This window comes from Nuphar pumila, chromosome 14, assembly GCF_984573655.1.
Source record: "Nuphar pumila chromosome 14, dmNupPumi1.hap1.1, whole genome shotgun sequence".
NCBI classification, from domain to species: Eukaryota; Viridiplantae; Streptophyta; class Magnoliopsida; order Nymphaeales; family Nymphaeaceae; genus Nuphar; species Nuphar pumila.
The window spans coordinates 30,032,071-30,320,428 of record NC_143262.1 but is presented as its reverse complement, the minus strand read 5'-3'; the positions used below and the strand labels follow the sequence as shown (position 1 = coordinate 30,320,428).

The window sequence follows — 288,358 nt, the reverse complement described above, 5'->3', positions numbered from 1 at the left end:
TTGATAAGCTATTTAATGATAGTCATGCTCAAGATCTTGGAGACTTCTCCATTCCTTTTCATGAGATAAATCGTGACTTCATGCGCAAGATTCAAAAGAAAGAAATTGCAGAGGCTTTAAAGAAAATGAAATCAAGAAGGGCAGTTGGCCCAGATGGTATACCTATCGAGGCTTGGAAATGCTTGGGAGAGAAAGGTTTAGAATGGTTGACAAATCTTTTTAACTTGATTTGGCGAACAAATAAGATGCCTAATGAGTGGAGGAAGAGTACTTTGGTGCCTTTATATAAGAATAAGGGTGATATACAAGATTGCACAAACTATCGTGGTATAAAACTCATGAGTCATACTATGAAACTTTGGGAGAGGGTGATTGAGTCTAGGTTGAGGAAGGTTGTCATGATATCGGAGAATCAATTTGGTTTTATGCCTGGAAGATCAACTATGGAAGCTATACATCTTCTTAGACAACTTATTGAAAGATATAGAGAGAGGAACAAAGATTTGCATATGGTTTTTATTGATTTAGAGAAGGCATACGATAGAGTACCTAGGGACGTTCTCTGGTGGACAATGATGAAGAAAGGTGTTTCTCTCAAGTACATTAGTATAATTAAAGATATGTATGAAGGAGTAGTAACCAATGTCCGCACTTGTGGAGGGGTGACAACCAATTTTCCGATAACGGTTGGGTTACATCAAGGATCTGCTTTAAGCCCTTTCCTATTTGCGATAGTGATGGATGAGCTTACGAGATCAATTCAAGAAAATGTACCGTGGTGTATGTTGTTTGCTGATGATATTGTTTTCATTGATGAGTCTGGAGCTGGGGTTTATGCTAAGTTAGAATTATGGAGACAGACATTGGAAGCTAGAGGTTTTAAGTTGAGTAAGAGTAAGACTGAATATATGGAATGTCGGTTTAGTAAGCAACGAAGTAGTGATGGGAGTGTAGTGAAGCTTGGTGAGCAAGATATACCGGTGAATGATTATTTCAAATATTTGGGATCCATCATTCAAAAGTATGGAGAAATTGATGGAGATGTAAATCATAGGATAAAGGTTGGGTGGATGAAATGGAAAAGTGCTACTGGAGTGCTGTGCGATCGTAGAATGCCATTGCGGTTGAAGGGAAAGTTTTATAGGACGACTATTAGACCCGCTTTACTATATGGTACAGAATGTTGGGCTGCCAAGAGACATCATATTCAAAAAATGAGTGTAGCTGAGATGCGGATGCTTAGATGGATGTGTGGAAATACAATAAAAGATAAGATTCGGAACGAAGAGATACGTAAGAAGGTAGGTGTTGCACCCATTGAAAATAAGATGCAAGAGAATCGTTTACGGTGGTTTGGACATATTCGGCGAAGGCCTAATGATGCTCCAGTTAGAAGGTTAGAGAAATGGGAAAATATATTAGTTAAAAGAGGTCGGGGTAGGCCTAGGAAGACTTGGATGGAGATGATAGGAAAGAATATGAATGCTTTGAACCTCACCAAGGACATGGCGTTGGATAGAAATGATTGGAGGAAAAGGATTCATGTGGAAGACCCAAAATGAATTTCTTTTTTGGTTTATATCGCTGACCCCAATTGTTTTGGGATGAAGGCGTAGTTGTTGTTGTTGTTGTTTGTTGAGGAAAATGCTGTGAAAATATAAGAACATTTTTTCAAGGTCATATCTCCCTCACCAAAAATCAGATCGACGTTCCGTAAAAAACAACATACTCCTCATAATGTCTACTTAAATCTGAGAAATTTTCATAAATTTCTATGGTGTATTTATTTATTTCTTTGATCCAACAACATTACCTATACTTCTTTAACCGATAGATCCGATTCAGGGCCTGAGTCAACTTGCCGAAATGATTTCTCCCTAACCATAGATTGTATCGACTATCCGTAAAAAGATACTAAATCATCGTGATGTCTAATTTCTGTGGTACAATTTTTATAAATTTTTACTATGGATTTTTATTTTCTTGAAGCTCATAATCAAAACCTATATTTCTTGAGTGATAATCTTGATTCGAACAATGGTTCAACTTGCCGGAGCGATTTCTCCCTCACTAAAGATCATTTAGTCGATCTGTAAAAGGGGTTCTTCTCGTTATAATTTATAGTTTTTTTCTATAAAATTTTATAAATTTTGATGCTGGTTTTGCTATATCTCCTTGAGCCTAAAACCGGATCTGCCTATTTTATATCGTTACATATAGGTCGAAACTAGGTATATATTGACAAAGTTGTATCTCCCTAACCAAAGATCGTATTCCAGATATGTAAAAACTATTATTTTTATTAATCTGTATAGTTTTTCTCTGCCAAATTTTATAAATTTCTATTGTTGTTTGATGTTCTATTCTGGTTTGACACTATGATAGGTACGTGATTATAGGTAAAAACACATATTTTCCCTTTTTTATTTAATATGTATATTCAAAATAATCTCAAAAATATATTTTTTTATTGCATTTTAATTTTAGGGTTATTATAAGTGTCCATATCAATTTTTACAAATTTTGGAATTTATTTGATGCATTATTTAGTTATTTCATAAAAACAAGATGCCCGCGAAATCCTAATTCAACTGAAACACGGGCAAAAATTGATTTTTTTCTAATATTTCAATTTTTTATGAAAAGTTTTATATTTTTAGGATTTGATCATGTTTATAATCATATCAAGGTACTCTTGACTCTATTTGGCTTTCTTTTGAATCTGTTTGATCCCTGAATTAAACAAATTACAAAAAAAAATCTGAAAAACCCTGTTTTGCAATAAAGGTCAATTTTAAGGGTATTTTAGCTATTTTTCCCAAAAATCTAAATTTCAAAGTTGTTTATTTTTGTTATTCATTTAATTCTGCATCATTTTTTATTGTGTTTATTTCAAGAAAGTATAGAAAAGGCTTATATCTGGATACATCCATCAATTTCCAGATATTGTTGAATAAATCCAGAAAAGCCGACATTTTTGCCACTAATATGTTTGCTAATGTTGCAAGGACACTCAAGATTGTATTTTTTTATTTCATTTTTTTTCTTCAATTTATTAATGATATAAATTATAATATTAGAATAAGAATTTCCTTTTCTGCTTAGATTAGGGTTGCATTGCATATAGTTTATTTTTAATAATATTATTCGTATGATGGATGGTGATTCATGCATATTCAAATCCACAATGGTCTACATGAATGGAACGTGCACTCGTTTCTAAGGAGTTAATAAACTCAATTGAGTTCGTATTTGTGGCCATTGTCAGAATATAAATAGTATTCAGATTTATCTTCTTTTAAGCCACAAACAGCCTACACTCTTAGGCTATTTTTAGAAATTATGGCACATTTTTAAAAACTTTTCTAAGCATTTTTCTTTTTTAGAATCAAATAAACTATATTCAATACATATTCGTGGCCATAGTCAGGGATATGTGGCAAATATATTTCATTTAAATTCTATAAGGCACAAAAATCCTTTTTATCAATGGTTTTCCTTAAATTCTTTAGAAAATAGTTTCATAAACTGTATTCATGCATCATCTAGGTTAAATTGCACCATGAAAAGAGTTTCACAGGGCCACACGCCCATCCCTTCCAATATTTTTCAATTCAATCTCAGAAAAAATGATTTTCTCTAAGTCTTTTTCCTCAAAATCGATTTTCTCATAAACCCCTTTGTTTTTCAAGAAATTTTTAATCTTTTTTTAGTCCAATTCATGATTTTTATTTCTTTAGAAACATTTCTCAAATGTGGCTCACGATTTTCAAAATATCCTCTTTTCCAAGTATTTCAAAATATTTTAAATATACCTCATGTTTTCAGTCAAAAATTTTCTAAGTCATAGCACATGCTTGATTCTTTATGCGTTTAAGAAATAGAACATCGATTCAGACAGTTGAGCAAAGCAAAGAACATGATTGATCCTTGGTTTGATTACTCCTTGTTATGGCGCCAGGAATAGTTGAACCTCGTACTGACAGGCGAGTTCATTTCTCGCAAATTTTTCAAAACAGAGGTGAGTTATTTTCAAAACTTTTTTCAAAGGTCAGTTTGACTTGTAAAAGTAAAATTTTGCAATGATAACACACCTCAGTTTGCCCATCCATTTGAGGATGGCTTGCCATGCTAAAACACATTTTGGTGCTCATTAACATAAAATACTTCTTCCAAAATCTGCTAAGGAAGGTTGGATCTCTATCACAAGTGATAGTCTTAGGCATTCCATATAGCCTTGCCACATTTTGCAAAAAGGATTTTGCCACCATTTTCACTGTATAAGTGCTTGGTAAAGGTATAAAGTGAGCACTCTTGGAAAGACGATCTACTATCACAAGAATTACCTCTTTCTTTTGTGAGGATGGTAACTTTTCAATGAAATCCTTACTTAAGTTTGTCCTTGTATGTGAAGGTATGGGAAGAGGTTGAAGAATTTGGGAGGTCTAATTCTTTCATATTTGATTGCTTGACATATTTGACATTCCTTCACATACTTTTTGATGTCTTTCTTCATACCGGCCCAATATAGTTCATTCTCACCCTTTTCCAAGTCTTATAAACTCCTTCATGTCCTCCCACTCTTGAGTCATGAAAATGTTTCAATACCTATTTGATAAGTGATGAGTCATAAGGGAGAATAAACTTATTCTTGAAAAACAACTTATCACCTTTTACCATGTAAGAGGGATGAGTAGTAGGATTTTCTCTTAACTCATGTATGATTCTTTAAATCTCTTCATTTTCAATTTGAGCTTGGCTAATTTTTTGCGCAAAAGAACAAGCAACCGTAGAGATCACTAAAAGAGAGTCATATTCCATTCTTCTTGACAAAGCATCGGCAACCACTTTTTCCACCCCTTTATATTTGATTTCAAAATCATAGTTCATACGTTTGGTGAGTCATTTTTGTTGGAAAAGAGTAGAAACTCTTTGTTGCAAGACGTACTTAAGGCTTTGGTGATCCGTTTGGATTAGGGAATGCCTCCTAAATAAGTAAGGCCTCCACTTTTCTAAAGCCAAGACAATAGCACGGAGCTCTTTTTCATAAGTAGAAAGGCTTTTGCTCCTTCTCGAAAGGGCTTTGCTCAAATAAGCCAAGGAATGTCATTCTTGTATAAGCACGGCCCCAATACCAATGTCATAAGCATTGGTCTCAAGGATAAAAGTTTTGTCAAAATTTGGTAAGGCAAGCACCGGTGCCTCCACCATAGCTTGTTTTAGCTTAAGGAAAGCTTGTTCAGCTTCACTATTCCACCCCAAGCATTTTTCTTTAATAAAGTCGTGAGAGATTGAGCGATGCCACCATAATGTCTAATGAATCGGCAATAGTAGGCAGTGAGACCCAAGAAACTTTTTAAGGCCTTAATGGTGCGCGGGGTTGGCCAAGTAACCATAGCTTCGATCTTTTCTGGATCGGCACTAACCCCTTCAATTCCAACCATATGCTCAAGGTATGACACACTTACTTATCCAAAACTACATTTACTTCGTTTGTCTAAGAAAATATGTTCTCTTAAAATCTTCAACACAATTCTGACATGTTTGATATGGTCCTCCCAATTTGAACTATAAACCAAAATGTCATCAAAGAAGATCAACACAAACTTTCTTAACAATGGTCTAAATATGTCATTCATGGTTCTTTGGAAAGTAGCTGAAGCATTTGTCAACCCAAATGGCATGACTAAGAATTCATGGTGACCATCATGGGTGCAAAAAGCGGTCTTATGTATATCCTCATTTGCCATACTAATTTGATGATACCTGACTCTTAAGTCAAGTTTTGAAAAATATTTGGCACTAAACAATTCATTCAATAATTCATCAATAACCGAAATTGGATGTTTGTCTTTGTAAGTGTAACGCCCCGGATTTCCAAAACAAAACTAAGTTAAAATTTTCATGAATTTCTTTTTTTTTTCTTTGTAGCGGAACTTAGAAAAGCTTTTAGCAGCGGAATCTGACGATAATGAGTCGTCAGTTTTACAAAACTCCGAGCACGATACACGTATGTGGCCAAGCAACTCATTGACCACCAAAGTGTTCTATTTTATCGAAAACTACATGTTTATTACAACATCACTGCTTAGAAAAGCAGTATAGGTTCAATAAAAGGAAGCAGTACAACTCTGTCTAGAGAAACCCTGGAACTCGATGCCGCCTTGCTCTGCATATCGCCACGCAGGTCCAACACTTGAAATCTCCATTAAACGGGGTCAGAACCACTGATGGTCTGCTAAGCAAGCAAGCACATATCCATACAACACAAGCAATGCGTTGACCACTCAGGGTCGTAATTCGTAATAACGACGCTCAAGCCTCCAAGACTTAGCGTATATCGCAAGAGCCTCCTTAGGGCTATGAGTTGAACATCCACGCAAGTCTTCATGACTTCGCATAAGCCTCTTCAGGGCTATGATTTGCAATAACCGCTCAAGTCTCAACGACTTAGCCTTGACCTCTTCAGAGTCACGAATGGATGTCTAGCTCAAGCCTTTATGCTTGGCACATCCGTATCCTACGAATCTAAGGACAACTCTTCGAGCTTCGCTTAGTCGTACGGATATTAATGGGGTTCTTTCCCAATCGGTCCAGTAGTATACCGATCATGACACCTTTACAAAGGTTATTCAGGACTGACTCAACAACGTCATCAACTCATACATTCAAGCATCGCTGAACCTAAGCTAATGCATTGTTTCGATAATTAACCTCTTCCACCCTTGGTACGTGGGCGAAGCAATTGTTCGGGCATCAACTCGACGTTCTGGGGGTTGATTATTCTATGTATTTTAGATAGCCTAGAGGCCTGTTGACCCTATCCATAGTAGGACAGTGTGTTTCAACTGGGAGAACCCTACTAGGCCCATATTCGGATGCATCCTCTACTTGCAGTAGTTGGGATCAATCCTTAGATCTTAAGGATAACCACGACCCCAAAACCCATGAGTGACTGAGGCCATCGTGGACTCTATCAGGTCCAAAGTAAAATACGTGTCACTCAAGGTTGTACCATCACTGTCATTCCACAGTGAGCATAATTCCTGAAGGGGTCTGCCAGTCTTACAATTACTTGGATAGATATTTGCATGCCATTTAGGCAGCCCATGCCTCAGCAACAACGGAGTATGTACCCGACCCCATTCAGTCCGCCCCAACACAGTCATTACTGAGGGGGTACCCCTAACACGATTTTCAACCGCGGGGTAAGTGCGACTTTAAGTCTTATTCATATGCATGCAGAACACCGCTCTTGGCACTACGGCCACCGCGAGCATCACACCTCTTTTGGGTGGAAACAACACACTCTGGCTCTTCGGCCCTTACGAGTCTGGTTGTGTAACCGTTCTCCATGAGCATGCATATGACTCGATCTAAATAGATCGGCTACTCGACGTATTTTTACGCAACGAGTCTAAACCTAGTCAAGGCGCAACCTCTACTCTGGCTCAGTGGCCCTTAGGAGCAAGGTGCCCTCGTAGGCACAGGGATACGAGCCATTCTGGCATCGTTCCATCAACGGACATCATTATGCCGTTCAACTGGTTTCGGCAGCTCTTCTGCCAACCATTTCGTCAACACCTCCACTGCTCCATCGGCAGTGGTGCGACGAACCCTTCTACGTTGTAGAGGGCAGTCCATGAACTGGGTAGCACTTTGCTGTATGACAGAGTATCCTGCTACGTTCTTTCTGAGCTATCATTAGCTTCTTCAGAAATTTCAGCAGCACTTCCTCTCTTTAACGGAGAAAGCGTGCGTTTCTTTTATCCATTTTAGCGGCATCTCCCCTCTTTGGAGGGGAAATCACTACGCTTAACTCAGGAAATGGATGTGCACCGTTGTGCGTACTTTGCATCCATAAAGGTTGCAGGAACCCTGGGCCATATCCAGGCCATACGTAATTGACTTAGTCTTTACATAAAGAGCATTTTGCCAAAAAGCGAAGCCTTTCCAATAGGGGCTTCATTCGTCAAGCAGAACCTTGAACGAGAAGTGATAAGGGAATCGCATTGGCGATTTGGAGTTGATCTCCATTTGAACGCTCATTTACGCACCATATATATAGTATAAGCAGAAGTCTGTGCTTTATAAAGCGGCGGCGTAAAGGAAATGCATATACTATTATTCAGGGTGTGTAACTGAACAAAATATTCTACATATATAACAAAGCAGGAGCCTTGGCGTCATTCAACGCGACGACGTAAGTAAGTGCATAATCGGAAGTGCATTAATCGGAAATTGCAGAAAGCAAGAGCCTTGGCATCATACAACGCGACGATAAAGGTAAATTACATAGCATGTGCGATATAGGACGCGTCGGCAGAATCAGCAGATATACACCTAGATCCGCATCCAACGATAGTTACGAGGCGAGCGGGTGAACACCGAAGTATTCTAAAGGGCTCATTCAAGAACTAGGGCGAGATACCATTTTGAAGAATGCATATACCGCGTATTTGAACATATATATCCGACGATAGTTACGAGACGAGCGGGTGAACACCGATGTGTCCAAAAAGGGGTCAATCAAGAACTAAAGCAAAATACTACTTCAGAAAGTATATGCTATATACAAACAATCAAATACTTGAGAGAGATGGATCAATGAAGCGAACTTACTTCAATTCGTGGAAGAAACGACTCTGAAACGCTTTGATGCTTCGAACGAGGCTCGACTTCGAAAAGGATCAACTTTGAACTTCAGACGAAAAAGGACTTGAACTTTGACTTTGGACTAAACTAGGTTCAAGTCAAGTCAACTGGGTTCGGAATTAGGTCAGGTAGGTTCAGACCTAGGTCAGGTGGGTTAGGACCAGGTCAGGCAGGCTCAGACCAAGTGGGCTAGGTAGGGGATGTTTGGAAAACAGAGAAGAAAGAGAAGGCAAAGGGGGGGTTGGCGATTTTTTCTAAAGGGGGGGCTCCTCTATTTATAGGGGAGGTTGCTTAGGGGCTAAGCAACCCTATTGACCCTTTTGCCCTTTGGCTTTTTCAGAAATCCAGCTTGATCTTATCCATCTTACTGTTTGATCTTATTCAAAAGGAATATTCCATGGAATATTCCCTAAAAGGTCCTGAAATATTATAGAATATTCTAGAATATTTTCTGAGGAATATTTCTGTGGGTCCTACCAATATTTTTGCGGGTCCCACAAAAAAGTTGAGTTTTCGGCATTTTTTTTCTGAAAAAATCTGAGTAGACCATTATCATCATACTGATGTAACTAAGAAAGTTGGCTCGTACAAATCTCTTGATTTTGTTTAGGTAGGAAGTTATGGCTTCCAGAGTGTTTGAGCATATATTCGTGAAGATACGAATATCCTAACTATATTTGGGTCGCTGAAATCGGTTCGATTCGCTTTACAGAAAAAAATGCTATTTTTCACTAGAAAATGCCTCAAAAATTTATTAAGAGTTATCTGAAAAATTGTGGGTCTTACATCATTACCCCCTTAAAGGAATTTCGTCCGCGAAATTCAGTTAAGAGTACTAAGTGCGTAACTAGGGATATTTCTCCCATATGTTAGATTCATAATTTTATTCACTTAGTTCAACATCGTATTTATTCCAATCATAACCTTATATCATGATTCATGATCGATGAGGTATGTTTCTCATATCTGAGTTCAAATTATGCTACAACCATGATATTTTGTTGAATCAATGTTCTTCCAACCGGCTATCAACATAGCCATCTTGTGTAACTATTTCATACACACAGATCATTCTTACTAGGATTTAACCATTTTGGAACAAGTCCCCCGTCAGACTACCTGGTATTGGAAACGTACCTCCTCACAGGTTTGCCCTCGTCAGACTTACCTGATATTAGATCAGTACACCCTCACAGAATCATACTAGCCAAGCTACTGGTTTTGGAACATATACACTCGCACAGAGCTGTATACCCTCACAGGCTCGCTCTAGCTAGACTATCTGATCTTGAATATGTAAAACCTCATAGGACTGTCTTCTTGGGAACAATTCCTCGATGGTTTATTTTATTAAGTGACTTTTAGCATTCTAATTACGCAAACTTAATTTCTCAATCATGAGGCATATAGCCATAAATTTTGGGCATAAGCACTTAAGATTTAATTTGGCAAAAATCCAAAATTACTTTAGAGAGCAAGGATACATATCGATCCACATGACCGCTCACAAGGTCATAAGCCTCTTGTCTCAAGCATTCAATGGATCTTGTCTTTCAATTGCTTCTTACCCTATACAACTCTAGCTATCAAGGTATTCAGATTCCTCGATATGATCATTATCCATGAGTTGTTCGACTGTCATTGCATAGACATGACCTGCCACAGATTTCTGCTCTACCCTGGGCAGTGGCAGTCGTTGTTGTTGAGAGAGTCCTTCAGATCCCATATTTCTCTGTTGAAGATCTGAGGCCTTCTTGCGACATTCTCTTACACGATGTCCTCGTTTGCCGCAATACAGGCAACCTCCCATATCGCGAGGACAAACCCCTCCGGGATGATCAGAGCTACACCTCGGGCATCGAAAATTAGACAGCTGGTAGGGTTGATTGGCTTCTACCATCTGCAATGGTCGCTCGGCCTGTGGAGTAAAGTTGTTCTCTTGAAAATCTCTCTTATAAAAAGGTGGTCGTGAGTCTTGGCCACCTGGAAACGTCCTCTTATTGTTCCCATTACTTGTTACCGGTCTCTTTACTACGATCCTTTTACATCGCTCCCAGTCTGCACTAATCTTTGAAGCTACCGCCATAGCGGCCTGGAATGTCTGGGCATGCTAGTTATCACACGAGACCGTAGCCCTTCCCGAAATTTGTTGATATACTTATCGGCCCTCTCCTGGTCAGTATCGAATGACGTGGAGCAATATCATTCAAGATTTTGAAATTTTGTGGTATAGTCCATCAGACTCATAACACCTTGCTCCAATTCTAGAAACTTCATCTTCTTCTTATTTCTGGAGTGTATCGGGAAGTAATTATCCAAGAAAGTTCTCCGAAAATCATCCCAAGGGATGACTTCAAGCTGAGAAAACTGGATTATCTTAGTGGTATCCCACCACTTCCGTGCATTATCCTTCAGCCTATATGTGCCGAAGTTTGTCTTTTTCCCTTCTAGTACTCCCAATACCAGGAAGGCACGCTCAGTCTCCTCGATCCAGCTTTCTGCAAGTTCTGGATCGGTACTGCTAACGAAAACTGGTGGGTCGAGTTTGAGAAACTTTTCATAAGTTATTCCTTTGAAGTGCTCGTTACGAGGTAGAGTTGGTTATTGCCTTGATTCACGAATGGCAGACACCAGCTTGTTGAGTGTCTCTAGAAGGAAGCCCTGTGTATGGGACTCCTCGCTCGGCATGGTTCTCCTCGTCTTAGAAGTCATTTTATCTATTCATGCAAATACACCCAAATCAGAGAAAGTATAAAATTTATACTTACAGTGCGATACCGCAAACACGACGGATCTTGAACAAGGTTTCTCAAACTCGTGCTTTGATACCAATTCTATAACGCTCCGGATTTCCAAAACAAAGCTAAGTTAAAATTTTCATGATTTTTTTTTCTTTGCAGCGAAACTTAGAAAAGCTTTTAGCAGCGGAATCTGACGATAATGAGTCGTCGGTTTTACAAAACTCCGAGCACGTTGCAGGTATGTGGCCAAGCAACTCATTGACCACCAAAAGTATTCCATTTTATCGAAAACCACATGTTTATTACAACATCACCGCTTAGAAAAGCAGTATATGTTCAATAAAAGGAAGCAATACAACTCTGTCTAGAGAAACCCTGGAACTCGATGCCGCCTTGCTCCACATATCGCCATGCCGGTCTAACACCTGAAATCCCCATTAAACGGGGTCAGAACCACTGATGGTCTGCTAAGCAAGCAAGCACATATCCATACAACACAAGCAATGCGTTGACCACTCAGGGTCGTAATTCGTAATAACGACGCTCAAGCCTCCAAGACTTAGCGTATATCGCAAGAGCCTCCTTAGGGCTATGAGTTGAACATCCACGCAAGTCTTCATGACTTCGCATAAGCCTCTTCAGGGCTATGATTTGCAATAACCGCTCAAGTCTCAACGACTTAGCCTTGACCTCTTCAGAGTCACGAATGGATGTCTAGCTCAAGCCTTTATGCTTGGCACATCCGTATCCTACGAATCTAAGGACAACTCTTCGAGCTTCGCTTAGTCGTACGGATATTAATGGGGTTCTTTCCCAATCGGTCCAGTAGTATACCGATCATGACACCTTTACAAAGGTTATTCAGGACTGACTCAACAACGTCATCAACTCATACATTCAAGCATCGCTGAACCTAAGCTAATGCATTGTTTCGATAATTAACCTCTTCCACCCTTGGTACGCGGGCGAAGCAATTGTTCGGGCATCAACTCGACGTTCTGGGGGTTGATTATTCTATGTATTTTAGATAGCCTAGAGGCCTGTTGACCCTATCCATAGTAGGACAGTGTGTTTCAACTGGGAGAACCCTACTAGGCCCATATTCGGATGCATCCTCTACTTGCAGTAGTTGAGTTCAATCCTTAGATCTTAAGGATAACCACGACCCCAAAACCCATGAGTGACTGAGGCCGTCGTGTACTCTATCAGGTCCAAAGTAAAATATGTGTCACTCAAGGTTGTACTATCACTGTCATTCCACAGTGAGCATAATTCCTGAAGGGGTCTGCCAGTCTTACAATTACTTGGACAGATATTTGCATGCCATTTAGGCAGCCCGTGCCTCAGCACCACCGGAGTATGTACCCGACCACATTCAGTCCGCCCCAACATAGTCATTACTGAGGGGGTACCCCTAACACGATTTTCAACCGCGGGGTAAGTGCTACTTTAAGTCTTATTCATATGGATCCAGAACACCGCTCTTGGCACTACGGCCACCGCGAGCATCACACCTCTTTTGGGTGGAAACAACACACTCTGGCTCTTCAGCCCTTACGAGTCTGGTTGTGTAACTGTTCTCAATGAACATGCATATGACTCGATATAAATAGATCGGCTACTCGGTGTATTTTTACGCAACGAGTCCAAACCTAATCAAGGTGCAACCTCTACTCTGGCTCAGTGGCCCTTACGAGCAAGGTGCCCTCGTAGGCACAGGGATACGAGCCATTCTGGCATCGTTTCATCAACGGACATCATTATGTCATTCAACTGGTTCCGGCAGCTCTTCTTCCAACCATTTCGTCAACACCTCCCCTGCTCCATCGGTAGTGGTGTGACGAACCCTTCTACGTTGTAGAGGGCATTCCATGAATTGGGTAGCACTCTGCTGTATGACAGAGTATCCTGCTACGTTCTTTCTGATCTATCATTAGCTTCTTCAGAAATTTCAGCAGCACTTCCTCTCTTTAACGGAGAAAGTGTGTGTTTCTTTTATCCATTTCAGCGACATCTTCTCTCTTTGGCGGAAAAATGGATATACACCGTTGTGCGTACTTTGCATCCATAAAGGTTGCAGGAACCCTGGGCCATAGCCAGACCATACGTAATTGACTTAGTCTTTACGTAAAGAGCATTTTGCCAAAAAGCGAAGCCTTTCCAATAGGGGCTTCATTCGTCAAGCAGAACCTTGAACAAGGAGCGGTAAGGGAATCGCATTGGCGATTTGGAGTTGATCTCCATTTGAACGCTCATTTACGCGCCATATATGTAGTATAAGCAGAAGCATGTGCTTTATACAGCGGCGGCATAAAGGAAATGCATATACTATTGTTCAGAGTGTGTAACTGAACAAAATATTCTACATATATAACAAAGCAGGAGCTTTGGCGTCATTCAACACGACTGCGTAAGTAAGTGCATAATTGGAAGTGCATTAATCGGAAATTGCAGAAAGCAGGAGCCTTGGCATCATACAACGCGACGGCAAAGGTAAATTACATAGCCTGTGCGATATAGGACGTGTCGGCAGAATCAGCAGATATACACCTAGATCCGCATCCAACGATAGTTACGAGGTGAGCGGGTGAACACTGAAGTGTTCTAAAGGGCTCAACCAAGAACTAGGGCGAGATACCATTTTGAAGAACGCATATACCGCATATTTGAACATATATATCCGACGATAGTTACGAGACGAGCGGGTGAACACCAAAGTATCCAAAAAGGGCTCAATCAAGAACTAAAGCAAGATACTACTTCAGAAAATATATGCTATATACAAACAATCAAATACTTGAGAAAGATGGATCAATGAAGCGAACTTACTTCAATTCATGGAAGAAACGACTCCGAAACGCTTTGATGCTTCGAACGAGGCTCGACTTCGAAAAGGATCAACTTTGAACTTTAGATGAAAAAGGACTTGGACTTTGACTTTGAACCAAATCAGGTTCAAGTCAACTGGGTTCGGACTTAGGTCAGGTAGGTTCAAATCTAGGTCAGGCGGGTTAGGACCATGTCAGGCAGGCTCAGGTCAGGTCAGGCAGGCTCAGACCAGGTCAGGCAGGCTCAGACCAAGTGGGCTAGGTAGGGGAGATTTGGAAAAAGGAGGAGAGAGTGAAGGCAAAGGGGGGGTTGGCGATTTTTTCTAAAGGGGGGGATCCTCTATTTATAGGGGAGGTTGCTTAGGGGCTAAGCAACCCATTTGACCCTTTTTCCCTTTAGCTTTTTTAGAAATCCAACTTGATCTTATCCATCTGATTGTTTTATCTTATATAGAAGGAATATTCTATGGAATATTCCCTGGAAGGTCCTTGAATATTCTAGAATATTTTCTGAGGAAAATTTCTGTGGGTCCCACCAATATTTTCGCGGGTCCCGCAAAAAAGTTGAGTTTTCAGCATTTTTTTCTGAAAAATTCTAAGTAGGCCATTATCTTCGTATTGACGTAACTAAGAAAGTTGGCTCATACAAATCTCTTGATTTCGTTCAGGTAGGAAGTTATGGCTTCCAGAGTGTTTGAGCATATATTCGTGAAGATACAAATATCCTAAGTATATTTGGGTCACAGGAATCGGTTCAATTCGCTTTACGGAAAAAATGCTATTTTTCACTGGAAAATGCCTCAAAAATTTATTCAGAGTTATCTGAAAAATTGCGGGTCTTACAATAAGTCACCTCATTAAGTGCGTTATAGTCTATGCAAAAGCGAGATGTGTTATCCTTCTTGCGCACAAGGAGGACCGGTGAAGAGTAAGCACTTGAACTTGGGCGGATGATGTCACTCTCAAGCATCTCTTGCACTAGTTTTTTAATCTCACTTTTTTTGCAAAAGCATACCGGTATGGTCTTATACTTATTAACCCTTGCCCTTCCATTAGAGGAATATGACGATCTTGGGAGCGTGAAGGAGGCACCCTTTAGGTTCTCCAAACACATCTTGGAATGACTCAAGTAAAGCATTCATATCTGACGAAACTTGTTCTTCTAACTTGGATTCTTCTTTAGACACAATTGGTTGTGCTAAACATATAAAAGCCATATGAGTAGCCCGAAAGATTTTGAGAGCTTCTTGGCTATCAACAATTTTTCCCTCTAATGTGCTATTGGCTTTTTAGCTCATAGGTCGTCCTGCCTTGGCAAATGTCATCTCCATATTAGTAAAGTTTCACGTGACACTTTCAAGTGAGCGTAGCCAACACATTTCGAGCACCACATCAACTCCATTCATGGGTAAGATAAACAAATCCAACTTGAAGTGAAAACCTTGAAGGTTAAGTTCCACATCCGTGCATTAGTGACCACACTTAAGATGGATTTCATCTCCTACCATAACATCGAACTTCGGATGTTCATGTGGCATAGACTTGAGTTTAGACACTAAGTCTTCTTTCATAAAATTGTGTGTAGACCCCGTATCTATGAGAACTTCCACTCTTTTGCCAGAAAGGGTGCCGGAAACTCTCATGGAATTTGGGGCGGATTTACTCCCCAAGGCATAGCATTGGCCAATTGGTCCTTAAATATTTTTTATTTCCTCTTGATCCAACTCTTCCATGATTTCTTCTTCTTTTGACCCACTTTCTTCTTCATTAGTAGTCACTATTAAGCATTTAAGAGAGTTACACTTATGTCTGGGCTTCAAATTGCGCTTGCATTTAAAGCATAAGCCTTTTCTTCTTAATTCATTCTCTTCTTCAGGAGTTATGCGCTCAACTTTAGGGTTATTGGAACCCTTTAACCTAATTCCTTTATTAAGTATGAACCTTGATGTGAATTTGGGATTTGAAGTGGAATTCCATACAGTTTGCATACTCCATGCATTCTTTTATATTTTTCCTTCACTATGCACGCTTGAAGATAGCACTCTTCAAGTGATTTTGGATTTTGAGCTAAGAGCTCTTGTCAGATGTCATCTTTGAGTCCTATGAAAGAGCTCAAGAGTGCTCCTTCATTCCATTCTTCACATAAGAAACATAAATATTCAAATTGCACTTGATATTCTTGCACACTCCCTAACTGGCGTAATTGCTTCATTTCAACCCCATGGTTGATGTAAGGAGTAGGACCAAACCTTTTCACAATATCTTCTTTAAAAATATCCCAAGTAGGGTACCCCTGCCTTTGCTCATACCATCGGAACCATCTCAAAGCTTCTCCCTTGAAGCTCATGATTGCATACTTAACTTTGTGTTCATGCTTAACATTGTGACACACGAAAACCTGTTTAGCTTTGTAAATCCATTCACTGGGATTCTTTCCCAAGAATGTGGGGAATGGAGTTTTGACAGATCTTGGAAAATTTGCATGTTTTTCAAATTCCTCGTGGTATCGATCAAAGTTGGCATATTCATGCATTCTCTCCCATTCAACCCATTCATCAAAATCATCCTCATGCGCATATTCATCATAACCCTGCTATTCCAAACTTGTTTCTGTTGTGCCCATCTCTTGCGCAGATAAGGCTCTTTGACCTTCATGCCCATATGTCATGGTTTGCGCTTCATATGCCTGTGGCATGCCACGCTCGTCGTGCATACCATGTCCATCACACGCACCACGCTCATGGTGCATGTCATGCTCATCGCGCGCACAACACGCATCACACTCACTGCGCGCATCGCGTTCACTGTGCATGTCATGCCCGTCGTGCACATAGCACACATCGCACCCACCGCGCACCTTGCAACCTTCCCGCACATAGCGTATGGCACAATCATCACATGCACAACAACTCTCACGTGCATAGCATATTGTGGTATGTGCGTGCATTCCACCTATCTCCCGTGTGTAGCACATTCCCCCTTCCGCGCATAGGCTATCATCATCGCGCTTGTAGCGTGCATCAAAGTCCTCACGCGCGCATGGTGCGTGCTGCTCACCAAAGGCATGTGGCATAGCCTGCACATCCCTTTCCTGGCGGAGCTCATGCGTAAAGCATGTTCCCAGTGTGTTGCGCCCGTCATGATGCCCCAGGTCATGAGTAAAACCATACACTGTGCTCATGTCACAACAACGCTCAGGGATACTATCGCTTGCCATTTCGGGGTTTGAATCATGTGGAACCTTCACTTTACCTTTCAACTCATCCCGATCCAACACATCGGTCGACATCGGATGTTCATCTGGAAGGTCTTCCACCTGCACCTCCCTGTGTGATTCTTACTCAATTGTTGTTGACGCAACTCCATCAGAATGGACTGCATATCCACCTTGATCGATCTGAGCTGCGTTTCTAGATTTTTAAATCTGTTGTCAGTTTTGTTGAACTGCTCCCCAATTGCGGTGAAGCACACAATACTCTCATCAATCTGCTCTTCTAGTTTTTGTTGGATCTTGTAATATCATGCTTTTTCATACTTAGCGAAATTATGATTTTTCAAAAATTTGGCTAAGTCTGAGCGAAAAATTGGTTGGACCCATTATTTAGACCAACGTTTTTTAGTCTCAGCCTGACTCAGGTCTCATTTACAAGGTCGAGATGAGCCAATCGAAGCGTAAGAAAGAGTTTTAAATTCAAGTAAAATTCGAGCAAAATTCAAGTAGTGTAATATGGCATTGGATTTGTCTCAAAATGCTGAGCACAACAATATGTTATTTTGCTGATTTCGAGTTTCGATTGGCCTAGAAATCACATTTTTACAAAAAAGGGAGCATTTGTTAAACTGGATCCGGATTTGGATCAGATCAGACTCGGTGGATTTGACCCAAATTAATATGGATCTGAGCTCTATCCAAGACCCACATTAATCTGGATTTTGTCCAATCCAAAATTCACTTGGATTTGTGGAGTTAGATTTGGATCTTGGATTCGGATCCAAATCTAGATCCAAATCCATGTCCAACATATTTACAACTTTAAATTCAATGGGAACTTTAAATTAGAGTTAATTAAGTATAAAAAATCTTCCTAGTCAATTTGACTATTTTTGGAAGCTTTTAAACAATTAATAATTAATAAATACTTAATAATTAATTATTTAATTTATTAATTTTTATTAATTTCAAGTTGGTAATGGGGGCTGATTAGGGCTTCCAAAAATGGGCCCTCATGCTTACCTAAGAGGGCTTGAGAGTTTTTAAGAAAGGAGGTTTGAAAAAAAAATATTATATATATATATATATATATATTGTGAACACCCTAAATTTTTCAAAATTTTGTAAATATCCCCTTTTTGCCTCTGGGCCCCATTTTCTGCGTAAATTGAGTCATCTTTGATCTAAATTTCAGTTATTTCTTGGATTTTACTAAAATCGAATCCATTTTCTATATCTGACTTGATTTTGGATCCAGATCCATTGTAAAAATCCAAATCTGAGCCTCGTTATCCAATTTTCATATTAAAATTCTAAAAATACTAAAAATAATTTCTGAAAGGCTTAGGCAGTTCATCCGGTATCCAGTTGGATCCCCGACGCTGTATTTTCTCGATTCGAGGTTTAAAACTCGAATATTTCCTCAAAACCCGGATTTGAACCCGTTTTCTAAAGAAATTTCCAAAATTCAAACCCGAATTCTCAGAAAACCCTTCTTTTGTAAATATTTCTCAAAAATCCAAAAAAAAATATAGTTTTAAATCTCTTATTTCCCCATAGTTTTAGAACTTTGTTTCAAAAAATACCAAAAAAAAATATAGAAAATGAAGAAAAGAACAAAAAAAATCAAAAATACAAAAAAGAGATAGGTTAAAACCACCTTTTTGGAAAACCCATCTATTTTGCTTAAAACCACTTTTTAGAGGATTTCTCAAAAGGGAGCCACCTTTTAACAATTTTCAAAAACATCTTTTGGACCTCCCACAAAAAACCCCAACGACCTCCTCCGTTGCCAAGGAGAAATCGCAGAAGAGAGAGCTCCATCAGCCCTCGAATCACCCTCGCCTCTCTCAGTCATCGATCCTTAACGACCCCCCCCCCCCCCCCCCTCTCTCGAAAGTTCTCTCTCTCGCTTTGCTTCATCTCTCACGATCACCCGTTGATCGATGCATCTCTCACATCAGCCCTTGATCACCAACGGCCTCTCTCTCGATTGATCTTCAACTTCCTCCCCATTTCCAGATCCTTCTTCTCCTTCTTTAAAAGGGGCACGAAGGGGGAGCCCTGAGGATCCATCATTCACCTCTTCGATCACTGGTTTTCATCCTCACCATCCTCTGGTTTCCCTCCTGTGAATCACTTTCTTCTCCTGCTCTTCCCCTCTTCTCCTGATTTCCTCTGTCCTTCCTTGGATTGGACGAAGGAGATCAAACTTCCAGTGGTCGCTGCAGTTTCTGCAAGCAAGAGGACCTCTTCCAGTTCCACTGAAGGAGCATCGCCTCTCCCTTGTCCGGATTTTTGCAGTGCCTCGGTGAGTACCCCTTCCTCCTCATTTTCTCTGAATTTTCCTTGTGGTTTCTCTTGTTTTAATCCTTACTAACGCACCATGGATGGAATGGGGTCGCCTATAGCAATCTCAAACCATCCCTCGTGCAACAATAATGGAATTTCACATTCCAACATCTTCTCTTCTGCGTAAATCTTTTTTTTTATTGCTTCACGTTTAACCTGATGCATCCTGTTCATTATGATTTTATTTCTCGCTTTGGTACTAGCATATCTTCATTTTTTGGTATACCTCTCAGGTTGTACTTCTGTTTTCTCATATTTTATTTCTCCTGTAATCTCACCTAACGCCTATATAGCATCATACTTTATCTCTTAGTATCAATCTTGCTTACGTTGATCCAATACGTCATCTGTATTGGATTCAATTTGGAGACTATCAGATATGAGCATTTCACAGATCTCTGCATCTGCTATGAAATGCTCTGTTCGATTGGTCTAAAATCAGATCTCTGATTTGCCGTGAAAAGCAAATCAAGTCTACGGGAATCACTCATCTGGTTTGCAAAATTCTTGTTGATTCTTTAATCAACGATTTCCTGTTTTGATCCACCGTGGGAAAATTTGATGTGCCATCACTCTAAAGGAAGGTTGGATTTACCTTGAAAATGGTTTTTCTCTGCTGAAAATCCACATCCTCATCTGCATTTTTCGGAAGATCTGCATCATCAGATCATCAACAATTTCTCTTCTCATTTCATAATTATTTAGTTTATCATTTTCATGGCATCATACTTTCATTGCCTGATAGAAGCATCAGTCGTATGGTTTTAATCCCTGTCTGTTTTATTTCTTTCATTACTGTATTGCATTTAGGAATCACTAATAGCTTTTGTCTGCTTTTTGAATCTCTACTTTACTTGCACGTAATACCTTCACCTTCACGTGCCAACACCTTCATCACCATCTATGTTCTCACCCCTTATAGCAATATTACCTCTGCACATTATCCTTACATTGTTCAGTAATGCATAGCATATGTATATTAGTTGGAAGATATATAAATTTATCATGAGTGTTTTCTGGTTATCTGTATACTTCATTAATCCAGTAGCAAGTAAAACCATGAGGAACTATGGTGATAGCATTAATTCCAAGTGTAGCTTCCACGAGCTATGAGCATAAGCAACTGTGAGTGTTCTGTCTCATTTGCATTTTTGTTTTTACTTCTAAAATCGTATTCTAGCATCGGCATATAGGTTTTTTACATGTCATTATGCTCCATGATGAATTGATATCATCTGTGGAAATTTCCTTTTTCCTGTGTAAGACTTTTGGAAAGGAAAGGTAACGAATGTTCTATGGTTATGATGAGCTGGTGACTAAATTGATGATTTAAATGTAAATGGTGGTATCGTGCCACCGTCCAGCTACTTGGGCATCTCTTTTATAAGCATCTGTAAATGTTCTGTCTTATTTGCACATTTTATTTTATTTTATTTTATTTCTGAAATCTTATCCCACCATCAGCATATAGATTTTTTTTTCATATCATCATACATCTGTAATGTCCTGATGAACCCCTCATGGTCCCATAAGGAAAATTATCTGCCTTAAGCTCCAAAAATCATAGTGGGCTGGTTTCTGCAATAAACCCAAAGGTACCACTAGACTGCCCTTCATATACCCATGAGCAAGAAGAGTCCGACAAGAGGAAAATCCTATTGGCAATAGTGTATATGGGAGAGTTTATCATGCTTTTAATAGTCAGATTGATGTAATTTGTGCACAAGAGGAAATGACTATAGTTCCAGAGGATCCCAAATCGGCTGGATGCATAGGACATCAAGTGTGTAAATCTATTGGTTAACTATCTTGGTGTTATCAAGCTTACAAACTTTGGGTTGTATCATCATTAAGATGATTACAGGGAAACCAGTTTCTTTTCAACAACCTTGGAATCATCAGGTAGATTATGTGTTGTTGCTATTGAGTCTGCAAAAGCAAAAGTAATGAGTTTTGTTGATATTGTGATAATAGAAATTTTGAGGGCTAGCCGGCCTCGGCCATGGTTCGATCCAACAGAATTTACACCCCACATGCATACTTATTAGGTAAGCATTCAATAAGTACACCTCACTATATGTATACAGTAAGCATACCCATTACATGCATGCCACAGTAATCAAATTAGCTTAGCTGCATGTCATCATTTGTGATAACATTTCACTTGCTACAGTATGTCATTCACTGAATCATTTCACCTATGGCACTGGTGAACTTGCATATCACTTAAGGCATTTCATTTCTCGCACTGCATCGCATCAGTAGTATATGTATTTATACCTTCCTTTGCACAATTGGTGTTTTCATATATTCCCATAGTAAAACCCACAGGAATAGATGCAAGTCCAGCCCAGCACCTTGTAAACACTCAAGTCTATTGTTGATGGTTGTTATGGATCTTCACTATCCCCAATCACTGCTACATATCACCTGCTGCACAATATGATCATCATTATAGCACAGTCATTTTTTTTTACTCTCACTGCATGGCTATATTTGGCCACTCAATACTTAACCTCCAATCCCAGCATAGCACTCACTGTTACTTTCCCCTTACATACAGTTTCCTTTCAGCTACACAGCACCTTACTTTCATCGGTTTCTCCTATTGCATTCCATCTAACATAAGCAGTCATATCAAGCTTAGGCACATATATATGCCTTCCCCATTAGTATAAGTATTGCATGTAAATGTTCTTTCCATGTATGTTTTTTCTCTTTATTTGATATGCATATCTGTATATATTTGTCTCATTGGCATGCATATGTATATTTCCTTCATTAGAAGTAGATGTCACACTTAGTTATAAGTATGTCAATTTTGCCACGATATCTTCCGCATCCTTAGCATATTGCTTTACATTAACCTTGTTTTGCAGGAATACGTAGAAATTGTTAGATTCTTATTTAGATTATGAGCTTTTATTTTAAATTCAATCTAAATCTTGTAATAGCTAGATATTAATTAGAATTTTACATTTCCAGTCCTATATTAGAATGTATGAGCATGTGCATCCTCTAGAATTGCTTCTTTCATGATATTCTCTCTTTTATTCTAAAAATTCACAAATGAGAACATGAATGGCACGTGCACCATTCTAATAAAAGGTGATTAAATCCTAAGTTGATGATTTGCATTTATGGCCTTAGTGAAAATGTGAACAGAACTTAGGATTTTCATCTTTTATGAGATAACACTGGATCCATACTGGATCTCTCTTAAAAAAAAATCATCATATTTCTAAATATTTTTCGCCTTTATCCGAGTTTAACTTAAAATTAATTCAAAATGTATATCAACGGCCATAGTCAGGATATATTGAGAGTTAATTTCATTTTCAAACTCTATAAACGCACCAAAATGTATTTTATTCTTCACTTGAATTTAAATATGATTATTATATAATACATTTTGTGACCATAGTCAGAAATGTATTATATCTTCAATCTTATTTCAATTCATTTAAAGAATGAAATATACTTTTCAAAATCCAATTTTCAAATTCTTTAAATTCATTCATCATTTAGGTTAGAATTACATCATATTTTTCAAAATTCTTTTCCAAAATCCAAGTGATTTTCAAATTCTTCAATTATTTTCTTTATTTCTCAAATCAATCTTCAATATTCCAATTCATCTTTCTATCTCATCTCAAAATCCAAAATTCAATTTCAAAGTCCAATTTGACTTTGAAATTTCAAATTCATTTTATGTTCACAATTCAATTTCCAAATCCAACTCCATTTTAGATTCTAGACTTCGGATCCAATTCCATTTAGGATTCCAGATTTCGGATTCAACTCCATTTTAGATTCCAGACTTCGGATCCAATTCCATTTAGGATTCCAGATTTCGGATCCAACTCCATTTTGGATTTCAGACTTCGGATCTAATTCCATTTAAGATTCCAGATTCCGGATTCAAATTCCATCTTGTATTCCAAACTTCGGATCCAATTCCATTTAGGATTCCAGATTCCAGATTTAAATTTCATCTTGGATTCCAGACTTCGGATCCAATTCCATTTAGGATTCCAGATTCTGGATTCAAACTCCATTTTCGATTCCAGACTTCGGATCCAATTCCATTTAGGATTCCAGATTTCGGATTTAACTTCATCTTGGATTCCAGACTTCGGATCCAATTCCATTTAAGTTTTCGGATTGCAGATCAAATTCTACTCCAGATTTAAAATCAGTTTCATTTCCAAAGCCAATTTTAAATCTATTTCTCAGATCTAAATTCAAATTCGATTCCTATTTTAGGTTCTGAATTCAAAATTTCCTTTTTCAAAATCGATTCTTGAAAATCGATCCAAATTTAAAGTCCATTCTGACTTTGAAAATTCATTCGTATTTCAAAAATTCTGACCCTAAATTCCTTTTCTCTTCATCTAAAGGCTTATCTTTCCAAGTTCTGATCATTCCAAGACTTGAGAATTTCAATTCTCTTCTTCCAAATCTATTTCAAGTTCTGAATTAGATTCAAAATCTAACTTTTTTTCAAATCAATTTCAAAACCTTGAAATCATTTCTTCACTACATTATCAAATTTATTTCAGAATCACTTGAAAAATCTCTAAACTATTTTCTCAAATGCATACATTTCTGCATTTACATTACACAAGCATGATTCTTTGTGCATTTAGACTTAGAATAAATTCTTAGATCATATTTAGGCAAAGAAAAAGGCATAAATTCGATCCTTGGTTCGATTATCCCTGGTAAAGGCGCCAGGAATGGTCGAACCTCGTACCGATGAGCAAGCACCGTCTCTCTATTTTTCCGCAAATATTTCAAAACGGAGGCGAGTAATTTTAAAAGCTTTTCAAAATTTTGGTCAAATGAGACCTTCGCAAAAGAGTTCTTCTCTCTCTCTTTTTTTCTTTTTTTCCTATTCTTTTTTATCTTTTATTCCCCTTCAAAAGGGGAATAGAGGCTAGAAAAGAGAAGAGAAGGAAAAAGAGGAATGAGAGGAAAAATTTTGCGATGATCACAGTTTTGGCGACCGTGATGGGACTCGTCTTCGTCCGGTCGAATCTATGCCTTTGCTTTGCTTTGATATTTTCTAAGTCTATATTCTGCAAATGTCAGCTTCATTTTCATGCAAACCTTAGGAGCCTAGACTCTGTCCTAACTGACATAATGCATATAGGATTTAAGTTTGGTTTGGTAGGACCATATTGAGAAGATTATTTTATGCTCACTTAGACTTAGGTATGAAATACAACTCTTCTCAATTCTAGGGATTGAATGCAAACAATGTATGCAAGTGTATGCTTCTCTTCATTTAAATTCTATCTCTTTAGGACTTGCATTAGAGTCATCTGGTTTTATTGCATGTTGAACATGTTTTGAAAAACATCCCTACCTATATTGTCCCGGTCTTCACATTGTTGTGCTGTCTCACTGAACCATAGTTCGGAAAAGAGCCTCACAACTGGACCACTTATTTGGGTTAGCGCCCCCCTACCACGTACCTAAGGGCCATAGTCTGAGGTATATCGGTAGGTGCTCAAGGATGTTGGGAAGTTGTTACCTTAGAACTTGAGAAATATTTTTATATGCCACGTACTTCGAGCTTCGGCTTGGGTATATCGGCATACCCTAATTGGAATCAGATGATCTGAACCATAGAGTTAGGATTATGGTTCTACAAGTCATTTCAAATATTGCATTTAGAGTCAGCCTTTAGGGAATGCTGTGTGCACATCCTTGTTTATGCAGCTGTGATTATGCGATGTTTCCTTTTATTCTCCTATATATATCAAACATTTTTCCAAAGCCCTGGGTATATTATTCAAAATTTTCCCTTACTTTCAGAAACCCAGGAGTATGTTTTTCCTCTATCTACATTCTTTTCTCTTTTATATATCAAACTTTCTTCAAAAAACCTAGAAAATTCTTTCAAAATTTCCTCAATCTTCCAAAATTTTCCAGGATTTGTATCCATTCTTATTTCCTTCAAGAGTTTATCCGTAAGTCCTGCATTCTATCTAATTCTTCTCATTTTTTTGCCCTAGTATTATTCTGATGGTGTCCAATTCCCCCGATGTTGTCTTTCCCCGGGATCATGTCTTCTATCAGATAAAGGATAGATCCCCGGATCATCGGGTTATCCAGACTCATTCCTTCTTCTCTCGGTGGTATTATTCTTGGTTCACCACCTTCTCATGTATGTTCCCAGACCACTTGGATGATTGTGGATTGAAGATGGCATCGGCAGTAGGCAAACGGACCATCAACGGAAGTCTGATTCAGGCTATGGCAGAGCGGTGGAATCCATGTACATGCACATTTTGGTTCCCATGGGAGAGATGACTCTACTGATGGACGAATTCAATGATATCATGGGATTGCCAGAACCAGCAGGTCAGTCAGATGATCCTGTCGAGCAGCAGTTCTTCATCAACATCAAAGGAATAGATGTTCGAGAAGCCTTGGCCAGAACAACAGGGAGCAGATCTTGGCCTCTCACTGAGATTAGTGGAAGTCAGTTCATCGGCCTGTTTTGACTCTATCGCAAGTACGGAGCTTATGAAGAGGTTGACACCTTGTCTCGAGCAGTGAAAGACAGAATTCAACATGCCATGATCATATGCACTGTGGGATTAGCGTTCTTTCAAGATGGCCAAAATTTCGTCGACGTCAGAGTTGCCCAACACTTTTGAAGATGGGGAAGCAAGCAGACCCGTTAGCTTTCAGTTTCCATGGCAGCCTTGGCTTTTCTTTACCGAGGCTTGGCTCGTTTCGCTCTTGGAGAGACCATTTTGGTGGAAGGATGCACCTATGCTCTGCCGTCGTGGTTCTTGCGACATGTGCCATCAAAGGCCAGTTCCTTCAGGTTCAACAATAAGAAGCCAAAGTCTGTCATTCAGTATCGAGCTTTGATCGAGAGTCTGCATCAGGAGGAGATCGTTTGGGATTTCTTCGATAGGCGAGAATCAGTTCCTCGTTACACTTATGCTCGTAGCAAACACTACAGATTGCTTGGCTCCTTCTTCTATGTCGATTATCAGCCATAGAGGTGTCTCAGACAATTCTCCCAGTGGCAGGTTTGTGCCAACATTCGCTTCCCGACGGGTAACATGCCAGAATTCGATCTACAGTCGGATCAGTGGTCTGGGGCATACCATGTAACCAAATACACTTGGGATTCATTCATTTCTCTATCTGTATTTCCTAGATCCAATGTATCTACTGAATATCAAGAGTGGTGGCAAACTGTCTATCCACCCTCTCTTTGTCTCTGAACTTATCATCAATAAAAATTACTTTTTGCTCTATTGGAAAGTTGTTTGGGCCAAATTTTATTCTTTTGTTTTACAAATGGTCACGATTCTTGTGACGACCTCATCCCTGGTAATGGGACATTCCTTGTATTCTTCTTTAAAGTCTTTTATCATGGTTGACGACCTCGCCTAGGTAACAAGGCACATTTTTCCGTTATCATGAAAATGGTAACACAATTATCACAAGTCTTGTGATGACCTGATCCTGGGTATTGGGATAACCTTTAAAATTGTCTACCAAACCCTCCATTTTTGCTTTTCTTAAAAAAAATTCAAAAGAGCTTCTTTCACACTCTAACCATTCCCTTATTCTACAAGAAAACTTTGGCATCTCAAAATGGTTCAGACAAGAACTGGCAAGCAAACCGTTCAGCAGCACAGTGACAGCAAGATAGAGGAAATGAACTCTCCCAGATTGTCCAGGAGACATGGGTCAGAAGGGGAAGATGATGTTGATCCTGCCATGTATAAAGTGTTTCAGAAGATGATGTCAAAGATGATGTTTGAGTAGGCTGGTGCTGGTCCAAAGAAAACATCGTCTAAGAACAAAATAAAGAGAAAACCCATAAAAAGGCATGTCAAGATCAGTAAACAGAAAGTCCAGCGTGACATCACCTCTGAAGATTCAGAATCAGCAGAAGAGGATTCTAAAGAAGAAGAACATCAGATGTTCATCCCGAAACACCTGCGATAGTCTAAGAGGGTGGTTGAAGAGCCTGTATCAGTGAACAAACCTAAGTACGAGGCCCCCACAGAAGATTTGATCCAAGCATTGACCAAGATAGTCAAGGATTTACAAATCTGAGACAAAGGAAAGAAAGTATATACCAAGCAGGACTTCTACCTCAGTTTAGATGGAGATAGTAGCTTGGAGAACTTCCCCAGAAATCTCATTAAGTTTGACGGATCCGACGATCCCAAGGCCCATCTGGCAATGTTTTTTGCGAAATGTGTTAGGTTCAGTGAAGATAACCGTGCTCTCTTCTTGTGTTTCCCCCGCAGTTTGGAAGGTATAGCCGCCAAGTGGTATGCAGAGCATATCAACCCCATCAACTTGAGAGATTTTGACAAGGTTGTCAATCTATTCATTGAGCGATTTCTGTTTAATACAGAAGCTCTGCTCAGGCTCAACCATTTATACAACCTCAAGCAGGAAAGCAGTGAGAAGGCCGGAGATTTCATCCGCAAGTGGAGAAGTATTTGCAATAAAATGAGGAATCCCATCTCTAAGGAACATGTTCTCCAAATTATCCTTAATAACTTCTCTCAGCCTTTGAGAAGCCTCATTTCCACGTACCCATTCAAATCATTAATCGAGCTGACAGAACAAGCAGAATGGCTCGAAATGGGGGAAAAATAGAGTGTATGAGGGCATCACTCTGGTCAAGAATGCCCAGGATCAGAAGAAAAATGCACATTTCACTTACTCAGTCGATACTCTAGGCGACAGTCATGGCAGTAGCAGCAAAAATGGTAACAACAGTGGCACAAAATCTGATCAGAACAGGGGAAGAAAAGGAAAGTTCTTCAAGAACAGTGACAAGCCTCTCTCAAGCAACTCCCAACAAAGAGGGGATCTTCAGGAAAAACCCAAACACATCAATTGAAGTAGGGATCACAAATTTACTCCTTTGGATCAACCTCTGGAAAAAGTCCTGGAATACCTATTGTTTCAAGGAATGGTTAAGCTTCCCAAAATCGCAGATCCTCCAGTGATCATGGGAAGGTTCAAAGAGCAATTCTGCAAATTCCACAGGACAACGGGGCATGATACAGAGTATTGCTTTATCCTTAAGCACTTGATACAAGACTGCATAGATAAGAATATCCTCATAGAAGATGAAGAGGAAGGAAAAATGGAAATCCTGTCGGCTCCATTCTCAAATCATTCCGCAGCAGCCATCTCAGAATGCTCCTTTTTACCACAAAACCACATATGCCCATGCTCTAATGAGGACATAAGTCTCCAACATCAGGTCATGGTTCTGCATCAGGACCAACCTACACCCAAGAAAATGAACATCATCTCAATCCTGAGTCAGATGAACTCATCAGCTGAGAACAAAAGGGTCCCAGGTTTCCCCAAGAAGTTTATTAAAAAGCAAGTCCCTGTAGAAGAAGCAAAAACCTCTAAGACAGCTGAAGAGCGAGCCAATCTGCTCCAGAAGTCAGTCACGACACTCTCCAATGTTTCAATCCTGAAACTGACTCATGATTCCTCAAAGCATCAAGAAATGCTAAATGATCTATTGATAAAGATCAAGGTGAAGCCAGGCACTACTCCAGAAGATATGGCACAGATTGTAAACCAGGCGATGATCAATGTGCCTATCACCTTTTCTGATAAGGACTTGCCAAAACCTCATTCTTTTCATAACAATGGATTATACATTGTGGTGAGAACCAAGGGCATGACTGTCCCACATGTGCTCGTTGATGGGGGCAGCAGTCTCAATCTCTGCCCAGAGATGACAGCAAAAGCCTTGGGATTGAAAGAAGAAGAATACGTGCCTGATCTGATTACAATCTACGGCTTCGATAACCATGGGAAGACTGCCAAGGGGAAGATCTAACTAGAAATCTTCATCAACTACTCAGTATATACAGTTTTATTCAATGTCGTCAATGTGCCACCAACCTACAATCTTTTGTTGGGATGAACATGAATCCATAATGCCAATGTTGTTCCATCGACTCTCCACCAATGAATTAAATGGTCTAAGGGAGGGATGATCACCACCATTCTGGGAAAATATCCCGAAGAGAGACTGCCACAGCCTATGATCCCCCGTCTGACATTTACAGCAGACATCCCCAACATCCGAGAGAGTGATGAAATTAACCTCAGCGAAAGTTTAGAGATGTTAAAGCTGACGGATGTTCAGGAAAAAGAAAACATTGCTGTAGTAGTCCAATGGCAAGGACCTCGTTTCTTCAAGCTAGGAGGACGTATCAATTACACCTCTTTCAAGGATCATCCCTTATTTCCTCAATTTTCCAAGGACAAAAGGGGATTTGATCTTCTAATAAAGTATGGGTATCAGCCATTCAGAGGCATGGGAAAGAATGAAGATGGTATAGTAGAGCCGATCATTCCTACTCCACATTCAGCCAGTTCAGGGTTGGGGTTCACCAGCTAAGCCTCCAGCAAAGACACTGTATTTATCAAGGGAACCAAATGAGGAGGATAATGCCTTAGTTTTTCTGCTTTTTGTTCTTGTTTTTTAGTTCGCCTTGTACGGACGACACAGTCCTAGTCTTTTTGTGTCCTCTGTCAGTCTTATAAATATTTGGTCGTTGTTCTCAACTTTATTAAATCAATGAAATCTTGATCTTCTCTTCACATTTGGGCATCTATCATTCTTGCTTATATTTCGTCTGTACCATTGTTCTTTGCTTTTGTACAAAAAGTTCATTTTGGGCTTGTACTTTCTCTTAAAAACCTTCTTGGCATTTTTAGAATCGTCAAAATATGGCTCCTGAATCGATAAAAAGGTTCATTATTAATCCCAAATTCTCCCAAAATAATTCAAAGCTGACAAGAATTCATAAGATAAAGGCAAGAGCAGGGGTCAGCAAGACAACAGAGCAGACCGAAGAGCTAGCAGAATTCGATTCAACTATTCAAGAATTGCCAGAATTTGCTCATATCCAAAAGCAGGACAAACCATTGTCGTTGGTTCAAGATCCAACTAAAGATATCAACATTAGATTAGAAGATGATCCGAAAATCCTTAAAATTGGTTTGGGCCTAAATGCAGATGAGAAAGCAAGACTCATCCAGATTCTTAAGCAGCATCAAGAAGTATTTGCCTGGACTTATGAGGATATGCCATGATTGAATTCCAAGCTGGTTGAGCATCGACTCAAGTTGAAACCAGATTCCAGACCAATCAAGCAGAAACTGGGGAATTTAGACCCTCGAGTTGAGCAGCAAGTTAAGGAATGGCTTGAAGATTTATTAAAAGCAAGGCTTCATCCGAGCCATTGATTATCCAGATTGGTTGGCAAATATCGTGGCAGTTCCTAAAAAGAATGGCAAAGTTCAGATTTGCAGTGATTTCAGAGATCTCAATAAAGCTACCCCGAAGGATGATTATCCACTCCCCAATATTGATCTCTTGATTAATAGCACAGCAGGCCACACCATGTTTTCTTTTATGGATGAATTTTCAAGCTACAATCAAATCAAGTTGGCCACTCGTGATCAGTCAAAAATCTCTTTTACCACGCCGTGGGAAACCTTATGCTATACAGTCATGCCGTTTGGGCTCAAAAATGCCGGGGCAACCTATCAGAGGGCAATGGCCGTTATTTTTCATGATCAGATACAAAAGAATATGGATGCATATGTGGATGACATCCTGGTCAAGTCTAAAGAAAAGGAAGATCACCTCGATGCTCTTGGACAAGTCTTTAAAAGACTCATTCTTTACAAGTTGAGACTTAATCCTCAGAAATGTGTTTTTGGAGTAGAGTCCAGAAAATTGCTTGGTTTCATAATCAGCAAAAGAGGAATAAAGGTGGACCCTGCTAAAGCAAAAGCAATTATTGATATGCCACCCCCAACCAATCTCAAGGAACTACGAAGCCTTTAAGGGTGTATTCAGTCTATTCACAGATTCATCTCCAATTTGGCCATGAGATGTGAACCTTTCAATCATTTGCTAAGAAAATGAGTAAAATTTGAATGAGGATCAGAATGTCAACTCTCGTTTGAGCGCATCAAGCAGTACCTCTTTAACCCACCAGTTCTAAAGCCACCAAAATTAGAGAAGCCTCTCTTATTATATATCTCCATCAATCAGAATGCCTGTGGTGGATTCCTTGCACAGTATGAAGAGGGCAGTTTGATAGAGCATGCCATCTACTATGTGAGCAAAACTTTCATTGATTATGAAAAAAAGTATTCTCAAATGAAAAAGACTTGTCTAGCTTTGGTTTGGATGTGCCAGAAATTAAGACATTACTTGTTGGCATCTGAGGTCAAATTTTTGTCAAAGCTTAATCCTCTCAAATACATTCTTGAACAACCATTTCTCATTGGACGAATTTTGAAATGGCAGGTCCTTCTAATGCAATATGACTTAGAATATGTTTCTCAAAAGTCAATTAAAGGCCAAGTTATCGCAGATCAGTTGGCAGACTTTCACCTGACAGAAGAAATTAAAGCAGAAGATGATTTTCTTGATGAGCACATCTACAATGTTCAGCAACCTCCAGTTTGGAACATATTCTTCGATGGCTCTAAAAATATGTCTGGCATAGGGATTGGAATCTTATTGATCACTTCAGAAAAAAAAATGATCCCTTATTCTCTCAAGCTTGGCTTCCAATGCACCCATAACATAGCCGAGTATGAAGCTCTAATACAAGGCCTCAAAGTTCTGCAAAGTTTCAATGTCAAGAAAGTACATGCTTTTGGTGATTCATTACTTGTCGTCAGTCAAGTTAACAATGAGTGGCAGGTGAAAGATTCAAAATTGATCCCATATCAGAAGATCATCCTAGATCTAGTGGACAACTTCGAAGAATTTTAGCTTAATCACATCAGGAGGGAGCATAATCAGATAGTTGATGGCTTAGCTAGCCTGGGCTCTATCTTATCCTTCAAGGGTAGCAAATCATGTCATTCTTTCGAAGTTGGTAGACTTGAGCAACCTGCTTTCATTTCAACCATGCAAGTAAACTAGGTCAATCAGAAAGAGAAGCCTTGGTACCAAGATATCAAAGATTTAATTGAAACTGGTGAATTTCCACCAAAAATGCTAAAAAGGGAGCAACGTGCAATTCAGCGCATGTCCGCCCATTATTTCATCCTTGCCAATATTCTCTACTGCTGTGGGTTCAGTTCTGAGTATGCCAGATGCTTAGACAAAGAGGAAGCTATGGAAATTATCTGAGAGGCACATGAAGGGATTTGTGGTGGCCATGTTGGCTATCAAACTCTCGTCAAACAGATCATTCGGGCAGGGTATTACTGGAAAACCATGCAACAAGATTGTCATCGATTTATGAAGAAGTGCGTCAAGTGCCAAATGCACGCACCTTTCATTCATACACTGGCTACATATCTATAATCAGTTGTTTCTCCTTGGTCATTTTCTATATAGGCTTTCGACGTCATAGGCTTAATTACTCCTTCTGCTTTCAATGGCCATAAGTATTTTCTGGCTGTTACAGAGTATTTCACTAAATGGGTTGAAGTTGTTACTCTGCACACAATAGAAGGCCGCCATGTGGTTTCTTTCATTCACAAGAACATTCTTTGCCGCTTCGGCATACCACATGATACTGTTTCAGACAACGGAAGTCATTTTAAAAATGAGAGGATAAAAACCTTATGTTCCAAATTCAAAATTTTACATCATTTCTTAGCTCCCTACTATCCTCAAGGGAACGGCCAAGCAGAGGCCACCAATAAGATTTTGATCCGCATTTTGGAAAGGACTGTGAAAACAGGTCGTGATTGGCATGAGAAAATTCATGATGTGCTTTGGGCGTACTGAACTACCATTCGAATTTCGACCAATGCCACTCCTTCAGAACTTGTTTATGGGACTGAGGTAGTGTTACCTCTCCATGTCCAAAAGCCTGCTCTCAAATTTGCCTCACTTATAGAATTGTCACTTGATCAATATCAGCAGCAGAGATTGGTACAACTTGATCTACTAGATGAAAAGAGGCTCAAGGCAGCCGAGCATGCCCAATCTTATCGGCAGAGGATAGCCCGACAATATGCAAAGTCAGTCATTGAAAGAAGATTTCGAGTTAATGATTTAGTACTCAGATCAACAACTCATATCAAGCATCGCCCGCAGGGCAAGTGGTCACCAAGTTGGGAAGGTCCCTACGTGGTTAAGGAAGTGCTCCCTCGCAATGCATATCGTTTGATCAATGCAGATGGGGTGGAATTGTCAGATCCTATCAATGCTCTACATTTGAAATTTTACACCTAAAAAGTGTCCATGTTACCATTTGTATTCTTCTAAGAGTTTTTTCAATAAAAATGATCTTCTATTATCCTGACATTCTTCGCCATCATACTGGGGCATTATTTTATATATTCTTACTTCAAAGTTTCGCTATGCAGGCAAAACCAAATCATTTTTTCTATAATCAATTCTCTTTAATTTTTCTACCCATTCAGGATAAGGGGATAAATCCTGAAAGCGGACCACATGTAATTAACTATGATGGTCTATTGAATTCAAAATTTCCACCAATAATCTCTATGATTCTAAATTCATTTTGAAAATCGTGCTCATTTACAAAACCCAGTCCTTGCACTGGTTATTTCTCAAAATTTTCAATCATATACCGAACTCATTTGCAAAACCCAGTCCTCACACTGAGAACTTTCAAAATTCAATCTTCTGATTAAAGTTTGTTTCTTCTAAAATTCTAGTTCTGACTTGAACTCTCAAAATTGACTTATTTCAAAAGGATTCAACACTCGATTGGTCATGTATTCCAAAAGATCCAGCTTTTGTTGGTCATGCATGTCAAAAGATCCAACTCTCATTGGTCATATATTTCAAAAGATCCAACACTCGTTGGTCGTGTATTCCAAAAGATTCAGCTTTTGCTGGTCATGTATTCCAAAAGATCCAACTCTCGCTGGTCATGTATTCCAAAAGACCCAGCTCTCGCTGGCCATGTATTTCAAAAGACCCAGTTCTCGCTGGTCATGTATTTCAAAGGCTCCAGCTCGTGCTGGTCGAGCTCCCAAATCAATTTACTTCACCAATTGAACCTTTAGGTTGCAAATTCTCAACCCTATCATTTCCTAATCTTTAGGTCGTCATATCCTCAAAATTTCATCATTCTCTCAACCCTCAGGTTATAATCTCCCAAATTCAATCACTTTCAAACCATCAAAAAATCCAGTTTCTTATAACTGGTCGAAATTTCAAAATCCAATAATTTTCACTGGTCGGGATTATCAAAATCCAGTTTCTTATAACTGGTCGGGATTTCAAATCCAGTATTTTTCAATGATCGGGATTATCAAAATTCAGTGTTTTCACTGGTCAGGATTTCGAAATCCAGTTTCTCATAACTGGTCGGGATTTCAAATCCAGTATTTTTTACTGGTAGGGATTATCAAAATTCAGTTTCTTAAAAACTGGTCGGGAATATCAAAATCCAGTATTTTTCACTGGTCGGGATTTTAAAATCCAGTTTATCATAACTGGTCGGGATTTCAAATCTAGTATTTTTCACTGGTTGGGATTATAAAAAATCCAGTATTTTTCACTGATCGGGATTATCAAAATCCAGTGTTTTCACTGGTCGGGATTTCAAAATCTAGTTTCTCATAACTGGTCGGGATTTCAAATCTAGTATTTTTCACTGGTCTGGATTATCAAAATCCAGTTTCTTAAATACTGGTCGGGATTATCAAAATCCAGTGTTTTCACTGATCGGGATTTCAAAATCCAGTTTCTCATAACTAGTCGGGATTTCAAAATTCAGTTTCTTATAACTGGTCGGGATTTCAAATCCAGTATTTTCACTGGTCGGGATTATCAAAAATCCAGTTTCTCATAACTAGTCGGGATTTCAAATCTAGTATTTTTCACTGGTCGGGATTATCAAAATCCAGTTTCTTAAAAACTGGTCGGGATCATCAAAATCCAGTATTTTTCACTGGTCGGGATTTCAAAATCCAGTTTCTCATAACTGGTTGGGATTCCAAATCCAGTATTTTTCACTGGTCGGAATTATCAAAATCCAGTGTTTTCACTGGTCGGGATTTCAAAATTCAGTTTCTCATAACTGGTCGGGATTTCAAATCCAGTATTTTTCACTGGTCAGAATTATCAAAATCCAGTTTCTTAAAAACTGGTCAGGATTATCAAAATCTAGTATTTTTCACTGGTCGAGATTTCAAAATCTAGTTTCTCATAACTGGTCGGGATTTCAAATCCAATATTTTTCACTGGTCGGGATTATAAAAAATCCAGTATTTTTCACTAGTCAGGATTATCAAAATCCAGTATTTTTGACTGGTTGGGATTTCAAAATCCAGTTTTTTATAACTGGTCGGGATTTTCAAATCTGGTGTCTTCCACTAGTCAAGATTTCCAAAGTCTGATTTTTTACACCATTCCTCTAAATTTCAGCCAAAGATCCTATCAAAATCTATATTGAGTGATTATTTTACAATGGATTCTCGAAAACTTTGCCAATTTACTAAAAATGTGTTGATTCCAATATTTTTACTACATAAAAGAATCACCTCAGATTACTTCTAGTATTTTTTCCAAAAAGGTGAAACTTTTTGCTAAAAAGGGATAAAATTCAAATCTTTTCCCTGTTGATCAACCAAAGGATGTAAGAAATATCTTCGGTATGATTAGCGAAAGAAGTATTCAATGATGTTGAAAAGCTAGAAGTGAATCGATATTGATCATAGCTGTGGTGCATGTTTAAAGACGATTTTCTGGCAATCAGGCAGTGAAAATATCTTGAACGATAAAAAGAATCCACTCAGTCCATATTTCCTCATTCATTTAAGCTGTAATCAAATATCCGCAAAAGGGATCTCTCAATTGTCATCAAGATGAAGACGAATATGCGAGGTAGACCTATGGAGCCAAAGAAGATTCGGATCATCTCCAAGATGAAGGAGTTTGTGACGGATCCTTCCAGAGAACGTTTAGATCACTGCCAAGATGAAGGCGAATATGATGAACCTCCTGACAAACCCTAAAAGATATTTGATTGCTACTATCATCCAGAGATTTTTTACCAATGAGCCAATATCACCAGTATAATTCCTGAGTAAAAGAAGGATCGGAGCATCTCCAAGATGAAGGAATTTGTGACGTACCCTTCCCCGAAGAAAAAAGAAAAGTCACGACTTCTCCAAAATGAAGGATGATGTAATAAACTTCCCCCAAACCCAAGAAAGCTCAATGTCTCAAAAGAGTGCCAGAAAGATCATTATGGGAAAACCCCTAGGATATCAAAACTGCCAAAATTGTCAGAAATCATCTTTTCTTATGCGAAATCCTTTCATCAATATCTTTTCACTGCTTACTTTTATGAAATTAAGAATATTTTTTCTCTATTCATATCAAGGAAATGGATAGCTTCCTTGAATAAACCAATAGCATAAAAATTTGAATCTGACTCTGGAATCCAGGAAGTTAACCTCATTTTGGAGGAAATACTCTAGGTGAAAAGAGGGAATATATTTTGCACACACGTGAACATTCCCAAGCATTTAAATCAACCACAAATTTTATCTTATTGGCAAAAATTTTTGGCTATCCAAAAGGGTTATAAATATTCAATATATATTTTTGATGCAACCTAATGTTGTTTACATTTTTCAAAAGAGTTGTCTCATTCAAGCGAGGTATCTATTCTAGTCCCATCATGGTTTCTTCATTCGAGGATTCCGTACGGTCACCCCCGCTCAGGATAAGGGTTAAAACCTGAACTTTCTGTGAAAGGTCATCCATCTCAAAAGTTATTTTAGTCTTAGCAATGAGACGCCCAAGATCATCCCTTTTCCAAGCTTTAGGGAACCCCATTTTTTCATCCTTTCGCAAACCTCTTTCAAATTTGTTCGTCAAATTTTGAAGGTCCCATCATAGTTTCTTCATTTTGAGGATTTTGTATGGTTGACCCCTTCAGGTTAAGGGTTAAGCCTGAACCTCTCTCCTCGAGGTATCATTTCTTTCAGGTTAAGGGTTAAGCATGAACCTCGCTCCACGAGGTATCTTCCATTCAGGTTTGGGTTAAACCTGAGCCTCGTTCCGACAAGGTAGTTCTCTCAGTTCCATCATGGTTTTCCCCATCGTGGAATCCATGCTCTTCATGTCCATCCAAGAAAGGAATATGCCTGAACTTCATCTCACGCAGCATTTTTCTCAAAATATCCCATCAAGGTCCTCATGTATTCATTCCCTCATTCAATTCATCTTGATATATCTTCGTCTCATCCAAGTTAAGAGCTAAACCTAAGTCATTCCAAAAGCTGATCTTGTCTCACCCATGAGACCTGATCAAAATTCTTATTTCTCACCATTCTGGGATCTTTGCCCAAAGTCCCATCATGATTTCCTCATTTCTATTATTCAGTCATATCATTTTTCAAGGATTTCGTCTCCTTAGAACCATTCAGGATAAGGTGTTAAGACTGAGAAATCATGTCTTTCTAAATAAATTCCTCCACACCTAGTTCAGACTTTCTGACTGGGGCACTTTAAGAAAATTTGGTGTATCTTCTTTGCCGCTAAGCTCGGCTTTCAACCAGCTTAGTACCAAAGAGGGGAATCTGTGAACACCCCAAATTTTTTAAAATTTTGTAAATATCTCCTTTTTGCCCTTAGGCCCCATTTTTTGCGTAAATTGAGTCATCTTCGATCTAAATTCCAGTTATTTCTTAGATTTTACTAGAATCAAATCCATTTTCTATATCTGACTCGATTTTTGATCCAGATCCATTGTAAAAATCCAAATTTGAGCTTCGTTATCCAATTTTTATATTAAAATTCCAAAAATACTAAAAATAATTTTTGAAAGGCTCAAACAGTTCATCAGGTATCCAGTTGGTTCTCCGATACTGTATTTTCTTGATTCAAGGTTTAAAACTCGAATATTTCCTCAAAACTCGAATTTGAACCCGTTTTCTGAAGAATTTCCAAAATTCAAACCCGAATTCTCAGAAAACCCTTCTTTTGTAAATATTTCTTAAAAATCCAAAAAAAATATAATTTTTAATCTCTTATTCCCCCATAGTTTTAGAACTTTATTTCAAAAAATACCAAAAAATATAGAAAATGAAGAAAAGAACAAAAAAAAATCAAAAATACAAAAAAGAGATGGGTTAAAAACCCCTTTTTGGAAAACCCATCTATTTTGCATAAAACCACTTTTTAGAGGATTTCTCAATAGGGAGCCACCTTTTAACAATTTTCAAAAACATCTTTTGGACCTCCCACGAAAAAACCCAACGGCCTCCTCCGTTGCCAAGGAGAAATCGTAGGAGAGAGAGCTCCATCAGCCCTCCAATCACCCTCACCTCTCTCAACCATCGATCCTTAACGACCTCCACCCCCCTCTCTCGAAAGTTCTCTCTCTCTGCTTCATCTCTCACGATCACCCGTTGATCGATGCATCTCTCACATCAGCCCTTGATCACCAACGGTCTCTCTCTCGATCGATCTTCAACTTCCTCCCCATTTCCAGATCCTTCTTCTCCCTCTTTAAAAGGGGCACAAAGGTGGAGCCCTGAGGATCCATCATTCACCTCTTCGATCACTGGTTTTCATCCTCACCATCCTCTGGTTTCTCTTCTACGAATCGCTTTCTTCTCTTGCTCTTCCTCTCTTCTCCTAATTTCCTCTGTCCTTCCTCGGATTGGATGAAGGAGATCAAACTTCCAGTGGTCGCTGCAGTTCCTGCAAGCAAGAGGACCTCTTCCCGTTCCACTGAAGGAGCATCGCCTCTCCCTTGTCCGAATTTTTGCAGTGCCTCGGTGACTACCCCTTCCTCCTCATTTTCTCTGAATTTTCCTTGTGGTTTCTCCTATTTTAATCCTTACTAATGCACCACGGATGGAATGGGGTCGCCTATAGCAATCTCAAACCATCCCTCGTGCAACAATAATGGAATTTCACATTCCAACATCTTCTCCTTTACGTAAATCTTTTTTTTATTGATTCATGTTTAACCTGATGCATCCTGTTCATTATGATTTTATTTCTCGCTTTGGTACTAACATATCTTCATTTTCTGGTATACCTCTCAGGTTGTTGTTTTCTCATATTTTATTTCTCTTGTAATCTCATCTAACGCCTATATAGCATCAGACTTTATCTCTTAGTATCAATCTTGATTATGTTGATCCAATACGGCATCTGTATTGGATTCAATTTGGAGACTATCAGATATAAGCATTTCGCAGATCTTTGATTCGCAGTGAAAAGCAAATCAAGTCTGCGGGAATCGCTCATCTGGTTTGCAAAATTCTTGTTGATTCTTTAATCAATGATTCCCTGTTTTGATCCACCGTGGGAAAATTTGATGTGCCATCACTCTAAAGGAAGGTTGGATTTACCCTGAAAATGGTTTTGCTCTGTTGAAAATCCACATCCTCGTCTGCATTTTTCGGAAGATTTGTATCATTAGATCATCAACAATTTCTCTTCTCATTTCATAATTATTTAGTTTATCATTTTCATGGCATCATACCTTCATTGCTTGATAGAAGCATCAGTCGTATGGTTTTAATCCATGTCTATTTTATTTCTTTCATTTCTGTATTGCATTCAGGAATCACTAATAGCTTTTGTCTGCCTTTTGAATCTCTATTTTACTTGCACGTAATACCTTCACCTCCATGTGCCAACACTTTCATCACCATCTATGTTCTCACCCCTTATAGCAATATTACCTCTGCACATTATCCTTACATTGTTCAGTAATGCATAGCATATGTACATTAGTTGGAAGATATATAAATTTATCATGAGTGTTTTCTGGTTATCTATATACTTCATTAATCCAGTAGCAAGTAAAACCATGAGGAACTATGGTGATAGCATTAATTCCAAGTGTAGCTTCCACGAGCTACGAGCATAAGCAACTGTGAGTGTTCTGCCTCATTTGCATTTTTGTTTTTACTTCTAAAATCGTATTCTAGCATCGACATATAGGTTTTTTACATGTCATTATGCTCCATGATGAATTGATATCATCTGTGGAAATTTCCTTTTTCCTGTGTAAGACTTTTGGAAATGAAAGGTAATGAATGTTCTGTGGTTATGATGAGCTGGTGACTAAATTGATGATTTAAATGTAAATGGTGGTATTGTGCCATCGTCCAGCTACTTGGGCATCTCTTTTATAAGCATCTATAAATGTTCTGTCTTATTTGCACATTTTATTTTATTTTATTTTATTTTTGAAATCTTATCCCACCATCAGCATATAGATTTTTTTTTTCATATCATCATACATCTGTAATGTCCTGATGAGCCCCTCATGGTCCCATAAGGAAAATTATCTGCCTTAAGATCCAAAAATAACAGTGGGCTGGTTTCTGCAATAAACCCAAAGGTACCACTAGACTGCCCTTCATATGCCCATGAGCAAGAAGAGCCCGACAAGAGGAAAATCCTATTGGCAATAGTGTATATGGGAGAGTTTATCATGCTTTTAATAGTAAGATTGATGTAATTTGTGCACAAGAGGAAATGACTATAGTTCCAGAGGATCCCAAATCGGCTGGATGCATAGGACATCAAGTGTGTAAATCTATTGGTTAACTATCTTGGTGTTATCAAGTGATGATGCATGAATTACTCATAATTTTAATATATTTTCACTGCATAAATGCATCATATATAGGTTTAGAACCCACACTTAGGTGCATATTGATGTTATGGAGCTACGATTCAAATTCCGTCCAAATCGGACTTAAAACGAGGAAGTTATGGCATTTACAGTGTAACGGGTCGAACCTTGGAGCAAACCGGGTAATTTCAGATCCAAACCACCCATCTGGGTCTTGGATCCGGCTCAAAACACATCAAGATCCGCTCCAGCCCAGCCCAACTCAAGTTTTATAAAAGGTTTTCTAAAAACCCTTTCTCTAAAGAGGCGCCCAGCCAATGTTTAGTTTTTAATCCTTATTTTGGAAATATCCAAAACAAGGGCTAGTCGTTTAAATAGAAAGAGACGCCCCTTGCTGCGCTGTCTTTGCCTAGGTTTTCGTGCCCTAGGGGCACGACTCTTGTTCCATCACCATCTTCCCAGCCGCCCCTCACATTCACTTTCTTCCTCGTCCATGGAAGTGCAGAAAAACGCCATCTCCAATGGAGCAGTCACCTCTTTTCTTCCATTCTTTTCTTGCATACCCTGTCTTTCTAACCACCTTGTTATAACTGTAGGTTCATGTTGTTGTTGCAGGAGATGGCTGAGGTGGAGTGCACCAGCCGTGGTAGGGGTGTCGTCTGCCCCTCCACAGCCAGTCGTCCCTTTCCCCGTCGGCTCTCTTCTTCATCAAAGCATGCCATCGTCGGGGCATCTCCATCCAGCGTTTCCCAGCACTCAGTAGCAAAGTAAAGCATCCCAGCACCACCGAGGTTCTTTGTGGCGCGAATCCATGGCAAAGTTCGCTCACCCACTACCCCTCCACTCGTCGGATCGCCCTAGAGGTATGATCTTCTTCATTTCCCTTCTTCTAGTTAAAACCCAGATCGTGTGTGTGGTTTTGAGTTGCTGTTTTGTTTTGTTTTCTGTGTGTGTTGTGCATTTTTGATGTTTTAAACCTTAGTGTAAGCGTGTGTGTGTAGAAACCAGCACCTTAGGAACTAGGTAATATTTAATTGTTGTATGCATTTTTAGAGTAGTAAGATTCATGTGTCGGTTTTTATTTTTCTATTTTTATAGTTGGCGTTCAGTCATAGTATATCTAATCCGTATGTATATCAGTTTAGTATGTTAATTAGATATTCTAAGTTTTGATTTCGTTTCTAGTTTCGTTTTGATATTATTGAGCACTGTTGAAGATCAATTTTTGTTGGTATGTATAAACCAGTTAGTTTAATCCTAGTTAGCTGTAGTATATTATGTTAGAACATTAATTGGATAATTTAGTTAAGTTAGTGAATGGCTGTGTAGATTTATGTAGTTTTAATAGTGTAATAGATTTAGTTATAGATGATTTTCTATTTTGATTTTGAATAGCCGATTATAGTGTATACCTATATTGTGTTTTTTGTGTTTGTTTCATTTACAGCATATTAGTTAGATGAATGTTTGTGTTTTATAGTTTAAAAGTCCAGTCATAATCATGTGTTATTGTAGTTTAAATTAGATTCTTGGTTGGCATCATAGTGTTAGATACAATTTAGTTTAAGTTTCTTTTTTTTTCATAAATTAATGTAGTGTCCTGGTTAATTATAGTCTTTGTTTAAATTCTGTATATAATAGTATGTTGAATTAATGTTTAGACGTCAATATTAGTATGATTTAACGTCTAAGTTCATTGTAATAGGTTTTAGCCATTTTATGACTAATTTAGAATGCCGATTTTTGTGTAGGGTCCAAAATAGGTAGTCTTTCATTTTCGGTTTTCATTCATTCATTCATACCCTTTGAGTGATTTGTATATATACTGATTTAGCTAGGTTACTATTAGATTACAATAGTTAATTTCTTAGTCTTATATTTTAGAGGAAGGGTATGTAGTTAATTTTAGTGAAAGACGATTTTGGTAAATGTGAAATTCCTTCAAATTCGTGGGATTCATTTAAGGAAAGCTTGACCTTGTGTAATCCAGCCAATATAGAAGGCTTTCCTTCCTTTACACGTTTGGAAACAAAGTTAATTTTTAAATCCCTTCTTAAAAGTGTGTACAAGGTTTTGGGAAAGGTTTTCAAACTTGGTTATATGCTTTAAATGGAAAAGTACAAATGTGTGGGGGGCCATTAGCTGGACGGTTTTTGAACTATTATCTTCCCAATTGGATTTTTAAGATAAGAGAAGATGGGTGTGTTCATTTCCAAAATCGTGTTTAGCATTTATAACTCTTCAGCAAAGTCATATCTTTACCTAGCATAGACACAGCATTACCCATTTTAGTAAGCATTGAATTAGCTTTAGATTTTAGAAATCGTGCATGATCATTTAGGTAGGTCTTAATTAGTGTTAATTGCATTCCAGCTAGGCATGTAACTTAAATAGATTCATTTAAATATAGTTTTTCTTCATTTTCGGTTTTACTAGATAGTAAGTATTCATTAGGTTTCTATTTTAGTTTGTGTTCAAATAGAGTCAATCTAGTCGGTTTTATTTCTTAGGTAGAATTCAATCCATCTAGGGTGGCGTGGACCCAAGTCAAAGATATATTCTAATCCGCCCCCTAGCTAACCTTAGTTAGTTAATTGACCATAGTTAAATTAACTGATTAACCTTATGTGATGTTTTTGTTTCAATTAGGCGTTAGATTAAGCATTGTGTATGTTATTTAGTTAGTTTATATTATAGAGAGTGCATTAGAATTAATTAGATTTCTTCATATAGATATGCTAATTAGAATTGCCTCTTAGTTTATGATAGATTATGTCTAGTGTTTATTTAGATTAGATTTAACCTCTTTTGTTCAGTTCATTTAGATGTTTATGTAAGTAATATAATTGTTGTTATTTTTTATAGTTTAACAGTAGAATTGTAGTAGTTAGGACTGCTTTTGCATATGATTTAAAGCTATGGTGTCATTAGTGGATTTGGATAAATGAATAGTGCATTGATTTCAAAACCAGAATTTTACCGTATCTTGCACTCGTCATTTCATGTGTAAAATTTTGAAATTTTCTCAGAATTTCTCCTCTTTTCTTTTCAACTGTGTGTTCACTGTCAGCAGACCAAAAATCAGCTCATTTCGAGTTGATTTGATCTGACTTTTAAGCGTTTTCCAAAAACAGCTTTTTCGGGTTTTTCATTTTCGGGACACTTGATTTCTAGAATTTCCACAAATTTGAAATGCTTATATATGGAGCTTCAGAACGAATTTTTCAAATCCATAAAGGCTGACAGGTTTTTGAATGTCAGGAATAGAACAGAAGAAATTCTGTGGAATTTGGACTTCGTTTGCCCCTTCAAATTCTCTGTTTGCGAAAAGCTGTCAGAATCCACTTTTGCACTATTTAGGGATAAAACAGTCATTTAGTTAGTTGTTCTATTTAGCGTAGTTTTCATTATTTTCTAACATGTAGTTAGTGAATTAACATTAGTTAGACCAGTTAGAATGCATTTGTTTAGCTAGTTCAGTTAGAAATTATTGTTTAGTTTTCTTTATTTGTTTAAGTGTAGTTTAATTCCAGAATTAGTTTAGAAATAATTGTAGATGTAACTTCGAAGTATTTAGTGATTGTTACTAAATTTTTATTTTCATGGTTGTAGGTTGATAAGTTAGAAACAGGTCTACAAGTGTATTTACAATGCGAAGTGCAGATGCACGTGTAGTGAAAAGACTGAATTACCCCTGGCGATCTGGAGAAGACTTAGCTACTTGCTTTTGTTCATTTTCATTTTTAGATTGTTATTTAGTTAGAATTGTAATATTAACATAGTTGTAAAACTCTGTGATATTAATAAATTGATATTTTAGATTTAATTTAAAATGTATCCCGTTCCCTGTGGATTCGACCCGTACTCGCCACTTCTGTGGAAAGTCGGTTTTTATTATCTTTGGTTGACGATTTTTCAAATGTTTTTAATGAAAATAATGTTTTAAAAATATCACTTACAAAAATCCAACCATCAAGCTTACAAACTTTGGGTTGTATCATCATTAAAATGATTACAGGGAAACCAGTTTCCTTTCAACAGCCTTAGAATCATCAGGTAGATTATGTGTTGTTGTTATTGAGTCTGCAAAAGCAAAAGTGATGCGTTTTGTTGATATTGTGATAATAGAAATTTTGAGGGCTAGCCAGACTCGGCCATGGTCCGATCCAACAGAATTTACACCCCACATGAATACTTATTAGGTAAGTATTCAATAAGTACACCTCACTATATGTATACAGTAAGCATACCCATTACATGCATGCCACAGTAATCAAATTAGCTTAGTTGCATGTCATCATTTGTGATAACATTTCACTTGCTACAGTATGCCATTCACTGAATCATTTCACCTATGGTACTGGTGCACTTGCATATCACTTAAGGCATTCCATTTCTCGCACTGCATCACATCAGTAGTATATGTATTTAGCCTTTTGCACAATTGGTGTTTTCATTATATTCCCATAGTAAAACCCACAGGAATAGATGCAAGTCCAGCCCAGCACCTTGTAAACACTCAAGTCTATTGTTGATGGTTGTTATGGATCTTCACTATCCCCAATCACTGCTACATATCACCTGTTGCACACTATGATCATCATTATAGCACAGTCATTTTTTTTTTACTCTCACTACATTGCAGCCTTGCTATATTTGGCCACTCAATACTTAACCTCCAATCCCAGCATAGCACTCATTGTTACTTTCCCCTTACATACAGTTTCCTTTTATCTACACAGCACCTTACTTTCATTGGTTTCTCCTATTGCATTCCATCTAACATAGGCATTCATATCAAGCTTAGGCACATATATATGCCTTCCCCATTAGTATAAGTATTGCATGTAAATGTTCTTTCCATGTATGTTTTTTTCTCTTTATTTGATATGCATATTTGTATATATTTGTCTCATTGGCATGCATATGTATATTTCCTTTATTAGAAGTAGATGTCACACTTAGTTATAAGTATGTCAATTTTGCCATGATATCTTCCACATCCTTAGCATATTGCTTTACATTAACCTTGTTTTGCAGGAATATGTAGAAATTGTTAGATTCTTATTTAGATTAGGAGCTTTTATTTTAAATTCAATCTAAATCTTGTAATAGCTAGATATTAATGAGAATTTTACATTTTTAGTCCTAGATTAGAATGTATGAGCATGTGCATCCTCTAGAATTGCTTGTTTCATGATATTCTCTCTTTTATTCTAAAAATCCACAAATGGGAACACAAATGGCACGTGCATCATTCTAATAAAAGGTGATTAAATCCTAAGTTGATGATTTGCATTTATGGCCTTAGTCAAAATGTGAACAAAACTTAGGATTTTCATCTTTTATGAGATAACATTGGATCCACACTAGATCTCTCTTCAAAAAAATCATCATATTTCTAAATATTTTTCGCCTTTATCCGAGTTTAACTTAAAATTAATTCAAAATGTATATCAATGGCCATAGTCAGGATATATTGAGAGTTAATTTCATTTTCAAACTCTATAAATGCACCAAAATATGTTTTATTCTTCACTTGAATTTAAATATGATTATTATATAACACATTTTATGACCATAGTTAGAAATGTATTATATCTTCAATCTTATTTCAATTCATTTAAAGAATGAAATATACTTTTCAAAATCCAATTTTCAAATTCTTTAAATTCATTCATCATTTAGGTTAGAATTACATCATATTTTTCAAAATTCTTTTCCAAAATCCAAATGATTTTCAAATCCTTCAATTATCTTCTTCATTTCTCAAACCAGTCTTCAATATTCCAATTTATCTTTCTATCTCATCTCAAAATCCAAAATTCAATTTCAAAGTCCAATTTGACTTTGAAATTTCAAATTCATTTTATGTTTACAATTCAATTTCCAAATCCAACTTCATTTTGGATTCCAGACTTCAGATCCAATTCCATTTAGGATTCCAGATTTCGAGTCCAACTCCATTTTGTATTCCAGACTTCAGATCCAATTCCATTTAGGATTCCAGATTTTGGATCCAACTCCATTTTGGATTCCAGACTTCAGATCCAATTCCATTTAGGATTCTAGATTCCGGATTCAAATTCCATCTTGGATTCCAGACTTCGGATTCAATTCCATTTAGGATTCTAGATTCCGGATTCAAACTCCATTTTGGATTCCAAACTTCGAATCCAATTCCATTTAGGATTCCAGATTTCGGATTCAACTCCATCTTGGATTCCAGACTTCGGATCCAATTCCATTTAAGATTCTGGATTTTAGATCAAATTCTACTCTAGATTTAAAATCCAGTTCCATTTCCAATTCTTATTTCCAAAGCCAATTTTAAATCTATTCCTCAGATCTAAATTCAAATTTGATTCTATTTTTAGGTTCTGAATTCAAAATTTCCTTTTTCAAAATTGATTCTTGAAAATCGATCCAAATTCAAATTCCATTCTGACTTTGAAAATTCATTCATATTTCAAAAATTTTGACCCTAAATTCCTTTTCTCTTCATCTAAAGGCTTATCTTTCCAAGTTCTGATCATTCCAAGACTTGGGAATTTCAAATCTCTTCTTCCAAATCTATTTCAAGTTCTGAATTAGATTCAAAATCTAACTTTTTTTCAAATCAATTTCAAAACCTTGAAATCATTTCTTCACTACATTATCAAATTTATTTCAGAATCATTTAAAAAATCTCTAAACTATTTTCTCAAAAGCATACATTTCCGCATTTGCATTGCACAAGCATGATTTTTTGTGCATTTAGACTTTGAATAAATCCTTAAAGCATGTTTAGGCAAAGCAAAAAGCATAAATTCGATCATTGGTTCGATTACCTCTGGTAAAGGCGCCAGGAAAGGTCGAACCTCGTACCGACAAGCGAGCCCCATCTCTCCATTTTCCCGCAAATATTTCAAAACAGAGGCGAGTAATTTTAAAATCTTTTCAAAATTTTGGTCAAATGAGACCTTTGCAAAAGAGTTATTCTCTCTTTTTTTTCTTTTTCTTTTTTTCCTCTTTTTTCTATCTTTTATTCCCCTTCAAAAGGGGAATAGAGGCTAGAAAAGCGAAGAGAAGGAAAAACTGGAACAAGAGGAAAAATTTTGCGATGACCATATATATATATATATATATATATATATATATATATATATATATATATATATATATATATATATATATATATGTATATAAATTCTTAAATAAGTCAAGTTATAGAAAATGAAAGTTTTTGAAAAAGGGCAAAAAAGGAGACGGTTCAAGAGGGAAACTCCCCCTCTCCAGCCCATCTAAAAAGGGCTGGAGAAGGGGGGCGTCACCCCCTTCTGACCTTCTTAAACAAAAGGAAAAAAAAAGAGAAGAAAGAAAGGGAAAGGAAAAGAGGGAAGAAGGAGGTAGAAGAAGACGAGGATCCAACCATCCATTAAAGAGGTTTTCCTTGATTCCTACAAGGTACAGGTTCTTCTTTTGTTGTGAATGACAACAAAGGCATGGATTTGTATTTCATACAATGATTTGGTAAAAAAATACATGGGGAAGAGAGTAAATCAAAAGATTTACTCTAATAAGAGTTTGATTCCCATCTTTTTTTAGAGTTTATTCATGAGGAAATGTATATTTACGTAATTGTGATTGTGAATCCCCAAAACTAGACAAATTTTCTATGTTTAGGACATGCAAATCTGATCCAGGTTTAATACATGTATATTCTTCGTAATGGGGTGCGAGAATGGGTAGTTTCTTGTACTTTTGCAATTTAATTATTGTGTATACTCATTCTGTTCTTTTGTGAAACAGATTGGAAGTTTTGTCAGATTTTGTATTATTAGTAGATAAATCTTTTTTTCATAGTGAAATTTTATTCCTTTTAAGCATGCTCTGTTTTAATTGTCATTATGTTGGATTTTTTTTTATGTCAAACATTACAGGCTGATTCATTCCCTATCGTATTTACTTTTCTTTTGAGAATGCATTTTATATTATACTGATGGCAGGCCTAGCACATATATGTCCTCACTAATACAGTATTTTAAAGAGTTTCCAAGCTTGTCTTAAAGAGTTTCCACGCTTGTCATTTTCCATGTACAATTTTTGTGGAAACTAATCACTTCCAGTGCCTAGCATACAATATTCATGTGTTAGGAAATGTAATTGTATTTCATCGTATAGTGTGTGATCCTAAATCTAGATATTAAGTAATCTTAAAGCAAGTGTATAAGGGTGATTTGGTCATTCTATCCTACTGAAGTAATCATTGTATGTGAATAGAAGTTATATTGTGTGATGTATCATCATGTTAATTACATGTGGAAGCCATTCAACAAGGGCAAATTTAATGGGATTCCACCTCATGTGATGTGCTAGGTTAAATTATGAAAAGAAGCACTGGGTTCATGTGCACAGTACTCTGAGTTGGCTAAGTTGATTTTTTGCTTTCAGCCTGTTCTGTCTATGGTGTGACAGACTGTTAGCCACCATTTTGTTGGTTATGCTAGTACAAGTGCATGGGAGCCTAGTGAGAGTCGGGGCTGGATCCGACCCCAGCCGATCAGTTGTATGCTGACCATGCTTTACAAAAAAAAAGGAGGAAACCTGGTTTTTATAATCACCAGTAGTCTGGCCAGACTGTGGTCCGCTGTCGGCAGACCTGTTGGGCAGCATGTTGCTTTCAAATATTATATTCTGAAAAAAATGTTAAGTAGAACTTTTGAAAAAAAAACCATGTGGATAGCAGCCAACCGAGTGGGTCTCGGCTAACGGCCAGACCTTGGCAGCATGACAGGTGGTGCCTAGGCCCAGTCTGGGCCGTGTGGCACCTAGTCATCCCCAGCCGACCTTCATCTTGGTGCTGGCCTGTCTGCTCTGCAGGTTAATAAAAAAAATGCATTATATATATATATATATATATATATATATATATATATATATATATATATATATATATATATGTATATATATATATATATACATACATACATATATATATATATGTATGTATGTATGTATATGTTAGTCCAGATTTACATAGGTTATACTGATTTCTATACATATATATACTCATGTTTAAGCGTTTAATTGAGTTAATATATGTTGATCTTTTAGCTAAATACATGATCATCGTTTATGCATCCTATCATGCCTATTTTCAATGTGATCAAAATGCATATGTCATGTAAAGTTGTTTGGCATGCATCAATGTAATCAACATAACAGAAATGTTATGAGTGCTACAATGATTTAGCTAAACATGTAATCGTTCATGGTTGTTGTCATATAAGCTATTTTCATGTTTAAACTGCATAGTCTATGCAGAGATAAAGTGGTAATACATGGTTGTTTCCTATACGTGTGTATACATGAAATAGATATGTTTTGTATGCACATAATTGTATGAACATTCACATGTTTTAAGCGAAGTGATTCATGAATGAAAGCATGCATTTGATATGAACATGTGACTTGAATAAGAGCGTGTACTTAACATGAATATGTGAATTCATGTGCATGCATATGAGTATTATTGTTGTTCATGCATATCTTTAAGTTGACATCAATGAATATGCATCGAGAAGCATTTACGATGAATGCATAATGACATGTTACTCAAGATTAAGCATGAACGATCCAAGTGAATCATCGCAGGTCTGGAGAGCCTTGAGCATTGGATGCTCATTCTTTATTTACTTTTAAATGCATCACAAAAATCATAGTTTTTTTATTGCAATGTATTGCACTATTCTGTGTGTTTCCACGGGCAAGAGTCCCGTGATGGTTCTCGCAGGGGAAGATGCAAGCTTCCGCCTTTGATTTTGCATGCTAAATTATAAAACTTAATAATTGGCTTTTAATAAAAAAATAATGAAAAGGATAGTGTAATATACGTTCTAAGATATCCCATCAAAAGAATAGGAATCTTAGAGTTCAGTTTTTAGGAAAACCACGAGAATACAAAAACTTCATATGCTTTATTGATTACCCCTGAACCCGATTTTGAGGTTCTTTCTCCAAGCCATGATTTTAGGGAGAGTCTGCCACTTGACCTGGGGGTGGTGTGTTAGACACAGTTATTGTTTTGGTATACCAAGAAAGTGACACTTGTGGATTTGGATGTTCCTGGTGTCTTTGACATTAGATTTGGATATCTAATGTTCTGAAGGTTGTTTTGGTTGAGGGCTAAGTTTGGAACCCAGTAATAAAATATAAATTGTGTGCTAAGCTACCTTGAGAACCCTACTTGACCTCAGAGATTTTTCTCGTTTGTAGTATCTGCGGGCAACAGTAATTAAAAAGAGGAATTTAAATTGTGTGCATTTAATAGAGCCATACAAGTGGGAAAAAAATCTAATTAAAGATAATAAATGACACATGGATATGCATCTAAATCATGCAATCTTTCTGCCATACTTTAGAACATGCATTTTATTTCATTTTTACTTGTTTGTGTGGTATGGATGAATGCATCAAGTATGATTTTTATTTGTTTAATAACATGTATTCATGGCTTAGTAATGTTTCCTGTTAATATAAAGATGATTATGCTTGTTTAGCATTTTCCATGTTACTTAGGTGATTTCTTAAAATTATGAAACTCTCATAATTATATTTTCTTCAAATTATTATATGAAGTTCATCTGTGTTCTTTATTTTTATTTGTTTCATTAGAGGAATTCGTACATAGATTTCTTTGGATGTCTGACACCCTTACTTTTGTAGTTTTGCAGCCTCTGATGATCAGTGAGGCGACCTGCTCACGAGTGGAGTCACAAGCGCATTACTTGGTTACTTGACAGATTTTTGGGACATCGTGGCTCTGTTTTTTTTTTTTTTACTTTCCTTTTCTTTGCATTTTGCTTATGTCTTGGACTCTTGTTCTTATCTTTAAAACTTAAGCAATTCAATAAATAAAGTGATGATTGGTTTGGTATGAAAAGGTGAGTATAAGATCCTTTGTGGTGGTGGTGGTGGTGTTTCAACTGCCTTGGGGTTTGTGGAAATGTTTTCGCACTTGTAAAAAAAAAGATTTGCATTTTTCTTGGGTATGAGTCAGGGTCGTTTTGGTATCAGAGCCCATCATAAAATCGTATATTTTTGTCATCTTTTTATAATAAAAGTCTATGTTGGTAAGTGAGCCCTATCCAAGAATGTCAGCAAGTCATACCTCGTGCTCTAGAGCAGTCCTCTTCACTGGTAAGGCTATGAGGTAATTTTTTTATGAAAGCTTGTGAATTTCTTATGTATTCACGGTTTAATCCTTAAATATTTGGTGAAATGAATTAAGAAATCATAATGTGCCTGTATAATCATATTCATTGTAAATATATGAAATCCACCCTTAGAGGGTAGGATCGATAAGGGTTTAATCTTTTTGCAAAAAAAAAAAATTACACATGTAGATGTATGGATGCAGGGGTACCTCATCTTCCATTGGTGCTTCCACAGATTAGCAGGAGCAGAGGGACTTCATAATAAATGCCCTTCAAACATTGATGAAAACTGTGATGGCACAGGCAGCGCAGGTGACGCAGACAGCCACCTGCATCCATCCCTCTGAGGTGATTCTGAACTCTGGTGGGGCTTCTTACAAGTGATTCCTAAAGTTGGATCTACCAACTTTTTCAGGAAAGGCCGACCCAGAGGCAGTTGTGAGATGGGTTGAGGAGATTGAGCGGCCGCTTGACATTCTACCTATCTTCGAGGATAGGAAGACCGCATTTGGCATGTACCGTCTGAAGGGCGATGCCAAGAAGTGGTGGAACACCCTGCAAAAGGTGAAGTTCGCCAATATGGATGTGATTCTCTGAGAGGTGTTCAGAGAGGAATTTCTGGATGCATACTTTCCCGCTTACGCTGAGGAGCAGATGCAACAGAGGTTCCTCAACTTGACTAAAGGGAACATGAGTCTAGTGGACTACAACACTAGATTTTAAAGTCTCGAGAGGTACTTTTTGAACCTCTTCAAGAATGAGAAGGTGAGGGCGATGAAGTATATACGCGGGCTGAAGAATGGAGCTTAAATTCAGGTGTTGGGAGGCCGACCCTCTACCCTGGCAAAGGCGATCGAGACTGTGGCAGTTTTGAATAAAGAATGGGAGAGGTTTAGAGGCAGCCCGCAAAAGAAGGGCAGCAATGGAGGTAGCTCGGCTGGTGGTGTGAGGAAAAATCCACCTGCGAGTGGCTATACGCAGGGGGGTAAGAGGCATTGGACCCAGCAGGGATGTCTGCAGGGTGCACAGCAGGGACGACTTGAATAAGGTCAGCAGCAAGGGAAGATGACATTCGTGTGTAACAGGTGTGATAAGAGTCATCCTTCAGGCTTTTGTTTGATGTTCAAGGGAGTCTGCTACCTGTGTCAGTAGCCTGGGCACGTTGCTACATATTGTCCGAACAAGCCAACAACTCACGGAGGACAGCAGCAGCAATAGCCACCATAACAGCAGTAACAACAGAGGCCTCCCCAACAATAGGGCCAACGTAGGACCAACGAATGAGTCTATGTTGTTATGGCTACTATGCAGGACGATTAAATTGATCTGATCGAAGGTATTTTCTTAATCGTTGATCATTATGCACGTAAAATGTTTGATTCTGGCACTACCCACAGTTGTTTGACACATCCTAATTTTGAGGATGAATTTTTTTTTAAGGGGGTAGGGATGTAATATCATGCTTTTTCATATTTAGCGAAATTATAATTTTTCAAAATTTTGGCTAAGTCTGAGAGAAAAATCGGTTGGACCCCATTATTTAGACCGATGTTGTTGAGTCTGAGCCTGACTCAGGTCTCATTTACAAGATCGAGATGAGTCAATCGAAGCGTAAGAAAGAGTTTTAAATTCGACTTTTAAATTCAAGCAAAATTTGAGCAAAAATTAGGTTATTTTTGAGTAAAGTTCTAAATTTGATAGTAGTGTAATATGACATTGGATTCGTCTCGAAATGTTGAGTGCAACGGTATGTTATTTGCTGATTTTGAGTTCTGGTTGGCTCGAAAATACCATTTTTACAAAAAGAGAGCAATTTGTTAAACTGGATCCAAATTTGGATCGGATCAGACCTGATGGGTTTGACTCAATTTAATATGGATCTGGGCTCTATCAAAAACCCATATTAATCTGGATTTGGTCCAATCTAAAATCCACTTGGATTTATGGAGTTGGATTTGGATCTTGGATCTTGGATCTGGATCCAAATCCAAATCCAAATCCATGCCCAACATATTTACAACTTTAAATTCAGTTAAGAGCATTAAGAGTTAATTAAGTATAAAAAGTCTTCCTAGTCAATTTGATTATTTTTGGAAGCTTTTAAACAATTAATAATTAATAAATACTTAATAATTAATTATTTAATTTATTAATTTTTATTAATTTTGAGTTGGTAATGGGGGCTGATTAGGGCTTCCAAAAATGAGGCCTCATGCTTACCTAAGAGGGATTGAGAGTTTTTAAGAAAGGAGGTTTGAAAAAATATATATATATATATATATAGAAATTTTCAAAGAAGTCAAGTTACAGGAAATGGAAGTTTTTGAAAAAGGGCAAGAAAGGAGAGGGTCCAAGAGGGAAACCCAGCCTCTCCAACCCATCTAAAGAGGGCTGGAGAAGGGGGGGCATCACCCCTCTTGACCTTTTTAAACAAAAAAAAAAAAAAAAAGAGAAGAAAGAAAAAAAGGGAAAGGAAAAGAGAAAGAAAGAGGGAAGAAGAAGAAGGAGGTAGAAGAAGAGGAGGATCCAACCATCTATTAAGGAGGTTTTCCTCGATTCCTACAAGGTACGGGTTCTTTTGTTGTGAATGAGAACAAAGGCATGGATTTGTATTCCATGCAATGATTTGGTAAAAAAAATACATGGGGAAAGGAGTAAATCAAGAGATTTGCCCTAATAAGAGTTTGATTCCCTTCTTTTATTTGGAGTTTATTCATGGGAAAATATATATTTACGTAATCATGATTGTGGATCCCCAAAACTAGACAGATTTGCTATGTTTAGGACATGTGCAAATCTGATTCAGGTTTAATGCATGTATATTCTTCGTAATGGGGTGCGAGAATGGGTAGTTTCTTGTACTTTTACAATTTAATTTTTGTGTACACTCATTATGTTATTTTTGTGAAACAGATTGGAAGTTTAGTCAGATTTTGTATTATCAGTAGATAAGCCATTTTCTTATAGTGGAATTTTGTTCCTTTTAAGCATGCTCTGGTTTAATTGCCATTATGTTGGAAATTTTTTTATGTCAAACATTACAGGCTGATTCATTCCCTATCGTATTTACTTTTCTTTTGAGAATGCATTTTATATTATACTGATGGCAGGCCTAGCATATATATGTCCTCACTAATACAGTATTTTAAAGAGTTTCCAAGCTTGTCTTAAAGAGTTTCCAAGCTTGTCATTTTTCATGTACAATTTTCGTGGGAACTAATCACTTTCGGTCCCTAGCATACAATATTCATGTGTTAGGAAATGTAATTGTATTTCATCATATAGTGTATGATCCTAAATCTAGATATTAGGTAATTGTAAAGAAAGTGTATAAGGGTGATTTGGTTATTCTATCCTACTGAAGTAATCATTGTATGTGAATAGAAGTTACATTGTGTGATGTATCATAACGTTAATTACATGTGGAAGCCATTCAACAAGGGCAAATTTAATGGGATTCCACCTCATGTGATGTGCTAGGTTAAATTATGAAAAGAAGCACTGGGTTCATGTGCACAGTACTCTGAGTTGGCTAAGTTGATTTTTTGCTTTCAGCCTTTTCTGTCTATGGTGTGACAGACTGTTAGCCAGCATTTTGTTGGTTATGCTAGTACAAGTGCATGGGAGCCTAGTCAGAGTCGGGGCTGGATCCGACCCCCAGCCGATCAGCTGTATGCTGACCATGCTTTACAAAAAAAAGGAGGAAACCTTGTTTTTGTAATAACTAGCAGTTTGGTCAGTTTAGGCCAGACTGTGGCCTGCTGTCGGCAAACCTGTTGGGCAGCAGGTTGCTTTCAAATATTATTTTCTAAAAAAAAATGTTAAGTAGAACTTTTGAAAAAAAAACCATGTGGATAGCAGCCAGTCGAGTGAGTCTCGGCTGACTGCCAGACCTTGGCAGCATGAAAGGCGGTGCCCAGCCCCGGTTTGGGCTATGTGGCACTCTGTTATCCCCAACCGACTTTCGGCTAGGTGTTTCCCTGTCTGCCCTGCAGGTTAATAAAAAAATGCATTATATATATGTATGTACATATATTTATATATATAGGTTAATCCAGATTTGCACAGGTTACACTTATTTTTTATGCATATATATACTCATGTTTAAGTGTTTAATTGATTTCATATATGTTGATCTTTTAGCTGCATACGTGATCATCGTTTATGCATCTTGTCATGCCTATTTACAATGTGATCAATATGCATATGTCATGTAAAGTTGTTAGGCATGCATCAATGTAATCAACATGACAGAAATGCTATGAGTGCTACGATGATTTAGCTAAACATTCAATCATTCTTGGTTGTTGTCGTATAAGTTATTTTCATGTTTAAACTGCATAGTCTATGCTGAGCTAAAGTGGTAATACATGGTTGTTTCTTATGTGTGTGTATACATGAAATAGATATGTTTTGCATGCACATAATTGTATGAACATTAACATGTTTTAAGCGAAGTGATTTATGAATGAAAGCATGTATTTGATATGAACATGTGACTTGAATAAAAGCATGTACTTGACATGAATATGTGAATTCATATTAATGCATATGAGTATTATTGTTGTTCATGTATATCTTTAAGTTAGCATAAATGAATATGCATCGAGAATCATTTAAGATGAATTCATAGTGACATGTTACTCGTGATTAAACATGAACGATCCAAGTGAATCATCACAGGCCTGGAGAGCCTTGAGCACTAGATGCTCATTCTTTATTTACTTTTAAATGCATCACAAAAATCACACTTATTTTTATTGCAATGTATTGCACTGTTCTGTGTGTTTCGACAGGCGGGAGTCCCGTGATGGTTCTCGCAGGGGAAGATGCGAGCTTTCGCCTTTGATTTTGCATGCTGAATTGCAAAACTTAATAATTGGATTTTAATAAAAAGATAATGAAAAGAAGAATGTAATATACGTTCTGAGATCTTTCATCAAAAGAATGGGAATCTTAGAATTCAATTTTTAGGGAAACCACGAGGATACAAAAATTTTGTGTGCTTTATTGATTACCTCTCAACCTGATATTTGGATTCTTTCCCCTAGCTACAATTTTAGGAAGAGTCTGTCACTTGACATAGGGGTGGTGTGTTAGACGCAGTTATTGTTTTGGTATACCAAGAAAGTGACACTTGTGGATTTGGATGTCCTTGGTGTCCCTGACATTAGATTTGAATATCTAATATTTCGAAGGCTGTTTCGGTCGAGGGCTAAGTTTAGAACCCAATAATAAAATACAAATTATGTGTCAAGCTACCCTAAGAACCCTACTTGACCTCGAAAATTTTACCCATTTGTAGTATCGGTGGGCAACGGTAATTAAAAAGAAGAATTTAAATTTTGTGCATTTAATAAGGCCATACAAGTGAAAAGAAAATTTCTAATTAAAGATAATAAATGATACATGCATATGCATCTAAATCATGCAATCTTCCTGTTGTGCATTAGAACATGCATTTTATTTCATTTTTACTTGCTGGTATGGTGTGGATGAATGCATCAGGTATGATTTCTATTTGTTTAATAACATGTATTCGTGGCTTAGTAATGTTTCTTGTTAATGTAAAGATGATTCTGCTTTTTTAGCATTTGCCATGTTACTTAGGTGATTGCATAAAATTATGAAACTCTCATAGTTGTATTTCCTCCAAATTATTGTATGGATCTCATCTGTGTTCTTTATTCTTATTTGTTTCATTAGAGAAATTCATACACAGATTTCTTCAGATGTCAGACACCCTTACTTTTGTGGTTTTGCAGTCTCTGATGATCAGTGAGGTGACCTACTCACCCTTACTTTTGTGTTACTTGGTTACTTGACAGATTCTTTGGACAATGTGGCTCTACTTTTTTTTATTTTCTTTGCATTTTGCTCTTGTTCTTGTTCTTGTTCTTGTCTTTAAACCTTAAGCAATTCAATAAATAAAGTAATGATTGGTTTGGTATGAAAATGTGAGTATAAGATCCCTCGTGGTGGTGGTGGTGGTGTTTCAACTGTAAGGCCCCAGGGTTTGTGGGAATATTTTCGCACTGTAAAAAAAAATGTATTTTTTTTTTGGTATGAGTCAGGGTCATTACAGATTTAATCTAGCTTGATCTCTTTCAACGAAGTGGACTTCGGTGGCATGGCTCTGATACCACTTGTTATGCCCTGACTAGGAACGAGACAGCCTTGGACTCCTTAGCTTGTGTGCACAGGCACTTAGATAAAAAAATCGGGTTCAGCGCACGCAGACGCAACATAAAATTGTGCACACAAACATCATGTGACTTGGCGCTCACAGGTGCAGTGAAGATTGCACTCACCGGTGCCTGCTTGGAAAATGCACACAGGCGCAACAGTAACGGCGCACGAAGGCGCCTTAGCCATAGTGTGAACTGGCACCTTGTGAATCATGCTCCCACGTTGTTGGTCAGGAAGTCGCGCCTCACGCAGGTTTACAGTAGCTCGATGTTTCACACTGTTGCTAGCGGTAGGATCATTTAATGCGATAGACTGGAATGTTCTTTAAATCTGTATAAACAGAATGTTGAAGAGGCAACTAATACAGAATTTAAGCAATGGAAGTGTCTATGCACTTAGCTGAAATACGAATTTCAGTGTAGAGAGAGTGAGCTCTTTAAACTAGCAGTGTTTCATAATTTCAGCCTCAACGCTCCAGCCGCGCGTCATGTAAATGAATTGCCTCTGGCAATTATCTATCCTCGTGATCTAGATCTGAAAAAGAAAATATGATTTGCGATGTAACTGATCTCAATTATCCTAATCGAGTGATTGCACTTAGCTAGAATCGCTTTAACGACGATCAAGAACTTATTAAAGTTCCTGGATTCGCCGAAAGCTCTCTGAAATTCGCCGATTGCCGATTGGATTGTTGTATCTTTGAGGCTGCTCAGATCAAAGGTTAGGAGATTGTCAAGACGTGGATGTGGAATGAAATGAAGGCAGTGAATGATGATCCTTCACTAGTCAGCGGCACGAATAGAGAGGCCAAACTCCTCTATGCGAGGCCATCTCCAAATTGGAGCAAAAAAGCATCAAGCTTCATTGATGAAATTCTCACTTACAGGCTACTCAAATTCAAATCACAGAATGCCTATAAAATAGTACATGATCACTATTTAAGTTGCTCACTAAATGGCGCCAAAACCAGCTTGGGTGGCCCATGCTTCAAGTCCCTTTGGTGACAACATTCAACCCGTTGTTGGAACCATTAAAGCACTGAAATAAGCACATGCAGAACTCTATATCTCTAACCCAGCTGACTAAACTACTTTGACTGACTGGTTGAGATCCTCCTACTGAACTTGCCCCTTTCAGCTGGATTCAGCTTGGTCTTCATTGGCATTTTCAGTGAGGCCCGTAACATGTTACCTTTTCAATGCCACCAAGATTGCCTTAATATAATGAGCAGTTTGAGAGAAACATCATCTAGAAGATAAACTTTTCGAATGTATTGCACCATGTAACTAAAAGGTAGATTCACACGATTTTTTTTATGGACCTCACAAAGTTTGCATAAAAATTTAGAAAAACAAACACATGAGCAAATTTTTTCCCAAATATGTGCATAAGTATTGCATTTAAGATTTGTGACAGACTTTACCACTCATTTTTTACCTAGAAAATAAAGTATTTCAGAAAAATACGAAAAATAATGAAGAAACTAGATAGGAATATCTTTCCAACAACACCCGATTCGCTAGAAAATGATGAATAGGTGTTGAGATACAACCCTTACAGTGTTCCTAAAACAGAAGATGAACAGGCATGACTGCGCCTATTCTGATTATTCTATGTTATTTTCTCGCTAGAGATAGACTGGGGGAGTTAATTGTTCAATGCCACCAAGATTACTTTGATATGATGAGTGGTTGAGGAAAAACGTCATCTGAAAAAATAAATTGTTCGGTCGTTCCAATCTACAAAACATGTTTCTGTATCAGTTTTGTAACTCAGAAACGGGAACCCTAAATGGGTTTTCAGTTCTGACTCAAAACAGAAAAGTTATAGGCATGTGTGCCAGCTTTTCAATGACTATAAAAATGCAGGTTTTTGACATCGGTTTAAAGAGATACAGAGAATACTTTTTATAGAAAATATGTGAATTTTCTCCTAAATATGTAATTTTTTTCTAAAATATATAAACTTTCTCTTATCTCTTAAATATGTGATTTTCATACCAAATATATGAATTTTCTCCTAAATATATGATTGACTTTGCCACTTATTTTTGTCCTAAAAAATAAAGGATTAGAAAAAAACATAAAAAATAAATAAATAAACTAGACAAAAATATTGTTTCAATGACACTTGATACGCTGGAAAACAATGAATGAGTGCTGAGATACAACCCCAACAACGTTCTTAAAATAGGAGATAAAAAGGTGTGGTTGTGCCTATCCTGATTATTCTATGATATTTTCTATCCATTAGCGTTGGAAATCTAGAAAAATAATGAAAATGATGGCGATAGATCAGATGTTATCTTTTCAACACTACCAAGATCACCTTGATTTGATGAGTGGTTGGGGAGAAACGTATTATGGAAAATAGACTATCTGATTGTTCCAGTCGGTAGAATATATTTTTGTTCTACTTTTGCAACTCTTAAATAGGAATCCTAGGGGGAGTTTCGGTTCTGACTTAAAACATAAAAGTTAAAGACTTATATATTAGCTTTCCAACAGCTATAAAAACATAGGTTTTTGACATCAGATCAAAAAGATATAGATTTAAGAACAAAGACAGTTGTGCAAAAAATATGTGAATATGCGGATTTTCTCATAAACATGCAAATTTCCTCCTACACATGCAAATCCCCTCCTATATGTGCTATTTTCCTCTAAAATATGATTTTTTTTCTAAATATACGAATTTTCTCCTAAATATATAAATAATCTTCTAAACATGTGAATTTCCTCCTATATATACAATTTTTCTCCCAAATATGCAAAAATTCTTCTAAATATGTGATTTTCATCTCAAATATGAAGATTTTCTCTTAAATATGCAAATTTTTTCTCAAGTATGCGAATATGCAACATTTTTTCTAAATATTTGAATTTCTTTTCAAATCATATATTCACATATTTGAGAGAAAAATCATATATTTAAGAGAAAATTCATATATTTAGAAGAAAATTCACGTATTGCATATTTGGAAAGAAAATTGCATATTTAAGAGAAAACTCTCATATTTGGGAGAAAAAACACATATTTAGTAGAAAATTTGCATATTTGAGAGAAAATCTCATATATAGGTGAAAGTTCACATGTTTAAGAGGAAATTCACATAATCACATATTTTTTTGTAAAGCAGTATCTATTCTTAGATCTGTATATCTTTGATTCGACATCGAAAACTTGTGTTTTTATAGTTGTTGGAAAGTTGAGACACATGCCTGTAATTTTTCTATTTTGAAACAAAACTAAAAACCCCTCTAGGGTTCCTATTTCTGAGTTCTAAAATTGAAACAAAAACATGCTCTGTAGGTTGGAACAATCTATTTTTTTAAAGGTTATTTTTCTCCAATCGCTTATCAGATCAAGGTGATTTTGGTGGCATTAGAAAGTGAACGCCTCAATTTGTCTTTATTCATTTTATCATTTCTTTTGAATTTTTGATGTAGGTAGTCGAAAGACAATATAGAATAATCGGGATAGGCATAGTTGCGCATGTTCATCTCCTGTTTTAGGAACATTGTCAAGGTTGTCATAGCACATGCTCATCTTTTCCCAGCGAATCAGGTGTCGTTGGAAATGTATTTATGTCTATTTTTTGTATTATTTAAAATTCTTTATTTTCTAAGTCGAAAAATAGTGGCAAAGTCTGTCACATACCTTATATGCAATACTTGGCTAATATTTATGAGACAATTTACATATTTGGGAGAAAAAACATATATTTAGTTGAAAATTCACATATTTGAGAGAAAAATCATATATTTAGAAGTAAATTGCATATTTATGAGAAAATTCACATATTTAGTAGAAAATCCACATATTTGCATATTTTGTGCAAAACAGTCTCTATTATGAGATCTGTATCTCTTCGATCCAATATTGAAAATTTATGTTTTTATAGTCGTTGAAAAGCTGAGATAATGGTTTGTAACTTTTCTGTTTTGAGTCAGAACCGCAAACCCTTCTAGGTTCCCGTTTCTAAGTTATGAAACTGGAATAGAAACCTTCTCTATAGACTAGAACGACCGAACAGTCTATTTTTTAAAAAGATGTTTCTCCCTAACCACTTGTTAAATCATTGGTAGCATTGGAAAGCTAACACCCCGAATTGTCTTTATCCTTTTTATTGTTTTTCAGATTTCTAACGCAGGTAATCAAAAAATAGTATAGAATAATCGGGATAGGTGCAGTCGTACATTTTCATCTCTTATTTTAAGAACAATGTCGGGGTTGTATCTCAGTACCCATTCGTAGTTTTTTAATGAATCAGGTATCATTGGAAAGATATTTTTATCTATTTCTGTGTTTTTAAGAATCCTTCATATCTTGAGTCAAAAATCGATGGCAAAGTCTGTCCCAGACCTTGAATTCAATACTTGGGCACATATTTGAGAGAAAAATCTTCTATATAAAGGAAATTCACTCGTGTGAAGGTTCAAATGGTTCTTTTAACCTCATACATTTATAGTTTTGGACATCAGGCGGATTTTTAAAATTTGTAGGATTTTTCGAGCAATACATCAATTTTGCAAAGATCATTTTCACTAAAAAAAAATCACTTGCACATGCCAATCATTTCAGGATGAAATAGGGCAAAATTTTGGACACGGGTCACATGGTGAGCTCCACTAACCAGCCAAACATCATTTTGCTATGGATTCTCAAGACTCGCACATATGGTGACCCTGGTTGCAGTAAATACTTCAGCTTATGTTTATTTCTCAACTGAATGATATAGATGGGTTCATAAAACGTTAACTACCATTAGTAGCTCATTCCCTGTCCATTACATTGAATTCTCCTTTCAACAGTGCATGAGTATAATTTTAGCAATTGTTTGGTACACTGATGGGTGTACCTCCAATATACTAATCCTTAACAACATCCATTTTGGAGACGATTTCCTCACAATAGCTTGATCAAATAGACCAATAATGAAAATTAATAAAACATTGTATGCATCGGTAGAGGGCTTAGCCTATAGAACACTTTAGACAGGATATCCAACTTTTATCTAGAGGGGATGAAATCCGTTTAAAACACTGAAAATTTATAGTGCTATCCTTGCAAAATAGCATGTTTTTCAAAATACCTAGCAATTTGATAAAATACTTGGCATATCTAAAATTTTGTTTACAACTTTTTTATAACAGTTTTGCCCTTCTACAAATGTAATACTACCATTGCAACTCTTACTCGCAAATGTCCCCAAAATATGCAAACCTCCGTAAAAAAAACAGCACAGGTAAGAAGACATTCACACACACAGTACGACCATCGTAACTATGCCTTGTGAATGTTACATTGTATTTACGAATGTCCCCTTGTTAGTGCATATTAGAGAGTATTTAGTTAAAAAAAGTTCACACATTTTAAGGACCTTCCCAACTCATGATCGCAAGAGCGCTTTAAAATGTAAGAATGATACTTTTGAAGCATTGCTTAAGGTTTCAGTATAGCTAGGACCTTCATTGGTACTTCAAAACACTGCTAAAAGCCCTTGCAGGAATGCACCCATCATTTTTCAATTGGTTTTAGCAGAGTATTTTGAAGCACTGGCAAATATCCCAGCAAAACTAAGACCTTTAGCGGTGCTTCAAAAGTACCACAGAAGGCCGAATGTCCACATTATTTTCATGCAAGAGTTAACCTTATCAATTGGATGCCATTCCACATCAAAATGTGTCAACCTAAAACCATATTTGTTAATGTAATCACATGTTTTCAGATGTGGAGACCTTCACATTATTTTCATGCAAATCTTGCACATTGAGATGTTAACCTATCAATTGAATGACATTTACATGTGTGCAAACCTAAAATCATAATTGCAAATGTGATCACATATTTGCAAATGTTCATATCAAAGACTTATGAAATCTGCATGAAAATAACATGCAAAAGATTTCATATTTGTAAATATGTGACCACATTCGCAATTGTGAAGTTAACCTATCAATTGGATGACATTTGCATTCTAGAATCTGTGAACCTAAAACCATATTTGCATATGTGCTCACATATTTGCAAATAACTATATTGAAAACTTGCAAAATTCGCATAAAAATAACATGCGAAGATCCTCACATCCACAAATACTGACAACATTTGCATATGAAGAGTTAGCCTTATCAATTGAATGACATTCACACTTCAAAAATGAACAAATCTGAAACCATATTTATGAATGTAGTACTGTATTTGTGAATCTAAAACTATATTCTCCTTTTTATTGAAGAATTGTGAATTTCCTACAACGTAGCTATATATTAACCGAACCTTTGCAGTGCGAAGAGGTAAAAATGTCTTAAAAAAAATCAAAAATCAAAATTTTGGATATGGGATAAATTGTGTCAAACTGCTAGGTATTTCAAAAAACACCACTTTTGCAAGGACAGTACGGTCATTTTTCATTAATACTATGCCTTATCCAACCTAAGGTTTTAGTCACACAGGTGTTTCTGTTCCACCTTGCAGTTACTGAGCTAAATCAAACTTTCCACTGTCTAAAGAGACGGTAACTGCATCATCTGTATGATCGTATGCAGCAGCATGGACACCGAGAGCAGCCCGCCCAGAAGGATCTGGGTTTTTCGCCCATGCGGCATCCCACTCAAACGCTTTTGCAGTACTGCATGCTACGCTTGGCCCTCCTGGCACAGTCATCCTTGCTGCATTCTGCTTAAGAAAATAGCTCACAAAGTTAGATGCAAGTTTTCATGGGAAAACCACAAGGCATTCTAAGAAATGCATTCCGCTTCGCAACAGACATTTTTAATGGGTTGAGGGTCACAAAATGCAATAGACTATATGAAACTTATAAATCAAAAACGAAAAGTAAAAAGAAACTATTAGCCTTAATTTCTTACTATAACAAATGCAAGAGTTCTTTTGGATAGGCATGATAAGGAACTTGTTGATATATTCACAATGTACTTTAACTTCCATGGACACCAAACTCAAAAACAAAAGAAGACAATGCACGGAGATAACATCAAATGAGAAAAGACATTCTAAAAACATCAGCTACGGTGATAAAAAAAATCAGAAAATTGGGAAGTCCCCCGAAATTGCCAATATATAAAGTTCTGATTTCTCAGTATGACCTACAATAGAAAACATTAAGGTACCTTTGCCTTCTCAAATATTGAACATATTATCTTATGCAGTGTTAGAAGTCTACCCCATTTCGGTAACATGGATGATCATCAACACCCTCAGAAACGATGTAAGCCCTCTCAGGCCTTCAGGTCCAACCAGATATGCCAGGAACATGCTATTGTGCATCCCAGAATGGATGGATGGAAGCTTTACCATTCAGCATTAGCAAATATAGAAATCCTCCCAATTCCATACTTAATTAGTAGATTGAAATTTGAAACAATAGTCACAGATATAGGCGATATGTTGAAAACATAGCTATAATATAGTTGTAAATTCATAAAACGATAATAAATGCAAAATATCACGATATTTTGAAAATATCATAAATTTATATATGTCACGATATTATTGTGATGATATCACGATATTATTGTGATGATATCACGATATTATGAGTTACCTTTTACCTTTTTATTTCTTTTCTATATCTTAAATTTTTAACTACGTTTTTCTTCTTTATTTTATATTTTTTACTTATTTCCTTTATTATATGTGTATTTTATTATCTAAACATGTTATTTTTCTTACTTATTTCTACTATTTTTATATTTTTTATTTTTTTTAAAGTACCGAGTCTTTCCTGAGATCTTCCCGAGATTTATCAACTAAATAAATATTATCGCGCCAAGATATAGCTGAGACCGATATTTGTGACAATGATTGAAACCTACTACATCTTAACACAGTAATGAACAAATGCAACTCTGGAAACTGATTATCTAATTTACTCGCTTTAGTTCCAGTTAGGCAAGGCAATGGAAGAGAGCCTGATCAAGCAAAGACAGGATCTTATGATTTCTATTGACTGATCAAACTCCATCATGAATGATGATTACCTTTGGAAACAACTTCTCAAAGATTGCCCTGTAATAATATGCTTCCTTTGTTGAAGGAGTGTTGTCAGGAAAGACATAACTTGCATTCATCAACATTGAATCAGAGACCTAAGAAAAAGGATCCAACTTTAAAACTGAATCAACAAACATCAAAGTCAAAATTGAAGATTTTATGCAACTAAAAAGTACATGTGCATTGGCATGATCTTTCAAGCCATCAATCCATCTGTAACCGACTCCATCGCTGAATTGTTCTTTCTGTCTGTACAGTATGTGCTGAACAAGAACAAAAGGAAAATTGTAATTTGTTAGGACAACAAGTGTTTGATTTACTGATATTCTTCTAATAAGGGCAGACTGAAATCATACAGGCATATAAACTACACACCTTGGGAAGGTAAGGGTTCTCTTCATCATCAAATGCATTTCGAAGGATCCATTTCTCAATACGACCAAGGTCAGGCTTTATCTGTTGTCATGCAAACAAAACAATTGAACATAATATGAAATGAGTTTCGCATGGGATGTGAAAAGATGAAAGTTCAGGAATAATATTTATTTGTTGAAACTAGTAGATAAAGAACAGATGACATCTTGGTTACAACAAGCTTGTACCTTTCAATTTCTTTAGTATTGTTTTCTTAAAAAGGAACAAAGTAGGAGCATGATTTTATGAGCTGTTGATTGTGAAAACCAAAGAGCCTCAACATTTTTATGCTGCCTAGTGTGAGGGTGAGGCAACTTTTTCACAAAATCTCTGCTTAACTTTTGTTAGTTATTGAAACAACCCTGCTTCCTAAACTTGCATTGGTCCATAGGTTCTACTCTGGTCACTAGACTCAATACCATCAGTAAATTCTATAAATTTTCATAGTATTTAAGGGATGGCATGTAACAGCATGACATAAATGGGTGGAGAAAAGGAAAAAATACTGCTTCATGACAACAAAAAGAAAAAATATAAAATTATTATATAAAGATCATTATAAAAAAATACAAATGCATGAGAGAGAGAGAGAGAGAGTTTTCCTAAAGGCTACTGGCACAACAATCTTTAGGTTATTCCTTGGTTAATCAAAATCTAGCCAGAAGGGCTAATCCTATCCATACAACCAAGCATGCTCCTAAAAAGGTGGGGAATTTCCCATGTCAGAAACTATAGGGCTGATGCAGTTCTTCATTCCCACCCAGTCACATCTTATGATACATAACGTCTAGCAATTTTCTGATAAGATAAAGATAGCATCTTAGAATAAAAATGAACAATGCACCAAAATTGATATTGAAATGAACAGAAGAGAAAAAAGATAATTTCAAGGCAGTCACATTGTAAATGAAGCATTATCATTTTGGCTGTCACTCAATTGGTAGCCTTAAGCACTGGGAAAAACTAACTAGATGGTGGGCAATCCCACTACATAGCTAGCTTGATAATTAAAAGAACACATGAATTTGGTCTCTCATTTTAAACAAGGCACATAATCACAAGATGTCTGTGCATTCTTCCATCTTATTCTACATCACTGACAAAATGTTGAATCCAAGCGCATCAAGATTATTAAAGAAAACTCACCATCTTCCATTCTGGATCTATGCCCATTGCAACATCAATGAAATGTTTATCCAGAAAAGGAACACGAGCCTCTAAGCCCCATGCTGAAGTAGATTTGTTAGCCCTTAGGCAGTCATAGAGATGAAGAGCCTTAATCTGGAAAATGTAAAAGAAAAAAAAAGCAGTGGCATCAGAACCAAATGAGGAGATATTGATAAACAAAAATAAGAAATACTGAGTGTGTCTGTGTGTGGGCATGTGTATTAAATATTGCAGATATTTTCAACAGGAAAATGACTTCCTAAGATAGATAAATGAGGTTCTACAATCTGCCATGCATAAAGTTGCACCAAATTTTGCCATAGATCACCTTCATCTTTTCTTTTTAAATTCCACAAGTACCTTAACATCACATAGAAGCACAACCTTGTCCAGTTATGTCACTAATCTCCTTTCACATGGATACCAATGCAGGAATGGAACACGATGCATATATCACTTGGTATGACACAACACTTCTAAAAAACTGGAACATGGACACACACAAATATATATATATATATATATATATGTGTGTGTGTGTGTGTGTGTGTGTGTATAAAATATGAATAACATTTCAAGTGCAAATTCTTGAATAGCAATTCTAAATCACTACAATTAAGAACATTAACTAATAAGACTGAGTTGAAATTGAAATGTAATGTCATTGATGATAAATTTTAAAGGAACACAACTGAATACAAAATAAGTAATCAAGATCATAAATAGAGAAAGTTAATAACACAATGTTCATTGTGTCAGACACTAGTTTGACTGTGTCTATGAAGTGTCCTAGCATGTCCAAATGTCATCTCATGTTGACACTGGATAAGTGTGCTAAGTGTCCAAGTGACATCTAATCTCCTAGAAAGATACTAAATAAGAGAATTTTAACCTTATTTTGATTGTATCCTCAAAATAAAAACCAATGTTCCTCAAAGCAAATACACAGCAAGAAAAGCCTTGAGGGGCTTAAAAAAGTGCAATATTAATTAAGGTCAATGGGATTCGTTTGGGGGGACAGCAGTTCTCGAACCCCTTTTCTTCTTCCCTTTTATTCTCCCTTCCACTGATGATGGTGTTCCCTGGCTCTAGTGAGAAGAGGAAGCTCCGGTGAGACCTCCACGTACTCTCTCTCACCTTTTTGTCAACTTCTTTTTTCTTTCTTTCTTTCTTTCTTTCTTTCTTCTTCTTTCATTTTCTTTCTTTTATTTTTTTTCTTTCTCCATCTTCATCTGTCCTTTTCCATTCTTCTTCTTCTTCCTTTCTGCCCCTTCTTGTCCGCCTTTTTTTTTCCTTTTTTCTTCTTCCTCTTTTTTTTCTTTTTATTTTTCTTTTCTTTTTCTTTTTTCCCTTTCTTCTTACTCTTTCTTTTCTGCCCCTTCATGGCAGCATGTTTCCTCTTCTCTTTGTCGAACTTTTTTATTTCTTGTCAATACTGATATGATTTTATGAATGTCTCATCTGTTTTCTTTTGAAAATAATTTGATAGTAGTAGTTTAGATGCTTATTTTTCTTTTTGTAGCACACTCACCTTTATACAGAATTATTTAACTTTGTTTTCTGTATCTGAATTATTAAAATGATTTTAATTTTTATTTTAGTTATTGTCTAGAATAGTGGTTTATTTATGTAAAATGAAGACTTCATAAATTTTTATTTTGCTCTCTCATTTCTTTTGTTGATTCCCTATAATAAATTTGCATTATAATTATTTCTTGAAATTTATTTTATAATTTATTTTTAGATTCTCTAAATGATATCCAATTATTGTTTATGGGTTCACACATATTTCATTGTTATCTTAATTTTTAGTTTGTAACATTTTTAATATTTTGGTGAAGCTTATGCTTTATGCCTCGAGGATTATGCCCCACTCCAAAGTGGGTCTTGAGCCTCGCTACGCTTCAATGCTATTCACAACATTGATAGCATAATTCTTCAATTCCCCAAATATCACAAAAATAGAGGGAACTTGAATCTTGTACAATTTAAACAGTTTTATATTAACCTTCGTACTGTCCTACGATGTCGGTGTATTTCCACCTTGTGCTCATGGTTTCTGGTCACAACAATTTCGGACACTAGCGGTGTTGGCACTGTGTCAAAGGGAGAAATTCCCTCTACCAATATCCTATTCAACCCATGGTATTCACTAGCTAATAGGGTTAACAAGCTGTAAATGAAAGACAAAAAAAAAGATGATGGTGAAAGAAGAAACAAAGAGAAGAATATGCACAAATGTTTTTTCCACTTATCATAGGGTTGCATTATTCAGGCTTATAAGACTGCTAAAGTGGGGTCAATAATATACCAAAACACACTACATTATGTAACAATTTCAGGTTTACGTAATGACATGTACAAATGGCAAAATTGCCCGATACTTAACTAAATGACATAAATGTTCTTGTGACTCATTTTCTATACTCCCCCTCAAAGTGATGTTTTGATATTCTTAATCTTCCAAGTGCTTTGGTAGAAGATCTCACCACGTTGAAGTAGGGATCTTATATGAATTGGTAGAAAGGGTGTGGGCTTTATCTTTTCACAAATGAAATGACAATCATTCTCAACGTGTATAAGTCCTTTCATAATAAACAAGATAAGAAGCCATGGAGATAGCTGCTCTATTGTCATAGTATAGATTGATATGAAGCTCCACATTTTCTCCCAACTCAGAAAGAATAGACCAGCCATAATCCTTCACGTATTTCAATCGTCATTGCTTCGTATTCTACACCTACACTAAATCAGGATACTGCACTTTGTTTTTTACTTCTTCATGAGATTAGATTCTCAACAATAAGTGTAATGAAATGAGAATCTTCCAACTAAGAACTTAGATCCGCAAGAAATGGTGTCTAGAAAGACACAATAGAAAAAACCCTTGAAAAGGGTATAATGGGAAACAAAAAGAAATAAAATATTCTTTTATTGAAGCAATATGAAATGCTTAAAAAGCATTACAAATGATAATCTTACAAGAGAAGGGTTTACCCCTATTTATACAAGAGCTAAGGGGAGAGCTCATAAGGAGCTCTCCCTTCCGGTCGTTGGACTAGTCCAACGGCTAGACCGTTGGAACTAGCCGTTGGACTAGTTCCAACAACTAGATTTTGGTTAAGTTCCAAGTGGAACTTAACCAAACTAGTATTATCTAGTTCCTATTGAACTAGATAATATTTGATATACAAAATAAAAAAAATAGGAATATATATATATATAATAATAATAATATTATATTATTATATATTTATATATATTACATTTTAACACTCTCCCTCAAACTTACGGTACAATGAGCGAAAGTTTGTCTAAAAGAAAGTGGAATCTGGGAGCCGCAAGAGGTTTGGTGAAGAAATCTGTTAATTGATACTCTAATGTAACATATGGCAGATCAATGGTGCCGTGTAGGTACTCCTCTCGAACATAGTGTCAATCCATCTCTATGTGTTTGGTGCATTCATGAAAAGTCTGGTTGCTTGCGATGTAGATTGCACTCTTGTTGTCACAACACATGCGCGAGGCTTGTGTTGTTTCAACATCAGTATAAGCAATTAAATCTAAAGATAATGATGCAAACAAGAAGAGTCCACGTGAAAGAGAACTCTTTAAATATCTAATAATGCGTAAGACTGCTCCCATATGAACAGAGGTGGGAGCATGTTGAAATTGACTAGTTGTGTGGACCGCATGTGCGATGTCTGGCCGAGTGATAGAAATGTAGGAAAGAGCTCCAACAAGTTGCCTAAATGGAGTAGGATCTTCAATTTTCATCTTGACATTAACTACTTCTGAAGTATCTACTTTCTTTTCATCAATAATACCAGACCTGCGAACAATGTCAGAAGCAAATTTAGATTGAGATATCAAATACCCTCTGGGAGAATAAGCAACTTTTATTCTTAGAAAATATCATAGTAGTCCTAGGTCAGACATCTCAAAATGAGTTTTAAGAAGAGTTTTGATATTAGCAACTCCATGTTTGTCACCTCCAGTGATGATCATATCATCCACATAAAGAAGAAGAATGATGATACCAGAATCAGATTGCTTAATAAATAAGGCAGTGTCAATCAAACAAGAACGAAAACCAATATCAATCATAACATGACTAAACATGGCATACCAGGCTTTTGGTGCATGTTTAAGACCATAAAGAACTTTCTCAAGACGAAGAATTTTACCTTTAGAAAGACTAATACCAGGTGGAGCTTGCATGTATACTTCTTCAACAAGACTCATTTAAGAAGACATTTTTGACGTCCATTTGAAATATAGGCCATTTCTTTATAGAAGCTAAAGCAATTAAAGTTCGAACTGTGGTCATTCGAGCTACAGGGGCAAAGGTTTCTTCGTAGTCAATGACATACTCTTTAGCATAGTCTTTGGCTACAAGACGTGCCTTATACCTTTCTAGGGTCCCATCACTTTTGGTTTTCACTTTATAGACTCATCGACAACCTATAGGTTTTTTTCCAAAAGGTAGGTCTTGGATGGACCAAGTGTTGGCCTTTTCTAATGCATCCAGCTCTAATTTCATAGCTTCAATCCATTCTTCATGATTTTTGGCTTCAAAATATGAGGAAGGTTTGACATAGGATTATATTAAGGCAAGAGCTGCCCTATATGAGGGTGAAAAAGATTCATATGAAACAAATTTCCTGGGGGGTCTAGAGATTCTAGAAGTCCTACGAGGAGGAGCTTCGGAAAATCTTTCTAACGCACATGGGTGGCGTTGCTCTCCAGTTCTTCGTCTTAAATACTGTAAACTAACATCCCTACTAGTTTGATCTTCATTACCATGTTCATAGCTAGTAAGACTTTGATCATTGTCAAAGTTACAGTCAAAATCATCTTCATTGGATTGGGAAGTTAAATCAATTAAAAAGGAATATTCAGTAATATCCTTGAATTTTTTGCTTTCAAAAAAAAATTATTTTTCAAGGAAGGTCACATTCCTTGACACATTCAACTTATTATTTTGAATATCGTAACTTATGTACCCTTTTTGGTTTTCAGCATATCCTAAAAAAGCACATGGGATTGCACGGGGAGAGAATTTATCGTTCTTGTCGGTAAATACAAAACATTTGCAACCAAACACTCTTAGTCTGGAGTAGTCTGGAGCTAAAGTATAAAGTTTTTCAATCGGAGATATGTTTTCTAAAGAGAAAGATGGCATTCTATTTATGAGATAAGTAGCAGTTAAGGCTGCTTCAGCCCAAAACCCTTTTAGCACTTGGCTTGCTATTAGCAAAGTTCGAGTAGTCTCCATAATGTGACGATGTTTACGTTCTGCAAGACCATTTTGTTGTAGGGTATTTAGGCAAGATCGTTGATGAATAATGCCATATGAATTAAGATAGTTTTTAAACTCTCCAAACAAAAATTCTCCCCCTGAATCAGTGCGAAACATAGAGACATTACTTTAAAATTTGTTTGTGACCATTTTATGAAACACTTGAAAGTGAGTAAAAACTTTGGATTTATGTTTAAGAAAATAAATTCAAGTATGTCTAGTAAAATTATCTATAAAAATGACATAATATGCAAAACCACCTTTAGAAACAACTGGTGCGGGTCCTCAAACATCCGAATGTATTAACTCAAGAGGTTTTGTAGAGACAAATGTTCTACTAGAGAACGGTAATCTTTTCATTTTTTCAAGAATGCAGTCTTTACAAGCAAAATTTTCAGATTTACAAAACTTTCCCAAACTTGGAAAATATTGGATTTTAGACATATGAGGATGGCCAAGTCTTTTGTGCCATAAGTCTGTTTCCAATTTCTGAACATTTAAACAAAATACATTCTTGGGTAGTTCCAAAAAGTCCATGTAATATAGTTATCCTTCTTTATGGCCTTCCCCAATCAGCTTCCTTGACTGGCGATCCTGTATCCAGCAACCATCAGAAGAGAAGGATATATTACATCCATAATCAGAAATTTGGAAAACAGATAAGAGATTTAAATTAAGTTTTGGGATATATCTAACTTCTGGAAGACAAAAAGTTTTGGTTTTTTCAAAATACCCAATTCCCTTTATTTCAAGAGATGTTCCATCTGCTGTAAAGACTTTTGAAATATTAGAGTTATGTTTAAGACATTCGGATAAACATTTATAATGTGGGGTCGTATGAAATGATGCACCAGAATCTAAAAGCCAAGGAAAATTACCTGGACCGGATACAGATGCAACAGGCGTTCCAGTTGAGGCTTCAGCGGAAGAAGAGGCATTTTGAAGAAGAGGCTAAAGAATCTCCATAAGTTGAGCCATAGAAACAGGTGCATCTTGATCTTTCGATTCTTCAACTGATGCAACCTTCTTTTCATCTCTTTTCTTTAATTTTGGACATTGAGGCCTATAGTGCTCCTCCGGTTCATGACAGTGATGACAAATCACTTTTCTTTTGTCAAACTCACCATTTTGCCTCCCAAAATGAGGTGGCCTATAGGTACGAGTATGATTCTTAGGCCTAGATACAGCTAGGATGGAATCATCATCAGCTTTAGAAGAACTTTTTCGGAGACGATTTTCCTCCATTGTTAATTCTTCAATAGTTTCAACAATAGAGGGAATTTTTTCTCGGTGAAGGAGAGTTGATTTGGTGGTTTCAAATTCCGGCCTTAATCCAGTTATAAACTGGTAGAAATGTTCAGCATCGAGTTGCTTTTGGCGAAGCTTGATGTCTTCGGCACAATGTCACTTTGGTTCCAAAAAGGAAAGTTCTTCCCAAAGTTCGGACAACCCATTGTAATATTCATGAATTGTTTTGTCTCCTTGAGTCATTATTCAAACTCTTTCTTGAAGATTGCACACATGTGCAATATCTTTAAGGGAATACATATTTTTAAGGTATTCCCATGCCTTATCGGCATGATCAAACTTGGCAAGACTTGAGCACTTTTTAATGTCAACGCTATTGATAAGCCATGACATTATCTTCGCATGAGCCATTCTCCACTCTTTTCATTTCTTCTCGTAAGAGGCTAGGGCATTGATTTTCTCTTCTTCCAATAGAGGAACATCTTTATCTCCCTCCTTTTTATTAAGAGATAGTTTACGTTCCGAATCGGAACCATCCACAATCCCCCATAGACCTTTTCCCCATATATGGTGCTTCATGATTGAAGCCCATGTTACATAGTTTGTATCGCTTAATTTCATAGGGATGATGGTGACTTTATCATTGTCATCCATCAATTACAAAGGGAGAAAAAAGAATAGGTAAAGAAGAGAAGAACAAAAAAGAAAATGCGAAAAAGAAAGAGATACAATATAACAAGATGTAGAGGCTCTTCTAATGAAGTGATAAAACACTTCTCTTCATGTGGCAAAACACTTTTGCAAAGGGCATGAAAACCGAGGCAGCTTTTCTCCAAGATCTAATATTCTCATCGCTTTGATACCATGCAATGAAATGAGAATCTTCCAACTAAGAACTTAGATCCGCAAGAAATGGTGTCTAGAAAGACACAATAGCAAAAACCCTTGAAAAGGGTATAATGGAAAACAAAAAGAAATAAAATATTCTTTTATTGAAGCAATATGAAATGCTTAAAAAGCATTACAAATGATAATCTTACAAGAGAGGGGTTTACCCCTATTTATACAAGAGCTAAGGGGAGAGCTCATAAGGAGCTCTCCCTTCTAGTCGTTGGACTAGTTCTAACGACTAGATTTTGGTTAAGTTCCAAGTGAAACTTAACCAAACTAGTATTATCTAGTTCCTATTGAACTAGATAATATTTGATATACAAAATAAAGAAAAATAAAAAATAAAATAGGAAAATATATATATATATATATAATAATAATAATATTATTATTATTATTATATATTTATATATATTACATTTTAACAAAAAATACTATAGCTCAAAGTTGTTCTTTGATCTTCCAAGGATCTTGCCCAATCAGTATCAATATAAAGATTTGTATCATAATGTCCATGGTTTTTGTATAGAAATACCTTCCCTGGATTCCTCTTTAGATACCTTAAAACCCTGTGCACTGTGGTCATGTGTGCCTGAAATGCAGCACGCATAGACCACAATCAATATGTATGCTAAGTCTGGCCTAGTAATAGCAAGATATATAAGCTTGCCAACTAGCCATTGATGCATCCGATTCCAAACATCCTTAAATACTTCTTCAGGTTCGAACTCCAGCTTATGATAATGTTCAATGGAACTGTCCACAACTCTATAACACACATTCTGGCGTCTTTGAGGAGATCCATTGAATACTTTCATTGCATGAGAATCATAGCCTTGATCAAAGAATCTCAATCCTAAGAAAGTAATAAAGGGCTTCCAAGTCTGATGTCAAATTCTTATTGCAGTCTCTCCTCTAGCCTTTTTATTTTTTCTTTATCAACTCCAATGATCACTATATCATCCAAGGTTTTAAAACCCGTGACTCGGAACTCGACTCGTGACTCGGCGGGTCAACTCGGTGACTCAGACCGGGTTTTGTTAACTTTTGATTTTAAAAGAAAAACAATATGTAATTTCTCTGAAACCATGTTTTTGAGTAAACATAGTCTCCAAATGTCTGTAAGAATATAAAAACAACTGCAAAGAGCTATAGAGGTTTGCTTGAATAATTGAATTTGATATTTATACAAGCACTTTGACTAATTCATGACTTGAATTAGAGGATTTGGTCACCATGAGTTCAGTCTGCTACTACCTAAGGTTCCTAAAATGGCCAATCATATATGCTAGCTTGTTTTAAAAGTTTTAATTCCCTCTCTAACAAATCCATAAATGTAAAACAGGGATATATGTGCATATTGAAAGTTTACAGAATGCCCAATATCAACATAAATAAGCAATTTTATCATGTATAAAACTATGCAGGAAATATATTAATGGCACAACTATAAAAAGACTACTAATATTTGAATATGTACAATGCTTGTTCACATAACAAATGGATGATGAAACCTAAATGCGACTTCCCATAGGCACAGTTGACCCGCCATATATAGTGAGAATCATTTCTTTAAAATATTTTGCTAGAATAAGTTGATAACATAGGGTGAACAGTAGTTCGAACAACATGGCGATTTTATTCTATGGATTTAAATGCTTTTTTATCTTTAAATGATTTTTATTTTCTTTTTTATACAAAATCTGGGGGTAACCGTGGTTAAAATATATGTACTTATATATTTCGAAACTGTAATTTGAAACTCAAAAAACAAATTTCAAACATCCCAAAACTCGCCCGAGTCAGGCCGAGTCAAGCCCGAGTTTTGGCAAACCGAGTTTGCCTTGCCGGGTTGACTCGCTGGAGGGGCGAGCCGAGTCGAGTCAGCAGAGTCAACGAGTTGACTCGACGAGTTTTAAAACACTGATATCATCTACACACATTATCGAAATAGATACCTCATTTCTCCTTTTCACAAAATAAAGTGTGATTACTCATTCTTCTCTCCAACTAAATTAAAAAATGGTCTTGTTAAAACAATCAATCAATGCTCTAGATGATTGTTTTATATAACGAATTGCCTTTTTTGAGCTTGCATACTTTCCTTTCATCTCCTTTGGGCCAGAAACCCGGAGGAGTTGTGTTCATGAGATATCCATGCAAAAATGTATTCCCATCCTTTGTGAGTTGCTAAAGTTCAGTTCAACATGGTCATAGGTGCACATGGTAATTTATTCCACGGATCTATATATCCCTTGACAACTAATCTCACTTTGAATATGTAACGATCCCAACTTATCCTCGTTAAAAGTGAAAAACTAAAATTGTGTGCATTTAATAGGGACATGCATGCAAAAAAGAACTCTGATAATAACTTAATAATTTATTCGTACATGTACATTGAATCATGCATCTTTACTGTTCTACATTAGTTCATGCATTCATACTTATTTTATCTCGTATGAAAATTGTTATTGCATAATACTTGTTGCAATTGCTTGAATGGAAAATTGGTTATGCAACTGTTGATGTTATATTCCTTTGAGTTTATGCATAAATTTGATTTATGCTTCTCTTTCTTTTTCAATTTTAAAAAAAAAAAATCGTACAAAGAATCTTTGGTTTGTACCGAGGGTTTCATATATTTTTCTCAGGACCCGAAACTCAATGATAGGGATGACTGCCACATGGAGCCTGCGAGATCATGTGACTTGTTTATGATATTTCCGTACAGTGTGGCTCTGGGTTACATTCTTTATTTTATTCCTTTTATCTGACATTCGTTTATTGATTAATAAAATTGGTTATTCTTTGGTTGATTCAACGTAAGATCACTTGTGGTTTGGTAGTTGTTAAGTCTATGAGGCCTCAGATCCTTAAATTTTGGTTTCTGCAATTGTTAAAAAAAAATCACTTTTCACGAGGATAAGTTGGGGTCGTTAGAGTTGGTATTAGAGTCAGACCACAAAATCTTACATTGAACTATTTTTGTGTACCAAATTGTCTTTGTGTAAGACAAGGTTTATATTTGAGCCCTGTCAAAAAGTCATAACTCGTACTCCAAAAACAGCCACAACTAGTAAGAGCAACCATATACATTCATCCTTACTGTTGTGAAATTGCTTAATTTCTATGCTTTTAACCTTAGGGATAATTTGTTTTAATTCCTTATTTGTGAATTAAAAATCCGATGTCATTGTATGATTGTGATTTATGTGGGGATCAATTCTAAAGGGGTAGGTTTGATTAAGGTATAAATTTCTGATAATTTTTCATCTTTAGATGTATACTCGGGCCCGAACTTCTTCTGGTGCTCCCACTGACTCGTAGAAGTGGAGGGATTTCATTGTGAATACCCTCAACACCCTAGCAACGACGGTGACCACACATCTCCAGGCGCAGGTGGTGCAGCAGACAACGTGTGTTCATCCCGCCGATGTCACTCCGAACACCGGCGTAGTCACGTTAGAGAAGTTTCTGAGGTTGGACCCGCCAACCTTCTCTAGAAAGGCTGACTCGGAGGCAGTTAAGAGTTGGGTCGAGGAGATCGAAAGAGTGTTTCGCGTCCTGCCTGTGCCCGAGGATAGGCAGACTGATTTTGGCACGTACTGACTGAAGAGCAATGGCAAGAAGTGGTGGGACACCCTGCGATGGGTGAAGTACATTGGTGTGGAGGACATCTCCTGCGAGACATTCAGGGAGGAGTTCCTAGATGCATATTTCCTTGCTTATGCCCGAGAACGTATGCAGTAGCAGTTTCTCGAGTTAGTTCAGAGGAACATGAGTTTGGTGGACTACACCACCAAATTCCAGTGTTTTGAGTGCTATTGACCGAACTTGTTTGTTGATGATAAGTCGAGAGCGGCGAAGTGCGTGTGTAGATTGAAGGACAATCTTCGAGTTCATGTGATGACGAGTCGCCCTACGACTTTCAGCGATGTGATCAAGTCTGTATCCATCTTGAACGAGTGAGAACGGTTCAAGGGTGGATCGCAGAAAAGAGGCGGCAACGAGAGTGGCACCAGTGGCGGTGCGAAGAAGAACCCACCTGCAAGCAGCAAGGCGCAGGGGGGCGAAGCGAAGAGGCAAAAGACCCAATAGGGGCATTGGTAGAGGGCCCAACAGAGGCAGTAGCAGGGGAAGGTCCAATCAATATGTCGGAGGTGCAACAAGAGTCATCTTCAGGGCGCTTATCCATTCTTAAGGGGGTCTGCTACCAATGTCAGCAGCCTGGACACATCGCCTCTTATTGTCCGAACAAGCCGACAACTTAGGTAGGACAGCCTCAGCAGTAGACGCAATGGACTAACAGGAGAATGTACACAGCCACAACCATTGTACAGTGCGATCAAGTCGACCTGATCAAAGGTATATTCGTAGTCGCTGACCACTTTGCTCGTGTGATGTTCGATTCGGGTGCTACACATTCGTTTATCTCATCTTCTTTTGCAGGTTTGCTTGACCTTGTTCTGTCTAGCCTAAACAAGGCTCTCGATGTGATGTCTCTGATGAGTGTGTCTACTCGTTGTGAAAAGTATCTTCAGTTTGAGTGGTCATCGAGGGTGCATGAGTTGTCTGCCGACCTGATCATACTGGATATGACCTTCTATGACGCCATTCTGGGTATGGACTGGTTGTCCAGACACAATGGTACCTTCTAGTGTTGAAGAAGAAGGTTTTGCTGGAGCGCCCCGACTTGTTTGTGATGGTATTCCAGGCGACTAGGCCGGTGAGTGAGGTGAAGATCTCCAAGTACCACAAGCAAGGTTGTATGGTGTTCTTGGCCAATGCGTTCGCGAAAAACAGTCAGGCGACACCTTTGGAGCAGTTGAACGTGGTGCGTGAGTTTCCAAATGTCTTTCCCGAAAACTTACCTGATTTGCCACCTCACAGAGAGATTGAGTTTTCGATCGAGCTAATGCATGGTATGACACAAATTTTATGTATGACATATCACATAGCATCACGTATAGTTGCCCCGATGACTCGGCTTTTACAAAAGAGGGTGAAGTTTGTTTGGTCACCTCAGTGCGAGGAAAGCTTGCAGGACCTGAAGAGGAGGTTAACCTCGCCCCAGTGTTGTCTTTGCCTTATGGAACGGGCGAATTCGTAGTGTACAGCGATGCTTCGGGGACCGACTAGGTTATGTCTTAATGCAACACGGGAAGGTCATCGTGTACGCTTCTCGATAGATGAAGGTGCACGAGAAGAACTACCCCACGCATAACTTGGAGTTAGCGGTTGTTGTCTTCGCGCTGAAGATCTAACGTCACTACCTGTATGGGGAACAGTTCGAAGTCGTTTTCGATCACAAGAGCTTCAAGTACATTTTAACGCACTGTGATTTGAATTTGAGGCAGTGCATTAGTTGGAGTTCTTAAAGGACTATAAGTTCTCCATCGCCTACCACCCTGATAAGGCGAATGTAGTGGCAGACGCGCTCAGCAGGAAGACTTCAGTCACAACAACCAGCTTGATCGAGCACAATTGGGACTTGATCGAAGAGTTTGTTAGGTGGCAGTCGTTTGCATATGATTCCAGACGCATCCTTTGTGCTGGGATGCAGGCGCGACTTGAGATTATAGACCGTATCGAAGAGCTTCAGTCGGCCGATCTGGAGTTTGAGAAGTTGTACGTGAGTGCCCAGAATCCTGATGCACAGTTTTGCAGTGAGGAGAACGGGACCATCATGTTCGGAGACAGATGATGGGTTCTGAAGGCATTATGGGAGGAGCTGATAAGTGAGGCCCATTGGTCAAGGTATTCCGTTTACCCTAGTTCTACCAAGATGTTCAAGGATCTCCAACAGACTTAATGGTGGAACAGGATAAAGCAGAATATCGCTGAGTTCATGTCTCGATGCCTCACCTACCAACAAGTGAAGATCGAGCATTAGAGGCCTGGTGGACTACTTCAGTCGCTTGACATTCCAAAGTAAAAGTGGGACGATATCTCGATGGACTTCATCGTGGGGTTGCCGAGGACTCGTCGTCAGTACAATGCCATCTGGGTGATAGTAGATCGGTTGACGAAGAGTGCCTATTTTCTGCCGATCAAGATCAGTTAGAGTTTAGAGAGTCTAACAGACCTGTACGTGAATGAGATTGTCTGACTTCACGGGTGCCACGTTAGATCATGTTAGAATTAAACCCTCGCTTCACATCCCGATTTTGGCGTCAATTGTAGAAGGCCCTTGGTACCACGTTGAAGTTCAACATGACTTTTCACTCACAAACTGACGGGCAGACAGAGCGCTTGAGGATATGCTTAGAGCGTGTGCGTTGGATTGGGCAAGAGTGGAATAGGCATGTGAAGTTTGTAGATTTCTCGTACAATAACTGTTACCATGCTAGTATTGGTATGGCCCCGTACGAAGCTCTATATGGCAGACCATGCAAATCTCTGGTGTCCTGGGATGAGGTTGGAGTGAGAGCAGTGGAGTCTCCAAAAGCCATCCAGCACTACTCGGACCAGGTGCGATTGATCCGACAGAGGTTGTTCGCAGTGCAGAAAAGGCAGAAGAGCTATGCCGATCAGCAATGTAGGGAGCTCAGTTTTGACGTGGGTCATCATGTGCTTGTCCGGATCTCGCCTACAGAGAGTGTGTTCAGGTTCGAAAAGAAGGGAAAGTTGAGCCCTCGGTATGTTGGACCTTTCGAGATCCTCAAGTACGTTGGCAAGTCAGCTTACCGTGTGGCGCTTCCTCTACAGTTTTCCCAGATCCACGTCTTCCACGTCTCGATGTTGAAGAAACCCCTTAAACGTGATCAACTACGAGGCAGTCGAGGTACAACCTGACTTGACGACAGAGGAGAGACCGGTGGAAATCGTAGATCGCCAGGAGAGGATACCGCATAGTAAGACGATCCTGTTCGTGAAGGTGCGTTGGCAGAATCACGAACTAAACGAGTGCACTTGGGAGCCTGAGGCCGACATGCATGACCACTACCCACATTTATTTGGTACGTTCTAATTTCGTAATATCGTGTGTTTTTCTATTTTAAATTTTTTGAAAATTTAGCTAAATATTTTGTAAGTTGATAGAAATCTTCGATTTTTGGTGGCGTCAGCTGAGTCTGGGCATGGCCCAAGACCCATTGACAAGACCGAAATGAAACAAATAATATTTGTAAAAAAGTTTGTTTTTGACCTTTAAAATCAAGCAAAAATTGAGTGAAAATCAGCTTAAATTTAGGCAAAATTCAGAGGCGAAAATTAGGTAGTATATCATTAGATGCATCTCGTAATTCTGAGAACGTTGATATTTTGTTTTTTTGAATTTGGGATACGATTGGCCCGAAAATCGCATTTTTTCAAAAATGACTCGCCTCTATTTTACCATTTTCTGGATTTGATCGGATCAGATTTGATCTGTTTGATCCGAGTTGATATGGATTTGGACCCAATCCAAGACCCATATTAATTAAGATCTAGTCCAAGTTGGGATCCATATGAATTTGGATCTTGGGTCTGAATCCAAATTCGAAATTTAAGTCCAACCAATTTAAAGCTTTAAATTCAATTAAAAGGTTAAATTGAGCAAAATTCCATGCTAAGAAGACTCCTAAAGAGGGGACACCCTCTGGAACATTCTTAAAATTTATTATTTAATAAAAATATAAAAATTAATAAAATTCAAAAATTTTATTTTGGATATGGTGGAGTTCTACATTTATCGAACTCTACCTATTGACGTCACCCTCTAGAAAGATCCCAAGGTGGTTAGAGATAAATAAAAATAAAAAAATTAAATAGATAAAAAAGGTAGTTAAAAAGAGAGGTGGTTAAAGAGAGATAGAGTTCTACACTTGTAGAACTCTATCCTCTATTTGGATATAGGACTCTAGAGAGGCGTCACCCTCCAGAGGAGCCCATAAATTAATATACTACCAAAAAAAAAAGAAAGAGATAAAGTAGAAAATTTTAGAGAAGCTTATATAAGGGCTAAGTTTTTCTCCCCCTCTAGAATCATTATTCTAGAGAGAGAGAAAGAGAAAAAAAAGAGAACAAAGTTAGAAAGGAAAAAGAGAAGGAAGTAGAAGAAGAAAGAGAAGAAGGATAGATCATTTTCCGTTCTGATCGTCCGACGAATATTTTTTGGTTGTTTTTCCGTCTTCGATCCAAGGTACGGGTTCCTCTCAAGGTTCGAACGGGGAAGAAACAAGTGTAAATTCGATTTATGCATAAATATTCATGGCAAAAAGAAAAATCTATATATATGTATTCATTTATATAGTGACGAGTTTTGTTTTTTATCTAGATGATTTCCCTAAAGTATTAAGTTCTAAAATCTTGTATGATTCCATAGTAGTTGATATCCTTGAATTTGGGTTGAATATGCATGTTAACAAATTTCCCTGTTTATGCATATGAATCCCTAGAGGGGTATCATCCTCTAGAGGAGCCCAACCATTATATAAGACTCAAAAAATAGAAGGAAAGAGAGAGAGAGAAACTCGTGGGAGAGGAGAGAGAAAGGAAAAAAGGGAAGAAAAGAAGGAAGAAGGATAAAAGATCTTCCGTTCCAGGCATCTGATGATTTTTCTGCTCTTTTTCAATCTCCGATCGAAGGTACGGGTTCCTCTTTTAATTCGAACGGGGAAAGACATTTTAAATCAGATTTATGTGTAGGTTCTAAATGGAAACATAATAAATCTGATTTTTTTTACATGTTCAATTACATGCCTTGATGTATGATGGCATGAAACTCGGCTCTCATGAAAACATGGGTTGTTTCTCCAGTTATTCATGTTCTACTACTGATTCTTTTGCAACAGCATGCTAATCATATGTATAAATATACATAATATATATATATATATATATATATATATATATACAGCTAGTGATCGACAATATATTTGGGTGATCCAATGCAGTTCTGAGTTGGGTTGGGATGTGACCCAACCCAGGCCTGCCGCAAGGACCCATATATATATATATATATATATATATATATATATATATATATATATATATATATAGTGTGTGTGTGGGGGGGGGGGGGGGGATTGATCTTGCATCGACTGGCGTGTCATGGTTTGATTTGGACCAGATCTGGTCCAAACCAGACCTGACGCTGATTTCCAACATGACTGAATGTGTTTTTTTTTTAAGATGTCATATTGGATGTGTTTTAAGCTGGCATATTTAAGATTGTTATATTGGTCGTGTTTTTTTTTTAAACTGTGATGATTTCGGGTGACTGGTCAGACCCAGATACACGCTATATCGGATGCTAGCCAGACCCAAAAATATATTGATTTCGAGTGACTGGTCAGACCCGAATACACGCTGTATCGGGTGCTAACCAGACCCACAACACATGCAATTTTTGAGTAATTGATCAGACCCGAATACATGTATTGGGTGCTGACTAGACACGAATACATGCTGATAAGACCGGTTTACACGAGGATGTTGATAACTATGTTTGCAAGTCTGTCATCAAGTTGTGTTTATATATCTGCAGAAAATCAGTGATGGTTAAAAATGATTTCGAAAATAACAATATTTGAATTGTTGTATGTGTGTATGTTATTTCTCTGCATAAATATGCTTCAGCAGAGTATTTCCAGCATGTTATTTCTTTGCATAAATATGCATCAGCAAAGTATTTCTAGTAATTTATTTTTTTGCGTATATATGCATTAAACATGTGATTTATTTGGTTTTCTTTGGGTTGTTGTAGCGCAGGCCAATGCTGCACATTTATGTGCAGCATTGGCCGTTGTCCACCGCCTTTGGGCTGCATGTTTCTTGCATGAGAAACATGCTGCCAACAACATGCTAATGTTATGTGCATCGTGGCAGCATAAAAATGACTCGAAAGTTATGTTTTGTATCCCGAGCATGCTCAAATTGGTTACACGAATGGAAAAAATGTTTATTGGCTATGTATGATCATGCAAATGAATATTATATTGGCATAGATGTGCATATCATGAACACAAAATTTCTGAAGTTATTTTGATGTTGAACTAAAGTGATCATATGCATGTTGGGATGTTATGCATACAATGAATCATGAAATAATGCATGTTGTACGCATTTGTTAGTATGCATGTGCAGTTTGTGTTGTATGTACATTCTTATGGTGTATGAATGAATGTGCATTGTGAACATGTTTCAATAGTTGTCTGCGTGCATGTTCACAGAGAATTTTGCTTAAGATGCATCTGTGGTCATATGTGAACAACTGTAGGTCGTGTGGGCCAAGAGCATGTGTTGCTCCAAGATTATTGTTTATGCATTGCAAAATTTATTCTGGAAATTATTAGCTTTCTAAATTAATTAGAGTGTTAAAATTGTAGTGGGTCAGGTCTCGTGTTGTGTTTTGCATGTTGATTTGCAAAACGATTCTTTGGTAAAGAATTTGATATTTTGTTAAAAAAATAAAAGAGATAAGTAGTGTAATTAATATTTTCCTAAATGTTCCTTCCAAAGTGTGGAAATCCTGAATGGCGGTTTTGAAAAAAACGTAAGGATACTAAAACTCTATGTGTGTGTTTCTCCCCCTAAACATGATATGTTGGTTCGCCTCCCAGGCACGGTTTTAGGGAGTTTTCAGTCACTTTGCATGGGGGTGGTTTTGTAGACACAACTGTTGTTATTGCTATACCAAGAAAGTGGCATCAGTGGATGTTGATTTTTCCTAGTGTCCCGACATTAGATGTTGATTTCTAATGTTCAGATGGATGGTGTTTGTAATATCGCGTATTTTAGTACTTAGTCATTTTATAATTTTAACAAAAATTTGGCTAAGTCTGGAAGAAAAATCGTTTGAAACTTGATTTTTAGACTGATGTCTTGGAGTTTGGGCTTGGCCTAGGTCTCATCGACAAGGTCGAGGCGAGCCAATTGAAACGTGGGAAAGAGTTTTAGTTTTGACCTTTAAATTCAAGCAAAATTCAGGTTATTTTCAGGCAAAATTCAAAATTTGGTATTCTTGTAATATATTGTTGGATGCGTCTCAAAATTTTGAGCGCAACAATATTTTACTTTCCTGAATTCGAGTTTCGGTTTGCCCGAAAATTGCGTTTTTCTGAAAATTGAGCAGTTTGTCGAAAGGGATCTGAAGTTGGATCGGATTGGATCCAAGGCCTAGGATCCAAATTTTTATGGATTTGGGTTCTATTTAGGTCCTACTTAAATCTGGATTTGATCTAGGTCTTGATCCATTTTCGTTTTGGGTATGGGTTTGGATCTTGGATCTGGATCCAAATCCAAGTCCAACGTTTTTCCAGCTTTAAATTCAATACAAAACCTTAATTTGGGGTTTATTAAGGTTAAGAAGCCTTTAAGGTTAATTTGGTTATTTTTAGATAATTTTAATTAATTAATAATTAAGAATTAATTAATTAATATCAATTCCGAATTTTATTTTTGGGCTGAGTGGGACTCTCTAAAAGAGTCCCTATTCTTACCTAAGAGAGGTTAAGAAAAAGTTTTATAAAAAGTGAAAATTTTAAAAAATAAAATAAAAAAGTCAACTTTTCGGAGAGTTTTAAAAAGTTTGGAAACTAGGTAGAGAAAGAGTCCCTTTTTGGGAACTCTTTTACAAAAGGCTGGAGAAGGGGGAGACGTCACCCCCTCCCACTCATTATTTAAAGGAAAAAAGAAAGAAAGAAAGAAGGAAAAGAGACAGAAAGAGGAAAGGAGGAAGAAGGAGGAGCTCAACTCTTCAGCCATCCGTTGATTTTTCCACTATCTACCTCCTTAGTCCTTTCAATTTTTGCAAGGTATGGGTACTCTCTCTTGAGATAGGTGAGAAATCGAATGCCGATTCGATTCTCATGCTTTACCTTGCGTAAACCATGGTAAAAGAGTAGATCTACGTGATCCCTCTAAGGTACACGGAAGAGGATCTATGGATCCCTTTTCCATGTACGTATTTTGGTTCTTCCATCCTCTCAAAACTAAAATTCTGTACATAGTTATTTTTTTTGTTAAAACAGAAATTATTTCATGACTAGAAATAGTTATTCATGTGTTCTTTTACTAATATTGTTGAGGCATAAAATAGGATATGAAATCCATGGTGTATGCTTGTAATGTGCAGAAAAACGTGGATGTAATGGCATGCTCATAAGTTTAATAATCAGGCTGAATTGTTTTTGACACGCATATGTTTGGATTTTGTTTATGGTCATACATGAACGTAACCATGTTTAAGCAATGAATATTTGGAACATAAACCTCTAAATGCATGCCTGGGTAAACTTAGCTAGGTTTTATTAAATGCTTTCCATCCATATGTAAACCGTAATTATGTTTAGTTTTACAATAATAAAGTGGGTCATTTTAGGACCCATGAATTTTTCTTTTGGACCCCAGGGTCTGGACGAACCAGCCAGCCAAGCATGGCTAGGCTGGCTCGGTCTGGTCAGACCTGTCGCTGTGCTGACAGGTCTGCCAGGCTTGGCTGGACTGAATCCAGCCGGCCTGGCAAGGGCCTGCCAAGACACAGGGCTCGGCCGAGTGGTTTGGCTGAGCCGGCCCGAGTTGTATAAATAAATAAATAAAATTTAGAGGCTGATTAGACACGCAGCCCATGGTAAGTTAACACGTGTGTATTTACTGAAAAAAAAAGGATTATGCAGATGCACGTAGTATTGGTAGCTATTATGTTGTGCTTGTCTGCCAAAAGATAGTAGTGAGATGCATGCTATGTAAACATGAGTCTATATATATATAAATAAGTAAACTTGCTTCCATATGTACAGACTCTGATAGGCTCGCATATTACACCTGTACAGTGATTTTTGACTTGCAAACAGTCATCCTGCTTTATCTGAGCTCTGATGCCTAGGTTTGTACAGGAAGTTGTCGGCCTAAGCTTAGAGAGTGTTAAATAAATACAAGGCCTTGAAGGCCAATTTATAGGAGAACATGAGCACTTGGGGACAGTCCAAGGTGACTGTTGGGCTGCTCCCAACGGTCAGATTTCTGACCGTTGGGAGCCGCTCCAACAGTCACATTGGAGCTGCTCCCAATGTTACAAAAATAGAGACCTGAAAAGAAATAAAAAATAGAAAAATAAAAAGAAACAAAAAGAGGATTGTCAGCCCCTATTGGGCTGATGCCTATTACAGTGAAAGTACCAAAATACCCTTGATGAGTATTTTGGTTTACAGCACATTAAGCATACATATGCATATATGTATATGTATACATATACACATATGTATATGCATATCTTATCATATCTTAATACCCCCCAACCCCCGAAAACCCAATTTTTTTAGAGGACCAAAATAGACTCAGTCAACGCTGTAATGCCCCAAAAATCCAGGACTTGTAACTTTTAGAATAGTTTAGAAAGCTTTGAAATCATACAATTTTCAGAGTCTAAATAGTACTTCAGCGAAAAATGATATTTTTAAAACAACAAGTCGATGGACCTTGAGCGCATTACAGCGTAAACTTTCCTTTACCGAATTTCGCACAACTATTGAAATCAAATGGTTTTAGAATGCAATTTCCATGATTGAGAATTTGTTTGTTGAAAGAAGTTTACTAAAACAGTTTTAGTAACTCAAGGTTTAATAAAAAGAGAAATTTTGAAATACATTTTATACCAAATTTACCAACATGTCCTCAGGAGCGAAACGTCAGGGAAAGAGCTTTATCTTGATCTCATCACGTCATCGTGCCATCGCAGACTGTATTACCTATCCATTACCTCACCATAAAATGGGTCAGTTTCACTAAAAACTGGTAGGTGCACAGACTGGACAATATTGAACATAATTAAGCAGAATAATTTAATATGTCAAGTAGACAGGCAATTATATAGCAATTTAATTTTAACAGATTCACGGAGCAACTATCATGAGCACAATGTTAAAATTATTACAAGCATTTTACTGGCACAAGTAGGCTAACTATTACAAGCAAAGAACTGCATAAGAAATTTAACCAGCAAAATACAATGCTTCATCAACCACACACACAATTCCATAAGTATTGAACTTGTTGTACACTATAACTGTCATACGCGCATAACTCAACAGATTGTGTAATCGGATTTAAATTATGTTTTGATATTAACTGGCCAAGTGGGTACGCACAAGGCACGACTCTAGAAACAGCCTAGACTGATCCGAGGGTTTATTATGCTATGTATTTTATGATAACCTGGATACCTGACTGAGTCCGCACCTAAGGGGACGGTCGGTGACCAAGAGAGAAGTCCCCAAAGCAGCATAAACAATGGATGCATCCCAATCATGGAGAGCTACCACCTAGGATAATTATGGTAGTTCCCTTCCCCTAACTCCGATGACTGGGGAAGCTGAGTCTTTTGCTCGTAACTGCCATTAATGGCTTGTCCAATGAGTACATCAGGGTTAGTTAACTGAAGACCCATTCTACATACTCTGGTCTTTCGACCCAACTCGAGTATCTTGCCGGTGAAGGTGGAATCATCACTTATTTAAGTGATCACAGCATTTTGTTATTTGCACTCACCGAGGTTGCCACAACCTACTCATCCAATCATCGCAACATAAGAAGACGTACTTGTCAAAAAGTACGGTCGTACCTATCAAAAGTACGGCTACGATGAAAGGGAAATGGTTCCACAAAAAAAAACCCAACAGATATCTACAAAAGAATCAATACAACACAGTTTGGCAAGATAAGTCTTGAATTCATTTCAACAATATTTTGCATATTTCATGATACAAAGTCGTCTCGGATCTCTCGTCCGATCAAGAAAGTACTTAACATGTTGTGCATGTCTAAAAGTACGCTACACTGAAAAAGGGAGGTGTGTAGGCTTCTCAAAAGGAACACCCAACACACAACTTCATAACGATCCAAAGAATATAGGAGTGCTCATTTGGCACGATTCATCCTTGAAAGCCATAATGCCACATTGAGTCATTCACACAAGGCACATCATCATCAATCTTGCATCCAAAATTTATCTTAATATTGACATGATTCGCACGACACGCGACACTAAGTTTAATAAATGAAGAATGGGTCCTTCAACAGAACCTCACTCGATCACAGGCTCCTGCCCCCAATCGGGGTTATTCAAATTGAGTTGCAACTTGAATTGAGGTTATAAAACATTTCTCCCAAGTGTGGACTTGGGAGGGCCCAAATGTGACTTCGCAATCCTGCGAGACTTAAAACTTAACTTTGCAAAAGTTGTGCAATTTGAAGAGCACTGGGTTGGCAGAAGGAAACTGGCTTTTAAAGAACTGCAATGCACAAGCACAACTTCTAGTGTTTTAAAAACAAGTGATAACAGGATAGGCACAAGGCTACATTAATGTAAGTACATATTTACCATAACGGTGAGCATATGCAGGTTATAACATGACAAGCAACTTTCGACTTGCGATGCCGCACATCGAGGGAAAAACACATAAGTAATACACGAGGTACAAAAACCATACCTTTGCCACTTAGATAGGCAAACACATAAGGTCATAAGTAATACATGAGACACGAAGTCGTAACTCACTCAAAGGAAACGTGCAGGCAAAAACGTATGCAAGCAAACAAGAGCATAGGTATTGCACGAAGTACGAAACCACACCTCAAACTCATAAGCAACTATGCAAAATAATGATCGAATAATGAAATTGTACCTCGACCCATGAGCATGCAAACAAGAAAATACACAATATAGAAGCAATATAACTCTAAGCATGTCTAGCATGGGCATCTTGATTATTTCAACTTAAATAGGTTCATCTATTGCCCTTTGTGCGACTTTACCCTAGCTCGGAATGTTGTGTAGCTGCGTACGCCTACGCGTGAGGATAATACGAGGGTCGGACCGCGGAGCACGAACGAGGCCTGTTGCGTAAACTGCAAAGGTGTAACACCCGAAATTTAACCCAATTTTTTTTTTTTTTAAAGCGGAAACAACTAATAATTCTCGGGTTAAGCATTTCAGAACGATACAGGAAGGTAAAAGCAAACCACACCATTTATTTCCACTTTAATAATAATAAAATCCAACATCAGAGTTGTCACATTGTGAGTCTCAAAACAAAAATCTCAATCTGAAAGAAAGCAGAACCGCCAAGGAACAAATAGATCAAGTCTCGGTCAGCGCCTCATCCCGCATCGCTCATAGAACTACTTTTCTCCTGAAAATAATAGAAATTATAGGAATTAGACTACCACGTCTAAGTAGGAAAACTGTAATTATTCTTGCAAGTAGATCATGTGTCAAGTGTGATGTGGGTGCCGTGTTTGAATTACAGTCTAAACATAAACACATAAGGAATTCGATGCAATAGCAATCATAGATATATATCTGAATAGACAGATAGATTATGTAACAGTTATACTTGAGCACAAAAAGCAATTTAAGCAACTACGACAATCAAACAAGGTATTAAGCAATTAAAGCAGAAATTACACTAACATGAACAACATCCATAATATGAGTAAATACACAATTCAGGATGTCGTTTCATCATAAGCACCGAATATAAAACATGATGAAAGAGTAAGCAATTGTCTCTTTAATGACTCCCACACAGTGATACCTAACTGTTCTAGTAAATGTTTATCTTTTCTTATCCCGCGGGTACACACGGGCCAAGGCAACCATCACAGAAGAAAATGTCCGGGGGTATATTATTCAGGGTTGTTTTATTAACCCGAACATTCTAACTGTGACTGAAATCCCAAGGGAGCGGCCAGTGACCGAGAGAAACTCCCAAAGGCCAAAACCAAAACAGGATGCATCTCTAACTTCTGCAGAAGAACATGGATCTACCACCTAGGACAAAATTGGTAGTCCGGGTCCCTCGACTCTGAGGACTGGGACCAATGAGTCGCTTTACGCTCGAAACTAACACATGTCCCCAGAGTTTTGTACCACCCACCCTCTCCAAGGTAAGCCCGAATCTGAGTAAGTTAATCTTTTCATTTAATTAATTTCCCGAAGTATGGGGCATTTCCCCAACTTCTTTCTACTATCATAGTAGTAGGATCTTCAACCTTAGTCATCTTACCAAGGTGCAGAGTATAGTCCCAATCATTTGTCTTATTAATTGCATAACCCACCCAAAGTGCTCCGGTGCCTTTAAACCAGTCAAGCACAAAAGTTATTATTTAGTTTCATTACCAATATACTTGAACCAGGCCACGTACCTACATTAGGTACGTAACCCGTATCGGGTAGTCCAATCTGTCTTGCCCATTAGGCAAGGCACAAGTCCCAAGATTGCCGCGTGCACCAGGTTATGTGTTGAGTCAACCTTTAATCTATGACAGTTTCTATGTATGCTCCGTATAATTTATTATCATGTAGGGTCTCAATATTGAAATGAAAATTTCCCACACACATGGTAACTACCGGTATCTTCAACAGCTAACATGGGTTATCATAAACATGCCATATCTCACAGCATAAGACATAGACAAAAAAAATAGGCTAACAGGAATTTACCTAAACAAGTTAGGGTCTACATAATGGAATAGTTTCAATCGGCCAGCATAAACATGCCATGTTTTACAGGATGAAACCATTAGCATCTGTGTTCAACATAGGTTTACAGGATAAAATAATCAACATTGGCTGATCATAAACTATGCTAAGTTCAGCATAACTTTACAGCATAAAGTAATCAACATCAGACAATCATAAACTATGATAGTTCAGCATAGCTTTACAAACTAAAACAATCAACATCGGTTAATCCTAAACTATGCTAAGTTCAGCCACTATCTTGAATGCCAGCTCTCCAATTGTCATTGCTTTTAACAAAACAACATGCTGATATAAAGGTACGCAATATCCCATAATAGCTAAAGAATGAGCAGCAGAGGAGCTAATTTGATTACTGTACTTATTCAGCAACTACATGTGTGTTTTCGTGCAATACCATGTATAATCAAATAGGGTATAATCTGAACATATAACTGTGCAACGTACAAAAAAAAAAACATGTATATGTGCGATTTATGAAATAGAATATAACCGAAAACCTCTACTCTGTGTTGGGCATGAAGTAACATATAACCAGAACTCGAGCAGGACCTGTACTTTGATTTTAAAAAAAATGAATTAAATGAAAACACTGGAATTAAGCATGCATTCTACATTAATCGATCAGATGACAAAAGGTCACAAGGCTTGTACAACTGCCTGCAGTATCGCACAATGATTCATCAATTGAAAGCAACAAACTTACGCATGCATTTCAAGTTAACTAATCAGAATCTACCAATGTATGCAGTTATCATAAACTAATTAGAATATCTCAAGGCGAGCAGTTATTGTTAACTAAATTGAACGAATCCATATGAACAGTTGTTGTTAACCAATTAGAATATATCGATGTATGCAGTTAATGTTAACTAATGGAAATACAATAAGACAAAGCCTGGTTTATATGTGAAAACCCAAATAAAACTTATTAATTAAGTACATAACCCTAATTAAAACTATGTAATCTGATTGAGTGCCCTCTGTGTACGTTATCAACAAGCTAATAATCCTACTAGTTAATCATTTGCTTTAGTAATAACAATATTTCATGTACAGATTTCTTAGATGCGAAAAAAATAAGGGATTCACATTCAAAAGAACAAAATGTAGGAACTACATAACCTATGGGTCATCTGTATGACATATTTAGCTTAACAAAAGAGGATATACTACTAAATCATACCAGATGTAATTAACCATTTTTCCTTTTTTTTTCATAACAATCTGAAACCCCCAAATCGTAGATTTGGGGTTTTCGGTTTGGAGGTGGCAGACGACCCCAAATTGGGGATCTCCTTGAACAGCAAGGAACATATACAGCTATTTAGGGGTTCGAGAATCCCCTGACAGGACTCAGCCAACATTTTATCCCATTCGCAGTCCCTTTCCTTTTATTGTACGCAGCCCCCATTTTATCAGTCGATTTGGGTTTTAGACAACTCGTACCCCACCAAACCCATGATGAACCTGAAAAACAATCACAGAAACCCTACCATTTTCCCGGTGAGGTTGTTGCGGCAGCTACGAGAGGGGTCGGTCGGCCTGGACAGCACCACCACCGGCGAGGTTGGCTCCTCACTGCAAGGCCTCGAGCTGCGGCTTGGGATTGGAGGGAGCTTCGAGGTTTAGAAAGGTAGAAAAGGGTGAGAGAGAGAATGGAACAGCGAGAGAGGGAGAAGGAAGAGGTCGGGGTCCCCCTTTGTAGGTGGGTGGCCCCCCCCCAAAAAGGAAGGGAAGCACACCCTCCCGGCGGCTGCGGGGTGCTTCCCCACCTCCCATCATCTTAGGTGTTAGGGTTCGGCTGAACCCTAACACTCGTTATCGCAGGGGAGAGGGTTTCCCCTCAAAAGAATTTTATCGGGCAACCCATATCGGGTTGCCCCCCCCCCCCCTTATTAACCCCTCTTTAATTTTTAACAGGGGGGGTGGATCGGGTCCGGGTCCGAACCACGACCCGAAATGCTGGACCCAAATTTGATTTGGGTCCGGGTCGCTTAAACAGCAGTGGACCCAAAGGTTGGATCCACTTGGGTCTGAACCGAGTATTTGAAATATTTAATTTCTTAAATATTTATTTATATAATATTACTAAAATATTCTAATATCCGAAATTTTCTTTTGGGTCCAATAACGGATCCTAGGCCCGAATCCACATAATTCTTAAGTTTTAGTGCAAAATTTGTGGTTCTTACATCCTTTCCTCCTAAAAAAAATTTCGTCCTCGAAATTTACCTGTCGTTGTTTACTCGAACAGCCCGGGGTATTTTTCTCGCATATTAGCCTCCGGTTCCCACGTGCTTTCATCGATGCCATGGTGCTGCCATCTCACCTTAACGAGAGGAATGGTCTTTGATCTCAAGACTCGCTCACTTCGTTCCAATATCTCCACTGGTTTTTCTTCCATTGTTAGGTCTTCCCTTATATCTACGTCCTCGTATTGGATGACATGCGACGGATCTTGAAGATATTTTCTTAACATAGATACATGGAATACGTTATGTATCTGAGCATACTGAGGAGGTAGGGCTATACGGTAGGTTGTTTCTCCGACCCGTTCCAAAATCTCAAAAGGTCCGACATATCTGGGACTCAGTTTTCCTTTCTTACCAAAACGAAACACACTTTTGGTGGGTGATACCTTCACAAAGACTCGATCCCCCACATCAAAAGTGAGCTCCCTGCGCCTTTGATCTGCATAACTCTTTTGTCGACTCTGGGCTGTGAGCAGTCTATCTCTTATCATCTTTATCTGTTGGGTGTAATGTTGTAACACGATTGATGATTCTACTGACCGTTCTCCAATTTCATCCCAATACACAGGTGATCTACATGGTCTCCCGTACAGAGCTTCGAAAGGAGCCATGCCAATACTCGCATGGTAACTATTATTGTAAGCATATTCGGCTAGAATAACATGCTTGTCTCACTCACCTTTCCAATCCAGCATACATGCTCGCAGCATATCTTCTAGTGTCTGGATAGTCCTCTCTGATTGTCCGTCAGTCTGGGGATGAAAAGCGGTACTCAGCTTCAGTTTCGTACCCAAGGCCTGTTGCAACTGACCCCAAAACCGAGAAGTAAATCGAGGATCTCGATCTGATATAATAGAGACTGGTACTCCATGTAGTCGAACAACCTCTCTGATGTATAAGTCCGCTAAGCTCTCGAGGGATTGATTTATTCGTATGGGTAGAAAATGAGCCGATTTCGTTAGTCGATCCACTATTACCCATATCGCGTCATGTTGTTTCCGTGTTTTCGGCAAACCCACCACGAAGTCCATGGTGATTTCTTCCCATTTCCACTGTGGAATCTCCATTTGCTGCATCATTCCACCAGGTTTCTGATGTTCTACCTTGACTTGCTGACAAGTCAAACACTTCGAGACATAACTTGCGACCTCACGCTTCATTCCATTCCACCAATACCCTCGTTGTAAATCTTTAAACATTTTTGTGCCCCCCGGGTGTATGGTGTACTTGGACCTATGTGCTTCACCCAATAGTTCTTCCTTCAACTTGGGATCACTAGGGACCCAAAGTCGTTTTTTCATCCAAATACTGCCATCTTTCTTGAGTGAGAAATGTGACTTCTCTTGTTGGGCTAGTGACTTCAATTTCTCATATTGGGGATCCTCTTTCTGACCTTCAATAATCTTTGTAAGGATCTCCGGGTGAGCAGACAAATTAGATAATTTGATACTTCCCACTACCTCTGCGAACGGTTTCCAATCAATGAATTCCTCCACCAAATTCCACCCTTTTGTCAAAAGACTAGACAAACTGCAACCAGCTTTTCGGCTGAGAGAGTCAGCTACCACATTTGCCTTTCCTAGGTGATAGGAAATGGTAAAATCGTAATCCTTTATAAACTCCAACCATCGTCGTTGTTGCATGTTCAACTCTTTCTGGGAAAACAGGTACTTGAGACTTTTGTGATCAGTAAATACCTCGAATTGTTCCCCATACAGGTAATGTCGCCATATTTTCAAAGCGAACACTACGGCTGCCAATTCGAGATCATGAGTTGGATAGTTTCGTTCATGAATCTTTAATTGGCGAGAGGCATATGCTATCACCTTTCCATTCTGCATCAAAACACATCCTAACCCAGTACCTGATGCGTCTGAGTAGATCACAAAACCACCATGACCTGAAGGTAAAGCCAACACTGGTGCGGTGGTAAGCTTCTTCTTTAAGATTTGGAAACTCTCCTCACACTTATCCGTCCATTCGAACTTGATTCCTTTCCTCAGGAGCTTGGTCATGGGCATAGCAATCCGTGAAAAGTCCTGAATGAATCTTCTATAATAACCTGCTAATCCTAGAAAACTCCTGATATCACTGATATTCTTTGGTTGACCCCAATTTAATACAGCTTCAACCTTAGCCGGGTCCACAGCGACTCCATCTCGCGATATAACATGACCCAAGAACATGACCTTCTCGAGCCAAAATTCGCACTTGGAGAATTTGGCGAACAATTGGTGTTCCTTGAGAGTCCCCAATACGATCCTCAAATGTTCACGATGTTGTTCTATACTTTCAGAGTATATAAGTATATCATCAATAAAAACAATCACAAAAGTATCCAAGTACGCTCTGAATACCCGATTCATCAAATCCATGAATGCGGCGGGAGCATTGGTCAGTCTGAATGGCATGACTACGAACTCGTAGTGACCGTACCTTGTTCTAAAGGCTGTCTTGGGAATATCATCGTCCTTGATCCGAAGTTGGTGATACCCAGATCTAAGATCGATTTTTGAAAACACCTTAGCCTTTTGCAATTGGTCAAACAAGTCTTCAATGCGAGGTAGAGGATACTTATTTTTTACTGTTGCTTGATTCAACATCCGATAGTCTATACACAACCTCATAGAACCATCTTTCTTCTTTACAAACAGAACTGGTGCTCCCCATGGTGACACGCTTGGCCTAATGAAACCTTGTTCCATCAATTCTTGGAGTTGTTTCTTCAGCTCCTCCAACTCTACTGGAGCCATACGATAAGGTGCTTTCGAGATTGGTGTCGTCCCAGGCACCAACTCGATATGAAAATCCACCTCACGCTGTGGAGGTAGTCCCGGCAACTCATCCGGAAACACTTCTGGGAATTCACGAACCACTTCAAGTTCTTCTAAAGGTGTGACCTTCGACTCGCAGGAGAATACATTTACTAGGAATGCTCGGCACCCCTGTCGCATATACTTCTGGGCCTTTAATACTGACACCATTCGGCCCTTTACTGTAGGTCTCGAGAGCCGAAATTCAACCTTTGGCAATCCTGGTCGGGACAAAACCACTTTCCCTTGGCGACAGAGAACGTTGGCATAATGTTCATATAGCCAATCCATCCCCAAAATGACATCATATTCAGTCATATCGAGCAAGATTAGGTCAGCAGGTAAGTTCTGCCTTTCAAGTACAATTATGACATCAGGGATGTAGTTCACACATATCGAATTATATCCTATTGGATTGTACACATATAATTCATGTTTCAGAGATTCAGTATGTGCACCAAGTAATTTTGCAAATTCTACGGATATGAACGAATGTGTAGCACCACAGTCAAATAGAACAAGTGCAGCACAGCCATTGACAATTACAGTACCTTGTACCAGATTTCCTTTCTCCAACTCTTCCGCAGTGGTGGCATATACTCGTCCCGACACCCTCTTCTGTGCATTTTGCTGTGGTGTTTGCTGCGGCTGAGATGGTTGATGTTGTTGTCCTCCCCCGGCATTACGTTTCTGCATATCCGCCATCTTCTTGTGGCACTGACGGGCATAATGACCCATCTTTCCGCAGTAGAGACATGCTCCTGTGTCTCTAGGGCAAGGTTGTCCGTAGTGGGACCGGTTGCACTTCTGGCACACCCGATTTTGTCCTTGTTGCTACGGAGGACGATTTCCACCATTGTACTTTTGCTTCTTGTAAGGTGGCTGGTACTTCTTGCCACTGTGGTGCTGCGGCGGACCGGCTCCCCGTTTCCCTGGTGTGTCCTTTTGACTCTTCCTTGATCTCTCCCATTCTTCATTCAGCATAGTAGCCACTTCAATGGCTTGTGCGAGGGTGGATGGCAGATTTATCATCACTCGTGGTCGCAATCCGTCCTTGAGTCCGTGGACATACCTAGTTGCTCTGGCTTTATCATTCGCAAATAGATTTGGGCAATAACGCTCCAAGGTCCGAAATTTGGTAGTGTATTCCACCAAATTCATATTTCCTTGAGTAAGCTCCAAGAACTCCTGATGCTTCTGATCACGAGCGTACTGGGGGAAATATGTCTCCAGAAATGTCCGCTTGAATTCTTCCCATGGAATAGTATCCTCTCCGGCAAAGTGGATGGTTCGGGTTGTGTCCCACCATTTCTGTGCATCTTCCGTCAAGCGGTAAGTGCCGAAGTCCGTTTGCTTATCCTCGGGAACAGACAGAACCCGAAAAGCTCGTTCTGTCTCTGCAATCCAATTTTCAGCTAATTCAGGATCAGCCTTGCCTGAGAAGGTAGGCGGGTTCAATTTCAAGAACTTCTCATAGGTGATTGTGTTCGTATTATGTCTTTCACTTATGGCTGCGGCTAACTCCGCCTGATGGCGCATTTGGGTGTCCATGGTTTGAGCCAGATTACCGAGAGTTTCCATCACGAAACCCCTTTGGTCCTGCCATTCGTTCGCCGAGCTCGAACTAGCTTGGGATCGACGATACATCTAATAATCATTTCAATACACACAGTTTTACTATCTATGAATTGTAGTGTCCCTAAAATCATCACATGTATATATCTATACTTATATAGAAAACAATGCAATTATCATGCCTAATAAAGTAAGAATGATAAAAATATACTCACAGAGCGATCTCAGGATGTGGCATGACCGTGATCCTTGATTTATTGTTCCCAGGCTCTGATACCATAACTGTAACACCCCGAAATTTAACCCAATTTTTTTTTTTTTAAAAGCAAAAACAACTAATAATTCTCGGGTTAAGCATTTCAGAACGATACAGGAAGGTAAAAGCAAACCACACCATTTATTTCCACTTTAATAATAATAAAATCCAACATCAGAGTTGTCACATTGTGAGTCTCAAAACAAAAATCTCAATCTGAAAGAAAGCAGAACCGCCAAGGAACAAATAGATCAAGTCTCGGTCAGCGCCTCATCCCGCATCGCTCATAGAACTACTCTTCTCCTGAAAATAATAGAAATTATAGGAATTAGACTACCACGTCTAAGTAGGAAAACTGTAATTGTAACGACCCCAATCCAGACCCTTTTAAAAATGCTAAAAAAAAAATTTTTTTTTTTCTTTTTCTAAAGAATTGCAGAAACCTTCCCAGAGATCTGGGGTCCACACAGTTCCACTTTCCATTGGATAGCCCATCCAGCACAAACGAAGTTGCAATTATCATCTCTATCAACCAACTAAAACTCTTTTATTAATGAGTAATAAAATTTCAAAGACAAGGTTTTCTTTAACTGAAAGTAAAGTAACAATTGCAGAATTTAAAAGAACTGAATGACAAAAGAAAGAGCCACAATATCCTCTACTGAATATGACAAGTCCAAGTATAACTCATCCATCCCCAGATGCATGTCCAACTTCACTGTTCACCATTTCCTTTGAAAAACCAACAAAGTAGGGTGTCAGAACCGAAATTCTGAGCACAGCTACTTCTAAAGAAACCATATGAGAGAAAGAACATAGATAAGATTTCATGCAGTGATTTGAGTGAGTGCAGATATAAAATTTTCAACATCTAAGTTTCCATAACTACCAATGATTTCATTTACTCACCAATCAATAACAGTAAACAGTGTTATATATCAACAACTAAATAACCAACCTTTCAGCATGATTTCACGAAGTAAAGCGTATGCTACCACCAAATGATGTCATGATATCAAGAATGATTCAAACATGCATGATCTAATGCATAACAGAAAAATGCGTGATTATGTGCAATGCATGATTTCTTCTGTTATCTTTCATTTAAGTTCCATCTTTCCATATGCATGCCCTATTAGATGCACACATCTTTAAGTTCCTCTTTTTAATTACCGTGGCCCGCGGATACACCAAACGAGTACAAACCCCGAGGTCAAGTAGGTTCCCAGGGTAGCTTAACACACAATTTGTATTTTATTACTGGGTTCCAACTTAGCCCTCGACCGATATCAGGAAACAACACCATCCATCGGAACATTAGACCTCCACATCTAATGTCGGGGACACAAGGGACACCCCACGCCCACAAGTGTCACTTCCTTGGTACCATAAACTCACAGCTGTGACTAACACACCACTCCCGGGTAAAGTGGCGGGTTCTCCCTAAAACCGTGGCCAGGAGAAGAACCTCAATATCGGGTTCAGGGGCAACAACGCACACGGAGTTTTTGTATCCTCACAGTCTCCCCAAGACCGGATATCCAAGATTCTCATACTCCAGATGAGATATCCCAGAATGTATATTACACTGTTCTTATTCTTTATTTTTATTTAAAGTTCATTCTTAAGTTTGCAACACTATATGCAAAAGTAAAGTGAAAACCCCGCATCCTCCCTTACAGGGACCCATTCGGGACTCCAGCCCGTGTAAACACAAAGAACAGTGTAGTAAAGTGCCAAACCATCTTATGTGGTTTAAGTGATGCTTTTAAAAAAACATATATAAAAGAAAACCAAACTCACGGCTCTCCAGGCCGGTGATGGTCCAATTTGGCCATCGGTGCATCACGTAATAAAACCAAATTAGTGATAAATTTACAACACTAGGCCAAAATGCCAAAAGCATATATATTCATGCCAATATAACACCAAACATATGCACGTTATAATTTATTCATATGCAATTTCAATGTGTGGGTTACCTACGTCACATAGGGGTCTTAACCAATCCATAGTTTCTTTAAGTGTGTGAGTGTACATGTACCTTTTCATATATAAATCAAGTATACATGTAACTAAATGTGACCCCAAATACAAGCAACATCCTAGTATAGTCATCAAATATTTCTCATGTTACTAATTCTACAACACAACACTGATGCCCAGTTCATTCACCCCATTCTTGGTTCTATTTCAGCATCATATGCAGGATTCAGTTAACATGATTGAGCAGTGAACATATCCACCCAAACGGGTAGTGACGTATTACAGAAAACGAACTCTACAGCCCTACTAGAGCCTGCAAATCTCGAATCCCACATGTGCATGAGATAAGTCTTCACATGTTCAGCAACCAAGTACAAGAATATCAGAATAATCAAAAGAATACAGTACAAGCTACCATAAATGTACGTTACATTGGAAATACAATTTATGTAACATGTTTAGAAATATCGACAATAAACGGTTGCAGTTGAAACAGGTTACAATTGAATAATAAAGCTTTATATTCGGCCAAACTAAATACTTAAAAATTCTGAACATCTTCAATGTATAGTATGTATGGTTTCATATCATGTTAGGACAACAAAACAACAACCAAACAATGTACATCATTATGAATGATCTATCTTATGCTGCCATTACATATAACTGTTTGTAATCATAAGGAAGAAATCAACCTACACAACATGAATGGGTTAATAATCACGAAATCAAACTCCAAAATTAACTCATGAAAGACACTTGGATCTATAATAATTCAACTCGTTGAAGCAAACATGTACATGTTTATCATCCTAACGGAGCAATTGGTTTATATATTCTGAAAGGGGTTAGTGAGCATGCATTAAACCTCCCAAAAATTAATTCATAAAGACACTTGATTTTACAACAATTCAACTTGTTTTGGCCACTTCTCTTTTACAATATTTTACGCAGATTCAATTCATGTGCATTTCCATGTGGAAAACAACACCTTAACAAATCTTTGATCATGCTTGGAGTTCAGTAAATCAGATGAATATCCATAGAAAATAGGCAGACATATCGAATAATATCATGGCATAGCAGAAAATGCACAGCATACATATATATTTTTTTTTTTTGAAACATACGAGTTACAGGCCAGCACCCAGCTGACTGGGTCGGCTGGGCCTGCTATGGCCCGACCCACAAGATGTAAAGCACCCAGTCGACGGGGTCGGCTGGGGCCCTGCTAACACAGCACCCAGCCGACTGGGTCGGCTGGGCCTGACGCCTCCTACCAACGCACTAGAGGCCTGCAACACATATATTTTTTTTTCATAAGCCTATACGATTACTGTTTTCCTATTTCAAGATTTAGGGCATATTAAGAAAAGCCCCAAATCAATTGATTTGGGTATTTAGGGTTTATCAAGAAAACCCCCAAATCATCGTATGGAATCGAACCCCTGTTCGATTCCTCACCTAGGTTCGAAGAAGAACCGTACCTGATTCCGATGGGTTTCCCGGTGATCGAAGGCTGGGGACGCGAAGGTAGGGCCGCGACTGACACTCCTTGTTGCTGTCGCGACAGGGGGGGTACTCGCTGCAGTCGCTGATGGCTGCTTGTTGCCGCAGCTCGCCGGCGAACTCCTCCTCTCCGATACACACTGACAGAGAGAGAGAGACGGGGGAAAGGAGATGGGGGAGGAGAGAGTGCCCGAGTGAAGAGGGAAACCCCCCCCCTCTCCACTCCTTTTATCGGCCCTCTCCATGCCGAGATGGGAGGAGTTGGTTACGCATTGCGTAACCCCCTCCTGCCCCCCTTTCCTTTTCTGCAACGAACCTATCGGGCAACCCTTATCGGGTTGCCCCTTTCTTTAAAAGGGCTGTTACACAGGGGCGCGGCTCGGGTCCGGACCCGAGACCCGTAACCCGGCCCCAATCGATATGGATCCACTGTGGATCCTCGAATTAAATTAGATTTTTTTTTTTTTAAATTTTAAAAATTTTATTTATTCATTATTATCATTAAATCAAGGTTTCAAATGAATAAATCCTAATTACCCCCCCTTTATGGGTCCTGGATCCGTAATGTGGATCTAGGCCCAACTTGAAAAATTTGAGATATTTTCAAATAAGAAATCTCGGGTTTTACATCTCTACCCCCTTAAAAGAATTTCGTCCGCGAAATTAGCACGTACCAAATAAAAGAGGATAGTGTTGACGCATATCCGCCTCAGGCTCCCAAGTGCATTCATCTAGCCCATGATGCTGCCAACGCACCTTTACAAATAGAATCGTCCTACTGCGCAGTACCCTTTCCTGGCGTTCCACAATCTCTATCGGCTTCTCGTCCGTTGTTAAGTCAGGTTGTACCTCGATCGCCTCATAGTGAATTACGTGTGAGGGGTCAGGCACGTACTTTCTCAACATCGAGACATGAAAAACATCGTGAATCTGCGAGAACTGAGGAGGAAGGGCTACTCGATACGCAGTCTCTCCGACACGTCCAAGGACTTCGAAGGGTCCAACATACCTAGGACTCAACTTGCCTTTCTTCCCGAACCGGAAGATACTTTTCGTAGGCGAGATTCGAACAAACACGTGATCGCCTACCTCAAAACTGAGCTCTCTACGCCGCTGATCGGCATAACTCTTTTGCCTACATTGAGCTGCAATCAACCTTTGTCGAATTAAACGTACCTGATCCGCATAGTGCTGGACGATCTCTGGAGACTCTACTGCTCTTACTCCAACCTCATCCCAACAAACCGGAGATCTACACGGTCGGCCATACAGTGCTTCATACGGGGCCATACCAATACTAGCATGAAAGCTATTGTTATAAGAAAACTCTGCAAGCTTCACATGTTTGTCCCAATCACCGGCCCAATCCAGAGCGCACGCTCTCAACATGTCCTCGAGCGTCTGAATCGTTCGCTCTGACTGCCCGTCTGTCTGCGGATGGAAAGCAGTACTAAACTTCAAGGTAGTGCCAAGGGCTTTCTGAAGTTGGCGCCAAAATCGAGATGTGAACCTCGGATCCCGATCTGACACTATCGAACGAGGCACTCCGTGAAGCCTAACAATCTCTTCTACGTAGAGATCGGCCAAACTCTCCAAGCTTTGACTAATCCTGATCGGAAGAAAATGAGCACTCTTTGTCAATCGATCCACAATCACCCATATGGCATCTCGTTGTCGTCGGGTCTTAGGCAGCCCTACGATGAAGTCCATTGAGATATCATCCCACTTCCATTCTGGAATCTCAAGAGGCTGCAAAAGTCCACCCGGTCTCTGGTGTTCAATCTTCACTTGCTGGCAAGTAAGACACCGAGATACGAACTCTGCGATGTCCCGTTTCATCCCATTCCACCAGTACGTCCTCTGAAGATCTTTGAACATCTTGGTGGAACCAGGGTGAACGGAATACTTCGACCTGTGAGCTTCACTCATCAGCTCTTCCCGTAATGCTTTAGGAACCCACCATCGGTCTCCGAACATAATGGTCCCGCTCTCCTCCCGGCGAAACTGCGCTTCTGGTTTCTGAGCACTATCGCACAACTTCTCAAAGTCCGGATCTTCTGATTGGAGTTCCTCGATTCGGTCTATGATCTCTGGTCGTGCCTGCATCCCGGCACAAAGGATGCGCTCGGAGTCATCAGAAAAAGGTTGCCATTGTACGAACTCCTCGACCAGATCCCAACTGCGTCCAATCAAGCTAGCTGTTGTGACTGACGCCTTCCTACTAAGCGCATCAGCCACCACATTCGCCTTACCCGGATGGTAAGCGATGGAGAAGTCGTAATCCTTTAGGAATTCCAACCACCTACGTTGCCTCAAATTCAGGTCCCTCTGGGTGAAGATATATTTGAGGCTCTTGTGGTCAGACATGACCTCAAACGTTTCTCCATAAAGGTAGTGACGCCAAATCTTCAGCGCGTACACTACTGCCGCTAACTCCAAGTCGTGTGTGGGATAATTCTTCTCATGCACCTTTAGCTGTCGGGAAGCGTATGCTATGACATTTCCATGTTGCATAAGAACACAACCCAGTCCAGTCCCTAACGCATCACTATATACCACAAAACCACCCGCCCCGGAAGGCAATGTCAACACCGGCGCTGTGGTCAACCTCTTTTTTAACTCTTGGAAACTGTCTTCGCAGCGAGAGGACCATTCGAACTTCACTCCTTTCTGCAACAACCGAGTCATCGGAGCCGCTATACGCGAGAAATCTTGAATGAATCGACGATAATAACCCGCCAATCCCAAGAAACTCCTAATGTCTGTCACCGTCTTCGGTTGTTCCCATGACAAAACGGCTTCCACCTTTGCTGGATCAACCTCTACACCTCTCTCGGATATCACGTGACCAAGAAACATCACCCTATCGATCCAAAACTCACACTTTGAGAATTTAGCATAAAGCTGATGTTCTCTCAGTGTCTGCAGCACGAGTCGCAAATGCTCTCGGTGATCTTCCACACTCTCCGAATATATCAGAATGTCATCTATGAACACGATGACAAAAGAATCCAGCCACAACTTGAAAACCCGGTTCATCAGATCCATAAATGCCGCAGGGGCATTTGTAAGTCCAAATGACATCACTAGAAATTCATAATGCCCATATCTGGACCTGAACGCTGTCTTAGGAATATCTTTGGTTTTAATCCTCAGCTGATGATATCCTGAACGAAGATCGATTTTCGAGAACACCTTGGCCCTTCTCAACTGATCAAACAAATCATCGATCCTAGGCAAAGGGTATTTGTTCTTCACTGTCACTTGATTCAACATGCGGTAGTCAATACAAAGTCGCATTGAACCATCCTTCTTCTTAACAAAGAGGACCGGGGCACCCCAAGGGGATACACTCGGTCTAATAAATCCTTTGTCAAGAAGCTCCTGCAACTGCTTTTTCAGTTCCCCTAACTCAGCAGGTGCCATGCGATACGGAGCGCGTGAAACTGGTGTTGTACCAGGCACTAGCTCGATCGAGAACTCAATTTCTCGATGCGGAGGCAAACCCGGCAAATCCTCGGGAAAAACATCCGGGAATTCGCGGACAACGTCTAACTGCTCCAAGGACGGCGCCTGACTGTCTTGAGCAGAAACACTGGCCAAGAATACCATGCAACCCTTCTTGTGGTACTTGGAGACCTTCAAAGCTGACACGATCTTCACCCCATCGGTGGGTCTCGTCGAATGGCACAACAATGCCGATAACTTGGGGTGCTCCAAGATTACCTTCCTGCCCCGACACTGGAGGGTCGCATTATGCTTGGACAACCAGTCCATGCCCAAGATGACATCATAGAATGTCATATCCAAAATGACCAAATCGGCCGACAACTCATGGCCTTCTATCACCACGCATACGGACGGAAAATACTTCCCGCAGGAAGAGGATGCACCCATAGGTGACATCACATCAAGAGCCCTTTCGAGGCTAGATGGAACCAAATCAAGCAACTTTACAAACGAAGAGGAAATAAAGCTGTGTGTTGCACCCGAATCAAACATAACACGTGCAAAGTGTTCGGCGACTAAGAATATACCTTCGATCAGATCAGCCTGATCATCCTGGGAGGTCGCTGTCGCTGCGTAGACCCGTCCATTGGTCTTGCGCTGACCCTGCTGCTGTTGAGGCCTCTGCTGCTGTGATTGTTGCGGCTGTCCACCCGGAACCGCAGGCTTGTTCGGACAGAAGGGGGCAATGTGCCCTGGCTGTTGGCACTGGTAGCATACCCCCTTAAACGATGGGCAAAAACCTAATGGATGATTCTTGCCACATCTGCGGCATGCCGGTTGGGCCTTCCCCTGTTGTCTCCGCGGCTGAGGTCGGCCCTGTTGCGTGCCCTGCTGTCGCCCGTCCCAGGTCCGCTGCTTCTTCCCGTTCTGCACTCCCCCTCCTGCTGGAGGATTCTTCCTGGTCTCGCCTGAAGAACCTCCTCCGCTGCCACCCTTCTTCTGAAAACCACCTTTGGATCGTTCCCAGTCCTCGGTCAGTACGGTGGCCGACTCGATCGCCTCGGCCAGGGTAGAAGGACGACCCCCGAGCACACGAGTCCGTAACCCGTCTTTCAGTCCACGCACGAATCTAGCCGCCCTTGCCTTCTCATTCTTGAAGAGGTTTGGGCTATACTTCTCAAGACTCCGGAACTTAGTAGTGTATTCCACTAGACTCATGGTACCCTGAGTCAGATCGAGGAACCTTTGTTGCATCTGCTCCTCGGCGTAAGGGGGAAAGTAGGCGTCCAGAAACTCCTCCCTGAACGTCTCCCAAGGAATCTCATCCCAATCAGCAAATTTCACCATTCGCAGGGTGTCCCACCAGTTCATGGCATCGCCCTTTAAGCGGTACGTGCCAAAGGGTGTCTTTCTCTCCTCAGGGACAAGTAAGACGTCAAACACCCGCTCAATCTCCTCGACCCATCTCTCGGCAGCCTCCGGGTCTGCCTTTCCTGAAAAGGAAGGCGGGTCCAACTTCAGAAACCTCTCGAACGAAACGCCACCTGCGTTGGGAACGATGTTGACCGGAGGGTCACGAGTCGCTGCCTGCACGGCTGCCTGTGCAGCTGCCTGTGCAGCCTGTGCTGCTTGGGCCGTTTGTGCAGCTTGTGCCGCCATAGTCTCTGTTAGGGTATGGATGGTCTCCATCATGAAATCTCTTTCCTCCTGCCAGTTCGTGGGAGCAGCAGTAGAAGACGAAGCGCCTCTACGGGTATAGTGCGACATCTACAATGCACCACCTTTTCAAATTAGACTATTATTGACACTACCCCTTTAGGGTTGATCATGAACAGTATTTGTTCCCGAATCACATCAGACTTTTAATTCACACCAAAGAACATTAAATTTTAAGTAACATAATCACACAGGACTTATATAAAGTAAGCAAAAGTAATAAGCAACATACCAGTGAAGAAGACTGCTCTGGAGGACGAGTCACACTTGTCGACGCTTCAGGACAGGGCTCATAAACCAAAGTAAAAAATTTTAATACTCGAAAGATGATCAAAATTGCAAGTCTTTGTGGTGGGCTCTGATACCAAACCTGTAACGACCCCAATCCAGACCCTTTTAAAAATGCGAAATTTTTTTTTTCTAAAGAATTGCAGAAACCTTCCCAGAGATCTGGGGTCCTCACAGTTCCACTTTCCATTGGATAGCCCATCCACCACAAACGAAGTTGCAATTATCATCCCTATCAACCAACTAAAACTCTTTTATTAATGAGTAATAAAATTTCAAAGACAAGGTTTTCTTCAACTGAAAGTAAAGTAACAATAGCAGAATTTAAAAGAACTGAATGACAAAAGAAAGAGCCACAATATCCTCTACTGAAGCTGACAAGTCCAAGTATAACTCATCCATCCCCAGATGCATGTCCAACTTCACTGTTCACCATTTCCTTTGAAAAACCAACAAAGTAGGGTGTCAGAACCGAAATTCTGAGCACAGCTACTTCTAAAGAAACCATATGAGAGAAAGAACATGGATAAGATTTCATGCAGTGATTTGAGTGAGTGCAGATATAAAATTTTCAACATCTAAGTTTCCATAACTACCAATGATTTCATTTACTCACCAATCAATAACAGTAAACAGTGTTATATATCAACAACTAAATAACCAACCTTTCAGCATGATTTCACGAAGTAAAGCGTATGCTACCACCAAATGATGTCATGATATCAAGAATGATTCAAACATGCATGATCTAATGCATAACAGAAAAATGCGTGATTATGTGCAATGCATGATTTCTTCTGTTATCTTTCATTTAAGTTCCATCTTTCCATATGCATGCCCTATTAGATGCACACATCTTTAAGTTCCTCTTTTTAATTACCGTGGCCCGCGGATACACCAAACGGGTACAAACCCCGAGGTCAAGTAGCTTCCCAGGGTAGCTTAACACACAATTTGTATTTTATTACTGGGTTCCAACTTAGCCCTCGACCGATATCAGGAAACAACACCATCCATCGGAACATTAGACCTCCACATCTAATGTCGGGGACACAAGGGACACCCCACGCCCACAAGTGTCACTTCCTTGGTACCATAAACTCACAGCTGTGACTAACACACCACTCCCGGGTAAAGTGGCGGGTTCTCCCTAAAACCGTGGCCAGGAGAAGAACCTCAATATCGGGTTCAGGGGCAACAACGCACACGGAGTTTTTGTATCCTCACAGTCTCCCCAAGACCGGATATCCAAGATTCTCATACTCCAGATGAGATATCCCAGAATGTATATTACACTGTTCTTATTCTTTATTTTTATTTAAAGTTCATTCTTAAGTTTGCAACACTATATGCAAAAGTAAAGTGAAAACCCCGCATCCTCCCTTACAGGGACCCATTCGGGACTCCAGCCCGTGTAAACACAAAGAACAGTGTAGTAAAGTGCCAAACCATCTTATGTGGTTTAAGTGATGCTTTTAAAAAAACATATATAAAAGAAAACCAAACTCACGGCTCTCCAGGCCGGTGATGGTCCAATTTGGCCATCGGTGCATCACGTAATAAAACCAAATTAGTGATAAATTTACAACACTAGGCCAAAATGCCAAAAGCATATATATTCATGCCAATATAACACCAAACATATGCACGTTATAATTTATTCATATGCAATTTCAATGTGTGGGTTACCTACGTCACATAGGGGTCTTAACCAATCCATAGTTTCTTTAAGTGTGTGAGTGTACATGTACCTTTTCATATATAAATCAAGTATACATGTAACTAAATGTGACCCCAAATACAAGCAACATCCTAGTATAGTCATCAAATATTTCTCATGTTACTAATTCTACAACACAACACTGATGCCCAGTTCATTCACCCCATTCTTGGTTCTATTTCAGCATCATATGCAGGATTCAGTTAACATGATTGAGCAGTGAACATATCCACCCAAACGGGTAGTGACGTATTACAGAAAACGAACTCTACAGCCCTACTAGAGCCTGCAAATCTCGAATCCCACATGTGCATGAGATAAGTCTTCACATGTTCAGCAACCAAGTACAAGAATATCAGAATAATCAAAAGAATACAGTACAAGCTACCATAAATGTACGTTACATTGGAAATACAATTTATGTAACATGTTTAGAAATATCGACAATAAACGGTTGCAGTTGAAACAGGTTACAATTGAATAATAAAGCTTTATATTCGGCCAAACTAAATACTTAAAAATTCTGAACATCTTCAATGTATAGTATGTATGGTTTCATATCATGTTAGGACAACAAAACAACAACCAAACAATGTACATCATTATGAATGATCTATCTTATGCTGCCATTACATATAACTGTTTGTAATCATAAGGAAGAAATCAACCTACACAACATGAATGGGTTAATAATCACGAAATCAAACTCCAAAATTAACTCATGAAAGACACTTGGATCTATAATAATTCAACTCGTTGAAGCAAACATGTACATGTTTATCATCCTAACGGAGCAATTGGTTTATATATTCTGAAAGGGGTTAGTGAGCATGCATTAAACCTCCCAAAAATTAATTCATAAAGACACTTGATTTTACAACAATTCAACTTGTTTTGGCCACTTCTCTTTTACAATATTTTACGCAGATTCAATTCATGTGCATTTCCATGTGGAAAACAACACCTTAACAAATCTTTGATCATGCTTGGAGTTCAGTAAATCAGATGAATATCCATAGAAAATAGGCAGACATATCGAATAATATCATGGCATAGCAGAAAATGCACAGCATACATATATATTTTTTTTTTTTGAAACATACGAGTTACAGGCCAGCACCCAGCTGACTGGGTCGGCTGGGCCTGCTATGGCCCGACCCACAAGATGTAAAGCACCCAGTCGACGGGGTCGGCTGGGGCCCTGCTAACACAGCACCCAGCCGACTGGGTCGGCTGGGCCTGACGCCTCCTACCAACGCACTAGAGGCCTGCAACACATATATTTTTTTTTCATAAGCCTATACGATTACTGTTTTCCTATTTCAAGATTTAGGGCATATTAAGAAAAGCCCCAAATCAATTGATTTGGGTATTTAGGGTTTATCAAGAAAACCCCCAAATCATCGTATGGAATCGAACCCCTGTTCGATTCCTCACCTAGGTTCGAAGAAGAACCGTACCTGATTCCGATGGGTTTCCCGGTGATCGAAGGCTGGGGACGCGAAGGTAGGGCCGCGACTGACACTCCTTGTTGCTGTCGCGACAGGGGGGGTACTCGCTGCAGTCGCTGATGGCTGCTTGTTGCCGCAGCTCGCCGGCGAACTCCTCCTCTCCGATACACACTGACAGAGAGAGAGAGACGGGGGAAAGGAGATGGGGGAGGAGAGAGTGCCCGAGTGAAGAGGGAAACCCCCCCCCTCTCCACTCCTTTTATCGGCCCTCTCCATGCCGAGATGGGAGGAGTTGGTTACGCATTGCGTAACCCCCTCCTGCCCCCCTTTCCTTTTCTGCAACGAACCTATCGGGCAACCCTTATCGGGTTGCCCCTTTCTTTAAAAGGGCTGTTACACAGGGGCGCGGCTCGGGTCCGGACCCGAGACCCGTAACCCGGCCCCAATCGATATGGATCCACTGTGGATCCTCGAATTAAATTAGATTTTTTTTTTTTTAAATTTTAAAAATTTTATTTATTCATTATTATCATTAAATCAAGGTTTCAAATGAATAAATCCTAATTACCCCCCCTTTATGGGTCCTGGATCCGTAATGTGGATCTAGGCCCAACTTGAAAAATTTGAGATATTTTCAAATAAGAAATCTCGGGTTTTACATCTCTACCCCCTTAAAAGAATTTCGTCCGCGAAATTAGCACGTACCAAATAAAAGAGGATAGTGTTGACGCATATCCGCCTCAGGCTCCCAAGTGCATTCATCTAGCCCATGATGCTGCCAACGCACCTTTACAAATAGAATCGTCCTACTGCGCAGTACCCTTTCCTGGCGTTCCACAATCTCTATCGGCTTCTCGTCCGTTGTTAAGTCAGGTTGTACCTCGATCGCCTCATAGTGAATTACGTGTGAGGGGTCAGGCACGTACTTTCTCAACATCGAGACATGAAAAACATCGTGAATCTGCGAGAACTGAGGAGGAAGGGCTACTCGATACGCAGTCTCTCCGACACGTCCAAGGACTTCGAAGGGTCCAACATACCTAGGACTCAACTTGCCTTTCTTCCCGAACCGGAAGATACTTTTCGTAGGCGAGATTCGAACAAACACGTGATCGCCTACCTCAAAACTGAGCTCTCTACGCCGCTGATCGGCATAACTCTTTTGCCTACATTGAGCTGCAATCAACCTTTGTCGAATTAAACGTACCTGATCCGCATAGTGCTGGACGATCTCTGGAGACTCTACTGCTCTTACTCCAACCTCATCCCAACAAACCGGAGATCTACACGGTCGGCCATACAGTGCTTCATACGGGGCCATACCAATACTAGCATGAAAGCTATTGTTATAAGAAAACTCTGCAAGCTTCACATGTTTGTCCCAATCACCGGCCCAATCCAGAGCGCACGCTCTCAACATGTCCTCGAGCGTCTGAATCGTTCGCTCTGACTGCCCGTCTGTCTGCGGATGGAAAGCAGTACTAAACTTCAAGGTAGTGCCAAGGGCTTTCTGAAGTTGGCGCCAAAATCGAGATGTGAACCTCGGATCCCGATCTGACACTATCGAACGAGGCACTCCGTGAAGCCTAACAATCTCTTCTACGTAGAGATCGGCCAAACTCTCCAAGCTTTGACTAATCCTGATCGGAAGAAAATGAGCACTCTTTGTCAATCGATCCACAATCACCCATATGGCATCTCGTTGTCGTCGGGTCTTAGGCAGCCCTACGATGAAGTCCATTGAGATATCATCCCACTTCCATTCTGGAATCTCAAGAGGCTGCAAAAGTCCACCCGGTCTCTGGTGTTCAATCTTCACTTGCTGGCAAGTAAGACACCGAGATACGAACTCTGCGATGTCCCGTTTCATCCCATTCCACCAGTACGTCCTCTGAAGATCTTTGAACATCTTGGTGGAACCAGGGTGAACGGAATACTTCGACCTGTGAGCTTCACTCATCAGCTCTTCCCGTAATGCTTTAGGAACCCACCATCGGTCTCCGAACATAATGGTCCCGCTCTCCTCCCGGCGAAACTGCGCTTCTGGTTTCTGAGCACTATCGCACAACTTCTCAAAGTCCGGATCTTCTGATTGGAGTTCCTCGATTCGGTCTATGATCTCTGGTCGTGCCTGCATCCCGGCACAAAGGATGCGCTCGGAGTCATCAGAAAAAGGTTGCCATTGTACGAACTCCTCGACCAGATCCCAACTGCGTCCAATCAAGCTAGCTGTTGTGACTGACGCCTTCCTACTAAGCGCATCAGCCACCACATTCGCCTTACCCGGATGGTAAGCGATGGAGAAGTCGTAATCCTTTAGGAATTCCAACCACCTACGTTGCCTCAAATTCAGGTCCCTCTGGGTGAAGATATATTTGAGGCTCTTGTGGTCAGACATGACCTCAAACGTTTCTCCATAAAGGTAGTGACGCCAAATCTTCAGCGCGTACACTACTGCCGCTAACTCCAAGTCGTGTGTGGGATAATTCTTCTCATGCACCTTTAGCTGTCGGGAAGCGTATGCTATGACATTTCCATGTTGCATAAGAACACAACCCAGTCCAGTCCCTAACGCATCACTATATACCACAAAACCACCCGCCCCGGAAGGCAATGTCAACACCGGCGCTGTGGTCAACCTCTTTTTTAACTCTTGGAAACTGTCTTCGCAGCGAGAGGACCATTCGAACTTCACTCCTTTCTGCAACAACCGAGTCATCGGAGCCGCTATACGCGAGAAATCTTGAATGAATCGACGATAATAACCCGCCAATCCCAAGAAACTCCTAATGTCTGTCACCGTCTTCGGTTGTTCCCATGACAAAACGGCTTCCACCTTTGCTGGATCAACCTCTACACCTCTCTCGGATATCACGTGACCAAGAAACATCACCCTATCGATCCAAAACTCACACTTTGAGAATTTAGCATAAAGCTGATGTTCTCTCAGTGTCTGCAGCACGAGTCGCAAATGCTCTCGGTGATCTTCCACACTCTCCGAATATATCAGAATGTCATCTATGAACACGATGACAAAAGAATCCAGCCACAACTTGAAAACCCGGTTCATCAGATCCATAAATGCCGCAGGGGCATTTGTAAGTCCAAATGACATCACTAGAAATTCATAATGCCCATATCTGGACCTGAACGCTGTCTTAGGAATATCTTTGGTTTTAATCCTCAGCTGATGATATCCTGAACGAAGATCGATTTTCGAGAACACCTTGGCCCTTCTCAACTGATCAAACAAATCATCGATCCTAGGCAAAGGGTATTTGTTCTTCACTGTCACTTGATTCAACATGCGGTAGTCAATACAAAGTCGCATTGAACCATCCTTCTTCTTAACAAAGAGGACCGGGGCACCCCAAGGGGATACACTCGGTCTAATAAATCCTTTGTCAAGAAGCTCCTGCAACTGCTTTTTCAGTTCCCCTAACTCAGCAGGTGCCATGCGATACGGAGCGCGTGAAACTGGTGTTGTACCAGGCACTAGCTCGATCGAGAACTCAATTTCTCGATGCGGAGGCAAACCCGGCAAATCCTCGGGAAAAACATCCGGGAATTCGCGGACAACGTCTAACTGCTCCAAGGACGGCGCCTGACTGTCTTGAGCAGAAACACTGGCCAAGAATACCATGCAACCCTTCTTGTGGTACTTGGAGACCTTCAAAGCTGACACGATCTTCACCCCATCGGTGGGTCTCGTCGAATGGCACAACAATGCCGATAACTTGGGGTGCTCCAAGATTACCTTCCTGCCCCGACACTGGAGGGTCGCATTATGCTTGGACAACCAGTCCATGCCCAAGATGACATCATAGAATGTCATATCCAAAATGACCAAATCGGCCGACAACTCATGGCCTTCTATCACCACGCATACGGACGGAAAATACTTCCCGCAGGAAGAGGATGCACCCATAGGTGACATCACATCAAGAGCCCTTTCGAGGCTAGATGGAACCAAATCAAGCAACTTTACAAACGAAGAGGAAATAAAGCTGTGTGTTGCACCCGAATCAAACATAACACGTGCAAAGTGTTCGGCGACTAAGAATATACCTTCGATCAGATCAGCCTGATCATCCTGGGAGGTCGCTGTCGCTGCGTAGACCCGTCCATTGGTCTTGCGCTGACCCTGCTGCTGTTGAGGCCTCTGCTGCTGTGATTGTTGCGGCTGTCCACCCGGAACCGCAGGCTTGTTCGGACAGAAGGGGGCAATGTGCCCTGGCTGTTGGCACTGGTAGCATACCCCCTTAAACGATGGGCAAAAACCTAATGGATGATTCTTGCCACATCTGCGGCATGCCGGTTGGGCCTTCCCCTGTTGTCTCCGCGGCTGAGGTCGGCCCTGTTGCGTGCCCTGCTGTCGCCCGTCCCAGGTCCGCTGCTTCTTCCCGTTCTGCACTCCCCCTCCTGCTGGAGGATTCTTCCTGGTCTCGCCTGAAGAACCTCCTCCGCTGCCACCCTTCTTCTGAAAACCACCTTTGGATCGTTCCCAGTCCTCGGTCAGTACGGTGGCCGACTCGATCGCCTCGGCCAGGGTAGAAGGACGACCCCCGAGCACACGAGTCCGTAACCCGTCTTTCAGTCCACGCACGAATCTAGCCGCCCTTGCCTTCTCATTCTTGAAGAGGTTTGGGCTATACTTCTCAAGACTCCGGAACTTAGTAGTGTATTCCACTAGACTCATGGTACCCTGAGTCAGATCGAGGAACCTTTGTTGCATCTGCTCCTCGGCGTAAGGGGGAAAGTAGGCGTCCAGAAACTCCTCCCTGAACGTCTCCCAAGGAATCTCATCCCAATCAGCAAATTTCACCATTCGCAGGGTGTCCCACCAGTTCATGGCATCGCCCTTTAAGCGGTACGTGCCAAAGGGTGTCTTTCTCTCCTCAGGGACAAGTAAGACGTCAAACACCCGCTCAATCTCCTCGACCCATCTCTCGGCAGCCTCCGGGTCTGCCTTTCCTGAAAAGGAAGGCGGGTCCAACTTCAGAAACCTCTCGAACGAAACGCCACCTGCGTTGGGAACGATGTTGACCGGAGGGTCACGAGTCGCTGCCTGCACGGCTGCCTGTGCAGCTGCCTGTGCAGCCTGTGCTGCTTGGGCCGTTTGTGCAGCTTGTGCCGCCATAGTCTCTGTTAGGGTATGGATGGTCTCCATCATGAAATCTCTTTCCTCCTGCCAGTTCGTGGGAGCAGCAGTAGAAGACGAAGCGCCTCTACGGGTATAGTGCGACATCTACAATGCACCACCTTTTCAAATTAGACTATTATTGACACTACCCCTTTAGGGTTGATCATGAACAGTATTTGTTCCCGAATCACATCAGACTTTTAATTCACACCAAAGAACATTAAATTTTAAGTAACATAATCACACAGGACTTATATAAAGTAAGCAAAAGTAATAAGCAACATACCAGTGAAGAAGACTGCTCTGGAGGACGAGTCACACTTGTCGACGCTTCAGGACAGGGCTCATAAACCAAAGTAAAAAATTTTAATACTCGAAAGATGATCAAAATTGCAAGTCTTTGTGGTGGGCTCTGATACCAAACCTGTAACGACCCCAATCCAGACCCTTTTAAAAATGCGAAATTTTTTTTTTCTAAAGAATTGCAGAAACCTTCCCAGAGATCTGGGGTCCTCACAGTTCCACTTTCCATTGGATAGCCCATCCACCACAAACGAAGTTGCAATTATCATCCCTATCAACCAACTAAAACTCTTTTATTAATGAGTAATAAAATTTCAAAGACAAGGTTTTCTTCAACTGAAAGTAAAGTAACAATAGCAGAATTTAAAAGAACTGAATGACAAAAGAAAGAGCCACAATATCCTCTACTGAAGCTGACAAGTCCAAGTATAACTCATCCATCCCCAGATGCATGTCCAACTTCACTGTTCACCATTTCCTTTGAAAAACCAACAAAGTAGGGTGTCAGAACCGAAATTCTGAGCACAGCTACTTCTAAAGAAACCATATGAGAGAAAGAACATGGATAAGATTTCATGCAGTGATTTGAGTGAGTGCAGATATAAAATTTTCAACATCTAAGTTTCCATAACTACCAATGATTTCATTTACTCACCAATCAATAACAGTAAACAGTGTTATATATCAACAACTAAATAACCAACCTTTCAGCATGATTTCACGAAGTAAAGCGTATGCTACCACCAAATGATGTCATGATATCAAGAATGATTCAAACATGCATGATCTAATGCATAACAGAAAAATGCGTGATTATGTGCAATGCATGATTTCTTCTGTTATCTTTCATTTAAGTTCCATCTTTCCATATGCATGCCCTATTAGATGCACACATCTTTAAGTTCCTCTTTTTAATTACCGTGGCCCGCGGATACACCAAACGGGTACAAACCCCGAGGTCAAGTAGCTTCCCAGGGTAGCTTAACACACAATTTGTATTTTATTACTGAGTTCCAACTTAGCCCTCGACCGATATCAGGAAACAACACCATCCATCGGAACATTAGACCTCCACATCTAATGTCGGGGACACAAGGGACACCCCACGCCCACAAGTGTCACTTCCTTGGTACCATAAACTCACAGCTGTGACTAACACACCACTCCCGGGTAAAGTGGCGGGTTCTCCCTAAAACCGTGGCCAGGAGAAGAACCTCAATATCGGGTTCAGGGGCAACAACGCACACGGAGTTTTTGTATCCTCACAGTCTCCCCAAGACCGGATATCCAAGATTCTCATACTCCAGATGAGATATCCCAGAATGTATATTACACTGTTCTTATTCTTTATTTTTATTTAAAGTTCATTCTTAAGTTTGCAACACTATATGCAAAAGTAAAGTGAAAACCCCGCATCCTCCCTTACAGGGACCCATTCGGGACTCCAGCCCGTGTAAACACAAAGAACAGTGTAGTAAAGTGCCAAACCATCTTATGTGGTTTAAGTGATGCTTTTAAAAAAACATATATAAAAGAAAACCAAACTCACGGCTCTCCAGGCCGGTGATGGTCCAATTTGGCCATCGGTGCATCACGTAATAAAACCAAATTAGTGATAAATTTACAACACTAGGCCAAAATGCCAAAAGCATATATATTCATGCCAATATAACACCAAACATATGCACGTTATAATTTATTCATATGCAATTTCAATGTGTGGGTTACCTACGTCACATAGGGGTCTTAACCAATCCATAGTTTCTTTAAGTGTGTGAGTGTACATGTACCTTTTCATATATAAATCAAGTATACATGTAACTAAATGTGACCCCAAATACAAGCAACATCCTAGTATAGTCATCAAATATTTCTCATGTTACTAATTCTACAACACAACACTGATGCCCAGTTCATTCACCCCATTCTTGGTTCTATTTCAGCATCATATGCAGGATTCAGTTAACATGATTGAGCAGTGAACATATCCACCCAAACGGGTAGTGACGTATTACAGAAAACGAACTCTACAGCCCTACTAGAGCCTGCAAATCTCGAATCCCACATGTGCATGAGATAAGTCTTCACATGTTCAGCAACCAAGTACAAGAATATCAGAATAATCAAAAGAATACAGTACAAGCTACCATAAATGTACGTTACATTGGAAATACAATTTATGTAACATGTTTAGAAATATCGACAATAAACGGTTGCAGTTGAAACAGGTTACAATTGAATAATAAAGCTTTATATTCGGCCAAACTAAATACTTAAAAATTCTGAACATCTTCAATGTATAGTATGTATGGTTTCATATCATGTTAGGACAACAAAACAACAACCAAACAATGTACATCATTATGAATGATCTATCTTATGCTGCCATTACATATAACTGTTTGTAATCATAAGGAAGAAATCAACCTACACAACATGAATGGGTTAATAATCACGAAATCAAACTCCAAAATTAACTCATGAAAGACACTTGGATCTATAATAATTCAACTCGTTGAAGCAAACATGTACATGTTTATCATCCTAACGGAGCAATTGGTTTATATATTCTGAAAGGGGTTAGTGAGCATGCATTAAACCTCCCAAAAATTAATTCATAAAGACACTTGATTTTACAACAATTCAACTTGTTTTGGCCACTTCTCTTTTACAATATTTTACGCAGATTCAATTCATGTGCATTTCCATGTGGAAAACAACACCTTAACAAATCTTTGATCATGCTTGGAGTTCAGTAAATCAGATGAATATCCATAGAAAATAGGCAGACATATCGAATAATATCATGGCATAGCAGAAAATGCACAGCATACATATATATTTTTTTTTTTTGAAACATACGAGTTACAGGCCAGCACCCAGCTGACTGGGTCGGCTGGGCCTGCTATGGCCCGACCCACAAGATGTAAAGCACCCAGTCGACGGGGTCGGCTGGGGCCCTGCTAACACAGCACCCAGCCGACTGGGTCGGCTGGGCCTGACGCCTCCTACCAACGCACTAGAGGCCTGCAACACATATATTTTTTTTTTCATAAGCCTATACGATTACTGTTTTCCTATTTCAAGATTTAGGGCATATTAAGAAAAGCCCCAAATCAATTGATTTGGGTATTTAGGGTTTATCAAGAAAACCCCCAAATCATCGTATGGAATTGAACCCCTGTTCGATTCCTCACCCAGGTTCGAAAAAGAACCGTACCTGATTCCGATGGGTTTCTCGGCGATCGAAGGCTGGGGACGCGAAGGTAGGGCCGCGACTGACACTCCTTGTTGCTGTCGCGACAGGGGGGGTACTCGCTGCAGTCGCTGATGGCTGCTTGTTGCCGCAGCTCGCCGGCGAACTCCTCCTCTCCGATACACACTGACAGAGAGAGAGAGACGGGGGAAAGGAGATGGGGGAGGAGAGAGTGCCCGAGTGAAGAGGGAAAACCCCCCCCTCTCCACTCCTTTTATCGGCCCTCTCCATGCCGAGATGGGAGGAGTTGGTTACGCATTGCGTAACCCCCTCCTGCCCCCCTTTCCTTTTCTGCAACGAACCTATCGGGCAACCCTTATCGGGTTGCCCCTTTCTTTAAAAGGGCTGTTACACAGGGGCGCGGCTCGGGTCCGAACCCGAGACCCGTAACCCGGCCCCAATCGATATGGATCCACAAGTGGATCCAAATGGATCCACTGTGGATCCTCGAATTAAATTAGAATTTTTTTTTTTTAAATTTTAAAAGTTTTATTTATTCATTATTATCATTAAATCAAGGTTTCAAATGAATAAATCCTAATTACCCCCCCTTTATGGGTCCTGGATCCGTAATGTGGATCTAGGCCCAACTTGAAAAATTTGAGATATTTTCAAATAAGAAATCTCGGGTTTTACAGTAATTATTCTTGCAAGTAGATCATGTGTCAAGTGTGATGTGGGTGTCGTGTTTGAATTACAGTCTAAACATAAACACATAAGGAATTCGATGCAATAGCAATCATAGATATATATCTTAATAGACAGATAGATTATGTAACAGTTATACTTGAGCACAAAAAGCAATTTAAGCAACTACGACAATCAAACAAGGTATTAAGCAATTAAAGCAGAAATTACACTAACATGAACAACATCCATAATATGAGTAAATACACAATTCAGGATGTCGTTTCATCATAAGCACCGAATATAAAACATGATGAAAGAGTAAGCAATTGTCTCTTTAATGACTCCCACACAGTGATACCTAACTGTTCTAGTAAATGTTTATCTTTTCTTATCCCGCGGGTACACACGGGCCAAGGCAACCATCACAGAAGAAAATGTCCGGGGGTATATTATTCAGGGTTGTTTTATTAACCCGAACATTCTAACTGTGACTGAAATCCCAAGGGAGCGGCCAGTGACCGAGAGAAACTCCCAAAGGCCAAAACCAAAACAGGATGCATCTCTAACTTCTGCAGAAGAACATGGATCTACCACCTAGGACAAAATTGGTAGTCCGGGTCCCTCGACTCTGAGGACTGGGACCAATGAGTCGCTTTACGCTCGAAACTAACACATGTCCCCAGAGTTTTGTACCACCCACCCTCTCCAAGGTAAGCCCGAATCTGAGTAAGTTAATCTTTTCATTTAATTAATTTCCCGAAGTATGGGGCATTTCCCCAACTTCTTTCTACTATCATAGTAGTAGGATCCTCAACCTTAGTCATCTTACCAAGGTGCAGAGTATAGTCCCAATCATTTGTCTTATTAATTGCATAACCCACCCAAAGTGCTCCGGTGCCTTTAAACCAGTCAAGCACAAAAGTTATTATTTAGTTTCATTACCAATATACTTGAACCAGGCCACGTACCTACATTAGGTACGTAACCCGTATCGGGTAGTCCAATCTGTCTTGCCCATTAGGCAAGGCACAAGTCCCAAGATTGCCGCGTGCACCAGGTTATGTGTTGAGTCAACCTTTAATCTATGACAGTTTCTATGTATGCTCCGTATAATTTATTATCATGTAGGGTCTCAATATTGAAATGAAAATTTCCCACACACATGGTAACTACCGGTATCTTCAACAGCTAACATGGGTTATCATAAGCATGCCATATCTCACAGCATAAGACATAGACAAAAAAAATAGGCTAACAGGAATTTACCTAAACAAGTTAGGGTCTACATAATGGAATAGTTTCAATCGGCCAGCATAAACATGCCATGTTTTACAGGATGAAACCATTAGCATCTGTGTTCAACATAGGTTTACAGGATAAAATAATCAACATTGGCTGATCATAAACTATGCTAAGTTCAGCATAACTTTACAGCATAAAGTAATCAACATCAGACAATCATAAACTATGATAGTTCAGCATAGCTTTACAAACTAAAACAATCAACATCGGTTAATCCTAAACTATGCTAAGTTCAGCCACTATCTTGAATGCCAGCTCTCCAATTGTCATTGCTTTTAACAAAACAACATGCTGATATAAAGGTACGCAATATCCCATAATAGCTAAAGAATGAGCAGCAGAGGAGCTAATTTGATTACTGTACTTATTCAGCAACTACATGTGTTTTCGTGCAATACCATGTATAATCAAATAGGGTATAATCTGAACATATAACTGTGCAACATACAAAAAAAAAACATGTATATGTGCGATTTATGAAATAGAATATAACCGAAAACCTCTACTCTGTGTTGGGCATGAAGTAACATATAACCAGAACTCGAGCAGGACCTGTACATTGATTTTAAAAAAAATGAATTAAATGAAAACACTGGAATTAAGCATGCATTCTACATTAATCGATCAGATGACAAAAGGTCACAAGGCTTGTACAACTGCCTGCAGTATCGCACAATGATTCATCAATTGAAAGCAACAAACTTACGCATGCATTTCAAGTTAACTAATCAGAATCTACCAATGTATGCAGTTATCATAAACTAATTAGAATATCTCAAGGCGAGCAGTTATTGTTAACTAAATTGAACGAATCCATATGAACAGTTGTTGTTAACCAATTAGAATATATCGATGTATGCAGTTAATGTTAACTAATGGAAATACAATAAGACAAAGCCTGGTTTATATGTGAAAACCCAAATAAAACTTATTAATTAAGTACATAACCCTAATTAAAACTATGTAATCTGATTGAGTGGCCTCTCTGTACGTTATCAACAAGCTAATAATCCTACTAGTTAATCATTTGCTTTAGTAATAACAATATTTCATGTACAGATTTCTCAGATGCGAAAAAAATAAGGGATTCACATTCAAAAGAACAAAATGTAGGAACTACATAACCTATGGGTCATCTGTATGACATATTTAGCTTAACAAAAGAGGATATACTACTAAATCATACCAGATGTAATTAACCATTTTCCCTTTTTTTTCATAACAATCTGAAACCCCCAAATCGTAGATTTGGGGTTTTCGGTTTGGAGGTGGCAGACGACCCCAAATTGGGGATCTCCTTGAACAGCAAGGAACATATACAGCTATTTAGGGGTTCGAGAATCCCCTAACAGGACTCAGCCAACATTTTATCCCATTCGCAGTCCCTTTCCTTTTATTGTACGCACCCCCCATTTTATCAGTCGATTTGGGTTTTAGACAACCCGTACCCCACCAAACCCATGATGAACCTGAAAAACAATCACAGAAACCCTACCATTTTCCCGGTGAGGTTGTTGCGGCAGCTACGAGAGGGGTCGGTCGGCCTGGACAGCACCACCACCGGCGAGGTTGGCTCCTCACTGCAAGGCCTCGAGCTGCGGCTTGGGATTGGAGGGAGCTTCGAGGTTTAGAAAGGTAGAAAAGGGTGAGAGAGAGAATGGAACAGCGAGAGAGGGAGAAGGAAGAGGTCGGGGTCCCCCTTTGTAGGTGGGTGCCCCCCCCCCCGAAAAGGAAGGGAAGCACACCCTCCCGGCGGCTGCGGGGTGCTTCCCCACCTCCCATCATCTTAGGTGTTAGGGTTCGGCTGAACCCTAACACTCGTTATCGCAGGGGAGAGGGTTTCCCCTCAAAAGAATTTTATCGGGCAACCCATATCGGGTTGCCCCCCCCCCCTTATTAACCCCTCTTTAATTTTTAACAGGGAGGGTGGATCGGGTCTGGGTCCGAACCACGACCCGAAATGCTGGACCCAAATTTGATTTGGGTCCGGGTCGCTTAAACAGCAGTGGACCCAAAGGTTGGATCCACTTGGGTCTGAACCGAGTATTTGAAATATTTAATTTCTTAAATATTTATTTATATAATATTACTAAAATATTCTAATATCCGAAATTTTCTTTTGGGTCCAATAACGGATCCTAGGCCCGAATCCACATAATTCTTAAGTTTTAGTGTAAAATTTGTGGTTCTTACAAAAGGTACGTTATTAGTATGCATTTAAATGAATAGCGAAAACGTCAATAAAGGACTGGGGTCTCAGTTTCTCTACAAAACAAGGCAGGGATCAATGGTCCCTGCTGACTCGAAACAGAACGGGGTAGGGTCCAATGACCCATGCCGCCAAAAGAAACAGGTGCAAAGGCCATCAGCCCCTGCTCGACGACTAAGAGAGGGGCAGGGGCCATCGGCCCCTGTTGGGTTTCCGAAAAGGGAGGCAGGAGCCGAAGGCTCCTGCTGACTTTAAAGGAAGGGCAGGGGCCATCGGCCCCTACCAGAAAGAGAAATGGCAGGGGCCGATGCTGGAAAAATGAGCAGAGAGAGGGAGCGCAGGGACCAATGGCCCCTGTCGTTCATGGAGAAAAAAGGGCAGGGGCCTTCGGCCCCTGCTGGTCTTTAAAAGAGGAGGGGGTCGGGGCCAAAGGCCCCTGTCGGGCTTGAAAAAAAATGGTAGGGGCAATCGGCCCCTGCTGGGTTTTAAAAGAAGAGGGGCAATGGCTGATGGCCCCTGCCAGAAGGTAAGCAGAGAGAGAGACGCAGGGGCCTTTAGCCCCTGCCTGCGGCTGTCGGGAGAGGAGAAGGTAGAAGAAGAGGTGGGAGGGCTTACCTGAGGCTGCCGAAGAGGAGGTGCCGACGAGGATGTCAAAGCGGAGGAGTTGAGGTCGCCGGCGGCGATGGTCGCTGATGGCCACAGAGGAAGGAGAAAAGGCGAGGTGGCTGACGGCTTTGCTCGCCGGCGACAACAGTCGCGGAAGACGAGAGGAGACGTCGGGGTTTGCGAGAAGGGCCGTCGACATAAGGAGAGCGAGGAGGAGGAGAAGAGAAGGGAGGTGTGCCCCCCTTCCCTTCCTGCCATGCTCTTAAAGAGGTCGGGGGAGGCGACAATCGGGGAAACCCTCAAGGGGTTTCCTTATCCTGCCGAGGAGGGTGGAACGGCACGAGTGGAGGGGGTGCGGCGTATAGGAGAGAGGGTTTGTTTTTAAACAAATCCTCCCCTGCGTCGGGTTTTAAAAACCCCAACGAGGGCGGGCCTGGGTCGGATCCCGACCCGACCCGGGTCCGATATTTTTTTTTTAACGTGGGTTTTACAAACGCAATGTTGATCGAGTCTATTTTAGTCAAATATAACCCTGGGTGCAGGTTGACCGCGCCCAGTGCGGCAAGTTTTAATTATTGCCGCACCCGCGTTGCATCGACATGGGTGTGGTGGCCCTTTAGAAGATTCCCTGTGACTTAGGTTAGCAAGTCGTGAATAAAAGATAAAAGAAAAAGGGTGGAAGAAGAAACAAAGAGAAGAATATGCATAAAATTAATGCTTTTTTGCACTTGTCATTGGGTTATACTCATTAAGTTTATAAGAGTGCAAAAGGGACGTCAATATTTCCCCCCCACTTGATGTAAATATGAACAATTTACAAAAATGACCCTCATACTTTACATAAATGATGTAAATGTCCCTGTCACTCATTTTCGATATATCCAGCCTTTACCATGGCCACAAACTGGCAATAGCATTCATATTTTCAGATGGATACTCTTGGTTTCAGTGCTCAGGTTGATTTAAAGTGTTTCTCCAACCAAGGCCCTATCATTTGAACAGACACGATTAGCAATCTGGTAGCGCGGTACAATCAAATTAGATTGACCATGCCGTGTTGTTGGTGTCTGGTATTATCAAAAAGATGCTAGTGATTCCTACACAATACACACACGACACACAAACACACTTGGAAGTCATATTGGTTCATTAAGCCAACCTTCTCTAATATGAAGAGAACCATCTAGTTTTGTGAACCTTGAGATCCATCAGCAGAACAAAAGCATTGAGGTTACATTACATTTCATGTTAAATTGAAAATACTTATTTTATTTGAATGCAAATGACAGCATAGACAATAATGCCTTCGACTAGCTAATTGTAAGCACATATGTTCTTTTTGTGAGATTCTTCACTAGAACCTGTTTTGTGAGAAAGAGAAAAGAAGAGAGTAGGGGCTGCGGCTGTAATAAACGAAAAAAAATGATTGGATCCTGGCCGGATCCAGACCCGGATCCGACCCAGGTAAGTAGGTCGGCTGCGTGCTTTTAAAAGCACGCAGCGACGAAGGGGGGGGGGGGAGGTTCTGGAAACCTCCTTCCCCCTCTCGTCTCTCGGTCTCTCTTTCCCCCGACCGACCCTCTCGACTCTCAGTCTTTGCGAAACCCCCCTCACCATCTCTCTTCCCTTCTCCCCCTGACTCGTCTCTGCACCCTCTCTCTCGCTGGAGACCCCGATCAACCTGCCACCACCTGCGACCTCCTTCCGACGCCGCCGCTGCCGCCGCCGTCGATGACCACCAGGTACGCCCCTTCTCTTTCTTTTTCCTGTTTTCTCTCCTCTCCCCCTTTCTTCTCCTTTTCAGTCGACAGGCCGGCAAGGGGCGACACCCCCCCCCCCTACCGCCAGTTCGGCTGGTTGGCAGGGGCTTTTGCCTCTGCCTCTCACCTTTCAAAGAGCCGACAGGGGGGCGACGCCCCCCTGTCGCCTGTTTTTGCCTGGTCAACAGGGGTTTCCAACCCCTGCCCCTCGCTCCCCGTCTTCTTTTCCTCTTAGAAACGACAGGGGCCTTTGGCCCCTGTCTTGTTTCGTTGCTAAGCAAGCCGACAGGGGCCTTTGGCCCCTGCCTCTTCTTCCAAAAGCCGCAGCGGGGGTGGCTCCTGCGTCTCTCTCCCTCTCTGCTAAATTTTCCTAGCAGGGGCCATCGGCCCGTGCCCTTTTTATTGTTCTAGTAGGGGCTGAAGGCCCCTGCCCCTTTTTCGGTTCCCCTGTTTAGGTGCGCAGGGGAGGGTCTGACCCTCCCTGCCTCTGTCTATCGTGGGGAGGGGCTCGAGCCCTCCCTGCCTTAGATCTTCGTAAGGGGAGGGTTGGACCCTCCCTACCTTCGTAGCATGCAGGAGGGGCTGAGCCCCTCCCTGCTTACTGTTACGGTAGGGGAGGGGGGCGAGCCCCTCCCTGCTCCCTCTTCTCGGGCGTCAGGCAGGGGCTTCGCCTCTGCTTGTTTGCGTGTTCGACCAGTAGGGGCCAAGCCCCTGCCTCTTTGTATATTCGGCAGGCAAGGGCAAGGCCTCCTGCCTCCTCCTTTGTGCTAACGGGTGGGGGCTTGACCCCTTGTCTCTCTGCTCTACTGGCAAGCAGGGCGACGCCTCAGCCTCCCTCGTTGCCTTTTTAAGGCAGGGGCGCAACCCTGCCTACCCTTGCTTTCGGAGGGCAAGGGAGCAACCCCCTGCCTCCCCGTTGTTTGCTGACAGCATGTCAGCAGGGGCTCGTGGCCCTGCCCCTGCTTCTTGCGCTTATAGCAGGTGCGCATGTGCACGATGCCCCTGCCTCTGCTTCCCTTACGTCAGGACGGCGATAGTGCCCCTGACTTTCTATTTTGGTATTAGCTTGCTAAGATCGTTACTTTTGCAACTCGTACGACAGACCCTGCTCGCGCTTCGCGACCCGCGCTGTCAATCGCGTACATCCGCAGACGACAGCAAATTTGCAACTCTCAAAGGTAGGGGAAGATTGCACAGAAGACTTGGACAATTGAATTGAGTTCAATTAACTAAAAAGGATAATTAAATAAATATATATGCATATATATATCATATATATTTATATGAGTACGCATTTAACTCAAGGACGCGGTTTCGCGATCCTTGTCCTTTACTTTGTTGTCGTGTATCACGCAAAGGTTCTGTGTTGCACTCCTGCTTGCGGTCTTTACTTTGTCGTTGCGCGTTGTGTCGGGGGGTTGCGTTGCACTTCTGCTTGCAGCCTTTACTTTGCCGTCGCGCTTTGCGCCTAAGCTCTTGCCTTTGCATATGTGTTGGTATTGCCTTGCTATTGCAGATGACGTGCAGGTTCTTGATCTTTGCGTATGCCTTAAAGGCATCCTCGTGGAGGATGCAAGGGGCATTTACCCCTCTCCCTCTTTCGACAAGAGTTCAGTCGGGAGCGAGCGGCACATCCTCGTCTAAAGAGAGGGATACCTCGCAGGGATCCTGGCTCTTCGTGTGTGCAGTCCTGCAGAGTCGACTTGAGATTTCAGGGAGTTGCGCAAAAGCATCAAAGACTGCTCCAAATCGAAGCATTTGGAAGGATGTGATTGACTGGTTCTGCTCGCCTTTTTGGCATATCTCGGGTGATCCCGAATTGGGGGTTCGAGCGAACTTCTTAGCGGGTGTTCTGTTGAGAAACTCGTATCCCGTCTATCGAGGCCGGTATCGAGTTATGCGAGGCATGTAGATACCCCAATAGCGGATGTGATTCGAGATAATCACATGCATAATGTTGGCACAAGGTACTGTTGTTTCAAAAGATAGAGTAAAGTTGATAAACTTTACATCTTTGTGAAACACTCCTGTTGAGGCTTCTATTGACGAGCTATACCCCCTTCATCCTAGAGTACTTGTAGTCGTGCACGACACGTCTAGTACTGCGATGATCGGATGAGACGGTCATGCGACCTTGAACAACGCTAAATGCAAAATGTTGTAATCACATAAATGGCCTCACATTCGCCTTCACAGGCAAGATGCTCGAGTGGTTTAAATACCACAGCATAGAATGGGTCGTTAGTTAAGCAACCCTTAATGTACCTATTCGCTATTTTGTGTCTGTCAAGGGAGAGGACAGAGCGGTACAAACTTCAATGGACAGGTTGTTAACAACCACCCTACGGGCAACGATCCGGCCTCTCCAGTCATTGGAGTTAGGGGAAAGGGGCTACATTAGTTAGCTCAACACTTCTGCAGAAGTTGGATGCGTCTGTGGCACAGCCTCCTTTGGGGAATCCTCTCTCGGCTAAAGCCGTCCCTTTGGAGCGAACTCAACTAGTTATTCGTGTTATTGAAAATACATAGAATAACAGACGCCCGAACTAGTTTCAGTTGGTTCTACGTTTTGCGTACCCGCAGGTTCGTAATTATCGAAACATAAGGTTTGTTCACACTGGTCGTTGAGTCGTGAGATTCGCTTGCACTACTGCTTCGCTTGCACTACGGATTTGCTTGCACTACTGATTCACTTGCACTACTGTTTAGCTTGCACTACTAATTCGCTTGCTTGCTCGATAGTTCAGTATGTTACTCGTTGAGCTGTGCACGTCTGTCATGGCGTTACTCTAGTTGGTTAAACTGCTTACGCAGTTCTTTGCGGAGTAATAAGGAGCTTCTCATACTGGTTAAATACTTATAATAGTAGCATTATGCCAGTTGCTACATATTAGCATGTGACTTGCTTTATCCCTTGGTCGAACTGTTTGATGTTTATTGTAGCGTAGCACTTGTTGGCTTGCATCTCTTATGATTGATGTGATTGCATACAACTCGTAATCTACGAACTGATGGCAACTAGGATTGATGTGGCCGCTTGTCTTATAAGCTGCTTACATATTGGGATATAATTGTTGTCATATGATTGCTTATGAATGGCTTGTGATGCAATGGTTTAGAGCAGTCGATTATTGATGCATGCATCACTGAGTGGGGTGTCTGTCGAGCACCTAATCTCCAAAGGATTATCTGCTAGGGCGTGTATGATCAAGACCAGGTACCCGGCTAGAGTGGTAGATTCTCTATGAGGATGTACATTGTCCACGAACGGGTAGCCGCAAAGACGGTGAACTCATGTGAGGAAGTGTATGGTCCAAGACCAGGTATACCATCTAGGGCGGAATTCCTTGTGAGGTTATACATGTCCCAGACCAGGTGATCCGGGCGTTGATCTTGTTGTTTGTATTAGTGGCTATCGACCCTGAGAGCGGTCATTTGTGTGGATGCGTGTATCGCAATGATTTTCATTGGATATGGCATTTGTTAGGAACTAATCTCCCAAAGGTTTCGCTGTGAGGTTATACTTTTCCCAGATCAGGTGACCCGGCTAGAGTGGGAGATCTCTGTGAGGATGTACACTGTCCACGAACGGGTAGCCGCAAAAACGGTGAACTCCTCTGAGGAAGTGTAGGGTCTAAGATCAGGTATACCCTCTAGGGCGGTAATTCCTTGTCCGGCCGTCTATCTCTCGGACCGAACGATCCGACGTGGATCTTGTGTTTTTGCTTACCATAAAAAGTTATGGTCAGTTGTGACGATCTTCTGAGATTGTTTGTGATAGCCAACTATGAATTCATAGTTTCGGCTTTCTGTTTTAGCATGATTACATGCTTGACTCAGGTGTGAGAATCAGATCGTTAGCGATTTGAGTTAGTGATCATGTTTTGGACCTTCTACGGAAGGGTGAGCTTTTCTGAGAAGGTATGACACCTTAGTGCGCCATAACCGGTGACGGTTAGCCGCATAAGACTTTGAGAGATGAGAATAGGTTAAGGTTGTTCAAGACAACGCGTTTGTTAGAAGTAGTGAGCGACAAACGATGTCTTAATGGTGATTAGATGTTGTGACCTCGTTCTAGGAACGAGAACAAGCTAGTTGCGTGGTGGTTCACAGTCTACGATCAATTGAATCGTATGCTGCATTTGTCAGTTGCACTGCTTACTTGCTTTGAACTGCTTACTGTTTGCACTACTTACGCGTTTGCACTATTCACCTGTTTGCATTGCTTACCTGTTTAACTGCATATCTGCTTTAAATTGCGTAGCCTACTGAATTAAAAGTACTTAATTCAGTTTCTTGTTAGTCTCTCTTGTGCACCTACTAGTTTTTCGCGAAACTAACCCATTTTATGGATACAGGTGATGATTAGGTACACTACGGGCGATGGCGCGATTGCAAGATGGCTTCAAGACTTCTTCCTGCTCTTAGCTCGCATCCTGGACGCTTGAGTTTGTATCGAATTTCCCTTAGGATATCCGAATCTTGTCAGTTTTGGTTCTTTTAGCTAACGTGCCCAAAGTTGTCAGCTTGCCTTATGATTTATCAAAGAAAAATCTTCCGCTGATTTCATAAACAAACTCTGAAGGAAAGAGATATTTCTAGTCTCTTGCCTGTTTTTCTGAAAAGGTTCGCAAGTTTGAAATTTGGGGAGTTACAGCGGATGTCATGATTTCCTTAATGTGAAATCGTGACCTAAAGAGGGTATATTAATATGTTTTGAGTGTACAATATGGGTCCGGGTCTGGTATAATATCCAGACCCGGAATGAAATAAAAAATATAAAGTTGTACATAAAGGCTATATATGTGGATACGGGTCTGGTATGATATCCAGACCCAAAACACCACTTTATCACCCCCCCTCAAGTTGATCATGGTTTTGAACCATGAACAACTTGCCTTTAAGCGTCCAAAAACGATCTTTTGTCAAGCCCTTGGTAAAAATGTCTGCAACTTGTCTTTAAGTGTTAACAAATTCAGGCTCAATCTCTTTTTCTTCAACCTTTTGTCTCACAAAATATTGGTCAATCTCAATATGCTTAACGCGACTGTGGTGTACTGGATTGAATGACATATTGATAACACGTTGATTGTCACACAACAAGGTAGACGGAGAGATCGTTTCTCCCACTTCAGTCAGTAAGTACCTGACCCATGTGACTTCGGCAGTAGCGGCAACCATGGATCTATACTCAGCTTCAGTGCTTGATCTAGCAACAGCCTTTTGTTTTCTACTACTCCAAGAGACTAAGTTTCTCTCAATAAAAACACAATATCCTGATGTAGACCTTCGCTCATCAGGATCTCCTGCCCAGTCTGTGTCATAATATACAATAAGTTCACGCACATTCTTGCCAGACGACTGTGAAGAATATATCAACCCATCTCCAATGGACCCTTTCAAATATCTGAGTATCCTCTTAATCGCCTCCATATGCCCAGTATGTGGTGTATGCATAAATTGAGACACTTGATTGACTGAATAAACAATATCAGGTCGAGTAAATGTGAGATACTGTAACATTCCTATTAGACTGCGATACCTGGTGGGGTCTTCATACAGGTCTCCATCATGAGCACTTAATTTTTGGTGGAGCACACTTGGAGTGGCTAAAGGTTTGTAGTCTTTCATACCTGCCTTTCCGAGAACATCTATCGTATACTTGTGTTGAGTGAGAGTCAAGCCATGAGCCCAGCTATCGACTTCTACGCCAAGAAAATAGCGCAAGGCTCCGAGATCTTTCATTTTGAATCTCTGACCTAATAGATCTTTTACTTCTTTGATGTGATCTTCAGAGTTTCCTATGATAACTATATCATCAACATAAATTAACAATAGAGTGATCACATTCTGACTTCTAAAAATGAATAATGAGTGATCCAATAGGGAGCGTGAGAATCCATGTTTCTGAATCTCAAGGGAGAAGTTGTCAAACCAAGAGCGAGATGCTTGTTTTAGGCCATAGATAGCTCTTTTTAGCTTGCACACATGTGTTTTACAGTTTTGTTCTTGATATCCAAGGGGTTGTTCCATATAGACTTCCTCCTTCAAATCCCCATGCAAAAATGCATTTTTTACATCAAGCTGACTCAGCTTCCATCCATGCTCAACGGCAAAGGAAAGAATAATATGAATCGTTCTCATTCTCACCACTGGACTGAATGTCTCATCATAGTCTTGTCCTACTTCTTGAGTGAATCCTTTTGCAACCAGTCTCGTCTTGTATCGTTCAATGGTTCCATCTGGTTTATACTTTATTTTGTAGACCCATTTGCATCCAACAACATTTTTGTCAAGTGGTCTGGTAACGATTTCTCAGGTTTCACATTCATGTAAGGCTTGCATTTCATCATTCATGGCTTCTACCCATTTAGTGGAAGTAGTTGTCTGATAGTACATGATAGGTTCATCTTCATTATTCAGAGCAGTTAAGAAGAGTTGAAAGTCCAAAGTGAAATTGTTATAGTTGACCCATCTATCAATAGGATGTCGCATGCGATTGGATCTTCTGACCTCAAGAGTATGAGAGGGAGTAGGTGAAGTTGCTGAGGTGTGATTTGAAAGATTTGGCGTTGTCGTTCTCTGTCTAGCATAGTAAATGCCCTTGTATCTGCCCGGTACAAATGATATTTCTTCCCAATGTTGTAATCCCGATGTGCCAATAGTCCCAGACATTTCCTTTTCCTGTTGCCCACAATCTGGAGGGCAAACTTCATTGGAACTAGCAAAAAGTTCTGAATTCAACCAAGGATAATAAACTTCGGTCATGGTAGAGGACATATCCATTGTGTCAACTTTGTGATCAAAATTGTGTTCATCAAAGATGACATTTCTTGAGATTCTGATACGTCTGTTGACGGGATCGTAACACCTGTATCCTTTGTAGTCGGCGGCATATCCCACAAATCTACACTTCTGAGCCTTGTCCTGAAACTTATTTCTTAGGGACCGATCAATATGCACATAACAAACACATCCAAAAGCACGTAAATCATAATAACTAGGATGAGCTCCAAAAAGATAGTAATAAGGAGACTTATTTTCTAGAACAACCATAGGCAATCTATTTATCACATGTACGGCGGAATGAAAGGCTTCTGTCCACAGATTAATGGGAAGATTACTATCATGGAGCATACTCATGGCACTTTCAATTATGTGCATGTGTTTTCGCTCAGCAATCCCATTTTGTTGAGGCGTGTGTGGGCAGAACACCCTTCTTCTTATCCAATTATTTGGAAGAAAAGAAATAAAGTCACTAGATGAGAACTCCCCACCTCCATCATATTGAAAGAATTGGATAGACTCAGAGAATTGATTTTTTACTAAGGAAAGAAAATTTTGAAACAAAAGGAAAACTTTCGACTTATTTTTTATGAAATATATCCAGGTGTATCGAGAGTAGCTATCAACAAAGATTAGGTAGTATCTGCTCCCAAATCCATAGACAACTGGGGCAGGTCCCTATATATCAGAACATATCATCTCAAAAGGCTTTGAAGCTATTTTATTAATAGAATGAAAAGGCAATACATGACTTTTACATAAAGAACAACTGGAACATTTTTGGCTTTTCTCATCCACATTGAGACTTTCTTTTGAAATGAGATTATTAGAAACAAGTTTCTCAATAAAATGACTCCCACAATGTCCTAATCGACTATGCCATAAGAAAGACTTATTACATTCAGAAATACTAAAAACATTTGTTGAAGGGAAGGAACACGACTCTAATGAAGACTTCGAATCTAGATGAATAGGGCGGATGGGATGACATGGAGATTCTTCAAAGACATACATATTGCCTCGTCTTTTTCCTTCAGCGAATGTTTCCCTCATGCGAAGGTCCTTGACCTGCACAGAGAAGGGAGTGAATTCGACTAAAGCATGATTACCATCAACAAGCTCAGAAACAGAGACAATAGTTTTCTTGATATTTGGAGCATGAAGTACATCAATAAGTTCAAGAGTAGAATGTGATATGAGAATGCCAGATTTTCCAACATGGGAAACAGGATGATAGGATCCATCTCCAGTGACAATGTTACTTTTGCCAAAATAAGGAATAGGTTTAGAAAGTTTACCTGCATCACCAGTCACGTGAGTTGCTGCCCCTGAGTCGACGAACCATGTGCCTTGATCGTTCTGTTTTAATTTCAATTCTGAGATGACAGATCTTTAATCTCTCCATTGTCTCTGATATTAGTGGGTTTTGCTTTCTGTTCTGTATGTGGAGCCTTTCCTTTATTTTCAGGGTTGTGCCAACAATTCGCCTTGATATGCCCCTTTTTGTTGCAAATGAAGCAAGTGGGGATTGGCCTTTGTCCCTGAGTATGAGTCAAGATATTTGGAGTGGGAAGCAATCAACGTTCGCCGTGTCCATTTCGCCCTTGTCCTCCACCATAAGTCACTCTTGTGGCAAAGACTTCTTGGGAATTTATATGAGCATGTGTTTCTTGAGAAAATCCCTTCAGAGTCATTTCATATTGAATCAGTTTAGCTCTCAACTCATCAAAAGTAGGAAGGGCAGGCAGACATAATAGTGAAGTGACGATCATATTATAGTCGGGTCCCAATCCACTCAGAGTTTGTTGCACCATATCACTGTCACTCATGACACATCCTATAAGTGCAAGTTGGTCTGCGATAGTCTTCATCTTGTTGAGATATTCCATGATGGTCATGGAATCTTTTCTCAGTAGCTGAAATTCCCTCTTGAGAAAAACCATCCTCGCCTGTGAAACTTGTGAATACGTCTGAACCAATTTCTCCCAAAGTTGCAGGGTTGTACAATTGTCGGGGATCGCAACAAGAACCTCTTGAGACAAGGTAGAGGGAATGTATGCAACTACTGATTGGTCTTTCCTTTCCCAGTTAAGATATTCTTCATTTTTGACATACACAATTGAAGTTGCCCTTTTATCATCTTTCTCTTCTCTCGTAACAAATTCTAGCGGGACTGGAGTGGTTCCATCCAGATGACCTAAGAGACCTTGGCTCCTTATAAAGGGAATGATTTGTCTCTTCCAAATCAAGAAGTTTGAGGTGGTTAACTTTTCATAAACAACCTGGTTGAGGAAACTCGAAGGAAGACTCGATTGAGAAGAATGAGAATCCATAAAAAATTTAACAAGGATATTCACGAAGTGTGAAATGCAAAAAAAAATTGAACAAGGCTATTCAGGAAGTGCCCAGTCTACTGCAAGAGAAGTTTGTTGGTCGGCCCCCCTTTTGTTTTTGTTTTTTTTTTTTGAAATTGAGCAACCTTTTAGGACCTGACGATCAGACACTGTCAGATTTAAAGAGAAACCAGACCTAAAATTTTCCCTTCCCCCTTTTTTTATAAGGTTTGTGATTGACGCAATAAGGAGTTCTCACACGTTGAGCAGAATTTGGAACTAACTGTGTTTTCAAGCAAAACGCAGATGGTGACAGCAAGAAGAAATATGCTATAAAGGGGTGACGCTTGATAGAAATAAAAACAGATTGAAATCTGCTGTCAAAGAAAAATCAAGTCTGAACAAAAAAACTTAATATTTCAGATCTGATGCAATTTCAGATCTGAATATTCCGGTTCACGTGAAAGGAGAATGCACAGAGATGAAATGTTCAGATCTGGTGCAAGAACACGACCAAGTCTGAATATCCCAAATGAAGAATAAGATGGGTCGACTTTAGGGATTCACGTGAAACAGGAAATTCACGTGGAACATAGTAAGAATTAGGGTAGTTTAAGAGATTCACGTGAGACGTGATGATTTTAGGGATTCACGTGAGACGTGAATCCTCCGAACAATGGAAGAGAAGAAGTTGAGATGAAGAAAACGAAAGGAGGTGAGATGAAGAAAACGAAAGAGAAACCTCTGGTCGTACCTTTTGGAAGCCCCTTCAAGCCCTATGTGGATCTCGGCTCTGATACCATGTGAGATTCTTCACCAGAACCTGTTTTGTGAGAAAGAGAAAAGAAGATGAGAGTAGGGGCTGCGGCTGTCACGATTTCCTTAATGTGAAATCGTGACCTAAAGAGGGTATATTAATATGTTTTGAGTGTACAATATGGGTCTGGGTCTGGTATAATATCCAGACCCGGAATGAAATAAAACAATATAAAGTTGTACATAAAGGCTATACAGGTGGATACGGGTTTCATATGATATCCAGACCCAAAACACCACTTTATCACTTTTCACATCAAACCTAAAGCATGCTTCTTATTCATGTGTAAGCTAACTGCGGAAATTGATTTTCTCATTATGAAGTAAACATTAATTCTTGCAATTCTCAAGACTAAATTGGTAACTATAGTTTGAATACATATCCATAGAAGTAGAAGATCTAACAAAATACAGAGAGATGTACCTTTTGACAAGTTTCAACATGTAATTCCTCCTTGTTAGGGGCCTTGTGGAAGTACAAATAACCACCAAAAATTTCATCTGAACCTTCACCAGAAAGAACCATCTTTACGCCAAGAGATTTTATTTTTCTTGACATTAGAAACATGGGAGTGCTAGCCCTCACAGTTGTTACATCAAATGTCTCTATATGATAAATCACTTCCTCTAGTGCATCAATACCTTCCTGACAAAAGTAGAAATGATGTGTCAATTAAGCACATTATTAGGTCCAGCAGCTTTAAAGAATCAATTCCAGCAGTAGCCTTGCCTGTACTGTGAAGTAAAATTCATGGTGGAAAGTGCCCAGGTAGTCTGCCACCTCTCTTGCAGCTTTCAGGTCTGGAGAGCCCTGTTAAGATTTTCAAGTAAAGGATCACTTTCCAATTGCAATTTGTTAGAAGAAACTTTAAACGCAATATAAAAGATTTGCTTGGTTCTTTTTTTCTGGAGGAGAATGGGATAAGCTATAGAAACACTGCAGCAAACTGAATAAGATAACTTGTCCAATTTACTTCTCAAAGAAAAAGAACAGGTAAAGTATCCCATTCACAACCAATGCAATACAGAACATAATCCAGCTGCAATGAGTGTGACAGACAAATACACAAGAAAAACTTGACATTATATTGAAGATTAGGCACCTGCTATTATCCTTAGCAAAGATCAACTTTAAGAAGATTATCACTTTATGGAATATCTTGTTCTCTATGGTATAAATGTCAAGCTAGTTAACCTTGAAAGGCTTCCTACCTCGCTCTGCATTGTACCAAGAGAAAACCTTTTCACATAAAAGAAGGATTTTTCCCAATCAAGAAAGTAAGATTCTAACAAACTAATCTTAACAACCTATAACAAACTAACTAACATGTAACAATAAAGAAACTAACTTAATAACAACTACTACTTTGTAACAAATATAAAACTAACTAATTAAGAACAAACAACATGACATGTAACAAATTAAAGATTTGTAACAAACTATGAAATAACTGACTAACTTGAAACGAATTAACAAATACTAACTCATTACAAGACAACTAAACATGTTTTGACTAAATAAATATCAGACAACTCAAACATGGTTACACTGTCTAATTATGAAATACTACTTAACAGCCTCACATTAAACAATCCAACTAATGAGTATCATCAAATATTAAAAGAAACCTAATCTAACAAACTAATTAAATTAAGCAACAAATATCTAACCGACTAACAAGAATTTAACTAACTACTCACTAAATAAACAAAAACGTGTTGTACGGATTTTAAGATCTAACTAATTAACAAAGTCTGGCAAAGAAAAACTAGCTATTCTAATTAACGTATTCCATGAATTAAAACACGAAACAAGAATCGGCTATTCTATTTCTAATCTAATCTAAACGATTTACACTTTAAAATTAAAAGCTAAACTAAACTAACAATTAAAAGAATCTAAGCTAACTAATTAATTCTGGAATTAATAACAAAATTGAATGAAAATATTTAAACTAGCTAATTATTGATGCACATAAAATTAATAAAAATCGGCTATTGATCAACTAAATCTAATTAACGCAGATTGAAACTCAAAACTGAACTTAACGTGCATAAATCAAACTAATCCTAACTTAACTGAATTAAAACTATGATCTTCTGCAGCAACTACAATTCATCTAAGGACGAAAATAAAAATTACACCTGCTAATTAAAGGGAACCGATACCTAAATGAAAGAATGGAACTCGGCTAAAATAATTCTTGTAATATCGCATATTTTCACACTTAGTTAAATTTTGAGATCTTTCAAAAGTTTGGCTAAGTATAGAAGAAAAATCGATAAAACCTTGAAATAGGCCGATGCTTTTGAGTCTGGACTTGGCCCACATCTCATTGTCAAGGCCTAAAAGAGCCACTCAGAATGTGAGAAAGAGTTTAAGTTTCAACCTTTAAATTCAAGTGAAATTTGAGTTATTTTCGAACGAATTTCAAAAGCGAAATTCGAGTTATATATCATTGAATGCGTCTCGAAAGTCTGAGCGTAACAAAATTTTATTTTCCTTGATTCGGGCTACGGTTGACCCAAAAATCGCATTTTTCAAAAATTGAGCAGTTTGTCGATTCAGTTCCAGATTTAGACCAGACCGGATCTGATGGATTTGATCAAATTAATATGGATTTGGACTCTATCCAAGACCCATATTAATCTGGTATTGATCCAGCTCAAGACCCATTTGGATTTCTGAGATGGATTTGGATCTTGGATCTTGGATCCTGATCAAGATCCAAATCCATGTTCAATGATATTTTCAGCTTTAAATTAGGGTTATTTAGTGTTAAGAAGTCTTCTATGTTATTGAAATAACCTTTGAAATTTTTTAGATATTTATTAATTAATAAACAATTAATAATTAATTAATTAATTAATTTCAATTTCGAAATTTGATTTAAGTTTTGATTTAGGACTCTAAGTAGAGCCCTTAAACCCATGTAAAATCACTTGAGAAGTGTCCTAGTTCAATAAAATAACTTTTGGAAGCTTCTAGGTATTTATTTATTAATAAATGATAAATAAATAAGTTTAATTAATTCCAAGATTTATTTGTAGAGTGCTTAGGGCTCTTTATAGAGCCCTTGTTCGTGCCTTAGAAGCCTTAAGAAAGACTCTTAAAAGCACTCAATTTGAAAAAGTCAACACTTAAATAGTTTCGAAAAATTTGGGAAAGTGGGTGAGAGAAGAGAGCCATAATGGGCTGCACTCTCTTCTCCAGCCCATCTAGAAGAGGCTGGAGAAGGAGGGGCGTCCCCGTCCTCCCCTCTTGGCTTATAAATAGATCAAAAAAAAAGGAAAGAGAAAGAGAGAGAATGAGAGAAAAGAGGAAGAAGAGGGCTACCTTCTTCTCCGATCATTCGTCGTTTTCAACTATCCATTAATATTTCTTTTCGATATTTGCGTAAGGTACGGGTCTTTCTCTTGAATCGAATGAGAAAAAGAGCATGGATTTGTATTTCATACAATATTTTAGTGAAGCCCATAAGAAAAGAGTAAATCTGAAAATCTACTCTAAGATTCATGGTGGAAATCAATGTATTTCCTTCTTTTCGAAATTTATTTTGAAACAAAAATATGCATGGAAGCATATATATATATATAATGTGATGCAGATCTAGGGTGTTGATGTTTTGAAAAGAAAAGTGCATTGTGATTTGCATGTAGACGTATATTTTTTATGCATATTTGCTGTTTATGATTGCTTTTATATTAAAACAGAATTTTTACCATGATAGGATGGTATGTTTAATGGCATATTTCATGATAAAGGGATTGCGTGATGGGGTTTTGTAGAAGTGGATTTTAAAACCAATATGTGCATGCATATTTGTAAGTTTACTTGTTCATTTGTGCTTGGCAAAATGAAAATCTCTATATTTATAAGTTTACTTGTCCATACCTGCTTGGCAAAATGAAAATCTCTATATGTAGGACTGTGAATAGTTATTCATAAGTTCACATGGACATAGAATCTGATGCTCATGAATATTGGCCATATTAAGGTATTATGCATGCATATCCGAAGCTGAACATGACTTTTTTTTTTGTAAATTTGAAACTGTGCGTTTTTGTGCCATTGCTGGGCTGTTTGGCAGCCCAGCCGAGTTACACTTGGCTGGCCTGTCAGGCCCTGGCAGACCTGCACAGGTTCAGCCTGTGCAGGGTATTGGCAGGGTTTTGGGTGCTTGTTACTACTTTGGGGCCGGCTGGCAGTCCAGCCGAACTCAGTTCGGCTGGCCTATCAGGCCATGGCCACTTGTGTTAGCTCAGCCATGTGTTGGTTGGGCATGAGAAAAAAAAATGTATAAACATGTAAAAGAATTTATATATATATATATATATATATATATATATATATATATAACCACGGTTTGTTAAAGCCCCAGCCAACCCACTGTTGGCTGGGCAATTGGCCCTAACAGGGCCCAGTCAACTAAGTTGGCTGGGCAGGGAAACTGACCCAGCCAACTGAATCGGCTGAGTGGATTCAGCAGGTCCAGACCCAGCCGACTAGGTTGGCTGGGCCAGGTACTGTCAAAAAAAAATAGAGAAAGAAAAAAATAATATACTTAGCATGTTATTCTTGATTGTAGTTACATGTACAAACTTGATATGTAATTAATTTCTTGTAGTTCATGCAATATTACTTGGCCTATTGCAGCTTAAATGAAAAAAAAAATCCAGTTATGCATGTTAATTTTCAGATTTGTTACGTGCATTAGACTTGGCTTATGTATGAAAAAGAACGGAGGTTTCATGTGTTGGTGCTCGGTATTTCATGCTCCATTGAAGTATTATTGCATGTTTCCATTGAAGCATGCATGAAATTGATGTGACATTGCGTGAACCTACTTGCATAAGTATTCACATGTTTTAAGTGAAGTGATTCGTGAATGAAAGCATGCATTTGATAAGAACATGTGAATTAAATGAGCATGCAATTAACATGATTATGTAAACTCATAAGCATGCATATGAATATTAGTGTTTCATGCACATCTCTGAAACTTGCATACATGAATGTGCATTGAAAAGCATTTAAAGAGGAATGCATAGTGACATGATATTTATAATTTTTGCTTATGAATGTATCGATGATCAAAATGGATCATCATGGGTTGTGTGAGCCTTGAGCATGTGTTGCTCTTTGTTTGAGATGTTATGCATTGCAAAAATCAAATGTGATATTATTGTTCTAATTGTACTATTCTATGTTGCCATGGGTTGTGGTTCCGTGAAGAGTTTCGCATGTGGATGTGTGAACTTGTGTTATTAATTCTGCATGTTAAATTGTAAATTAAAAGAGATGAATTAATAACAAGATAAAAAAAAAATATTAAAGAACAGTGTAATCTATATTTCCTTGATGTCCCTTCTATAGTATGAGAATCTTAGATATTACGGTTTTGGGAAACCGTGATGATACTAAAACTCCGTGTGTGTTGTTGTTCCTGAACCCGATATTAAGGTTCCTCTCCTGGCTACGGTTTTAAGGAGAATCCACCACTTTGTCTGAGGGTGGTGTGTAGACACAACTGTTGTTTTAGTATACCAAGAAAGTATTACTTATGTCCCCAGTGTTCTCGACATTAGATTTGGATATCTAATGTTCCGAAGGTTGTTTTTGTCGAGGGCTAAGTTTGGAAGCCAATAATAAAATACAAATTGTGAAATAAGCTACCCTGAGAACCTAACTTTACCTCGAAAATTTTACCCGTTTGGAGTATCTGCGGGCAACGGTAATTAAAAAAAGAAACTTAAATTTTGTGTATTTAATAGAAACATGCATATGAAAAGAAAACTCTAATAAAAGATAATAATTTATTCATACATTACACCGAACTCATGCATATTCCTGTTATGCATTAAATCATGCATATTTACTTGTTCCCTTAATTGTGATATATTGGTGAATGCATAATGTTTGTTCCCTAATGCATGTTAAATGTATTTACTGCATAATTGATGTTCTCTATTGATAATAAATGTTCTCTTTTGCTTTGCAATTATTCCTCTTTGCTTAAATGATTACTTAAATTATGAATTGGTCATAATTGTATCCCTTTAAAATATTATATGAATATTATTTATTTTCCTTTTACTTGTTTGTTTCATTAAAGGGATTCGTACACAGAAATTTTTGGATTCTGACACCCTTACTTTTGTGTTTTTTGCAACCTCAGATGCCCAGTGAAGCGACTTGCTTTGAGAGGAGCTACGAGGGGACTACACGATTGTTTGACAAATACCTTGGGACAGCGTAGCTCTTCTTTTTGCTTTATTTATATTTTATTTGCTTATATTTCAGACTATTTGCATTTTAATAAATAAAGTTTGGGTTTGGTATGGTTTGAAAGATGAGTATAAGATCCCTCATAGCGGTGGTTGTTGTGTTTAACTGTAAGGGCCCTGAGTTTCTGGGAATGTTTTCGCACTTTAAAAAAAATTGTCACTTTTTCATGGGTACGAGTTGAGGTCGTTACAATTATAATTACACTAATTAATCTAATTCTAATCTAAATGCTGGGAACAAATTCTAAAATTAAAATAAAGGATTAACTAATTAACAAATACAAGAAATTAATCTATGCTATTCGACTGGATCAAGAAAAGCTAAATAATTAATTATTTAATCTACCAAATCATCTACTTTAGCAATAAGTGAATAAAAACTAATTTAAACTAATGAAAATGATAACTAACTTTAAAAGACATGATTTAATTAATATATAAATTGAGCTATTAATGGACATAAACAAAAAATAGTCAGATCTTTATTAAATGAAAAAAAAGAAAAATCTACACAAACCCTAAATGGCTAATTCATTTTTTTCTAACAAACTAAACTAATTTAATCTAATGAATTAAAACTCACTAATGTTGATCTACTACTGTAAAACAAATAGAAATTGGCATGACTTAAAATTAATCAAAACAGAAATAACGATTCATATCGAATTTTCCTAAAACAGAATTTTTAATTAAAAACGATAATAGAATAAATTGGCAACTAATTTCTAATCTAAGTAATGAAATCACAGTTCTGGAATTTAAATTAGCATTAACTACAAGAAGAAACAGTCTCTCTCTGGGTTGCATGTACCTCCGACGACGAGGATAAGAAGAACTGGCGCTAGAAGGGATTAGAAGCAAGAAGAACAAGAGGGAGGAAGAGGAAGAGAATAGGGAGAATCGATTAAGAACGAAAAGGAGGAAGAGAGAGAAGAGGCTGCATTTTTCTCTAAAGAAAAAGATGCCCCCCTCTACTGAAAAAGATGTCTTTATATTGCAAATCTAGGTTAAAACTAAAATTTCTAAAAAGTCCAACTAAGTTTTAAAAATTCTAAAAACTACCCTCCTCTAAAAACGTGTTTCATAAAAAGAGACTTCTAAACATAATGAAAAATGTTAATTGAAATTCCTAAACTAATTAAACTACAAATTAAAAAGCCATAAACTAATCAAAACACTGAAAAACACAAGGATTTAAATATGTGATTTTATCTTTATTTTGAATTTTAAAGCAATTTCTCAAAAACATTGATAAGAATAAGCTTTTAATGCATTTTTTTGATGGATCATGCATAAATATATATATATAACGCAGAATTTATGCATGATCAGTAGTCACCAGAGTTACCGGAAGCTTCTTAGGTAGGTGGGAAGCTTGCTTCCCGAAAACTCACTTCGGAACTGTGATACTCATCGCTTCCGAAACTTCATGGGAATCTCGATTCTCCCACGCTTTTTCTATGCTTCCCACACACATGATTTATGCTTCCTATATGCTTTTCTCACGTTTCTTTTCATGCTTTTCATGTATTTTCTCACGCTTTCCCTCACTTTTCATATACTTTCTTTAAATTAGTAACCATCATTGTTAGATTTTAACAAAAATTTAACTCTTTTATTGAAAAATCATGAAATATAAGAATGATCAGTTTTATTTTAATTTTTATTTGTTTCTTGTTTGATTCCTATTCAATTACCATATTGCTTCATTTTTTTTAATAATTTGTTTTTAAATTGATACTTCGCTTCCCGCTTCCTATAAATTTTAAAATGCTTCACTTCTCGCTTTCGCTTCCCGCATCGTTTCCTGCTTCTGCTTCTGCTTTCAGTTCTTAGTTTGGCAACCTTGGTCATCATCATCATTAGGATACATATCTTCCGTTAGAGAAAGATCATACAAAAACATATAGTCAATTTTATCATTCTTATCAAGACTTTCAAAACCATTTTCATCTTCTAAAAATGTCACATTTTTTTAAACATAAAGATTTTTTTTTTTAAATCAAAGCATTTATATCCTTTTTTATTTTCCTCATATCCAAGTAAAACACACTCAATCGCTTTTAGAGACAACTTATCTCTTTTGTACAAAAGTACAAAGCATTTGCAACCAAAAAATCGTAAGCGATTGAAGTCGGGTGCCATGTTGAGAAGTTTTTCATAAGGTGTAACGCCCCAAAATTTCGACTTGTGATTTCGAAAACCTTATCGAAAAACCTTTCAAAGATTTAAAATTTAATATTTAAAAACAACAGCGGAAGACATTTAGAAAGGAACACAAGTCAACAATCCTGGGTACGTTAGCTGAAAAACCATCATTCACATGTACAACATCTTAAAGGAATTTAAGAAATAAGACAATCGATTAAAATCTGCAGTTTATTACAAAATGAGCATTTTATTCCAAAGTTCAATAAATCTAAGAAAAACTCCAAAAAGTCCCAGAGCTAAGCCGTCAGCAGAAAGAAGATGAATCTTGATCCATGTTGCACCACGCCATCGGCCGCCAGTGAAGTCCTACTCCTCACCTGCCCATGAAATGGGTCAGTTTCATAACAAACCAGTAGCTGCACGAACAGATAAGTAGAATGAAAATAAAACAGGATATTCATGAGATAAGCAGTTATGATATTTAAGCAATTAAAGCACTTGTAGTCTATTCTAACAAATGTAATAAGTGGAAAGAGTGGCTAGTTGAAGCAGTGTAAGTCTCGGTCATCTACATCTATTCGTGAATATATTCTTTAAGTTCTGATATTAACTGGCCTGTGGGTACGCACAGACGCGAAACGTAGAAACAGCCGAGACCGATCCGGGGGTTTATTATGTCAGGTATTTTCATTAACCCGGATGGCTGACTGAGTCCGCTCCTAAGGGGACGGTCAGTGACCAAGAGAGTAAATCCCCAAAGGCATTCGTGGCCCATGGATGCATCCAACTTCTGCAGAAGTGCCTGGGAATTACTACCTAGGATAATTTATGGTAATCCCAAATCCCCTAACTCCGATGACTGGGGAAAACCGAGTCTTTTGCTCGTGGGGTGGTTGTTAACAACCTGTCCATCGGAGTCTTTGTACCATCCATCCTCTCCCTTGATGAACCGTGAAGATCGGATGGGTACGACAGGGGTTTCTTAACCGCCGCCCCATCCTACATGTTCTGGTCCATTAGACCCACTCGAGCATCTTGCCTGTGAAGACGAAATGGTCACCATTTATGTGATCTCAGCAATGTGCTAATTGCACTCATCGAGGTTGCTACAACCTCATCAACCCACCCTCGTAACCCACATGGGACGTACTTGTCCAAAAGTACGATCATACCTTCCTAGAGGTACAACTACGATAATGTTTTATAATTTCTTTGGTTCCTACATGACATGTTTTGCTTTTCTGAGCAATTGGCCTGTGGAGGCCGATATTATCACATCAAAATCAATAAAGTGTAAATTTCACACTTCAATACACTCCATGATCTTACATAAAATTCATACCGTACCTGCCTTAAGGTTCGATTACAATAGCAATTGCAGTGCATTCTGAGTCTATTCACAAAGTCTACCTTAAGTATGCAGTTTCAAAGCAGTAATCATGCAAAATAGACAATTATCAGTTAAGTAATCTTACACGTAAACAGGCATGCCAATTAAACTACTTGATGAGTCTACCCAAAGAATTTACATTATGCAATTTCAAAAGAATCACAAAGAGTAAACTTTGACCGGTCAATATTTCTTCAGATACACAAGTATGCAAAATAACTATTCTATCTCAGAAGTCTTATTTTATTTTGTTCATACATACTATTCGTGCGACTTTCATCTACCTCGGGATGTCGTGCAGCTGCGTGCGTCTACGCGTGTAGATGATACGAGGCTCGGGCCGCGGAGCCAGAGCGAGGGGTCCGATGCGAGGTCTGCAACAGTGCTACGTTAATTATAATGCGGAGAAGTAGAAAAACAAGCCTGCCTATAGGAGAAAAAGAGAGGCAGCAGGGGTGTGCCCCTGCTGGCCGAAAACCGAAACACAACAAGGGCGAGCCCTTGCCTGCACACAGACGCGGGGAGACAGGGCTGAGCCCTCTGTCAAAAACAAATAGCGTGGCGGCAGGGGAACAACCCCTGCCGACAGCCACCAAGTGGCAGGGGCTGAGCCCCTGCCGACAGCAAGAAGTGGCAGGGGCTGAGCCCCTGCCGGAAGCACATGGATGGCAGGGGGCCAGCCCCTGCCGGAAGCACATGGATGGCAGGGGGCCAGCCCCTGCCGGAAGCACCAGACGGCAGGGGCCAACCCCTGTCGACAGCAAGAAGTGGCAGGGGCTGAGCCCCTGCCGACAGCGAGAAGTGGCAGGGGCTGAGCCCCTGCCGACAACACTGGACGACAGGGGGGCCCAGCCCCTGCCGAAAGCACAGGTCGGTAGGGGCCAACCCCTGCCGACAGCACGAAGTGGCAGGGGCTGAGCCCCTGCCGACAACACAGGTCGGCAAGGGGCCAACCCCTGCCGACAGCACTAGACGGCAGGGGGGCCCAGCCCCTGCCGAAAGCACAGGTCGGCAGGGGCCAACCCCTGCCGACAGCACGAAGTGGCAGGGGCTGAGCCCCTGCCGACAACACAGGTCGGCAAGGAGCCAACCCCTGCCGACAGCACTGGACGGCAGGGGGGCAGCCCCTGCCGAAAGCACAGGTCGGCAGGGGGGCAACCCCTGCTGACAGCACGAAGTGGCAGGGGCTGAGCCCCTGCCGACAGCACAGGTCGGCAAGGGGCCAACCCCTGCCGACAGCACTGGACGGCAGGGGGGCAGCCCCTGCCGAAAGCCACAAGGTGGCAGCAAAAAGGGGTGTCGCAGGGGGCCACCGGTCCCCTGCCAGCACTCCGGCGAATCGCAGAGGGAGAAGTGGACGACAGGGGCCGCGTAGGCCACCTGTCGTGGCCCCGGTGACACAGGGAGGCGGTGGGAGGCCGCGGCAGTGGCTGTGAGCCGCCTGCCGGCCTCCCGGCGAGGTGACAGGGAGGGGGTGAGGAGGAGAAGAGGGAGTACTAACCTGGGAGGCGGTGGCCGGCGTCGGCGACGTGCGCAGCAGGGAGGAGACCGGCGTGGAGGGGGGGCGAGGGCTGCGAGAGGGAGGAGAAGAGAAGAGGGAGGCATGACCCCCCCCCTCGCCCTCCATCCTCTCTCTTAAAGGCGCAGGGGGCACCCGAATGGGGAAACCCTCGATGGGTTTCCCTATCCAGCCCAGAAACGAAGGGGGAGAAGGGGGGTTGCGGCGCCCGACTGCTCGGGTTTTTTTGAAAACCCTAAAATAAAAGGGGGCCCGGGTCGGGTCCGGACCCGGCCCGGGTCCAAACCGATTTTTTTTTTATTTGGGGTTTTTACATAAGGAGAGATATTTTTCAAGGTAGATGATGGCATACGATTTATTAAGTGGAGGTTAAAACAGTTTTGGCCCAAAAAACTTTGGGGATATTTTTAAAAATAAGTAATGTTCTAACGGTTTCTACAATGTGCCTATATTTTCTTTCCGCCCATTTTGTTGTGTTGTTCTAGGCCAAGATCCTTGATGACAAATCTCATTTAGCTTTAGGTAATTTTGAAAATCATTAGATAAATATTCTCCACCCGAATCGGATCTAAGAATAGATATATTGCTTTGAAATTGATTTTTAACTTTTACACAAAACTCTTTAAAAAAAACACTTTCAATTTAAGATTAAGAAAATAGATTCATTCATACCTAGTAAAGTCATCAATGAATGTTACATAATACGAATAACCACCCTTAGACATAAGCGGAGATGGAGCTCATACATCCGAGTCTTGTTGAAACAAAGGTTATAGTTGGGAATGGAATATATTTCATTTTCCAAAGAATACAATCTTTGCAAGTCATATGTTTTTCTTTACAAAATTTGTTCTCACAATGAAAAAGATATATTTTTTAGTAGTTTGAATGTCCAAGTCTTTTATGTCAAGTTTCAGTACTCTTGTCATGGACATATATACAAAATGAGTTTAAAGAAGAGTCAAATAATTCATAAAGTAAAGGTCTCCCTTCCTATGGCCTTGCCCAATCCGCTTCCCGGACTGTAGATCTTGCACAAAGCAACCATTAGATGAGAAAGATATTTCACATCCATGGTCAGCAATTTGAGAAATCGAAAAAAGATTTAAATTTAGTTTTGGAACAAAAAAAATTTAAGAATTTTTGAGATTTAGTGTTCTTATACTCTTTAATTTTAAAAAAGTTTCATCGACCGTAGAGATAGATATTTTTGAATTGGTGCATACATCGGTTAAAGCATTATCATGGGGAGTCATACAAAAAGATGCTCCCGAATCTAAAATCTAAGAATATGTACCGAGTGAGGATATGAAGGCAATGGTGGCACCTGATGTAGAAGAGGTAGCTTTGAGAATTTGTTGAAGACCCATGAAAATTTGTCCAAGTGTATCTTTAAGATCTTCACTCTTGCCTTCGTCTTCCTTTTTGGTGGCTGATTCTTCAACGGAAGCAACCTTATGCTTGAAAGTTTCATTCAATTTGAGGTAAGCGGGTTTAATATGACCTGGCTCATTACAATGATGACAAACAATCATCTTTCTACCTCCACCATAGTTATTATTTTTGTTATAGTTACTTTGCCTCCCAAAGTGTGGAGGTTTATATGTTTTAACATTGTTGTCGGGTTTACACAGAGCTAAGACTTCATCAACACTCTTACTCATGTCAAGCTGAGTTTCTTCTTAAATAATTTTGGCAATAGCATCTTCCAAAAGAGGAAGAGTAGATCTATGTAAAAGAGAGGATTTAACTTACTCAAATTCGGGACAAAGCCCAAATAGAAATTGAAAAAATCTTTTTTGTTTCATTTGTCTTTGCCTAAGTTCCACATCCTCAATGGCAACTCACTTAGGCTCTAAGAATGTTAATTAATCTCATAGAGGATTTAAAGCACTACAGTAATCTTGAATGCTCAAATCACCTTGTTTGGTGGTTCTCACTTTTTCTTGCAAGAAATATGCTCGTGCAAGATCTTTTTGGGTATACATACCCTTCATAAAGAACCAAGCCTCATTGGCTTAGCGAAATTTGGCAATATTAGCACATAACTTGAGTTTTATATTGTTCATGAACTATGCAAGAATCTTTGCAATGATTGCTCTCTCAATCTTCTACATTTATTTTTATATTCTTCAATGGCCTTGAGGCGAGCAATCTCCCTCAAAAGCTTTCTCTTGACCTCCTTCTATCTTGGTGAGCTTAAGTTAAGGTTCGGGAATAGAACCCTTTGCATAACCCTAAAGTTTTTTCTCTTTGAGATTATTCTCCATTGCAGATGCCCACATCATGTAATTCTTATCATTGAGCTTGAAGGAGAGATCAATCTTGGATTCCATTGTGTGGACAAGACATGGAAGGAGTGAAAAATGAAGAGCATTGTCACGACTTCAACTCCAAGAACTATATGGCTCTGATAGCTCTGATACCATGTAATGAAGTATGCGAAAATGTAATACAAGAATGTTAATGCACTTATAAAGTCCAATAATGGACAAACACAAAGGCACAAGAGAGATAAGAAAGAAATCCACTATGGGACAATACAAAAAATCCTTTAAAAGGCTACACAAATAAGTAAAAACAAAAGAACTTTATTCAAAAGCAAGCTTAAGAATACAAGGGGAGAAGTCCCTTATTTATATACAAAGAAAGAAAGAAAAAGGAGTGCCATTGAGGGCTCCCACAGGGTGTCGCTGGGAGCCCCCAATGGTCATATTTATGACCGTTGGGGGTCCGAACGACTCTATGTGGGAACCCCAAATGCATAATAAAAAAAGAAAACAAGAAAAGAAGAAAAATAAAATTAAGTCTATCATATTTGAAATAGTTGTTTCTAGAAACTATATAAACAACCAAAATACGCTTATCAGGTATTATATATATATATATATATTAACATCCCCTTCAAACTTTATGGGGAGATGACTGAAAGTTTGTTAAGAAGAAAAAAAAACGGGAGCAAAAAGAGCTTTGGTGAAGAAGTCCGCCAACTGGTATACTTGGATTCTTAGCACAACGAAAATACCATGACTAAAGGGCTATTTATATCCTTGCATTCTAGGCATACTTTGATTTACTTAAGCATAAATATAGGATTTTTTTACACTTTCAAACATTTTCTATCATATTTGAAATAGTTGTTTCTAGAAACTATGTAAAATGACCAAAATACCCTTATCAGGTATTGTGTGTGTGTGTGTGTGTATATATATATATATATATTAACATCCCCTTCAAACTTTATGGGGAGATGAACGAAAGTTTGTTAAGAAGAAAAATAAAATGGGGGAGCACGAAGAGCTTTGGTGAAGAAGTCTGTCAACTGGTATACTTGGATTCTTAGCACAACAAGAATATCATGACTAAAGGGCTATTTATATCCTTGCATTTTAGGCATACTTGGATTTACTTAAGCATAAATATAGGATTTTTTCACACTTTCAAACATTTCATAAAATGGTTAAAAATAAATTTCAAAATGATATTTTCATTTTTCGCACTGATTCAGAAAGAGAATATATGTCCAAAGAATTCAAAAACTATCTTAACTTACATGGCATCACACATCAAAGATCTTGGCCACACACACACCACAACAAAATGGCCTGGCCGAACGTAAACATCGACACATCATGAAAACCACTAGGACTTTATCAATAGTAAATCAAGTTTCAAAAGGTTTTTGGGCAGAAGTTGCCCTAACTACTGCTTATCTTATTAATCGAATGTCATCTTCTTTGAAAAATATAACTCCAATTAAAAAACTTGCTAACTTATCTCCTGATTATTCTAGATTAAGAATCTTTGAATGCAAGTGTTTTGTTTTCACCAACAAGAATGACAAACTCTTTTCCCGTGCGATTTCTTGTACCTTTTTAGGATATGCTGATAATAAAAAAGGCTATAGGTGTTTTGATTTTTAAAATAAAAATTTATATATATCAAGAAATGTATCTTTCTTGGAAAAATAAAGTTTTTTTTAATTTGAAAAACCCAAGAAAGTCACTGAATATTCCTTTTGAATCGATTTGGCTTCAAAATCTAATGAATGTGATTTTGACAATGATCAAAGTAGTATTGATTTTGACCATAATGTTGATAATGAAGAGCAAACTCATAGGGACGTTAATCTACAATATTCAAGACGTAGAAAATCAAATCTTCCATGTGCATTAGAAAAATATTTTGAAGTACCAACCAGAAGGTCATCCAGAATTTCTAGACCTGAAAAAATGGTATCATACGAATCTCTTTTTTACCGACATACAGGGCAGCTATCGCATTAATACAATCATATGTAGAACCACCATCCTATTCTCAAGCCAAAAATTATATAAAATGGGTAGAAGCCATGAAGGCAGAATTGGACGCATTAGAAAAGGCTAACACTGACTATTCAAAATATTCTTTTAGGTAAGAAACCTATACGTTGTCGATGGGTTTACAAAGTCAAAACCAAGAGTGATGGAACTCTTGAAAGGTACAAAGCCCAATTAGTGGCCAAAGGGTATGCCCAGAAGTATGTCATCGATTATGAAAAAACTTTTGCCCCAGTTACTCGAATGACTACTATCAGAACATTAATAGCCTTAGCCTCCATTAGAAAATAGCCTATATTTTAGATGTATGTCAAAAATATTTTTTTCAATGAAAATCTAGTTAAAGAAGTGTACATAGAAGCCCCACTTGATATTAGTATCCCTAAGAGTAAAGTTCTTCGTTTAGAAAAAAAATTTACGATCTTAAACAGACACCAAAAGCCCGGTATGACAAGTTTAGTCATGTTATGCTTGATATTGGTTTTTAATCTTGTTTAAATGACACTGCTTTGTTTATTAAGAATTCTAATGCAGTGATTATTGTTCTCCTTCTCTATGTGGATGATATGATCATCACCGGAGGTGACAATTAGGGAGTTGAAAACATCCAAAAACTTCTTAAAACTCATTTTGAAATGACTGATTTAGGTTTATTAAGATATTTCTTAAGAATTGAAGTTGTTTATTCCCCTTGGGAGTATTTAATATCTTAATCTAAATTTACCTTTGATATTGTTTCCAGGAATGGAATTACATATGATAAGAAAGTAGACAGTCCAGAAGTTGTCAACGTTAAAATGAGAATTGATAATGAAGAACTTCTTGATGATCTCACTTCTTACAGACAGCTTATCGGAGCACTTTCTTATCTTTTCATTACTAGGCCAGACAGGACAAACGTTGTACACACAGCTAGCCAGTTTCAGCATACTCCCACCTCTGTTCGCATGGGAGCAGATTTGCATATTATTAGATACATAAAGTCCTCTCTTTCAACATCTTCTTGTTTGCTTCATCGTCATTAGATTTAATTGCCTATATTAATGTTGACTGGGGAGGTGATCCCAATAATAGACACTCAACTATTGGTTTTTGTATTTTCTTAGGTGAATCCTTAATTTTGTAGAGGTGCAAAAAGCATCAGAAGGTCTCTCTTCTCCACTGAAGCTGAATATAGAGCCATGGCCACCACGGTAATGAAAGTAGTTTGTGTGAACACCCCAAATTTTTCAAAATCTTTTAAATATTCCCTTCTTGCCCCTAAATTCATTTTTTGAGCAAATGAATCATTTTTTAAGTCTAAATCCTAGTTCATTTCTCAAGTTTTATTGAAATTAAATTCATTTTATATGTATAAATTGATTTCAGATCTGGATCCATTGTCCAGATCCAAAATTGAGTCTCATTGTCCAATTTTCAAGAAAATACCAAAAATAGTTTTAAAATAGTTCGGACAGTCCATCCGACATCCGTTTGGATCCATCACATTGTATTTCTCGATTCGAGTGTCAAAACTCAAACATTTCCTCAATACTTGGGTCCAAACCCATTCTTCTGATGAAATTTCTCCAAAATAACCCTGATTTTCAGAAAAAACTTTCTGTTATGAATATTTTGAAATTTTGTAAAATTAGTATTAATTTTCTTAGTTTTTAGAGTTTTGTTTTCAAAAATACAAAAATATGTTTAAAATTTCAAGAAAAAGAACAAAAAAATAAGAAAATCGAAGAAAAATCCAAAAATTTCAGAAAATATGCAGTTAATCTCTTTTGAAAATTATTTAGAAACCTTGTTTTTGAGAACCCTCTCTCTTAAAGCCATCTTTCCAAAAAATTCTTAACAGAGAACCCCTTTTCAAAATTTTTAAAAGATTTTTTGGACCTCCCTTGTAAAAAATGTAACGGCCTCCTGTTATAAAACAGGAGGCGCAGAGGGTCTTCGGGATCCATCTCTTACCCCTCCATTCACGCTCATTTCCTCTGCCCCTCTTCCTCCTCTCCCGGAGAAATCCTCCCCTTCTCTCTAAGACCTCAAAGGAACCTCAGCTTCCTCCGTCAGAAGGCCTACAATTCAGTCGTATCACGAAAAGGGGAACACATTTCGGTAGCCTTTCTCAGGTCTGAATCCTCCCAAGAAGCCGAGATCTCCATCAAAACACCAATCAAAAGGGCTCAGGCCATACGGTAAGTACAATGATATTTCGTCCTGCTTAAAATACCAATTTACATTTTCTGATTTCCCATTCATTGCTGAGTTTTGCCGGAATCCTGTAATTTTTATTTTATTTTTTTTATTTTTTTTATTTTTTTTATTTTTTGTTCTGATTGTTCGAAGCAAGATAATGTCTAATTAATCTTCAATATATCTATCCTTTCGGTTTAATCGGATGATTATCGTTGATTTTCCGGCGGCTGTGCTCCTTCCAATAGCCATGCCGCTGGAATTTTAGCCGGAATATCGGATTAACTCTGATTCTTCAGAGCAATCTCAATGCTTATTCATTCTCCGGCGGCCGTGCTCCTTCCAATAGCCATGCCGCTGGAATCTTAAGCTGAAATCAAAGATCAAATCTGGTATGCCAGAACAAGCCATATTGGACGCCCCTTTCCCGGCCAGTAATTGTTTGCTGGTCGCCTGAGTCTTGGCTTGACAATTGAAGCCCGATCTGAGCAATCGTCTCATTTTTTTTTTGTTTCGTTTTCTTTCATTCGTGTGGATTCTGGGTCGACCATTTGATGGTCAAAATCGTTTGGTGCCTGATTTCTTGATGGCCTTACCTTCGGCCAGATCGTTAAAACATCGAATGTATGTTTGTTCTGCCGATTCCCTAAATTGAATCATCTGATTCCCATAATTTCGTTCGGTTGTTAGAATATTCGAGCATTGATCAGGCTCTAGACTTTGTTTTGATCGGATGCCCGGATCCGGTTTGAGTATTGAGCCCCTGTTTTATTGGTGTATCGATGTTTGGATTTTTGGCCTGGACCAGAAATCAGCATGATTTGCAAAAGCTAATCCAATGTTCATTGTTTGCTGAGCTCAAAATCAGCATGATTTGCTGAAAGCTTGATTCAATATTCTTTGTTTGCTGATATCAGAATCAGCAAGATTTGCTGAAAATTTGATCAATGTTCGTTGTTTGAGCATGATTTGTTGAAGTTAACCCAATGTTCTCTGTTTGCTGAGATTCAGACCATATTCATCGTGCACCATAGTTCGAATCAGCGAATCTCTGATTTGCTGGAATTTTATCAGACCTCATTTTTCTACGGTGATCTGAATCAATGGATCAGTAGTTCTTTGAAACCTGCATCGGACCACTCCCCTCTTCTTTTTGATTTGTTGTTGCGCATGAGAATTCTACAAATGTCATCCCTTCTTTCAGAACTATGATTTCTTAATGCCAAGTCCCCACTGACTCTAACTGCAGCTGAATGGGGCAACCCTGAAACTGAAAGAGCCTTGCCCCATGCTGGTTGAAGGAAGACAACAAAAGTTTCTCTACTTAGGTTTTCCTTTTCCACAGGATCAAGAATTTGCAGACATGCATGTCCATCCAGAAGATAACATTCAGATATATGATCACCTAACTTGACCTCATCCTCTTCCTCCATCAGCTTCTCATGTGATAAACAAAAAAAAAATTTGGTGTTGTTAGTACTGTGAAAATCCCATAGTCGTAATGCCACTGTTGCCACAAACTGGACATGGGAGTCTCACAGGATCTAGTTACATTTTCATTAGATTTTAGGTTCTCCCTATTCATTATAGATTAGCATCTAGTATTGTCATATTCTTGTTTCAATACCTTTGGTTTTTGCCCAGACGATTGTGGTTTCATGGTGTCTTTCAAAATAAGCCTATCCCAGCTCGAATGGTAATGTATGAGACGGCCTTTAGCTGAACAAGATTCTAATACGTTACATTCAAGCTCACCTACCAACTCAGTAGCTACCTTCCAGCCGATGCCCATTATTACCTGCATTTATTTTCTATAGCATCATTTGCTATTCATATAGATACAATCCCCTGCATCTTCCCTATAACACCCACCACATTAGCACCAACAGCACCTTGCTGCGCCCTTTTCCTGCTACAACGCCTACCTGCTGAAATACAACAGCACCTACTGGCTGAAACGCAACAACACCTGCCACTGTAGCCTTTGCACAGCATATCTCCCTATGTTACATTCCTTTATTTTCTTTAGCATTTTCTTTTAACCTCCATTCATATTTTCATTTGCATAGTTCTCCATCAGCAACACTCCATCCCTAACCCCTGTGTGTGCGTGTGAGCTGCAGCCCAATGGCTGCTGTAGCTCACGATACTTCAATCGTCACCCACCATCACATAGGCAACTGCATCCCAGCATCTTTGTATCACCTCTATAGTTTCTTCCCCTTTTATTCAGCATTTGTAACACAACATTTCCAGCTACATTACTTGATTATCTTTCTGTGCCAATCTGTTTCAGCACCACAAGTATTATGGTGGTGACTCCCTGTGGCCACCACCATATTCACATGTATTCAGCCAGCCTATCACCTTCCGTTGTGGTGGCATCTCCCGGTACTACTGTTTGTGCCCTTGTGTCAGCCTGTTGGTCCTACATTGCCTGTAGTATCCCCATCCTACATACCCACTTGTTGTCATTCCGTTGCAGTCCAGCCACACCTACATTTCTGCTCCTGCTATACAGTACCACAGCACATCTTCAACACATCCCCCGCAAAACCTTCGTTCATTCCCACTACTTGCCTACCACAGATCACACATAGCACTCACCCCTTACAATCCAGCTCACACCAGCTACTGTTGTAGTTCTCCCAACCCATTCACATTGCCACCAACAACACTTAAACCACCAGTTTCACCCAGCCACTTGCTGCAATTGCAGCAACCTCAACATTCCATCACACACACTGCAGCACTTCATTCCCTCATTCAGCTGCTTACCCACTCCACAACATTTTACACTGCTACCATGGCATCAACATACAGCCATGTCTTGTAACTACACACATGGCACTTGCCACTTCAGCTCCTATATTTCTCATTGCATATACATACATGTTTTCTCACCAAATATGAAAACACCATGTGCCTTTATCATTTAGCATTGATATTATGTGTTGTACATACATTTTTATATGTATTTCGCCATCAGCATATATATATATATATATATATACTCTTTTTAGTTTCACTATGATGTCTTAGATTCTTTGTATTTCTGTCTTGTGCTAACTTCTGTTTTGCAGGAAATGTCCAGAAATTGCTGAATTTCTTTAGATTTAGGATGTTATCATTCCTTTTTATTCCAAAACTTGTAATAGCTAGATCTTAATGAAAATTTAAATTTCCAGCTTTTTGATAGAATGAATGAGCATTGTAGATATCATGAATCACTTGTTCTCATGCATTTTGCCTTTATTTCTCAAAATTCTCACAAATGGCAACACGAATGGCGCGTGCACCATTTCGTAAGAGGTAAATTAATCCTAAGTTGATGATCCACATCAATGATCATAGTCAGGGTGTGGACAAAACTTAGTATTTTTATCTTTTACGAAATAACACTGGATCCGCACTGGATCCGTTTTCAAAATTCATCATATTTTCCTTAAATATTTTTCCTTTTATTAGAATTTAACTTAAAATTAATTCAAAATATATATCAATGGCCATAGTCAGGGTATATTGAGAGTTAATTTCACTTTAAATTCTATAAAAGCACCAAAATGTATTTTATTCTTCACTTGAATCTGAATATAGATTATTATATAATACATCCAATGACCATAGTCAAGGATGTATTATATCTTCAATCTTATTTTAATTCATTTAAAGAATGGAACAGCTTTTTAAAATCCAATTTCAAAAATTTAAATTCATTCATCATTTAGGATAGAATTGCATCATATTTTTAAAATTTCTTTTTCATAAAATCCATGTAATTCTTTCCTTCATTTCTCAAATTAAATCCTATTTATAAATTCAAAATTCAATTCTATTTCTCAAAAGGATCCAAGAATTCAATTTCAAAGTCCCATTTAACTTTGAAACTTCAGAATCATCTTGTATTTCAAATTCCAAATTCTATCTTAAATTTAAAATCCAATTCAACTTTGAAATTCATTTGTATATTCAAGATTCAATTTCTAAAATTCATTTTCCAAGTTCAAATTAAACTTGAAAGTTCTTGATTCATCTCCTGAATTTGACTCCAAATCCATTTTAGGATCCAGGGTTCAACACTTATATTAGATCTCAGACCTCAGATCCAATTTCCTTATAGGATCCAGAATCCAAATTCACCTTGGATCTCAGGCTTCAGATCCAAACTCCATGTTAGGATCCAAAATCCAATTCTACATTTGGATCTCAGATTTCGGATCCAAAACCTATCTTAGGATCCAGAATCCAACTTTACATTGGATCTCAGACTTCAGATCCAAATCCATCTTAGGATCCAGAGTCCAACTCTACATTAGATCTCAGACTTCAGATCCAAATCCATCTTAGGATCCAGAGTCCAACTCTACATTGGATCTCAGACTTCAGATCCAAATCCATCTTAGGGTCCAGAACCCAATTTTACATCAGATCTCAAAATCCCAGATCTTAAAATCCATTTTAAGATCCAATTCCATTCCCTAATCTAGATTTCAAAATCCAAGTCTATTTCCAGATCTCACTTGAACTCCCTAAACCCATTTCTATTTTTAAATACCATTTGATCTTCTCAGATCCATTTTTTAATTTCAAATTCAATATCCCTTCCAAATTTCACCTTCCTTTCCTAAATTTAAGATCAAATTCAAAGTCCATTTCCGACTTTGAAACTTCACTTCCTTTCATTTCAAAACTTCAAAACATGCTTTCTCAAAATCAAGATTTATCCTTTCAAACTCTGATTTATTCTTCCAAAGACTTAGAACTTCTCTGATTTATCTCAAGTTCTAAGTTAGATTAAATCATTTCTTCACTTCTTTGCCAAGTTCATCTCAGAATACTTGGAAATTTTAAAAACATTCTTTTCAAAAGAAGCATACATCCTTTGCATTGCACAAGCATGATTCTTTGTGCATTTAGAGTTAGAATAAATTTCTTAGATTTTATTTAGGCAAAGCAAAAAGGCATAGATTCGATCCTTGGTTCGATTACCCCTGGTAAAGGCGCCATGAACGGTCGAACCTCGTACCAACGAGCGAATCCCGTCTCTCCATTTTTCCCGCAAATTTTCAAAGCGGAGGCGAGTTATTTTCTAAATATTTTTCAAATAAAGGTCAAGTGAAAACCCGCAAAATAGTTCATCTTCTCTCTCTTTCTTTCTTTCTTTTCTCTTCTCTCTTTCTTTCTTTCTTTTCTCTTCTCTCTTTCTTTTCTTTCTTTTATCCTTCTCCCTTCAAAAAGGAGGAGAATAGAGGTTAGAAAAGGAAAAGAGAAGGAAGAGAGAGAAACCATAAAGAGAAGAAAAATTTTGCGATGATCACAGTTTGGCTCAGATGTCTACTAGCTGACATGGGAGCTGAAGCAACACAAGCTTCAAGAATATGTTGTGACAATAAGAGTTACATCATGAACGCACATTTCATTAACGCACCAAACATATTGAGATAGACTGTCACTATGTCATAGAGAAATATCTACATTGAACCATTGATCTGCTATATGTTACATCAGAATATCAATTGGCAGACTTCTTTACCAAACCACTTGTTACTCCCAGATTTCACTTCCTCTTAAGCAAACTTTCGCTCATTATACCGTAAGTTTGAGGGGGAGTGTTAAAATATAAAATATAACATATATAATATATATATATAATAATATATTATTATATATTCTTATTATATTTTTTATTTTCTTTTTCTTTTATTTCTTTTTATCTTTTATTTCTTTTTATCTTTTATTTATTATCTAGTTCTTTTAGAACTAGATACTATAATCTAGTCAAATCCCAACTAGGACTTGACTAGAATATAATCGTTGGACCTAGTCCAACGGCTATATTTAGAGCCATTGGACTAGGTCCAACGACTCTCAAGGAGAGCTCTAAAACTCATCTTCCTCTTATATAAATAGGGGTGATCCCCCTTCATTGTATATCAATGTTTCTTAAGCATTTTTTGTGAGAAATAAAATATTATTATTTTTATTGTGTTCTTTCATTTTTACCCTTTTATGGGTTATGCTTTTAGTGTCTCCAATAGACACCCCTTGTGAGTTTTTCACAGAGTTAGCAGTCGAGGAAGCGGGAAGCGATACGGGAAGCGAGGCACTTTCAAAATTTTAAAAAGCGGGGAAGCGTGGGACCATTTAGAAGAAAATTATGAACCGTCTCGGAAGGGACCTAGGAAGCGAACCGGAAGCGAGGGGGAAGCGAAAAAAATGAAAAAAATGGGAAGCAAGGGGGAAGCATGGGGGAAGCGTGTTTCCCATAAAAGGGAAACGCGCTTCCCAAAAAAGGGGGACGCTTCCCCACGCATTTCAGAAGCGTGATGTTTAGTGCTTCCGAAGCGCGTATCGAGGAAGCACGCTTCCCCATACACCTAGGCACTTCCGGTAACTCTAGTTTTTCGTGCTTTTGTGGAAGACCACCAATTTCATTACACTAAGCACATCACATCAATAAATCCCATTAAAGAGACAAAAACACATATGATCTTAAGAAGTTAGAACTAATCATAGGTCTACTACGAGGCAATTGAAAACAAACATATGAAAATTCCCAAAGAGCTATAAAGATCCACACACACACATATATATATGATCACATCAAACAATAGATTTTTCTCACAATAGAACACTTTTCAAGAAACATGATATAAAATATCAATACGCAAGAGAAGAACAACTTAGATAAACACATTTATTATATGATAACAAGTCATGCTTATGCCATTCAATAGACTTTTTGAGGCATATACCTAAAAAAGGCCTTAATCCAATACATGTCAACAACAACAACAACAACTACGCCTTCATCCCAAAACAATTGGGGTCAGCGATATGAACCAAAAAAGAAATTCATTTTGGGTCTTCCACATGAATCCTTTTCCTCCAATCATTTCTATCCAACGCCATGTCCTCGGTGAGGTTCAAAGCATTCATATCCTTTCCTATCATCTCCATCCAAGTCTTCCTAGGCCTACCCCGACCTCTTTTAACTAATATATTTTCCCATTTCTCCAACCTTCTAACTGGAGCATCATTAGGCCTTCGCCGAATATGTCCAAACCACCGTAAACGATTCTCTCGCATCTTATTTTCAATGGGTGCAACACCTACCTTCTTACGTATCTCTTCGTTCCGAATCTTATCTTTTATAGTATTTCCACACATCCATCTAAGCATCCGCATCTCAGCTACACTCATTTTTTGAATATGATGTCTCTTGGCAGCCCAACATTCCGTACCATATAGTAAAGCGGGTCTAATAGTCGTCCTATAAAACTTTCCCTTCAACCGCAATGGCATTCTACGATCGCACAGCACTCCAGTAGCACTTTTCCATTTCATCCACCCAACCTTTATCCTATGAAAATAATCTTACTTAATAAAGCAATATCACTCAAATAACATATTCAAATGGTGATAGAAAGACCTCCTTAGAAATAGATCACAATAAAAGTTCATGATTGATCTCATCACAATATATTAAAAAAAAGATAGTTCATATATACGTTAAGAGACATTCAAATATGAATTTTAGTATTTTGCAAAACACATAATATTTTAAAAAGCCACATATTTAACTTGAGTGGATAACAACAAAAGTATTCAATCACGAACCAAAAGTCCACCAATATTCAACTTGAGTTGATAACATCAAAGGTATTATAAAGAACATACTCACAAATCCCACAAAGAGGATACACATCATAAGGCACACAATGAATTTCATTCAATAAAATGAGTGTGCAAAAGCACACATATTTTTGCAAAATATAATTTTTCACTACACATATTCATAATCTAAGACATATATTTCATATATCAAAACACAATAACTTCCAGATACTTCAAAATTATTTATTTTTAACATAACTCTTGTTAAAAAAATACTTACCATATATATGAAATTTGAAAAGCCAAAGATACATACCGGAATGCAAAATCCTTGAATCCATTTCATTCATTAATATGAATCTTTTCCAAGACCCTAATGCCTTGCTCTGATACCATATCACGAAATAGTATGTATTTCAATACACTCCATGATGAACTCCAAGAATCAAAATATTATATATTTGGACACAAACTTAAGAGTTAAAAAGATACACATGAAAATGTGAATAAATAACTCTATTCATAATTGACATTAAAAATACAAAAGAAAATTTACATTAGTGAATGAATATGTAGCACTCGTGTTATTTAAAAAAAAAAGATTTGGATCCAACCCGAATCCAGGTCTACATAGACCACCCCCCCCCCCCCCGTGTTTCCTATTTAAACCACCACAAGGGAGGGTTTCCTTTTACGAAAAATAGGAAACCCCTCCCTACTTCTCCTTTTTCTCTCTCCCTGACCCCGACGCGCCCTTGCTCCCCCCTGTGCTCTCTCCTTCTTCTCTCTCCCGACCTTCCCGCCAGAGCCACCTTCGTCGAAGGTCCTGCTCGACACCGGCAGCACCTAAACTCCTAGGTACGAAGCCCCCCCTCTTCCTACTTCTCTGCCTTTGTCCTTTGTGGAGTCGCTGGAAACCACCTACGGTGGTTTCCCCCACCCTCCTCTCTGATTGGCATCGGCACGAGAGTGTTGGCCCTCCTACCTCCCCCTCTCTCTCTTCTCTCTGAGTGATGCTAGCAGGAGGGTGCTAGCCCTCCTACCTCCCCCCTCTCGCTCTTTCTCTTTGTCGACAAGCACAAGAGCGCAGAGCCCTCCTACCCTCTGCCTCTTTTGAACCGACGCAGAAGGGCAGCACCCACCTGCCCCCTTCTCCCATTACATCAGTGGACGGGTGTCGCCCCTCCTTGCTTCCTCTCTTCTCCCTGTTTTCTCTGCTAAGGTCGTGGAGGGGCGCCGCCCCTCCCTGATTCTCCTAATTATGAGAGTGGAGGGGCGTTGCCCCTCCCTGCTCTCTCTCTCTCCCTCTCTCCATCAGGGAGGTACCGACTTGAACCAAGCCCAGCCCAGTTCTTCCCATTCAGGGACCGAACTTGGGCTCAGTCCCGTACTAAAAAGGGGCCCGACCAGGCGCGTCCTAACCACCGAGCACACCCCCTCGGCTCCTGTTGCATGGACCCAATCCTGGCTCGGTTGTGGCCAGCCCGTGGGCTGGCCATTTCCTGCGGCAGCAGCCCAGCCAGGGCAGGAAGGCCCGACCAAGGTGGTCTCGATCTTTATCGAGCCCAACTCGGTCCCTGCCTCCTGCTAGTCAGACTCAACCAAGCAGAGCTCGACTAACACCGGGCCCCAGCTCGGCTCACCCCGATTCTAGACTTGGCTCAGCCCGGTGGGCTCGAATCAAGGTCGGGTTCGACCCCTGCGACACAAGCATGGCGTATTTTGTATAGCTTAAAAAGAGTTCTCTCGTTTTTCTTTCGTAGTACGATAAATACTTTTAGCGCACCCATTGGCGCAATGGACGCGACACGTGCACCGAGGCAAGAGCCCTTGATAACCTACGCTCAGAATCGTCAACGAAGCCGACAATCTCCGAGGTATGGGAAAGTTGCATACAAGGATAATGGCTGGACACTTCTAACATATATGTATATGTATATACATATATACAAATAAATATATATATATATATGCTTTTAACTCAATGATGTAGTTTTACGTATTTTTGTCTATTTAAAATTTATGTCATTTACTTTCTCACCGGGTTGTTACGTACACAGGCTACTGACATCGTGCACTGCTTAGGCAATTTATTTAGCCGATGTACGGTTGCGTACATCGTGCATCACTTACGCATTTTATTTAGTTTGATGTGTGGTTTCGCACATCGAGTCTTGCTTTATGTCATTTACTTTGTCACCACGTTGTTACGTGCACAAGCTACTGCTTACGCAATTTATTTGGCCGATGTACGGTTTCGTACAACGTGCACTGCTTACGCAATTTATTTAGACGATATACGGTTGCGTACATCATGCATCGCTTACGCAATTTATTTAGCTCGATGTGTGATTTTGCATATCGAGACTTGTTTTATGTCATTTACATTGTCCTCGCGCTGTAATGTGCATAGGCTTATGTTTTGATATATATGTATTGTATATACCAAGGTTGCCAAACTAGGAAGCGGAAGCAGAAAACGATGTGGGAAGCAAAAGCGAGAAGCAAGGCATTTTAAAATTTATAAGCGGGAAGCGAAGTATCAATTTGAAAGCGAAATATGAATAAAAAATGAAGCAATATGATAACTTAATAGAAATCGAACAAGAAACAAATAAAAACTAAAATAAAATTGGCCATTCTTATATTTCATGATTTTTCACTAAAAGAGTTAACTTTTTGTTAAAATCTAACAACGATGGTTACCAATTTAGAGAAAGTACATGGGAAGTGAGAGAAAATACATTGAAAACATGAAAAAAAAATGTGAGAAAAGCATATAGGAAGCATAGACCATGCGTGTGGGAAGTATAAAAGAAGTGTGGGGGAATCGAGATTCCCATGAAGTTTTGGAAGAGAGGAGTATCGCGCTTCCGAAGTGAGTATCTGGGAAGCGCACTTCCGAAGCGAGTTTCTGGGAAGCAAGCTTCCCACCTACCTAAGAAGATTCTGGTAACGCTGGTATATACATATATATATATATATAGCTTTGTAAGGTACACAGTTTTGTGTACTCCGGTCTACCTTGCATTACGCTTGTATTTAAAAACGCAAAATTGTGCATGCTCGCCAAGTCTTTAAAGAAAAAGAAAATTTTATGCAAAATTTCAATGTTTGTAATATTCGGCAAAATTCCAATGTTTGTAATATTCGGTGTTTCGAAAAGTGAAAACGAATATCTGGTGGTTGCTTATTCACAACCAAGTCTTTCCCTCAACCCTGCGTAGCTCTAAGAGGTACGCACGGTCTTTTGTTTTGATATCCAAAAATGACACAGATACTCCCGGCCTAAAACACGGGACTTGGAGATTTTTAAATTAGTGTTGGGGTTTCTTTCTAAGAAACTGATACCCCTTTCATCATAGCGGTACTATCAGACATGTACGGCATGTTAGTACTACGATGATTGGATGAGAGGTTTATGGTAACCTTGTAGCATGCAAATACAAAATGATAAAAAGTAAATCACATAAATAGCGATAATTGAAACTTTAAGATTCTAAAATAATGTCGGGGTTTCTTTCTGAAAAACTAATACCCCTTTTATCGTAGGGGTACTATCAAACATGCACAGCATATTCGTACTACGATGATTGGATGAGGCTTATGGTAACCTCGTAGCGTGCAAATGCACATTGATGAAAAAAAATCACATAAATGGTGATGATCGACTTCACAGACAAGATGCTCAAGTTGGTTTGAAAGACTAGAGCATGTCGAATTAAATTAAAATGGTTACATCGTTTCTTTTGCAGAAACTGATGCCCTCTCATCGTAACAGTACTATCAAATATGCACGGCATATTAGTACTACGATAATTGGATAAGATGTTTATGGTAACCTCATAGCGTACAAATACACTGTAATGAAAAGGAAATCACATAAATGGTGATCATCGCCTTTACAGGCAAGATGCTCGAGTTGGTTTGAAAGACCAGAGCATGTAAAATGAGTTGTCAGTTAAAATAGTGTTAGAATTTTCACATGTACCTGTATTGAGAAAGGAGAGAGAGAAACGAGGAAGAGAATGCAAGAGGGATTTGCGACTGTCACGATTTTTGTGTTAAAGAAATCGTGACCTAACTTTATATTTATATTTGGATGTACAGCATGGGTCTGGGTCTATTATAATATCCAGACCCGAAACAAAAGTAACAAAACGTACATACAAGCGATAGTTATGGGTCGGATTTGGATAGTTGTGGGTCGGGTTTGGACCCGAACACCTAAAACACTTTTTCCACCCCCCCCCCCCCCCTTCAAGTTGATCATGGTTTTGAATCATGAACAACTTGTCTTTAAGCATCCAAAAACGATCTTTTGTCAAGCCCTTTGTAAATATGTCTGCAACTTGTCTTTCAGTGTTGACAAACTCAGGCTCAATCTCTTTTTCTTCAACTTTTTGTCCTACAAAATGTTGGTCAATCTCAATATGCTTAGCACAACTGTGGTGAACTGGATTGAATGACATGTTGAGAGCACTTTGATTATCACACAACAAGATAGAGCGAGTAATCGTTTCTCTTACTTCAGTTAAGAGATGTCTGACCCACGTGGCTTTGGCAGTAGGTGCAGTCATAGATCTATACTTTGCCTCAGTGCTTGATCTAGCAACAGCCTTTTGTTTTCTGCTGCTCCAAGAGACTAAATTCCTTCCAATAAAGACACAATATCCCGATGTAGATCTTTGTTCATCGGGATCTCCTGCCCAGTCTGCATCACAGTATACAATAACTTCACGCTCATTCTTGCCCAACGACTGCGGTGAATATATCAATTTGTCCCCAACGGTCCCTTTCAGATATCTAAGTATCCTCTTAACCGCTTCCATATGTCCAGTACGTGGTGCATACATAAACTGAGACACTTGATTGACTGAATAAACAATATCAGGTCGAGTGAATGTGAGATACTGCAACATTCCTATTAGACTGCGATACCTGGTGGGATTGTCACACAGATCTCCATCATGAGCACTGAGTTTTTGGTGAAGCACACTTGGAGTTCCTAGAGGTTTGCAGTCTTTCATGTCTGCCTTGCTGAGAACATCCATGGTATACTTGTGTTGAGTGAGCGTCAAGCCATGAGCCTGGTTATTAACTTTTATACCAAGAAAATAGCGCAGGACACCAAGGTCTTTCATCTTGAACCTTTGACCTAGTAAGTTTTTTACTTCTTGGATGTAAGCTTCAGAGTTCCCTGTGATGACGATATCATCAACATAAATTAATAGTAGAGTAGTCATATTCTGACTTCTAAAAATAAATAGTGAGTGGTCCAACACGGAACGAGCAAATCCATGTTTTTGAATCTCAAGCGAGAAGCTATCAAACCAAGAGCGAGATGTTTGTTTTAGCCCATAAATAGCTCTCTTTAGCATGCACACATGTGCTTTGCAATTGTGTTTTTGATATCCAGGGGGTTGTTCCATATAGACTTCCGCCTTCAAATCCCCATGCAAGAATGCATTTTTCACATCAAGCTGACTCAACTTTCATCCATGTTCAACAACTAGGGAAAGAATAATTTGAATTGTTCCCATTCTCACCACCGGACTGAAGGTCTCATCATAGTCTTGCCCAGCTTTTTGAGTGAACCCTTTTGCCACAAGTCTTGCCTTGTATCGTTCAATGGTACCATCAACTTATACTTTATTTTGTAGACCCATTTGCATCCAACAACATTTTTGTCAGGTGGTCTGGGAACAACTTCTCAGGTTCCACATTCATGCAATGCCTGCATTTCATCATTCATGGCTTCTACCCATTTGGTAGAAGTGACTGCCTGATAGTACATAGTGGGCTCATCTTCCTTATTGAGTACAGTTAAAAAAAAGTTGAAAATCCAAGGAGAAGTTGTTATAGCTGACCCACCTGTCAATAGGATGTCGTATGCGATTTGATTTTCTAACCTCAAGAGTACGAGAGGGAGTAGGATCGGTGACTGAGACATGATCTGGATGATTTGATGCTTTCGGTCTCTGTCTAGAATAGGAAATGCCTTTGTATCTGCCCGATATGAATGATGGTGCTTCCTCCTCATTCTGCGATCCCGATGTCTCAGTGTTCTCAAACATCTCTTCTTTTCGCTGTACATAATCTGGAGAACAAGCTTCATTGGAACTAGCAAGAAGTTCTGAACTCAGCCAAGGATAGTAAACTTCAATTGTGTTAGGGGACATATCCATTGTGTCGGTACCATGATCAAAAAATTTCTCATCAAATACAACATTTCTTGAGATTCTGATATGCTTGTTGGTTGGATCATAACACCTATATCCTTTGTAGTCATCTGCGTATCCCAAAAACCTACACTTCTGAGCCTTGTCCTGAAACTTGTTTCTCAGAGACTGATCAATATGCACATAAAAAATACATCCAAAGACATGCAGATCGTTATAACTAGGGTGAGCTCCAAAAAGACAATAATAAGGAGACTTATTTTCGAAAACAACCATAGGCAGTCTATTTATCACATGAACGGCAGAATGAAAAGCTTTTGGCCATAGGTTGATGGGAAGATTACTGTCATGAAACATACTCATGGCACTTTCAACGATATGCCTATGTTTTCGCTCAGCAATCTGATTTTGTTGTGGGGTGTGTGGACAGGACAGCTTTCTTCCTATTCTGTTATTTTGAAGAAAAGAAATAAAATCACGAGATGAGAACTCCCCACCTCCATCACATTGGAAAAATTGAATGGACTCAGAAAACTGATTTTTAACCAAGGAAAGAAAATTTTGAAACAAATGGAAGACTTCCGACTTATTTTTTATGAAATATATCCAAGTGTATCGAGAATAGTTATCAACAAAGATCAGGTAGTATCTGCTCCCGGATCCAGAAACAATTGGGGCAGGTCCCCATACATCAAAACAAATTATCTCAAAAGGTTTTGAAGCTCTCTTATTAATGGAATGAAAAGGCAATACATGACTTTTGCATGAAAGACAACTGGGACATTTCTGACTTCTCTCATCCCCATTGAGACTTTCTTTTGGAATGAGATTATTAGAGACAAGTTTCTCAATAAAATGACTCCCACAATGTCTTAATCAACTATGCTATAAGAATGGCTTATTACATTCAGAAATACTAAAAACATTAGCAGAAGAGGATGAACACGACTCCAATGAAGACTTCGAATCCAGATGAACAGGGCAGACAGAATGACATGGAGGTTCTTCAAAGATATACATATTGTCTTGTCTCTTTCCTTCAGCGAATGTTTCCCTCGTGCGTAGGTCCTTGACCTGCACAGAGAAGATAGTGAATTCAATTGAAGCATTATTATCATCAATAAGTTTGGAAACAGAGACAATATTTTTCTTGATGTCGGGAGCATGAAGAACATCAGAAAGTGTAAGAGTGGAATATGACATGGGAATGAAAGTTTTTCCAACATGGGAAACAGGATGGTGGGATTCATCTCCAGTGACAATCTTACTTTTTCCAAAATAAGGAATAGGGTTAGAAAGTTTACCTGCATCACCTGTCACATGAATCACTGCCCCTGAGTCGACAAACCAAGTACCTTCATCACTCTGCTTCAATTCCAACTCTGACAAGGCGGATATCAGCAGATTTTTAATCTCTCCACTGTCTCTGATATTTGTGAACTTTCTTTTGGTTTTTGTTTGTAGACCCTTTCCTTTATTCTCTGGATTATGCCAACAATTCGCCTTGATATGTCCCCTTTTGTTACAAAGGAAGCAAGTGGGGATGGATCTTTGTCCCTGCACATGAGCTAACATGCTGGGAGTGGGAAGCAGACCACGTCCTCCGTGTCCACTTCGCCCTTGTCCTCCTCGTCCGCTACCATAAGTCACTCCTGTGGCAAAAACTTCTTGAGAATTGTGTGAATGTGAGTTTCTTCAGAGAAACCCTTCAGAGTCATTTCATATTGAATCAATTTAGCTCGTAGTTCATCAAAGGTAGGAAGGACAGGGAGGCACAATAGTGAAGTGACTATCATATTGTAGTCAGATCCCAATCCACTCAGAGTTTGTTGCACCATGTCACTGTCACTTACCGCACATCCTATAACTGCAAGTTGATCTGTGATAATCTTTATCTTGTTCAAATATTCCATGATGGTCATGGAATCTTTTCTTAGCAACTGAAATTCTCTTTTGAGAAAAACCATCCTCGCTTGTGAAACCTGTGAATACGTCTGAACCAGTCGCTCCCAGAGTTGTAGTGTTGTACAATTGTCAGGGATGGCAACAAGGACCTCTTGAGACAGGGTTGAAGTGATGTATGCAACAACTGATTGATCTTTCCTTTCCCAGTTGAGAAATTCTATATTTTTGACATACACGATCGAACTCATCCCTTTATCATCTTTCTCTTCTCTCGGGACAAATTCTGGTGGGACTGGAGTGGTTTCATCCAGGTGACCTAAGAGACCTTGGCTCCTTATAAAAGGAATAATTTGTCTCTTCCAAATCAAGAAGTTTGAGGTATTTAACTTTTCAGAAACAAGTTGGTTGAGAAAACTTAAAGAAAGATTTGATTGAGAGGTATAAGGATCCATTGAGAATGAAAATCAACAAGAGTGTTCACGAAATGCTCAGTCCTCCTTTTTTTTTATGAACAGAAGATCGCAGACTGTCAGATTCAGAGAATAGAGAGACTGAACCTTTTCTATACACTCTAAAAACTGAGATTGACATGATGAAAAATACTTTCACACATTAGATGTATTTTCAAACAAGTATAGAAATGGATAATCAAGAAGTAAATTGCACAGGAAAACAATAAAGAATCACGAGAAAATTTGTAATATTCGAATATGCAAAGGTAGATTCGTGGAGGAGATTGGGCAAAAGGAAGATCAAACAAATAGTACCAACAAAGGAGATCAAGCAGATAATATTAAACAAAAACATATTTGAATTAGCAATCGTGATTGGTTTGGTGTTTCACGTGAATCGATTTCAGCGATTCACGTGAAATACTATCACCCCTTTTTCACGGTCTGGGTTCACGTGAACAGGATTCATGTGAATCTCAGATCCATTAGAATATAAAACCCACGCAAGATGTGGGTACACAGGAAATTTCAGAAAGAGGGGAAGAATGAGAGAGGAAGAAAGGAAATGAAGAAGAATAGAAGAGTAGAAAGGGAAGGAACAAAAAACCTCAAATTTTTTATCATCGCACCTATCGGAATCCTCTTCGGCCTTTAGATGGATCTCCGCTTTGATACCATGTTAGAACTTCCACTTGTACCTGTATTGAGAAAGGAGAGAGAGAGAAACGAAGAAGAGAATGCAAGAGGGGTTTGCGGCTGTCGCGATTTATGTGTTAAAGAAATCGTGACCTAACTTTATATTTATATTTGGATGTACAGCATGGGTCTGGATCTATTATAATATCCAGACCCGAAACAAAAGTAACAAAACGTACATACAAGAGATAGTTGTGGGTCGGGTTTGGATAGTTGTGGGTCGAGTTTGGACCCGAACACCTAAAACACCTTTTTCAAATAGAACCTGACATACCCATTCGTCGTTATGGTTCCATCAAAAGAGAGGATGGGATGGTACAAAAACTCTGATGGATAAGTTGTTAACAACTACACTCCTCGAGCAGACTTTTGCAGAAGTATGGATGCATTCCCTTGAAGGAGTGGCCTCTGGGGAATTCTCTCTCGGTCATTGGCCATCCCCCTTAGAAGCAGACTCAGCTAGTTATCCGAAGTATCAAAATACATAGCATAACAAACCCCCGAGCAGTATCAGTTGTTTCTATGTTTCTCCTATGCGTACCCTCAGGGCAGTTAATATCGAAACAAAGTTATCATGTTCATTTTACTTATTTTGACTTGCACACCCGAAAGGAACAACGTATATGTTAGTTTTGTTCTGAATTTTATTATCTATGCACCTACCAGATTTTTATCAATCTGACCCATTTTATGGGTACAGGTGATGGTTAGGTCAGTACGATAGGCGATGACACGATGACATGATATCAAGATGAGACTCTTTCTCTGACGTTCGCTCCTGAGGACATTTTTCGTAATTTGGTATAAGGGTTTCTTTGAAATTCCACTTTTCGTATAAACTTTAAAACCTCGTTTTGAATCTATTTTGGTTTCAATGAATATACGGAGTTACAAATCCATTGTATAAAGGAAGGTTCGCCTATAATGCGCCCAAGGTTCGTTGACTTATTATTTCAAACAACATTTTTCGTTGAACTGCTATTTTAAACTCTGAAAAGAGATCGAATTTCAAGTATTCAAAATTTTCCTAAAAAGTTATAAGTCTGGAATTTTGGGGGCGTCACAGAATAGCTCTATTCATATTAAACATTAAAAATACAAAAAGAAAATTACATTAAAACCTCACTACAAATACACTAAAAAATAACATACAAACCTACTACTACTCATCACTCTCTAAACCCTTACACATACATACGCATCCCTCTATTTATAGAGGAGAAGGAGAAGAAAAAGTAAAGGAAGAGAGGAAAGAAGTCCTCTCAAATAACCAAGGGAGACACCTCCCAATGGCTAGAATTCTAGCCATTGGGACTAGGTCAACTTGTTTGACTTAGTCCCTATATATACTATATATAATTATATATATAATATATTTAAATATATACATATATTATGGATATGAAGATATATACATAAATATGGATATGCTCAAATAACAATATATATATATACACACACACACAAAAGGATACATTAATCTTAACACTTGCATTGGTTGCTAATCACGGCTTTAATGACAAATTCAACCATATATAAATCGATGACCACTTTGTGGAATAATTATTGTAAAGGAGACGTGTTCTCAACCTAGGCATCAAGCTGGAGTCATACTCTCGGAAGTGTTTCTACTCTCGGAAGTGTTTCCAAGGAACGTAATACATATTCAGGAAGCAATTTGTACAAGACAAACGCGATGTACAACTTGAGGATAGCATTAGAACATATTTGCAATGCCATTGCTCTAACATAAGAATGCTTAGTTAGGGTCTGCATAATTCCCTGATATAGTGTTCTAATACAGATACATATCCAATGTGCCACACGCACATTTTTAAACTATTAAGGATCAGCACCCTGTCTAAATTTTTGCTTGTTTTTTCATGCTATTCTGATGTGTTGTAACAATATACCAGAAAAGTACAAATGCTAGAATCATTGGATCAACTTATCGATACTTTTCAAGGCAAGATGATAAAATAAATAATTGAGATTGGCCTTAAGAGGCTTCTCACACAACCAAGAAAGCTGTTTGGTAAAAGTTCTCAGTCTACTCAAGTTTCTTGGAATAATCACTTGACAAAATCAAGTTGATGTTCCAAAGAAGATAGTCTTGCAGATTTATTCCACTCTTGTACAAAAGAAAGGATTAGAAGTCAAGCCCAGGAACAGATATTTGTTAATTTTTTTCTCATGCATTCTGTGTCTGCAAAATCAAAAAGAGACTTTCTAAGTTTCATTAAACTTAGGAAAACAAGGAAAAGAAAAGGGACAGTTATTGCCAACAACAGGACCAATTCCAAAGAAAATCATAGCTGTATTCACTTTGGAAACGTTATGCTTGTTGACTTGTTGGTATCTAATACATACGTACGTAGAAACATATATAAACATCTAACTTGTCCAATTGCTTGGCAGACATTTAAAAACACTGACATGTCTTGATCAAAGAATGAGAAAAATAACATGTATATAACTTCTATTTGAACAAGAAAAACCAAGCACATGCATATACTTTGTGTAAATTACAGCATAAAGTGTAAGAATGTTTAACATACAATGGTCAAGACTTCTGAAGGAGAAGCAGAAGATTCAATATACACTATAGAACATTATAATGTCGGTGCAATGGTCTTCGTTCTCTTCTTTTCTTCTCATTTCAAGCTACAATGCAGTGTGTGTTGTTTCAAGCTTATGTGACACAGATACTCCACTTTGGCCATATTGAAAACTTCAAAAAAATGGCTGTATAACTGTATATGAAGCCGTATCCATGTGACATAGGTTTCAAGTCCAGTCCTTGTTCGAGGGCCTCAAACACAAATTGAAATTTATAAAAATAATTGCCAATGTTATTGAATGGGCCATAGATATTAGAATTAGAGCTGAATTTCATGAAAGGTCATCATAAGGATGTCACACCATATGACAACATGGATAAGAAAAGAAACAAAAAATTTCATAAAGGTCCAATAGATGAATGATGACCTTTAAACCAATGCAAAATGTATGAAGCTGTGATCCCCACTGTCTAGCAACTTTTGCTTTTGCTAAATGGCGTGAAGCAACAGAAGCAACAAGCGATGAGTCAAGACCTCCAGACAATAAGACACCAAATGGCACATCTGTCATGAGCCTTTTAAATACAGCCTGCATAAGTTGAGCGAAATTATATAAATCCAATATCATACTTGGATGAACATTGCTCCATGATAAAGAGATCAAAGCTATCACTTAATACATATTAAAATTTGATGCTAGGTATCAAGGAAAGGAGGAATTTCAAAAAAAAATTATCCCAAGCTATTACAATGCATAACATCCAATGATCAATTAAAATATGGATATGCTTGATGTAGATTACAAGAAACGCAACACAGTAAAGTACACATGATCGCTGTTTAAAAGGAAATATTTGACTCTTTCAATGAATTAAAAATCTATTTTCTGAAGTATGGTGAGCTGTTCCATGAATTCCCTCGAAGCAATCTGCTAGAAATGAATTAAAAAAAATGCTGCCAGTAGAGTCATCATAATGACAAGTGACAACAGAGGAGGTCATGAAAACCCACAAAAAAGGTAACTAAAGTTTCAGTAGACAAACAACTCTGAGACCATAAATCCAAACAGAAACATAAGAAGCAACTCTACCTATAGAATGCTGAAATAAGCTGATAGCAGCCTGGTGCCACCCTCATGATTTTTCTTTATTGTTGTATTTTCAGTTTGGGGCAAGTTTGGATATCTCTCTCGTTAAGAACTTATGGATTTGATGATCCAAGTAGGCGTATGGGGTATTAGGGGTTACTAAGAGGGATACAGAGGTCTTTTAGGGTCAATAAGGGCTGCATGAGGAATAATTGAATTTTCAAGGGCAAGGAAGTCCTTTGGTGTGGCTCAACACCCCACCAAGGGCCTGGTGATCTTTTTACATGGCTCAACGACCCCTAGGGGCATTGTTATCATTTGTCAGGGGAGGCAATCTCTCCCAGAGATATTTTCTAAGGTGGAAACGTTCAGGTGGCTTGGAGGCCTATAAATACCTGCAAGGCATTGTAGATGTATCATATTCTGAATTCTAAATCAATTGAGGATTCTCAATTTGGCCTATTAGCTTTTTGGTAGGATTGACTCTTTCCCTTTTGGAAGAGATTGGCTCCCTTGGATCCTTTCCAAAGGAGATACCTGCCTTCTTTTCCCCTTTCCAAATTCGTGAAACCCTCTCTCTCTCTCTCTCTCTCTCTCTCTCTCTCTCTCTCTCTCTCTCTCTCTCTCTCTCTCTCTCCCTTCAGTGCCTGATTTTAGGAATCAGACTAGCAATTACAAGGAACAAATTACAAATGTCACAAGATCCCCGATATGATCTGCAATATTGGAAAGAGGAGCTCATAAAATAGTGAAAGAAATATCACATAAAAGTGAAAAAATGAGCTTGCTGAGAAAACCAAAACTGTTCGAGGATAAAATCAATTTTAGAAAGGGCTCCCACTCTTTTGGTGTGGATGATTCATGCACATCACCAAGAAGAAGGGGCATCACGAGTTCGAAAACGACTGGTGCATGTCCCTTGCCACAAGCCCGAAGCTGGGTGTACTCCCAGGTGGACAAAGGGGACATAGAACGTAGCTGATAACTTGGTGACATGATAAAATTTAGAATCTCAAACTGGAATTTTCACAGCCTCCATCGAATACAGTCTATCTCTAAGGTCACCAATGCTTAAGTGCAGAAAGAAATATAAATGCATTTAAGTACCATATGCTTCTGCATCAAAAAAATAGTAGGTCATCCTGCTCAGATCCGAGCAAAGTATTGGTTTCTAGTTACAACATAGCATACATTGAGAAACCAGAACATGTTATACCTACTATAGTAAAATAGTTACATTTGAAAGGCATTAAGTTAAGGGCTGATAATAGTATCAGTTTCAAAACTGATAATGGTATGAAACAGATTCTTTGATTGTAAATCTTTCAAAAGAGAAACCAAAGCTATATGTTCCATGTGAGAGCTGGGTTGATAGACGGATCATACAAGAAAATTTGAGAAATATCTGAAATCCATAATCAGTAGGTGAAGTTTACTGGGTTTAGAAAAAAACTAGTCAGATATACTAGACATACAAAAATGTGAAGATTTCTGCCTTGGGAACTAAGCCCTGCACTAAATGGAGCAGCAAGAGAGAGAGCACGTTGGGTGTGAAGGGACAACTCTCTCATAATTAGGGTTTACATCCTATAACCGATATAAAGACTTCAACAATTTATGCATTTGGCCTTTTATATCTAAACAATATTATATAGGGACCGTGAGACTCTGTTATAACTTGAAAGACACATTTATCCCCATACATAAACAAACATGCAAACATACAAACACATTCTATCCTTAAAAAGAAATGCATTAATATCATCAGCAAGATAAACTTGTATGAAAATACACAAAAATAGAAAATCTGACAAAAAAATAGAGGCAACAAAAATCAATACCATTTCAAAAGCCTCACGCAGAAGTAATCGATCATAGGAAGCTGATGGTATCAGTTCAGAGTACCAAGGCGGGTTATACCATCTTCGAAGTTCTCCTGCACATAACCGAATAAAACAAGGAACAAGCATCCTAAGATCAAGGATTTAAATTGCAAACCAACTGAAATTAATTATATTGGCTGCAGTCTAAAAAGCAATTATTTCCTCATCCTAGGAGCTCTAGCAGCAGTAAATGATCCTCAAAATATCTAACACAAATTCTGTTGTTGTAGAGAGATAAGAAAAGATTTAATAGCCATAGCAAGAGCCTTACCAGATTTGCTAGAATATATATGTCCAGGAGGAAAGGCCACAAAACGTTCACAATCATCACTCAATGCTTTCATTTCTGATGCAAACCAGATAGATCCTGGAGGAGAGAAAAAATAGCAGCCTTGTCAATTTAAAGATACCATTAGTAACATAAGACGCCTAAGGGGCCCTTAAACAAGTGTAAGAAACCTAGCTCAAACAATATCAAAGATAGAGATAATCCAAATCTTGGATAAAAATTCAATTTAATGAAAAAAAAAAGATTGTAAAGCAATTAAGTAAACTAATGATTACTTTCCACAGAAGAAGTCCTTGAACAAGTGCACATACACAGACAAACGCATGCATGCTCGCATACCCCCATCCATATTTTCTCCAGAAATTTTGTTAGTGTTATTCCTAAATGGGTTTCTTACCGGAGGCCAGATGTTTGTGACCATGCATGGATAAGAGTCTTGCTTGAACTATAGACTGTAAGGAAATGAGTGCCTCTAACGATGTTCACCAAATCACCAAAGTGGACATACAAAAGAACCGCAACAAAGTCCACCAAAGTAAACACACAAAAGAATCACAAACAGGCTCACAAAACCCACTAAAGGGGCACTCAAAGAATGCTCACAAATGTAAAAAAATAATATTCTATTGATGTAGAATTTATGCAAGAAGCATTACACATGAGAGGGGTTTCACCCCTATATATACACAAAAATGAGGAGCTTCAAAGAGTTGTAGGACCTCTCCTGACAACTCTATTTTTTGACTAGTCAACAAGTGTTGACCAGTTCAACAAGAACAAAAAAGTTTAAAATAAATTAAGCTAGTTACATATATATATATATATATATATGTATGTATAAAATACATATACATACATATTTACATAATATATATACATTTTTAACACTCCCCCCTTAAACTTACGGTTGGATAACCAAAAGTTTGCCTAAGAGATTGAAATCTAGGAGCAGCGAGAGGTTTGGTAAAGAAATCCGCCAAATAATATTCCTCTTGTACATAGTGACAATTCATCTCAATATGCTTGGTACGTTCGTGAAAGGTCCTATTGCAGGCAATGTATATGAAACTTTTGTTGTCACAAAAAAGAAGTGATGCTCCTTCAAACTGGACACCCATATCAGCTAGCAATCTTCTTAGCCCAACCACTTCAATAATGATTGTAGCCATGGCTCGGTATTCTACTTCACTAGAAGAGAGTTAGACGCTCATATCAACTAGTAATCTTCTTAACCAAACCACTTCAATAGTGGTTGTAGCCATGGCTCGGTATTCTGCTTCATTAGAAAAGAGAGAGGCCTCTTGTTGCTTCTTACGTCGCCATGAAATAAATGATTCACCTAAAAACACACAAAAACTTGTAGTTAAATCAAATGTTGAAGAAGCAGACAAAAAAAGTCCTCGAAAAATAAAAGTCTTAATATATCTTATAATACGCAAAACTGCTCCCATATGAACAAAAGTGGGAACATGCTAAACTGGCTTGTTGTGTGAACATGTGCTATATCAGGTCTCGTAATTAAAAGATAAGAAAGTGCCCCGATAAGTTGTCTGTATGGCATCAAATTTTTCAGTGGTTCTCAATCATCAATTCTCATCTTAGTATTGACAACTTCAGGAGTGTCAGCCTTCTTATCATTTGAGATTTCAAACCTAGCAACAATATCTAGAGCAAGTTTAGATTGAGTCAATAGATAACCTCTAGAAGAATAAGCTACTTCAATTCTAAAAAAATATTTTAAAAACCCAAATCAGTCATTTCAAAATATTTTTTGAGAAGTTTTTTAATGTGTTTAATTCTCTATTTGTCTCCTTCAGCGATAACCATGTCGTCCACATAGAAGAGAAGAATAATCATACCTGTATCAGAATCTTTAACAAACAAAGTTGTGTCAGCCAAACAAGAATGAAATTCAATATCAAGCATAACTTGATTAAACCTGTCATATCATGTCTTTGGCGCTTGTTTAAGACCATAAAGAGCTTTATCCAAATGAAGAGTTTTTCCTCTAGGAATAGTTATACCAGGTGGTGCTTCCAAATAAACTTCTTCAGCTAAATTCACATTAAAATATGTACTCTTAACGTCCATCTGATATATTGGTCATCTTCTCACAGAGACTAGATCTACTAAGGTTCTAATTGTGATCATCCTAGTGTTAAAAATTGTAATCTCATAGAGAATCTCATATGTAAATATCTCATAATATGTAATCTTTTTTTTCAGTTTAGTTACAATAGCATAGGTTAGTTAGATTTTTTACTTTTAGCTTATTTTTCAGTTTTGGACATAGCATAGACCTTTTGCTTTTTTACTAAGTCAAAAAGCAAAAGCTATTATTTTTTCAGTTTTAGACAAAGCATAAAAAAAAGCTAAAGAGAGTCGTTGGACACTCCAACGGCTCTATTTAGAGACGTTGGAGTGTCCAACAACTCTCCCTTGCCATCTCATTTCATGTATAAATATGGGGTGTTACCCCATTGTATTCTAATACTTTTTGTGTGGGTTTTGTCCCACTTGAATGAAATATATTCTTCACTTTTTCATTTGAAATCTCTCTTTTGAGTATTATGTGTGTGAACCCTAGTGGTTCTTAAGTATTTGCTTTGTGTATGAACCTTTATGGTTCGTGAAGAAGCATTTGAAGTTTGTTTGAGGATTCCATTTTCTTACACCTAGCAACTGGGGTAAATATTTTTTATATTTTATTCTATACTCTTAAGAATATCCCTTGGCAACTAATTTCGCTTTATATCTTTCAAGAGTTTCATCACTCTTGGTTTTACCTTATACACCCATCTATAACCTATAACTTTCCTGGGAGAATGTCTTGAATAGTTCAAGTATTTGCTCTTTCTAAGGCATCTAGCTCTACCCATTCATAGTGTTCTTTTGCTTGAGCATATGTCGAGGATTTTACCAGAGTTGCCAGTTGAGGAAGCGGGAGCGGGAAGCGATACGGGAAGTGGGAGCAGGAAGTGAGGCACTTTCAAAAACGTAGGAAGCGGAGAAGCATGGGACCACTTAGAAGAAAATTATGAACCGTCTCGGAAGCGACCTAGGAAGCGAACCGAAAGCGACCTAAGAAGCGAACCGGAAGCGAGGGAGAAGCGAAAAAAATGAAAAAAAGGGGGAAGCGTGGGGGAAGCGTGTTTCCCATAAAAGGGGAATGTGCTTCCCATAAAAGGGAAGCGTGCTTCCCAAAAAAGGGGGACACTTCCCCACGCATTTCGGAAGCACGATGTTTCGTGCTTCCGAAGCGTGTATCGGGAAAGCGCGCTTCCCCATTACCCTAGGCGCTTCTGGTAATTCTGGATTTTACATATGAATGTATTAATGCAATATAGGCTTGGTACTTAGGTGAAAATGAGTCATAAATTTCTCAGGAGGTTTTGATGTAAAACCCACGTTTCTTTTAAAAAAAATATTTGTATTGGACCCGGGCCGGGTCGGGTCCGAACCCGACTTGGGCCCCTTTTCATTAGGGTTTTAGTAACTCGACTCAGGAAGAGGATTTTAAATCCTCTTCCCGAGCGCCGCAACACCCCCCCCCCTCCACCTGCGATTTCGGGGAGATAAGGGGAAACCCATTGGGGTTTCCCCATTCATTGCCCCCCCTGTGCCTTTAAGAACTGTGTAGGAGAGCGAGGGGAGGCACGCCTCCCTTTCGCAGCCCTTCGATCCCCTCGCGACGACCCCCCCTCCTCCTTTGCTGCGCTCGCCACCAACGTTGTCGCTGCGACCCACGCCGACGCCGGCCACCGCCTCCCAGGTACGCTTCTCCTCCTCCCTCTACTTCTCTCTCTTTCCCCCCCCCCCCCCCCCCCCTTTCTCTGTCACCTCGCAGGGAGGCCGACAGGCGGCGCACGGCCCCTGTCACGCCCCCCCCCCCCTCTCCTCTGTGGCCTGCGAAGGGGTCAGCAGGAGGTTGGTGGCTCCTGTCGCCCCGGTCTCTCTCTCTGGCAGGGGTTAGTCCCCCTGCCGCCTCTCGATCACCGGTAGGCAGGGGCAATGTGAAATGAAATGAGGATCTTCGAAACACAAGCTTAGATTAACAAGGGCAAGTGTCAAGAATGACACTGAAGCATAACCCTTAAAAAGGGTATAACTGGAAACAAAATAAAAATAAAAATGTATTCTTTATTGATATGAAAAACCAATTGCTTAAGAAGCATTGGAGTAAAATACAAGAGGGGTTGCACCCCTTTATATACACAGCTGAAAGAGGACTCAATAGAGCTGTTGGGCTCAGTCCAACAGCTCTATTTAGAGTTGTTGGAATGTGTCAGTCCAACAGCTCTATTGCTAGTCAAGTCTGGACAGGACTTGACTAGCAACAGTCATTCTAGTTCAAACTGAACTAGATGACATAAAGACAAAAAATAAAAATAAAGAAAAAAAATTACAGAAAAGAAAGAAATGAAAAATGTATTTATATATATAATAATATAATATTATTATATATACATATATGTACAGTTTTACATTTTAACACTCCCCCTCAAACTTACGGTACAATGAGCGAAAGTTTGTCTAAGAGAAAGTGAAATCGGGGAACAGCGAGAGGCTTTATAAATAAGTCTGCTAACTGATATTCTGAAGTGACATATGACAGATCAATTATCCCGTGTAGATATTCCTCTCTGACGTAGTGACAATCCATTTCGATGTGTTTGGTGCGTTCGTGGAATGTTCTGTTACTGACAATGTAGATCGCACTTTTGTTGTCACAACACATTTGTGAAGCCTTTGTTGCTTCAGCTCCCATGTCAGCAAGCAGTCGTCGGAGCCAAACTACTTTCATGGTCGTGGTTGCCATGGCTCTGTATTCAGCTTCGGTGGATGAGAGAGATACCTTCTGCTGCTTTTTACACCTCCACGAGATTAATGATTCCCCTAAAAAGACACAAAAGCCAGTGGTTGAGTGTCTGTTATTGGGATCACCTCCCCAATCAGCATCAGTATATGCAATTAAATCAAGAGAAGAGGAGGAAGATAAGAAAAGATCTCGTGAAAGAGAGGACTTGATGTATCTGATAATACGCATGATTGCTCCCATATGAACAGAAGTAGGAGCATGTTGAAATTGACTTGCTGTATGAACAGCATGTGCTATATCTGGTCTGGTAATGGATAGATAGGAAAGTGCCCCGACAAGCTGTCTGTAAGGAGTAGGGTCTGCAAGAAGTTCTCCATCATCAATCTTCATTTTAACATTAACAACTTCTAGAGTGTCAACTTTCTTATCATCAGTAATACCAGAACTGAAAACAATATTAAAAGCAAATTTAGTCTGAGATAATAAATATCCTCTAGGAGAATAAGCAACTTCAATGCCTAAAAAATATCTCAACAAGCTCAAATCAGTCATTTCAAAATGAGATTTAAGAAGTATTTTGATTGTTTCAACTCCCTGTTTATCGCTTCCGGTGATGATCATATCATCCACATAAAGAAGAAGCACAATGATCTCTGCATCAAAATTCTTAATAAACAAAGCAGTGTCAGTTAAACAGAATTGAAAACCAATATCAATCATAACACGACTAAACCTATCATACCAAGCTTTTGGTGCTTGTTTAAGTCCATAAAGAGCTTTTTCTAAGCGAAGGACTTTACCCTTAGGAATACTTAGACCAGGAGGGGGTTCCATATATACTTCTTCAACTAGCTTTCCATTTAAAAAAGCATTTTTGACATCTATTTGAAAAATAGACCATTTTTTGATAGAAGCTAAGGCAATTAAGGTTCGGACAATAGTCATACGAGCCACCGGAGCAAAGGTTTCTTCATAATCAATCCCATATTCTTGGGCATAACCTTTGGCTACTAAACGGGCTTTATATCTTTCAAGAGTACCATCACTCTTGGTTTTAATTTTATAAACCCATTGACATCCTATAGTTTCCTTCCCTAGAGGAAGATCTTGAATATTCCATGTAGAAGCCTTTTTCAAGTGCATCTAATTCAGTTTTCATGGCTTCTATCCATTTGATATCATTTTTTGCTTGAAAATATGTGGATGGTTCTTCATATGAGTGAATTAATGCAATAACTGCCCTATATGTGGGTGAGAAAGACTCGTATGATACAAACTTTCCTGAAGGCCTCGAGATTCGGGATGATTGTCTAGTTGGAATGTTAGAATATTTCTCAAGTGCACATGGAGGATTAGACTCTTGTCGCCTGGAATATTGAATACTAGTATCTTTATGAACTTCTTCATTTTCAACATTAAGATCAATAATCATATGTTGATGTTAGATCTAGCAAAAAGGAGTACTCAGTGACGTCTTTTAATTTTCTAAAATCAAAGAAGCTCTCCTTTTCAAGAAAGGAAACATTTCTAGACACATATAGTTTATTATTTTTGAAGTCAAAACATCTATAACCTTTCTGGTTTTCAGCATATCCTAAAAAGGCACAGGGAATCGCACGAGGGAAAAGTTTATCATTTTTGTCAGTAAATATGAAACATTTGCACCCAAATATTCTTAGTCTAGATTAGTCTGGAGAAATGTTCATAAGTTTTTCAATGGGAGTGATATTTTGTAACGAAGAAGATGGCATCCTATTAATGAGATAGGTGGCAGTTAAGGCAGCTTTTGCCCAAAAGTCTTTCGGGACTTGATTTGCTATTAATAAAGTCTTAGTGGTTTCTATAATATGGCGATGTTTTCGTTCTGCCAGTCCATTTTGTTGAGGTGTATAAGGACAAGATCTTTGATGTGTGATGCCATGCAATTTAAGATAATTTTGAAAATCTGTGGATAAAAACTCTCTCCCTGAATCTGTGCGAAAAATAGTAATATCATTTTGAAACTTGTTTTTAACCATATTATGAAAAGTTTGAAAGTATGAAAATACTTCAGACTTATGTTTGAGAAAGTACATCCACGTATGTCGGGAGAAATCATCGACAAAAATAACATAGTAAACAAATCCTCCTTTAGAAATTACTGGTGCAGGACCCCAAACATCCGAGTGTATTAATTCAAGTGGTCTTGAAGAGAAAAAGGTTTTGTTCTGAAATGGTAATCTTTTCATTTTGCCGAGAATACAATCTTTACAATCAAATGATTCAGAGTTACAAAATTTCCCTAGATTTGGAAAATGTTGGATTTTGGCTATATGTGGGTGACCAAGTCTCTTATGCCACAGTTCCAACTCTATTTTTTGAATATTATAACAAAAAACTTTCTTCGACATTTCCAAAAAATCCATGTAATAAAGTCCTTCTCTATGGCCTTCCCCAATCAGCTTGCTTGACTGGCGATCCTGTACCCAACAACCATGAGAAGAAAAAGAAATATTACACTCATAATCAAAAATTTGAGATACAGATAAAAGATTTAAATTTAATTTGGGAACATGTCTAATTTCTGGAATAAAAAAAAAATTGTTTTATAAATTTTTTCAAAATTTCTTATTCCTTCTATTTCAAGAGAAGTCCCATCAGCAGTAAAGACTTTTGACACACTTGTTTTATTTTTAACACATTTGGATAGACTTTGATTATTTGGGGTCATATGAAAAGATGCACCAGAGTCAAGAAGCCAAGAAATTTTACCTAGATCAGAAAAAGATGAGGATGCTGCGCCGGTTGAAGCTTCAGATGAGGAAGAGGCACCTTTGATGAGAGGCTGAAGAATCTCCATTAGTTGGGCCAGGGAAACTGGTGCATCCTGATCTTTAGGCTCCGATCCAGCAATTGCAGCTCTTTTTTCTCTCAGCTCCTTAAGTTTGGGACATTGTGGCCTGTAGTGTCCCGGTTCATGACAGTGATGACAAATAACTTTCTTCTTATCATAGTCACCATTTTGTTGGTTAAAGTGAGGAGGCCTATATGATAGAACATGATTCCCTGGTCTAGACACGGCTAAAACGGAATCATCTTCAATTTTTAAAGAACCTTTCCGGAGACGATTTTCTTCAATTGTTAACTCTTCAATAGTTTCAACAATAGAAGGAATTTTTCCCCGGTGAAGTAGGGCTGATTTAGTGGTTTCAAATTCCGGCCTTAATCCAGTGATAAACTGATAAAAATGTTCAGCATCGAGTTGTTTCTGACGAAGCTCGATGTCTTCGGCACAATGCCACTTTGGTTCTAAAAGGGAAAGTTCTTCCCAAAGTTCGGACAACCCATTATAATATTCACGAATAGTTTTGTCTCCTTGTGTCATCATTCGAACTTTTTCTTGGAGGTTGCACACGTGTGCAATATCTTTAAGGGAATACATATTCTTAAGGTATTCTCATGCCTTATCGGCATGATCAAATTTGGCAAGACTGGAGCATTTTTTAATGCAACGCTATTGATAAGCCATGACATTATCTTCGCATGAGATATTCTCCATTCTTTCCATTTCTTCTCGTATGAGGCAATAGCCTTGATTTTCTCTTCTTCCGATAGAGGGACCTCTTTATCTCCCTCCTTTTTAGTAAGAGATAGCTTAGGTTCCGAATCGGAACCATCCACAATCCCCCATAAGCCTTTTCTCCATATATGGTGCTTCATGATTGAAGCCCATGTTACATAGTTCGTATTGCTTAGTTTCATAGGCATGATGGTGACTTTATCATTGTCATCCATCGATTACAAGGAGAGAAAGAATAGGGATAGAAGAGAAACAAGAAGGAAAATGAAAAAGAAAGAAAAAAAAAACAATACAACAAGATGTGAAATCTTCTGCAATGAAGTGATAAAACACTTCTCTTCAAGTGGCGAACACTTTTGCAAACGGGCACGGAAACCAAGGCAGCTTTTCCTCAAGATTTAGTACTTCCGCGGCTTTGATACCATGAAATGAAATGGGGATCTTCGAAACACGAGCTTAGATTAACAAGGGAAAGTGTCAAGAATGACACTAAAGCATAACCCTTAAAAAGGGTATAACTGGAAACAAAATAAAAATAAAAATGTATTCTTTATTGATATGAAAAACCAATTGCTTAAGAAGCATTGGAGTAAAATACAAGAGGGGCTGCACCCCTTTATATACACAGCTGAAAGAGGACTCAATAGAGTTGTTGGACACAGTCCAACAGCTCTATCAGTCCAACAGCTCTATTGCTAGTCAAGTCTGGACAGGACTTGACTAGCAACCGTCATTCTAGTTCAAACTGAACTAGATGACATAAAGACAAAAAATAAAAATAAAGGAAAAAAATTACAGAAAAGAAAGAAATGAAAAATGTATTTATATATATAATAATATAATATTATTATATATAAATATATGTACAGTTTTACATTTTAACACAATACCCCTGCCGCTTCCTGTTTCCCGGCAGGCAGGGGCTCGCCCCGCTGCCTCTAGGGTTTTGGCGCGCAAGGGTAGTGCCCCTGCCGCCTTCCTATCTCGGCTGGCAGGGGCAATGCCCTGTCGCCCTTTGTTTTGTTGGGCTGGCAGGGGCTCGCCCCCTGCCGCCTCTTGGCTTCTGGGAGGGCAGGGGATATCCCCCTGCTGCCCCTTGATTCTCGGCATGCAGGGGCTTGTCCTCCTGTCACCCCCGTCCCGAGCTCTCTCCCTCTCTCTGTCGGCATGGGTTGGCCCCCTGCCGCCTCTCTGCTGTCGGTAGGGGCTGGCCCCTGCTTCCTTGTTGTTGTCGGCCGGGGCTAGCCCTACCGTCTCTTGGCTGTCGGCAGAGGCTCAGCCCCTGCCGCTTCATTGTTGTCGGCAAGGGCTGCCCCCCTGTCGCATCGATGCTGCCGGCAGGGGCTGGCCCCCCTGCCGCTTCGATAAAGTCGGCAGGGGCTGGCCCCCTGCCGTCTCGTGCTTTCGGCAGGGGCTGGCCCCCCTACCGCTTCGATGCCGTCGGCAGGGGCTGGCCCCCCTTGTCGTCTCGTTGCTGTCGGCAGGGGCTCGACCCCTGCCGCTTCGCTGCGGTCGACAGGGGCAGGCCCCCTGCCGCCTTGTTGCTGTCGGCAGGGGCTGGCCCCCTGCCGCCTCATTGTTTTCGACAGAGGCTCATCCCCTGTCGCCCCGCTGTTGTCAGCCGGCAGGGGCTCGCCCCCTGTCGCTTTTCCGTTTTCGGCAAACAGAGGTACACCCCTGCTGCCTCTCTCTTTTTCGATCGACAGGACTGATTTTCTTTTCTTCGCATGATAAATAATGTAGCGTTGAATACTCATACTTTTGCAGACTTCGTATCAAACCCTGCTCTGGCTCCGCGGCCTGAGCCTCGTATCATCTACACCCGTAGACGCACGCAGTTGCACAACATTTCAAGGTAGGGTAAAGTCGCACAAGGGGCAATTGATTAACGTAATTAAGTTGAAATAATTAAGATGTCCATGCTAGATGTACTTAGATTTATATTGTTTCTGCATTGCATATTTTCTTGTCTGCATATTTATGAGTCGAGGTATGATTTTACTCTTTGAGTATTAATTTGCGTATTTGCTTATGTGGTTGAAGGTGGTTTCGCACTTTTTGCAATACTTATGCCCTTAATTGCTTGCATATATACTTGCATGTACGTTCCTATGGGTCGATGTACAATTTCATTCTTCGATCATTATTTTGCATAGTTGCTTATGAGTTGAGGTGTGGTTTCGTATTTCTTGAAATGCATATGCCCTTGTTTGCTTGCATCCATTTTTGCCTGCACGTTTCCTTTGAGTGAGGTACGACTTCGTGTCTCATATATTATTTATTTCCTTATGTGTTTGCCTGTCTAAGTAGACAAGGTATGTTTTTTGTACCCTGTGTGTTACTTATGTGTTTTTCGCTTGATGTGCGGCATCGCAAGTCAAGAGGTGTTTGTCGTCATGTTATAACCTGCATATGCTCACACTTATGGTAAAAATGTACTTACATAAATGTAGTCTTGTGTCTATCCTGATTTCACTTGTTTTCAAAACACTAGAAGTTGTGCTCGTGCATTGCAGTTCTTTAATAGCGACTTTCCTTCTGCAAACCTAGTGCTTTTTAAAATGCACAACTTTTGCAAAGTTAACTTCAAGTCTTGCAGGATTGCGAAGTCACATTCGAGCCCTCCCAAGTCCACACACTTGGGAGAAATGTTTTATAACCCGATTTGAGTTGCGACCCAATTCGAATAACCCCGATCAGGGGCATGAGCCTATGAAGGAGTGGGGTTTTGTTGAAGGACCCATTCTTCATTTATCAATCTAGTGTCGCATGTCGATAGTAAGATAAATTTTGGATGCAAGATTGATAGTGTTGTGCCTTGCGTGAATGACTTAATGTGGCATTATGGCTTTTAAGGATGAATCGTGCCAAATGAGCACTCCTATATCCTTTGGATCGTTATGAAGTTGTGTGTTGGGTGTTCCTTTTGAGAAGCCTACGCACCTCCCTTTTTCAGTGTTGCGTACTTTTATACATGCACGACATGTTAAGTACTTTGTTGATCGGACGAGAGATCCGAGAGGACCTTGTATCATGAAATATGAAAAATATTGTTGAAATGAATTCAAGACTTATCTTGTCAAATTGTGTTGTGTTACTTCTTATGCAGATAATATTTGTTGGGGTTTCTTTGGTGAAACCATATCCCTTTTATCGTAGTCGTACTTTTGACAAGTACGTCCGTACTTTTTGACAAGTATGTCTTCTTACGTTGCTATGATTGGATGAGTAGGTTGTGGCAACCTTGATGAGTGCAAATAACAAAATGTTGAGATCACCTAAATAAGTGATGATTTCTGCCTTCACCGGCAAGATACTCGAGTTGGGTCGAAAGACCAAAGTATGTAGAATGAGTCTTCAGTTAACTACCCCTGATGTACTCATTCGAACCGCTGACAACTGTCAGAAGAGAGGACGGAAAGGTACAAAAACTTCGATGGAAAAGTCATTAATGGCAGTTACAAGCAAAAGACTCGGCTTCCCTAGTCATCGGAGTTAGGGGAAGGGACTACCATAATTATCCTAGGTGGTAGCTCTTCATGTTCGGGATGCATCCATTGTTTATGCTGCCTTGGGGATTTCTCTCTTGGTCACTGACCGTCCCCTTAGGTGCGGACTCAGTCAGCTATCTGGGTCATCTTAAAATACATAGCATAATAAACCCCCGGATCAGTCTAGGCTGTTTCTAGAGTCGTGTCTTGTGCGTACCCACTTGGCCAGTTAATATCGAAACATAATTTAAATCCGGTCACACAATTTGTTGAGTTATGCACGTATGAAAGCTATAGCATGCAACGGGTTTCAATACTTATGAAATTGTGTGTGTGGTTGATGTAGCATCGTATTTTGCTTGCTTATGAAGTGCTTTCTAAACTATTCTAAAAGTTACAAGTCCTGGATTTTTGGGGCGTTACATTTGATACTCTAGATGACCTTCTAGTTTGCGTTTTCATATGGTTTTCATCGTCAATATATCTTTCTAGTGCACATGGAGGTTTAAGACCACTATGCCTAAAATATTGTATACAACTTTTATCCTTGTGAGGTTGCTCTTCTCTAATCACATTATCACGAGATTGTTCTTTACCCGCTATATCATCACTAAGTTCTTGATCTTTATCAAGATCAACATTACAATCGTCATACTTTGGGATTAGATCCAGCAGAAAATAATAATTAATTATTTTCTTAGATTTTACAATTTCAAAAAACCTTTCTTTTTTTAAGAAAGACACATCTCCAGAGACATATAGCTTTTTATTTTTAAAATTAAAGCATCTATAGCCTTTTTGGTTATTTGCATATCCCAAAAAGACTCAAAGAATAGCATAGAGAGAGTTTATCATTCTTATCAATAAAAAAGAAACATTTACACCCAAAAACTCTCAAGAATTAGTTTGAAAAGTTTTTCAATTCGTGACACATTTTTCAAAGAAGATGATGGTATTTTGTTAATGAGATAAATCGCAGTTGATGTGGCTTCAGCCCAAAATTCTTTAGGTACTCGGTTTGCAATAAACAATGTTCTTGTTGTTTATATAATATGTTTATGCTTTCTTTCAGCTAAACTACTTTATTGTGGAGTGTAAGGGAAAGATTTTTTTATGTATAATATCATTTAAATCTAAGTAGTATTTAAATTCTTTTGATAAAAAATCTCTCCCTGAATCAGTGTGAAAGATAGAGATATCATTTTTTAATTTATTTTTGATCAAATTATGAAACATTTGAAAATGTAAGAAAACTTCATATTTGTGTTTAATGAAATAGATCCAAATATGTCTAGTAAAATCGTCAACAAAAATTACATGATACACAAATTCACTCTTAGATATAAGAAGTGCTAGGCCGCAAACATTCGAATGTATTAACTCAAGCGGTCAAGAAGAAACTAAGGTTCTTTCTTGAAATGGTAATCTCTTCATTTTGCTAAGAATACAATCTTCACATGAAAAGTTTTTCATCTTTGGAAATACTGAATTTTGGATACATTAGGATGGTCAAGCCTTTTATGCCATAAATCCAAATCCAATTTCTGAACATTACAACAAAAAGTATTTTTGGGTATTTCCAAAAAATCCATGTACTATAAGCCTCTTTTACGGCCTTCCCCCAATCAGCTTTCTTGAAAGGCGATCCTGCACCCGACAACCGTTGGAGGACAACGAAACATTACATGCATGGTTAGATAATTGAGAAACAGACAAATATTTAAATTTAATTTAAGAATATATCTAATTTAAGATTACATCCATACTTAATTCCTCTATAGTGTCTTCAATTGAGAGAACTTTCCCTCAATGAAGAACAGATTTTGTTTGACATCAATCCATTGATGAATTGGTAAAGATGCTCTGAATCTATTAGATTTTGGCGAAGTTCAATATCTTTGGGACAATGTCATTTTGGTTCAAGATGAGTCAACTTTTCTCAAAGCTCGAACAATTCATTATAGTATTCTCTAATACTCTTGCCCCTTTGAGTTATTCCAAATTTTGTCTTGCAAATTGCACACATGTGCAATATGTTTAAGAGAATACATTCTCTTGAGATAATTTCATGCCTTATTTGCATGTTCAAATTTAGCAAGACTAGAGCACTTATTAACATCAACACTACTAATAAGACAAGACATAATTTTGGCAAACTTCATTCTCCATTTCTTCTCATAGTTGTCCATTGCCTTGTTTTTTTTTCTTACCTTCTACTTTGGTAAGGATTAGGTTAGGTTCCAGATCGGTCTCATCCACTAGCCCACACAACCCTTTTTACCATATGAAGTACTTCATGGTTGAAGCCCATGTTACATAATTTAAATCATTGAGTTTGATGGGCTTTAATGGTAACATTTTTGTTGGCATTCATTATTTCAACGACTAAAGAAGATAGAACACGAAAAAAGAATAGAAAATAGGAAGAAGAGAAAGGAGGAAGGCAAGGTGAAGAGCACGAGCATTCCACCACCAAGTAAGCACCACCAATTAAGAGAACAAGCACTCCACCACTAAGTGAGAACCACAAATCTATCACCTGAAACACAATCACGGTTTCGCAAGCACTTGAATAAGAATTACAAAAGAGCTTCAACACCTTAAGCTTTGAGTGGCACGCTTCCTGATGCACAAAAAAATCAGCTTGATCACCAAGCTTTCATACCATGTAAGAAAATGAGTGTCTCCAACAATGTTCACCAAACCACGAAAGTGGACACACAAAAGAGCCACAATAAGGTCCACCAAAACACCAAAGTGAACACACATAGAATAGACTCACTCACAAAACCCACTAAAGTGGCACACAAAGAATGCTCACAAATGTAAAAAATATTATTTTATTGATGTAGAATTCATGCAAGAAGCATTATGCAAGAAAGGGATTTCACCCCCTATATATAGACAAAAATGGGGAGCTCTAAAGAGTCGTTGGAGAGGTCTCCCAACGACTCTATTTTTTGACTAGTCAACAAGTGTTGACTAGTTCAACATGAACAAAAAAGTTTAAAATAAACTAACCTAGTTATATATATATATGTGTGTGTGTGTATATATGTGTGTGTATTTATATTATGTATATATACAATTTTAACACAGGCAACCCACATGATGCCTCTGTTAAAATGTACCTCTTATATATATATATAATATATATATATATATATATATATATATATTACATCAATACCCGATAGGGGTATTTTTGTAATTTCACATAGTTGTTTTAGAAAACAACTATTTTCAAGTTTTGATAAAATGTAATTTTCTTTTTTATTTTTTATTCTTGTTTTTTGTATTTTTTGAGGACCAAAAGGGGCTCCAACCATAGAGTCGTTGGAGCCCCCAACGGTCACAAATGTGACCGTTGGGGGCTCCCAACGACTCTATGGGAGCCCCCTTTTGGGCTCTCCTTTTGAGGCCCTTGGTCTTCCTTTCTCTCCTCTCCCTCTTGTATAAATAGGGGTGAACCCCTTGTATATTTTTCATTCTTGAGAGATCTCTCTCTTCTCAATAAGAGGCTTTTTATATTGTTGCCTTCTTAAAGGCTTGTGCTTGTATTGTCCCTTAGTGGACTTGTGATATTGTCTCTTTTATTCATTGTTGTAAGTGCTTATAAGCACTCTTTATATTTCCGCAATATCTCATTACATGGTATCAAAGTCACTCGATTCTTGAAGGATAGGTGTGGTTCGTGTATTTTATATTTGGTGGATCTCTTCTCACTTCTTGGCAACATCATGGAGGCAAAGATTGACTTATCCTTCAAGCTCAATGGAAAGAATTATATGATGTGGGCATCGGCAATGGAAAATAATCTCAAAGGAAAGAAACTTTGGGGTTTTGTCATAGGTACCGTTCCAGAACCTAAGCTTATGCTCACAAAGGACGAAGAAGGTCAAGAAAAGGCTCTTGAAGGAGATGCTCGCCTCAAGGCCATTGAAAATCATCAAAAAGAAGTGGAAGATTGGGAAAGCAATCACGCAAAAATCCTTGCGTGGTTTATGAACAATGTTGAGCTTAAGGTATGTGCTAACATAGCTAAATTTCGTAGAGCCAATGAGCTTTGGACGTTTATGAAGGGTATGTATACCCAAAAGGATCTTGCAAGAGCATATTTCTTGCAAGAAAAGATTAGAACCACCAAACAAGGTGATTCTAGCATTCAAGACTATTATAGTGCCCTAAACCCATTATGGGATGAATTGGCTCTTTTGGAGCCAAAATGGGTTTCTATGGAAGATATTGATTTAAGACAAAAACAAATGGAACAAGAACGATTGTTTCAATTCCTTTTTGGGCTACGTCTTGAATTTGAGCAAGTGAGATCCTCACTTCTCCATAGATCTATTTTTCCTCCTATTGAGGATGCTATTGCCGAAATCACTCAAGAGGAGACAAGGCTTAGCATGAGTAAACATGTTGATGAAGTATTTGCCGTATCAAAACTGGGTAACAATGTTAGAACCTATAAACCTCCTCATTTTGAGAAACAAGGAAACTACAATGAAGGAAGAAAAATGATTGTTTGTCATCATTGCTATGAGCCGGGTCACATTAAACCCGCTTGCCCAAAGCTTAATGGAACTTTCAAGCCTAAGGTGGCCTCTCTTGAAGAAACTACCACCAAAGAAGATGAAGGCAAGAACAATGATCTCAAAGAAACTCTTGGACAAATATCTATGGCTCTCCAACAAATTCTAAAAGTTTCTTCCTCCACATCGGGTGCGGCTATTGCTTCGACATCATCACCCGATACGTATTCTTGGATCCTTGACTCTGGAGCCTCTTTTCATATGACCCCCCATGAAAATGCACTTATTGATGTTTGCACCAATTCAAAGGACTCTTGTGTCTCTACGGCCGATGGAACTTTTTTAAAAATTTCAAGTATTGGCTCTTTTAAAGATTCCCAAAATTTTTGTGTTCCAAAAGTAAGAGTTGTTCCCAAACTAAATCTAAACCTTTTTTCGGTCTCTCAAATTGTCGACCATGGATGTGAAATATCTTTCTCATCTAATGGTTGCTTTGTGCAGGATCTCCGGTCCGGGAAGCGGATTGAGCAAGGACATAGAAAGGGAGACCTCTATTATATGGACCATCTCGATCTCCCTGCAAATCATTTTTTTTCTTATGTCCAAGAAAAAAACATGGAAACTTGGCATAAAAGACTTGGTCATCCAAGTTATTCCAAAATGTATTTCTTTCCTTTTGGAAACAAATTTTGTAAGGAAAAAGAAATTAATTGCAAAGATTGCATTTTTGGAAAAATGAAGTCTATTCCATTTCCAACTAGAACTTTTCTTTCATCAAGACCTTTTGAATTGGTGCATTCGGATGTTTGGGGGTCTTCTCCGGTTATGTCTAAAGGGGGCTATTCGTATTATGTTACTTTTATTGATGACTTTACTCGGTATGTTTGGATTTACTTTCTTAGTCATAAATCGGAAGTATTTACTTTCTTTAAAGATTTTCATAAAAAGATGCAAAATCAATTCCAAAGTGATATATCTATTTTAAGATCCGATTCCGGTGGCGAATACTTATCTCATGAATTTCAAAACTATCTAACCCAAAATGGAATTTGCCATCAAAAGTCATGTCCTAGAACTCCTCAACAAAATGGCCTAGCGGAAAGGAAACATAGGCACATTATAGAAACCTCTAGAACATTACTTGTTTCTAGGAATATTCCAAAGAAGTTTTGGGGCCGAAGCCGTTCTAACTTCCACTTATCTAATCAATAAAATGCCTTCTTCTAAATTAAAAAATGTTTCTCCCTATGAAAAGCTCTTTAAAATTTCACCCGATTTCAATCGTCTTCGTATTTTTTGTTGCAAATGTTTTGTCCTATTACATAAAAGGGATAAGTTGTCTCCAAAAGCAATTGAATGTGTTTTTTTAGGATATGGTGAAAATCAAAAAGAGTACAGATGTTATGATTTTAAGAATGATAAACTATATGTTTCAAAAGATGTAACATTTCTAGAAGAAGAGAACGGTTTTGATAAAATAGAAGAAACAAATGAAATTAATTACATATTCTTACATGATCTTATCGATGACATACAAGAAGATTTTCTTGAAAACATAGAAGATACACGTGAGGTGTCCCATCTTGATGTAACACCCTCAAATGATAGTGATACAAATATAAATGTTTACTCAAGAAGAAATCAAGAAAATCCTATTAGTGCCCTCGAAAAATACTCTCAAATTTCTGAATCTTCTGAGGAACCACAAGTTAGACATTCTTCTAGAATATCAATACCCCCAAATAGGTTTGTATCCTATGATTCCTTAACCCCCAACTATCAGGCGTGTTTAATAACCCTACATTCTTATTTTGAACCCGCTCACTATAATCAAGCTAAATCTATACCGCATTGGGTTGAAGCAATGCAAGTTGAACTAAATGCATTAAAAAGGGCTAATACTTGGGAAATAGTTAATCTACCCTCACACAAAAAACCTATTGGGTGTCGATGGGTCTTCAAAGTTAAAACTAAAAGCGATGGCTCTTTGGAACGATATAAAGCTAGATTAGTCGCTAAGGGATACTCCCAAGAATATGGCATTGATTATGAAGAAACATTCGCTCCCGTAGCTCGAATGACCAGTGTCAGGACCCTAATAGTTGTCGCATCAACCAAAAAATGGCCTATTTATCAACTTGACGTAAAAATTGTTTTTTAAATGAAAGTTTAAGTGAAGAAGTTTACATGGATCCGCCACCCGGAATTAATATTAAGCAAGGTCAAACACTTCGGCGTTTGAAGGCATTGTATGGCCTTAAACACGCTCCTAAGGCTTGGTATGATCGTTTCAGTGATATCATGATAAAATTAGGATTTCACTCTTGTTATACTGACACTGCTCTTTTTGTCAAAAATGCAGGTACTAGTATCGTAATATTGTTGCTTTATGTTGATGATATGATTATCACTGAGAATGATCAAAATAGTATTATTGATGTTAAAAATATGTTAAAAAATAATTTTGATATGTCTGATTTAGGTTTTCTTAGATATTTTCTTGGAATTGAAGTTGCATATTCTTCTCGAGGATATATTTTGTCACAGATGAAGCTTGCTGCAGATATTTGCTCTAAGTCTGAAATTTTTGATGACAAGAAAGTAGAGACTCCCGAGGTTATTAATGCCAAATTACGGTTGGAGGATGGGGTTCTTCTGGAAGACCCCACACCCTACAGACAACTCATTGGGTCTCTTACCTACCAACCAAGTAGAGTAACACAACATTAATAAGGTGACTATTGAAAGAATGAAACCCTAATCTACGATGAGAGAAGAGAAGAGAGGGAGAGAGAAATTTCCAGCTGAAAGGAGGGTTTAGTCCATCGTGACTGCCCTCTCATTCTATTTAACATAAAGTGTAAACATTAGGGTACGAAAATACCCTTTTACAAAATAATAATTTACAATACATGAACTGGATCTGGACCTGATCCATTATATAAATGGATCGGGTCAGACATACAATGAAGATAATAATGTCTTCTTTTCAGCCTCCCTCAAGTTGTGCATGGTGTTGGACCATGAACAACTTGTTCTTCAAAAACCAAAATCTATCCTTTGTTAACCCTTTAGTGAGGATATCAGCAACTTGTTCTTTTGTTGACACATACATGGGCTCAATCTCTTTGTCTTCAACCTTTTTCCTGATAAAATGTTGATCTATTTCAATGTGCTTTGCTCGACTATGGTGAATGGGATTGAATGACATGTTGATGGCACTTTGATTGTCACACAGCAACAGTGATCGAACAATCGGCTCTCCCATTTCAGTCAGAAGATGTCTTATCCATGTACCCTCGGCCGTGGCAGTGGCCATTGATCTGTATTCGGCCTCAGTGCTCGATCTAGCAACCGCCTTTTGTTTTCTACTGCTCCAGGATACCAAGTTTGGCCCAATGAAGCTGCAATAACCAGATACTGATCGTCGTTCGTCTGGATCCCCCGCCCAATCAGCATCAGCATAAGTAATAATCTCATGGCCCCCACCTAGATCTAATTCTTCCTTGCCTTTGTATACCAGCCCATCACCCACTGTACCCTTTAGGTAGCGAAGTATACGTTTGACTGCCTCCATATGTGACACACGAGGTTCATGCATAAACTGGGATACCTGATTAACTGAATATACTATGACGGGTCTAGTAAAAGTCAAGTATTGCAACATGCCAACTAAACTGCGATACTTAGTGGGATCTCCATATATATTCCCTTCTTGTGAACTCAATTTATGATGAATGACACTTGGAGTTGTTAACGGCTTACAATCTGTCATGCCTGCTCTGCCGAGAATGTCCAGCGTATATTTGTGTTGAGTAAGGGTAAGTGTATCATTCTTGTTATCAACTTCTACCCCAAGAAAATATCGCAGCTCTCCCAAATCTTTCATCTTAAATCTCTGATTTAATAACTTCTTCACCTGCTCAATGTGGCTTTTACAATTCCCTGTGATGATGATATCATCAACATATATCAACAGAAGGGTAGTAACTCCTTGTTCATTGTGAATGAATAATGAGTGATCCAGAAGAGACCTAGAAAAGCCATGCCGTTGTAATCCTAGAGAAAAACTGTCGAACCAGGAACGAGAAGCTTGTTTCAAACCATAGAGTGCTCTCTTTAATTTGCATACATATTTTTTGGCGTCTCGTTCTACATATCCAGTGGGTTGTTCCATGTAGACCTCTTCTTTTAAATCCCCGTGCAGAAAAGCATTTTTCACATCCAGCTGGCTCAATGTCCATCCATGTTTAATGGCTAGACTCAACACAATACGAATAGTCCCCATCTTGACAACAGGACTAAAAGTTTCATCAAAGTCTTGGCCTTCCTCTTGCGTAAATCCCTTGGCTACCAGTCGAGCCTTGTACCTTTCGATGCTCCCATCTGGTTTATATTTTATCTTGTACACCCATTTTGACCCAACTACATTTCTGTTCAGTGGTCTAGGCACAATCTCCCATGTGTCACATTCATGTAAGGCCTCCATTTCTTCATTCATTGCTTCTACCCATCTTCTAGAGCTCGCAGCTTGATAGAACATAAGAGGCCCATCCTCTTTACTTATGGATGTCAAGAATAACTGAAAATCCATTGAAAAATTTTTATAACTTACCCACCTGTCAAGTGGATGTCGAATCCGTGAAGATCTTCTAATATCCATTTGCTGCGAAACGGATGATCCAGATGGATCCGTGTTCGAACAAGAAGTGAATGAGGGCTCTTTCTCTCGCCGAGTGTACACAATTCCCTTATACCTTGTTGGCTCCAAGTCATATGTGACAGTTTCCTCCGTTTGAGTCTCATTGGCTGAATCCTCATGTGGCTCATTCTGACTGCAATTTTCTGGACATTCTACTGTACCATTGGAGAAGAGTTCTGAATTTAACCATGGGTAGTATACCTCAATGCTGGAGCTTGAGTTATCAGTATCCACCATAGTTGAATTATTATCCTGATCAGCAAAGTTCATTTCATCGAAAATAACATTCCTTGATATTTTGACACGCTTACTCAGGGGATCATAACACTTGTACCCTTTGTAATCTTCGGCATATCCTATAAACCTGCATTTCAAAGCTTTATCTTGGAACTTGTGCCTGAGTGAGCTATCAATGTGCACATAACAAACAGACCCAAACACACGTTATTCATGATAATCAGGTTGTATGCCAAAAAGAGAGAAGTATGGTGACTTATTTTCTAAGATATTCATGGGCAAGCGATTTATCACATGAACTGTGGAGTGGAAGGCCTCAGTCCATAATGATGTAGGGAGATTGCTCCCGTGCATCATGCTCATTGCAGTCTCAACAATATGTCGATGCTTCCTCTCAGCAATCCCATTTTGTTGAGGTGTATGAGGGCAAGACACTCTTCTCTTTATCCCATTATGTTGAAGAAAATTAACAAAGTCACTCGAGGAGAATTCACCTCCTCCATCACACTGAAAATTAAGAATGTTGGTAGAGAAATGATTTTGAACGAAAGAGTGGAATTTCTGGAACAATCCAAAAACTTCTGATTTGTGCTTCATAAAGAATATCCAAGTATAACGTGAATAACTATCAACGAAAATAAGATAGTATTTACTGTCAGAAAAAGAAGTAATTGGAGCAGGACCCCAGACATCTGAACAAATGACCTCAAATGGCCTTGAAGCTCTTTTATTAATGGAAGCAAAAGGTAAGACATGACTCTTACATAGATGACAGCTAGAACATTTTGTATCAACGACTTCTGAACTCAGACTGGACTTAGGAATAAGATTATTCATGACAAGTTTTTCAATAAAATGGCGACCACAATGGCCAAGACGACTATGCCAAAGTCTTGGCTTATTACTTTCAGAAACATTAAATAAAAAATCAGAATCAAAGACTTGGTGAGGCTTCAAGGATGAATAGTTGGGATGAATGAAGGAAGGATCTTCTTGGAAGATGTACATGTTGCCCCATCGTTTTCCTTCAGCGAATGTCCTCCTTGTGCGAAGATCCTTGACATAAACAGAAGAGGGAGTAAATTCAACTGAAGCATTTGCATCATCAACAAGCTTTGAGACAGAAACAATGTTCTTTTGAATATTAGGAGCATGGATGACACTTGGAAGTTTAAGAGAGGACTTTAACATGTGTATAATGGCATTTCCAGTATGTGAGATGGCATGATGTGATCCATCTCCTGTGACAATGCTATTCTTTCCAACATAAGGTGTAAGAGTCAAGAATTTACCTACATCACCTGTAACATGAGTAGCTGCTCCAGAGTCGACATACCAAGTTCCTTTGTCATTTTGTTTCATATTCAATCCTGCCAAGGCTGCCAACAACAACTCTTTTACTTCTCCATCCTTTCTAGCCTCTGCTTGTGGAGCTTTCCCTTTGTTTTGAGGATTAAACCAACAGTTCGCTTTAATGTGCCCTTTCTTGTTGCATAGGAAACAGGTGGGAATGGGTCTTTGTCCCTGAACATTGGGTGTTAGAAGTATGCCACGACCTCCATAGTTATTTCTCCCTTGTCCTCCTTTTCCTCGAAAAGAATTTCCTCTACCTTGACCATAACTCATTCCCATAGCCAGCACATCTTGTGTTCCGGAATTCCCATGAAAAGCTTCAGAGGAACCTTTCAGATTCATCTCATATTGCAACAGTTTTGCACGAAGATCTTCAAACTTTGGAAGTTCTGGTAAACATAGTAAGGTTGTCATCATAACATGATAATCTGGCCCCAATCCACTCAAGGTTTGTTGTACTTTATCTTTTTCACTGACGAGACACCCAACAACCGCCAACTGATCTGTGATGCCTTTCATTTTATTCAGGTATTCCATAATAGACATGGAATCTTTCTTCAGCATTTGAAATTCTCGCTTAAGAAACATAATTTTTGCCTCAGAAATTTGTGAATATGTTTGAACTAACATATCCCACAGTTCCTTTGCCGAACAATCATCAGGAAGAGCAATAAGGACCTCCTGTGAAAGAGTTGAAGTGATATATGCCACTAGCGATTGATCTCTCTTCATCCAAGCAACATATTTTGGATTCTTGTGAAAAACAACAGATTGTTCGCCTTTATCATCCACCTTTTCTTGCGAAAGAAATTCTGGAGGCGGTGGGACCGATCCATCCAGATGACCAGAAAGGTCCTGACTTTTTATAAACGGAATAATCTGTCTTTTTTCCAGGTCAAGAAATTATAGTTATTCAATTTTTCAGAGACTAGTTGACCAAGAAAACTTGAGGACAGGCATGATTGCCCGTGAGTAAATTCCATTTGATGAATATGCTTGAACTGACACTTAGGTATGAAGAACAAAGAACTCGGCTAACAGAAAAAGACAGATAAGATATGACAGATGGCTAACAATGATTAGCAGTGATTAGCAGGAAAAACAGCAAAAAGGAAAAGGAAATCACAGATCAAGAGATTAACAATGGTTAGCAGGGATTAAACCACAGATCAAGAGATTAAATGTAGGAAAAACAGCAGGAAAACAGCAGGGATTAAACCTGATGAACCTGATTTCACAAAGAAGCAATCACGGCTGAAAAGAAAACACAGATTGATGCTGTAACACACGGCTGAAAGAAATCACAGATTTTCTTCACAAAGATTTTCTTCACACAGATTCACACTAGGTATTTGAGGGCCACAATACCACACAGATTCACAGAGATTTACCACACAGATTCAAATCACGACACACAGATTCACGCTGGGATTCACGGCTGATAAGTTCACTCTGCTGACGCTGGTGGATTCACGCTGGGATTTCTTCACGCAGACGCAGATTCACGCAGATGGGCTTTCTTCACGCAGGCTGGGCTTTCTTTCTTCACGCAGGCTGAAATCACGTTGATTCACGACCAGACATTCTTCACTGGGTATTTACGCTGGGTATTCACACCCAGATTCACGCAGATAGCTGATGCAGATCCACGTTGATGCAGATCCACGTTGATGCAGATCCACGCTGATGCACACGCTGTGCTTTCTTCACGCAGATTCACGCAGATTCATGCAGATCCACGCCTTGCTTTCTTCACGCAGATTCACGCAGATCCACGCCCTGCTCTGATACCATGAAAGAATGAAACCCTAATCTACGATGAGAAAAGAGAAGAGAGGGAGAGAGAAATTTCCAGCTGAAAGGAGGGTTTAGTCCATCGTGACTGCCCTCTCATTCTATTTAACATAAAGTGTAAACATTAGGGTACGAAAATACCCTTTTACAAAATAATAATTTACAATACATGAACTGGATCTGGACCTGATCCATTATACAAATGGATCGGGTCAGACATACAATGAAGATAATAATGTCTTCTTTTCAACTATGTTATCCCAAAACCAAAGTCTATGATCCAAAAATCTATAAGCAACCAATGTATCGGCAAAGCATCACACATACATAGGGTACATGCTTTGCGCTTTCCCTTGAGCACTAGAATTCATAAAGGGTAACCACATAACTAGGAAAAAATCACACAAAAACCATGACGCTATGTGAAACTTCACAAATAAGCTGAAAACATAAGGAGCTAAGAAAAAGTATGATACAAAGATGGTACTCATCTTATTCCTGTCAAAAAAATGGTAATCAATCTAACAAGTGTCCATAAAGCTCAAAGTTCATGGCTGTACACATTTTACCAATGTTATTGTAATATGAGTCAAACGCATGACACATGAGACCAGATTATTTATAAGTGAAGCACTTTTTCTGCAAGATTTCAGCAAGTCACAAAAAAAATGCATATGCAGCATATGTGAGTTGTAGACTTCCACACAAAGATAGACATGGTTAGTCAACATGCCAGAACCTACTTCAAGGTTGACACAGTCCAAGAGAAAAGCATACTCAGAGCATCCATCACATACTAAACATAGTCACAAATATCGCCAAAATTTTGAAAATCTCGCGATATTATCATGATTTTTTCAAAAACCATGACAATAACGATATTATCACGAGATTCTCAAAATCTCGCCTACTATGAAAAAAACGCGATATTATCATGACTTCCAAAATGATAAACAAAAAGGCAAAGAATACTTGTTATCAAGGGCATAACTGTACTTAGCCCACTGCCAACTCATACACCAACAAATGCTTCTCAAAAAGCATGCAAAAGGTGTTCACGTGGGCAGCTCCACGTAATCGTAAAGTTGGAATTCTCAAGAGGCTCAAAAGACCTCTTAAATAAAAAGAGGAGGGGTCGATGCTCTCCTCGATATGGGACTATTTTGTAGAAGAGTTCAATGGCGACTTAATAAGGTGTCCATTCAAAGTATTTTTAATAACATCTTACCTTGTATCCGAAGAAAAAAGGGTAATATCTTACCATGCATACATTGTTATTTATTTGTTTAAAATTTCTGATTAAAATTTCAATTTTCACTTTTATTTGTAATATTTTTAATAAACCGATATTTTCCCGAGATTTTTCTGAGAAAAATGAATTTTTTTTAAAATCTCCCAAGATATTCCATTGTCGAGAACGATATTGGTGACTATGATACTAAATTGATAAAATTTCTGCAAAATAAATTTTGAATTACTCATTAATTGCCTGAAAAATGCCATCTGACATATCATTGGAAGTAATCAGAGACAATAAACAGTTGTATATTGAAGTATAATATCCAACTTAATTGGGGCATCAACCCTAAGCATCATTGCTTGTGTTTAAGGCTACATATAAGACATAAAAATAGAACATAAAAAACATCCAGCTACAACAAACAGCCTGCAAATATTTTGTGTGAGATGGTTGTAATCAACATTGAAGAGAGGTAGAGAACTGCATCAGCTATTTTCAGGTGTCCAATTGGGCATTTTGCCAATGAAATACTTGACGAATAGATACACAGACATCTGTGGACGATAGAATCACAAGTTGCAGTCCTGGTCCTCATGATATTTAGCTCTGGCTAGAAAGTGTGTTTTGATAAAGCATGCCTTATCCAATCTCCCATTGTGTTTTCTTTATTTTCCCTCCCTAAAAAGCCTGAAAAGCAAGTTACCAAGATTTCTATGGTCTTAGCCTGAAAAGCAAGTTACCAAGATCTCTCTGGTGTCTAGAAAGGTCGAATCGAAGTATTGGAATAAGTTGAGGGTTATTAAAGTATCTTTGGGAAAATGCAGCAAAATATCTTTTGGAGGAAAAAATGGGTGGATCAGGACATTAAAATCAACTTTCTGAACATTTGCAAATTGGAAAGGTACAAAGAGATTTCAGTTGGAGAGTGCTGACTGGGTAGGGCGATTTTGGATACTATTTTCGAAAATAATTTGTCTCTGACAGAAGCTCATGTTGAAGTTGTCAAGCGAAAATCTAAAAGAGGCAGAAGATGGAATAGATTGGACAGCCTCCTCTTTAAGTCAGTTTTTTGATAAATCATGTTATCTGTCCCTTATGCAATGCTTCACCTGCCCCTTCTCAACCGGCCCTATAGGGGCCATGTCTGAAACTCAGAGCTATGGTTTGTGTTATAGTCACCTGGATCGTTAAAGGTGATTTATCAGCAAGGGTATTTCTTGGAGAGATTTTTAAAGTTGATAAATCTTGGGAATATCTTGGCAATATATAAAAAAATAAACAAAAATTCTAAAAAGTAAGTAAAAATACAGAAAATAGAAAAATGAAAGAAAATTATGATAAAGACCGTAAAATAGACAAGATAAATTGATAAATGAGCAACTAAGTTAGCAGCTAACAACTAACAAACAATAAATTAGTAATTACATAACACAACTAACTACATAACTAACAACAAAAAAATCACGAAATGTGCAAAACTCATCGATTTGATTTGGTTTTTGAACCAAATCAAACCAAATTTTGAGGCCAAGGTCGCTTTTTTTTATTATAGTGATTTTTTCAAATTTTTATCTTTAATAAATTTGGGGCTTTTCTGTAGCAATACTTATCGCGATAATATTGCGATATTATCATAAGATATATAATTTGCAGATATATTGAAAATATCGTGATATATTCCTGATATTATTGGCTGCCTTGAAATAGCTGATAATATCGCAATATTTTCAATATATCAGTGACACTGGTTTGTGCATAGCTAAACTTTTCCTGGACATGGTTCCTGCTCCAGCATATCCAAAGCATAAAGGTTTAAACATTTTGTGGATGTCCTGTGCATTACAAAACATTTTGGTCATGCTTAGGGTTGTCAACAGGTCGGGTTAATCTGGACCTGACCCGGCCAAACCCTATAGGTTCCGGGTATGGTGACAAATAAGAACACCTGATTAAGACCCGGGTCCGGACCCGAAGGTCCGATTAATACATGGACCCAGGTATAGTTTGTGAAATTTTATACCAGACCCGTTCCCGACCCGAGCTCCGATTAAGACCCGCAATTTTTCAATGTAAAAATGATAAAAAATATTATTTTACCGGGTATGGTCCGGGTATGGTTCGTGTAGTTCTTATCGGGTCCGGGTATGGTTTCTCTTATAGTAGACTCACTTCGACCCAGGTCTGGACCCGATACATACCCGAAAATCTGGTCCAAGTATGGTTCTACCTGGGTCCGAACCAAACCCAACCCAACCCGTTGACACCCCTAGTCATGCTCCTCCTCCCGTCATCTGTTAGAGCTTGCATCTCCTAAATGGAACCAGGGAGATAGGACAATTTAGAACATGACGGTGGTCTTTCTTTTTCCATGGATAAGAGGGAAGGGAAAGAAGTGGGGCCTATTTATGGAAATGGTGGATTATGCCATCTTTGTGACACATTTGGTTGGAGCAAAACAAAAAGAACCTTTGAGGAACTACATGCAAAAATGGGTTGGATGGGATCTTAGCTGGATCGAGTTCTAAACAATGCATCTTACAGGGGAAGTGTTTCAATTTACTCTTGTTTTGTTTCTTTTACTTTATCTTGATGTTTGCTGTGCCTCATTGTCTTCTTCTCTTGAAAAAGAAAAAAATAGGAAGCTGGAATCTGAAGAAGCTCATGATAGTCAATAAATGTTTAATATTCAACTCTACTCTCTTCATGTCATTGGTAAGATGAGTTTCAGAGAAAACAAAAACATAGTTAAGATGGGAAAACATATCTGTCCAAGACACAGTAATCAGTACTATGGGATGTAGGTAGCAGCATGCCAAGTGCCCAAGGGCCATACAATACTAGGTAGCATTAAAGGAAATTGGGTATGGGGAAAATACTGAGCTGTGGGAACTGGAAAGAGCTCATGACAGTTGACCTAGTTAGGGTACTTAAGATCATTGCTATGAGCTTTTGCGAAATGGACAAAGGCAAGTTGATTCATTTACAACAACTCTAAGACCAACAACATAACTGGAAGAACCAAATGTCAGACACCATAAGTTAAACGAAAATGTGTTGCCAAGCGAGTGAAAGGAGATAAATATGTTGCCAAGTGAGTCAAGCATATCTGTGGATGATATGTGATAACCTCATCCAAGAACAAATCCGGACAACTTGATGAACATGCCTTCAAACAAATAGAAAAGGAAATTCTGCTACGGTCTCGAACTGCAATACAGTTCAAGGCATCAAGTACAGTAAACTAAATCTTGCAAAGACAGGCTAAAATGAAAGAAGGCCATACAAAGAGAAAACTGGAAAAGCTAGCCAAGTAAGCAATTGTTATCATACCATCAAGACCCCAACCCATGTATAAGGGTGTGATACCAATACAATCCCGTGCAGCAATGAAACTTTTATCACGAGTGTCAAGAAGTACAAAGGAAAACATTCCATCCAGCATGTCCACAAAATCCTCTCCATATTCTTCATACTGTTAAGAGGCACATGAAAACCAATTCAACCACTACAAGCACACTTCCTCATAACTAAGTTATAAATCAATATGTTGTATGACCCACTTCTTTAGAGCTTCTATGCATAGTTTGCTTACGTTTATACAAACAATAACTTACAAGATGAGCAATCACTTCACAATCACTGCCAGTTCTGAATTGGTGAGACTTTAATTTCTCTCTCAAAGCCTCATGGTTATATATTTCCCCATTAACCTAACATAGAAAAGCAGGAAATCTTAAAGAGATCAGTTTCAAGGCTAAACATACTGAAAGCAAATGCATGTTAGTTCTATAATAGAATAAAACAAAATCACTGACGAAAAGTACTGGAATCAATACCTATTATAAATAGCTTGTGTCAAGTGGGAGCATCTAGAAAACAAATGTTCTACATCTATACTCAAAGAAAAAGCACCTATTGTGTATCAACAAATACAACAATAAATGACTATAAAAACCAAATGCATCAATTGATAATTTGAAAGTTTGAAGAGATCTGATTAACTTTCCAATGAAGAAATGATCTCCTTAGGATCACTGAGAAACCTCAAAAGTGAGGATGAAGCGTTATCACATGGTTGACATAGATAATTTTGGAGAACAACGATGAAGAGTTAATTCTTCCATCTTCAACAGATTATAATGTGCATGGAGAGCATTAACCATACCAACATAAAGTCGATTAGGAAAATGGGGACTCCTTACATAAGGGCCATCTTTCTCCCAAAATAATTATTATATTTATCCTCCATGTCCGCACTTGTGGAGGGGTGACAACCAATTTTCCGATAACGGTTGGGTTACATCAAGGATCTGCTTTAAGCCCTTTCCTATTTGCGATAGTGATGGATGAGCTTACGAGATCAATTCAAGAAAATGTACCGTGGTGTATGTTGTTTGCTGATGATATTGTTTTGATTGATGAGTCTAGAGCTGGGGTTAATGCTAAGTTAGAATTATGGAGACAGACATTGGAAGCTAGAGGTTTTAAGTTGAGTAAGAGTAAGACTGAATATATGGAATGTCGGTTTAGTAAGCAACGAAGTAGTGATGGGAGTGTAGTGAAGCTTGGTGAGCAAGATATACCGGTGAATGATTATTTCAAATATTTGGGATCCATCATTCAAAAGTATGGAGAAATTGATGGAGATGTAAATCATAGGATAAAGGTGGGGTGGATGAAATGGAAAAGTGCTACTGGAGTGCTGTGCGATCGTAGAATGCCATTGCGGTTGAAGGGAAAGTTTTATAGGACGACTATTAGACCCGCTTTACTATATGGTACAGAATGTTGGGCTGCCAAGAGACATCATATTCAAAAAATGAGTGTAGCTGAGATGCGGATGCTTAGATGGATGTGTGGAAATACAATAAAAGATAAGATTCGGAACGAAGAGATACGTAAGAAGGTAGGTGTTGCACCCATTGAAAATAAGATGCGAGAGAATCGTTTACGGTGGTTTGGACATATTCGGCGAAGGCCTAATGATGCTCCAGTTAGAAGGTTAGAGAAATGGGAAAATATATTAGTTAAAAGAGGTCGGGGTAGGCCTAGGAAGACTTGGATGGAGATGATAGGAAAGGATATGAATGCTTTGAACCTCACCAAGGACATGGCGTTGGATAGAAATGATTGGAGGAAAAGGATTCATGTGGAAGACCCAAAATGAATTTCTTTTTTGGTTCATATCGCTGACCCCAATTGTTTTGGGATGAAGGCGTAGTTGTTGTTGTTGTTGTTGTATCCTCCATGAGAAAGAAAAATTGTCTGGAACCCAACATGCATTCACTGGCCATAATAATGCTATCACAAATATGCCTCTTAGTAGAGAAAGCCCACTGCCATAGACAATTACCTTAGAAAGCAAGAAAAGTAAGTCCAAAAGAGTTCAGCTATCTCTCAGTGTGACTAGTTATGTCCTGAATATCCCTAGTCCGCTTGACTCATTTTAAATTAGCTATGTAATGACTAGTTTGACTACACATTCACCTACACCACCTAGCTGTCCCATGATCCTTGGCTGCCAAGTCAAAGCTCAGTTCATAAGTGAGAAATCCTTCGCTTGACATTCTAGGTCCCTGCCTTAAACATATACTTTTGAGGATTTTGAGATCAAATCCTAGTCTCTTATGGATTCAACAACATTCATTACTTCTTGGAAACATTTGAAAACACCAAAGTTATTGCATATTATCTTCTCTTTTTCCACATTCAGCCATTTAAATGGCCCTATGTAGTGAAGCCTGAGCCTAAATGGTGCTTCGTTAATTGTAGCCTTTGTGGATTCGCCAGCCAACCAGCTCACCAAGGTTGCCTATGACCATGCGTCAATAATAGCTATCCTAAGGTGTTCATGTATATCCTAATGTGCGTATCACCCATAAATGGGTTTAACATGGCAATAACTATTCTTGCTTACCAGGTGTTCATGTATGTTTCATAATGCAATAGCAAGACAGCTTGATTGAACATATAGAAAGTGAAAATATTTCAAAAGTTTAAAAACGGTATCACCTATGATTGTCAAATAATGTCCTTAGGCAGAGCGTATTTATAATATTTTACAGGATGCTGAAGTGGGTTATCGTCAAAAGTATCATCCTAATTCAATATCCTCTGTTCCACACTGCTATAAATAATGCCAACAAATTATAATTAATGACCCGAAAAATGCAAAATACGAGTGTTTTTCTCAACACAACTCATCCACAGTAATGATTTGAAATCCAATTCAGTCGAAATGCCAAGGAAGAAGAAATAGGAGATTAAGGAACTAATATGAAACAAATGAAAATGTGAAAATTTTAAATGATAAGAAGGAAAACTACCGTAACGATGACGGTCTTGTCTTCATTATACAAGGGTTGGTCTCCAGATGTTGGGTCTACGATAGCTAAACGTTGGTGTGCAAGGTAACAATCTTGATGGCAATGTATGCCGCTCCAATCTGGGCCTCTATGCTTCAACCTACCACCCCACACAGACAAGAAGAACCCACAAACCCACACAGAAAAAATGATTAAAAACCAACAATAATAGAGCCTCTCAAACAGCTACATTAGAGAGAGAGAGAGAGAGTAATACAAACACACCCAAAACCCCAAAATGTCAGAAACACAATATCAAAATTGTGAAGCAATGATGAATAATGAAACTAGTGTGTGTGTGTGTGTGTGTGTGCTAGAGAGAGAGAAGGGGGGGAACCTTCTTGAAAGCTCGATGATTCGAGCTCTCTTAGGCTGGGAGGTCTCACTGCAACCTAAGACTGCTAGGATTCCACACATGGCTCCAACAGTTGGGGTTCACGGAAGCAGCAGCAGCAGCAGGAGACTGTCCCTCTCTCTCTGTCTCTCTCTCTTTGAAGTTTGAAGGCGGATCTTTTGACACCAAAAAAAAGAAGTAAATGAGAGAGACTGAGGAGGTTTCTAGGCTTTGGTATTGGTACCCGGGAACGGATTCCATCGTCCGACATATGATCTATGAGGAATCCATCTTACATTCAATCTTAGCCGTTCAACCAATGTTTAACATTATTCCATGTTCTCACCTGGATGTACGATAATCCTGGGCGTTTAGATGCATCAGTTGGACGGCTAGGATCAATATAATTCTCACATCATATGTAAGAAGGTTTTTCTATTAAAGCACAAATATATGTTTTGGGCAAGCATGGAGAGAGCCATAGTCCATACCAATGCTGTCAGTATCCTATCGGTGGATAGGATAGTAACCTGAATCGGCTATTTTTAATAAATATAAAAAATACTTAAAATGAATTTTTTAATATTATTTTAATAGTTTTAACATGTATCACGTTATGATTGACGCAAACTGTTTTTTGATTATTTTTTAACCGATTCAGAACCATTCACTTGAGAATTGGTATTCAATTCACCTGACGATCACGGCCGATACCGATACTCACAACATTGGTCCATACATTGTGGGATATTCTCGTTAGAGCCCATTTTTTACTTACCAACACAATCATTCTAAAAACTAGGGTGAAACTTTCTCTAAAAAAAAAATAAGAAAAAGAAAACTAGGGTCAAACTGCAGTGATGCGATGTGAAAGTTACTAGGATGCGATCACTTGTTTTCAAAACACTAGAAGTTGTATTTGTGCATTGCAGTTCTTTAAAAGCGAGTTTCCTTCTGTCAACCCAGCGTTTTTCAAATTGCACAGCTTTTGCAAAGTTAAGTTTTATGTCTCGCAGGACTGCGAAGTCACATTTGGGCCCTCCCAAGTCCACACTTGGGAGAAATGTTTTATAACCCCGATTCGAGTTGCGACCCAATTCGAATAACCCTGATCAGGGGCATGAGCCTATGAATGAGTGGAGTTCTGTTGAAGGACCCATTCTTCATTTATCAATCTAGTGTCGCATGTCGATAATACCTTCCCGTCCTCTCTCCTGACAAGAGTCAGCGGTTTGAATGAGTACATCAAGGGTAGTTAACTGAAGACCCATTCTACATACTCTGGTCTTTCGACCCAACTCGAGTATCTTGCCAGTGAAGACGGAAAACATCACTTATTTAGGTGATCTCAACATTTTGTTATTTGCACTCATCAAGGTTGCCACAACCTACTCATCCAGTCATCGCAACGTAAGAAGACGTATTTGTCCAAAAGTACGAACGTACTTGTCAAAAGTACGACTACGCTGAAAGGGATATGATTTCACCAAGAAAACCCCAACAGATATTATCTGCATAAGAAGTAACACAACACAATTTGACAAGATAAGTCTTGAATTCATTTTAACAATATTTTGCATATTTCATGATACAAGGTTGTCTCGGATCTCTCGTCCGATCAACAAAGTACTTAACATGTTGTGCATGTCTAAAAGTATGCAACACTGAAAAAGGGATGTGCGTAGGCTTCTCAAAAAGAACACCCAACACACAACTTCATAACGATGAGCTCCGTTCCTCTAGATCAACTTATGAACATCACCAAGTTCGCAGAAGGTCACGAGTTTGAAACCCACCCTAAGGTTAAAACTAGGTGTGCTTTCAATGGATGAGGGGAACCTCAAGGATTTTACAACCAAGGTGCAATTGGCCTAACGAAAAAAAAAAAGGATGACCTTTTGCTCCTAATTTGGCTCGAGTCAAGCTAGTTAAACTAGTGTTATTAACACCCTAGGTCTAATCTTCCCAAAGTCTAGTCAAACAGCCCAAGTTTTGGTAGGAAACTATTTTTTTTTTCTAAAAGAAGGGGGGGGGGGGGGGGGCGTTGGACCTCATTTGGGATCAGCTCATCAAGTCTATATTGCTTCATTAAGCAGAAAGGTTTGGGCTATCGGCCTGCATTGGAGGAAGCTTGGCTTAGTGGTGCAGGTTTCCTCGTCCATGCAACAGAGTCCTTGGAGTCTCAAAGGAGCCTGCATGCTGATGTCTATCATGTGATAGTACCATACAAGATTCGGATTCAGATACATGTCTACTTCATTTTATCTATTTTAGATTCAGAGATGGATTCAGGCATACTATACTATTAAATTTTTTCATAGTAAATATGTTTTTCCCTCTATTCCTAATAGGTGTGGCTACTTCAGAAAAATGTCTATCCAAAAAAAAAATTTAAAACTTTTATTTGGATTTTATGTATACTTTTTTGGTTTTGTTCCTTTTTTATACTTTGAAATTTGTAACTATATTTAGTTTTGCTGAGAATTTCCCAAAATTCCAATTAAAAAAAAATGAAAAAAATTTGAAAACTTTCAGGAAGGGAATTTTATGGCCCATAGATTGTTGTTTTAACCTCTCTCACAATGTTGGGTAGGTAACTGCTGGAGGGAAGAAAAGACAAAAAGAAAAAAACAGGCAAAATAAGGGAGAATCGCGCCAGGTGATGCTTAGCGTGCAGGCCTAAACTTGGCTCTATCTGCAGCTTGCCGAGTACCCTTGCTCGCAGGATCACATGAAATGCCAGACTCCAAAGCCCTGCTAGCGCAGCAGAAGCTCAGGACCCTGAGAATTTCAAGATGCTCACATTCCCCTTGCCTAATTAACAATATCAGGTTTCAAAGGTTTTTAAGTTTCTGGTTTCATAGTTGGCAAACAAGGGACTTGGATTTGGATGGCCCAACTCTTGATTTGCGAGTCAGTGGGTCAACTCAGTAAGTCGGACGAGTTAGGACTATGCATTTTCTAGTCTTAAAGTATAAAAAAAATCAAAATCTATCCTATATAATAACTAAATGTAGCACATGACATCAATGATTAAGCTCTATAAGTATTCAACTATGATTTAAAAATATATGATTACATATGATTATTTATAACAAGTATTCTTTTATGAGCATTATGCATTAAAACCATAAAGTGCATGACAAAAAACACATAAAAGGCATATGGATCGGCGGTCCTAATTTGTGACCCAGTTGAGCTCCGATTCGAATTGACTTGGGCAATTCCCGAATTGACTGGGTTTGCTAACTATGCCCAGTTTTGCTCACAAGAAGTTATAATGCCTGTTTTTGGGTTTTAAGGTCTAAGCCGTTTTGAAGCAACATGGGCAATTTAGACTTGTGGTTGGATCTTAAATTTGAGGCGATAAAACTCTAGCGATTCTAAGTTTTGAGGTTTAAGCAGTTTTGAAATAATATGAGCATTTTAGACTTGTTGCGGGGGTAAATCTTGAGATTCAAAAACAACCTCAAAGACATGAAATCATTAACGAGAATCAAAGGCTACTCTATTACTATATATAATGTTAAGATTTCATCTCTTCTTATTGGCTAGAATAAGACATGAATTAGCGCTTTAAAAACTTAATATAAAGCCAGATTTTTGAAAGATGCCAAAAACCTGGTTTTGCAATTTTAGATGATAGCAGTTTGGGTGACTTGCTAGTCTAAAAGTTTGCGGTTTATTAACCCGAGTTTTGTAATTTTTTAGCAAAATAACTTATATAACAATTAAATTTTGAGTAATCACCACAAATTTTTTGTATGATTTTAACTAATTTTCTCTTTTTCCTCTGTGAGGTGATAAAGCCATGTACAATGTAACGTATCAAATATGACAAGAAGTTCTGAAACGCCTACTTATATGCTTAAATTGCATTGATATCCATAGCCAAATCGTAAATATTATTAATTATCAATACATATAGCACAACCAACGGGGGCTCCGCTTGTCTGGCAGGGGCAGTTAGTACAGGTCCCGGCTGTATAACTGGTAGGGGTCTGACTAATCCAAACTTTCTCTCCTAAAAATAAAATACATGTAACAAGCCCCGCGAGGGCCTCATGTACCTGGCTAGGTGGGTTGGCTTAAGGCGCTCTAAGATGGAAGGATACGGTTCAATATACCCCTGGTGTGCGTCCCTAGCGGCAAGGGTACTGGGGGTGCCCAGAAGTTTTACACATCCATGAAAGGTGATTGGCAAAGTAACGACTGAGACACCTAAGAGAGTGTGTCTGTGAGTCCATTCCCAACTCCCATACATGAGTAAAATTCCTGCAGAAACACGGGATAAGTTGGTAAATTGGGTTATATTCCAAAATGCAACATATCAAATTACCCCGGTTTTTTGATAAGTAGTTGCATGTGAACGTCCAAAGAGAGAACACTTCCATTTCATTAGAGATTGGCTCTAGAGTTAGAATTGAACAATCTTCTAACATTAGAGAGACCCCTCTCATGTGAACATCCAAAGATACATTCCCTTACATCTATTCTCTATCACTAAATCCACTGCTTAGCCCCATTTTATCTCCATTTCCCACTTTCATTTTTATTCAACAAATTCATAAAAAAATGGGTCGGATATATCACCCATGCAGTACCAACCAGTTATTTTTCAGCCACCCTACCATTTTCTAACCAGCGGATAATCAGAAAATGGCCATGTTAGTCAAAGGTGGTGGGTTGTTCCAAAAGGGAGAAGGGGAAGACTAGGTCTGCATACCACCCAGCAAACCCTAAGCCTCAGCCTGACAGAACTCAACTCATCCGAAATGTACAAATGCTCAATCTCAGTTTGGGTTAAAGCTCAAGCAGGTTGGTTTTGTTAAAAAAACACCTCGTCCTATCCATTAGGTTAGGACCCTTTTTTATATTTTATCTTTAATGCAACAAAACATACATATATGCCTATATATCAAGCTTAATCGATCTTCCTTGCTCGATCAAGCTCCACTAGTTTAAATGATTGTCCTCGGGCTTGCTGCCATTTTACACTTAGGGATGTTCATGAAAACAAATAGAACTTGACAGAAAATAAACAAATTCACACAAAATATTACACTGGTTCTGTGTTGGGACCACCTACATCCATGGTTCAAGCTCTCTACTCACCTTCACGACATGAGTAGGTTCCATTATGAGTGTTCTTTATATACTCTCTTTTTTGAGGTTTTCTTATAACATAATTTTCCTTATTGATAGGATTAAGTATTTTAATCATATCTATACTCTTTCTATTCTTATCATTATCCTTCATTTGCTTTGCATTATCATGATCTTTTATTTTCCTTTGCCGTGCATTATTGTAATCCTTCATTTGCCTTGCATTATATTGCAATGTGTGAATTATCATGAAGGTACAAAATAAGTGATACTTAATGCTAAGTATCACTCATGACTAGAAAAGCGATGTGCATAAAGTGCAAAGTATTATGCAAATCAGTTAAATACCTTTGGTAAGGGTAAATGATGCAGACACATTAGATCAATAGATATATGACTGTGTGAAATACAATTTGTGCGCACACACCACTTAATTGTGGATATTAAGACTGTCATAATTGAAGTTTAGATATCAGACTGAGTCTTATTTGAATGTATAAGAATAGAAGTGCTCTTTTTGTTATGGTTTGAGAGATCATGCTTGTCTTAATTTTAGATAGTAAAATATGGATTGTGTTTGCTGCAGTTACATGTTTGAGCTTGCATTTTTGTGAAATAAATGTTGTATAATGGATGTGATGAAATGGTTAAATCATATGCTTGTGTAAAATGATGTTTTTGTGCAACATGCCATGAATTCAATAAATGAATCATGCATAGGAGCATGCCTTGATTGTGACATGTACCCTGTTTGCGAGAAAAATTAAGATGTGACGTGTATCATACATGATATTTTGAGTTATATGTGACATATGTCATGCATGAAAACATGCATGACTGAATTCATACAAATATAATTGTGTGATTGAATCCATAGAACAAGTTGAAATTGAATCATGTATGATGGTATGTGTTAATGAATCATGCATAGAGTATTTCATATTATGAACTATGCATAAATCATGTTATATTTGAGTCATGCATATGGGCATATAATGTTTGGTCATGCATGTGGGCATTGACTATTGTATCATGCATGAGAGCATGAGAGGAATATCTTGAGAGATTATGGCATTAGTGTGTGACCTATGACTTAATAATAAAGACAACGTCGTGACCTCGGGTCCATTTGAGGCACCGACGAAATTACACTCTTCGAGATGGTTGAGTTTGTCCTGATTTCTGTAGATGGTTGGGTCCATCCTGATCACTTGTCTTCCTTAGAGAAAAAAGATAGTACAAGCTTAGTGGGTCATGGTTGTTTTTGAGGGCTGGAGGTGCCTCTTGTTCTCATCCCATGGAGGTTAAAGGACAGGTGTACCAATGTGTCATAGGTGGTAATACCATAGCTCTGCAAAGTTTGAGATGCATGCTCGATGATTTGGTATGGCGTAGTGCATGACCTGGACCATGGTCCTTCTCCCAACCGCTGTATTGCAAGGTTGAATCGCTCAAGGCGACCCAGTTAAATCCTTGAGGAAATTAAAATACATAAAATAATAAACACTTTATGGGTTGTTTTTAGGTAGTTACCCTCTTTGTACCAGATGAGTCTGAATAATCAAGAGAAACAATGCATTAGATTTTTAGAATCACTGCAATCATGTATATAAACATATAGATGTAGACATGTAGAGTTGATAATGTTTACATATGTCATTGCATATAGATTTATATATGTAGAGTTGATAATGTTTACATATGTCATTACATATGGGCTTTATATTATAATCCATAATTTTGTAATTTATTTAGTGCAAGCTAAATCAAATTTTTGGTTTCAAGTATGCTTTAGATTTGAGGGGTTTTGCATTTAGTTTCTATTTTTGTAATATATTGAGTGAAAGCATACTAAATTTGATTTTTTTTCTCATGTATGATTTAAATTTTTGGGGTTTTGTATTTTAATCTATATCTTTATAATTTATTGAGTAAATGCATTCTAAATATGTTTTTTGGGGTTTAAATATGCTTTAAATTTTAGGGATTTGGTTTATAAGTCATATTTTTGCAATTTTCTTAGTTAATGCATGCTAAAAATGTGATTTATTTTTTCATGTATGCCTTTGATTTTAAGGGGTTTTGCATTTTAATTCATATTTTTGTAATTTATTGAGTGAATGCATGCTAAATATGATATTTTTTTAAGCATGCTTTAAATTTTAGGGTTTTAGTTTATAATACATATTTTTACAAATTCCTTACTGAATGCATGCTAAATTTGATTTTTTGTCATATATATACCTTAAATTTTAGAGATTTTGCATTTTATTTCGTATTTTTGTAATTTATTGAGGGAATACATGCTAAATCTAATTTTTTCTTTACATTTTAAAGGTTTTCATATTAATCCATATTCTTACAATTTTCTTAGTAAATGCATGGTAAATCTGATTTTTTTTTCGCACGTATGCTTTAGATTTCAAGGGTTTTATATTATAATCCATATTTTTGTAATTTATTGAGTGAATTCACCTGTTTACTCTTAGCAAATGTTTATATCTTTATTGAACTTTGAGTTTTTCTCGATAATTTCATTCATGGAACTAAGTTTTGTTTTTTAAGGAACTTTGAACTACAAAATATATCAATGTTGAATTCTTTGTTTGATTTCCTTGTTCTATTGTCATTTTGTATCACTCTATGAATGGTTACTTCTCATCGTTAGAGTGCATGCATTCAGGTGGGATTTCCTTTATGTTGTTGTTTTCTATATTTTGTTGACCTTCATCATCCTAGAGTATTTCTTATCTTAAACTATGAAACTCAAGAAATTTCTTTTGTATTGCATATTGTTGTATGCTTTCTTCATGTGGGTGGTGTGTTGGAATTTGGAATGAATAAGCTGGTAACTCCCTGTAGGCACCATAAATTTTTTTATAAATCCTTAAAAATGAAAAACTCATGGATTTAAGAAATAACCCCACAAAAAGAGGCCAGAAAACCCATTTCGATATGGGACGACAATCCAGTCTACAGTCTCATCTACTAGATGATAGTCCAGTTTGCGGTCCCATTATCGAACAATAGTCTTGTTTGTGGTCTCATCTACCGGACCCCAGTCCATTCTGCGATCCCATTAGTGGACGATAGTCCAGTTTGTGGTCCCATCTATCGGACGACATTGTGGTCAAATTAACAGACGACGGTCCATTTTGCAATCCTTTTGCAATCCCATTACTAGATAACACTCTAGTGTGCGGTCTTATCTAGGTGTGTCATCCTGTCCTATCAAATGCACAAATAAGTTTCCAAAGAGACCTATCCCACTTGGACTCAACCTTGCCTTGCACATTTTGTTTGGGACTCTCCCTGAATGAGCCTTTTCACCATTGAGGATAAGCCTAGAACCATTTAGGTTGGATTTTCATTCAGAAAACCCTTGATTCATAACTTATCTAGGATTTCTATAAATAAGAGCTGGCCCCTAGAGTCAAAGATGATGGATCTGAAAATCATGTACCTGAGTGTTGGCCGTAGAGAAAAAGCCTACCTAAGCCCTACTTGTGCTTAGACCCTTCTTACCACAAGCCCTCAGCTACCATACCTACAGAGATGTGTTGGTGAAGCTACTACAAAAACTATCAAACCTAGGCGGAGGTGTTGTTGAACCGAGAATGAGCTCCAGAGAATCAAATAGACCTCAAAAGTCTAAAAAATGTACTTTCAAATCTATCTGCCCATTTTCTTGATTTCATATAGTCAGTTTATCAAATCTTTATACACATTTTATCTTTATTGCATATCTGAATATGCGAGCTACAAATATCAAAAACCTACCTTCACTTTACCTTTTTCTTGGAAAAAGGATGGCCAAGGCTTGAAACGAGCGCCCCCATATCTTTTAAAGGATTTTAAAAAGGATTTCAGGGTAAGTCAAATATTACTCTACTGAAAATTTTGTTAAGAGTCCCTAAATCTTATTTCCACCTTCCTTTCATTGCTCTTTCTACCTATGCTTATGTTTTATCATTATGTGTCTTGATTTTATATGTTGGATATGATTTCTCAAGGTAGCAGAGGATTTTGCCCTCGTTATGATTTATCATTACAAAGGAGGTAGAGCCTGTGCTCAATGAGGCTGAAACAGTGAACATCGATCCTCATTGGCACCCCAAACCCAGCATTCGAGTCACCATTAGTGATGGGTGTTTTACAGAAGAGGTAAGAATTAGTTACCTTGCAATTCTTTTTTTGTGTGAAGGCAGCATACATTTGTGCATACATGGCTAATCTTTTGATATATGATATATGTTTCCAAAGTATAGGCATTATTTTGTGTCCACTAAGGGTTTAAATACCTAGTCATGGGATTGGTAGCTAAGTTTGATGGCTTTGTTGGACTTTTCATGGATCTGAAAATATGATTATTGCATGAATCAACTTTAATTATTCATGTGGACACCAAAGGCTAGTTCCTATATCTTGAACTCCAATCGCTTTGCAATTCAAGCATATTTTCAGCTGAAACTAAATTTTTTATTCCTGTTGTTCCAAAAACTCTTAAAGGGTTGTCTCCTACTTCTAATATTTGTTGATAGGTTTGTCTCCTGTGGCATTTCATATATAACTGCCATCAAGTATATAGCAATACTTCATGAAGTATATCAGTGACTGGTCCTAATTAAGATGTTTTTCGCTTTATTTTGACCATTTGTTCATTAGCATTTTGCGCAGGCACACATGCATGTAGTTGGGAGTACCTTATGATCAAGTTGGCTGGTTGGACACATGTAGCATACAACGTCATTATTATATTATAATTTTTTTTCTATAAGAGGCTTTTATTGGTGCTCTAAATAAGAGCGTCAGTAAAAACACTTCTACTCTACTGGCGCTAAAATAACGCCACACATTTACTGGCGCTATGTGTTACCACCAGTAAAAAATTTACTGACACAGAAAAACTACTGACACACTTTTACTGGCGCTAATTTACCGCCCGTAAGCGCTATGTGTTAGCACCAGTATAGTTTTACTGACACAGTTTATACCAGCATGCACGTTTACTGGCGCTATTTTAGCATCAGTAAAAGTTTTATTTCTTGTAGTGCATATCAATAAAACCAATAAGAAGTAAAAAAACAACCATTTTCTCCCAATTAATCAAAAGTTGCTTCTAATTTTTAAGGGTTTAATCATCAAAATTAAGCTAAAAAGAAAGTGACATAAAAGGAGTTCCAAATTCATTCTACCAACCTCAACTCCCTAAATATGCATGCTTATTAAACAAGTTCATGATAACATACCAAACCAAAGCTACTATTGCAAAATAGTTCATGCCTTGGATGAATGAACCATGAATGGTGGTATAAATAATGGCCATCACTCGTCAGCTTCTCTAGTTTAGGTTGCAGCCTGCAATCTATAATGTTGAATCAAAGTTCTTTATCAACTAGCTCTCTTGTTTCAATGATTCACAGGATGCCCAAATTCGTTCTATGCCACCATCAAGAAAGCTCAGGTTCACTACCATGCTTAGCCAACCAAGCAAGAGCTTCACGAGAGGGTGTTGTGTGTTCTCCTTGAAACACAAATTTGTGTGTTCCTGTGTGTACGGAGGAATATCTTCGGACCCGCGATAATTCATATGCCAATGTTGCCCACGATGACTTTATAATAAAATAACATATAAAAAAGGTAGATATGCTTTTGACGGAAATGTCCTCCCGTAAGATAGATATGCGTTGGACGAAAATGTCTTCCCTCTCCCCGTATATAGATTTGCACGTTCCGCCTTTGTTTTTAGCTTGTGCTACTACACATGACCACCTTCTTGTTCCTGCCTTGTGTTAGATAGAAAACTTTTCCTGATTTGTTCCTACCTCATGGAGAAATCATTGTTATGCTCACCCTATGTGAATGAAAATCGCAAAAGGGATTAACGATGTATGCGGTGTACAAAGGCTTGTAAAGGGATTAACAATGAAAATCACAAACGGGATTAGCGATTTATATCATTGAAGTAAAACCTAAAACTCTTAAACCTAAACCCTAATCGCCCGTAAAAGCGATTAGGAAATATCGTTGACATAGACATAGCCCATAAAAGCAAATCGCGATAGCATGTAGCCTTCATACGTCATTGTGTAAATCGTGATGATACGTGTCATTCAATTAGACAAAGCTCATTGTCTAAAAGACATACATCATTGTGTAAATCACAATTGTATAACGATTTACATAATGACGTCTATGTCGGCCACATCTGAAGAAAAATCACACTCTGCATGTGTACAAATCGCAGTAAAATTGCACGGTCAATGTTTGTGCAAATCATTTTAGACTTTTATCAATTATTATGTAAATCGCGATAGGAACACATCTCGTAAAAGCAAATTAGTGGCATTTTCATGTTACATAACGCTAAACGCTTGTTTGATTTTTATTTTCAAACGCCTATCATTACAATGATTTGTTTAGTGGCATTTGTGTGCTACACTTAAATTGATGTTAACAAAAACATCATGCTTCACAAATCGACACTAGAAAACATTTATAATCTTACAAATCCATATATGACAAGTCAGCATAATATATTACAAATCGGTATACGACATTTCAACATAATGTCTTACAAATTGATATACGGCAATTCAACATAATATATTACAGATCAATATTAACAACCAAACAATATCTCACAAATTGACACTAGAAAATACATAATATCTTACTGTAACGCCCCAAAAGTTTGACTTAAGAGAAAAAGGTTTGTATAGAAATATCTTCAAAAATCAGAGTTTGCAGCAAGGATTTTCAAAGATACCAAAGGATTTTAAAAACACGAGTCACATCTTCTGGGTACGTTAGCAAAAAGACTCATCGCAAATACAAGTTCACTTTCTAAGCCAAAATAGTGAGCAGAGAATAAAAAGTACATTCATAAAGAAAGAGTTTAATTTATACAAGGCAGAAGGGTGTCCACCCCCAAAACAACAAAAAGGTACAAAAACCAAATAGCCAGCGTGTCGACGAGAGAGGCAAAACTTTGACCACGTAGCATCTGCACCACCGCCTATAAGAAGAGCTACCTGTCACCTACACCCATAAAGAATGGGGTCAGTCCTGAAAACTGGTAGGTACGCAAAAGGAATAAAATGAACTAATCTAAAACATGCTTGAACATAAGCAAGCAGAAACAGATACCATCTACACAAGTAACCAGCAAGACTAATTGATATATCATAAATTCAAGCAGACTAGTGGTACAATGATATCAATGTAACTGTAAGCAATCATAACCAGGCTTATCATGCATACCTTCCAACTATCCTAAACAACAGACAAATAGTAAGGTAAAAACAAGCAGTACGAGAATAAATAATTGTGAGCATGCCATACTGTGATCTGATTATTATCTGAACATTATGGGTACGCAAAATGTATAAACGTAGAAACAACCGAGATCCTTCCGGGGGTTCATTATGCCATGTATTTTATTATACCCTGAAGGACTGACTGAGTACGCTCCTAGGGGGACGACCTGTGGTCGAGAGAGCAAGTCCCCAAAGGCTAGAAAGGGCACACGGATGCATCCAACTTCTGCAAAAGTGCCGGGAGACTACCACCTAGGATACTTATGGTAACGCCATGACTGGGGAAGCCGAGTCTTTGCCCGAAATGGCCATGAATGGCCTGTCCACCGGAGGGTTTGTACCATCCATCCTCTCTCTTAATGAACCAGACCGAACAAGCACGATGAAGGGTTATTCATCATCATTGCCTTGCTCTATATGCCCTGGTCTATTCGACCCACTCGAGCATCTTGCCTGTGAAGGCACATGTTTATCGTTTAGTGAGATATTCAGAAAGCAAAACATGAGGCCCATTCACTTTGTGCTACGCATCATAGCATCGCATAGCACTGCCAAGAGATGTAGCTAAGTTTATAGCCACAAGTCACCAAGAATACTCAAAGGAGCTCAAGTGATGACAGCAATTTCTAAAGGCACCTGCAAGGCAGAATAATAGCATAATCGAAGTCTATATGGCACAAGCAAGAAATGAGTCAGCATAAGTAAGCAAGGCAATAAGTAAGGTGCAAAAACATAATAGCCAGGGCGTATAAAGCGCGGGGCAACAGAAAGTAAGGTGCTGTAAAAGTAAATAGGACAAGGATCGCGAAACCGCGTCCTTGAGTTAAAAAGACAGAAAAAAAAGCCTAGGCACATATAGCGCGGCGACAGCAGAAAGTAAAATACTGAAAAGTAAACAGGACAAGGATCACGAAACCGCGTCCTTGAGTTAAAAAGACAGAAAGGAAAGCCTGGGCACATATAGCGCGGCGGCAGCAGAAAGTAAAATGCTGAAAAGTAAACAAGACAAGGATCGCGAAACCGCGTCCTTGAGTTAAAAAGACATAAATATACGTATATAAGCAGATTGTTTAATTATCTTTCCTTTAGTTCATTTGAAGTCCTTTCACGCAACTTTCCCCTACCTTGGGGAGTCGCGGGTTCCTGCATGCCTGCGGGCGTAAGTTCGAAGGGTCTCAGGCCACGAGACACGCGGGCACTCCGTCGTGCAACCTGCACACGCTAAAGAGATTAGCACAAGTCAAAAGTGAAACAACCTGAACGGCAAGCGGCAGCAAGGGGCTGAGCCCTGACGACAAATAGAAGAGACGACAGGGGGCCTCTGCCCCTTGCCGGCAAACAGAAACGATGACAGGGGGCCTCACCCCTTGTCAGAAAACAGAAAAGATCACAGAGGGACTTGCCCCCTGTCGGCAACCAGAGCAATGACAGGGGGCGAAGCCCCCTGCCGACATGCCAAACAACGACAGCGGGGCTTCCCCTCTGTCGGCAAACAAAACACTGACAGGGAGCAAAGCCCCCTGCCAATAAACCGAAACAATGACAGGGGGACTACGCCCCCTGTCGGCAAACAGAACGACGACAAGGGCCAGCCCCCGTCGACAAACTGATGGTGACAGGGGGGCGACCCCCTGTCAACAGACCGAACAACAACAGGGGGCAAAGCCCCCTGCCGGCAAACAAAGGCGACAGGGGGCTCCGCCCCTTGCCAGCACACGGAGGTGACAGGGGGCTCCGCCCCCTGCCAGCACACAAACAAAGGCAGGGGGCCAGGCCCCCTACCGACAAAATCGCTGGCGATAGGGGCTAAACCCTCTGTCAACCCAACGTCGGTGTCAGGGGGCCAAGCCTCCTCCTGACACACCGACGGTGGCAGAGGGGAAAGCCCCCTGCCGACAAACGGACCGCAGCAGGGGGGCGAAGCCCCCTGCCGACGAACGGCCGGCGACAGGGGGCTAAACCCCCTGCCGACCCACTAACAACAACAGGGGGGCGAAGCCCCCTGTCGACGTACCGTCGGCGACAGGGGACTAGAGCCCCTGCCGACCGACGAACGAACAACAGCAGGGGGGGGGGGGCGAAGCCCCCTGCCGACGCACCGTCGGCGACAGGGGACTAGACCCCCTGCCGACCGACGAACCCGAGCTACGGGAAGGGGGAGGAGGGCGCTTACCTGCAGCAGTCCGGCGGCAAGTCGTCGGAGAAGAGGGAGAAAGCAGCGGCCAGCACAAGCACGGAGGAGGGGACACCACTCAAATGGCTGCCGGAAGGCCGATCAAGCGGTCACCGGTCGGCGCGTCGTCGGAGAAGAGCCGAGAACGGGAGAGAGAGAGAGAGGGAGAGGAAAGAGAATCGAGCGAGGGAAAATGCCCTCGCCCGAGGCACCCTAACCCTTTTAAAAAGGGGGTGTACCGGTTTCTCGAAAATTCGAGAAGCCGGGTCCGGGTCCAGCTCGGATCCAGGATCGCCAGCTGACCAAGACACATGTCTGACACATGCTTGGCGCGTGTCCGACACGTGTCAGACTCGTTTTTTTTTTTTCCAGACATTACATCCTTCCCTCCTTAAAAGAATTTCGTCCATGAAATTTTATTGCGAAAAGACTCAAGCATACAATTCAAGGTATTTATCCCTTACATCAGCCTCTGGCTCTTAAGTACACTGATCGAAGCCATGGTGTCGCCATCGAACCTTAACAAAAGGTATCGTCCTGGATCTCGTTACTCGCTCGCAACGATCAACAATCTCCACTGGTTTTTCCTCGAAGGTTAGGTCATCTCGAACATCCACGTCGCCAAAGCAAATAACATGGGATGGATCATGGACGTACTTCCGCAACATAGACACATGAAAAACGTTATGAATTTGAGCATATTGTGGAGGTAACGCCACCCGATAGGCCGTCCCACCTATCCACTCTAAAACCTCGAAAGGTCCAATATATCTGGGACTCAACTTCCCTTTCTTTCCGAAACGGAATACACCCTTTGTCGGAGATATCTTTACAAACACCATATCTCCAACTGCGAAGGAAAGCTCTCGACGATGGCGATCGGCATAACTCTTTTGCCGGCTCTGAGCAGTACGAAGACGCTCCCGAATACGTTGCACTTGTTGGGTATAGTGCTGGAGTACGATGGGTGACTCAAGCCTTCGCTCACCTACCTCTTCCCAATAAACTGGTGCTCGACACGGTCTCCCATATAAAGCTTCGTATGGGGCCATGCCGATACTTGCGTGGTAGCTATTGTTGTTGGCAAATTCGGCCAAGCAAACGTGAGAATCCCACTCTCCATGCCAATCGATCATACAAGCACTGTGAACACCCCAAAATTTTCAAAATCTTTCTTTTCTGCCCCTAAATTCATTTTCTGAGCAAACGGGTCATTTCAAATCTAAATTCCAGTTCATTTCTCTAGTTTTATTGAAATTAAATTCATTTCATATGTTTAAATTGATTTTGGATCTGGATCTATTGTCCAGATCCAAATATGAATTTCCTTGTTCAAATTTTAAATTAAAATTATAGAAAATACCAAAAATAGCCTTTAAATAGCTCGAATAGTCCATTCGACATCCGTTTGGATTCATCACATTGAATTTCTCGATTCAAGTGTCAAAACTCGAACATTTTCTCAAAACCTGGGTCCAAACCCATCTTCTGAAAGAATTTTCCCAAAATAACCCCAAAAATTCTCAGAAAAATCCTTCCTTTATAAATATTTGTAAATTTAGTTTAAAAAAATCCTTAATTTTAGAATTCTTATTTCAAAAACACAAAAAAATAGAAAAATACAAAGAAAAGAAATATATATATATATATATATATATATATATATATATATATATATATATATATATATAAATAGCCTGTTTTTGAAAACACTTCTTTAGCAAAACCACTCTTTTGAAAATTTCAAGAAAAGCACTGTTTTGAAGATTTCTTTTTTTAGAAAAAGGTGGATCAAATTTGAAATTTTCCAACGGCAATCCGTTACGAAAGAAGGGCGATGGAGGCAATGGCCCTCTGCCTTCTCGATCCTTCGAAGGCTTATAAATGAGAGCATCGAGAAGGGGTGGAGGATCGATTTTTTTTTGGAGTAACAGTCGTGGTTAATAGACCCCCGTCCATTCTCCTCCTCCATTTTTCCAGCTTTCATCCATCGAGCAACAACCGTCTTCTTCAGGTGCCCTTTTCCTCATCCATCGATCGGCTCTTCTTCTTTTTTTACGATTTCCTCCCCTCTTCCTGTTCTTCATCAAAAAAAAAAAAAAGAAACCTAAGAAGAGAGTAGAAAGGAAGCCTCGTCAGGATTCTTGCAATCTGGTAAGGTTCCTTCCCCTTCTCTTTTGGTTTTTGATATTTTTTTTTTAGTTGCCCTTATTAATCGCCCTAATTGGAACACCCATGTAATATCAGTTGTTTATAGCAAAACTGAGTTACATATGTGTAACATTAACAGAATATTCATATTCTGACATTATTTTTACCCTTTCTTGAGTTTTTTCGATTTCCCTTTGTGTGCTTCACCTAAATTGCAATATTATTTCTGTATATATGCTTAGATTCAAATTTTGTATATGATTTTTGATCAATGTTTCTGGTTCAATCCGTATTTGTATTTTGTTTCAGTTATTTCCATTCTACTTCCTCTGCCTTTATTTCCCTCATCATTCATTGTCATTTTGACTCACGCACATCCTTGATTCTTATCCTATTAATACATTGGTTTCATTTTCTTTAGGAGTGATGTGAACTGAATTTTACTTCAGCTATATGTATTGATTTGGGTTGATCATTTTTTCTTAGATTAATGGTATCTATCATTTTTTTTTGTTGTATTATTTCCCCATTAATCTATCCCATCGATTAATTTTAGTCATCTCGTTAGTTATGGTTTTTTTTTAGGACATGCGTCCATTTTATTCTACCCCTGTTTCATCTCTCCCTCTGTATTCATCCATATATATTTTTACAGGGAAGTTAGAAATGAACGGTGAAAATCATTACCTATATAAGATTTAGCTGCATATTGTGTATATGGTCATTCAATCGGTTGTATTGCGTTAAAATTCCACAACATGGTCTGGTCTTAAGGTCTCCTGGCATTTACTGCTCATAGTTTTTGTTATAATTTTTGTTAGGAGAATATTTTTTATTTTATTTATTATTGCCTCTGTAATTTAAGTCTCGATCATGGTTCCAATACAAGCTGCGGTGGGTTGAGATACGAAGGTAATTAGTATTTATTTCCCTTTCAAATAATGTTGTAATCAGCTGACTTTGCTGCTAATGTTTTATTCGTATCAAGATATTTGTTGTTTCCTTTTGATCAGATCAGAGGTTTTCAATCGATTAGCATCTGGGAATCTATGTTATCTGAGATTAGAGTGGGTATGTCTGGTTGATCTTGACAATACCAAAAATCTTGAAGGAGATCCCAATGTGTTAGCAGAGATGTCCAGCCCCGTTGCAGTATTGGTACAGAGTATTCTCATACATTTAGTTATCCCCTACTCATGATTCACCATCGTGTAAATGTCTTCATCCTCACATAGTTTTATTCTGTGTGCATGTTTCAAATTTTTTTTTTAGCTTATTGAATATGTACTGATTTCTGGCACAAGTCATACCGTCATTGGTGTAAACCCCCCCTTTGATTGGATCAGAAATCCTTCAGAATCAACTTTAACCTTTTTTTTTTATTATTTCATTATCACCCTTTAAACCTGTTTTAATCATTCTCTTTGTATTAAACATATCTCTGTCTAAAGCTTCCATTAAGGAAACCCTGGTGGAGTGTCTTGTTGTTACTAATATACTACCATATGATTTTGATAGAACTGACATGGTTAAGTGTGATTGAAGGTAATATTGAGTTAGTTAGCAGGCCTTCAAAAGATCGGCCTGAACAATGCGACATGGTAAGCCTAGTATCCACCATCGATAACCTTCGGGTGGAGCCTCTTTGTCAGCAGGTAATGGGTCAGCCTCAGCCCCATCTGGAGATGGAGCAGCTGCCCATGAAAAATACGAGATAGTGGGTTGTATAGTCTGGAATTACATCATAAGAACTCTATTAGATGTCAGTCTGTGTTGCTCCAAGCTAAATCCGATGATACAGTGGGGTGTTAATTTTTTTTTTTTTAGTACATACCTGTAATCTTTCATAGTTTTTTTTTTCTTTTTCCCCCTTTTTCTTCATGATCCCTTCATGTTATTATCTCAGTACCCATATATTCGTTCTATCCTTTTGCATGTGTTGCACAAACTTCATTATAGATTCACTATTAATTCACCATTTTATTACCTTCAGCAGTATCTCATTCTCACCTACAATCAGCTATCTTCACCTGCATCTTCAGCATGTTGTCACAACATTACCATGTCTATTTCTGCCAAATCACATCCCACTGCTCCACCCATGTTTTCATTTCATCTTCCACAGCCATGTCCAGATCACGCCTTTGAAGACTTTATGCAAATTAGTCTTGCACTTTCGTGCTCTGTTAGAGGTGCCTCTAAGCTTAGTTGATCATCATCTTCAGATGATGAAATTGATTTATCATTAGGATAAATCATAAATGAATCACTGAAGTCACTTTCTCCTTATTCCAAAACCACCTGTATCAAACTCTCACTCCATTTACTATCACAGGTATATCTATATCATCCCCTGATGCACCCTCACATTTTCCCTGTTGTAAATCAGAACCCCTACCATGGTTAGGCTATGTTGTTATCCATCTTTACTCCTGCATCATCAGTTAGGTCTGGCTGGTCATCACAACATTCTTTACCTCTCATTTTTATCACTGCAGCTTCCCATCCTTACCTTTATGTTCATTTACACAACCACTACTATAGCATAATTGCATCAACTTTTCAGTACTACCTCTTTTTAACATCCAACTGCATCTCACTATTCCTGTCATTCCATTCTTCCCAGGTATTCCCCTGCAATTCAGCAGGTTCTTCTACAACATCTCTTTTTCCATAGCACCACCCTGCTATGCCCACCTTCGTCACTTTATCCCTTCTTGATTCATCACATTTCCATTCTCATCAACAGCCTTTTCCCCTTGCCCCTTCTACCGCCCAGCCAATTCAACTCCAGCTGCTGCCCTCATTCAAGGAACTACTCCATAATCCACCCCAGCAGGTGCTGCTGGCACAAATACAACTATAACTGCACTCTCTCTCTCTAACTCTCCCTCTATATATATATATATGTATATATGTATATAGATATATATATATATACCTATATATACGTATACATACATATATGTATATATGCACATTAGCTACATAGATATATATCAGTTCTTAATATAACATCCGTTTATTATATATTCAATGTCCTGTGCTAACTCTGTTTTGCAGGAAGATATAAGAAGCTTGAATTTCTATCTTGGATTAGAAAATTCTGATATTTGCAATACAAAGTTGTAATAGATTAGGTATAAATGAGAAATTTACATTTCCTGCATAAATTAGAATGTATGAACATGTATATTTTCTAGAATTGCTTGTTTTCATATCATGTTCCTCTTTATTTTAAAAATTCATGAATGGGAACACGAATGGCACGTACACCATTTCGTAAAAGGTAATTAATTCTAAGTTGATGATTTACATCAATGGCCATAGTTAGGGTGTAAACAAAACTTAGGATTTTTATCTTTTATAAAATAACACTGGATCCGCACTGGACCCTGTGAACACACCAAATTTTTCAAAATATTGTAAATATTTCCTTTTTGCCCCTGACCTCGTTTTCTGAGTAATTGAGCCACTTTTAAATCTAAATTTCATTTTATTTCTCAAAGTTTTTTTTTCTTTCTAAAATTAAATCCATTTTACACATCCCACTCAATTTCGGATCCGGATCCAGATAAAAGATCCAAATCTGAGCATTGTCATCCAATTTTAAATTAAATTCTCAAAATTACCAAAATAACTTTTAAAAGGCTTAGACACTTCGTCCGGTATTCGTTTGGATCCATCGCGTTGTATTCCTCGATTCGAGGTTTAAAACTCGAATATTTTCTCAAAACTGGGGCCAAACCCATTTTCTGGAGAAATTTCCTCAAAATAGCCTTGAAAAACCCTTCTTTTGTAAATATTTATCAAAAATACAAAAAAATTAGTTTAAATCCTTGTTTTTTTTCGAAAATTTTAGGATTTTATTCCAAAAATATCAAAAAAATGTAAAAAATGAAGAAAAGAACAAAAATAAATAAAAATATAGAAAAGAAACAAAATTCAGATTTTGAAAAACTCTTTTTGAAAACGATCTTTTAACTAAAACCATTCTTTTGCAAAAAACTTTTGAAAAGACCACCGTTTTGAAAACTTTTTCATAGGGAACCGCCTTTTTGCAAAAGCCCCTTTTTAACGTTTTTTTTTAGGGTTCGGAGACCCTCTCTCTCGGCCCATCTCCCTTCTCTCAAACCCCTTTGCCACCAAAACCCTCAGCCGTAGGAGCTTCCACCGACCTCTCCAAACCCTCGATCGCCAACGGCCTGGCACGCTTCATTTCTACACCTTCGATTGCCAACGACGCACAACCTTCGCCCTCTATCATCAACGGCTTGCCGTTCCCCATCCTTAGCCCTCCATCTCTAACGGAAGCTCTTCTGGAGTCTTCTTCTTCTTCTTTAAAAGGGAGGCCATTCCTCACACTCGGTATGAATTATCTGTCGATCTCATCCACCCTCACGCAGTGCTCTCTGTCTCTCGCGTTTATCACTTCAGATCAACCTTCCTTGAAAGATATCCATTTCTGTTCACGATTCACTTCACATCGAGGACCACCACCCATCCGTGTCGACTTCTCTGGAGCGGGCTTCATTCTGAACAACGCCCATCGGCACTTTACCCTTCCCCTCTGGTGATCCATCTTCGATTAGTGGAGGATAAATTGAACATCAGCTAAGCTACAAACTGGTACTTATCTCTCCTTTCTCCCGAATTTCGATCTTTTTTTTTTTTAAGTTCTTTGTATTTCCCTTTCCATTGTTGAAGTTGTTTTCCCCTTTTGGTCATATTCGCCTTTCCCTCTATTCGTTTTTTTCCTTTTCTCCTTTTTTTTCTTTCCTTTTTTTTTCCTTTCTTTTTTTTTTCTTCTTGTTTTCTTCTACTTTATTTGGTATTATCCATTAATGCATATTCTGCAATCCCGATTTGCATGTAGCAAATCAGGTTGTAGGTAAGCAATATCGAGAGGAGCAGAGATGTTCTGACAAATTTTTTTTACTCATGGTTTCCTCTTTTTATATGCCGATTCACCTTGCATCTGGAGTTCCTATTAGTGTGGTATCCTTTTTTTCTTTTTTTACTTTATTTTCCTAGGATTATTTGTTTCTATCGCCGCTCTATCTCAACTATCCCTTTTCTCTTTTTTTTTTTTTACTTCTTAAGTCAGCACCAATGTCTCTTTCTATCATTCTTTTGGATAAAAACTTCCAGAGTCAGACACTGATTTCTGACAGGAGCAGAGCCATCGTGAAGATTAATTCATGGTAAAATGGTGATTTCCATCAGCTAGTGCTAAGCCCATTCTGAAGGGACTAAGAAAGAAGTCCCGCCAGATCATATGCTTGTTCAGATCGTTTATGATTTTTTTTTTCTCCTCAAGTTTTGACCTGAAGTGAGTTTCTATAGCATCATTATAACATAGATTCATGTTTTCCATAACATTAACCTGTGCTCTTGGGTTCTTCAAGTTCCAACCATGGTATCTGATTGTACCTAAACATAATGTAAATATGTTTTTTTATCATGATTTGAGTTTGTGCTTCACCAGGGGATCGAAGTCTACTGTATCCCCGATGCTCCATTTCATACCCCTTCCCCCACTTGCATCATGTCGTTCAATTTGGTCTAGCTTTTATTTCATTTTGACATATCCTTGCTTCTGAGTATTGAATGTTCATGGACTCATATATCTATATTCTTTGCATTCTTATCCATATAAATTTAAATTGGTTTCATCAACCACCTATTGCTTTCGTTATTAAATTTCATTGCCTATAGTCATCTTGATCTATTTTGCATCAGTCTGTTTCACCACAATGCAGTATAATGTTTGGCACTCCTCGATCTGTGTTTCTAATTTTATGCATTGTATTCCATGGCACTTGGTGATTGGATCCACCGTATGACATCCTGCATCATGCATTTTTAGTATTAGCTCACTCATTCATTAATTAATATGTCTTTGCTTATTTGCATTACTATGTATATCCCCTAATCTCTGCAATGTGTCATATAGTCTATTCTTTGTTCTAATATGTTGACTCCATCTCATATCATATCACCTTCTGGTTTCCATTATGAGGATCTATTGTATGTCTTTTTGATTTTATCTCCTGTCTAACATATATTGTTTGGTACCCTCCCTTCATCAACATGGTGTTCGGGTTCTGATCCTCTAGCTTCATTTGGTAATGGCGAGGACTTTCCTCTGTATGCATTCATCTTGATATTTTTTATATTTTGTCTTACTACATGTTGTCAAACTATATACATATTTCTTTCCAAATATCATATACCATGTGCCTTTGATTAACAACATGTACATGACATGGTAAATTGAAACATGAATGTTGAGGAACTTCTTTGTATGGGTACATCATGGCAAACTTGATAAAACACCAGACTTGCTAATGGACCATTGACATGAATGTCCATCTAGTAGAGGAAAAGGTAAAATTGACACATTATTATTCAAGTTGGCATAGGTGCAATGGTGTGTGGCTGTATGATGCTTATTCAGGTAAGAAAATGGTTTGTGAGCGTGTGCAATGACCAAGGTATGCTCCAGAGAGAATGTCATTTACCCAAGAAGTAAGACCAAAAGAGTGAATATTGATGAAGTTGTTGAAGAAATATGTCCTCTGTGTTTAAATGGACCAGTGGTAACTACTTCCACCCATAAGGATAAGTTTGTTGTCGTCATACACACTTCTGAATGCCTTTGCAATGGAGATCAGGCGTTAAAATTTAAATTGTTAAACAATTCTGGTAAAACTCTAACCACCATGGGCCCAAGGTAAAAGGGAAGCGATCTACGATCTGGTTCAAAAGATGCCCTTTGCTTGACATTCACAGTAGGTGGCTTCCAAGGACCAACCATATCTGAAATTTGTGGACAGGAAGAACTGGGGGGGCTACATGTAGATCCATTAGTGATTTAGAGGTCACGAAAATTGAGGTTCTCCTTCTTTCATTTGAGGTTAAGTGCAGGAGACAAAACCTTTGGCAGCATTCCTTTTGTTTATTTTTAGCAGGTGATTCAAGCAAACCTACAGCTGATGATGCCACCGACTGGAGTAAATTTTCTGGAACATTCTGACAGAAGATCTATTTGAAGTGGTTTCATACTACAGATGTCTTATCTATTCTTAATTTTTCTGCAGAATTTTGCTAACCTATGTCTGTTTGGTTTCTTTCAGCCCGTGAATATAATATTTTGGTCAACCAACGGCGTGATCTGTGCAAACCCCTGCAACTTGAAGTTACCATTGGGTAACTAAGTTACACTATCATTAGCTTATTTTGTAATGTATCATCTGAGTTCTTAATTTTTTTTTTTATTAATGATGCTTGTCAATTTATAGCCATTACATGTTTATAACTCAGGCACAATGTTTGTTTGAAATTTGTTGAAAGTATACTTTAGAATCAGGAAGATTTACATGATTGCTATCTTCAAATGAGTGTTATAGAATCGTAGGGGTACGTTTTCACCATCATATTATTTCAGGAGTTGTTATTGCTATTCCCCCATAGTTTCACCATACCCTTGTATCACTCATTTGCACTGATTTTCGTTGCATCGATCCGTTACCTCTGAAACTGAATATTAGTTAGGTGTATCCTTTCTTTTGTGCAAATGTGTAAAAGATTGTGCTGAGAGGAACAAGCCTTTAGATTATTGTCTCGTCCCAGTGATCGAAAGCATAGTGGAGTCCAGAGGTTCAAAAGTGACCTTGTGGAGATTATTATAAGGAAATTAGACCACTATATTCCATTTGGGTGGTGCATCCTAATTTGTAGCCTGGTCTCTCATGTGTTCGCTGCAGACAAATAACCAGAAATAACTGTATGCATTCCTATCCTTACTGAAGCTTTTATTGAGAAACAAATGATTCCCAATGCTTCAAGTCATCAATGTCCAAAGTCCTGGCCGAACATAAAGCACCAACTGGTCATCATGTTGCCTTCTGCTACCATGGAGGCTGGGAGTGTTGTTAGTTCTCCCTATGGTTCAGAAATTCATCGAAATGAGGTTGTTACTGTGGGATCATTTGGATGAAATCATTTTCCTTGCTCAGAAATTTCAAACTTAGCAGGTCCTTATATGCAAAAGGGTTGGCATAAGTGCTAAAGTGGTTGCTAGTCCTTTTTTAGAGGAAATTCTCAAGGTGAGCCCGATGAATTAATAATTTAGACAACTTATGTCCTTGCTTGCCCCTTGTTGGGAAATACTATGTAAAATTCCTGTGCCTGGAGGACAACACAATCTCCTCAAATTTCAAGGATATGCTGGACCAACATCTTAAGGCTATGTGCAAGATGGTCATGAAGAACAGGCTGATGAAGGGAGCAGTTTTGTTAAGACTAGAAAGTTTTTTTTTTTGCCGTGATTCTGAAAATCACATCCTTCACAGTCATATGTACTCTAGCATCATCCCTTTCACAACACCCTGCATCGTGTTACACCCACAGGTACAGTACTTCCAATACTACACTTGTTGCATATACACTTCAACATTCCAAGCCTTCAACAAACCACCTTGTTTGCTGCAAATTCTTACCACCTGCACGCCACTTGCATTTACTAGAGTCCTTTTCACACTATCCTTCTCACCACTGTGCACCACTAGTTTAATACAGCAACACACTGTCTTCCACTTCCATCATCTGAACTTCTGACTTTCACCACATGACATACTCATCAATAATAGTATTTAGGTCATTCTATGATGCTTTACCCCACCTACTTGTTGTTGCATTTCATACTTTTAACAGCTGCAAATGTCATACTCTGCATATAGCATCACCTTCATTGTGATCATCTGCTGCCACCTGTGCACATCTACTATACAACCATTATATAGCACCTATCACTTCTATCTCATTGTCAAATATACCCACTATATGCACCACCACCACACTCATATTTCCGCACCTCTTTTCCATAAAACACCTCACTGCACAACACTCCCTTCCCAGCATCACCTCCATTTTTGGTATTCATTTTTCCCGTTACATCAACCATCATTGACTGCCCATCACTTCTTCATATATCACACCTTGTTTTATGTCCCTTCATCAGCATCACTCTCATTCACCTGCATTTAATGTATATCAGATATGACATATATATATATATATATATATATATATATATATATATATATATATATATATATATATATATATATGTGTGTGTGTGTGTGTGTGTGTGTGTGTGTGTGTGTGTGAATACATACATATATATATGTATATGTACTTGTATGTACTCATGTGAATATAGGCATGCATACATATATATATACGTACATATATAGGTATGTATGTCATTTTCCATTTTTTTATCATATATATCTTGATATATGCACATTTCACCATTGATCTCCATGTGATATGTACAATCTCTCTCTTCCTTTCATATTAATCAAGTGTTTTGCAGGGAATGTGTGGAAGATATCATCATTGGGAGTTGTAAATTTTGGTGTATTGTGATAGTTAGATCTTAATGAAAATTTACATTTTTTGGTTTAGATAGAATGAATGAGCATTGTAAAATACCATGAATTACTTATTTTCATTTATTTCTCAAATTCTCACAAATGGTGAAACACGAATGGCACGTGCACCATTTCGTAAGAGGTAATTAATCCTAAGTTGATGATTTACATCAATGGCCATAGTCAGGATGTAAACAAAACTTAGGATTTTTATCTTTTACGAAATAACACTGGATCCACACTGGACCCGTTTTCAAAATTCATCATATTTTCCTTAAATATCTTCTTCTTTTATTAGAATTTAACTTAAAATTAATTCAAAATATATACCAATGGCCATAGTCAGGGTATAGTGAGAGTTAATTTCATTTTAAATTCTATAAAAGCACCAAATGTGTTTTATTCTTCACCTAAATTTAAATATAGATTATTATATAATATATTCAATGACCATAGTCAAGGATGTATTATATCTTCAATCTTATTTTAATTCATCTAAAGAATGAAATAGCTTTTCAAAATCCAATTTCAAAATTCTTTTAAGCCATTCATCATTTAGGATAGAACTACATCATATTTTCAAAATTACTTTTTCAAAACTCCAAGTGATGTAAATATCTTCTTCAATCAATCTTCAATCCTATTCATCTTTTTCAATTCTATTTTATTTTCCATCTCAGAGTCCAATTTAACTTTGAGATTTCAATTTCATTTCATATTCAAAATTTCCAATTCAAATTCATTTTCAAAGTTCAATTTTACTTTGAAATTTCAAATTCATTTTTAAAAGCTACAATCAAACTCAAAGTTCAATTTAACTTTGAGATTCTTGATTCATTTTAAGCTTCAAATCCCAGGTCTAAATTGACTTTGGGATTCATCTGTATATTCAAAATTCAATGTCTAAAATTCCTTTTCCCAAATTCAAATCAGACTTAGAAATTCTTGATTCCTCTTCTGAATTTAACTCCAAATCCATTTTAAGATCCAAAATTCAACACTCATATTGGATCTCAGACTTCAGATCCAATTTACTTATAGGATTGTTATCATCGCAAAATTTTTACTTTTGCAAATCAAACTGACCTTTGAAAAAGTTTTTGAAAATAACTCGCCTCCGTTTTAAAATGCGGGAAAATTCCGTAGAATGGGACTCGCCTGTCGGTACGAGGTTCAACCGTTCCTGCCACCTTTAACAGAGGTAATTGAACCAAGGATCAATCTTATTCTTTACTCTATTCAATTTGTCTAAATCATATTCTAATTTCTAAATGCACATAGAATCAGGCATGTGCTATGAATTTTCAGAAAATACACATTTTGAAACCATGATGTTTGCTTTGAATGATTGAAATATTTAGAAAATGTAAATCTTGGAAATGATATCACATGGAAAATCGTGAATTGGGATTTGAAATATACTTCTGAGAGAAGTAAAAATCAATTTTGAGGAATCCTTGACATTTGGTGAAAATCGATTCTGAGAGACTTGGTTTCTCTGAATTCAAACTTGGAAATTGAAATTCTAACTTAGAAAATTTGAATTTGGAACTTGGGAAATACTTGAAATATCCTTTGAAATTCAATGTCTTTGGGAAAATCGATTTTGCTATAAGACTTAGGAGATTTTGAGAAAATGAACTTCTTTGAATTGAGATTGGAATTGGCAAATGCATGAAATGAATGAATATGGATTTAAGGAATTGAGAAATACTTTTTGTATTTTTGAGAAATGCAGTGCATTTTGAAGTTAGCCTAAGAGTGTAGGCTGAATGTGGCTAATGTGAAGATCATAAATCTAAGTATCATTCATATTCTGACTATGGCCATAAATACAAATTCCACCAAGTTTATAAACTTCATAGAAGCTAGTGCATGTGCCATTCGTGTAGACCATGGTGAATTTGTAAAAATATGCATGAATCATCATCCATCACACATTAAAATTATAAAAATAAGCTATATGCAATGCAACCTAAGCTAAGCAGGAAATATAAATTCTTATTCCAAAGTTTAATTACAAATTACATCACTATTGAAATTTAAATACATGGAAAATAAAGTCTTCAATGTACCTACAAAACTAGAAAACTTGGTTAATGAAAATATGTTGGCTTTTCTAGATTTATCCAACAATATCAGGAAATTGTGGGATTTTGCTAGATATAAGCCTTTTTGCCATGATTCCCTTAAATAAAAAATGATAAAGTATAAAATTGAATAAATAAGGAAGATAAAATATGAAAATTCGAAATTGGGGTCCAAATGACCAAAATACCCCTAATAACAAGACTATGGTCTTGAAATTAGGGTTTTTAAAAAGATATTTTGATAAAATGCAAGTTTTGAAATTTGAATGTAATAAACTAAGCTAAATATGATGTGACATGCTTAAAAATATGAAAATTAAGGTTAGGGATTTCGAAATTTAGGTCAAATGACCAAATTGCCCCCGATAACAAGACTATGGCCTTGAAATCAGGGTTTTTAGAAAGAGATTTTGGTAAAAACTTAGGTTTTATGCACTAAATGAAATCAAATAAGCACAAAATTAAACCTAAAGCATCCTAATATGATTATGAACATGATTAAACCCTAAAAATATATGCTTATGCACGAAAATCCAACAATATCACAAAAACTGTGATTTTAGCAGTGTTTTTGGATCTTTCAGGAACCCGGTTTTGCAATTTGCTCAATTCAGACATCAAATGGATTCCAAAATCCATAAAAATTGGTACCTGCACTTGTTATAACCCTAATATCGAATTGGAATTATAAAAATAATTTTTTGTCATTAAATTAATCCGAAAATTGCATTAAACCCTAAAAATATGCTATTTTTGACCTAATTCACCAACCAGTCTCAGTCCAAGACCTGAACTAGGGATCAAATCTCCATGGAAATTTATGAAATTTTACAGAGACTAACTAGAACGAAAAACAAAGATTTCCCAATTTACAGATTGGAAAAATCATCTCCGGTTAGGGAGAAACCTTTCCAGCAATCTGAGCTAAAATATATCACTTTTAACAGGGATTAAAACAGCTATTCCAGATTGAAAATACATACATAAATAGCAATTCTAAACAAAAATCTCTGAAATTTTAGTGGTGAATAGTAGACAAAAAAATAACAATACTTACTTTTTACATATCTAAAATCGAATCTGTGGTTTGGGATTTATGACTAACACAAGTCTGATTAGGGTTTTGGTAAACCCTAACGAGTTTTAAATTTAAAAATAGATTCTATAAAAAGGGAAAAATACTAATTAGTGATCAAAAAATCCGAAAATTTCACAGCAGACAGATCTACTCAATGTGAATCCATAGCACTTTACATATCTAAAATCGGATATAAGATGAGAAAAATATCATAACAGCAAGTTACCTTCTTGATTTTAACCACGATTTTAAAGCTTTAAAAACCCGATTTGATGTCTGATTTTTTTGACAGAGTTCCCGAGATCCAAAACCTCTGATTTTTCTACAGTAACTCAATAACTCATGCATGCATCACATATAAAAAAATCAAAAATAAAAAATGAGTACTTCAATCCGAAATAACATTATCTTTACTGTTCTAAACCTAAAACACACAGAAATTTAAGAAACTTGAAAAACCATGCATTAACTAATGTAAATAAATAAAATAAACCATAAACAGTAAAAAAAAACTTATTTCTATGCTATAGAACGTAAAACAAACATGAATAAACCATGAAAATAAATTAAAAACAGGGAATTAATGGCTGGAATTTGATATCACCTTTAAAACATAGATTTAACCCATTAAAAAGGGTAAATCATATATTTTATTGGTTAATAATGCAAAGAATCATGTTAAAATCAATTCTAATGGATTAAAATCTCTGTAAATTATCCAAAACAGGGTTAGATCACCTTCTTGGATTGTTCTTGCTGGTTCTTGATGGTTCTTGAGGTGAAACCATGGTTGATCTTCCATAAGGAGGGGTGTCCAAGCCTAAATCTAGGTTTAAAGCATTAAAAAACATTAAATAAAATAAGAAAAGTGAAGAGGTTCATACCTTGGAGTTGCAGCAATGAAGGAAGGGCTGGAGAGGAGAGAGAAGCTCCAAGAATCCAATAAGAGAGAGATGGGAAAATCGACCCCCCTTATGCCTCTATTTATAATAAAAAAAATTAGGTTTAAAAATTGACAATTTTGAAAATTTTGGACTCTAAAGGGGGGGCGATTTTGGGCTGGAGTTACCTAACTACCCCTAGTCTAAATTATCCTAAATAGTTCCTAATTAACCCCTAGCTAAACCTAAGAATCCCCCAAATGTGGTGCCACTTGGCATTCTCTCACATTGGGTTTTTAAAACACTTTTAAAAACCTTTAAAAACACTAGTTTTAAAAACTAACTTTCAAAAATGAGTTTTTCAAAATGGTTTTGACTCTTCTAAACCTCTAACACTAACCAAGACATCAACTAACCCTAGTCTAGCCCTGACTTACTCGAATATGGCGCCACTCCGAGTGGGCCCTACTTGAGTTTTTTAAAAAGCGATTTTAAAACTTGAAATTGAAGGAGTTTTCAAAAGATTTTCAAAAGATTTTCAAAAGATTTTCAAAAGTAAACTTAAAATTAGGATTTTTGAAATGGCATAAGGTCCTAACTGAGTTAGAATTCCTCTGGATATGGTGCCAACTGAGTGGGCCCACATCAAATTTTGAACATTTTTGAAATAAACACTGAAAATGGCTTTGAAAAGGGGTTAAAATCAGTATTTGAAATTCAAGATCTTTGAAAATAGGGTCTCAAGCGAACTGGAACTCCGGGTTAGAGTCCTGAACTCTTAGGACTCTGAGATTTTAGATTTTAAAAGCCAAATGAAAGAATTTTCAAAAGATTTTATCAAGAAATGATGAAATAAGTCAGAAAACACAGTCAGGGTTAGACTCCCAACTCGACCGAACTCTAAAATAGAGTCTTGAACTAACTGGACTCTGTGAAATGACCTAAATTTCGAAAACAAACGAAAAAGATTGAGAATGGAAGTAAAACAGACTTAAAAACCAAACTTCTGACCGGATTAGGACTCTGAGACAGAGTCCTGATCGGACTGAAACTTTCAAAAATTTGAGAAATTTGATGAATAGAGGCATTCAGAAGCGACACCATCTAAATGGGTCTCATCTGTGAATTGAAATCGATTAAAGTTTGAATTTGAAAGGAATCCAGATTGTTTTTTGAGAAAATATTTCGAAATACAAAGTCCTGGGGTTGGAAAATGACAGAGTATTGATTAAAAACCCAAGTTTTGAAATTGATTTTGAAATAAAGCTTTAAAATTCAAATCTGGATTGAATGTTTTGAAATAGGAGTGCTGGATCTCAAAAATGAGATGCAATGTCATACAATGCTATGCAGAATGCGTGCAATGACATGCAATGATCTGTGATGACTTATGAAATGGACAAACACTGGATGAAGGTAAAAATTTGGTGTTTACAGATGCCCCTTAACCCTTAACCTGAAAGGGGACGATACCTCGTGGAAAAACGAGGCTCAGGCTTAACCCTTAACCTGAAAGGGGACGATACCTCGTGGAAAAATGAGGCTCAGGCTTAACCCTTAACCTGAAAGGGGACGATACCTCGTGGAAAAACGAGGCTCAGGCTTAACCCTTAACCTGAAAGGGGACGATTCCTCGTGGAAAAACGAGACTCAGACTTAACCCTTAACCTGAAAGGGGACGATACCTCATGGAAAAACGAGGCTCAGGCTTAACCCTTAACCTGAAAGGGGACGATATACGGAATCCTCAAATGAAGAAACCATGATGGGACCTTCGAATTCTGCACAATAAATCCGAGAGGGGTTTGCAAAAGGAAGAAAGGGGGTTCCCTAAAGCTTGAAAAGGGATTGATCTTGGACGTCTCATTGCTAAGACTGAATGGCTTTTAAGACAGATGACCTTTTGCAGAAAATTCAGGTTTAACCCTTAACCTGAACGGGAACTGTCTATGGTGGGACAGTGGGGAGCACAGGGAAGTGTGCGAATCTGAGAGCCTAGGCACTCAGATCAAAACAAGAAGGGAAGGATCTTGGACAACTCCCATCATCCGATCCTAAAAGGGATAACAACAACGTCTGGATACATCAAAATAAACATCAAGTTCTCACTTCATGTCAGGATAACTTAAAAAGATTGCCAATAAGATAAAAAATTGTAGTTAATTCAAGAATGATAAGCACATATATATATGAAAAATATTCCCTCTTTTCTACCTGAAGTATTACCTCCGACTGGGCTTAACTCCGTAGAATCAAGATTCGAATTCAAATTACTTGCAATTGACCTTCCTTCAAGGAGGCTATCAATTTCATTGATATGGACGGAAAAGAATGTATTCTTGATATTGCGAGAGCTATTAGCGAAAGGATATTGATAAAAGAATTTCACAAAATTAAAGAAGATTCTTGATAGATTCGGCAGTCTGATATCCTGAGATTCTTTTCTCATGATGATCTTTCTGCACTTTTTTTTTTGACAGAATTGGAGCTCTCTTGGATTTTTCGGGAATTACATCATCTTTCATTTTGGAGATGTCCTGGCTTTTCTCTCTTTATTTTTTTTTGAAGGGTACGTCACAAACTCCTTCATCTCAGAGATGTTCCGATCCTTCTTTTCTCTCAGGGATTATATTGACGGTTATTGGCTCATTGGTTGGGAATCTCTTGATGATAGTAGAAATTAAATATCTTTTAGGGTTTGTCGGTAGGCTCATCACACTCGCCTTCATCTCGACGGTGATCTGAACTTTCCCTGGAAGGATCCGTCACAAACTCCGTCATCTTGGAGATGATCCAAATCTTCTTTAGCTCCGGGGGTCGACTCGTCTAATTTGCCTTCATCTTGACGACAGTTGAGAGATCCCTTTTGCAGATATTTAATTGCAGCTTAGGTGATTGAGGAGATATAGAGATTGAGTGGATTTTTCTGTATCACCCAGGATATTTCGACTGCTTATTTTCCAAGAATGATCTTTAAAAATATGCCATTGACTGTGATCAATATCAATCACTTCTGGCTTTGCAACAACATTGAATTTTCTTTGCTGGCCATATCGCGGATTTATTCTTCATCCTTTTGGTTGGCCAATAGAAAGATTTTGAATTTTGAATCCTTTTTCGCAAAAGCTTTGTCACTTCGGAAGTAATACTGAAGGTATTCTGAGGTACAATTTTATGCGATAAAGATTTTGAAATCAACAACTATTTTTTATGGCAAATTGGCAAAATATTCCTGAAATCCTTGGTGAAAGAAATCACTTGAGATCTAAATGACACATCCGTGGCTAGATTCTTCTCTCCTTTCCCCAAAGAAGAGACTCAGGCTTAACCCTTATCTGAACGGGTAACAAAAGATACTCCTCTCTTCCCTGAAGAGGAGGTGTTTGCAAAACGAACTTTCGAAGAGAAATAGAGTTTTCGTCAAAACTCCCTATTTCTAGGCTTCTCTTATGGAAAGGGGGCCGCTAACAAAGATTGAAAGGATATCATAAAGGAACGAGTCCATCACACTCTCCCTGGAAAAAGGGTCCTCGACGACGGGGGTGGCCTAACAAAAGACATTTAGGGTTACAAGGAGGACGAGCTTCCGTCAAAACTCTCCCTGGAAAAAGGGTTTCTTGTGTGACAATAAAGATTGTTTTGCAAACTGTTCGTGAATCATGAGTCCCTTCAAACTCTCCCTAGAAAAAGGGGTTCAACAAACGTACAATAAAGACATGCGAAAAAGAATGAGCTCCCTCGAACTCTCCCTAGAAAAAGGGTCCCTCGCAAGAGAAGATGATTGAAATTGGTATTGGGTGACCCAAAAGGGTCGAAATTGGGAATGACATGGGTTTGATGGGGATTCAGCCTAAGAACGACATTGGTTCAATTAAGAATGACATTGGTTCACTAGGAACGACATGGGTTCGATAGGTATTCAGCCTACGAACGACATTGGTTCAATTAAGAACCACATTGGTTCACTGAGAACTACATGGGTTCAATAGGGATTCAGCCTAAGAACGACATTGGTTCAATTTAGAACAGCATTGGTTTCGCAGGGGTTCGACCTACGAATTATCAATTCCATAGGAATTCAACTTAAGGATCATAGTTTAAGAAGGAATGATTCCAACTTGTGAGCTTTGAATGGACCAGGTGCTAAACTGGGTTTTTGAGGGAAGATTCAAATCAGAATTCAACTCTTCAAGGAAAACTAGATGAATTGGATTTTGAAGGACAATTCGAGTCGGAACTCGGATCTTCTAGACCAACTCGCAGGATAGTTTGAGTAGAAGTTCAAACTTGTAAAGGAAAGCTAAGCGAATTGGATTTAAAAGAAAATTCGAGTCGGAACTCTGATTTTCTAGACCAATTCTGAATTGGATTTGGAAGAAGATTCGAATCGGAACTCGACTCTTCTAGACCAATTCTAGAATCTAGAGAAAAGAAAATTATACGAATTGGATTTGTAAGAAAATTCAAGTCGGAACTTTGATTTTCTAGACCAATTCTGAATTGGATTTGGAAGAAGATTCGAATCGGAACTCGACTCTTCTAGACCAATTCAAGAATCTAGAGAAAAGAAAATTATACGAATTGGATTTGTAAGAAAATTCAAGTCGGGACTTGGATTTTCTAGACCAATTCTGAATTGGATTTGGAAGAAGATTCGAATCGGAACTCGACTCTTCTAGACCAATTCAAGAATCTAGAGAAAAGAAAATTATAGGAATTGGATTTGTAAGAAAATTCAAGTCGGGACTTGACCAATTCTGAATTGGATTTGGAAGAAGATTCGAATCAGAACTCGACTCTTCTAGACCAATTCTAGAATCTAGAGGAAAGAAATATATACGAATTGGATTTGTAAGAAAATTCAAGTCGGGACTTGGATTTTCTAGACCAATTCTGAATTGGATTTGGAAGAAGATTCGAATCGGAACTCGACTCTTCTAGACCAATTCTAGAATCTAGAGGAAAGAAAATTATACGAATTGGATTTGTAAGAAAATTCAAGTCGGGACTTGGATTTTCTAGACCAATTCTGAATTGGATTTGGAAGAAGATTCGAATCGGAACTCGACTCTTCTAGACCAATTCTAGAATCTAGAGGAAAGAAAATTATACGAATTGGATTTGTAAGAAAATTCAAGTCGGGACTTGGATTTTCTAGACCAATTCTGAATTGGATTTGGAAGAAGATTCGAATCGGAACTCGACTCTTCTAGACCAATTCTAGAATCTAGAGGAAAGAAAATTATACGAATTGGATTTGTAAGAAAATTCAAGTCGGGACTTGGATTTTCTAGACCAATTCTGAATTGGATTTGGAAGAAGATTCGAATCGGAACTCGACTCTTCTAGACCAATTCAAGACATTTAAAGGAAAGAAAAGTTGATAAGTATAAAGATGACATTTGGGACTAGTTCAACTAGTACGAGCATCAGATTTTGGAAGAGTACCAATATGAGCACTGGGTTTTAAAAGGTCACCAGTACGAGCACTGGGTTTTAAAAGGTTACCAGTATGAGCACTGGGTTTTAAAAGGTTACCAGTACGAGCACTGAGTTTTAAAAGGTTACCAGTACGAGCACTGGGTTTTAAAAGGTTACCAGTACGAGCACTAGGTTTTAAAAGGTTACCAGTATGTAAACACCCCAAATTTTCACTCACCTCCCCAACATTTCCACCAAGCATCAACATCCAGCCTTTGAAATCGCTGGAGGGCAAAATGGTCATTTCTGAGCCCAGACCTTGCAAAAGTCTAAATTTCATCTTCAACTCTCAAAATTTCTCTATTTTGTCTCAGATAGTCAAAATCTTACTCCTGACAGAAGACAGGAATCCTCAAGTCTTGGTTCAAGATTCCATTTCATAAAACATGACATTGCGTATCATTGCATGAGCATTTCAAATCACTGCACTGCACAGCATGTCATTTCGAGGTCCAGAACTCTTGATTTCAAAATTTTAAATCCAGATTAGAATTTCAACTCTTTTCAAAATTGATTTCAAAACCCTGGGTCTTCAAAATTATCAATTTTTCCCATTTTACCCCCAGGACTCTGAATTTCAAAATATTTCCTCAGGAAAACCATCTGGATAATTTTCAATATGGATTTGAGTCACTTCACCTCAGATTTTGCCCTTTTTGACAATTTCAAATATCTTTCTTTTACAAAATCACCCTACAAGGGCCAACTCTTTTCAAAATTCCTCTTTTGCCCATTAGTCCAAATTTTTATGAAAATTCCAAAAAAAAGTTGTTGTTTTATCCTTATTTCAATAAAGAAGCAATGTGGGACCCACACTGAGGTGGTGTCACACAAGCTTTTCTTTTAAAAATTTGAATTTTGAAAAACTCAAAAATATAGGAGCCTTGTCCCCTGGATTGGTGCCACTTGTCCTTTCTCTCTCCTCCCATTTACATGCCATGTGTCAGCATAGGGTTCACCTAGAGTTGGTGCCACATGTCACCTTCCCTCTTCTGCCACGTGTCAGTGTGGGGCTACCTTCAGAAGCCGCCACATGTCATCCCATTTATCTGCCATGTGTCACCCTATCCATCCTGCGCCATGTGTCATTTCAAAGACTACCAGGAGATGCCAAGTGTCATAGGTTGTCCTGTCTAGAAAAAGTGGAGTTTGTCTCCTCTGAGGTGGCGCCACTTGAAGTGTGTCTCCTGCAGGGGACACGTGTCAACCCCTCCTTCCTTCTAGAAAAGTAGCCTGACACATGTCCTCTCCCTACTTTTCTCAGAAAAGTAGGAGACATGTGTCACTCCTAAATTCCTACAGAAAAAGTAGGCTTGTCTCCTCTGAGGTGGCGCCATCTGGAGTGTCTCCTGTAGAGGACACATGGCAAGCTCTTATTTCCTCAGAAAAAGCAAGTGCCATGTGTCATTTTCTGCTTTCCTCAGAAAAACTAGAATTCAAATATTCAAAAATCCCCATAGGTGGCGAAAATCAAGAACTCCTACCTTTTTCATCCTGTCTGAGATGGCGCCACATGGCTTGGCCCACATTCTCTCCCCTCTGCCACGTGTCATTCTCTGCTTCTTTCAGAAAAAGTAGAGGACACATGTCTTCTCCCTACCTCTTTCAGAAAAGTAGGAGACACATGTCACTCCTGGCCTTCTTCAGAAAAAAAAGCAAACCATTTAAAATTCAAACAAGGCACTAGGTGGCAAAAATCCTGAGCTCTGATTTTTTCAGATGGCCTGAGATGGCGCCACATGTCCCTTTCCCTCCTTTTCCTCTTGCCACATGGCATTGTAGGAGCCACCCTGAGGTGGCGCCACATGTCCACCCTCCATTCCTCCAGGGCCAACCTCCATTTGAATTTCAAACTCCCCCCTGAGGTGGCGCCATTTGAGAAAGCCTCTCCAGACAGCTGACACTTGTCCGCCACATGTCCAGACCTCCCTGCACCAGAAAAAGTAGAAACCCCCCCATGAGGTGGCGCATTTTGCTTCCTCCCTTCATGTTCTCCTGCCACATGGCATCGTAGGAGCCACTCTGAGGAAATGCCACATGTCAGCCCCTCCTTTCCTGCAGAAAAGCAAAATTTCAAACATTTGAACTCCCCAGAGGTGGCGCCACATGGCATGCCCCTACTGTTCCAACTTTACACCTCAGATCACCTTTTGAGGTGGCACCATTCCAGGACTCCACTTGGCTCCATTTTTATTTTTTACTTTATTTTTAATAAAGGTAGCCCACCATGAGGTGGCGCCACCTGAGGACTCCCTACAAAAGGTGAGTTTGAAATTCAAACTCCAAGAGAGCACCCTCTGAGGTGGTGCCTTCTGGGAGTTCTCTGCAGAGAGAATCAAGCAAACTTTTAAAAAAATTCCAAATCCCCCTGCTGAGGTGTCTCACCCACAAAATTTCCATTTTCTTTTATTTTTCTCAAAAATTAAAACACCTTTTGAGGTGGCGCCACCTGAGGGCTCCCTGCAGAAGACAAATTTGAATTTCAAACCCCTCAGATGACACCCCCTGAGATGGCGCCACATGGAGGGCTCAGATCCAGCCTGTTTGAATTTCAAAATTTTTCAGAAAAGTTATAAAAACAAGGGTTCACGCCCAGCCTAAAAGGGGATCATTTTTTAGCTCTGGTGAACTTGGAAAATCCGACCTAGCCTTCCTAAAATCCGATTTTGAAATTTGGAAATCGTGCCCCCTTTGGCGCATTGAAGAAGGTGGAGTAGAGCTCGTGCTGTGGCCAATTCAATTCCAATAGAGGTCGATTTTGGTGGACCATCCGAAGCTCGGAGCGAAGGACGAAGGAAGCTCGTGATAGCTGCCCCTTTCAAGAGCTCCTACGCTGCGTAACGAAGCAAGGTGCACTTCTTTTCCCATTGATTGGATTCAATAATTCGAATCGGGGGTCGTTTGAAGAAAGAGCTCATCCGAGGGATGGATTGAGCTATTCTCATAAAACGACATACATAAAAATGTTTCATTATGCTTCCTTGATGATTTTTAACATTCATATAGTTAGCTAGGTTTAATTTGCATTTTATTTCATTCATTTAGTACATTTCATGAATTAATTAGGATTAATTTAGCCTTTATTTCAATTCTGCTTATTTTCAGTAGGTCTCTGTTTTTGTCAGTCAGTCCACACGTCATTTCATGCATTTGTTTTTTATTAAAAATCACCAAAAAATCACAGAATGCGCCCTTAAGTGTCCCTGAAATTTTGCCAAAAATTCGGAGGTATTTGAATTTGTTTACTGCGGTAAACATTCAAAATGGAAAGTCGGGTTTTGTTACCCGGGATACGTTTTGAAAATCATTTGCCGACTTGTAAAATCGAGATATCCCTCATGGGAGATCCGATTTTAGATCCGAAAGCTGTTCGGAAATAGGGAGAATGTCTAGTTTTTAATATGATTTTCTCAGATTTTTATGATTTTGTTTAATGTCTGACAAAAATCCGAGATGTCGGTACACGTGTCAGAGCCTAATTTGGGCCTCTGAGATCTTGGATCGACTTAGGGCTATGGTTTCTCTTTGTGTGTTGCTCCAAATCCAAAACTGTAAAAAGTGAAAGTGGTGTCCGAGATGTCCTCTGTTTGAATCGGAAAGCCTGTAATTTTTAGAACAGTGTTGACCCCTGCTTCGGATTTTTCTTGTCAGCCTCCTGTTTTGCTACATTTGTCTGTTCTGTTAGTTTAGGCAGGAATAGTTATATTTTTATCGGTGTTTATGTTGATCAAATGCCAAAGTCATAAACATAAAAGCTGTTTATGTAGGTGTCTTGCATAGCTCTGATTAATTTCATAAATTTCTATGGCTGTTTTATATTTGTTTGGCATTTTACATCAGATTAGGGTGATTTTTACCTCTGTCAGAACTAAATCCCTGTTATTGAACTCACCATGGCTCAAATCCCGAGGCTGTAAAAACAAATAATGTTCCATTTCGGGTCTTTTAGCAGTATGAAAAATATCAAAAGTTTTCATGTTGTAAATCTTGCATTATCATGTTAAGCATTGCATTTGGTTCGGATCCATAGGCAAAATCCACCATTTTAGGACTTTCTTTGAATTGTAGCATTTAAATCATATTATTTCATGATTTTTAGCATTCTAGGCTGTTTATCAGAGTAAGTAGATGCTTCATACCGAATTTGGTGCAATTTGGAATCCATTTGAGGTTTGGATCATCCATAATACCAAAACAGGGTCCCGCAGGACCCCGATCCAAGCGAAAAACAAGCGAAATTCGTTATTTTTGATAAATTGCAAAATGTAAAATTCTGATTTCACAGTCCTAATGTGTTTAGAAGCATGTCATATTGCATTTCATCATCATTGAATTCAATTTGAATTTCGAAATCCCAATTTTACTAAGTTTTCCTTCAAAAAACCCTGATTTTAAAGGTGTAACTTTAATTTTAGGGGTATTTTGGTCATTTTGACCCCAATTCCGAATTTCAAACTGTTTTCCACTAAATTCCCTGCATTTACATCATTTCAAAACATCAAGGAAGCATGAGAGTAGGGTTTATATCCAATTAAGTCCAATAATTTCATAATATTATTGGAAAATCTTGGAAAAACCCACATATTTGAGCTAACTTTATTTCAAGCTTGGCAGGGACATTCCAAAGAAGGAGCTGAAGTCTGCAAATTTCTTTTATTTCCTTTATTTAGTGATGTAATAATGTAAATTTTGGAATAAGAGATTTAATTTCCTGCTTAGACTAGGATGCATATCATATAGTTTGAATTTATGCTATATCCTGATTATATGATTCATGCATTTTATTTTAAAAGCACTATGGATGTTCACGAATGGCACGTGCACCAACTCTTAGGGAGTTTATGGACTCGGTGGGATCCATATTTACGGCCCTAGTCGGAATATGGACGAGACCCAGATCCGTCATCTTTCTACTAGTCACATTGAGCCTACACTCTTAGGCTATCTTAAAATGCACATCATATTTCCAAAGTTTTCAAAATCATGTGCATCAAATCAACTAAATTCTGAACATATTCATGGCCACAGTCAGAATATGTGAAGGATTTATCTTGACTTAATGCACATTTTTCCAACAAATCTCTTAGAAAATCTTTTCAAAGTGCATTCATTCACTTATGTCATTTGCATCATAAAATCATTCATTTTCTCAAGATTTTCTCAAGAAAACTTCATTCTCAAGAAATCGATTTCTCAAGAAATTCTAAGGATTTTTCAAAATTGGTTTTTCCAAGACAAGTTTTTCCACAATTTTCCCAGGAAAATGATATTTTCTTAAGATATTCAAAAGAGTTTTCCAATCTTTCTTCAAGATCCAAAATCGATTTCCAAGTATTTAAAAAGGTAAAATTCCCAGGATTTCGATTCCACAAGTTTTGAATTTCCTTCTCCAATGAGCTTTCCTATAAATCTTCCATCATTTTCCTAAGAAAACTCTCAAAGTCCAAGTTTTCCTAAGAAGTGCTTCCCTTTTCAAAAAGTCCATCTTTTCTCAAGAATCACTTCCATTTTCCCAAGATTTTCAACTATTTTTGATTTTTCCACATCTTTATAAGCTTTCTCATGTTTTCAAAAACCCCTTTTTTTTATCTGAGTTTCCTGAGAAATTGACCTTTTTCCTGAGAGATTCTTTCCAACTCCAAAGTTTTTCTAAGCATACATCATGTTTTCCAACTGGCATTTTCCAAAATCTCATAGCACATGCCTGAATTCTCTATGCATTTAGGATAGAACATAACTTTGATAATTTCGCTAAGTCAAGCATAGTTTTGGTCCTTGGTTCGATTACCCCTGTTAAAGGCGGCAGGAACGGTCGAACCTCGTACCGACAGGTCGAGCCCCATTCCATGGATTTTCCCGCAATTTTCAAAAACGGAGGCGAGTATTTCAAAACAATTTCCAAAATCCGGTCAAAGTTTGAAGCGCGAAAGCATTTCCTCTTTCTCTCTTCCGCAAGGAAGGGAAGACGGGGGAAAAATTTCGCGACGAAAACAGGTTTGGCGACCGAGATGGGACCTGTCCTTGTCTGACCTAAATTATGCTTGATTTAGTTCAATTATCAAAATTATGTTCATAAAATGTCAGCTCTTTTACTTTCAATATCATGTGAGCCTAGGAGCCTAGATTCTGACCTAGCTGACATTGAATGCATATAGCTTAGGCATGGTTTGGTAGGACCATATTGAGGAGATATTTTCATGCTCACATAGACTTAGGTCTAAATACAACTCTCCTCAATTTAGGATCTGAATGCAAACAATGTATGCTTCCTCAAAGATTTTCAAAAATCTATCTCTCTAGGACTTAGAGCCCTCTATTTCTTGCATGTGATCATTTTTTCAAAACCTCAATTACCTATCATTACCCGGTCTTCACGTTGCTGGGCTCTCTTCCAGAACCATAGTTCGGGACAGAGCCTCACAACTGGGCCAACTATTTGGGTTAACACCCCCCTACCACGTACCGCGGGCCACAGTCCGAAGTATATCGGTAGGCGCTCAAGGATGTTGGAAAACCTTACCTTAGAACCGGAGTTGAAACTCTATGCCACGTACCTTGGATTTCAATTCGGGTATATCGGCATAACTGGATTGGACAAAGATGATCTGAACCTAGAGTTACGATTAAGGTCCTATAGCTGTTTTCAAATTGATGCATCTAGAGTCAGTCTTTTAGGGAGTGCTGAATGTGCATAAATGTTTGTGCAGGATGTGATTGTATGTATGATTTTCTCAATTCTTTATGTTTCCCAATGTTTTTCAACTCATTAGGTCTCTTTCCAAATATCCTTATTTTCCACAAGGTCTTTTTCTCAAACCCTGGATGATTTTTTCAAATATCCCATTTCTTTCAAAACTCCAGGCGATTTTACATTCTATCTTTCTACTGGATCTCGAATTTCTAGCTGCATTTTTATCCTGCCTGCAAAATTTTTCAAAATTTCTCACATTTTCCTAAGTCTCATTCTGAGTCTTTCTCTGTTTTCAGTTCGATGGCATCCAGTCAAGTCGATCCTATCTTTCCTGAAGGTCACATCTCCTTCGAGGTGCGACAAGGTCGTCCTGAACATCGAGCTCTTAGCACCGGAACTTTCATTCCCCGGTGGTATTATTCCTGGCTAAAGAGCTTTTCCCGAATGTTCCCGGACCATTTGAGCGAGTGCGGATTAGAGCTGGCATCAGCAGTCAGAAAGCAGACCATCAATGGCAACCTGATCCATGCAGTGGCGGAGCGATGGAATCCTCGAACGTGTACCTTCTGGTTTCCGTGGGGAGAGATGACTGTTTTAATGGATGAATTTTCAGAAATCATGGGGTTGCCAGAACCAGCTGGTCGACCAAGCGACCCCTTAGAGCATCAATTCCTTATCAATGTCAAGGGTTTGGACCCCCGAGACTCCTTAGCTCGTATGACAGGCCGCCGATCTTGGCCCCTGATCCAGTTAGAAGGAGATGAATATGTTGACCTACTTAAGTTGTACCGCCAGTACGGGACCTTCGTCGAAGTCAGCACGCTTTCAAGAACAGCCAAAGAAAAGATTCAGAATGCAATGGTTCTATGCACCGTAGGACTGTCCCTTTTCCCAGATGGACAGAACTACATGGACATCAGGATAATCCAACTTATGAGAAGATGGGGAAGTCGGCAAACCAATCGCCTTTCCATAGCCATGGCAGCGCTCGCCTTCTTATATCGAGGTCTGACTCGATTCTCACTTGGAGAGTCCATTTTAGTTGAAGGATGCATCTACGCACTTCAGTCCTGGTTTTTCCAGCACGTTCCAGCCCGAGCAAGCTCTTTCAGATACAATGGTCAAGAACTCCTTCCAGTGGCGCAGTACCGGTCTATGATCAACAACATTCAAGAGGATGACGTTGTTTGGGACTATTTTGATCGGCAAATATCTCCTCCCAGATATACCTACGCTTATGGCAAGCGGTTCAAGTTGCTAGGACCATTCTTCTGCACTTACTACCAACCAGAGAGATGTGTTCGACAGTTCTCCCAGAGGCAGCAGTATGTCGAAGCCCGACTGTTATCAGGAGTTATGGCAGAGTTCGATCTCACTTCCGCACAATGGTCCGGGGCATATCATTCTGCCCGCTACGGCTGGGATTCCTTTGTCTCTCTCAAAATCTTTCCAAGTCCTAGAGTGTCTGCCGACTATCATGAATGGTGGCAAATCGTCTGTCCTCCACCTCTTTGTCAAGATCAATAAAATCTTATTCTTCTCATTTTAATAAAATTCTCTTTCTTCCTATTGTGGTTTGACGACCTCGCCTAGGTAACAAGGCATATTTTCGTTGTTTATTTCTTTTGCAGAAGGAATGACAACACAATTGTCGTGATTCCCACGATGACTCAGTCCCTAGTAATGGGACATATTTTCCAAATTGTCTACCATATTTTCAGCAAATATTTCTTCCAAAAGCTAATTCCTTCATAATCTAATCAGGTCTTTGCCCTGCAGAGAGCATCCATACCATTTGATGGTTGAGACAAGGTCAGGCAAAAGAACCACGGCATCCCAGTACTCATCAGCCTCGGAAGAAGAAATGGGTTCCCCTCGATCCGAGAAGAGTCAAGAACAGCAGCAAGAAGACGATGGCATAGACCCTCAAATGTATGCCATGTTCAGAAAAATGATGAATAAGATGATGAATGAGCAGCCCGGGACCAGCTCAGAAAGGAATCCATTCAGAGAAAAGTTCCATGGTCACAGGGGTAAGAAGGCTCCCAAGAAGCAGATCCAGCCAGAAGAGATTTCAGATGAATCAAATTCCACTGAAAGCACAGATGAAGAATATGAGGTGCCTCCGGCATTTCAGAAGCGTGGCCAAAGTAAAAGCCGCAGATCCAAGAGCAGAGATAAAGAAGAGCCTTTACAAGCGCAATTTAAAGAAATGGCCCGAGTTGTCAAAGATCTGCAAGCCCGCGACAAGGGCAAGAAAATCTTCACCAGTGAGAACTTCTATGACGGCTTAGAAGGGGATGATGATCTGGACAATCTCCCCCGAAAATTCATCAAATTCGATGGTTCTGGCGACCCAAAAGCTCATCTCGCCACTTTCTTTGCTGAATGCTCTCGGTTTAGAAGGGATAACCGAGCATTGTTTCTATGCTTCCCCCGCAGCTTGGAAGGAGTTGCCGCCAAATGGTATGCTGAGCATATCAACCCCATTGAGCTCAAGGAGTTCGATAAAGTTGTAAATCTCTTTATTGAACGCTTCTTGTTCAACACAGAAGCGCTGCCTACATTAAGTCATCTCTGCAATTTGAGACAGAACGAGAATGAAAAAGCACGGGACTTCATTCACAGGTGGAGATCAGCCTGTAATAAGATGAGAGATCCTATCTTGGAAAGGCATGCATTGTCCTTAATCCTCAACAATTTCTCGCAGCCGTTAAGAGGATTAATTTCCACAGCGCCGTCCAGGACCTTCATTGAGCTGACTGAACGAGCCGAATGGCTCGAGCTGAGTGTGGAAAATGGAGTCTATGAAGGCTTCACATTTTCCAAGAACAACTCCCATGGTGAGCAGAAAAAGAAAGCTCACTTCACTTATTTTGCTAACAACAACAACAAAGGCCGAAATCAGCACAAAGGGCAGAAGAAAGATTACTGCTACAACTCAGGCAGTTCGAACAACAAGGATCAGAAAGCAAAGCCTGCTCCTCAATACAGCAAGCCTCCTCAGCAGGATCAAGGGCCGAAACTGCGTGAGAAGACCAAACATGAAGGATGGAGTTACGACAGAAAGTTTACTCCTCTTGACCAATCGCTCGAGGACGTGCTCGAGTACATGCTATCAAAAGAGATGGTCAAATTGCCCAGATTGGCCGATCCCCCTGTGCCCATGGGGAAATGGAAAGATCAGTTCTGCAAGTTCCACAGGACAGTGGGACACAACACCAAGAACTGCTTTGTTCTCAAAAATATCGTGCAAGATCTCATTGAAAAGAATCTATTGGTAGAAGGAGAAGAAGAAGAGAAAATGGACATTCTCAACCACCCCTTCCCTTCGCACACCACAGCAGTAGTGTCTGCACAACCCTTTCTACCGCATGAGCATATCAAGCCATGTTCTGCGCAAGATCTCCAAGTTCAGCATCAGGTGACAGTGCTACGACAAGCAGATCCAGATTCTAAGAAGATGGACTTAATTTCAGCATTCGGTAAAATGAAAGTTGCAGAAGCACCTGTGAAGTCAGTTCCCAAATCAAAAGGAACTCCTGACTTCTTCAAGCAAATCGTTAGACCAAGGCCAGAGAAGTCAAGTCAGAAGCCTCTGACTGCTTTATCCAATGTCTCCATCCTTGACTTGGCCAAGAATTCTAGCAAGCACCGACAAGTACTGGATGATCTGCTCAGAAAAATCAAAGTTAAGCCCAGTACCACTCCTGAAGACATGGCACAGATTGTGAACTCTGCCATGACCAATACACCAATCACCTTCTCAGATGAGGACCTTCCAAAGCCTCATTCCTTTCATAATAATGCCTTGTACATTGTCGTTCGAGTCAGAGGAATGACGGTTCCCCATGTGCTGGTCGATGGAGGTAGTAGCCTCAACATATGTCCTGAAATGACCGCAAAGGCATTAGGGATCAAGGATGAAGAATATATTCCCGATCCCATCACTATCTATGGGTTTGATAATCATGGTCAAACGGCCAAGGGCAAGATATTCTTGGAAGTGTTTATCAACTATTCGGTGCACTCCGTCCTTTTCCATGTGGTTAATGTACCACCAACCTACAACTTGCTGCTCGGTAGGACATGGATTCACAATGCTAATGCAGTGCCTTCCACCCTACATCAATGTGTGAAGTGGTCAAAAGGTGGAATGATTACCACAATACTGGGAGAAGACCCAGAAGAAAGGCTCCCGCAGCCCATGATTCCCCGGCCATCATTCAATGCAGATATTCCCAGCATCAGGGAAAGCGAAGAGATCAATCTCGGAGAGAATCGAGAAATACTTCAAGCACCATCAGAGCCATCTTTGCACACAGTAGCCACGACACGATGGAAAGGTCCTCAATTTTTCAAGGTTGGAGGTCGAATCGACTACAGCACCATTAAGGATCATCCCTTATTTCCTCAATTCATGAAGTCAAGAAAGGGATTTGATTTACTCCTGAAGCATGGCTATCAATCCTTCAAGGGACTCGGCAAGAATGAAGATGGCCGCATCGAGCCAATGATCCAGAAACATCGTCCCCACAGGGCAGGATTGGGGTTCTCCGGAGGAAGCTCATCAAGGAAGACTGTTTTTGTCAAAGGGGCACAATGAAGACCATTTGTTATTTCCTTTCTATTCTTTTCCAAATAAATGTCTCATTTTACCAATGTCATTGATCAATTCAATCAATAAAATTCCAAGTTTCTTTGTCTATCCGGATGCCATCTACTCCCTTTCTGTCTATCTCATCATTTTATCATTCAATGCCATTTTATGTATGGTTCTCTTCAAATGATTGCTTGTCTTACTGTAGGCCGATTTTTCTGAACCAGATTTCTTATCCAAAATTTCAGAATGACCTCTCGGACAATCAAGAAGCTCGTTCTCAATCCCAAGGCCTTTCAGAAGTCAACAGCAATTCACAGAATCAAAGCAAGCACCGGAAATGACAAGAGTGCAAAGCAGTCTGATGATTGTGCAGAATATGATCAGTCTCTTCAGGAATTACCGGAATTCGCCGCAGTTCAGAAGCAGGACGAACCATCTCCTCTAGTACAAGATCCAACTGAAGGTGTCAATACCGGTTCAGAGGAAGATCCAAAAATTCTCCAGATCGGAACCAGTCTGAATCCGGAAGAAAAGAAAAGACTTACAGATTTTCTCAAGCGGCATGAAGAAGTGTTCGCATGGACATATGAAGACATGCCGGGCTTAGACCCCAAATTAGTCGAACACCGTCTTGTCCTAAAGCCGGATGCTAAGCCAGTCAAGCAGAAGCTGAGAAAAATGGATCCCAGAATAGAACAGCAAGTCAAGGAAGGACTTGAAGATCTGCTCAAAGCAGGATTTATTTGAGCTATCGACTACCCAGATTGGTTAGCCAATATCGTCGTCGTCCCAAAGAAAAGTGGCAAAGTAAGGATCTGCATAGACTTCAGAGACCTCAACAAGGCAACTCCGAAGGATGACTATCCACTTCCAAGCATCGATCTTCTAGTCGATAGCACGGCAGGACATGCCATGTTCTCTTTCATGGACGGATACTCCGGCTACAATCAGATTAAGTTGGCCGCCCGCGACCAATCCAAAACTTCCTTCACTACGCCTTGGGGCACTTTCTGCTACACGGTTATGCCTTTTGGGCTCAAGAATGCTGGAGCAACATATCAACAAGCAATGGCCGTTATCTTTCACGATCAAATGCGCAAAATCATGGATGCGTATGTTGATGATATTCTCGTGAAATCTAAAGAGGAAGAGGATCACCTCGAAGCGCTTGATCAAGTCTTTAAGCGGCTCATCCTTTACAAGTTAAGGCTTAACCCGCAAAAGTGTGTCTTTGGAGTCGAATGAGGCAAACTGTTGGGTTTTCTGGTCAGTAAAAAGGGAATTGAAGTCGACCCGGCCAAAGCAAAGGCTATCATTGATATGCCACCCCCGAAGAATCTCAAAGAACTACGTAGCCTTCAAGGACGTATGCAGTCAATCCGGCGATTCATTTCCAATTTGGCAATGAGATGCGAGCCTTTCAACCACTTGCTCAGAAAAGGAGTGAAGTTCGAATGGGGACCAGAGTGTCAGCAATCGTTCGATCGGATCAAGAATTATCTTCTTAATCCTCCCATCCTGAAGCCGCCAGAATTGGGAAAACCTCTTTTATTATACATCTCAGTTAATCAAGTTGCATGCGGTGGATTCTTGGCGCAATACAAAGAAGGCAGCCTGATAGAGCACGCCATCTACTACGTGAGCAAGACTTTCATAGATTATGAAAAGAGATACTCTCAAATAGAGAAGACCTGCCTAGCTCTGGTATGGATGTGTCAGAAGCTAAGACACTACCTGCTAGCATCAGAAGTCAAAATCTTGTCTAAACTCAATCCTCTCAAGTATATCTTAGAGCAACCTTTCCTCAGCGGACGAGTCGCAAAATGGCAAGTCTTACTGATGCAGTATGACCTAGAATATGTCTCGCAGCAATCAATCAAAGGACAAGCAATTGCAGATCAATTGGCGGATTTTCCTCTGGCCGAAGAAGAGAAAGTCGAAGATGACTTCCTTGATGAGCAAATTTGCAATATCCAGCAATCTCCAGTCTGGAATTTATTTTTCGATGGTTCTAAGAACATGGCCGGAATAGGCATCGGAATTTTATTAATCACTCCAGAAAAAGAGATGATTCTGTTTTCTCTCAAGTTAGATTTTCAATGTACTCACAACATGGTTGAATATGAAGCCCTGATTCAAGGTCTAAGGATTCTATTAGACTTCAATGTCAAAAGAGTACATGCCTACGGTGACTCACTACTTGTTGTCAATCAAGTTCGAGCCGAATGGCAGGTCAAAGATCAGAAGCTATTTCCCTATCAGAAAATTGTTTCAGCTCTTATCAGCAAGTTTGAAGAATTCCAGCTCTTCCATATCAAGAGAGATTTTAATCAAGTGGCCGATAGCCTAGCCAGTTTAGGCTCCATTATGGCATTCAAGAATGGAGAATCTTGTCGCTCTTTTGAAATTGGCAGACTTGACCAACCTGCCTTCATTCCAGCGGAACAGGTAAACCAGGCTGAACAAAAGAAGAAGCCTTGGTATTAGAACATCAAAACTTTCATAGAAACTGGCGAATTTCCTCCAGAACTCTCAAAGAAAGAGCAACGAGCAATCCAGCGTATGTCTACTCGATATTTCATTTTGGCCAATGTCCTCTATCGTCGTGGATTCAGTTCAGAGTATTCTAGATGCTTAGATGAAAACGAAGCCAAAGAAGTCGTGCGAGAAGCACACGAAGGTATTTGTGGTGGCCACGCTGGTTACCAAACCCTTGTCAAGCAAATCATAAGAGCAGGGTACTACTGGAAGACTATGCAACAAGACTGTTGTCATTATGTGAAGAAGTGTGTGCAATGTCAGATACATGCACCTTCTATCCATGCTCCGGCAACTTATTTACAGTCTGTTGTCTCTCCATGGCCATTCTCCATGTGGGCCTTCGATGTTGTAGGTCCCATCACTCCTTCAGCTTCAAATGGCCACAAATACTTCCTTGCCGCAACAGAATATTTCACCAAGTGGGTAGAAGCCATCAGTCTCCGCACAGTAGAAGGCCGACATGTGGTCTCTTTTATCCACAAGAACATCCTTTGCCGTTTCGGCATCCCGCATGATATTGTGTCAGACAACGGCAGTCATTTCAAGAATGAAAAGATGAAGACATTCTGCTCAAAATTCAAGATCTATCACCATTTTTCCGCTCCATATTATCCTCAAGGGAATGGTCAGGCAGAGGCCACCAACAAGATTTTAATTCGTATTTTGGAGCGAACTGTGGAAACAGGCCGTGACTGGCATGAGAAGATCCACGATGCACTGTGGGCCTATCGGACCACCATTCGTACACCAACGAATGCTACCCCATCAGAGCTGGTCTATGGAACAGAAGTAGTATTGCCGCTACATGTTCAGAAGCCCGCTTTGAAATTTGCTTCACTTCTGCAATTACCTCTTGATCAATACCAGCAGCAGCGACTAGTGCAACTAGACTTACTCGACGAGAAAAGGCTAAAAGCAGCAGAGCATGCTCAATCCTATCGCCAGAGAGTAGCCAGGCAATATGCGAAATCTATCATCGAAAGAAGATTCAAAGTCAATGATTTAGTACTTCGATCCACAGCTTATCTCAAGCATCGTCCTGGCGGCAAATGGTCGCCAAATTGGGAAGGTCCCTATGTTGTCAAAGAAGCACTACCCCGCAACTCATATCGGCTCATCAATGCCGATGGAGTAGAATTGCCAGATCCTATCAATGCTCGACACTTGAAAAAGTTTTATACTTGAAACATTTATTCTCCCCTTGTAATCCTTCCTGTTTCCTTCAAATAATGATCCAACTTTCTTTCCCAGTTACACTAGGGCATTTTAAAATTTTGTTCTATATGCAGGCAGGATAAACAAATTCCTCATTTCATGCACATGTGCATTCATATGCATCAACCCATATTCATTTGCATTCAATTGCATTAATAACAATCCAGTCAGTATTGGGATTTCAACAAACAGACCCATCACAATTCCTAAATGATCCAAAGATCATCGCCAATACTGAACCGAAACCCAGCACTCGAACTGGTATTATTTCAAAATCCAGTATTCAAGCTGGCACATTTTCAACCTCTTGGAAAACCGAGTTCCGACTCGGGTTTTTATTCAAATCATTTTCCTTTGTTGATCCGGGTTCCGACTCGTGATCTCTCTACTTTATTCGAGCCTTGACTCGAACTCTTCATTTTCCTTTGTTGATCCGAGTTCCGACTCGTGATCTCTCTACTTTATTCGAGCCTTGACTCGAACTCTTCATTTTCCTTTGTTGATCCGGGTTCCGACTCGTGATCTCTCTACTTTACTCGAGCCTTGACTCGAACTCTTCATTTTTCTTTGTTGATTCGGGTTCCGACTCGTGATCTCTCTACTTTATTCGAGCCTTGACTCAAACTCTTCATTTTCCTTTGTTGATCCGAGTTCCGACTCGTGATCTCTCTACCTTATTTGAGCCTTGACTCGATTTCTTCATTTTCCTTTGTTGATCCGGGTTCCGACTCGTGATCTCTCTACTTTACTCAAGCCTTGACTCGAATTCTTCATTTTCCTTTGTTGATCCGGGTTCCGACTCGTGATCTCTCTACTTTACTCGAGCCTTGACTCGAACTCTTCATTTTCCTTTGTTGATCCGGGTTCCGACTCGTGATCTCTCTACTTTACTCGATCCTTGACTCAAACTCTTCATTTTCCTTTGTTGATCCGGGTTCCGACTCGTGATCTCTCTACTTTACTCGAGCCTTGACTCGAACAAATCATTTTCCTTTGTTGATCCGGGTTCCGACTCGAGATCTTTTCGAGCTTGTCATTCTCTTTTGTTGATCCGGGTTCCGACTCGTGATCTCATTACCTTACTCGAACCCTGAATCGAGTTCTTCATTTTCTTTTGTTGATCCGGGTTCCGACTCGAGATCTCTTTATCTTATCCAAGCTCTAATTCGAGTCCTTTATTTTCCTTTGTTGATCCGGGTTCCGACTCGTGATCTCATTATCTTATTTGAGCTCTGATTCGAGCCTTCCATTTTCCTCTGTTGATTCAGGTTCCGACTCATGATCTCTATATTTTATTCGAGCTCTGACTCGAACTCATCATTCTCTTTTATTGATCCAAGTCATTTCAATCATCAGGGTCTGTCAATTGCTCAAGTTTGACATTTTGCCCTCCAAATTCCAATTTAAATCTTCAAATCAGGCAATTCTCCAATTTCGACCTCTGGGTCACCCAATTTTCAATTCTCAATTTCAATTACCAATCTCAATTTCGACCTTCGGGTCAATCAATTTCCGATTCTCGACCTGCGGGTCAACCAATTTCCAATTTTCGACCTTCGGGTCAATCAATTTCCAAATTTCGACCTCTGGTCAAATCGATTCTCAATTTCGACCTTCGGGTCACACAATTTCGACCTTTAGGTCACTCAATTCTCAATTTTGACCTTCAGGTCACACAATTTCGACCTTTCGGTCAACCAATTCTCAATTTCGACCTTTGTGGTCAAATCAATTCTCAATTCCGACCATCAGGTCATCCAATTTCGACCTTCGGGTCATTCAATTTCCAGCAACCAATTTTTCATTTCGACCTTTGGGTCAATCAATCTCAATATCCAATTTCAATCATTTTCTCTTGCGAGAGACCCTTTTAGGGAGAGTTCGAGGGAGCTCGTTCTTTTCGCATGCTATCCAATTCGTTCACTTAGCCCTTTTTCAGGGAGAGTTTGAAGGGACTCGCGTCTTTGTGAACCGTTTGCAAAACAATTTCCAATTTCACACAAGAAACCCTTTTTAAGGGAGAGACTCGACGGAGACTCGTTTCCTTGTGACCCCCCCCCAATTTCATACTAGGCCATTTTTCGTCATGAAAAGACCCTCTTTGCAGGGAGAGTGTGATGGACTCGTTCCTTTCATGACCCAATTTTCAGACCTCACTATTATCGGCCCCCTTTCCATAAGAGAAGCCTAATATTAGGGAGCTTTGACGAAAGCTCAATTTCTCTTCGAAAGTTCGTTTTGCAAACACCTCCTCTTCAGGGAAGAGAGGAGTATTTCCCATTTCCCATTCAGGTAAGGGCTAAGCCTGAGTCTCTCTTTTTGGGGAAAAAGAGAGGAGAATTTTCGTCACGGATGCGTTGAGCCAGATTTCAAATACTCACTTTCACTAAGGATTTCAAGAAAATTTTGTCAATTTGTCAAATTATTTGCTGATTTCAGAATCTTTATTGCACTAGTCAGTTTACCCTCAGCATCATTTCCAAAAGAGCGAAGCTTTTGCGAAAAGGGATTCAAAATTCAAATTCTTTCTATTGGCCAACCAAAAGGATGAAGGATAAATCCTCGATATGGCCAGAAAAGAAGATTCAAGGTTATTGAAAAGCCGTAGATGATCGATATTGATCGCAGTCAATGGCGCATCGTTAAAGACTATTCTTGTAAGGACGAGGCAGTGGAAATATCCTGAGTGCTAGAAAAGAGAGAATTCACCCAAACCCTGTCTCCTCAGAATCACCTAAGCTGCAATTAAATATCCGCAAAAGGGATCTCTCACCTGTCGTCAAGATAAAGGCGAATTAGGCGAGTAGACCCCCGGGACCAAAGAAGATTCGAAACATCTCCAAGATGACGGAGTTGTGACGGATCCTTCCAGGGAAAGTCCAAAGCACTGTCGAGATGAAGGCAGATGCGATGAACCTCTCGACAATCCCTAAAAGATATTTAATTTCAGCTATCGCCCAAAGATCTCTGAACCCATCATCCAAGAAGGATCGAAACATCTCCAAGTTGAAGGAGTTTGTGACGTATCCTTCCCAAAAGAGAGAAAGAGAGGAAAAAGAAAGAGAGAAAAAGTCAGAACATCTCCAAAATGAAGGAGAATGTAGCAAAAACCCAGAGAGTCAAAAGAGTGCAGAAAGATTATCAAGAGAGAAACTCCCAGGATATCAAACTGCCAAATTTATCAAGAATCCTCTTTAACTTTGTGAAATTCTATTATCAATATTCTTTCATCAATTGCTTTCATAATATCAAATTCTCTTTCCTGCTCATATCAAGGAAATTGATAACTTCCTTGAAGAAGGTCAATTGCAAGCAATTTGGATTTCAAGTCTCGATTCTACAAAGTGAACCTTGTTTGGAGGTAATGCTTTGGGTAGAAAAGAAAGAATATCTTTGCAACAATGTGCAACATTTTCAAATATTTTGAATCAACAGCAAAATTTCCAACATTTTGACAATATTTTCTAGCTATCCTGACATGAAGTGAGAGCTCGATATCCGTCTTCGATGCATCCTGACACCAATTTTAAATCCCTCCTAAGGACTTGATTCCTTCCCTTCTTTGAGAGCATGAACTCTCAAATTTGCACACTTCCCTGTGTCCCCACTGTCCCACCATAGACAGTCCCATTTCGGTTCGAGGTCGAACCACCAATCATTTCTCGCAAAAGGCAATTTCAAAAGCTAATTTTAGTCTCAGTAATGAGACGCCCAAAACCAATCCCTTTTCAAGCTTTAGGGACCCCATTTTCCTTCCTTTTGCAAAAACCCTATTGGATTTATTGTGCAAAATCCAAAGGTTCCATCATGGTCTCTTCCTTCGAGGATTCCATTTCATTTTCCGCCCGATCAGGATAAGGGTATAAACCTGAGCCTCACTCAAAGAGGTATTCCATTTTCCGCCCGATCAGGATAAGGGTACAAACCTGAGCCTCAATCAAAGAGGTATTCCCATTTTCCACCCGATCAGGATAAGGGTACAAACCTGAGCCTCATCCAAAGAGGTATTTCATTTTCCGCCCGATCAGGATAAGGGTACAAACCTGAGCCTCGATCAAAGAGGTATTTCATTTTTCACCCGATCAGGATAAGGGTACAAACCTGAGCCTCATTCAAAGAGGTATTTCATTTTCCGCCCGATCAGGATAAGGGTACAAACCTGAGCCTCAATCAAAGAGGTATTTCATTTTCCACCCGATCAGGATAAGGGTACAAACCTGAGCCTCACTCAAAGAGGTATTTCACTTTCCGCCCGATCAGGATAAGGGTACAAACCTGAGCCTCGATCAAAGAGGTATTCCATTTTTCGCCCGATCAGGATAAGGGTACAAACCTGAGCCTCATTCAAAGAGGCATTTCATTTTCCGCCCAATTAGGTTAAGGGTACAAACCTGAGCCTCATTCAAAGAGGCATTCCATTTTCCGCCCGATCAGGATAAGGGTACAAACCTGAGCCTCAATCAAAGAGGTATTTCATTTTCCACCCGATCAGGATAAGGGTACAAATCTGAGCCTCACTCAAAGAGGTATTTCATCTTCCGCCCGATCAGGATAAGGGTACAAACCTGAGCCTCAATCAAAGAGGTATTTCATCTTCCGCCCGATCAGGTTAAGGGTGCAAACCTGAGTCTCATTTCGATATTCCATTCCCCAATCAGGTCAAGGGTCAAAACCTGAGCTTCGTTCCATGCGAGGTATTTCTGTCCCATCCAGGTTAAGGGCATAAACCTGAACTTCACTCTCATAGAGTGAATCTTTTCTCTCCATTCTTCGCTTCATATCTACCATCTTCCTCGGGCTAATTTCTTCACACCCAGTCAGATCCTTCTAACTGGGGCATTATTTTTATGTATAGCCCAAATTTGGTGTGTTTTCTTTGCCACTAAGCTCGGCCATGAGCCGACTTAGTAGCAAAGAGGGGCATCTGTAAACACCCCAAATTTTCACTCACCTCCCCAACATTTCCACCAAGCATCAACATCCAGCCTCTGAAATCGCTGGAGGGCAAAATGGTCATTTCTGAGCCCAGACCTTGCAAAAGTCTAAATTTCATCTGCAACTCTCAAAATTTCTCTATTTTGTCTCAGATAGTCAAAATCTTACTCCTGACAGAAGACAGGAATCCTCAAGTCTTGGTTCAAGATTCCATTTCATAAAACATGACATTGCATATCATTGCATGAGCATTTCAAATCACTGCACTGCACAACATGTCATTTCGAGGTCCAGAACTCTTGATTTCAAAATTTTAAATCCAGATTAGAATTTCAACTCTTTTCAAAATTGATTTCAAAACCCTGGGTCTTCAAAATTATCAATTTTTCCCATTTTACCCCCAGGACTCTGAATTTCAAAATATTTCCTCAGGAAAACCATCTGGATAATTTTCAATATGGATTTGAGTCACTTCACCTCAGATTTTGCCCTTTTTGACAATTTCAAATATCTTTCTTTTACAAAATCGCCCTACAAGGGCCAACTCTTTCCAAAATTCCTGTTTTGCCCATTAGTCCAAATTTTTATGAAAATTCCAAAAAGAAGTTATTGTTTTATCCTTATTTCAATAAAGAAGCAATGTGGGACCCACACTGAGGTGGTGTCACACAAGCTTTTCTTTTGAAAATTTGAATTTTGAAAAACCCAAAAATATAGGAACCTTGTCCCCTGGATTGGTGCCACTTGTCCTTTCTCTCTCCTCCCATTTACATGCCATGTGTCAGCATAGGGTTCACCTAGAGTTGGTGCCACATGTCACCTTCCCTCTTCTGCCACGTGTCAGTGTGGGGCTACCTTCAGAAGCCGCCACATGTCATCCCATTTATCTGCCATGTGTCACCCTATCCATCCTGCGCCATGTGTCATTTCAAAGACTACCAGGAGATGCCAAGTGTCATAGGTTGTCCTGTCTAGAAAAAGTGGAGTTTGTCTCCTCTGAGGTGGCGCCACTTGAAGTGTGTCTCCTGCAGGGGACACGTGTCAACCCCTCCTTCCTTCTAGAAAAGTAGCCTGACACATGTCCTCTCCCTACTTTTCTCAGAAAAGTAGGAGACATGTGTCACTCCTAAATTCCTACAGAAAAAGTAGGCTTGTCTCCTCTGAGGTGGCGCCATCTGGAGTGTCTCCTGTAGAGGACACATGGCAAGCTCTCATTTCCTCAGAAAAAGCAAGTGCCACGTGTCATTTTCTGCTTTCCTCAGAAAAACTAGAATTCAAATATTCAAAAATCCCCATAGGTGGCGAAAATCAAGAACTCCTACCTTTTTCATCCTGTCTGAGATGGCGCCACATGGCTTGGCCCACCTTCTCTCTCCCTCTGCCACGTGTCATTCTCTGCTTCTTTCAGAAAAAGTAGAGGACACATGTCTTCTCCCTACCTCTTTCAGAAAAGTAGGAGACACATGTCACTCCTGGCCTTCTTCAGAAAAAAAAGCAAACCATTTAAAATTCAAACAAGGCACTAGGTGGCAAAAATCCTGAGCTCTGATTTTTCCAGATGGCCTGAGATGGCGCCACACGTCCCTTTCCCTCCTTTTCCTCTTGCCACATGGCATTGTAGGAGCCACCCTGAGGTGGCGCCACATGTCCACCCTCCATTCCTCCAGGGCCAACCTCCATTTGAATTTCAAACTCCCCCCTGAGGTGGCGCCATTTGAGAAAGCCTCTCCAGACAGCTGACACTTGTCCGCCACATGTCCAGACCTCCCTGCACCAGAAAAAGTAGAAACCCCCCCCATGAGGTGGCGCATTTTGCTTCCTCCCTTCATGTTCTCCTGCCACATGGCATCGTAGGAGCCACTCTGAGGAAATGCCACATGTCAGCCCCTCTTTTCCTGCAGAAAAGCAAAATTTCAAACATTTGAACTCCCCAGAGGTGGCGCCACATGGCATGCCCCTACTGTTCCAACTTTACACCTCAGATCACCTTTTGAGGTGGCACCATTCCAGGACTCCACTTGGCTCCATTTTTATTTTTTACTTTATTTTTAATAAAGGTAGCCCACCATGAGGTGGCGCCACCTGAGGACTCCCTACAAAAGGTGAGTTTGAAATTCAAACTCCAAGAGAGCACCCTCTGAGGTGGCGCCTTCTGGGAGTTCCCTGCAGAGAGAATCAAGCAAACTTTTAAAAAAATTCCAAATCCCCCTGCTGAGGTGTCTCACCCACAAAATTTCCATTTTCTTTTATTTTTCTCAAAAATTAAAACACCTTTTGAGGTGGCGCCACCTGAGGGCTCCCTGCAGAAGACAAATTCGAATTTCAAACCCCTCAGATGACACCCCCTGAGATGGCGCCACATGGAGGGCTCAGATCCAGCCTGTTTGAATTTCAAAATTTTTCAGAAAAGTTATAAAAACAAGGGTTCACGCCCAGCCTAAAAGGGGATCATTTTTTAGCTCTGGTGAACTTGGAAAATCCGACCTAGCCTTCCTAAAATCCGATTTTGAAATTTGGAAATCGTGCCCCCTTTGGCGCATTGAAGAAGGTGGAGTAGAGCTCGTGCTGTGGCCAATTCAATTCCAACAGAGGTCGATTTTGGTGGACCATCCGAAGCTCGGAGTGAAGGACGAAGGAAGCTCGTGATAGCTGCCCCTTTCAAGAGCTCCTACGCTGCGTAACGAAGCAAGGTGCACTTCTTTTCCCATTGATTGGATTCAATAATTCGAATCGGGGGTCGTTTGAAGAAAGAGCTCATCCGAGGGATGGATTGAGCTATTCTCATAAAACGACATACATAAAAATGTTTCATTATGCTTCCTTGATGATTTTTAACATTCATATAGTTAGCTAGGTTTAATTTGCATTTTATTTCATTCATTTAGTACATTTCATGAATTAATTAGGATTAATTTAGCCTTTATTTCAATTCTGCTTATTTTCAGTAGGTCTCTGTTTTTGTCAGTCAGTCCACACGTCATTTCATGCATTTGTTTTTTATTAAAAATCACCAAAAAATCACGGAATGCGCCCTTAGGTGTCCCTGAAATTTTGCCAAAAATTCGGAGGTATTTGAATTTGTTTACTGCGGTAAACATTCAAAATGGGAAGTCGCGTTTTGTTACCCGGGATACATTTTGAAAATCATTTGCCGACTTGTAAAATCGAGATATCCCTCATGGGAGATCCGATTTTAGATCCGAAAGCTGTTCGGAAATAGGGAGAATGTCTATTTTTTAGTATGATTTTCTCAGATTTTTATGATTTTTTTTAATGTCTGACAAAAATCCGAGATGTCGGTACACGTGTCAGAGCCTAATTTGGGCCTCTGAGATCTTGGATCGACTTAGGGCTATGGTTTCTCTTTGTGTGTTGCTCCAAATCCGAAACCGTTAAAAGTGAAAGTGGTGTCCGAGATGTCCTCTATTTGAATCTGAAAGCCTGTAATTTTTAGAACAGTGTTGACCCCTGCTTCGGATTTTTCTTGTCAGCCCCCTGTTTTGCTACATTTGTCTGTTCTGTTAGTTTAGGCAGGAATAGTTATATTTTTGTCGGTGTTTATGTTGATCAAATGCCAAAGTCATAAACATGAAAGCTGTTTATGTAGGTGTCTTGCATAGCTCTGATTAATTTCATAAATTTATATGGCTGTTTTATATTTGGTTGGCATTTTACATCAGATTAAGGTGATTTTTACCTCTGTCAGAACTAAATCCCTGTTATTGAACTCACCATGGCTCAAATCCCGAGGCTGTAAAAACAAATAATGTTCCATTTCGGGTCTTTTAGCAGTATGAAAAATATCAAAAGTTTTCATGTTGTAAATCTTGCATTATCATGTTAAGCAATGCATTTGGTTCGGATCCATAGGCAAAATCCACCATTTTAGGACTTTCTTTGAATTGTAGCATTTAAATCATATCATTTCGTGATTTTTAGCATTCTAGGCTGTTTATCAGAGTAAGTAGATGCTTCATACCAAATTTGGTGCAATTTGGAATCCATTTGAGGTTTGGATCATCCATAATACCAAAACAGGGTCCCGCAGGACCCCGATCCAAGCGAAAAACAAGCGAAATTCGTTATTTTTGATAAATTGCAAAATGTAAAATTCTGATTTCACAGTCCTAATGTGTTTAGAAGCATGTCATATTGCATTTCATCATCATTGAATTCAATTTAAATTTCGAAATCCCAATTTTACTAAGTTTTCCTTCAAAAAACCCTGATTTTAAAGGTGTAACTTTAATTTTAGGGGTATTTTGGTCATTTTGACCCCAATTCCGAATTTCAAACTGTTTTCCACTAAATTCCCTGCATTTACATCATTTCAAAATATCAAGAAAGCATGAAAATAGGGTTTATATCCAATTAAGTCCAATAATTTCATAATATTATTGGAAAATCTTGGAAAAACCCACATATTTGAGCTAACTTTATTTCAAGCTTGGCAGGGACATTCCAAAGAAGGAGCTGAAGTCTGCAAATTTCTTTTATTTCCTTTATTTAGTGATGTAATAATGTAAATTTTGGAATAAGAGATTTAATTTCCTGCTTAGACTAGGATGCATATCATATAGTTTGAATTTATGCTATATCCTGATTATATGATTCATGCATTTTATTTTAAAAGCACTATGGATGTTCACGAATGGCACGTGCACCAACTCTTATGGAGTTGATGGACTCGGTGGGATCCATATTTACGGCCCTAGTCGGAATATGGACGAGACCCAGATCCGTCATCTTTCTACTAGTCACATTGAGCCTACACTCTTAGGCTATCTTAAAATGCACATCATATTTCCAAAGTTTTCAAAATCATGTGCATCAAATCAACTAAATTCTGAACATATTCATGGCCACAGTCAGAATATGTGAAGGATTTATCTTGACTTAATGCACATTTTTCCAACAAATCTCTTAGAAAATCTTTTCAAAGTGCATTCATTCACTTATGTCATTTGCATCATAAAATCATTGATTTTCTCAAGATTTTCTCAAGAAAACTTCATTCTCAAGAAATCGATTTCTCAAGAAATTCTAAGGATTTTTCAAAATTGGTTTTTCCAAGAAAAGTTTTTCCACAATTTTCCCAGGAAAATGATATTTTCTTAAGATATTCAAAAGAGTTTTCCAATCTTTCTTCAAGATCCAAAATCGATTTCCAAGTATTTAAAAAGGTAAAATTCCCAGGATTTCGATTCCACAAGTTTTGAATTTCCTTCTCCAATGAGCTTTTCTATAAATCTTCCATCATTTTCCTAAGAAAACTCTCAAAGTCCAAGTTTTCCTAAGAAGTGCTTCCCTTTTCAAAAAGTCCATCTTTTCTTAAGAATCACTTCCATTTTCCCAAGATTTTCAACTATTTTTGATTTTTCCACATCTTTATAAGCTTTCTCATGTTTTCAAAAACCCCTTTTTTTTATCTGAGTTTCCTGAGAAATTGACCTTTTTCCTGAGAGATTCTTTCCAACTCCAAAGTTTTTCTAAGCATACATCATGTTTTCCAACTGGCATTTTCCAAAATCTCATAGCACATGCCTGAATTCTCTATGCATTTAGGATAGAACATAACTTTGATAATTTCGCTAAGTCAAGCATAGTTTTGGTCCTTGGTTCGATTACCCCTGTTAAAGGCGGCAGGAACGGTCGAACCTCGTACTGACAGGTCGAGCCCCATCCCATGGATTTTCCCGCAATTTTCAAAAACGGAGGCGAGTATTTCAAAACAATTTCCAAAATTCGGTCAAAGTTTGAAGCGCGAAAGCGTTTCCTCTTTCTCTCTTCCGCAAGGAAGGGAAGACGGGGGAAAAATTTCGCGACGAAAACACAGTACGAGCACTGGGTTTTAAAAGGTTACCAGTACGAGCACTGGGTTTTAAAAGGTTACCAGTACGAGCACTAGGTTTTAAAAGGTTACCAGTACGAGCACTGGGTTTTAAAAGGTTACCAGTACGAGCACTGGGTTTTAAAAGGTTACCAGTACGAGCACTAGGTTTTAAAAGATTACCAGTACGAGCACTGGGTTTTAAAAGATTACCAGTACGAGCACTAGGTTTTGAAGGATTACCAGTATGAGCACTGGGTTTTAAAAGATTACCAGTACAAGCACTGGATTTTGAAAGGTTACCAGCACGAGCACTGGGTTTTGAAAGATTGCCAGTACGAGCGCTGGATTTTGGAAGGTTACCAGTACGAGCACTGGATTTAAAAAAGTACCTGCATGAATGCTGGGCTTTGAAAAAGTCTGACCAATGAATACTGAATTTAGAAAGTTCGGCCAGTGAAAACCAGATTTAGGAAGTTCGACCAGTAAAAACCGGATTTAAGAAGTTCAACCAGTGAAAACTGGATTTAGAAAGTTTGCTTCACCCGAAGGTTGACCGGTAAAAATGGTTTTGATAAAAACTCAGCCCGCAGGACGAACTTGAAAAAGGTTGGTGTTTAGAAAGCGCTTGATGATTGTAATGTGAGATTTTCAAACTTTTACCCTCACGCTGACCTAGACAAATGTCAGGGTCTCAGGATTTATCCCTTATCCTGAATGGGTAATCGATGCAAATGCAAATTGATGCAGATGAATGCGAATGAATATATGCAAATGCACATGAATGTAAATGGGTGCACATGCGTGCACAAGTGCGTGAAATGAGAGATTTGTTCATCCTGCCTGCATACAGAAAGTTTTGAAGATAAAATGAAAATTTTAAAAATGCCCCAGTGTAACTGGGAAAGAAGAATTTGAACAAAAGGATAAATGATTGATGTTTGAGGAGCGCTCCCTGAAGGTGACACGACAATTGGCTTTTGATTGATTCAGAAGAGACTCTGAAGAGGTCATTCCTCATAAAAGAACATTTTGCCGAGGAGAATAATAAAAAAAATGGCACCGAGCTTGCGAGAAAAACTGACAACTTTATTGATGTATTGAAGGAAAGGTAACAAATAGAGGAAAGACAGACGAGATTACATCATCCCTTTGAAATAATAAAAGCAAGATGAGAAATTAGAAAAGTGCTAGTGTTATCAATTTTTTGAATGATTGGGGAGAAACATGATCAGGATGAATGGTCCTCCTTTTCATCTCCAACGAGAATATTCTTGTCAATGACGTCTTGGATAATATTTTTAAGGACAAAACAATGCTCGGTATCGTGACCCATTGCCCGATGAAATTTGCAGAACTGATCTTTAAACCTTCCCATGGTCATAGGAGGATTTGCTATCTTGGGGAGTCCAACCTTCCCTTTGGCTATCATGTATTCCAGAACTTGCTCCAGTGGCTGTTCTAAGGGAGTAAAATTGTGATCGTACCCCCAACCATCATGCTTTGGTTTTCCTTGGAATTTTAATTCGAATTGGACACTTGAGGAAGACTTGTCATCTCGCTTGTCCATTTTATCCTTCCGACTTGCGAGGTCATTTTTCTTTGAGTTTGGATTTCCTGAGCCTCTAGTATGATTTTTTCTACCTCCTCTTTTGTTTTGTCCATTGCTACTTCTGGTAGAATTGGTAGAAAATATGGAGTGAGCCTTCAGAGACCCGACTGTATCTTTTGTGTGCATGTATTCCAAGAAACTCTCGAGTATTTGATCTAACAGGGCCATCTTGTGGTCCTAGTTTGGATCATCACGTTGCATCTCTTGTCGAGTACTTGATTTTTGCTGAGACTTGGATAAGACAGTTGACCAGTACTCTTTCTCATTTTCAATGAAGAGATTCTTGTCGATATGATCTTGGACGATATTTTTAAAGATGAAACAATGTTCAATATCGTGCCCCGTTGTTTGGTGGAATTTGTAGAAGCGGTCTTTCCATTTCCCTAGGGCGACCAGAGGATTAGCAATTCTTGGAAGCTTAACCATTCCTTTGCTCAGCATGTATTTAAGGACCTCTTCGAGGGGCTGATCTAGAGGAGTGAATTCGCGATCGTAACCCCAACCGTCATGCTTTTTCTTCTCTTTCTGTTGACTCAATTTTTCACTCTGCTTTAAAGATTTCTCTTTCTGACTTGTATGATTGCCCTTGTTATCCTTGCACCCCTCGCGGTGGGCCTTAACAGAATTTGTCTTTTTTGAATCTTGATTATTCCTGACGGGAGTGATGCTCTTGTAGAAATCTTTGCTCCTGAAGACCTTCTTGCCCTTGTCGCGGGCTTGCAAATCTTTAATCTTCTTTGCCATTTCCTTCAGCTGTATTTGGAACGGATCATCCATTGCTTGATTTTTCCCTTTATAGGTTGTCCCTTGCCTATGAGGGGATCTTTGAAGTGCTTGCCAGACTTCATACTCTTTATCAGTGCCGCCTACTGATTCTGACTCATCAGATGTATCCTTGTGTTGGATATATTTCTTGGATAGTTTTAAAACTTTCTTGGCTGACCGGCCTTTTGCCCTCTGCTTGACCTGGATCTTTTCTGTACTAGCTTCAGCTTGTTCTGTCAACATTTTGGTCATCATCTCTTTGAACATAGCATATATCTGAGGATCAACATCATCCTCTGCTTGCTGACCTTGACTTCTGACTGATCGGGGTGAGTCCATTTCCTCTTCTGAAGTGACTGAGTATGCAACGCCTTCAACTGATGAGGTTTTCTTTTCGGACCTTGTCTGACCCATCGAGTATCACAAATGCTCTCCTGGATATTACTGATGCTCTCTGCAGGGCAGAACTAATGGTTAGGCTTTTGAAGGAAATTTGGTTTGGAGGAAAATATTTGTTGAGAATTTTGGTAGACAATTGAAATAATATCCCATTACTAGGGATTGAGTCGTCGCTGGGATTACGACAATTGCGTTGCTATTCTTTGCAAGATAAACAACTGAAAATATGCCTTGTTATCTAGGCGAGGTCGTCAAACCAATGTAAAATAAAGGAGTTTTTATTGAGAGGAAAAACATGATTTTATCAATAATACACTTGACAGAGGGGAGGGGGACAGACAATTTTCCACCACTCTACAAAATCAGAAGACATACGAGGACCAGGAAAAATAGTGAGAGTAACAAAGGAATCCCAGCCATGTCTGGCAGAATGGTATGCTCCGGACCACTGATCTGATGCGAGGTTGAATTCTGGCAGAACCCCTGCTAGTGGACGAATCTCTACGCGCTTCTGCCTCTGAGAGAACTGCCTGACACACCGCTCTGGATGATAGTATGCGCAGAAGAAGGGGCCAAGTAGTCTGAATCGCTTGCCATAAGCATAAGTGTATCTGGGAGGTGATTCCTGACGATCAAAGTACTCCCATACGACCTCTTCCTCCTGAAGGTTGTCGATCAAGAACCGGTATCGCGCAACTGGAAGAAGCTTTTCACCATTGTATTTGAAGGAACTGGCTCGGACTGGCACATGCCGGAGGAACCAAGACTGCAAGGCATAGGTGCACCCTTCGACTAGGATCGACTCTCCGAGTGTGAAACGGATCAACCCTTGGTATAGAAAGGCCAGTGCGGCCATGGCAATCGAGAGGCGGCTGGTCTGTCGACTTCCCCATCTCCTTAGAAGCTGAACTATTCTGATATCTATGTAATTTCGTCCGTCGGGAAAGAAAGCCAATCCCACCATGCACAGAACCATCGCATGCTGAATTCTCTCTCGAGCTGTCCTAGACAACGAACTGACTTCCACAAATGTCCCATGCTGTATGTAGATTTCGAGCAAATCCACATATTCATTTTCATCTTCTTCAATCAGAGGCCAAGACTTGCGTCCTGTCATGCGAGCTAAGGCATCCTTAGGGTTCAGACCCTTAACATTAATCAGAAACTGTTTCTCCAATGGATCTCCAGGCTGACCGGCTGGCTCGGGCAATCCCATGATCTCTGAAAATTCATCCATCAGCACTATCATCTCGCCCCACGGGAACCAGAAGGTAGAAGTGCTCGGATTCCACCGTTCTGCTAGTGCATGAATCAAGTTGCCGTTGACTGTCTGCTTTCCCACTGCGGACGCCAGTTCCAATCCACACTCGTCCAGATGGTCCAGAAACATACGAGAGAAGTTCTTGAACCATGAATAATACCACCGGGGAAAGAAGGATCCGGTGCTGAGGACTCGATGTTCGGGAAGACTTTGTCGCACCTCGTAGGAGATGTGACCCTCAGGGAAGACTGAATCAAGCTGACTGGATGCCATCGAATTGAAAGACATGAAAATTGGAATAAGACTTGGAAAATACAGGAATTTTGAGGAAAATGCAGGCAGGATAAAAATAAAGCAGGAAATTCGAGATCCAGAAGACAGGAAAGATGGGAAATCACCTGGAGTTTTGAAGAAAATGGAGGAATTTTATGAAAATCGTCCAGAGTTTAATGAAATATAAGGAAGTACTTTATAAAATGAAGTGTTTTGAAAATCGTCCAGGATTTAAAACATGGACAGTACATGGACATGGACTGGGGAATTTTGAAAAATCGTCTAGTATTTTTAGAAAATATGACTATAACATATTCAATCACATTCTGCACAAACAAGTATGCACATACAACATTCCCTAAAAGCTGACTCTAGATGCAAAAACTTTAAAATAGCTGTAGGACCTTAATCCTTACTCTAAGGTTCAGATCAACTGTATCCAATCCAGTTATGCCTATATACTCAAGCCAAGGCTCGATGTACGTGGCATAAAATCAATTTCTCCGGTTCTAGGTTCAAGTTTTCCAACATCCTTGAGCACCTGCCGATATACGTTGGACTATGGCCCTTGGTACGTGGCAGGGGGGTTTTCACCCAAATAAGTGGCCCAGTTGTGAGGCTCTGTCCCGAACTATGGTTCTGGAAGAGAGCCCAGCAACGTGAAGACCGGGACAATATAGGTGGGGTGGTTTTTGAAAAACATGAGCACATGCAATCAAACAGAAGGCTCTAAGTCCTAAAGAGATAGAATTTTGAAATATTTGAAGAAGCAAACATTGTTTTCATACAATTCCTAAATTGAGGAGTGTTGTATTAGACCTAAGTCTATGTGAGCATAAATAATTCTCCTCAATATGGTCCTACCAAACCATACCTAGTCTATATGCATTCCATGTCAGCTGGGTTCAAGTCTAGGCTCCTAGGTTCACATGATATCATAAAGCAAAGCTGACATTCCATGGAAATCGATTTTGACAATTTGAACTAAGTAGAGCATTAGATTGATCAGGCAAAGACAAGTCCCATCACGGTCGCCAAACCTGTTATCATCGCAAAATTTTTACTTTTGCAAATCAAACTGACCTTTGAAAAAGTTTTTGAAAATAACTCGCCTCCGTTTTAAAATGCGGGAAAATTCCGTAGAATGGGACTCGCCTGTCGGTACGAGGTTCAACCGTTCCTGCCACCTTTAACAGGGGTAATTGAACCAAGGATCAATCTTATGCTCTACTCTATTCAATTTGTCTAAATCATATTCTAATTTCTAAATGCACATAGAATCAGGCATGTGCTATGAATTTTCAAAAAATGCACATTTTGAAACCATGATGTTTGCTTTGAATGATTGAAATATTTAGAAAATGTAAATCTTGGAAATGATATCACATGGAAAATCGTGAATTGGGATTTGAAATATACTTCTGAGAGAAGTAAAAATCGATTTTGAGGAATCCTTGACATTTGGTGAAAATCGATTCTGAGCGACTTGGTTTCTCTGAATTCAAACTTGGAAATTGAAATTCTAACTTAGAAAATTTGAATTTGGAACTTGGGAAATACTTGAAATATCCTTTGAAATTCAATGTCTTTGGGAAAATCGATTTTGCTATAAGACTTAGGAGATTTTGAGAAAATGAACTTCTTTGAATTGAGATTGGAATTGGCAAATGCATGAAATGAATGAATATGGATTTAAGGAATTGAGAAATACTTTTTGTATTTTTGAGAAATGCAGTGCATTTTGAAGTTAGCCTAAGAGTGTAGGCTGAATGTGGCTAATGTGAAGATCATAAATCTAAGTATCATTCATATTCTGACTATGGCCATAAATACAAATTCCACCAAGTTTATAAACTTTATAGAAGCTAGTGCATGTGCCATTCGTGTAGACCATGGTGAATTTGTAAAAATATGCATGAATCATCATCCATCACACATTAAAATTATAAAAATAAGCTATATGCAATGCAACCTAAGCTAAGCAGGAAATGTAAATTCTTATTCCAAAGTTTAATTACAAATTACATCACTATTGAAATTTAAATACATGGAAAATAAAGTCTTCAATGTACCTACAAAACTAGAAAACTTGGTTAATGAAAATATGTTGGCTTTTCTAGATTTATCCAACAATATCAGGAAATTGTGGGATTTTGCTAGATATAAGCCTTTTTGCCATGATTCCCTTAAATAAAAAATGATAAAGTATAAAATTGAATAAATAAGGAAGATAAAATATGAAAATTCGAAATTGGGGTCCAAATGACCAAAATACCCCTAATAACAAGACTATGGTCTTGAAATTAGGGTTTTTAAAAAGATATTTTGATAAAATGCAAGTTTTGAAATTTGAATGTAATAAACTAAGCTAAATATGATGTGACATGCTTAAAAATATGAAAATTAAGGTTAGGGATTTCGAAATTTAGGTCAAATGACCAAATTGCCCCCAATAGCAAGACTATGGCCTTGAAATCAGGGTTTTTAGAAAGAGATTTTGGTAAAAACTTAGGTTTTATGCACTAAATGAAATCAAATAAGCACAAAATTAAACCTAAAGCATCCTAATATGATTATGAACATGATTAAACCCTAAAAATATATGCTTATGCACGAAAATCCAACAATATCACAAAAACTGTGATTTTAGCAGTGTTTTTGGATCTTTCAGGAACCCGGTTTTGTAATTTGCTCAATTCAGCCATCAAATGGATTCCAAAATCCATAAAAATTGGTACCTGCACTTGTTATAACCTTAATATCGAATTGGAATTATAAAAATAATTTTTTGACATTACATTAATACGAAAATTGCATTAAACCCTTAAAATATGCTATTTTTGACCTAATTCACCAACCAGTCTCAGTCCAAGACCTGAACCAGGGGTCAAATCTCCATGGAAATTTATGAAATTTTACAGAGACTGACTAGAAAGAAAAACAGAGATTTCCCAATTTACAGATCGGAAAAATCATCTCCGGTTAGGGAGAAACCTTTCCGGCAATCTGAGCTAAAATATATCACTTTTAACAGGGATTAAAACAGCTATTCCAGATTGAAAATACAGACATAAATAGCAATTCTAAACAAAAATCTCTGAAATTTTAGTGGTGAACAGTAGACAAAAAAAATAACAATACTCACTTTTTACAGATCTAAAATCGGATCTGTGGTTTGGGATTTATGACTAACACAAGTCTGATTAGGGTTTTGGTAAACCCTAACGAGTTTTAAATTTAAAAACAGATTCTCTAAAAAGGGAAAAATACTAAACAGTGATAAAAAAATCCGAAAATTTCACAGCAGACAGATCTACTCAATGTGAATCTATAGCACTTTACAGATTTAAAATCGGATATAAGATGAGAGAAATATCATAACAGCAAGTTACCTTCTTGATTTTAACCACAATTTTAAAGCTTTAAAAACCCGATTTGATGTCTGATTTTTTTGACAAGGTTCCCGAGATCCAAAACCTCTGATTTTTCTATAGTAACTCAATAACTCATGCATGCATCACATATAAAAAAATCAGAAATAAACAATGAGTACTTTAATCCAAAATAACATTATCTTTACTGATCTAAACCTAAAACACACAGAAATTTAAGAAACTTGAAAAACCATGCATTAACTAATGTAAATAAATAAAATAAACCATAAACAATAAAAAAAAACTTATTTCTATGCTATAGAACATAAAAAAAACATGAATAAACCATGAAAATAAATTAAAAACAGGGAATCAATGGCTGGAATTTGATATCACCTTTAAAACATAGATTTAACCCATTAAAAAGGGTAAATCATATATTTTATTGGTTAATAATGCAAAGAATCATGTTAAAATCAATTCTAATGGATTAAAATCTCTGTAAATTATACAAAACAGGGTTAGATCACCTTCTTGGATTGTTCTTGCTGGTTCTTGAGGTGAAACCATGGTTGATCTTCCATAAGGAGGGGTGTCCAAGCCTAAATCTAGGTTTAAAGCATTAAAAAGCATTAAATAAAATAAGAAAAGTGAAGAGGTTCATACCTTGGAGTTGCAGCAATGAAGGAAGGGCTGGAGAGGAGAGAGAAGCTCCAAGAATCCAATAAGAGAGAGATGGGAAAATTGACCCCCCTTATGCCTCTATTTATAATAAAAAAAATTAGGTTTAAAAATTGACAATTTTGAAAATTTTGGACTCTAAAGGGGGGGCGATTTTGGGGTGGAGTTACCTAACTACCCCTAGTCTAAATTATCCTAAATAGTTCCTACTTAACCCCTAGCTAAACGTAAGAATCCCCCAAATGTGGTGCCACTTGGCATTCTCTCACATTGGGTTTTTAAAACACTTTTAAAAACCTTTAAAAACACTAGTTTTAAAAACTAACTTTCAAAAATGAGTTTTTTAAAATGGTTTTGACTCTTCTAAACCTCTAACACTAACCAAGACATCAACTAACCCTAGTCTAGCCCTGACTTACTCGAATATGGCGCCACCCCGAGTGGGCCCTACTTGAGTTTTTCAAAAAGCGATTTTAAAACTTGAAATTGAAGGAGTTTTCAAAAGATTTTCAAAAGTAAACTTAAAATTAGGATTTTTGAAATGGCATAAGGTCCTAACTGAGTTAGAATTCCTCTGGATATGGTGCCAACTGAGTGGGCCCACATCGAATTTTGAACATTTTTGAAATAAACACTGAAAATGGCTTTGAAAAGGGGTTAAAATCAGTATTTGAAATTCAAGATCTTTGAAAATAGGGTCTCAAGCGAACTGAAACTCCAGGTTAGAGTCCTGAACTCTTAGGACTCTGAGATTTTAGATTTTAAAAGCCAAATGAAAGAATTTTCAAAAGATTTTATCAAGAAATGATGAAATAAGTCAGAAAACACAGTCAGGGTTAGACTCCCAACTCGACCGAACTCTAAAATAGAGTCCTGAACTAACTGGACTCTGTGAAATGACCTAAATTTCGAAAACAAACGAAAAAGATTGAGAATGGAAGTAAAACAGACTTAAAAACCAAACTTCTGACCGGATTAGGACTCTGAGACAGAGTCCTGATCGGACTGAAACTTTCAAAAATTTGAGAAATTTGATGAATAGAGGCATTCAGAAGCGACACCATCTAAATGGGTCTCATCTGTGAATTGAATCGATTAAAGTTTGAATTTGAAAGGAATTCAGATTGTTTTTTGAGAAAATATTTCGAAATACAAAGTCCTGGGGTTTGAAAATGACAGAGTATTGAATAAAAACCCAAGTTTTGAAATTGATTTTGAAATAAAGCTTTAAAATTCAAATCTGGATTGAATGTTTTGAAATAGGAGTGCTGGATCTCGAAAATGAGATGCAATGTCATACAATGCTATGCAGAATGCGTGCAATGACATGCAATGATCTGTGATGACTTATGAAATGGACAAACACTGGATGAAGGTAAAAATTTGGTGTGTTTACAAGGATCCAGAACCAATTTCACTTTGGATCTTAGACTTCAGATCCAATTTTCCATTCTAGGATCTAGAGTCCAACTCTACATCGGATCTTAGACTTTAGATCCAAATCCCCTTTAGGATCCAGAATCCAACTCTACATTGGATCTCAGACTTCAGATCCAGTTCCATTTTAGGATCCAGAACTCAATCACATGTTGGATCTTAGACTTCTGATCCAAACCCATCTTAGGATCCAGAACCTAATTTTATCTCGGATCTGAGATCTCAAATCTTAAATCCATCTTTAGATCCAACTCCATTCCCAATTCTAGATTTCAAATCCAATTCCATTTTCAGATCTCATCTGAACTCCCTAAATCAATTTCTATTCTTAAATACCATTTGAGTTCCTCAATCTATTCCAATTTAAAACTTCAAAATCTAAATTCAAGTATTCATTTCCTTTCCTAAAATCAAATTCAAAGTTCAAAGTCCATTTCTGACTTTGAAACTTCATTTCCTTTCGTTTTAAAACTTCAAGTCATTCCTTCTTATTTATTCTTCCGAATCCTGATTTATTTCAAAGACTTAGAACTCCTCTGATCTATCTCAAGTTCTAAGTTAGATTCAATCATTTCTTCACTCCTTTACCAAGTTCATCTCAGAATACTTGGAAATTTTCAAAACATCTTTTAAAAGGAGCATACATTCTTGCATTACACAAGCATGGTTCATTGTGCATTTAGAGTTAGAATAAATTCTTAGATTATATTTAGGCAAAGCAAAAGGCATAGATTCGATCCTTGGTTCGATTACCCCTGGTAAAGGCGTCAGGAACGGTCGAACCTTGTATCGATGAGCGAATCCCGTCTCTCCATTTTCCCCGCAAATTTTTCAAAACGGAGGCGAGTAATTTTCTAAATGTTTTCAAATAAAGGTCAAGTGAGACTACGCAAAATAGTTCCTCTTTTCTCTCTATCCTTCTTTGTTCTCTCTTTCTTTTCTTTCTTTTTATTTTTCTCCCTTCAAAAAGGAGGAGAATAGAGGTTGGAAAAGGAAAAGAGAAGGAAGAAAGAGAAAATAACAAGAGAAAGGAAAAATTTTGCGATGATCACAGGTTTGGCGACCGTGATGGGACCTCGTCTTCGTCCGGTTGGATCTATGCCTTTGCTTTGCTTTTATATAATCTAAGTCTTTATTCTAACATATGTCAGCTACATTTTCCATGCAAACCTTAGGAGCCTAGATTTGGTCCTAAAGCTGACATCATTACATATAGGATCTATGTATGGTTTGGTAGGACCATATTGAGGAGATTATATCCATGTTCACATCAGACTTAGGTCTTAAATACAACTCTCCTCAATTTTAGGGATTGAATGCAAACAATGTATGCAAGTGTATGCTTCTTCTTATTTAAATCTATCTCTTTAGGACTTGCATTAGAGCCTTCTGGTTTTATCTGCATGTGATCATGTTTTTGAAAACATCCCTACCTATATTGTCCCGGTCTTAACGTTGCTGGGCTGTCTCACTGAACCATAGTTTGGGAGAGAGCCTCACAACTGGACCACTTATTTGGGTTCACGCCCCTCTACCACGTACCTAAGGGCCATAGTCCGAGGTATATAGGTAGGTGCTCAAGGATGTTGGGAAGCCCTTACCTTAGAACCGGAGAAATATCTTATATGCCACGTACTTCGAGCTTTGGCTTGAGTATATCGGCATACCTTGATTGGAATCAGATGATCTGAACCATAGAGTCAGGATTAAGGTCCTACAAGCTATTTCAAATATTGCATATAGAGTCAGACTTTAGGGAGTGCTGTGTGCGCATCCTTGTTTGTGCAGCTATGATTATGCGATATTTTCCTTGTGTTCTCCTATATCGACCTCTTTTAAAACCCTGGGTGTACTCTTTAAAACTTCCTCTATTTTCAAAGACCCTAGGTGCATACTTTTTCCTTTGCCTATATTCTTTTCCCCTTTTATATGTCAAACTTTTCTTAAAAACCCTGGAAAGTCTTTTTCAAACCCCCTGTTCTTTCCAAAATTTCCAGATTAATGTTTGACCCCTTCTTTCATCGAAAAGTCTATCCGTAAGTCCTGCATTCTATCTGACCCTTTTCCTTGTTGCCTCAGCATCACTCCGATGGCATCAGAATCTCCCGATGCTATCTTTCCTTGGGATCATGTCTTCTATCAAATAAAGGATGAAACCCCAGATCATCGGGTCATTCAGTCTCGTACCTTCTTCCCTCGGTGGTACTATTCTTGGTTCACCGCCTTCTCGCGTATGTTCCCAGACCATTTGGACGATTGTGGATTGGAGATGGCATCGGCAGTCGGCAAGCGAACCATCAACGACAGTCTAATTCAAGCTATGGCAGAGCGATGAAATCCGCGTACCTGCACGTTTTGGTTTCCGTGGGGAGAGATGACTATGCTAATGGACGAGTTCAATGATATCATGGGATTGCCAGAACCAGCTGGTCAGCCAGATGATCCGGTCGAGCAACAATTCTTGATCAATGTCAAAGGGGTAGATGTTCGAGAAGCATTGGCCAGAGCCACAGGGAGCAGATCCTGGCCTCTCACAGAGATCAGCGGAAGTCAGTTCATCGATCTGTTCAAACTCTACAACAAATATGGGGCCTACGAAGAAATCGATACCTTATCTCGAGCAGCGAAAGAAAGAATCCAACATGCCATGGTCCTATGCACAGTGGGGCTGACATTCTTTCAGGATGGTCAGAATTTCATCGATGTCAGAGTCGCCCAACTTTTTCGAAGATGGGGAAGCAAGCAGACCCGTCAGCTTTCAATATCCATGGCAGCTCTAGCTTTTCTCTACAGAGGTTTGGCTCGATTTTCCCTCGGAGAGACCATTTTGGTAGAAGGGTGCACGTACGCCTTGCAGTCGTGGTTCCTGCGGCATGTACCGTCAAAAGCCAGTTCTTTCAGATTCAGCAACAAGCAGCCAAAGTCAGCCATTCAGTGCCGAGCTTTGATCGAGAAACTGCATAAGGAGGAAATCATTTGGGACTTCTTCGACAGAAGAGAGACCGTTCCTCACTACACCTATGCTCGTGACAAGCGTTACAAACTGCTCGGTCCGTTCTTCTGCGTAGACTATCAGCCAGAGAGATGTCTCAGACAGTTTTCGCAGCGGCAGGTTCGTGCCAACACTCGCTTCCCGACAGGCCGCATGCCAGAGTTCGATCTACGGTCAGATCAGTGGTCTAGAGCATACCACGTCGCCAAATACACTTGGAACTCCTTTATTCCTTTGTCTATATTTCTTGGTCCTAATGTATCATCAGAATATCGAGAATGGTGGCAAACTGTCTGCCCACCTTCTCTTTGTATTTAAATTTTGTCATCAATGAAAAATGCAAACTTTTATTCTGATAAAAAAGCTCTTATGGCCAAATCTTATTTTATTTTCATATAGTTACGAATTCATCCCCAGTGATGAGACCCATTTTATATATTCTTTCTTCAAATTATCCCTCGTCATGATGGACGACCTCGCCTCGGTCATAAGGCACATTTTTGTCACCATAAAAGAGGTGACACAATCATCGCAAAAATTTGTGATGACCCAATCCCTGGTGATGGGATAACTTATCTAAAATATCTATCAATTCCTTCCCTCATGTCTTTTCCTAAAAATCACATTTTCAAAAAAAAAAATTTCCTCCGAATCCTAACCATTCCTTTTACCTTCTCAGGAAATCACTGGCATTGGCAAAATAGTTGTAACGAGGGCAGGAAAAGAAACAGTTCCTCAACAAAGCGATAGTGAGGCCGGAGGGATGGATTCCCCCAAATCAGTCAGGGGACAGAATCAGAATCAAGCAGATGATATAGATCCAGCCATGTATAATCTATTCAAAAGAATGATGACCAAAATGATGGCTGAGCAGGCCGAGGCTAGTCAGAAAGAAGTTGCTCCAAAAAGCAAGCCAAAGAAGAAGGCTGTAAAGAAGCCAGTCCGGATTGTTAGAAAGCAAGTACAGCCCGACACCACTTCTGAAGAAACAGAATCAGTTGAGGAATCAGAAGAGGAAGAGCAGTATGTTTATCATCAGAATCCTCCACCGCAGTTGGTAAAAACCACTGCAGAGCCCGAATCAATCAATAAGCCTGTTCCAACTAATGACCCGATGCAAGAGCAGATGAAAGAAATGAATCGGGCCATCAAGGATATTCAGGCTAAAAGCAAGGGCAAGCAGACCTACTCCGGTGAAGATTTTTACCATGGTCTAGACGGGGATGACAATTTGGAGAATCTCCCTCGCAAGTTCCTTAAATTCGACGGAACTAGCAACCCCAAGGCTCATTTGGCCACCTTTTATGCCGAATGCGGCCGTTTCAGGAAAGACAATCGGGCGTTATTCATATGCTTTTCTCGCAGCTTAGAAGGGGTAGCGGCCAGGTGGTATGCAGACCACATTAATCCTATCGAACTACGAGAGTTCGATAAAGTTGTCAACTTGTTCATTGAGCGCTTCATGTTTAATGTTGAAGCCTCACCAACCCTCAATCATCTGTATAATTTAAAACAGATGGAGAATGAGAAAGCCAGTGAATTCATCCACAGGTGGAGAAGCACCTGTAACAAAATGAAGGTTCCCATTCCGGAGGAGCACGCCCTGCAGATTATTCTGAATAATTTCGCTCAGCCTTTGAGGAACCTCATTTCCACTTCGCCTGCCAAGTCATTCATCAAATTGATTGAGAGAGCCGAGTGGCTCGAGACCGGCCTGGACAATGGTCTATACGAAGGATATCCTTTTGTCAGAGGAAATCCTGATCAAAAGAAAAAGGCGCACATCGCCTATGCCGCAGGATTGACAGATCAGGGCAACAGTGGTTCTGGCAGAAAGAAGAACAAGAAAGGCCGCAGCAAGAACTCAGGGCCTCCTAGGGCCGAAAGAGCAAACTCTGCAGCCCAGAAAGGAAAATTTATTAAGCCACAGCCTGTTCAGTCAGCACCTCAGCCAGAAGTGAAGCAGACAGAAAAGCCGAAGCACGAAGGTTGGAGTTATGATCGGGAATTTTCAGCATTAGAGCAATCCCGCGAAGACATCTTGGAATATATGATGTCAAAAGGAATGATTAAACTTCCCAAGGTGGCGGATCCTCCCGTCGCTATGGGGAAGTGGACTGATAAATTATGCAAGTTCCACCGGACTGTGGGTCATGACACCGAGCACTGTTTTGTCCTCAAAAACATCATTCAGGATTGTATTGACAAAAACATGCCGATTGAGGACGAGGATGAGCAGCAACCAGAAATCTTGTTCAAACCATTCCCTAAACATTCACCTTCGGTCATCACAGAGCAAGCATTCTCTCTGCAAGGCAGTATTCAACCATGTTCCAGGCAGGACATTCAGGATCAACATCAGGTCCTAGTCCTTCGCCAGGCACGGTCATCCGTCAAGAGGGCGGATGTCACCCCATCTTCCAGTAAAACAACAAAGGTAACAACAGAGATTACCAAAGTGGTCCCCAGGATCCCGAAGCGCTTTATCAAGGCAGCTTCGAAGAAAGAAGAGGCTTCAGGGTCAGTTCAGAAGCCAATTACTGCATTATCCAACATCTCTATCTTGGACCTGACACACGCTTCATCTGAACACCAGCAAGTGCTAGAAGATCTTCTCAGAAAGATCAAAGTCAAGCCTAGCACGACTCCGCAAGATATGGCTCAGATCGTCAATCAGGCCATGACGAATGCACCAATCACCTTTTCCGATGAGGATTTGCCAAAGCCTCATTCGTTTCATAATAATGCCCTATACATAGTAGTGCGGACCAGGGGCATGACAGTCCCTCATGTGCTAGTCGACGAGGGCAGCAGCCTAAATATCTGTCCAGAGATGACGGCCAAGGCATTGGGCCTCAAAGAAGAGGAATACACCCCAGATCCGATCACGATCTACGGTTTTGATAACCATGGGCAGACAGCCAAGGGGAAGATATTTCTCGAAATCTTCATCAACTATTCGGTGCATGCTGTACTCTTCCATGTGGTCAATGTACCACCAACGTACAATCTGTTGCTGGGGCGCACCTGGATCCACAATGCCAATGCGGTCCCATCAACCTTGCACCAGTGTATCAAATGGTCGAAGGGGGGCATGATCACTACGGTCCTAGGAGAGGATCCGGAAGAACGACTCCCGCAGCCGATGATTCCCCGTCCCACTTTCACTGCCGACATCCCGAGCATCCGGGAAGCCGAAGAAATTGATCTAAGTGAAAGTCTGGATATGCTAAATTTGAAAGAAATCCAGCCGACAGAAAATGTCACCGCAGTTATTCAGTGGCAGGGACCTCGCTTCTTCAAATTAGGAGGACGCCTCGATTATACTTCATTCAAAGATCACCCGCTTTTTCCTCGATTCTCCAAATCAAGGAAAGGATTTGACCTCCTAATGAAGCACGGGTATCAGCCCTTCAGGGGCCTGGGCAAAGATGAAGACGACATCCTGGAGCCGATCATCCCCACTCAGCATGTCACCGGCGCAGGCTTGGGTTTCACAGGTCAGTCATCAGGCAGAAAGACCGTCTTCGTCAAGGGAGTTCAGTAATGAAGACAATGCCAGTGTTTTCTGTTCTCTTTCCTTTTCGTCATCTTGTAAGGGCAAGATCCGCCCCAGTTTCTTTCTTTTTCT

The 288,358-nt window shown here is 39.0% G+C and overlaps 1 protein-coding gene across 1 annotated transcript; it reads right to left on the bottom strand.

Moving 5' to 3' along the window:
- Positions 1–65,098: 65,098 nt before the first annotated feature.
- On the bottom strand, positions 65,099–210,605 carry LOC149816716 (asparagine synthetase [glutamine-hydrolyzing] 2-like). The gene is made up of 14 exons (XM_089987131.1): positions 210,403–210,605; positions 210,027–210,165; positions 207,315–207,410; positions 207,031–207,172; positions 177,953–178,048; positions 177,640–177,734; positions 175,139–175,300; positions 138,181–138,261; positions 137,875–138,096; positions 68,359–68,493; positions 67,174–67,254; positions 66,975–67,061; positions 66,786–66,893; positions 65,099–65,463 (listed from the first exon to the last, which is right to left on the bottom strand). Exons 1-14 carry the CDS (start codon positions 210,480–210,482, stop codon positions 65,263–65,265), a joined length of 1,725 nt encoding a protein of 574 aa, XP_089843257.1. The 5' UTR covers positions 210,483–210,605; the 3' UTR covers positions 65,099–65,262.
- Between the last annotated feature and the right edge of the window lie 77,753 nt (positions 210,606–288,358).

Excerpts from the sequence above, each read along its gene's own strand:
- LOC149816716 (XM_089987131.1), bottom strand. The coding sequence starts at position 210,482 with ATGTGTGGAATCCTAGCAGTCTTAGGTTGCAGTGAGACCTCCCAGCCT. Across the intron at positions 138,097-138,180 it reads AATTTTACTTCACAGTACAG|GAAGGTATTGATGCACTAGA; the intron begins GCAAGGCTACTG and ends TACTTTTGTCAG. Across the intron at positions 66,894-66,974 it reads AAGATCATGCCAATGCACAT|GTCTCTGATTCAATGTTGAT; the intron begins GTACTTTTTAGT and ends CCTTTTTCTTAG.